General features: G+C 52.6%; 5 protein-coding genes, 1 long non-coding RNA gene and 2 other non-coding genes across 14 annotated transcripts; 4 read left to right on the forward strand and 4 right to left on the reverse strand.

Moving 5' to 3' along the window:
* Positions 1-44,003: 44,003 nt before the first annotated feature.
* Positions 44,004-51,007, reverse strand: TCF15 (transcription factor 15). Its single transcript, XM_027069766.2, has 2 exons — positions 50,409-51,007; positions 44,004-45,429 (listed from the first exon to the last, which is right to left on the reverse strand). Exons 1-2 carry the CDS (start codon positions 50,925-50,927, stop codon positions 45,355-45,357), a joined length of 594 nt encoding a protein of 197 aa, XP_026925567.1. The 5' UTR covers positions 50,928-51,007; the 3' UTR covers positions 44,004-45,354.
* Positions 51,008-67,518: 16,511 nt separating this feature from the next.
* LOC113602624 (U6 spliceosomal RNA) lies at positions 67,519-67,625 on the forward strand. The gene has a single exon (XR_003424105.1). It is a non-coding gene; the product is annotated as a U6 spliceosomal RNA (small nuclear RNA).
* Positions 67,626-84,778: 17,153 nt separating this feature from the next.
* On the reverse strand, positions 84,779-89,908 carry SRXN1 (sulfiredoxin 1). Its single transcript, XM_027069764.2, has 2 exons — positions 89,667-89,908; positions 84,779-85,751 (listed from the first exon to the last, which is right to left on the reverse strand). The coding sequence occupies exons 1-2, from the start codon at positions 89,886-89,888 to the stop codon at positions 85,548-85,550; spliced, it is 426 nt and encodes a 141-aa protein (XP_026925565.2). The 5' UTR covers positions 89,889-89,908; the 3' UTR covers positions 84,779-85,547.
* Positions 89,909-90,262: 354 nt separating this feature from the next.
* On the forward strand, positions 90,263-195,727 carry LOC106985980 (uncharacterized). 3 transcript variants are annotated; one of them, XR_008289159.1, is made up of 5 exons: positions 90,263-90,776; positions 129,037-129,175; positions 165,682-165,856; positions 192,076-192,131; positions 194,457-195,727. It is a non-coding gene; the product is annotated as an uncharacterized LOC106985980 (transcript). The 3 variants fall into 3 exon arrangements; XR_008289160.1 differs by lacking the exons at positions 192,076-192,131; positions 194,457-195,727 and adding an exon at positions 167,097-168,981; XR_008289161.1 differs by lacking the exons at positions 192,076-192,131; positions 194,457-195,727 and adding an exon at positions 166,897-167,032.
* Positions 101,480-114,152, reverse strand: SCRT2 (scratch family transcriptional repressor 2). Its single transcript, XM_053200134.1, has 2 exons — positions 113,054-114,152; positions 101,480-102,270 (listed from the first exon to the last, which is right to left on the reverse strand). The coding sequence occupies exons 1-2, from the start codon at positions 113,184-113,186 to the stop codon at positions 101,480-101,482; spliced, it is 924 nt and encodes a 307-aa protein (XP_053056109.1). The 5' UTR covers positions 113,187-114,152.
* Positions 152,300-156,100, forward strand: LOC128311140 (uncharacterized). Its single transcript, XR_008289162.1, has 2 exons — positions 152,300-152,646; positions 154,508-156,100. It is a non-coding gene; the product is annotated as an uncharacterized LOC128311140 (long non-coding RNA).
* SLC52A3 (solute carrier family 52 member 3) lies at positions 177,600-195,435 on the reverse strand. 3 transcript variants are annotated; one of them, XM_027069755.2, is made up of 6 exons: positions 191,377-191,433; positions 190,734-190,830; positions 185,034-185,659; positions 183,504-184,009; positions 181,734-181,857; positions 177,601-181,223 (listed from the first exon to the last, which is right to left on the reverse strand). In XM_027069755.2, the coding sequence occupies exons 3-6, from the start codon at positions 185,598-185,600 to the stop codon at positions 181,011-181,013; spliced, it is 1,410 nt and encodes a 469-aa protein (XP_026925556.1). In that variant the 5' UTR covers positions 185,601-185,659; positions 190,734-190,830; positions 191,377-191,433; the 3' UTR covers positions 177,601-181,010. The 3 variants fall into 3 exon arrangements, with proteins under 3 accessions (XP_053056108.1, XP_053056107.1, XP_026925556.1); XM_053200133.1 differs by lacking the exons at positions 190,734-190,830; positions 191,377-191,433 and adding an exon at positions 195,238-195,435 and having other exon boundaries at positions 177,600-181,223; XM_053200132.1 differs by lacking the exon at positions 190,734-190,830 and having other exon boundaries at positions 177,600-181,223; positions 191,377-191,469.
* Positions 195,728-208,417: 12,690 nt separating the features above from the next.
* On the forward strand, positions 208,418-220,521 carry FAM110A (family with sequence similarity 110 member A). Of its 3 annotated transcripts, none has more exons than XM_027069761.2 (2): positions 208,418-208,715; positions 218,982-220,521. In XM_027069761.2, the coding sequence occupies exon 2, from the start codon at positions 219,077-219,079 to the stop codon at positions 219,968-219,970; it is 894 nt and encodes a 297-aa protein (XP_026925562.1). In that variant the 5' UTR covers positions 208,418-208,715; positions 218,982-219,076; the 3' UTR covers positions 219,971-220,521. The 3 variants fall into 3 exon arrangements, with proteins under 3 accessions (XP_026925562.1, XP_026925564.1, XP_053056110.1); XM_027069763.2 differs by lacking the exon at positions 208,418-208,715 and adding an exon at positions 214,566-214,865; XM_053200135.1 differs by lacking the exon at positions 208,418-208,715 and adding an exon at positions 215,555-216,128.
* The last annotated feature ends 28,720 nt before the right edge of the window (positions 220,522-249,241 follow it).

Consider the following 249,241-nt stretch of genomic DNA (forward strand, 5'->3'; position numbering starts at 1 on the left):
CTCGAAAAGTAAAAATAAAATAAAGTCAAATAAAAAAATAAAAATGAGTAGATGTTTGTGTGTTGTATAGTTGCAGACAAAGTTCAGGAACGATTTACCACAAACTATTAATGGAGCTTATCTCAGAAGAGAGGAAGAGGAGGGAACTTTTACTTTGAACGCTTCCGTCTGCACTGCACGAATTTTTTTGCTTGAATTTTTTTTTGGTAACAAACACAAATGTTTATTTCGACACTCCGTAAAGAAAAAGTGTTTTTAAAATGTCCTTCAACTTGTCTCTCACCTCTGTCTCCTTCTATTTGGTTTTGACGTTTACTGTTCCCCGCCCCCCCTTTTTTGACACTGCTCCAGCCCAGTCCCTTATCAGTTCTGGCCTGAAATTTTGTAACTACCTCCAGGAGCCCCTCCTCTCTCCCTTTCCCACACATCCTGCACATGCACTGCCACTGGAGGAAGGTTTATTAACCACTATGTTCCTTTCTTGCTCAAGGGTTTTCAGTGGTATTTCATTGCCTTCAGAGTAAGTCCAAACCGCTTGGCCTGGCAGCCATGACATTGATAAATTTGACTCCAACTTGGTTGGGTTCCAGCTCTGTCACTTACTAGCAGTGTAACCTCGGACAGGTTATTTGATCTCTCTGAGCCCTAGTTTCCTCATCTGTTTAGAAAGAAAGGAGGAAAGAAAGAAAGAAAGAAAGAAAGAAGAAAGAGAAAGAAAGAAAGAAAGATGGAAAGGAAGAAAGGAAGAAGGAAAGGAAGGAAGAAAAGAAAGAAAGAAAGAAAAAGAAAGAAAGAAAGAAAGAAACAGAGGAAGGAAGGAAAGAAAAAGAAGAGGAAGGAAAGAAAGAAAGAGAAGATATAGCATGAAATATGGCAAATTAGGTTACTGTTCAGTGACTGTCGTGCTCCCCCCCAGTGAGGATTGGTTACACTCCCTACTCCATTGATACTAAGCTTGACCATCTGATTTGCTTTGGCCAGTGCAACGTAGATGAAAGTGACCAAGTGCAAGTTCCAGCCTGGGCCTTAACAGGTTTCACCTTTTCACTTGTCCCCCTGGGAATCTCCACCTCTATCACAAGGATGGGGCTATCAACAGTGCACTGTGTCTTTTGAAACAGCGTCCCAGTTGAAGGTTCTGTAGGAAAGTCTGGGTGAAGAAAGTTTTGTGGTTTGGTATTTAGTTGTATTAAACTTTGAATTGTTTTTCTTTTCCCCCCATCAACGCTACCACTTTTGAATGACAGAAAGCTAAACAGCCGGGAAGAGAATGTTCTGTGTCTGTTTAAGGAACCTAGAGCTTCTATCCAAATCCCCAGCACCAAGCAGACTGGGGTAGAGGAGTGGAAGAAATATATAGCAGACGTGACATGGAACCAAACTCAGCAGAGCCCAGCCAAGATCGGCCAAAGCCCAAATGACAGCAGGCAAGGGAGGGACAAATCAATATTTGCTGCTGTAAGCCACAGACTTCGGGGGGAGGGGGTGCTTTGCTATGCAACATTATTATAGTGATAGCTAACTGACATACCCAGTTCATAGGGCTCATGTCAGGATTCAGTGACTGAATATAATAAAGCCCTTAAAAATATGCTCCTGGGTGGCTCAGTCGGTTAAGCGTCCAACTTCAGCTCAGGTCACGATCTCATGGTTTGTGGGTTCAAGCCCCGCATCGGGCTCTGTGCTGACAGCTCAGAGCCTGGAGCCTGCTTTGGATTCCGTGTCTCCCTCTGCCTCTGCCCTTCCCCTGCTCGCACTTTGTCTCTCTCTCTCTCTCTCTCTCTCTCTCTCTCTCTCTCTCTCAAATAAATAATAAAACATTTTTAAAAATTAAAAAAAAATACGCTGGAACACAGCAAGGATGAGCAAGGATGCAATTAACGTGAGCGGTCACGAGTGGGGTGTTACCGTGAACAAAACAAAGGCCCCGTTTTCACCATCTCACGTTCCTTGGAGAGGTGTGTGGCACATCAGATGGTGACGAGCTCCGTGGAAAGAAAGAAGGCATGGGAGGGACAGGGAAGGGCTCCGGTGCTGTTCAAACAGACAATCAATGGAAGCCTCGCCGGGAAGGTGGTTCTTGGGCAAAGAGCTGGAAGAGGTGAGGTAGGGAGGCTCGAGGGTGTGTGGGAGAAGACTGTTCCAAGCAGAGAGAACAGGGTGGGCCAAGACCTCGAAGGGGACTCGTGTCTGGTGGGTTTGAGGAACGGCCAGTAGAGAGGATGGCTGAGCTGAGCTGAGCAGGCAAGGGGGAGGTGACGTCGGGGAGACTCCCCTGGGGCCCGATCAGGCACAGCCTTGTGCCTCATGATAGGGACTTTGGCTTCTGCTCTGCCTGAGATGGGGGTTGTTGGAGGGTTTTGACCCGACGGAGGACAGGCCCACCTCTGCATTTTCACAGGGTCTTGCCAGCAGCTGGGTGCAGAATAAATGGAATGGGAGCGAGGGCCGAAGCAGGGAGACCAGGTAAGAGGCCACTGCCACAATCCAGACCAAAGATGGCGATGCTCTGAATCCAACTTTGACTCCGGGGTTATTTTGAAATACGTTGGGGGTGGGGTTTTGAGAAAGAAAATTGATTGAGGTTGATCCCAAGGTTTTAGGGCACAGGAATCGAAAGAAGGAGTTTGCCATTAACTGAGATGAGGGAGGCTATGGGAGAACCTTCTCAGGTAGGGAAAGGAGGGAGGGATTAGCACTTCTATTTGAGACTTGTTCAGTTTGAGGCACCCATCAGACTTCGGAGTGGACATGCTCCGTTAGAAGTTGCACGCGTGGTGGGGCGCCTGGGTGGCTCAGTCGGTTGAGCGTCCGACTTCGGCTCAGGTCATGATCTCACAGGCCATGAGTTCGAGCCCCGTGTCGGGCTCTGTGCTGACAGCTCGGAGCCTGGAGCCTGCTTCGGATTCTGTGTCTCCCCTTCTCCGTCCCTCCTCCACTCAGGCTCTGTCTCTCTCCATGTCTCAGAAATGAATAATTAAAAAAAAATTTTTTTTAAAGGAGACAGTGGAAGAAGATTTAAATGCATACATACAAGAAGATGGAAAGGAAGGAAGGAAGGAAGGAAGGAAGGAAGGAAGGAAGGAAGGAAGGAAGGAAGGAAGGGAAAGAAAGGAAATAAAAAAAAAATTTTTTAACGTTTATTTATTTTTGAGACAGAGAGACACAGAGCATGAACGGGGGAGGGTCAGAGAGAGAGGGAGACACAGCATCGGAAACAGGCTCCAGGCTCTGAGCTGTCAGCCCAGAGCCCGACGCGGGGCTCGAACTCACAGACCGTGAGATCATGACCTGAGCCGAAGATCATGACCTGAGCCGAAGTCGGACGCTTAACCGACTGAGCCACCCAGGCGCCCCAAAGCCCTTTTTAAGAGTAGAAAGTCGACTAGTAAATGGGGAAGAGTAGGAATTAGAAAATCACCATCTGGCAACTCCTATAGAATAATTATTTCAGGGGAAGAATCATCAAGAAATGCTACCATCACGGATCAATGTTTGGCAAGAAACAGGGTATTTCTATAGCCTTAGTCTCCCCTCACAAGACACTTTGAGTTCCAAAGGGCGAGAGAGTAACTTTCCAGTGGAGAAACTCAGCAGACGCCCCATCAACCAAGTGGTCAAAATAAACATCCCTCGTATTGGGGCGAGTGCCTCCCTGTATGATGCACTGAGAGGGACACGGCATCATATATCTGCCAGCGACGTTTGACTGAAGCATTTGACTCACGACTGAGCGCTAGACGAGCCCAAAGTGAGGGACATTTGTACCGAATGACTGGCCTGAGCTCTTGAAAAATGTTAAGGTCGTGAAAGCCAGACGGATGAGCAGTTCTGGACTAAGGCGTCCAAAGAGGCATAAGAACTAAATGCAGTGATGTGAGATTCTGGACCAGGAAAAAAAAAAAAAAAAAGTTGTTTTCACTTTACTGTGAAGGGTATCAGTAGGACAATTTGGGGAAACTTGAATGACGGCTATAAACTAGATAAGAGTATGATATCAGTGGAAAAATTCCCGACGTGGGGTATCGTAGCAGAGTGCCCTTCCTTTAGGAAATACGCACTGATTTTTTTTAGGAATAAAAGGAATCCTGTCTGCAACTCACTGTAAAAGAGTTCAGGAGCAAAGGAGAAGGGAGGGGGGATGACAAAGCAAAAATGGTAAAATCTGGGTGATGGGTCTTTTAGCATTCTTGGTACTATTTTTATGCCTCTTCTGTAATGGAAGGAGAGCAAGAAGAGATACTGAGGCAGCGGGTACAGACGGCTTCTTGAGGTGTTTTGCTGTAGGACTGAGGATAGGGTGGTAGGTGGAAATCAAAGCGGGATTGAGAGAAGTTATTTGAATGCAGAAATATCAGCATGTGTGCGCGTTGGTGAGAATGATTCAGTAGATCGGAAACAATGATGACCCGAGAAAGAAGAGGCTGGGATGCACAGGAGAGGGTGTGACCATGGCTTGGAGCACAGATGGTCCATCCATGGTCATAGAAGACAGAGCGGAGTGTTTGGGGACCATTGAGGGTAGTGGAAACTCCTGGAAGTATTTTCCGATGGCTAGAATTTCCCCTGTGAAATAGGAAGCAAGGTCTTCAGCTAAGAGTGAGGATAGGGGGGAAGGCGAGGGTCATTTGAGAAGATGGGGAGGAACCGTCTGGGGAGACAGCGGGCCAAGGGATTGTCAGGCAGCACCAAAGACCCCATTGAGGCTAGCCATCATATAAATACGGTGAGACCAGTGCTCATGGTGGCCGCCATGCTCCAGCCCCCTGCGTGGGAACAAGCCCAGAGGGACAGAGTTGGTGTGAACCAGTGCGTATTTAGCCAGAGAGGGGCAGGGGCACCTTGGGGACGGGATGCAGTGCATGGGAATAATGATGCCCGTGGGCTTTAACTGGCAAGGTGGGGGGGGGGTGAGGACATGAGGGAAAAGGTGGTAGGTTCCATGGATTAGAGGTCCCAGTGGGACTGAAGGACTGTAGGGGTTGGGGTACCAGAGAGAGTGAGCTAGAAAGATCGGAAGTGATGGTCACCTAGTTGGCTGCTTGAAACTGAGATCGTGGAAGGGGTGAAGGTAATAAATGTAACAGGTGGACTGCCCGGGACCACCATGGTGGAGAAGCCACATGTTGGTGTCCCTGGCCAACGGGCGGCCATTGAACCTTCAAATAACCACAAGCTTGGCCAACATCTGACTGCAACAAAGCCAGAACTGCTCAGCTGTTCCTTTCCCAAATTCCTGACTCGCAACAGTGAGGGGGAAAAGGGTTGTGTGAGGCCACCAAGTCCCTTGGTGGGACCAAGGCCACTGGTTCCCTTGGTGTTTCAATAGTAGGTTAAGTCTTAATGCCCTAAGGCTGGAGTTTTCTTTAGTGAAGTAACTTCTTCAATTCTCCCATTTGGTAGTTGGGGACATCAAGGTTCAGAGACGTTCAGTGACAGCTGGGCAGGGTGGCCCAGACCTTGTTTTGTCACTAGCCTAGCATCCATATGCCATCCCCCCAAGGGGGTAGCACAGTGTCTGGGCATGTGTAGGCTCATGCTGAACAGTGAATTGAATTGTGCCTGGGATGCCCTCTGCCTTCCCCCTTTCCCCCCGGGTTCCCCCTCAGGCTTGTCCTGGAGGTCTCGGTCCACTTGGTGGAGGGAATGGGCCCTTCCCTCCCTTCTCTCAGGCTTCCCTGAGCACCTCTTCTGGGGCAGACACTTCTGGGTTCTCAGTACACGGCAGGAAACAAGTCAGTGTCTCTGGTCCTGGTGGGGCTCAGTCAAGCTGGGTAGAAGGTGATCAGACAAAATCTGTCGTTGCAAACTGGGATCATTGCCAGGGGAGATAAGAGGGCAAGGTATGAACGTGCGTGGCAGGAAAAGCTGTCTCGGTGGAGGGAAGGAGGGAAGGAGGAAGGAGGAGTTTGCTCAGCGAAAGCAAGGACGGGGCTGTGTATGGGCTGACCAAGGAGGAGGGAGAGTGTTGGCACGGGTCCGAAGATAGGAACATGGCTGGTGCATTCAAGGCATGTGGTTATTTGAGAGAGAGAGAGAGAGAGAGAGAGAGAGAGGGAGAGAGAGACCGCAAAGTGGGGGAGGGGCAGAGAGAGAGATGGAGAATCCCAAGCAGGCTCCGTGCTCACTCGTGAGCCAGTGGGGCTCGCACTCGCGAGGCCGTGAGACCGTGACCTGAACTGAAACCGAGAGCCGGACGCGTAACCGACTGAGCCACCCAGGTGCCCCGTGGTTTTTTACATTCATGAAAGATCTCCCTGGCTGTTGGGTGGGGAGTGAGAAGTAGGGAGGCAAGAGGTGATTATGGCCCAAACTGGGGTGGCATTGGTAGGAGAGATGGAGAGGAATGTGTTGATCTGGGATCTGTTTCGGAGCTGGAGTCGAGTGCAGGGAAACTGAGGCCTGGTGCTTCCAAGGACAGCACTCCCCAGCCTTCCTGGCTCTCAGATACTTCGGCACTATAGAAGTCACGTGAGGGTGGATGGAAGGAGGAGTGGCAAAGTGACCCCTGACCTTTGCCTCGTGTCCTGTAAATCTGGAATTGGGCTTTGGAGGAGCCTCGGGGACCTAACTAGGTAATGGAGTGTGTCCTTACCTTAGAGGACCATTCCACCCCCCACCCCACCCCCCATTTAACAGTGGGTACATCACTACTCCTGTATGAGCCACAGCTTCCATATTGGTGACATGGAAACGGACAGTACCTACCACACTTTTGGTGACCCATTTTACAGATGAGACCACCGGGCCTCAGAGAGGGGGGAGTGTCGGTCTCGGGGTCACACATGACACAGCCAAGATTGGAACCCAGGCCAGAACCTCTGCCCTTGACTTCTCTGCCCTCCTTTGTGGGTCTCCATACCTTCCGGGGGGGTATTTAGGCCTGGGGACGCTCAGCTCACCCGACATGGTCTTTCCAGGAGCCCTAGGAAGTCCAGGGCTGGATACTGGGTGGTTAGGAGAGTGGGTTGGGATTCAATTTCCAGCTTCATCCAGGGGACTTGTTCAGTCTGCACCTCAGTTTCCCCCTCTGTAAGGTGGGATAGCCTACACATAGTGTAGCACCGGGCAGGGGAACTGGGCTTATGTACTCATTCTCACGTGAATCACTCAGCCAGCACGGTCCCTTTTGAGGGGCTGGCTCTCCCGCCTCTGTGACTGTCCTGCAGAGAGACCCTGGGCTGACCCCTGTGGGAGCCAGTGTTCTTTGTAGCAAGTACCGTCCTTCTTTCCTTTTCTCCGTTGACATTCATAAATGACATGACCTACCAAGGCACATAATTTTTTCAATGTTTATTTACTTTTGAGACAGAGAAAGACAGAGCATGAGCAGGGGAGGGACAGAGAGAGAGACACACACAGAATCCGAAGCAGGCTCCAGGCTCCGAGGTGTCAGCGCAGAGCCCGACCCGGGGCTCGAACTCATGGACCGCGAGATCGTGACCTGAGCTGAAGTCGGATGCTTAACCGACTGCGCCACCCAGGCGCCCCCCCGCCCCTCGCCTAATTTTAAACAAACAATACCCTCACTGTAATATAAAAGAAAATAAATAAAATGAAAATAACTTAGAGTACATGAATATGTAAATATTCGGGCCCAATCCGTAGAAAACATCACATGGCTGAGGGTGGGCTCACCTCGAATCTGGGGGCTGCATGAGCACCGCGACTGCGTGACGGTCCCAGACGCGAGCAGTTCTAGGTAAAGTTCAGAACCGAACACAACCTGGCCTGTTCCCAACTTAGGTAGAGGTCGTTCTCCGGGCAGATTCACTGTGTATTAGAACTGAGCAGGGGCGCCTGGGTGGCGCAGTCGGTTAAGCGTCCGACTTCAGCTCAGGTCACGATCCCGCGGTCCGGGAGTTCGAGCCCCGCGTCGGGCTCTGGGCTGACGGCTCGGAGCCCGGAGCCTGTTTCCGATTCTGTGTCTCCCTCTCTCTCTCTCTGCCCCTCCCCCGTTCATGCTCTGTCTCTCTCTGTCCCAAAAAAAAAAAAAAAAAAAAAAAAAAAAGAACTGAGCAAATACACACTGTGCTGGAAGAGGCAAACTGCTAAAGACAATAAAAAGATCAGTGGTTGCCAAGGTTTTGGGCGGAGGAGACCGGGATGGGTAGGTGGGGCGACAGGCATTTTTAGGACAGGGAAACACTTCCCTGGGATACTGTCGCGGTGGGTACAGGGCATTGTGCGTTTGACACAACTATAGACTTCAGTTAATAATGTATCGACGTTGGTTCATCGGTTGTAACAAATGTATCAGGCTAATGCAAAGTGTTCATCACAGGAGAAGCTGTGGGCGCCCGGGAGAGGAAGAAGAAGGGTGCTGTGTAATTGCTGCACAATTTTTCTGCAAACTTAATACTGCTCTAAAAGATCCAGTCTATTAAAAATTAGTAAAAACAACCCCGCACACACACACACACACATCGTGTTTGCATGTGAAACAATTCGGTCACAGGCTCGGATCATTAAAAACAGGATTTCACACCTTTGCTTAATTACCAACGAGAGATCTGAACACCTCGTAGGACTTAGGACCCCTTGTAAGATGTCTGCATTTGTGCTCCCCTCCTGCTGTCTACCCGGGCACCCCCGTCATCACAGGGGACTGCCCGACGGACGCTCCTGGTGGTACTGCCCCATTTATTAGGATCACAGCACTGAATTCCTGCCCTCTGTTTCTTCACCTTGAAGAGCATCCTTCAGGGGCACCTGGGTGGCTCAGTCCCTTAAGCGTCCAACTTCAGCTTGGGTCATGATCTCACAGTCTGTGAGTTCGAGCCCCGTGTCGGGCTCTGTGCTGACAGCTCGGAGCCTGGAGCCTTCTTTGGATTCTGTGTCTCGCGCTCTCTCTCTGCCCCTCCCCTGCTCGTGCTCTGTCTCTGTCTCAAAAAAAAAAATTTAAAAGAGCATCCTTCAGGCCTCACAACACCCTGCTTGCTGATCTTGGGTGATGGAGACGTGGCAGCCTGATTGAAAAGTCTCCCCGGCCTCAGGGACCCCAAGCTGCCACCATGGACACAAGCCCACACCTCAGCTTCCAGAACTGCGATTTCAAATCTAGATCCCAGGCACTTACTCACTGTATGAACTTGAGTGAGTCGCATTGCTTTGCTGAGCCTCAGTTTCCCCATGGGCAGGAAAGAGGGTGATGATACCTGCCTCACAGAGTGTATTCATTCAGTATGTATCTATGGAGCACCTGCTGTTTGTGCTGGGGATATAACTGTGAACAGAACAGACTACCATCCCTGCCTCATTGGAACTTACAGTCTTATAAGGAAGATAGGCACAAATCAAATAAATATGAAATAATTGGGGATGAAGGGGATGAAGAAGAAGAAGAAGACAGGGCCATAGTCAGGGAGTGGGGCTGGTGCTCCTTGGTGAGTGTAGTCACGGAAGGCTTCCCGGAGGGGGTGGCATTTGAACAGCGTTCTGAATGAAGTGAAGGAGTCCGCCATACAAATTTTGGGGAAAGAGCATTCCAGGCAGAGGGAACGGCCAGGAAGCAGCAAGGAAGCCAGTGTGGCTGGCAGGGAGTGTGTGAATGAGAGGAGAGAGATAGAAAGAGAACAGGCTGTGTGAGAAATCTGGTGTTACCCCAAGTGTCGCGGGAAGAAAACTTGAAGTTAATCACTGGGGAACCCCTCCTATGTTGTGTGCCCTTGCTTGTGAGAAAAGCGGACAGGCACACTCTAAAGCCACCCTCCTGTCCACGAGCGTGCTCTGGGTCCTTTCGGTGGAAAGTGGCCTTGGGGGCATCAAAAAGGACTGCTGGTTAGAGGCGCCCAAGCTGTATTCCCGAGAAGTAACACCAGGTGGCGACTCTGGGTCGCGTTCCTACCAGAGCCGTGGTTCCCAGCCGTGTAGCATCCTCATCACCTGGAGGGCTTGGTAAAACACAGATTGCTGAGCCAGACTCTCAGAGTGTCTGATCTGTTAGGTCTGGGGTGGGGCCCAAGAGTTCCAGGTGATGCTGGACCACACTGAAAACCTCTGCCCTGAAGCAGAAACCGGGACCTTCATTTCACAGGTGGGGATAATGGACGTGTCGGACCCAAACACCCCATGTCTTCCTATCATATTTAGAATTAAATCTAGGTCCCTTGCCAGATCACCCTCCACCCCTACTACCCTGACCACCATCCAGGTCCTGCTGACCTCCCTCACATCATCTCCTGCCACTCTCTCAACAATGGCCGCACTATTTCTCCCTGTTCCTTGAAACCTGTCACTGCCCCAGGGCCTTTGCACATGCTGTACCCCCTACCTGAGATGCCTTTCTCGCAGCTTTTCCATTGGCTGGCATGCTCTCATTCCTTATGGCTGAGCTTGAACGTCCCCTCTTCAGGGAGGCTTTCCTCCGCTGGCGAGGAAGCCAGTGGCCCTGCCGGTGTTCATTCCTGTTCTTTGCCTTGTAGGTGCTTGTGGTGATTTGTAATTATTTAACCTCTGCATCGGCTAATTTTCTGTCTCCTGTCTAGATTCTAGGCCCTCAAAGGCAGGGATTGGTTCGCTGCTTCACACCAAGAGCCCGGGACAGTGCATGGCAGCGATTAGGCCCCCAGGAAATCATTGTTGAGTAGATGAAACTACAAAGACTTGTCCAGGCTGTCCCAGAGAGTCGGCAGGTCAGGGGGGCACTCCAAGTAGAGGATACTTATGGATTATGTCACATTCAGCAGCACCTACCCTAGCGTCAGGCTTATTGATTAGAGTGCTCTGGAAGGAAATAAAAATTCATAAGATCACGTCTACAGACAGTTTGCAGTCTTGTGAGTGTCCCTAGCCCACTGTTCACGTCACTTGGTTAGTGTAGGGGCTCCTGGGAGGGACTCCCTCAGAGGGCTGGTTGTGGAGGGTGGAGACACGACTCAAATAAGCGATGAGGCATTCGGTACTTCAAAACTGATAAATTGCAGGGGGCGCCTGGGTGGCTCCGTGGGTTAAGCGTCCGACTTCTGCTCGGGTCATGATCTCGCAGTTTGTGAGTTCAAGCCCCACAATCAGCTCTGGCTGACAGCTGGGAGCCTGGAGCCTGCTTTGGATTCTGGGTCTCCCTCTCCCTCTGTCCCTCCCCTGCTCGTGCTCTGTCTCTCTCTCTCAAAAATAGATGAAGATTAAACACATTTTTAAAAATTGATAAATTCCTCCCACCTCCATTATCTCATTACATCCTCGGATTTAACAAAAGTATCCAAAACTTGGACATCACGCAGGAGGAGGACTGTATATCCCATCGGGAACGTGCTGGAGCTCTGTCCCACAGGCCTGCCCCAGGGGGACCCAACTCTCTGGGGGAAGAGATCTTTGTTTCACAGGTCATACACTAATTTTTAGGGCCCAAGCATGGGGAAGTTGTATGTTCACTCGTAGATATAAGTTGCAAGTCATTTCTCTCCAGTAGAAAAGATCACCCCAAAGGTTACAGCTCTTTCATCCTGAAGGACATAACCAGTTCCATAGTCTTAGCATTTTGTCTTTTGTCACCTATCAACATTTCAGCCTCTCTTAAATGCTTTGAACTGGCTTCACCGTTCTCTTGATGGGTTTGTGCTAATGAATTGCCTGTGACTTGGGCAGGTGCTCACTTTTTATTCACTTTTTTTTGGGGAGAGGGGCTGATCATCCCTGTTTTCTAGATGAGTTCAGTGAGGCTCAGAGAGATATGGAGTAATTGTCTCCATGAGCAAAAGTGGCAGAGCTGGGATGTGGCCCTAAGTCAGCCTGACCTCAGAGTCCCTAGTCCCTCAGCGATGCCTCACCCGTGTGCCCAGTGTTGTTCTGGGTACTTTATAAACTCGTGCAATATAATTCTCACGGCTCAGCAGATCTCATGAATTCAATGTTACTCTTCCCATTTCAGAGATGAGGAAACTGAGGAGTAGAGCTGGCAATGCAGTCACCCAATGTCACCGAGTGCTTTGAAGGCATTTGGAAGTCAGACGGACCTGAATTTCACCTCTGGTTCACGCTCCCCCCCCCAGCTATGTGACCTCGGGCGAGTTGCTCACTTAATTGCTCTGAGTCTCACTTTAAGGTGGGGATAAGAGCCCACCCTGTGTGGTAGCAGTTAATATTTATGAACTCATCTCAGCCTGGGGCCCCCAAGGCCCTCAATGACACCAGCCTCTGTTGTTCTGGAATCAGGAAGGAAAGTGAGGTTGACCTGGCATTGGCCGCTCCCAGCCTGAATGGAATCAGAAGGACCCTGCAAGGCTGGGCAAGTGCCTGGAGAGAACTAGGGAGAGGAGTTTCTGAGCAGAAGTCTTCAGGGCTCTCAGGTGGGCACAGTATGGAGGGCTGGACAGGAAGCCCTGTCCCAGGGACTTCAGACAGGGACTCCAGTCTGTCAACCGGGGATAGCAATGGAGCCTAGGCTTTGGGGTCAGGCAGCCTGAAGCTCTCTGGGTTCCAGCTTTTGAATCTGTAAACTGGAATTATAATGACTCTTCCCTGTTCTGAATTACTGTGAGGTCCCCTGGGGGCTGGTGGGCTTCGCTGGAGGGGTTCTATTCTAGAATGTTCCCTGGGACCTTCCCCTGGTCTTGAAGGAGATGGACCTTTGACGATGGCCTTTCTCAAACCTGAGGATATTATTGATAATGTAATGATGTAGTGATAACATCTGGAATAGATTAGGGGCCACTGGGAGGTTCTCCCTCAGTGTTCTGGGTTTGTTGGGTCAGAAACATGGTACAAATACACGGCCGAGGGTGGTTTAGGGCTTTGCAATTTGCAAAGTTGTTCCACCTCATTGTATTGCATCCTTGTATTAAGACCAATTCTGACACACAGAGAAGTTAGGTGACTTGCCTAAGGCGACACAGCCAGCAAGTGGCCCGGTGGAGACTGGAGCACAGCCTTCCTAGTTCCCCCGCGGGTCTCTGAGTGGAGAGATGGGTCACACAGCAAGTCAGAAGCTGAGAGGCCTGTCGAGGGAGCCAGGTCTCCTGCCTGGTCCCCGTTCCCAGGATCTGTCCCCTGGAGGTGGCTGGAGGGGCGGGGAGAGGCTGGGGTGGGGTGCTGAGCCTCAGGGGGAGGCTTTAGGGCCCAGGCCAGGAGGGTGGGGAAGGAGAGCATGGAGGGGGAGGTACTCGTACTCCCCAGAGCAGCTGAGGGGAAGATAAAGGCCAGAGGAGATGTAGCTCAGGCCAGAGGAAAAGGAAAGGAAGAGGTTAGAACAGCTGCAGGGGGAGGAAGAGGAGTCCAGAGTCCCACGGGAGAGGGCCAGGGATGGGGTGGGGGCCAGCCAGGCCTTTGGCCCGGGGTTCTTGTCCCAGACCCTCCTGCCGCTTCAGACTCCCCAGGAAGCGGGACCCTGAATGGGGCAGGGGCCTTCCCTCCACAGATGACCTCATCATTCCCGTGCTAGGTGATACTGGGGCAGCTAGGGTGAGCCCAGGGTCCCCGCCCCTGGTGACTCACACGTGCCGAGCCCAGCTGAATGACCAGATAAGCACTGCCCAGGGCATGCATTCCTTCAATAAAGATCTATGGAAGGTTCACCCTGTGCCAGGCTGGGCTCCCAGGAGGAAACAAAGTCCCTTTGAAGAGACAGGAAGGCTCCCATCTCAGGGGGAGATGGATGAAACATGGAACACAAATCAGTGTGCGATATCACATCAAGGTTGTACAGGCAGCGAGGGCAAGGTGAGTGGCTGGAGCAGAGCAATTTTATGAGGGGAGTCAGGGAGGGCCTCCCCGAGGAGGTGACATCTGGGCAAAGACCTGAAGGAGGTGTAGCAGCGTCTGCGTGAATCGGGGAGAAGAGCATTCTGGCAGAGGGAACAGCCAGTGCAAAGGCCCTGGGGCAGGAGCATGCCTGGCATGGGGCGGGGGAGGGCAAAAGGCAAGGAAGCTAGTGTGCCTGGAGACTGGCCAGTGATGGAAGGTGAGGGCAGACAGGGGGTGTCAAGGGACAGGTCATGCCGGGCCCCAGCTATCTCTCCCATGACATGGGGAAGCGTTGGAGAGTTTTGAGTAGAAGAGTCCCTGATGTGACCTGGGTTTCTAGGATACCCCATCCTTCTGGCTGCCACTGGGAAAAAGATGGGGACGTGGGGCAGGCAAGAGCTGAAGCTGCGATCCCAGGAGGAGGCTGCTGCGGCTGGCTGGTCACGGAGGATGGCAGCTTGGCCAACAACCGGGGGCGCTAAATAACAACCAAAATAAAAACAGGTCGCATGCTTCCCCGGGGTCAGGCACTATTCTAAGTGCTCGCCATTTATTGCTTTTTTCATCCTCGCTGCAAGGATTAGGTAGATAGCCTGTTCCTGAATGTGTATGTCCATTTATATCCACACAGATGATCTCTCTTTCCTCCTTTTTCTTTTTTTTTATTGAGGTGAAATTCGCAGAACATAAACCTACCCACTTAAAAGTGTATCATTCAGTGGCATTTAGCACATTCACGTCGTTGCATGACCCCCACCTCGTATCTGGTTCCAAAACATTTTAATCGCCAAAAGAAAACCCCCCACGCAGTAAGGGGGACCAGTATTTTCAGTCCTCGCTTTACAGATGAGCACACAGAGACACAGGCAGGTAGAGGCACTTACTTGCCTCGGGTCACACGGCCAGGAAGTGGAAGAAACCGGCTACAGGTGTTGGACGGAACACGTCCACAAACTCCCACAAACCTCTTCGGGCTCCCAAGATCACAGCAGCAAACTGCCTCCTAAGGAGGGTGGTGCCCACACCCCTGCTAGGCTTCTGTTTCATGGAAGGGGCGGGGGAACATTCGAAGCCAGAAAAAAAGGGGACCCCTGGGAAGGCCGAACGGTGGCTCCAGCACCCTCTCTCCCAGAGCAGAGGGTGGGGAACCGGGGCTCTGGAGGCAGGCGGGGTTCAAATCCCCCTTCTCCCACTTGCCAGCGATGTGCTCTCGAGCCAGAGCCCTCCCCCTCACCGTTCCCTCTTCTGTGAAGTGGGGCTAAGAGCGCCTGTCTCACTGGGTGTTTGGGGGCCAGTGAGTTACCCACGCACAGAGCTCAGTGCTGTCCACACTACGTGTTCCATACACAGCAGGCTGCGTTGCTTCCACGGTGCCGTCTGCTCCCAGAAATAGCCAAGGCAGATACCTGTAATGCAGCCTGAGTGTTATGCCTTTGAACCTTCTGAGAGGAGGCACCCTCCGGTATCAGAAAGAATGCAGTCGGACTTGTAGGCGATCGTACATTCTCCAGGTTGACAGGAGGGTGCCAATTTTAAAAATCAAGGGTATCAGGATGTAATTGACATAAAATCGGAGGTACCCAAGGTTATCCACTTTAAGTGTATCTTTCCATGAGTGTTGACAAGCATCCGCCCTGGGTGACCACCGCCCAATTAGGATGCAGAATCTTTCCATCACCTCCCCCCACCCCCCAAAGCTCTCTTGTGTCTTTCACCCATCAGTCCCACCTCCTGGCCCTAGGCCACCACTAATCAGGTTTCTGTCACTCTGGCTTAGTTTTGCCTCTTCTAGAATTTCTTGTAAGTGGACTCAGACAGCGGGTACTTGTGGGCCTGGCTTCTTTCACTCATCTTAATGTCTCTGGGATTCATCTGTATTTTTGCATGGATCTGCTGCCTGTTTCTTCTCATTTGCTCAGCAGCGTCTGGCCATCCAGTGCTTGAATATCTCCGGGGGGTCACTTTTCTTTCTGTGCAGAGCCTGCCCCACCCCTCCCGCCCCCATGCACGTCTCCAGAACCCCCCTGCTTTCCCTGATCGTTGGGTGTAGTTCCATCCTGCGTGAAGGAGAACCCATCCCTCCAACCCCACCACCCCCTTCGTCTTTCAGCTGGACTGCTACGGCACGCTCGTAGATACCAGTTTCCAACTCGAGAGCTGGTGCCCGGGGGCAGGTGGGGGCCGGTGGGGACACAGCTGGGGACCCCTGGTCTAGACACGAGTGCTGCCTATGCTGCTGCTCACTGAGTGTGACCTTCAGTCAGTGATCTTCAGTCCTTCCCTAGTCAGCTTTCTTCTCCCTACAGTGGGGGTGAATGCGTCTGCCTCACTGGGCAGGGAGGAGCTCCCAGAAGATAACTTCGTCCACGGTGAGGGGACGAGAGGCCTCCAGAAGGACGCGAGGATTTTATTCCATCCACATTTATTGAGCACTTGCTATGTGCCAGGCACTGTGCTTGGTTCTGGGGATGTGATGGCCAGCAAGAATGTCACTGTGCTTACTGTCAGAGCTATAATGGTGGCTGGAGGATGGGGAGGCAGAGGAGGGCATCCCTGGGGGGGAGGCATGACATAACCATGGGCGCGGAGAGGAGGCATCTCCCAGAGCTGTCTGTGGCAGCTGGCAGCACAGGGATGGGGACCGGGAGGAGCAGTCTCCCACCTGAGCCACGGCACCACACATGAGAACCTCAGACATCAAGTTTGGTTCATCTTGCCCAGAAAAGCGGGAACCGCCCCCCCTCCCCGCTTTTTTTTTAATCGAGGCAAGGAAGAAGCCCTGCCTGCCAGGCTGTGGGGAACCACCTGCTCCTCCCCACCAGGGACCCACCTCCCCAACAGGCCAGGGCCCTGTAGCGTGACCGGGGTGCTCATGACCGCATTTTCCACCTGGCCCCCCAAATTGATTCCTGCTTGGCCTCTGGGGGAATTTACCTTGTTGAGTCCCTTGGGCCCAGTTCTCTGTCTCTGAGGCTGGAGATGAGGCCCTGCCCTGCTTAGAAGTTAACAAAAGACCCCTCTGTGTGTGTGTGTGTGTGTGTGTGTGTGTGTGTGAATATAGCGCATGAACGATCACTCCTGCCAGGGACCAGGCAGCTGGGCTAATGGTCCATTTCCCTCTGGTCTGGAGGCCTCCTCCAGGCCCCCAGCTGCCCTGATGGGCCAGGTTAGCCCCCCCCCCCCCACGGGAGCCCCCAGCCACTCCCCACTAGGCTTTCCTTGTATTGTGCACAGCCTGGTTCCTCGAGGAAATGGGGCGGCTGCTGGGTGCGGGGGCGGCCGCCAGCAGCCCCACCCCCTTCCCCCCATTGTCACTCCTGGCTTCGGCCCCTAGCCCCTGCTGTGGACGCTAAAAATAGTCGTGTTCACATTGAGACAGGCCGCACCCCTGAGCGGGCCTCTAGACTCGTGTGAGGTTGGGGTTGCCAGGACAGAGCTGTCCCCAGGGGGTAAGGCAGCCCCACCAAGTGACCCGGGTCAAAGCACATTAGAGCTGTGTGACCTCAGATGGCCTTCTTCCCCTCTCTGAGCCTCAGTTTCCTCATCTGTAAAACGGGGGGAAAGATACCTACCTTCTGGGGTGGCTGTTGAGAGTGAACAGAAGTGTGGCTGGGCCCTGTTTTTATCCTGCCTGGGCATCGGTTCTAAGTATCTGCAGAGCCAGAGGAAAGAGGGCATAACACACCCCTTCATCCTCACTCCTACCTTCAGTGGCTGCCGAGGGCTTCCCGTTTTCCCCAAACAGAGGGGCTTCGGGGCTGGAAACGTCCACCTGCGAGTCCAGACGTGCCTGTAGGTCTACGGCGTGAGACCTGGCGGGTGCCTCCTTCTCTCTGAGATGGTTGTGAGCTCACGCTGTGAATCGCGTGGCCGGGTTGGGACTTGAACCCGTATCTCCAGCCTCTGAAGGCTATGTTTTTTCCGCTTTAAGGGGCTGCCTCCATGCTGATGATTCCAAGGACTTCCTGGCTGGGATAACCCTGCCTTTCAGTCCACAAACACATGATTCATCCAGAAGGAAGATGCTGGGCAGTGGGTGTTGAGGCCTGAGCTGGGGGCTGGGTAGTTCCCCTTGACCCTGAGTGGGTGGACAGCTGCCCTCAGATGCACCCAGGGCCACTGAGCTGGGACTGCAAAGGAATATACCGGCGTCTGTCTACCGGGCTCTCTCTCTCTTTCTTTCTTCTTTTGTTCTTTTGTTCGTTCTTTCTTTCTTTCTTTTTTTTTTTTTTAACCAGGAGATATTTCGAACATTCAAAAACTGTGTTTCCACTGGAGCCACAGACGTCTTTCCAGAATCCCAACTCTTTCTGAATGTACGTGTAGATGAAAAAAAAAATCCGTATTCAAGGTGTTGAGTGACAGGTCTCCCTCCAACGCTGTTACCTGTTGGGGGCCCCTTGTAGGTATTTTATGGGCATCAAGCAAATGTAGTTGCCCAGCCTGGTTCTCACACAGACACTGGTATATCCTGCTTTCATACTGCACTTAGCACTGTGTTTTGACACTTTTCCAAGTCAGTATCCAGAGGACTTCCCCATTTAAAAATAAAAATGGCTTCATATAAGGCAGGGATTTTTTGCTTTATGTACCACGGACCGCTTTGGGATCTGGTGATGCAATGGGCCCATTTCCATAATCATGTGTTGTTTTTTTTTTTTAAGTGCAGAAAATAAAGTGCAGAGGATCACAAAGGAAACCAGTTATATTGAGATGATTATTACTGCCAGAGTGACCAGGCTTTGTGATATAGTGATACATGCGTTTCTTTATTAGCACATTAAATCGAAGATGTGGATACAGGTCTCAGGTCATGATGAGTGCTGACAATTTTTTTTTAAATTTATCTTTGAGGGAGACAGCGTGAGTGGGGGAGGGGCAGAGAGCGGGGGACAGAGCATCAGGGCAAAGTGGGCTTTGCCCTCACAGCAGCAAGCCCTGCAGGGGGTTCAAACCCACAGACGGTGAGATCACGATCTGGGCCGAAGCCGGTCACTCAACCGACTGAGCCGCCCAGGCGCCCCGAGCCTAAACAGTTCGTGAGGCTGTCTGCAACCACCGTTTTGTGGGACCCGCGCGTCTTCGGCTCCTAGTGTGACAAGGTCACTGCCAACCCTGCCAGAGCTTGCGGTCCACATCCATACTTGAAGGAAATGTTGCGTTTCAGTCGGACGCTAGTGGGTGTGAAGTTAGTTTTTCCCCCAACGTCACAGAATCCTTGAGTCCTGGACCCCAAATTAAGAACTAAATACTGGGACGGTCCCTCACTCCATGCAACCAGTCTCTTATTGAAAAGTCGCCACAGGGGCGCCTGGGTGGCTCAGTCGGTTAAGCGTCCGACTTCAGCCAGGTCACGATCTCGCGGTCCGCGAGTTCGAGCCCCGCGTCGGGCTCTGTGCTGATGGCTCAGAGCCTGGAACCTGCTTCTGATTCTGTCTCCCTCTCTCTCTGACCCTCCCCCGTTCATGCTCTGTCTCTCTCTGTCTCAAAAATAAATAAATGTTAAAAAAAAAAAAGAAAAGTCGCCATAACCCAGCATTTCTTGAGATCTTGACATTACACAGTTGAGGAAACTGAGGCCCCGGCTGGAGAATGGGCCAAGGTGTCAGAGCCCCGTGTCCTGACTCCTGGCCCAGGCTCTTGCCCAGCACCTCCCCAGACAGGCTGGTGGCAGGGAGCCCATCCGCCCGCCAGGAACAGGTTGGCAGCTGATGTCCTGTCCCGAGAGTGACCTGGCCCCGCCTGCACCCTGCCCTGGCCAGCACAGCTGTGGATGTGACAGGAGGCTTGGCTCCAATTCACCCAGGCACATTCCTGGCCCAGCCACTATTTTTTTTTTTTTTTTTTTTTTTGGTGACTCTTTCTCCCACACCCCGCACCCTCACCCCCCTTTTCCTCAAAAATGCTCCATCTCTCCCCAGAGGGTCCCTTTGGGCGGTGGCTCCTGGAGGGAAATGTGGCCTGGATTTCCTGGAACACTCGGAGCTGGAGTCCCAGCACTGGGAGGAGGGAAGCTGCCGGCAGCAGAACAAACCAGCCCCGCCCCCACCTCCCCCCCCACCCCCAGCAGGGGCGGGTTGGGTTCTCCCGAGCAGGGGGCGTGAGCTGCAGCCCCAGTAATCCCATCCCACTGGGCCCACTGAGCAGTCCTGGGGCAGTGATGGGCTGTTACGTGCGGGGAGGGGGGATGCCCCCTCAGGAATCACAGCCCTGTGACCCTTGCAGTTCTGTGACTTCCCTGAGCTCTGATTTCCTTGCCCCTTAGAGTGGGGTCTGTGGTGAGGACCTGCGAAGGCTGGTGGACAGACCAGTGAGGGGGATGGCTGGCTGTGGGCCCTTCCAAGCCTGACATCCTGGCACCAGCAACTGAGGTGTTTGGGGGACGCAGTTGCGGGGGGCGGCGGGGGGGGAGGGACTGGAGATCTTGCGTCCTTCCTTCATTCGTCATGTGACCAGTATTTGTTGAACCCTTACCGTTGTGCCCAGCACTGGTGCTCAGTGGTGAACAGAAGGGACCAAGTGCAAGCTGCCCTCCCCGGGCTCACAGACAAACAGACAAATAAATATCCCCTGTGTGCTCAGGTGGGGATGACGACTATGGGGAAAAGGAAAGCAGGTGTAGGTTTCTGGGGGGAGGGGGGCTCTGCTGGGCCACAGGTAAGCAGAAGCAGGAGTGAAGCAGGAGATCATGCCTCGTGGGTGCCCAAGCCTCCGACGTAGGAGCCGTGAGAGACAAGGACTAGGCTTCCAGTCGCGGAAAGGCACCGGGGCTCTGAGCGCACAGTGATACGGTCTGTGAAATGACCCGCCTGGGGGTCCTACAGGAGGTGCATACCTGGAGCACGGGCTTTGAGGCCTCTGACCGCAACCCCCTCCTGGCCCTGCAGCAACGGGCAGGAATCTCCTCCTCAAGCCTCAGTTTCCTCCTCAGTAAAGAGGAGCTCTTAGCATCTGAATGATGAAGAGGAAGGTCCACCACGGGTGCTGCTTTCTCTGTGGGTCTCCAAGGAGTGAAGCTATTAGCTTGGAGGCAGGTGCCGTGGCAGAGGCACAAGGCTGGCTTTGAACCTGGGTGTGGGTGTGGCTTTAGAGGAGGCTGCCTAGCTCTAAGGGACATGTGGGGTATGACCTGGGATGGGGATATCTCGGAGTCATCTGTGGCTCTCTTTGTCTTCTGGGTACAGAGCTGGGTTTAGGGGAGCCTCTGGGGTGAGAGGAGAGGGCAAGGAGCCACCCTGAGAGGCATGGCGGGGGTGGGGGTGGAGAGGAGGCCAGGTGTCCTTCTGGGTTTCTCTGCAGTCTCAGATGTCCTTCCAGCTACTACCCCTCTTTAGAAGGGACGAGGACCCATCTAGTGTGCTGGGTGTCCTTTCCTCTCTCCCCTGCCCCGAACCTCCATTTCCTCATCTGTGAGATGGGCACAGCAAGTCCTACCTTTGCCGGTGAGGAGGTTTGGGAAAGCAGTGGTTTGTCACGCAGGAGGTGCTTGGACAGGACCCTGCCCTCGAGAAGGAGGGAAGCCACCTGCCGGGCCCAGTGCTAAGCAAGCCGGGATCATGTCACTCCACAGTGACACCTGCAGTGGCTTCCCTCTGCTCTCCAGGTAAAGAACGAACTCCCGTTCCAGGCGCACAGGCCTCCTGGCTCTTTTTAATGCCAGCTTGTTTTGGCATCCGGGCCTTTGCATTGTTCCCTGCACACCTTCCCCCTGGCCTAGTAAACTTCCTCTCCCCGTTCAGCTCAGTTTAACTGCCTCTTCCTAGAGGAAGCCCACCCCGACCTGCAGAACCAGGTTGGGCCCAGGGTTGCAGGTCTTAATGGTGCTGCCTCCCCTCCTGGTAACTAACACCCACCACTATTACAATTTCATGTCCTGGCGCAATCCCCTGATTATTGACTCTCTCCACGTCAAGACGCTGTGTTCCATGTGGGCAGGAACACGGTACAACTGGACCCCCAGCATCCAACACAGTGCCCGTGTGGAGCAGATGACCAGTAAATGCCTGATGGATGAATGGAGGGATGGCATCCTCTTGACAACCAGGGGGAGATGGTGGCATTATTCCCCTTTTGCAGATAAAGAATCAAAGGCACAGAGAGGTTAAGTAACATGCCCCGAGGTCACACAGCCAGAACGTAGCCAGTATCAGACAGTGTCTGTCTGGGGGGATGTCTTCCTGCCAGCAGGGCCCAGAAGGTGGGCAGATGAGATTACGCAGACAGGAGCCGGGACCATCCAGACAGAGAAGGGGGTGTTTGGGGGAGGAACCCCACCCATCCGTGTTTTCTCCTCGAGGATGGTGGTTTGTGGCTGTTTTCCTCAAGAACGACTCAGGTGACCTTCAGGTTGGGGCCTGCAGCAGTCCCAGGGGCCAGCTGGGTGGAGGGCCCAGTCTGGCCGGGTTGCTTTTCTCGCCCCTTTGCCCGCCCTCTGGCTTCACGCACAGATTACAACTTCCCCTTCTGCGGCTGTCTTACGCAGGCCACCTCCGGCTGGCCATTGTCTCATTGTTTGCCGAGGGAAGCTCCAGGAGGAAATTAACCTGCTGCTCACCCCAAGCAGGGAGTTGTTGCACCCCCCGTCCCCACTGGGAATGCCTGGGGGCCTGGCAGGAGGGGGTGGGGGAAGCTCGGAGACAATACAACAGGCAGCCTTGAAAGGGGTGAGCTCCCAGGCAGAGAAAAATGCAAGCAGAGGCTACATTTACCGGCAAAGTTGATCAGGCCCGATCATGGGCCAGGCTGCGTGTCAGGGACCTCGAGATGCAGATGTGAAACAAAGACCTTAAGGATCCCGTAGCTGATGCAGGGGACTCAAAGTCAAATGCCTCTGGGAACCAGGCAGGTGACGGAAATTTGAAGGCTTGTGAGCAATGGGGAGAGGTGGGGCGTGTGGCAAAATGAAGCCGGCATGAGTCTCCGAGATGCCTTTAGACTCCAACTTCATTTTAACAAAGTGCTGATGAAACAAAATAAGTCCCCCAGACTCAAGCAGCTTGTAGACTCCCAGTCGAGACCTTTAGAAGGGAATTCTCATCCTGGGGTCCTGTTGGATCATTAATTGCTATCGGTGTCCCACACCTTGTCCTCTTAGCCTACCAGCAGCGGGCCCTTGCCAGCACACTGACAGCATCCCTTTTCAAGTGCCTGTCATCGGGTTTCTCTGAAGCCTTGGAACCTGCCTCAACCAGGACCTGGGAAGCGTTCGGTGCTCCCCGTGGCAACCATCAAGCACTGGGGTTGGGAGTTGGTGGATGAATGTCGCAGCCTCATATCCATTGGAGGTGGTTCTCCTTGGTTTCTCAGAAGGTCTGCAGTGAGATTGGGTACTTATTGCCCGTATTGGAAACTGGCTCAATAGCTCACCTTCTATTGCCTTTCCTCTCTTCTCTGTCTCACTCTCTCAGAATCCCTCTGGCTTCCTGGACTAGCGGCACCCAAATCCTTGTCTCAGGCTCTGCTTTCAGAGGAATCCAAACTAGGACACTCTCTCATGGTTTTTCTGAATATAGTTTATGATTCTAATCTCATGTGATTCTTTTCTTTTGGGAGGGGTGGGAGAGTGCAAGTGGGGGAGGGGCAGAGGGAGGGAGACAAGATCTGAAGCAGCCTCTGCACGGATAGACTGAGAGCAGTGAACCTGATGGGGGGTTCAAACTCATGAACCGCGAGATCATGACCTGAGCTGAAGTCGGACGCTCAACTGATTGAGCCACCCAGGCGCCCCATAATCTTATGTGATTCTACGATTGACTAACTCTGTGATGTAAGTTTTCATACATTAACCCATCTGTGATTCCAGAATGACATCATTCTAATGTGACTAAAACACATCTATCAGCCAGGTACTCAGTTACGCAAGGAATGTAACACCCCTTTTTCTAAGTTATGTATGTATGTGTGTATTTAACTTACTTATTAAGTAATCTTTACACCCAACAGGGGGCTCCAATTCATGACCCTGAGATCAAGAGCGGGATGCTTTACTGACTGAGCCAGCCAGGTGCCCAAACACCCCATTTTCTGTAACTGACTTTTGCTTCACCCGAGGGCCTATCTTTCCTGATGCTGGAAAATGCAGATGTCAGTCAAGCCTAGACAAAAACGAATCATTTCGGATTTGAACACAATTGAGTCAAGCTTCTGCCCTTTTCTCCTGGGTTGATTTAAGTCCTGGATGGGTGGGGGCAACTGGACACAGGTTGGGAGTCGAGGTGGGGGGTGCTTCTCAAGATGTAATAGCCCATCTAGCCCCTCCGGCATGCCTCCCCCGTTGGTACACGCTGGGACAAGCCCCACCTGCATCGGTAACTTGACCCCTAGGCTCAAAGAACCACGGTTCCTCCTAGGCCACTGACCGTAAGTAGAGCCACATCCACTCTATTTTTAGCCACCTGGGAAAAAGATATGAACATTTTCTGCACCCCGTGGGACCCTGGTACGCAATGTCATCGTTCAATCAGGTGAATTTGCCGAACATCTAGCACGTGTTGGGCATTGTGCTGGGCACCAGGGATGCCAAGATGGAAGGACAGAGGTGGTCCCTTCCTTTATGTCGTTCGTAAGCATATAGATGTATAGCTTACATATTGTGAGGTGCGTTATAAAGGAGACAAACAGGGTGGGCCAAACATGCTTCTTGGAAGAGTTGTCATTTGAGCCGCGACTAAGAGTCTAGGATCGGGGGAAGTCACCAAAATACTGAGCAGGAAAGAGAGATGCCTGAGTTGTATCCATAACTGTAAAACATTCTGTAACACTGACAGCATCTCTTGCATTTCTTTGTACGCGACCTTTTCCCTATTTGCTAACGGCCTCCATCACCTTAGAGAAGAGAGAATGAGGCAGAAATGGAAGACATTTTTTTCTGAGTCTCCAGAGGCCAAAGCCTTTGGTTTGCAAGTCGTGGAAATTTCTTCAAGACCCTGAGCAATTTGAGGGTATACAGTTTCTGTCACAACTAAAAGAATGAGGAAAGGTGAGTCAAATTGCTTTTCTTGTTTACAAAATGAGGTAAAGATTGTCTGGGAGGGGGGGAGAAGGAAGTGTAGCAGGGATAGTTGTCATGCAATTATCAGACTTTTTCCCCTACAGTGGCAGATGGCCACACAGCTGAAGACTACATTTCCCAGTCTCCCTTGCAGGTAGGGGTGGCCACACGACCCGGTTCCGACAGGGCCTGTGAACCCAGTGGTGTGTGCAACTTCTGAGTCACGTATTTAAAGAAAAAAGGGGCTTTCTCTCACCACTCCTCCTCTCCCATTCCTGCCAGCTGGAATTTGACCCTGTGGTGGGAGCTGGAGCAGCCATCTTAGATCACAAGATGGAAGCCGCATGTGAAGGAGGCCAGAGCAACAAAATGGAAGGAGACAGGCTCCCTGACACTTTGGGACTCCACATCAGCCTGGGCTGCTTCCCCTTTACTCGTTAATGATGGAGAAACCAACTTCAATCTTTGTTCAGACCCAGTTAGTTTGGCCTGTGTTACAACAGCTAAATTGGCATCCCAAGTAATACAGAAGGTCAGATTTAGGGAGCTATGATGAGTGGAGAAGCTGGTGAGTGACCCTGAAAAGAGAACACAGAAACTTCAGGTAATCTTGAGGGATTGGAGAGAAAGACCCAGGACCTCACTCCTGAGTCGACCTAAAGAAATCGCAAACCTAGATGTCTGAGTAGATGTGCAGGCCCCCTGGACCAGGTCCCTTCCTGCACGCACAAGAAGTGGGACAATAGGTGAACTCAGGGGAGGAAAAAGTGAAAGAAGTCACCCAGAATTGACCAAGCTTAAGTTTCTACCACCCAGTAGAATGGAGGTTATGGACTGAGTTATAGCCGTCTCTATTATTATTATTATTATTATTCCTAGAAACCAGCCCAGCAGTTCCAGAAGGCTGAGTTCTGAGTTTCACCAGTAAATGCTTGCTGAGGACCGAGGCCCAGGTCAGGTCCCAGACCAGCCACCAACTTGCTGGGTGGCCTTGAGCATGCCGCGTCTCTCCTCTGAGCCTGAGTGAGCTCATTGGGAACATAAAGGAGTCAAACTCCCCCATGTCCAAGATGGCTCTTCCTGCCATGATGGTCTGTGGTTCTTTTCTGTGTCTGACACCGAAAGAGTTCCAGATAATGTGTGATGAAGTGTCTCTGTTCCAGTCTGTGGAGAGACAAGGCACAAACACACGGGCTTACACATACATACCCAAAAACAGACACGGATAATGGAACGTGACCGTAGCCAAGAGGAAATATAGCATTAAAGTTTAAGACGCAGACTTTGGAATCGAACTGACCAGAGTTACACCTTTAAATAACGGTGTACCTCACTAGCTGGCGATCTTGGGCAAATCACTGTACTTGTCTGAGTCTTGACTTTCTCACATTTAAAATGAGATTAACAGTACCTACCTTCAGGGCCCTCACAGAAATAACATGAGGTAGTACATGTGGAGCTCCAAGATCAATGCCAAGCATGTGGTGGGTGATCAGTAAATGGTTGCATTGATGAAGACTGGGAATCATGGTCGGAATCAAATGAAAGGGAGAGAAGGGCAGAGGCAGGAGGTCTAGAGTGTGCAAAAGAGGGATCCCCGAGGGCCAGGATATGGGGAGGCTGCTGGAAGAGGCAAGCCATGAACAGTGCAGGGCTGTGTGAAATGGTTAGCAGAGGGGATGCGGTACCACTGGAAGGAGAAGGAGAAAACAGAACACGGAAGCAAGGCTTCCACCCCTGAGCCTTATTTTCCTCATTAGTAAAGCAAGCCAGGTAATAACAATACCTGCCTTGTCAAATTGTCACAATGATTGCTTGAGATGACATAAGTCAAGCACCCATGAAGACACTTGGCTCATGGAAGCTTAATCAAGTATCAGTTTCATTTCTTTCCTGAGTGAGGACTCATGAAATATCAGGGCTCGATGAATGTCTGCGGTAATGCACACACCTATTCACGAACCGTTCACACATCATCCATCAATCTATCCCACTACCATTTATCGATTTTTCGTACATCCATTCAAATGCCAACAATCCATTCATCACCCACTGACCATCCATCCATCCATCTAGATGGCCATCCATCCATCTAGATGGTCATCATGAATCCACCACCAACCCACTGTCTATCTACCTGTCCTCCATTCCGTACCCATCCCTCATCAGTCTACTTATCATCCATGCATCCATTCAGCCAGCCACCCAGCCAGCCATCGTTATTCCGTCTGTCTGTCCACCTACCATGCATCCATCATTCATCTGCCCACCGTTCACCAGCCACTAACAGCCATCACCGTCTCTCATGCATTCCTCAGTTCCTCATCCATCCATTATTTATGCATCTAGTCATCTCTTTATTCCTCATCCGTCCATCCATTATACCCTTCATCATTTATCCACCCATCGTTTCTCATGCGTCAAGTATCCACCGGATATCACTCATCCATTTCTTTGTATCTGTCTGTCATTCACAAGCCAATCACGAACTCACCAATTTATTCTTCATCCACCCCTCTTTCATCCACCATCCATCCTCCATTCACTCTTTCATTAAGTATCTACAATTCATTAGCCACATCGACCATCATCTATGCACCTGACGTCAATATAACCGCATATAATTTAGCTAATCACTTCATCATCCCTCTGTATCCACATAGCCAATCCTCATCCATCCATTTACGTTTCATTTTGTCTATCACCTGCCAGGTAATCTGCATTAGGGATAGAGACCGTATAAGCTACACTCTGTCCTCAAGGGGCTCAATGTCTAGTAGAGACAGACAGGCTCATCCTGGAAGGAGGGAACAGGAAGTCGTTGTACATAGCCCGATGGCTGCTATAATAGAGGAATGATCATACCATGGGACAGACACAGAGGAGAGAACCACAAACTCTGACTGAGGGGTTGGGGGGAGGCGGGGCTCACAGAGGGGTGTGGCAGTTGAACGGGGTCTTGAGCGATGAGTAGAAGTTTGGTAAGTTTTTGCGGGGGGGGGGGGGGGGGGCGGGGAATGGAGTCCTAAAGTGGGGAAGTGACTAGGCACAACCATACTGAGAGTTCACGATGGGCGGAGACTTACAGCCGGGCCCAGCTTTCTAGACTCGTCACTTCCCACTCCCACAATGCGGGAGGACAAGTAGTGAGGAAAGCCCACCTCAGAACGGTGAGCGAAAGCTGCAGTCTCGGGATCTGGCTGTAGACTGGGTGGAGAAGAGAATTTCCTTAGTCCTCAGCTCCCCATTATTGAGGGCTATAAGCTGTCCATTCCTTAGCTCATTTTGTCTCCCACCCCCAGAAACCATCCAATCATCATCCACCCATTCAATCATAGTTGTTACTTTTTAAAAATATTTTTCTTTAATCTTTATTTATTTATTTATTTATTTTTTTTGAGACAGAGAGAGACAGAGTGTGAGCAGGGGTGGGGCAGAGAGAGAGGGAGACCCAGAATCCGAAACAGGCTCCAGGCTCTGAGTTGTCAGCACAGAGCCCGACGTGGGGGTCGAACCCACAGACCGTGAGATCATGATCTGAGCCAAAGTCGGATGTTTAACCGACTGAGCCACCCAGGCGCCCCTTGTTTTTCTAATTAATTAATTAATTAAAAATATTTATTTATTTTGAGAGAGAGAGAGAGCGCACGCACGCGCGAGAGCAGAGGAGGGGCAGAGAGAGGGAGGGAGAGAGCGGAAAATCCCAAGCACCCTCTGTGCTGTCAGCGCAGAGTCCCAGTGTGGGGCTCAGTTCCACAAACTGTGAGATCACGACCTGAGCTGAAATGAAGAGTCGGACGCTTAACCAACTGAGCCACGCAGGCGCCCCTGTATACCCAGACTTTTAAACAGGGCCTGGCACATACTAGGCATTTAACCCATATTTGTTCTTGCTTGAATTCTATGGCAAAGAAAATGGATGCATAATTAGAATATAGAGTATATAGGTTCAACTGTTCTACCACAAACTCAAAGTAGTAATAGCATAAAGAAGATAGACGTTTATTTCTCTCAGGCTTGGGTATAAATAACCCAGGACTAGCTCAGTGGAGATGGGGTCCTAGGCTTCTTCTCTCTTGTGGCTCAGCCATCCTTAGGATATTGCCCTGATCCCACGGTCTCGGATGGCTCCCCCACATCTACACCACAGCCAGCGGGCACGGGGAGAGGCAAGGGGCAGCCATGACTTAGAAGAGGCACACATCACTTTTGTTTGTATATCATTGGTCGGGGTTTAGTCACGTGACTACCACAGCTGCAAGGGGAAGGCTGGGAAATGTAGTCTTTATTCTGTGTGGCTACAGGTCTAGCCAAAAGTCAGAAGAGGTCTTATTTCTACAGGAGAAGGGGAGAATGGACATGAGAGGCGACGGGTGGTCCCTGCCACAGGTGAGAAGAGGTTGTGTGGGCACCGGCATCCTCCATTGTGTGAGGACTCCATAGGGACAGACATCATCTCTCCCACTGGCCCCTGAGGAGGGCTATTTTAATCACTCTGATGTTTCTGGCAGCTTCTAGCACACACTTAAGGAAGATGACCTCTCAGGTTCCTGGACAGAGCTTCGATGATTCAATGGCATCAGAACAAGTGGGTTAGAAGGCGTTGGCCTGGCGATGATCAAGGTGGAGAGGGCTAAAGTTCAGGCCAGGCTCTGAGAGACAGCCAACAATGGTGGAGTGACACAGGAAGGTAACTTGCAAAAGGCCTGAATTGGGCAAAGGGGCAGAGAAGAGGCTGGAAAGGAGGAGGCAGTGGGAGGGGGGAGGAAGGCCTGGCTTAGTTATCACGACTCTTCCTCAGTAGAATGCTCAGCAGTCCACCCAGCATGTTGGCCTCTGGATGGTGCCCGAAGCTGGGGGTGGGTGTGGCTTCAAGGCCACTGGCACATTCCATCAGAGAGATCACCGGTTTCTTTCTTCTTTTCCTTCCTCCCTCCCTCCCTCCCTCCCTCCCTCCCTCCCTCCCTCCCTCCCTCGCCCTTTCTTTCTTTCCTCCTTTGTTTATTAAATTCATCCCAGAAATTTGAATCCTTCTTCCAGAAGGGATTCCATTGTATACTGGGAGCTTCCAAGAGGTGTCCAAGTCTGCTCTAAACCGAACAGCACGTAACCCATACTGTGTGTGTGTATGCACATAAACATACATGCACATACACATGGGTATATATACACACACATGCATACACATACACGTATATATAACCACCTGCTATGCGTGAGGAGGTACCATGATAGTGTCAGTAGCAAGGAGATCCGATAAGGTCCTTGCCCTCATGGAGCTTATGGTGGGTCAGATAATACGCAAATGAATGCACAGATAATTATGAAATTATTAAATTAGTGCTATGAAAGCACATTCACTAATAATTTCAGCATTCGTTGTACAAATATCTAACCAGAGAGATTACATATGTTAGAAGGCAGCGTTTACAAAACAATAAAACCATGCCTCTCATTCAAATATAAAAAGATCATGTTTTAAAGCTTTTATTTAAATCATTAATTTATGAGGCAACCAAGTCCCTCGCTTTTTTTAACTAGTGTTAAAAAGCCAGTTCAGGGGCGCCTGGGTGGCTCACTCGGTTGAGCGTCCGACTTCGGCTCAGGTCATGATCTCGCAGTCTGTGGGTTCGAGCCCCGCGTGGGGCTCTGTGCTGACAGCTGAGAGCCTGGAGCCTGTTTCGGATTCTGTGTCTCCCTCTTTCTCTGACCCTCCCCTGTTCATGCTCTCTCTCTTTCTCAAAAATAAGTAAATGTTAAAAAAAAAATTAAAAAAAAAAAGCCAGTTCAAATGAGAACCCAAAGAGATAGATAGATGTGCAAATGAGGGATGTTGAAGTTAATACGCTAAAGATGTAAAACTTTTTTCTTCCAGGAGCGCTGGGAGGGACACAGGTCAATTGCGCCTCGAGCAGATAAAATCTATCTGTACCTCTTTGCACAAGAATTCGTTGTATTGCTGTCAGTCTTGTCACAACTTACGGAGATGCACAACAGCTCAAAGACAGTGACAGGCATGGATCACCGTAAAATCTGTTAACCGGAAATGAGGTGAAGATAATGCATAACGTGCCATAGGATATCCAATAATATGCATATGCATATACATCTATATTTTTTAATTGTAATTTTAATTTTTTGCCATCTCAGAGTCTTTTAGAATTTTCCCTGATGCGAGTCAGACCTGGGCTGGGTACTGGTATCACAGAGGTAAACCATACATACCCAGTATCTCCCTCGGGGGAAGGTTATGCTATTTCCCTTCTGTTCTAATAGTCGGCTGGAGGGCTGGGGTACAGACAGCGACTGGAAGCCAAACTAGGTCTTTCCCATTTTTGTCTAACAGTCAGACTATAGAAGCACTTTGTAGGCTGAGAACAAACAGGGCCCCTCTGTCTAGTTCTAAATCCCCAAATAACTGAAGCCTGAGCCTTTCCTGTAAGTTACTGACTCCTTAACAAAACAACGCTATTTCTTCTGCAAAACGACGTCTGAAAATATGTGATTAGCTTTGCAGATATTATTATCAGAAGAGAAAATTGCTCCTTTGTCTACTTTGGACAGACTAATCCTTGGTAATTTGTTTCCCCTCAAAATATCTGCTGTATTTTTTTAATGTTTATTTATTTATTTATGACAGAGAGAGACAGAGCATGAGCCGGGGGGGGCGGGGGGGCAGAGAGAGAGGGAGACACAGAGTCTGAAGCAGCCTCCAGGTTCTAAGCTGTCAGCACAGAGCCCGACACGGGGCACGAACTCACGGACTGTGAGATCATGACCTGAGCTGAAGGAGATCGCTCAACCGACTGAACCACTCAGGCACCCCTGTTGTATTTTTTTTTAAGTTTATTTATTTATTTTGAGAGAGAGAGAGAGAGAGAGAGAGAGAGTGAGCCAGCACATGCGCACAAGGGAGGGGCAGAGAGAGGAGCAGTGAGAGACGGAGGAGAGAGAATCCCAAGCAGCCTCGAGCCCAATGCGGGCTCAAACTCATGAACTGTGAGATAAAGACCTGAGCCAAAACCAAGAGTTGGACGCTCAACTGACTGAGCCATCCAGATGCCCCGAAAATCTGTTGTATTTTTTATTTGGTGATTTTTGGTTCTAAAGCCTGGAACTTCTCGTAAAACTTATTTTTGGGTAAACTTTTATTTGAGTTCTAAATGTTGTTGTCTCTGAATTTTCTTGAGCGAAAACGACTAAGCACAGGGGCGCCTGGGTGGCTCAGTCAGTTGAGGGTTCAACTTCAGCTCAGGTCATGATCTTACGGTTCGGTTCGTGAGATCGTGAGATCGAGCCCCATGTTGGGCTCTGTGCTGACAGCTCAGAGCCTGGAGTCTGCTTTGGATTCTCTGCTCCCTCCCCCCCCCCCCCGCCCCTTTCTTCCCTCCCCCTGCTCGTGCTCTGTCTCTCTCACGCTCAAAAATAAACATTAAAAAAATTAACAAACAAACAAACAACTAAGCACACCCACAGCAGGTGAGGTAATTGCAGATTGGTGCCAGCGGTGTGAAGTAAGTGGTGCAATACAACAGAGACAGACTTGGGAAGAGGGTAGGATTGCTTTAGGTCGGGGGTGAGCAAACTTTTTCCGTAAGGGACCAGATAGTAAATACTTTAGCCTTTGAGGGGCGTCCAGTCTGTTACAGCTCTCGACTCTGCCACTGTAGTGAGAAAGCAATCATAGACCACGTGTATGTGGATGCATACGGTTATGTTCCAATAAAACTTTATTTACAGCAGCAAGTGGTGGGCCAGATTTGGAATGCGGGCCATTGTTTGACGATCCCGGCGTTAAACGACGAGGTTACGCTAAGGCTTTCCTGGGAAGATGATGTTTAAGATGAAACCTGAAGCGTAAGAGGCTGGCATTCTAAGTAGAGGGGGACAGGATACACAAAGGCCCTGAGGTAGAAAGACTTGGGTATACCTGAGGAACAGTAAAGGGGCCGGTGGCCAGAGTGGAGTGACTGAGGGAGAGTGTGGTAAAAGAGGAGGCCAGTGATGGTGGCGGACGCCGGGTCGCACGACACTCTGTGGGCCACAGCAAGGAGTTTTGATTTAGCCTGATGGCATCTTCCATTCTAGTCAACGGAAGCTATTGGAAGGTTTGAAGCTGTAACTCTGGCTACTGTGAATTGGAGGGGACGAGATAGAGGGGGGAGACTAGCAAGGAAGCTAGAGTAGCCATTTGGGCAAGACAGGAAGGCAGAAGGCAAAGACAGCACTGGAAATAGAATGGATCCAGGCGTTTCGTAGGGATTCATCGCAGCCAAAGTCACAGTGCTTAGCACAGGGCTCGCCATCTGTGGTTTGTGCTAACGCTCATTGAGTTTTCATGAGGTCACAAGAGTGAGTGAGTGAACGAATGAATGAACGAATGAACTCATAAGGCCTCGCATCAAGTCAGCTCACAGAACAGGTGCTAATAAATCTCCGTTTGTATTATTCAACACTTGAGGGAGTCACGGATGAATGTGGTTCAAAAAGCAGAAAGAGGGATGTTGTGAAGAGCCTCATTCCCACTGAATTTCCCATCTGTTTGGTTCAGACCACCTTTGCGCATCTCTGATCTTTCCAGAGTTTTCTTCAGGCAAATTTATGCCGATGAAAACAATATATTGTATTCCGCTCCAAGGGACGGGACAGCCAGGTCGACCACTTCCGGAAGAGTGGGTTGGGGGTGTGACAGGTCCCCCCTGAGCTGCTGCTAACGGCAGTCCCATCTCACTGACGAGCTACAAAAGCCCAGAGCAAGAACCTTCCTCCCTTTCCAGTTTTCCTTCAACTTGTTATTAAGGAGAAAGTCTCCGTTGAATGCTGGTGTGTTTTTAACACCTCTCTCAACACTTACTTCCCGTTTTAACAGAGCGCAAGCCTCCACCTCCCAGCTTTCAGCAAGCAGCCGGATCTGGCAAGAATCTACTGACATTGTTTTGTTTTCATTGTACTTATTTTTATGGTTACCTTCTATTTATGGCACCAGATACTGGCTTTCCATTTATGGAGGGATCCAAAGTTCCCTTCTGAAATGAATATATTTACGTATTTAAAAGAGGATCCATTTAAAGGGAAAAAAAAAAAAATTATGTAACTGGCAGCACAGGTGATAGCCAGACATGGAAAAAATGATAAAGAGGGACGTGATGGGCTGAGAAGGAGACTAAGGCTCTCAGGCCAAATGCCTCTCCCAGCCCCTATTTAACAGAAAGGACTTCCGAGGCTCCGTGGGAGGGGGGTGGGGGAACAGAAGGACGGAGTCTTTCTCAAGGTCACACCAATGACATGGACTGAGAACTAAACTTCAGAGCCACCTCCGGCGGGGACATGATGTGCCAGAGTGGTAGGGTAGGGATCGGGTCCTCCAAATCTGGCCAAGTCACAGACCGAGTGCAAACAGGACTCCGTGTCCCGAAGGAGAGGAGGCAAGCACGGAGTGTTCATCAAGCGCCTTCCGGGTGCTCGACTCTGCCCCGGAGGCTGGACTTTGCCTCGGGGAACTCACAGATTCAGCGAGAAGACCCATCCTGCAAAGAATAACCCAAGTTCCCAAGGGCAGCGGGGCAAATGCTCCAACGCAGGCATTGCTAGTGACAGCTGAGGCCTTGGCCTGCCCAATGGCTATTTCCCCATTTCCTTTTGGAAAACCACCGCTCCAGGCCGGGCAAACCCACATTTGTGGCAGCGGTGATCACGTGACCGGGCCTGGCCAATCAGAATGCTTTATCCCTCTGGCCGCTTGGGCCAGTGGCTCCAGGCAAGCCAATGGGGACCCTGCCCCGGGACTTTTCGCTGGAACTGCTGGGGAAAGGGCTCACTCTAAAGGCGTTTCTGATAGGATAAGTCGTGATCCAGAGTCGCTGGCCGCCGTCTTTGCTGCCACAGGAGGAGAAGCTCTCTGAGAATAAAGCTGAGGTTGAGGAAAGCAGGGGTGAGGGACGGGGAGAGAGCGTTCTAATGATGTCCTAAGATAACTTGCATTTGGCCACGAAACCAGCGCCCTGAACTCAGTTCTGGAAACCAATAACTTACCTTTTTTTTTTTTCCTTCCCCACTGGCCACGTTGAGCTAGATTTACTGTTACTTACACCACGAAAGACCTGGCCAATTCCAGGCAGAAACAGTGTCTTGGGCAAGTTGCAGGGGGCGAGCCACTGAGGTGATGATTTGCTTGGGAATCCTTTCCTGTGGAGGTGGGATGGGAGCAACGTTTTGAAAACTGAAGAGGCTTTTGATGCCCGAAGAAGGAACATTATTTCCAGTGAGGGGAGCAGCTTGGGCAGAGGGTGCTCAGGGGAGCACTGCAGGGGACAGTTCCATCAGGAGGAAGAAGGAGGGGTGGACAAGTGGGGGGAAGAGAGGCTGGCCTGAATTGTGCATGATGAATAGATAAGTAACTTATCTGTAGTATCAGGCAGCAATAATTTGTGTCGGGTGGTAATAACTTGTGAAGAAAAATGAGGACAAGTAAAGGGGCTAAAGGTTGGTAAAGAGCTGGTTTGGGCTGATGAAAAAATTCTGGATGTTTCTGGTGGTGATGCACAGCATTGTGAACGTACTTAATACTACTGAACCCGTACCCTTAAAAATGGTCAAAACGGTGAATTTGTATGTTATGTGTATTTTACCACAATAGCAATAAGAAGGATTGCTGGAGGGGTGCTCTTGGAGCTAGGGTGGTCAGGGCAGGCCTCCTGGAGGAAGAGGCATTTGAGCAGCGATCCAAATGAAGGGAATTAGCAAGCCTTGAAGACACGGTGAGAAGAGCATTCCAGATGGAGGGAAACGAGAGCAGAGGCCAGGAGGCTGGCGTGTGCCTGCTGTGTGGTAGGAACTAAAAGGAGACTGATGTGCCTGGAGCCCAGAGAGCAAGCTCGGCGAGGGAGGGAGATGAGGCTCCAGGGGTGGCGGGAGCTGGCACGCCAGAGGGAACTTTGGATGGGGTTGTAAGGGAGGTGGGAGGACGGTGCAGGGCTGGGCAGGGGAGGGACGTGAGCTTTCCCAAGGCCCTGCAGCTCAGGACCAGCGCACCCGGCGGTCCACAATGTCCAATCCCAAGCCATGGGCACACCACAGCCGGGAGAGGTGTTTTGGCGTTATTGTGTCCATGGGCCGGGTTTCCGGAAGTCCCTGAACCCCCCACGAAGCTCAGTTGCCCATGAGTATTTTGGGGGGAACAGGTCCGTGGCTTTCATCACAGTCCCAGAGGGGTTCTTAACAATCCCTACATTTAAGGGGCTCTTCTGCTCGCAAAGGAGAAAGATGGGGAGTTTTTGAAAATTGTACCGATGAGGCCCAAGCTATGCTTTTAGAATTACCTTGGCTGTTCATTGCAACATTAGTCATAAGAGAAAATATTGGAAACATCCTTAATGTCCACCAAGAGTGGACCCATTAATTATATTGCGCTACATCCGTCCACAGAAGGGAATACGATGCAGCTATAAAGACGAAGGAGAGGTCTCTTTATGCACCCATATGGAATGAGTCCAAGATGTATTTAAAAAAAAAAATTTTTTAATGTTTATTTTTGAGACAGAGAGAGGCAGAGCATGAACGGGGTAGGGTCAGAGAGAGCGGGAGACACAGGATCAGAAGCAGGCTCCAGGCTCTGAGCTGTCAGCACAGAGCCCGACAGGGGCTCGAACTCACAGACCGTGAGATCATGACCTGAGCCGAAGTCGGAAGCTCAACCGACTGAGCCACCCACACGCCCCTAGTCCAGGATGTATTTTTAAGTCAATGAAGCAAAGTGCAGACGAGAGGGCATAATAAGCTTCTATTTATGTTTTTTAAAAGGGGGGCAGAAGATTACAGATCTAGGTTTGTTTCTATACGCACAGACTATCTTTGGCAATATTCACAAGAAAATAGCCAATGTAGGGGCACCTGGGTGGCTCAGTCGGTTAAGCGTCCGACTTCAGCTCGGGTCATGATCTCATGGTCCGTGAGTTCGAGCCCCGCGTCGGGCTCTGTGCTGACAGCCCAGAGCCTGGAGCCTGCTTCGGATTCTGTGTCTCCCTCTCTCTCTGCCCCCTCCCCTGCTCATGCTCTGTCTCAGAAATAAATAAAGATATTAAAAAAAAAAAAAAAAAGAAGATAGCCAATGGAAAACTTACCTCATATGGGTTTTATGAAGATGAAATGAGTTAATATTCTATAATTGCTCAGAAGAGTGCCTGGTATGTAATAAGTGCTAGAGGAGATTTTGTTGAATAAAATGGGTGAGGGGCTGTCTCAGGGGACTGAAGGAGCAACTAAACGTTGGGAAGAGACTTCACTTTTCTTCACCCAACGCTCTTGGGCGCCTTTCGAATTAGGTACCGCGGGCCAACATTTCCATTTTTTTTTTTTTTTTTGTAGTTAAAATTAAATGTATCTAGATAGATAAAAGATAATCTGCGGGGGTCAGAGCCTGGAAGGAGGTCCCGCCCAGAATCCCCGGGAATTAGCTGGAATTGGTCAAAGGCTACATTGTGTGGTGTGAAAATCAGGACGGGAGGAGAAGGGGGTGGGGGTGGGGGTGGGGGGACACCAAAACGCCCACGCCCCAGGGCCCACTATAAAAAGCACATTTAAAAACAGCAGACTGGAAACGTTTTTTTATTATTATTATTTTTTTAAAATAGCCAAAGCACGTCCCCCCTGGAGGCGTGTTGCAGCTGCGGGCCTCGGCAGTTCCCAGGTGATGTCAGTCCTGGCCAGGCGCCAGCCCCGGCCCCTTGGAGACGGTCTTGGTGGGTTCAGCTTGACTGTTTTTCCTTCCTGAGACTTGAGGACACCTTCCTGTCTCAAAGAAAGCAGCCTTTCCAGGGCTTTCTGAGAGCCACGGGCTGGGGGGCGGTGGGCCTGGGCTGCAAGGGAGGGAGAAGCAGGGGGAGGGGGCAAGGGAGTGGGGAGGGCCGCCTCAAGAAGCAGAGTAGTGAGAGCAAAAGAGGGCCCAGCGGGGCTCCCTTACCCATCTCACAGGGGGCGGGAGGGGGTGTGCTCCTTGGGGATCCAAGGCCCGCCTCCCGACCCCTTCCTCCCCCCCCCACACCCCCCTCCCCCCCCCCCCTCCGGCCCTGGCGGCTGCCTGGGGGACCTACTGGGGTGGGGTGGGGTTGGGGGGCAAGACACGTTCCCACGGAGCTCCCAGCTGGTCAGGCCTTTCCTCTTCCCTAAGCTCTGGGCCCATCCCGCTGTCTTCTTTGGTTAAAGGCTTGTTGCCAGTATCTTCTGAGCTTCCAGGCTGCGTGGGTTTTCTGCAGACGGCTGAACCACAGATCCCACAGATCGGGGTTCAAGGCCTGACTGCGCTCCCGGCTGTGTGACCTCAGGGGAGCCACTGCTTCTGTGACATGGGTGAAACGGCCCCTGCAGCGTGGTGCGCAGACTGCGGGAGACAGCCGGGTGCCTCCGGGTCCTTGGGCGGCGTCTGCTGAGCACCTGCTTTGTGCTGGCACCGCCGATGCCGCTGACGATGCTGCAGCGCGTAGGGTGCCGTGGGCAGAGGCCCTGGCCTGCCTCGAAATCTCAGCTGTTAGCCCCTGGGCAGGAAAGGAGGGAGGTTGGGGGGGGAGGGGCTCTGGACCCTGTGTGATCTGGGGGAGCCACGAGGATGACAGCCCCTGCCTCCCTGGGGTGGGGGGTGTATACAGTTGCTGCGCTCGAACCGCCTTGGCGCTCGGTCAGCCTCGGCTATATTCTTATTCTCCTCTGTCCACCATCGCTCGCCTGTGTGCCTCACTGAGCTGCTCTGGGTGCTCGGGGTGGGGGGGTGGGGGGAGACGTATCAGGGATTATTGGGTTAAGTTCGGGGGGCCCTGGGACCCACGGGTGCCCCATCATTCATCTGCCGGAGGGTCTGCTGGACAACTTTGCAGAAACTTTGACAGCCGGCAAAGCCTTCTCGGGCCTCAGAGCATCATCCCTGTCTCCTCTACTCTCTTCCAGACTCACACAGCCCCCCATGCCTTGAAAACACACGTCGTCACATTTTTATTTGCTCCGAGCCTGCTTTTTTTGATAGACTGTGGCCTCCACAACGGGGGATGGGAGGGGGGGCACAACATCTGTCTTATTTGCTGATCGCCCTGGAGCTTCGCACGGTCCACAGACCGGTTCAATACACGTTTGTTGATTGACTAAATGACTGACTGACTGACAGGCCGACCCACCCACCTTAAGCTGGTCTATGATGGTAAATTCTCTCCTATGCCTCCCAGTGAGTTTTACCTCCTCTCTGTGGCTCAGGCCACGGGATCTGGAGCCAGACACCCTGGATTCACATCACAGCTATGCTATCACCTAGCTGGGGAGCCTTGAAATTGTTTTTCTAGACTGTGAAGTAAAGATGATCACAGAACCGGGGCGCCTGGGTGGCTCAGTCGGTCGAGCATCCAACTTCAGCTCAGGTCATGATCTCACGGTTCGTGGGTTCCAGCCCCACGTCGGGCTCTGTGCTGACAGCTCAGAGCCCGGAGCCTGCTTCGGATTCTGTGTCTGCCCCTCTCTCTGCCCCTCCCCTGCTTGCATTCTTCTCTCTCTCTCTCTCTCAAAAATAAATAAAATATTAAAAAAGAAAAAACAAAAGATGATCACAGAACCTACCTATGCAGGGGTGTTGGTATGGATTAAGCGAGGCCTTCTGTGGAAGTCTCTCAGAGCAGTGCCTCGGACTAGTGAGCCCCGTCAAGGTCACTTCCTCTCATGCTAATCTCTGCTCTGGGATGTGTCACCAGGCAATGAAAACAGTGACTGGGACACATGGAATCTGGTTCTGACTCATCTCTGACTCACTGGGTGACATTGGGGATGCGCCTTGCCTGCTCTGGGCCTCAGTTTCCCCACTGGTGGAAACTCCAAGGAGATGAGCTCCGGAGGCCCTTGCACCGAGACCCTCCAGGAGTCTGTGTTTAAACTTCTCCAGTATTGGGAGCATGAGTACTACCAGGGAGCCCGTGGAAGAGGCAGATTCTGGGACCCATCCTGCGCAGGCTGGACCCTGGGATCCTCTGAGGATTTCACCCCTGAGACAGGGGTGAAACCTAGGCTGGGCAGTGCCCTTTTCTGTCTTGTTCTGGAAGCCCGGGTTCAGTTGGGATCCTATGGGACCAGACACACACCTGATGAGGCCATGGAGGGCAGCCAGAACACTTGGTTCAAATCCACTCGCTTAACAGCTTCCCTGTGACCTTGAACAAGTTCTTTAACCTCCCTGCGTCTCAGTTCTTATCCACAAAATGGGGCAATAATAGCACGGCCCTGTAGAGTAGGCTAAATGGATTAACTTATGTAAAGTACACGGACCAAGGATCGATACCTAGCAGGCTTTCAAAAAGTGAGGCATTTTTCCAAGCTCGGAAGCTCTGGGCCTTAAGAAAAAACAACTCCTGAATTCCACCAGCCTTCCCTCCTACAAGGTCAGTTTGCCCCAGTCTACAAAGCCTTTCTAGTCCACCATATGCAGAATGTGCTGAGATGAGGAAAACCAGGGCCCAGAGAGGGGGCGATACGCAGCCCAGGTCACACAGGAACCCTGGCCAAGCTAGCCCAGGCCAGGGTTCCTGCTTTCCAGCCGGTTCACCCTGAGCGCCTCCCCAGTTTCCAGGCCCTGCTGGCCTGCCCTCTGACCCTGGCCCCCTGGGAGCCTGATCCCAGGCCCGTGGGGTCTGCAAGTCTGGTCTGGATTAGACACGCTGAGAAGTAAACGCTGGCCCCCCCAGCAGGCTGCCAGGCGGGACCCGTGCTCACAGCTGCTGAGGCTCACAGGGACATAAATCATGGTGGCAGGAGGCTCGGGGACTGGGACCACCCTAGCCTCCCAAAGGGCACAGGGGCCCGAGAGTCACGGGCAGGGATGCCTGGGTCCACCAGGGGTATTTTCTGTCCGCAGCTGAAGTAAGGGCGAGTCAGAGTGGGCCAGGAGACCGTTCGGCAGACCTCATATCCTCGCAGGCCAAAGCCTCAACTTCGTTTTAGCTTTTCATTCTGCAATCATTTCCAAACATACAGAGGAGAGAAAAGTGGTGCACGAAACTCCAATACGCCCTTTACCTGGATTCACCACCTCTGAGCACTTTGCTATATTTGCTGTATCCTTCTCTGGCTCACAGACGTTTTTGCGGAACCATTTGAGAGTGAGTCGTCTACATCGCGTTCCTCTACCCCTCAACCATACTTCAGGGTGTCTTTCTTTCTTCCTTCCTTTCTTCCTCTTTGTTTTAATTTGAGAGGGAGAGGGGCAGAGGGAAGGAGGGAGAGAGAGAATCTTTAAAAACACTTTTTTTTTTCACATTCATTTATTTTTGAGAGAGACAGAGACAGAATGCGAGTGGGTTAGGGGCAGAGAGAGAGGGAGACACAGAATCCGAAGCAGGCTCCAGGCTCCAAGCTGTCAGCACAGAGCCCGACGCGGGGCTCGAACTCACGAGCCACAAGATCATGACCTGAACCGAAGTCAGACGGTCAATCGACTGAGCCACCCAGGCGCCCCAGGATGTATTCCTTCCTTCCTTCCTTCCTTCCTTCCTTCCTTCCTTCCTTCCTTCCTTCCTTCCTTCCTTCTTTTTTTAATGTTTATTTTGAGAGAGAATGTGAGTGAGCAGGGGAGGGGCAGAGAGAGTTGTAGAGAGACCATCCCAGGCAGGCTCTCACTGTCTGTGTGGAGCCCGATGAGGGACTCAAACTCACAAACCGTGAGATGATCCTGGGTCGAAATCAAGAATCAGATGCTTAACCAACTGAGCCATCCAGGCGCCCCCCCCCCCACCCCCACAGGGTGTATTTCTTAAGCACAAGGATATCCTCTTACATAACCATATGGTTAACAAATTCGGAAAATGTAACATTGCTACAATACTTTTCTCTATTGTTCTTATTCCGATTTTGTCAACTGTCTTCTGTGGTATATTCCCCTGCAGTACAGGCCTCAGCGCAGGGTCACGTCCTGCATTTTGTTCTCCGGGTCTCAACTTTTGATATCATATGCACGTGGGGTAGAAACACACAGTAGCCGGCGACACAGACATTCTACCCTACATGTATGTCCTGTAAATTGATATTTTGTTAAGTCCTTTATTTAATGTTCTCATGATAACGCATTGTCTTTGTGACTGCGTGTGGGTGCTTAAGAGTTGACCTGCTACAGGGGTGCCTGGGTGGCTCAGTCGGTTAAGCCAGCCTCCGATTTCGAGGACTTCAGACGCTTAAGGTCATGATCGTACAGTTCGTGGGTTCGAGCCCCGCGTCGGGCTCTGTGCTGACAGCTCAGAGCCTGGAGCCTGTTTCAGATTCTGTGTCTCCCCCTCTCTCTACCCCTCCCCTGCTCATGCTCTGTGTCTCTCTGTCTCAATAATAAATAAACGTTAAATTTGTTTTTAATTTAAAAAAGGTAACCTGCTACATACACCATACTTTTTGGAATTCTGTTTTGTGGTGTTTTTTAATCTAACAGGAGCCTCATAAAATGGAAGCAATTGGGCTAATGAAGGGAGCTTAATGCAATGGAGGAGCCCTGGGTGAAGGAAGGGGTACTGCACTCTCAGTCCTGCTCAGATCCAAATGCTGTGCAACCGTGGTCCATTGCTGCCCTTCTCTGGGCTTTGGTTTCCTCACTGCCACCGGCAACCTCTGAGGTCTTTTGCTTGCAATTGTGAAGTTAGGGATGGGAGCCCTGTGTATCGAGGAAGGATGCCTGGGTTCCTAGTGGCCCAGCAGGGCCAGGGGCTTTCTGGGAGACCCAGGCAGACTGCTCCCTCTGTATCGGCTCAGTGTCCTCATTGTGAAATGAGGGACTATGAGATCACGTTCACGCGGATGCTCCTGGTGTCTAAGAAGGCTTGAGTGGAGAGTGCGACCTGAAATTTAAGCCTCCCCTTCAGGGTCCCACACGGCCTGGCTGAAGTTGGTCATCGCCTCGACCCTCGGTTTCTTTTCCCTGAACTCCTTTGCTCCTCTGGCTCCAAGCTGGCCGTCGCTCAGGGACCCTTGGGGAGCCTGGCTGGGCTGGCCCATCCCGAGGGGGGGAAGCGCATGCATTGGGGGTGGGGATGTTGAGCAAGTGTCCCCTCCCCCCGCCCCCCAGAGGTACTGGCCCACGGCTATGCCTTTTCCAAGTCACATGTGTTGGGCTGGCCTCGCAGCTCACCAAGGCTCGGGCATTAATTCTGCATTACCCAGGAGGGAGGCTCCGGGAAGCCCAAAAGCTGCAAAATGCACAGGACAGAGCACTCTGCAGCCGTGAACAAGTCCAAAGTGGCTCTGTACGCTGAAGGCTTTCCAAGACGTAAGGAAATTCTGTTGTGCAGAACACTACGTGTCCCAGGCTCCCACTCGTGTGGGAACACGGTGTGCGTGTGGCTTACCTATATATATGCCAACTGTTTTCTGCAGGAATCCCGGAGACCCTGGGATCCCCGGGACCCAACCCCAAGAGGAGGAGCCCGAGGGAGGTATGTACTTTTCACTGCGCACTGTTGGATTCAACCCGAATTCCTCGCCCAGTGTGTAAGTGTGGTCTATTAAAAACTATCCAGCAAGGCAAAACGACTGATTATCATTCTGTCCTATATTCGTGCTGGTTAGAGATTGGGCAGGGTGGCGGTCGGGCAGTTTCTCTGGGGTCACCTGGCAAACCTGGTGGCAGAAGTGAGCCTCCAGCCCAGAGCACCCAAGTGTCTGCTTTGTCCCCACTCCCAGGTTTCCTGCCATTGACAAAATCACAGTCCTTTTCCTATGGCTTTGCCAGGGGCTGCCTGGCCCTGGCCCTGGGCAGACGCGGGGAATGCAATGTGCTTTCCTAATTAGCTCCCCAACTAGGAAGCAGGTCCGCACCGGGACAGGATAGGCAAGAGCAGTGTCCTGAAACACCAGGGAAATGGGGGGAATGGAGCGAGGGTGCTTGGGAAGCTCCCCCAGGCGGGACCGCAGCCCCTTAGGGCCCTCCTTCCTCCACTTCCCACACCAAAGCGGTTACATGCGGTGCTTTTACAGCCACTCCAACCTGGACTGACCCCCTCGTTCTCCTGGGGCCTCCGTTTCCATCTGCGAGGCAGGCAGGGTGGGCGTGGCTCAGCGCCCGGCACCGAGAGGGCGCCCAGGAACCCGTGGATCTGCAAAACGGCAGCCCCACGGTCAGGCCCCATCAAAAGGTCAAGTGCGGTTGGTGGCAGGGCCCAGTGGATCCGAGCATAGACTGGCCAGGCTTCATTCAGTAACCGCTAATTACAAGTACTTGTTAAATACTTTAAAAAACAGGCATGAGTGTACCCTGAGGAAAGGAAGGGTGGCTGCCTGGCCCTTCGCCTCACCTGGCCCCCCCCCCCCGCCTTTCCCTCCCTCCAGCCTCCTGAGCCTCTCTGATCCTGGCCTCACAGGGACAGTCCCAGCCCAAGAGCCAAGCGCACCTGATTCTACTGACCCGCTGCCTCCATCACCATCTTGGATGAATCTGCGAAATGGGGCAACAGCAGCCTTCACCACGCAGGGCCCGCTGGGGCACAACCGGGACCTGGGGGCTGTCCCTCCAGTGGGGCATCTCCGGGCCAGGGGAAGGCTTTAGGGGTGGACGGACCTCACATCACCATCCTGCCACATGCCTTTGGGTGTCACTGGCCCCCCAAATCATCTCAGCTAAAACAGGGGTAAGGATATCCCCCTTAGCACACGCTCCCTGTCTGTGAAGACACGGAGAAGGGACGGGTTACAGTCTAGCACATTCGAGTGGAGTTAAGTAGCTACTAAAGGAAGGAGGCTACCCTTTACCTTTGTGTGCTGACTTGGGATGACAGCCAACGTAGATCAGGAAACAGAGTGCAAAGGAGCTGAAAGCAAGGACGACATGCTACTGTTTGGGTAAAGAGTGGAAGAAAGTATATACATACATATATATTTTTTCTGCATTTGCTTGGTTATTCATAGGGAATGGGACATCACAAAATCTGGTGGCCAAGGCTGCCCGCAGCGGGAGAACTAGTGGCTGGGGGACACGAGGGAGGGGAACTTTACCATGTTTCCTCTTGTACCTTTTGACTTGTGAACCATGTGAATAAATACATCCCTTATTCAAAAATAAATACATTTAACATTTCTTGCCAACCACATCAGACAGCTAGTGACTGTTCACGAAGACTGTGGGGAAAGTTTAGTCATTCTGACTTCCGGAGAGGGGTCCTCCTGACGTCCCCCGGCCCCACACCCTCCAGGGCACAGGGGAGCACCTGCGGCATCTGGGCCTCTGTCAAGGGTCTAGGAGAGAGGCCACCTCCGACCTCTGCTGGGAGTCCCCCTCCCCCATTCTTCAGATGGGAATATCTTTTATTTAAAAATACTTTTTTATTTTAAACCCACCAATTCTCTCTCTCTTTCACACACACACACGCACACACGCACACACACTCATTCACAGATATGCACACATCCTCTGTCACCAACAGTCTTTGTTTTTCCAAAAGTTCTGCCTTGTCTCTGACCAGCTAGGGCTGGGACTGGCTGCATGGGTCCTCATGGCTCTCTGGGGTGTGGTGGAGCTGTCCCAGGGAGCCTGCCCACAGGGTCATGGGCCCAGACCGTGGTCCTCAGGTCCCAACACGAAAGAGGTTTGGGTTGGGCTCCTGGGGTCTTCTCCCCTGTTCAACCAGCGGCTGCCCTCTGGCCTCCTTCTCCGGGGTCCTGCGTGGAATAGCTGCCATAGGGGTCTAGGCTCATCTCCGTGGCACTCGGAGGGGGGCTACCCCCCTCACCTTCAAGCAGCTGCCCCCCAGGTCACGACGGCCACCCTGCAGGAGGAAAGAAGTTCGATCAGGTCACCATGAACGCTGGAACTAACCTCTGTGTCCAGCACTAGGGGACCTCGTAAATAAATCACAGCCGCACAATAAACTTCTCCACAGCAGAAGGCAGAAGAGACTCTTCAGGACTGATAGGGAATATTGGAGAGATAACATCATTCAAGGACAAAGGCAAGAACCGAGTGGATGTTCCTGTGTGCTGAGATTTCTGGAGAGAAGGGCATAAGGGAAATTGCTAATGGGTTTCCTCAGAGGAGAGGAATTTCGTGAGGAGGAGGCAAGAGGCAAGATGGATGGGAGGGAGGCTTTTTTTTCTTTTTTTAATGCTATGTAACGTTTTACCTTTTTTTTTTTTTTTTTTAATGTTTTCATTTATTTTTGAGACAGAGACAGAGCATGAGCAGGGGAGGGGCAGAGAGAGAGAGGGAGACACAGAATCCAAAGCAGGCTCCAGGCTCCGAGCTGTCAGCACAGAGCCTGACATGGCGCTCGAACTCACGGACTGTGAGATCATGACCTGAGCCAAAGTCGGACGCCCAACTGACTGAGCGACCCAGGCGCCCCACATTTTACCTTTTTCATTTCTTCCCCATGTAATTTGTTGTTTCTTCTTTTTTTTTAAATCCAATACATTTTAAATCATAATATTTTACATTTACAAACAAACCCCACAGTGGATCCTCCCCACTGCCCCATCGTCCGCCCAGTGGCTTACTCATCAACCTTCAGAAGTAGACTGTGGATTTCTGGCCTCCCTAAGGTGTTCTCTCCACCAGGAACGTGCTCTCTGGTCCTGTCTCCCTGGGAGGGCTTCTCTTCCTGCCACTACCCGGCACTTCTGGGGACATTCTACCAGGATAAAACTCAGAAGGGGACGGCGGGGTCTCTTTTTGTTCCCCATCAGGCTGGGGGCTCAGGGGGTGGTAGGGAAAAGCCCTTCGCTCTGTAGCCCTGAGCCTGGTGTGGAGCAGGCACCGACGAATGCTGCTTGAATCAGTGGTGCCCGCTGGAAGATGGGCAAATGATGGCAGCCCCCGAAGCCACCTGTCCCTCACCCTGCAGGGGTTGTCCCTACCCGGTATTGTGAGGTCTGACACGTGGGTTTCATCCTTACTCTAAGTCAGTGAGGTCATGGGCATTAGAGCAACCCCTCTGTTGAGGCTCCCGCCGTGGAATGCCTGGCCCAGAGGCACCCAGCCAGTTGGTAAAAAAGCTGGGCTAGAAACCCATGTTGTCCGACAGTCAGTTCTGCTTCCAGGACACGTAGGTATCTGAAATCCCACTGCAAACGCTCACCCCACCAAGCCTGGCGAGGAGATGGCAGGACAGGCATCTTTCTCAGCCATCTAGAGAAACAGCCGACCATCTGGGAGCTCTGCCCCCTGTCCCCTCCGCCCCTGGGCCCAGGTTGGGGCAGATCCATCCAGATGTGAGCCCAGCCTCCCTCGAGGCTCTCCGGGCCCAGGGACAACATGTTCATTCACAGGCAGGGCTATTTTGAGGGCTGAGGCCACCGTCCCAGCAGAGCCTGGGGCTTAGGCTTCTCACACAAATCTGGCAGGAGTGGCTGAGAAAGGGGGACAGGAGTGGGGAGGAAGAGGGTGTAACGTGCTGGGGGGTAAAAACACTGGCTTCTCACTCTTTCACTCTATTTCCTTGGGACGGGCAGAGGGGTTTTTTTTGGGGGGGGGGAAGGGGGCGGGACTCCTCTACCCCAAGTCTGGCAGGCATGAGGAGACCCTGGTCTCATGATAACGCTGGGACCCTTCCTCTCCCTGAACTTCAGTGTCTTGTCTATGACGTGGGGACACAGTGATTCTACTGCCGCCCCAGGATGCAGCGTCATGCAAATGCAGCTGTGAAGGAGACTTGCAAAGTGCCAAAAGCACTTAGAAGGGCCCTGACTAGGCCCCAGCTTCTCTGTCCCCTAGGAACTCAGCGCCCAGGGCTCTGGGAAGCACGGTGGTTAGGAGCTGGGCTGGAGTGAAACAGATCTGAGCTTCAACCCCCACTCTGCCTCGAACTACCTGTCAGACCTCAGGCAGGTGCCTTCACCTCACTGAGCCTGTTTCCCCACATGAAACGTGGAGGTGCTGTGAGGACTGATTATACGTATTTATAGGTGAAGCCCTTAGCACAGCATCACGCACACCCCAAGTGTTTAATAGGTGTTCACAAGTGGGGCGCCTGGCTGGCTCAGCCCGGTAAGCGCTTGACTCCCGCTTAGATCGTGATCTTGCGGTTCACAAGTTCAAGTCCCGCGTCGGGCTCTATGCGGACAGCTCAGAGCCCGGAGCCTGCTTGGGATTCTGTGTCTCCCTCTCTTTCTGCCCCTCCCCTGCTCACGCTCTCTCTCTCTCTCTCAAAAAATAAACATTAAAAAAAATTTTTTTTAAATAGATGTTCACAAGTATCATCATCAGCATCACCTGGTAACGGTACCCCCTGCCCCCACCACCCGCCAGGCCACGTCAGCTCCCGAGCTGCTTATGCCAACTGGGGAGTGCCTTCCAAGATGATACTATCCAGCTCCACCCCCAGGTGACAGAGGGGGAAATGGGAGAGACAAGAACCCCACTCCCATCTCCTACTTGCTATTTCCATCACAGAGGGCCACACCAAACCCTTCCTTAAACAGAAAGATGCTCCAGAGAACAGGGTGGTCCACGGTGACCCCCACCTCAGCCATGTGGGAGGGAGGGGCTCAGAGTAGAGTGGCAGACTCTGGGTCTTGGAGCTGTCTGGCCCCCAAAGCTCAGAAGGGAGCCCCTGCAGTGGCCCCACAAGACAGCCAGCTTTCTTTCAGTGGAGCCTTCGAGGGGCCAGAGCTGGCCAGGATCGCCCCTCTCGCCTAATCCCAGAGGAGCCTGTAGGGATGAGCCTGGCTTCTGCAGCCAAATTTGGCTAGGTTCTTGGTCCTGTAGACAGATTGCAGGGAAACAGGCAGACCCGGGCAGCGTCCCTGGGATCCATGGGATAGGTGGAAACCAGCAGAAAGAACTCCCCCACCTGCTGTTGGTGTTGGGGCATATGGTGGGCACACCCTCTCCCCCTGAGGCCTGCCCTTACAGTCCCCCACCCCGACTAACCTTTCCCACTTCCCAATCAGGCAGGCCTGAATCCGAACCCTCACCTCATCACGGACGGCGTCTCCGAACCAGTGACAGCATTGGTAGGCAGGTGGGGATAACCAGAGGCCCTCCCTCTCCCACTGCCACTGAGGGGCTTTAACCATAATATGTGAAGAGTGCTTAGCACAGGAAATCAGTGCCCAACAAGGCTGCCTCCCCTCTGTGCTCTGCCCCTTTCCTTCTCTACGTCACGCATCCTGATGCCAACTCTCGGAGTGCCCTGTCCCTAGAACACCTTTCCTTACCCCCTCACCAGCCTTGTCTCTGTTCCCAAGCATCTGTCAGGAGTTCAGCCCCTGGCTGGGGGCACCTTCTGGGCTCTGACAGTCCCTTGGTGCTCCGCCTCCCCACCAGGAGAGTGCAGCGTCCCTGTCTCCATGCCCTTGGTCTGGCCCTGCCCCTGCACTGGGAGATCCTGACTGTGATGGGTGGGGACCCACGACCTGCTTCTCTGGGAATGTTCTCAGGGCCACCAAAAGGCGACTGTTGGGTAGATAAGGTTGGATGAACTGAATGAACAGGCAAAGCGCATCACCGTGGGCCCAGCCAGCCCTTCACATCTGGAGGCCTGTGGCCCACCTGGCTTCCCCTCCCAGCCTGGAACGCTGACCAGGGCCCACGGCTGGGAGCGGCAGGGTACAAACCAGAGCCTAAGAAAACTGACTCAGGGAATTTGAAGCAGCCATGGGGGTGAGCGGCCAGACTGGGAGTCTGATGAGTCAGAGGAGGGTGGTCTGAGGCCAGGACCCAGAGGCTTCCCCAGAACAGAGTGAAGCGGGGGACCGAGAGCAGCTGTTAAGAACCAAAGAATGGGGGTCTCAGAGGCCTGGCTCCAATCCCTCGTGGCCTTTCACTTTCCAAAAGCCTGTGGGCCCCTCAGGTGCTCTCCCAGTCTCCAGGACCCAGAGGGAAAGATGAGGGATGAATCGGGCTCCTTGGGGCCCAGGCAGGAGGAGAACCAGCTTTCAACCAGGAGAGCCCCCAGGCAACCTGTGCCGCTACCCACCCCCCTCGCCCGCTCCCAGGCCGGCTCTCATCCTTGTCAGCGCGCGTGGGACGCACCACGAGATCCTAACTCCACCTCTGTCTAGCGGACTCAACAATGACTCTGCCCCACACTCCATCCCGTTTGGGGCTGGGGTGCCCTCAGGAGACCCCCGTCTTCACTCCTGCTCATCGCTGGCTGCCTCAGAGTTTTAGCTGGGGGTATGCGTCCCTTTTGCTTCTCAGTCTCCTGCCCTCGGGTCAAGTCTTAGGATGCGGGACCACTACTTTCCTGGGAAGGGTAGTTCGGGGCAACAGGCACGCATCGAGCAACCGAGCCTGCAGTCCGGTTTCCCAGGTGAGTAACTGTGGGCATGGGATCACACCCCCCCCAGCCTCGGATCTTCATCAGGGATAAAATGGCCAGAATAACTACCTGCCTGGCTGAGTTCTTGGGAAGGTGAAAGGGGACGAGGAACGCACCTCGCACACAGGAAGAGCCCAATAAATGATGGCCTTTGTGACCATTTCCTCACGCTCTTTTCCCCAGCACACCTTCAGGGAAAGGGGTGTCTCTCAATGAGCAATGTCCGCTCTCAAAGAAATGCCCGAGCTCTGGGCTTTCCTGCACCACTTGTGTCTGGGGGACTTTGAGCGAGCGGTTCTGTACCATCCACACCAAACCCTGGGCTTGGAACGCAGCACCCCCCCCCCCCCAGCCCCCCGACGAATTTCCTGTCGCTTCCCCCTCTCTTCAACTGGGGTCCCTGCTCCTCTTCTGCTCCCTAGGAGGCCCCGTCCCCCCGCCAACCCCTGCCCCGCGGCCACAGTCCTGGGGCTCCGGGCACTCACCCCTTTGCGCTGGTTGCTGAGGCAGAAGGTGCAGATGGAGCGCGGCTGGCGGCCGCCGTCGGGGGCAGCGGGGACCGCGCTCTTTGCACTGCCGGCCGCCCGGAAGCACGGCTGCCCGTCGTCGGCCGCGTCCCCCAGCAGCAGCACGTTGGCCAGGTGCGCGATGTAGCTGGACGCCAGGCGCAGCGTCTCGATCTTGGACAGCTTGCGGTCCACCGGCTCGGTGGGGATGAGCGTGCGCAGCGCCGTGAAGGCCGTGTTCACGCTCTGCGTGCGGTCCCGCTCCCGCGCGTTGGCCGCCTGCCGCTGTCGCACCACCACCACGGGGCCCGCGCCGCCGCCCGCCCGCCGCCCGCCCCCGGGGCCCGGGCCGCGCCGCGCCGCCTCCAGGCCCTCGCAGCAGCCGAACGACTGGTCGGACGCGTCGCTCTCGCTGCGGTTCTCCTCGTCCTCGCTCAGCAGCCGCACGTCCGGGTACAGCACGTGCGCGCCGACGGGGCGCAGCAGCGCGAACGCCATGGGCGCCCGGCCGCGTCCCTCCGTGCGCCGCGTCCCAGCGTCTGCCGCGCCCCGCCGTGCGCTGCCGCGCGCTCCCACGGCCCCGCCGGCCCCCGCCTTATAGCCGGGGAGGGGCCAATCACGAGGCCGCCCCGGCGGGGGCGGAGGCCGCCGCCCTGGCCAATGGGGAGGCGCCCGCCGCGCCCCGGCCAATGGCGAAGCGCCCGCGCCTCCGGTTCCCCAGGTTGAAAGCAGCCCGCGAGCTAAGTGACCCGCCCTGAAGGCTTCAGTCCCCGCCGGCGAGCGGGGCGAGGGGCTGGGGGGTCTGGGGGTTTGGGGTGGGTGTGCCCAGGTCTGGACCCTTTATCCGCGGTCTAGACCCGCAGGGGGACTCTCTTGGCTTCAGTTTCCTCGTTCCCAAAGAGGATTGCAGAGAAACTAGCCTGGGGTTTTCCCGCCTTCACATTCTAATGCTGCGGTTCTGCAACTTTCGTTTGTGTAAGACTTGGGGAAGGGGGGCTGTTGACAGGACAGATCCCTGGGTTCCCCCCGTTCTGATTCAGCAGGTCTGGAATGGGACCCAGGAATCTGCATTAGGGTGGTGTCCACGAAGAACACGTAGAGAAACACTGGAATCTTTCCAACTAAGGATTCCACAGTGTCACATCCTTAACAGCAAACTTAAAAAAAAAAAAAAAAAGGCAAAACAAAAACAACACGCACAAACGCCAGTAGCTTCATTCATTCATTCATTCATTCATTCATTCATTCAACAAGTATTTCTTGGATCCCTGCTATGTCAGGAATGGTTTTAGGTCTGAGAATAGAGAGGTGACCAACTCTGCCCTCATGGAATTGACATTTTGGTTGACGTCCTACTGTGTGCCACCCACTGTGCTGAGTACTTTACTGATCTTTACTGCTCCTTGCTGAAGTTGTGGGGGGGTACCCCCAACCCCGATTTACAGATGAGAGAGCTCTGGCCTTCAGTCTTAACAAGAAGTGAGTGGAGCCATTAGCCCCAGCCTGTAACTTCACTATCACCCCTGTCCCGCTAAACGCCCCCCCCAATAAAATGCAAATTGCTTTCCAGGGCGCCTGGGTGGCTAAGTTGGTTAAGCCTCTGACTTCGGCTCAGGTCATGATCTCGGGGTCAGTGGGTTCAAGCCCCGCGTCGGGCTCTGTGCTGACAGCTCAGAGCCTGTCTTCCATTCTGTGTCTCTCCCTCTCTGCCCCTCCCCCCCAAAAACTAAAGTAAAACATAAAAAAAACTTTTTAAAATGCAAATTGCTTTCCTACACTCCCCAAGATCCCACACTGGCTCCATATCCATGCCCCCCTCCCTCTTTAGAATGCCACCACACACATGGTGGGGGGCGGGGGGAGGCACTACTGTCTTCCCTCATTGCCTTCCTTCCTTCCGGGAAACCTAGATTGTTCAGCCTGACACATTCTTCTTCTCTGGGGCCCTGGGAAGAATTACTGTTGATGGCGGGTGGGGTCCCCATGTCGTGCCCCCTGCCCAGCTCCATCCTGGGGACCTGCCCAACCAGTATTGCTTGGCCTTGAAAATAACTTCTTCTTCAACCCTAATGCATCTGTGTGGTGGACGGGGCACAGGGAGTGAAGACGAAAGGTTCCTAGGTGCGTTTGGGCTTGTTTTCCTTTCTGGGCGATGCCTCCCAGCTCTGCCACACTGTGCTTTCCTGGCTTCCCCCACCCAGGCCAGAATGGGGGAGGGGAGCTCCAGGGTTTCCCTTGGCTGCTGGAAGAGCTGCCCCTGAAGTCCTCAAATTCCGCCCCCCTCCTCTCCCCCCCCCCCCACCATGTCAGGGGAAGTTCTGTTCTCACACCTGGCTCCTCCACCCCTCCTCATTTGACCGTGACCCCAGCCAGGCTGGGCTTTGGGGAGGAGGAGAAGGAGCCTGTGCGGCCCCCTCCCCACAGGGCCAGTCCCACACGCAGCCCCAGGCCAGGCTGCTGCTTCCTGAGCCGATGAGTTATTACCGGGAGATTTCCTTCCCTGTCTGCGCCTCCTCACAGGGGCTCCCGGCTCCCTTCACTTTCACTTTCTCCCCCTGCTCCCCCTCTGTTCTGCTCTCAGTCCTCAGGCAGCTTGAAATTCCTCTGTCCAGCCCCCTCCCCATTGCAGCTCCTGGTTGGAGAAGCCAACCGGGGGCATGAACCGGGCCCGGAAGCCGGGGAGGGCTTACTTGGTAGGCTCATTCATTCACTCGCTCCGCAGGCAGGTTTTGACACAAGGGACCCTGGGAGTAAAACAAAACCATGAATGAGACTGAGCTGGGCCTTCTGCAGCCAAGAGGGGAAGGCAAGCTGTAAACAAAGAATTCCAGGACAATGTGGTAGGCGCAAGCTGGGCTCCAGCATCAAAGAACCCCGGGTCCTGCTCGAGGGTAGCTGCCTCTTGGAGTCTCCAGTTTCCTGCTCTGGACACTGGGGATAATAATAGCACCCATTCCGAGGGCTGGTAATGGTTCCGTGAGTTCATGCCAGTAAAGCCGGGGCCTGGCACATGTCGAGCACTCAACACGGGAGAGGACGTTGTACTGAGGTTGTTGGGGGCCTGGGGGACGGCCCCAGATAGAGGAGCAACCCAGGACCTGCAGCTTTGACTCTGTTCTCAGCCTCGCCCCTGGGAGCAGCGATGGGGCCCTTGCCACATGCTCAGCTCACACACAGAAGGGGCTCAGCTCCTCCCATCCTCTGTCCTCTGTCTCCTGGTCCCCTGCTCCAGCCATACTGGCCTCCTCACCACCTGTGGAGCCCACCTCTGCCTGGTATGCCCCACCCCTGGATATCCCCATAGCTTAATCCCTCACTTCCTTCCAAGTCTTCACTTAAATTTCACCTCCTAAGGGAGGGCTCCCCCTCCTCCACCTCCCCTCACCGCTCCTACCCCCTCCAACATCCCTGTGGCTCTCCCTCTCCACCTTATCCTGATCTCCTTCTCTCCATAGCATTTGTTACCGCTTTCATTCATTCATCTGCACATATTAATTGAGCACCTACTATGTGCCAGGCATAGTTCCGGCTCTTGGGAAACACAGTAGTGAACATACTGCACATTTATTTGTCTCTTTCCACTGGAATATAAGTGTCATGGGGCAAGGGACATTGTGTTTTGCTCATCTCACTTCCTCTGGATCACAAACTTCCAAGGTAGGTGTCATTATTATTCCCAATTTACAGATGAAGAAACTGATGTTCCGAGAGTGGAAAGTGACCTGCCTGAGGTCACACAGTGGGCCGTAGGGGAGCTCAGTTCAGTCAGACCCCTTCCCCGGCCATATGGCCTCTCTGGCAACACAGAGGCTGAAGGGCTGAGTAGGAGCCCCTCGGGTAAGAGGAGGAGGGTCCTACCGGTTGAGAGGCAGCAGCGGGCCCCCTGCCTTCCTGGCCAGGGTACCTTGGGCTTCGATCCCCCTGAAATACTCAGAGTTTCTCTGAGGCCAGCTCTGCCCTTGCCCCAGCTCTTCTCCCTGCCTGGAGCGCTCAACCCTTCCATCTTACCAACAGCCCTACTCCTCTGCCAAAGTTCAGTGCAGCTTCTCGGTGAAGCCCGCTTTGCTGTTCCTCCTCTACCTGGTGCAAGTCTGGTAGGCTGATCACACACTGTCTTTTGATTTCTCTCCTGTTGTCTCTGATTCCTCATTCTCCTTTCCTTCCCTGCACAGGACACGTGCTCTAACATATCTATTTTCAAAGACTTCATTTCCTTAAAGATGTTTAATATTTTATTTTTATTTTTGAGACAGAGACCGAGCACGAGTGGGGGAGGGGCAGAGAGAGAGGCAGACCCGGAATCCGAAGCGGTCTCCGGGCTCCGAGCTGTCAGCACAGAGCCCGACGTGGGGCTCGAACTCACCGCGAGATCATGACCTGAGCCAAAGTCGGACCGACTGAGCCACCCAGGCGCCCCTTAAAGACTTCTTTTTTTTTTTTTTTAAAAAAAAGAGCAGTATTAGGTTTACAACAGAATTGAGAAGGTACAGAGACTTCCCATATTCCCTTTGCCCCACCACATGAATAGCCTCCCCAATATCAACACCACTCACCAGAGTGGCACGTTTGTTACAATCGATGAATCTACATTGTCACTTCATTGTCACTTGGAGTCTGCAGTTTACCTTAGGATTCACTCCTGGTGTTGTACATTCTGTAGATTTGGACAAATGTTTATAATGATGTCATCATACCATCATTATGGTATCTTACCGACTATTTTCACTGCCCTAAAAATCCTCGGTACCCTGCCTGTTCGTCTACACCCCTCCCCTGCAACCACTGATCCTTGGATTGTCTCCATACTGTTGCCTTTTTCAGAATGTCATATAGTGGGAATTATACAGTACGTAGCCTTTTCAGGTTGACTCTTTCACTTAGAAATATCCACTTATGTTCCTTCCACGTCTTTTCACGGCTTGATAACGCATTTTTTTAAGCGTTGAATAATACTCCATTGTCTGGATGTATCACAACTTACTTGCCCATCCACCTACGGAAGACATCTTGGTTTTTCCAAAGTTTGGCAATTATGAATAAGGCCGCTATAAGCATTGTGTGCAGGTTTTTGTCTAAACATGAGTTTTCGACTCCTTTGGGTAACTACCAAGGGGCCGGATTGTATGATAAGAGTATGTTTTGGGGCGCCTGGGTGGCTCAGTCGGTTGAGCGTCCGACTTCGGCTCGGGTCATGATCTCGCGGCTTGTGGGTTTGAGCCCCGCATCGGGCTCTGTGCTGATGGCTCGGAGCCTGGAGCCTGCTTCGGATTCTGTCTCCCTATCCCTCTGCTCCTCCCCTGTTCACACTCTGTCTCTCTCTCTCTCTCAAAAATAAATAAACATTAAGAAATTTAAAAAAAGAGTATATTTAGTTTTATAAATCTTTTTTTAATGTTTATTCATTTTTGAGAGACAGAGAGAGACAGAGCATGAACGGGGGAGGGGCAGAGAGAGAGGGAGACACAGAATCCGAAGCAGGCTCCAGGCTCCGAGCGGTCAGCACAGAGCCCGGCGCGGGGCTCGAACTCACGGACCGCGAGATCATGACCTGAGCCAAAGTCGGACGCTCAACCAACTGAGCCACCCAGGTGCCCCTATTACTTGCCATCTTAAGTTCAGTCAGGCAGGATAAGAATATATTTCTCTCTCATATTCAAGGCATTTGCAGGTCTGGCGTTCTGTGCTGTGGTATATCCAGCCCCTAAGATAGCCCCCAGTGATCCTAGTCTCCTGGTATTTGCCCCCTTGTGTGCCCAAAGGATCTGGCAGAAGTGATAGTGTGTGCCTTCTGCCTAGCTGATGAAAGCACTGAGCTTCTGCCTTGATCTCTTGAATCACTCACTCTGGGGACAGCAGCCACCCTGTGATGAGGACACTCAAGTTGTCCTGTGGAGAGGCCCACGTAGGGAGGGACCAAGGTCCCCAGCCTACAGGCGACACCAATTTGCCAGCCGTGTGAGTAAGCCTCCTTGGATGTGGATCCTGAATTCCTGAGCTAAAGGAACTGCGAAACACAGCCAAGATAATACAGAAAGGCAAAGACAGAGACAATAAATAATTATCGGTGTTGTGAGTCCCTAAGTTTAGTGTCTTTGGTTATGCAACCTTACACAGCTAAAGCAGATGGTGTCAGGGACCCAGGCTCTGTCTATCTTTTTGCTCCGTCAAATGTGGCTTCCGCTCTCTAAGTTGTCTCATGGACCCAAGTGGCTGCAGGGGCCATTCTCTCTGCTTTCCAACCAGAAAAAAAGGAGAAAGAAGCGGAAGGAGGAAGGGCACACTCCACCCTTTGGGGACACCTGTCTGGGAGTTACAACCTCACTTCTGCGTTTGTCCCATTGACCAGATCTTGTATTTGCCCGTAGGTTAACTGCAAAGGAGGCTGGGAAATGTAGTCTTCATTGCAGGCAGCCATCCATTTGGCCGGACGTGGGGTTTCTAATTAGCAGAGAAGAAAAGACTAGCTGTCGGGTAACAACTAGCAAAGTCTGCCGTAGGTGTTATCTCTGGAGTTAACACAGTGTCGGATGGTTAAGTTTGCAGACTGGGGAGCCTGATGGGTTGGGTTTACCTCTGCCACTTACCAGCTGTATGGTCTTGAAAATTTTACCGGGTGTCTCTGTGCCTCAGTTTCCTCATCTGTAAAACAGGGATCGTCATAGAGCCTGCCTGCAGAGCGTGGTTGTGAGGAGGAAGCGGGACAGTCCTGGCACCCGACATGTGCTGTACGAGCGCTGTTGCCATTATTTCATCTTTACAAGGTGCTTTCTTGAGGTCACACGATCAGTTAAGCGAGGCAAGCAGAAGGTAGCTTGATAGCAATTTCCCCCAAGACCCAGGTCAGTACTTGGCACGTACTAAGTAAGCATCCAGCCACAGAGATGCCAGGTTTTGTTTTCTTCTGTCGCGCTGTTCAGGCTAATGAGAAAGCGCCATTGACCTCTGTCACGTGGCTCCTCTGGCATGGGGCTGGTGCCTTTGATTCCACCGCTGGAGCTCACTCCTTCAAGGACCCTCCAGGCCGTCGTTTTTCAAGAGTGAACTCCTGGAAGCTAGTGTTCTGGAAGGTGCCCAGCTTTCCATGATTTAAAAGTCTGGGAAGCTACATTTGGCATCCCCCTTCTAGAGAACTGTAGCGCTTCCCACATGTTAAAGGTTCTGAGAAATCCTGCAGCAAATCAACGCATCGGGCTTCAATCCAATCTGCATTTTCTAGGCTTATGTGACCACAGACCCTCCCACCCAAACCCGTACCCGCACCCCACATCAGTTACCTGATAGAGACTATAGACATTTCTCCAGGCTGTTATCAGTGATGTCCACCTTAGTGTGAGTGGGTATTACCCTACCCTTTCTTGAGAGCATGTCTGATAGGAGCAAGGTGGTAGTGAGGGAATTGGTTACCGGGCACTGCTGGGTTAAGAAGGGGACTTCCAGGCATTTCCCCAGAGCCCTACTCTCTAAGGGACACTAAAACATCATTGGAAATGTTACATGTTGGGAGAAAAAAATGTGTTTCCTGGCACTTCTATGAGGGGAAAGTGCAATGAAAATGGAAATAATTATAATAATAATAACAATAATTTATTATTATTGAGGGATGGTTACATGCCAGATACTCTTCTAAGCACTTGAGTGCATTTTCTCATTTAACCCTCAGAACAGCCCCATGAGTTAAGTACTTTTTTTTTTTCTTGAGAGAGAGAGAGAGCACCAGGTGTGTGAGTGGGGGAGGGGCAGAGAGAGAGGGAGAGAGAGAATCCTAAGCAGGAGTTCAGCATGCCCAGTGTGGAGCCCAGCATGCCCAGCACGGAGCCCAGCATGGGCTGCGAGATCACGATCCACTAAGTACTATTAATATTCCCATTTCACAGAGGGGGTAGATTAAGGAACAGAGAGGTTAAGTAACTTGCCTGAGGTCACACAGCTTAGGGAGTGGACAGGAATTGTCTGATAAGTTGCTTGTGGTGAGAATGAGGCGGGAAGAGCCCCACTCTGGGGGGTAGTTGAAGCTTAGATGCTTACAGAACTCTGCTCTAGGGAGAAAGGGCCTGTTAGCTGCCGTACTCTGATTTTGTTGAGTAGGGGATGCAAGTTTGGGGCCAGCATGGAGTTGCTCAATTACCGAAGGGAAGCTGAGATAGCGATGCGTGCCCTCCTTCAGCTCCATCCCTCCAAAGAAATGTTGGGCAGTGCTCAAAGACCATGACATTGAAGGAAGTGCTCAATAGTTCAGCCCTCCCAGGCCACCTACCGGGCTCAGGTTGGCCCTAACACCTGTGCCAGGTGACGGTCACCGAGATCCTGCAGAAGAGCAAGAGGATGCTCAATGAAACCACTATTGAAGGAGTCTTTTGAAAATTCAAGGCGGCCTGCTGAAATCCTCAAGGGCAGGTGTCAGGGGCCCGGGACCCATCCTGAACTCAGCTGCTGATTGTGCCCTTGGGCATTTCTCTTCCCCTCTGCAAGCTAGATAGTGGGGGAAGGGTGTGTGCAGGCTGGGGGAGTGGCCCGGAGAGAACGCTGACATCAGATCATACTCCCCCCTCCCCCATTCCAGATTTACTAGCTCAGCCCAGACAATAAGATTTTAGAGAAGAACAAGATCAGGGACCTAGAGCAGTCTGGAAAGGCTTCCCGGATCAAGCTTAGGGGGTCTCAGCTGCCTTAAATAAGAGACCCCATGATGAAGATGTGTTTTGGTCTATCCTCCGTGGTCAGTGGTGATGCTGGCACAGCAGAGCCATTTGTAGGTTGCTCTCTGAGATTGACATGCAGACACTGTTATCTACACACAATATCCAGCCCCTCCCCACTGCCATCAACAGAACCCCGATTTGTCCTGGGCAGCAGTAGGTCTAGTTATAAACATTCCCTTTCTCAGCCTTCCTTGCAGCAAGGGACAGCCATGTGGCTCATTGTGGCCAATGAGATAAAGAGAGAAGCTCCCAGGGAAAGACCCATTTTCCCAAATGAAATTACAGAGTCTCCCAGGAAGGTTTGCCCCTTAACCTTCAGCCTCTTCCTGCCTGGAACAGAGACGCAATGTTTGGAGCTATAGCAGCCAACGTGGTGCCATGAGGACAAAAGTCACATGCTAAGAATCGCAGAATGGAAATCCAGAGGGCCTGAGTCCTTGATGATTTCTTTGAGAAGCCACACTAGTCCCTAAACTCTTGAAAAGTTAAAAAAAAATTCCTATTTGGTGAAGCTAGTCTATTGGGTTTCCGTTACATGCAGCCAAATACATAATCAACACATCCGGGTCTCAACATGAATGATGTCTGTAACACCACCTTCTACGGTGCCCTCTGTGCCAGACACATTGTTTCATTTCATCTTCTCCATGGTAGAAGCTGGGGGCTGTAATTGCCATCATGTTACAGAAAAGGACATCAGGGCTCTGAGGAACTGACCAATTTGCCCAAGATGGCCTGGCTAGGAGACTAGCAGGTCAAGAGTTGGACCTGAATCTCTAATTTTCTTTTCTTTTTTTAATGTTTATTTATTTTTGAGAGAGAAAGAGAAAGAGCAGGGAGGAGCGGGAGGGGGGGGGCGGGGAAAGGGGGACAGAGGATCCAGGATCCGAAGCAGGCTCTGTGCTGACAGCTGAGAGCCCCATATGGGGCTCGAACCCACGAATCGTGAGATCATGACCTGAGGTGAAGTCGGATGCTTAACTGACTGAGCCACCCAGGTGCCCCTGAGTCTCTAATTCTCTTAAGTCTGTATTAATAGCTCCAGTGGTTTACAAACATGACCTCCATTCTCCCCATCAAGGGGTGGGGGGGTCTATGTCCTTTCCCCTTTGATTCTGGGCAGGCTTGTGGCTGCACTGACCACTTGAATTTGGCAGAAGTGACCCCCCTGTGACTTCTGAAGCTGGGTCATAAAAGGTGATGCAGCTTCTGCCCGGTTCACTGGAACCCTCTTGCCTGGAGCTCAGAGTTGCCATGGAGCAAGTTCAAATGCCCGGAGACTACCACGCTGAGAGGAAGCCCAGGCCACATGGAGATGCTTCTGATGAGTTGTAGTGTTCTTCCAGTCCTCCCAGCCCAGGGGACAGATACGTGAGTAAAGATGCCTTCGTATGATTCTAGCCCCAGCTGTCGAGTCTTTCCAGTTGAAGCCTCAGCCATCAGGAAGCAGAGACAAGCCTTCCCTGCTGTGCCCGTTATTACAAAACCTGAATTACAGAATCTGTGAGCATAAGAAAATGGTTGTTTTAAGACACCAAGTGGTGGGGTAATTTGTCCCACAGCAATACTAACGGTGACTGTAGCTCACTCCAGTGCCTCTGGAATATCCTCACACCTAAGAGCACCAAAAGCCTGAGAGTAGTTGATTTAAAAAAAAAAAAAATTTTTTTTTAAATGTTTATTTATTTCTGAGACAGAGCACGAGTGGGGGAGGGGCAGAGAGCGAGGGAGACACAGAATCCGAAGCAGGCTCCAGGCTCCGAGCTGTCAGCACAGAGCCCGACGCGGGGCTCGAACTCACCAACGGTGAGATCATAACCTGAGATGAAGTTGGGACACTCAACCGACTGAGCCACCCAGGCGCCCCAGGGTTGCAAGTACATTTTAGAGAGGAGGCAAATTCGTTAGTATGGACTCTTTGAATAATAAGGACTTGTGGACAGCGGGGCGCCTGGATGGCTCAGTGGGTGAGGCAACCGACTCTTGCTTTCGGCTCAGGTCATGATATCACGGTTCTCGGGATCGAGGCCCACGTGGGGCTCTGTCTTGTCCACGCAGAGCCTGCTTTGGGTTCCCTCTCTCCTTTTCTCTCTCTCTCTCTCTTTCTCTCTCTGCCTCTCCCATGCATGCACAGACATGCACACTCTCCCTCTCTCTCTCAAAGTAAATAGACTTGAAAACATAAGGATTGACAGTATTATTTAATCCATTCAGGACTTGCGGTCCTGATTAATGATAACTGGAGGAAGTGAGACACTGAGCAGATACGTGTATCCCAAGAGCCTTGCTTTTCTCATTTGGGGAGTGGGGGTGATGATGCCTACCCCGTCGGGTTTGCGAAGGGAGGGGGTCGTAGCAATGACATCAACCATCATTTATGAGGGTTGCATACTGAACACGTGACATGCCTATTTTCATCGACTCCTCACAACAGTCCTTATGAGATAGATCTTATTATTAAGCCCATTTTATAGATGAGGAAGCTCGCGCCCAGCCAGGTTAAGGACTTTGCCCCAAATCTGACAAACGAGACCAGACAAAGCTGGACCCCCTTTCTGCCTGAGTCTCCCACGCATGTTCTTTCCCACTCTGTTCCAGACTACTCCAGGGCCCATGTTTATAAGACGCTTGGTGTATCACATGCTCACAGTAAGTGGACGCTTTGCTGATGACCCTAACCTGGGATCTGGGGTCTTTGAGGCAGTTCTAGAGAGGGAGGGGGGAGGGTGAGCCCTGAGCAGGGTTGGGGAGGCGCAGAGTAAGAGCCATTAGGGAAGGAAAGAGTCTGTGTTGTTGGAAGGCAGGGAGCTAGGAAGGTCTTGAATCAGACCCCGTGGTCCCCTCCCACAGAGGGTTAAAGCAGCCCAGCCTCCTTCCGGCTGAGCGGAAATCAGATTTTGAGAGCAGAGCAGAGCTCCAGAGGGATGTTTTTCTTCTCCATTTGTCTGCTGTGGCCGGCCCATAAAATCTACCGGAACTCATGCTGAACGGGGACGTGGAGAATGCAGGGGTGGGAGGTGGGAGGTGGGGGGTGGGGGGCGGGGAAGCCCTTATCAGGGCAGAGACTGCTCCCGTCTTCAAGGCTCCACCTCTGGGTCAGGGGATCCCCTCTGGAGGCCTCGCAAGATTTCTCGGATGAGGGCATGTACAAGGAAGAAGGACACCTTCTCCCCCAAGTGAACTTGGGGGGTGAGGAGTGAGTGTAGACACGGAGGGGTCAGGCTGTGGCAGGTCAATAGGGTGTGATTCAGGTCCTCCCCTCCCCCCCCCCCCCTGCCGCTTCTATACTTGGTGTTGGGCAAAATCTCTGCCTGTTTCCTCATCAGAGAACCCAGGGAACCTGAGCCAGATGACCACCATCCGTGATTTCCCAGGCAGAGCAGACAGTTTGAGGGGATTTTCTATCTAGCGGGCCGGCACTTTGCACGCATTTCCTCCCCCTGAAGACAGTGCAATTATTATCACTCCTGTTTTACCGTAAACTGAGCCTCGGAGAGGCAAGGCGGCCTGCCCAATGTTGCCCACGAGAAGGGGCAGGGCAGGATTCAAGCCCAGACAGTCAGTGCCCCAACCCACCTCTCAAGCCTCCCAGTGTGAGTGTCCCTACTCTCCTTGTCCTCAGTTGCCCTCTCTTGGTTGATCCCTCACTCTTTAAGACTCACCTTGTGCCGTCACCTCCTCCAGGAAGCCTGCCCTGACTAGCCAAGCCAGATTAAGGCTCCTCTCTGGCTGCCCGTGCGCCTGAGAGGTAACGGTTTTGGTTCCTGGGCTGTGAGTCCTGTCTAGTTCTTCCCTGTGCCTCCTGCCAACAAGGGGAACTTTCTATTTGCCTTGAAGATTTTAAGTGCTCGTAGCAGTTTTAGAACATGGCCCCGTTGAGAGGTGGGGTCCACTGCGCCTTCCACTTGAGTCTGGGGGGGCTTGAGACTTGCATTCACGAAGGAAACATGGCAGAATCTAGGTGACATCCGAGGCGGAGTCATAAAGGGTGATGCAGTGATGCAGCCTCACCTTGTTCACTGGAACACCTGTTCTTGGAGCCCTGAGTTTGGAAGAAGTCCAAGTGCTCTGAGACCGCCATCCTGTGAGGAAGCCCGGGCCACCCGGGGAGGTCCTGCTTGCGGTCCTGGTCCAGGGGCCTCCAAGTGATTCCAGCCCTCAGCTGTCGATTCACATCCAGGCTTCGAGTCTCCCAAGGGAGACACCAGGGACCAGAGACTGGCCATCCCCACCATGCTTGGTCTGAATTCACGAGCACCCTAAAACGGTGGTTGCGTGAAGCCACTGAGTTTTGGGGTTTCTTTCCAGGGTTATTGCAGTGGTCTCCTCCCAGGGCTCCTTGAACTTTCCATTTCCCACCCTGGTTCCCCGGCAGTGTGTTCTTTTTTTTTTTTTTTTAATTTTTTTTTTCAACGTTTATTTATTTTTGGGACAGAGAGAGACAGAGCATGAACGGGGGAGGGGCAGAGAGAGAGGGAGACACAGAATCGGAAGCAGGCTCCAGGCTCTGAGCCATCAGCCCAGAGCCCGACGCGGGGCTCGAACTCACGGACCGCGAGATCGTGACCTGGCTGAAGTCGGACGCTTAACCGACTGCGCCACCCAGGCGCCACCCCCGGCAGTGTGTTCTTGACACAGCAGTCAGGCGCGTCCTGTAAGGCACAGAGCAGACAGTGTCCCTCTTCGGCGCCAAACCTTCCCTTGGCTTCCAGTTCACTCAGAGTAAAAAAGCCAGATCTTTATGATGAGCCACGTGTGATCTGCCCTGTCCCCCACCCTTTTTTTTCTCCTCCATCCTGTCTCCCACCCTCTTCCTTTACCGACTCCTCTCCAGCCACACTGGTCTTGTTACTCTTCATACACCGGACCCTCTGCCTCAGGACACTTGCACTTGCTGTGGACAGCACTCTACTACCTGGAGCGCTCTTCCTCTAGGTATCGCTTGGTTCACCGCCTCATCTTGTTCAAGTCTCTGCTCAGATGTCACCTTCTCAGTGAAGGCCCGTCCTCTTGAACCCTCTGAGTTCTCCTCCTTCCCAAACCACTTGCCTTACTTTATTTTTTATTTTGCCATGGTCCTTCTAACTGTCTAACATCCTATATACTTTACTTAGTGTATTTAATATTTACTGTCTCTTCCCTGCCGTTGACTATCAACACTACAGGGCAGGGATCACTGTTTATTCTTGAATGTATCCCCGGGGCCTAAAATAGCATCTGACACTCAGTGATGGTTTGTTGAATGAATGAGCTGCAGGAGCCCAGACACGGGGCCGTCCAGGTGGGGAGGCAGATGGGGGTCAGGGAAGAGCAGGGGTGGAGAGGCCGGGTGGGGCCAGTGCACCGGGGCTAAAGGACATTCCGTGAAAGTGACAGCTTGCTGCCCTTCCCCCCCACCTCCCCGGGGGCACCCTGAGGATGGGAGAGTCAGAGGGCGAGGCTTTGAAGATACAAACGTGGGGCGGGCACTTCCGGTAATCAGGATCTCAGGGCATCTGCCCGAGAACCCTGCCCACGGCCCCTGAGGCCTTGACTCGCTCCTTCCTGTGCTATAAAATCGGGCCCCTTCCATCTGTGACCTCCTGGATGCTGCTGGGGGAGGTAAGGCGGGGCAGGTTTGTTGCAAAGAACTGTGTGTGGCCCTGAGCAGCACGCGGCACCTCAGTTTGCTCGTCTGCAAAATGGGAATGATAGGAGGATGGATTTCAAGGCAGGGCCGTGAAGCTGAATGAGATAATGGCATGGAAGTCCTTGGTAAACAGAAGTGCTCCACGGACCCAGGAGGGGGTAAAGGCACAAGGAACAAACCCTAGCTCTGCCACCAGGCTCGGTCTCATTGCTTGCAAAATGGGCTGAATGTGCTAGGGCTGTTGAGAGATTCAAAATGCAAAGGAGATTCTTAGCACTCAGTAAACGTGCAAGAGTTGTTTGCTTTTATTCATGGTGATTTTTTTTTAATGTTTTTTAATGTTTATTTTTGAGAGAGAGACGACAGAGCGCGCGGGGGGGGGGGGGGGGGAGGGGCAGAGAGAGAGGGAGACTCAGAATCCGAAGCAGGCTCCAGGCTCTGAGCTGTCGGCACAGAGCCCCACGTGGGGCTCGAACTCACGAGCTGTGAGATCATGACCCGAGCTGAAGTCGCTGAACCGAATGAGCCACCCAGGCGCCCTAATAATAATTCTTTTTTTTTTTTTCCAAAGTTTGTTTATTTATTTTGAGAGAGAGAGAGAGACAGCATAAGCAGGGGAGGGACAGAGAGAGGGAGAGAAGAGAGAATCTTAAGCAGGCTCTCGCATTGTCAGCATGGAGCCCAATGCGGGGCTTGATCCCATGAACTGAACCAAGAGTCAGACACTTAACTGAGTCACCCAGGCATCTCTTGAAGGTAATCATTCTAATAATGATAGGGAGTAAAAAGTTACTGAGAAGCCATCTGGGAGCCCGGAGGGGACCGTGACCGTGGGCTCCACGGAGCACAACTTCAGCCCCCTACATTTCACTTTGGTCATAGACTCCCACGCACAAGGTCACCTCCACCCATTGCCTCCAGCAAGGCCATCCCTATGAGCACACTTATTCCCTAAAATATGCCAAAGGAGTGAATATCAGGCCTTGAGGCCAGCCTGGGAGTGGGTGTGTGGGGAGTTCAAATCCAGGCCCTGCCTCTCCCAAGCTGTAGAAACTTAGATACGCCAATTGCTCTATGCCTCAGTTTCCTTTTCTGGGAAAGTAGAATTATAATAGCCTTGGCCTCTTACAGCGGCCGTGAGGATCGAGTGAGTTAAAATGTGCCCAGGGCCTGGGTGCTGTGCCTGGCACTTAGCAAGCAGATCATATGGAAGAGGGTTACTCTCTTCATCCCACCAATAGGTAAACTGAGGCTCAGCCAGGAGAAATAAGCCGGTTCAGGTTATCAGCTGGAATGTTTATTGGCCCTGAGCTGCGATGAGTCTCATTACACGGGTAGAAACCCCAACCAGTGAACCTACTGGTTTGTGAGACACCTTTTATTCCTTAGTGGGTTTTTGTTGTTGCTAAGTGGGAGTCCAAAATGGAGGAGGGGACAACTTAATGTTGTCCCAGGAAAATCTCACCCAGGAACTTCTTTTCAGAAATCTGGGGAAACACTTAGCCCTGTGTGAAAAGGTCTCGGGTTCCAGTTTGAGACGTACTGCGCAAGGTAATGGGAAATCCTTGAAGGCTCTTGAGCAGGGGAAGCATGAACTTTAAGGGACAGGAGTCTGGCAGTGCGTTTGGGTTATTTCCTGTTACTGGGGTCTGGACATCACTGGCGGGGGGCGCCTTGGTATGGTGACTGAATTCCACAAATAATCAAGATGTATTTGCAGAGACCCCACTAAATGAAGGGTGCTGGGCTGCTGTGGAGGGTTTGCAGCGAGCAAACCCCATCACATCCTTCGGCCCTGCCCTTCCGATGTGGATATACAACTCGATCTACTCCTGCGGGGTAGGGGGGTGGGGGAGAGCCTGAGTGGGAGGGGTGATGTTTGGTTTGAGGCATAGATGGAGTAGGAGATGCAGAGGGAGAGAACATTCCAGGTGGAGGGACTTGAAGGGAAAGGCCCTGAGAAGGGAAAGGCCTGGAAGGTTCAAACTCTTGCCAGGAGCCCTGGGTGGGACAGAGACGCGGAAGGCAGAAGGAACAGGTGAGAGAGGTCGTGGGGTCGGACACGCAGCGCTTCAGAGCCATCTGAGGAGTGTTTTACTCCGAGTAATGTGGGGGATCATCAGAGGTTTCGGAGCAGCGGAGGGCACAGGATCTGACCTGGGCCTCCAGGGGACCTCCTCCGGCTGCGCGTGGAGAAATGGACTGTGGGGTCCATGGCGAGAGCCGGGAGCCCAGGGAGGGTGATCTGCTCCAGCGCGGTGTGGGTAGAGGCGGTGACACGTGCTCAGAGTCTCCGTCTGTCGTGGAGCGGTGGCGCTCAGGGGCTCCTGAAGAGCGGGTGGCTTCTGTCGAAATGGCCAGCGCACGTGCCCGTTCACCGAGCGGATCTGCCGCTGGGACTTCATCCCGCATTTATCCTTGCACATGCGTGAGATGACCCAGATACAGGGGTGCCGATTTGCCGGGCAGAAGGGGAACAGGCTGCCTGGGGCCAAGTGTGGGTGGGGATGTGGAGCTGGCGCCGCGGAAGTGGGGGGCAGGCGCCGCCATCTGGGGAGCAAGCTGGGACGCTGAATATGTAACGGAGGGTATGAAAGACGCCCGCCGATTCCCTGACAGTCTCCCCGGCAACAGGTGGGGTCTGGGCACCCGCGCCCACTCCCTGATTCGGGGCGCTCTGTGGCTGCTCTGACCGATACTGTGGGCAGAAGTGATGCTGTGACAGCTTCTGGGCCCAGATCTTAAAAGACGAGCAGCTTCTGTGCTCACTTCGGCAGCACATACGCTAAAATAAGAACGATCCGGGGAGGATTAGGGTGGCCCTGGTGCGAGGATGACACACAAATTCCTGAAGCTCTCCGTGTGAAAAAAGAGAGAGAGAGAGAGAGAGAGAGAGAGAGAAGAAAAAAAAAGACTAGCAGCTTCTACTTCCTCCTTCTTGGCAGGATCCCTTGGGGACAAGCCAGCTGCCATGAAGGAAGTCTAACCACCCCCGAGACTGCCATGCTGTGAGCAAGTCTAGCTAGCTACAGAGAGGTGTCCTCTAGGATGAGGCACCATTAGAGGGACACAGAGACAGAGAGGGGAACATCAGGTGCATCACGGCTGCAGACATGAGCGAAGAAGTTAGCCATCTCGGAAGGGGACCTCCAACCCCAGCTGTCTCCGTGACACCACACACACAGTTCAGAGACACGCAGCCCAGCCAAGCCCTTCCCGGATTCCCGACCCACAAAATTATGAGTAAAACAAAATGTTGTTGAAAGCCTCTGAACTGAGGGTAATTTATTGTAGTGCGAAAGATAACCAGACCCTATCACCCAGCAATTGAACCCCTGACTCTTTGTCCAGATAAGATTCTCATGCCAGCCCAGACAAGGACATGTCAGGGTAGTGGCCATGTGGTGGCCGAGACTTAGGGACTATCCACGCACCCATTCCTGGGGTAGTAGAGGGGAAAACATGTGGATGCAAACCAAGGGGTCCTAGTTAGCGCCTAGAAGTCGTAAGTCAAGCCACAACCCAGACTGATGTTAAACAGGGAACGAGCAGGGGAGCAAAAATAAATTAACATGCATTCACAGGGGCGCCCGGATGGTTTCAGTCGGTTAAGCGACTGACTCTTGATTTGGGCTCAGGTCATGATCTTGCGGTCTTGAGAGTAAGCCCCAGGGTGGGCTCTGAGCTGAGTGCACAGCCTGCTTGGGATTCTCCCTCTCCTACTGCCCTTCCCCTGCTTGTGCACGCATATGTGCACGTGCTCTCTCACACTCGCTCTCAAAAATAAAATAAAATAAAATGAAATGAAATGAAATGAAATAAAATAAAATGAAATAAAATGAAATAAAATAAATAAAATAAAATAAAGTAAAATGAAATAAAATAAATAAAAAAAATAAAATAAAGTAAAATAAAATAAAATACACAGAAAGCCACAATACCCATACAAACATGCTGTGTTCTTCAAGAAGACTCACACACTGAAGAACATGTGGGGCGCATTAAAATGGGTCTTTAAAAATTTTTTTTTAAATGTTTATTTTTGAGAGGGAGAGAGAGACAGATTGAGCAGGGGAGGGGCAGAGAGAGAGAGAGGGAGGGAGACGCAGAATCCGAAGCAGGCTCCGGGCTCCGAGCTGTCGGCACAGAACCTGACGCGGGGCTCGAACTCACGAACCGTGAGATCATGACCTGAGCCGAAGTCGGACACTTAACCGACTGGGCCACCCAGGCGCCCCTAGAATGGGTCTTTGCAAGAGCTTAAAATGGATGAAAGAGAATAGAGAAAAACAAAAGAGGGGCATACAGGGATCAACATGATAACCTGCCATGAACTGAGGACTGTTTTGTTTTTTGTTTTTAACTCAACTCTCCACATTTGAAGCCTAAAAAGTGATAGCAAAGGTAGACAAAACACATGTCCATAAATAGAGCGTTGATTGAATAAATTACAGCACATCCACATGATGGAGTACTTATTAAGCCATGAAAACAAATGTTGAGGTTTGCTATGTACTAATATGTAAGAGTCTGCAAGGTCTATCCATGGGGAGCAGAAATGATGTAGAAGGGTATGTATTATAGGCTTCCATTCAGTGGGGGGGGGGGGGGGGGAGGGGAGGGGAATGAAAGTATGTGTATTTGTATATACGTTTTATAAACAAGTGCTATCTCTATGGAAGAATATCCCAAAGGCCCCTGGGTGGCTCAGTCATTTAAGCATCTAACTCCTGATTTCATCTCAGGTCATGGTCTCCTAGTCTGTGGGATTGAGTCCCGTGCTGGGCTCTGCGCTGATAGCTCGGATCCTGCTTTGGATTCTCTCTCCCCCGCTCTCTGCCCCTCCCCCACTCTCTCTCTCAAAATAAATAAACTAAAAAAAAAAAAGAGGGGTGCCTAGGTGGCTCAGTCACTTAAGTATCCGGCTTCAGCTCAGGTCATGATCTCATGGTTCATGGTTTTGAGCCCCATGTCAGGCTCTGTTGCTGACAGCTCAGAGCCTGGAGCCTGCTTCAGATTCTGTGTGTCCCGCTCTCTCTGCCCCTTTCCCCACTCATACTCTGTCTCTCTCTCAACAATAAATAAACTTAAAAAAAAAAAAAAGAATATTCCAGAAACTAATCCAAGTGGTTGTTTCTGGGGACAAGAGCCAGGTGTAGGGAACAGGAGTGGTGGGGAGACTTCAGAGGAGTAGGTACCCAGGCTGTCAGTGCTCACTTTTGAAATCCAGTCACCATGATGTGATGGAATCCAGGTCACATGGAGAGGCCCGTGTGGAAAGGAACTGAGTCCCTCTCCTCTCCCCTGCTCCCTGTCTCTAGCCAACAACCAGTGCCAACTTGCCAGTGATGCAAATGCACCCGTTTGGCAGCAGATTCTCAGCCCCAGTCGGGCTTTCAGCTGAGTGCAGCCCCAGCTGGCATCTGAAGGCAGCCTCCTGAGGACCGGACCTACCCAGCTCAACCACTCCCAAATTCCTGGTCCTCAGACACTATGAGATGTAATAAATGACTGTTGTTGCTTTAAAGCACCATGCTGTGGGGTTACTTGTTACGCAGGATAAAGAGCTAATACAGAAGGTCCCGGTAGCCTTTCCCAATAAGAGTCCCCCTCGCCACCCCAAAGAAACCACGATCCCGATAGTTACCATTCCCATGAATGTGTTAACTTTTACTACGTATACATAAATTCTTTTTTAAATTTTTGTTTATGTTTTTTTTTTTTTTGAGAGAGAGAGAGAGACAGAGAGAGAGACAGAGCAGGGGAGTGGCAGAGAGAGAGAGAGAGAGAGAAAGGGAGACACAGAATCCCAAGCAGGCTCCAGGCTATGAGCTGTCAGCACAGAGCCCTATGTGGGGCTGAAACTCACAAGCCGTGAGATCATGACCTGAGCCGAAGTCTGACACGTAACCAACTGAGCCACCCAGGTGCCCCAACATATACATAAATTCTTACACAATGTAGAGGACTATATTTCATTCTCCGAAGTATAGAAACACCCACCATATAATATATACATTTCTATTTATAACATGGATCCTATCTTACTTGCTTTGTTTCTTCCACAATATGCTTTGAAGATCCATCCTATTGAGGCAGATAACTGCGGTTCTTTTTCACTAATATAATATTTCATTAGATTAATGGCATAATATTATATATTATGTGTATTATAATGTAATATATTGGGTATGTTATAATCTAATATTCCATTATATTAATATACAATACTACCATTTTAGTAGGCAGATGTGGTGTCTAAGTGCTTGGCACACAGGGACAAATTTCATCTTTGCATCTGTGACAGCCCCTGGACATCATGTAGACCTACTAAATGTTAGCAAAGCCAGTGACCTATATCTATACCAGGACTTATTTTGAAACAATTTCAGACTTACAGAAAGGTTGCAAAAATAGTACAAAGAATTCCTGTATACCTTTACCCAGATTCCTCAAATGCTCACATTTTACTACCCTTGCTTTATCATTCTCTCTCTGCTTACATTTCTGTCTGGGTAGGAGTAAGTTGCAGACAGGATGCCTCTTTATCTCTAAATTATTTCATGTATATTTCCTAAAAGCAAGAACATCCTTTAAAAAAATGTTTTTAATGTTTATTTATTTTTGAGAGAGCAAGAGAAAGACAAAGCACAAGCAGGGGAGGGGCAGAGAGAGAGGGAGACACAGAACCCCAATCAGGTTCCAGGCTCCAAGCTGTCAGCAGCACAGAGCCCGATGCAGGGCTTGAACTCGCCAGCTGTGAGATCATGACCTGAGCCAAAGTCAGACACTTAACGGACTGAGCCACCCAGGCACCCCAAAACAAGAACATTCTTTTTTTTTAGAAAAAATTTTTTTAACGTTTATTTATTTTTGAGACAGAGAAAGACAGAGCATGAACAGGGGAGGGTCAGAGAGAGGGAGATACAGAATCTGAAACAGGCTCCAGGCTCTGAGCTGTCAGCACAGAGCCCGACGCAGGGCTCGAACTCACAGACCGTGAGATCATGACCTGAGCCAAAGTCAGACACTTAACGGACTGAGCCATCCAGGCACCCCAAAACAAGAACATTCTTAAAAAAACCACAGTGCAGATACAAAAATCAGGACATTAACATTGTTACAATCCTATTGTCTATATTATACACTGTGAAATGTTGCACACAAACTTTTTTTTCTGATCCAGTATCCCATCCAGGATACATGTTACATTTAGTTTATGTTTCTTTAGTTTCCTTTTATCTAGAATGCCTTCCTCAGTTTTTTTTTATTGTTGTTTTGTTTTTATACCTTTCTGACCTTGACATTTTTCATGTGCATAAACCAGTTGTTTAGTAACCTGTCCGCCTAGTTGCGTTTTTCTGATATTTCCTTATAATGAGATTCAGATCAGCAGTGATGCTGTGTATTTCGCAGTCTGTCCTGTCGGGGGGCACATGATGTCAATTTGCCCTGTTGCTAATGATGGTCACCTTGATCGCTTGGTTAAGGTGCTGTCTGCCCACTTTCACTGCTATAAAGGCACTATTTTTCTTTGTAATTAATAAATACCTGTGGGGAGATACATTGAGACTATGCAAATATTCTGCTCTCTTCATACTTCTACCCACATACTTCCTAGTAGGATGATATATTTTGCATTAAATGTAATTATTATTCGACCAAGGAGTACACGAGCATCTGCCGATAATTCAGCAGTATAAAAAAGTATAACGCGAGTCTCCCTCCTACTCCCTCCCCCAGCCACCCAGGTCCTCTCCTGCTGGTTCCTGTGTCCTTCCAGATTGTTCTATGCACAGGCAGGCTGATACACACGTGTATCCTCTTTTAGAGTTACATGCACATAAAAGGTAGGTGAATATACACACTGCTCTGCATCTTGCTTTATTTCGCTTGACATTTTCGAGGCCATTTTCTATTTGCATAAGAGCGATCTCTTCTTGGTTTTAGAACCTTATGTCCGCCTGAGATGCAACGCTTCATGTTCGCAGATAAGGAAACGGAGGCTTGGAGTGAGGAAGGGCCGGGTCCCCAAAGTTAGAAGGCAAAACAGACCTGGAAAGCAGTCCAGGACCCCTGCACGAGGGAGTTGACAGGTCTCACCACCAGGGAGCCAGGCCTTTCGGGGGCCTGCCCCAACAAGATGCCAGACCCAGGCTCGCGTCTGCGTTCCCAGCCTGGCTTGTCCCCACTGCCTCCTCAATCCCCGGGGTCCCCTTCTTAGTTCTTGTTAGGGACTTCCCTCCAGCTCCCTGCTGGGCCAGGCCTTGGGAGCCCCACTGATCCTCTGACAGCCCAAGACAGATCGTTGGGGAGTGTGTATTCAGGTGCAGGCTGAGCACATGGAGGCCAGATGAGAACGGGGTGGGGGGTGGTCAGGGGCCCACTTGGGTGGGAGATGGAAGACTGAGGAAGGCAAGGATAGAGGATCCCACAGACACCTGCGTCTTCTCCCCCTCCCCCACCATTCCCGCCCTCCTCAGAACTTTGACTCCCCCCCAACTCCTCTCATGTAGGGTGGGGCTCACCCCATGGCCTCTCCTTTCCCCTGGCCTGGGAGGCCTGGGGTGTAGCGGAGAGAAGTCAAGATATGAAATGTACCCTGCTTGGTTTGACGGGCAGCCCAGGCCTTCCTGTGAGAGTCAGGCAGACGATACCTCTTCCTGAGCCTCAGTTTCCTTCAGGCAGTGAAGAAGAAACAGGCCTCACATGGGTCTAGCAGGCAGCAGGGCATGGCCAGTATATGTCCCCATGGCCCCTTACTGGCCTCTTAAAACTCCCACGGCTTGGTCCCTCTCTGGTTCTGGAAGCCTCTAGCCGTCTTTCCCGACTCTCCGCACCCCAGAAGGAACACAGCTCCTGGGGTCAGGCTTGTTGACCCAATGGGGCTTCTGGGCTGGGGCACCTGGAGCTGTCGCATCGCGTGCTGGGAGAGCCCTGGCACAGCCATGGCCTCCGGTGATGGCAGCTCATTCCCTCGCGAGGTGGCCCCTGAGCTCTGCCTTTCTCCTTTGCAGAAATCTGCCCCCCTGTGGCTTCTTCAAGGCAGTGTGGTCCCCAGAGTGGGGAGTCTGCCTATATGCCCTGTGACCCCCGCCCCCCCCCCAAAGACCTTTAGATGGCATGGGCATCTCTGGTAGGCACCCAAGCATTGTGTGGCATGCATGGAGGTGGGGGGCTAGGGGCGCATGGAGGCTCAGAGAGGAGGTTGGGGGGCAGAGGAGTGGGGCTCAGTGAGAGACATTCAGAGATATGAACACAGCGAGGAAGAAGATTCAGTGAAATAGACAGGCAATTGGTGAGGGTGACAGGGTCTCCAAGAGAGGCTCGGGGCACAGGAAGGAGCGAGCAGGGCAGGGAGAGAGTGGGGCTCAGATGGAGGGCTGTAGACTCCGGGAGGGGACTGGAGCCTGTGGGGGGTGGGGGGGGAGGTTAAAGGCCCATACAGCAGAATGGGGAAACAAAGGAAGGGATGACTGCACACAGCCCCCTGTGGCTCAGGCAGCGGGGGAGGCCATTCCAGTGGAGGGTGGCACCAGAATAAAGCCCCCCGGGGGGCGGGGGGGGGGAGCAGCCCAGGCCAGCAGCTCCTTCCCAGCACACAGCCCCTGGGCAGATGGTCCTTACTGAGCAGCGGGCACAGGTTCCTGGAATTCGCAACCGCAGTCAGCATATCAGCACCTCTGTGGTGGCGCTAGGCTTCCAGAGGGCGCCATTCAGGGGACAGAGGTAGATTGCTGGAAGGGCTTCCCTGGCCTCGTGCCTGGCTGGGGAAGGTGTTTGGTGGCCTTCCCTGCAAATTAGAAGATGGCTGGAGGGCGGTATCGACTGGAGGCAGGGGGCTGGCATCAGTTATCCCGACACCAGGGGTGCGCGTTCCAGGGAGGGGACAGCATTGGCAAAGCCCTCCCAAATCCTGGGACATTGCGTCAGAGGCCCTGAGAAGCTGCGGCTAGCTGCTCCCTGCAGAGACAAGGGAATAAGCCAGAGAGAGAGAGTCTGACACAGATACTCGCTGCATGTGTGTGGCCAGACCCCGTCCACGCACTTTACTGAATCCTCACTATCACCCCCACGAGGTGACGATGATCATGAACCCCATTGTCCAGAGGGGGAGGTGGAAGTCAGAGCAGTTGACACAGCCAGGAAGCCCCACTAGCTGGGATTTGAACCCCCAGTCATCCTGGCTGATCCCTGCAGGGGCAGCGGGGCCGGGAAGCTCTCAGACCCTGGCTTCCCCTGGCCAAGGGGGCTGACAGTGCCTCTCTCCCCTTCATTCCCCTCTCTGCAGGGGTGCCGGGTATGTTTGGTGCCCCCGGCAGGGTTGGGAGGTGAGACTTAAGTATAAATAAATAAACAGGGAGCAGATGGTGGGGGGGGGGGGTACAGGGAGGGCCAGGGCCAGGGCCTCCCACTTGTCCCTGGGAAAACATTACTGGGCCGGAGCAAATGGATTCCAGACTCAGGGCCGAGAAGCTCCCTTCCCAGGCCGGCTGTCCTTTCTGCTGGGCTGGGACCTAGCACAGCGCTTGGGAGAAACAGGGGGCTGGGGCCCTGAGTCCTGGATGCTGCCCTCTTCCTTCTCTTCTCCCTGTGTGGCCTTGAGCAAGTCATTTCACCTCTTTGTCTCCATTTCTGCACCTGCCACGTGAGTGCGTGGAAGGAGGGGGTCAAGTTTTTGGCTCTAGGGCCGCCTCCTCGAGGAAGTCCTCCTTGGTTCTCCGTGAAGATTTTGCTAAGGGCGACAGCTCAGAGTATCAAAAAGAAGACGGGTGATTGTGTCTTTCGTCTCACAGCAACCCTTTCAACAGATTTGCTCAGCATCTACTATGTGCTGGTGCCACGCCACCTTCAAGGCTGACACAGTGCCTGGAACACGGCTTTTCTCTGTAGCCCCAAACACTCACTATGTGGGTAAATGAAGGAGTGGGCGGATGAAAGAGGAGACGGGGAGCTGCCATGTGTCCCAAATGTGGAGCCTGCATCACCGTGGTGGGGGGGGGGGGGGGGAGCGGACAAAAGCCGATGTGGGTAAACAGCAGCATGGTCTTAAATCACACATCCACAGTGAGAAAGTCCTTCTTTTTTCAGTACCTGCCAGGCCTTCCCCTAGGCCAGGAGCAAGTCTCCAAGATGCCAGTAACACCTTTCTAACACCCGTGGGTGTCTGCCTCTCTCTCTCTTTCTTCTTATAACCTGGAGAAAGCTGGTCTGGGGCCCGGGGCACCTGCACGCCATGGTACCAGCTAGAACTTGAGAATATTCTTTTTGCGTCCATTTTATTCCTTTGGGCCAGTTACTTTTCATGTGTGGCAAGGGATTCCGATGTTTCGGTTTTGTGTGGATATGGCTGAGGGTGGTGCCAACCGGTCCTGGAGAAACTCTGAAGCGGCTGGCGCTTTCTGATAAAGTGATGGTCTGGGGCCAGGGTGGCAATGGGGGCCTGACGACAGGGGCACGAGGGAGCGCGCAGGGGTGGTGGAGACGTTCTGCGTCTGGACGTGGGTGTGAACCTCTGTCAAAATGCATCGCGCCGAACACTTTAAATGAAGGTATTTCGCTGTATGCACGTCATACCTCAACACGTTCATTTGAGAACACGTAGAACCTCCCAAGGCTGACTGAAGATATGTACATAAGACATATGTGCATGAGCTATTAAGTGCAGATGCCCTGTGGGTGTGGCCAAAGTCACAGGAAAGTGGGGGAAACGTGGAGTCAATGAATAAATGGATAGATAAGAGACAGAATGAATGAATGAATGAATGAGCAAGTGAATGAATATCTACTTCATCTATGGTGATGAGTTCACTCTGCATAGTCCCCATACATCAGATGGTCACGATTGGGGGTTGTCCTATCTCAACTTGCGTATCTCCTGTGATGGGACACTCACTACCTTATGATAGCATCCTTTCACTAGGACTGTGTGAAAGGCCTTTCCTCATATTAAGTTCATTTTCCTAGTGATCCCCTGCCCCTTGCACTCCACAGACACATCTACTCCCCTCTCTGGGGACAGGGCAAATGCCACCAGTCTGCTCTACTCTGAGTTCTTTGTCTCAGATGCTAAGCTTCTCTGCCCACCAGATTCTGCCGGCACGGGGCTTACATCACGGTGGGGCAGCAGGAAAAAGAACAAGTACGTGGGCAAATAAAGCAAATAATTACAAGCTCTGAAGGAAAAAAAAAAGGGTTAGAATATCAGGGAGACCATGGGGAGGTTGAGGAAACAGGGAAAGCCTTTCTAAGGAGTTGGCATTTGAGCTGAGTCCTGAAGGATGTGAAGGAGCCGGAAGAACCAGAGGAAGGGCATTCCAGGCTGAGGCAAGAGCAAGTGCAAAGGCCCTGAGGTCAGAAAGCAATGGGGAATTACGGGGCAGTCAGTCTGGCTGGAGTGGGATGGGCATGGGCAGGTCATTCAGAGCAATGATGGTGAAGAGTCTGGGATTATTTTTAAATCCAATCCTCAAACACTTTTAAGCAAAGAATGGTATGATTGATATACTTACATTTTAGTAGACACTCTTACTGAATTAAAATTAACTGAAGGTTTTTCCAGTTCCGGTAGTTTGGCACTTCCAAAGGGATAATGAAACGCCTTCAAGGGACAGACTGTGCTGTGGTCAATGAAATGAGTGGCCTCCGCAACGGGCCTGACCGGGTTTGAATCTTGGCCCTGACTCATCCTCGCCGTGTGACCGTGGGCCGGGGACCTCATCTCTCCAAGCCTCAGTTTCTTTATCTGCAAAATGGGGATAAGAAGTGTACCCACCTCATGGGGTTGTTGTATTACATGACTTCGTATTTGGGAAGCATTTTTTTTTTTAACGTTTATTAATTTTTGAGACAGAGAGAGACAGAGCATGAACGGGGGAGGGTCAGAGAGAAAGGGAGACACAGAATCTCAAACAGGCTCCAGGCTCTGAGCTGTCAGCACAGAGCCCGACGCGGGGCTCGAACTCACGGACCGCGAGATCGTGACCTGAGCCGATGTTGGACGCTTAACCGACGGAGCCACCCAGGCGCCCCGAGAAGCATTTAAACAAAATCAGAAGTGCTTTCTGTTGGTTACACGAAACAAAACAAAACAAAACAAAACAAAACAAAACAAAACAAAACAAAATGTGAGGCTTGCAGATGGCGAGACGATGAATCCTTTTTCCATCTCTTCCACTTCTGACTCCTGCAAGAAAAGGGCCCTGGGTTGGCAGGGGGCGGGTCCTTCAGACCCTTGCCACAAAGAGTGAGCAACCCTAGCCAGATCTGGAGAAGCCAGAGACAGTCCGGTGTTTACATTGTTCATACTGACAGCCACATTTATTGATGTCACGTGCTACTGATTTTCCATTTGGTCTGGCTCTCTCAAGTTTCCTTTAACCACCCCCCCCCCCCGCAAAAATGTCTTTAAGTAAAACAAAAGCAAATAGATTTACCGATTCAAAAACAATGGTCCCTGAAGGTGATACGAAGCCCGCCTGTCCCAAGTGGCCCATATTGCGAAGGAGGCTCTTGACGGGTTTTGAGAGATGTTTTTCTAACCTCCTTACTGCGCTCTCGGGGGAACCAGAGGACCTGCGTTGTGTTCTGTGCTGGGCCAGGCCTACCAGGACCCCAGTGCGAGAGAGGGATTCGCCTCAGGGACTCTGTCCACATTCAGGTCTGCATGAGCGTTGCAGAAAGGGCTCGGGGACTCCCAAACCTGGGGGTCACCAGGGTCCTTCCTCTCTCGTCCCTCAGATTCAGTTTCACCCACTGGAAAATCCTGGGACTCTATCTTCATATTACATCTGGCTTCTGATCGCTTTTCTCTACCCTGGTCCCGACTACCAGCCACCATCTGCGCCCTGGTGACAGCAGCAGACTCCCCCTCCCCCTCCATTCCCATCCCCGCTCCTCTCAGCAGCCAGAGCCAGAGCAGGCCTTTTTCCTCTTCTCCAGGCCTCACACGGCTCCCAGGTACCTTGGAGGGAGAAACCAAAGTCCTCACCCTCTACGAGGCCCCTCCCAAGCTGACGGTGCCCACGTTTCTCCCGCTTTGTCACCGGGCCAGCCCCGGCCTTTGTCCCATCCTGGCCTGCCTCCACCACAGGGCCCTCCTGGCTCTTTCTTGGACCCTCCGAGCAGTTTCCCACCTCAGGGCTTTTGCGTGGGCTGTTCCTTCCGTTTGGAACATGCTTCCCTCTGACATCTACAGGGCTTCCCTCCTCTCTGTTCTGTTCACCCCCACCTCAGAGAGGCTCACCACCTTACGAAATTCAAGATTTTCCATCTCGTTCTTCCGCCTTGCCCTGCTCTTCTCTCATAGCGCTTATCACTACTTGGTACTGCATTTTTACACCGTATGTGTGTTTCATGTGTGTTCCTTGCCCATCTCCCCTGAATGGACCTCAAGAGGACAGGGCTTTGCATCTATTTTATACTCTGATGACCCCAGAGCCTGGAACGTGCCTGTTGTGCCATAGGTATCCCGCACCAATTTCTAGGGTGAGAGTCCAGGGAGGTGTGTGAAGGGTAGGGAGGCAGTGAGCCCTGCCCTCTGGTTCCCTCTCTGGTCATGGTTTCCTTCTGTTCCCGCCATCGTCCCTCACCCCCGAAGGGTGGGACAGGACTGGCGAAGCTTGCCTCTCTTCGGGGAGAGGTTTCCAGCTGCAGGTCAACTGCTCTCTCCCCGACAAGCCTGTGGGGAGCCATGGGGAATCCTCAAAAGACAGAGGGACCTGGGGGGCAGAATGCGCTGGCTTTCTGTGGTCACCCTCTTCCCAGCCCCGTGTTCTCATCTGGAAAGAGGGAAGCGATGAGACCGGATGACCGTTGAGGGTGTATTGTACAGACAAGAAGACTGAGGCTCAGGGTGGTGAATCTGTCTTCAGGACGGCTGGGGCCTCGGTTCCCTCCTCTGTAAAAGGAGGTTAATACCTCCTCCCTCCTAAGGTTGTGGCCAGGATTAAACGAATTAAATAAAGCCTTTAAGCACTGAGTAGGGTCCGGCACACAGTAGGTGCTCAAGCAATGCTGGCTGCTACTGCTGTTGCTCTGAGAGGTGAACCTATCACAGCCAGCAGGTGGCAAAGTCAAGGTTCAAACCCAGGTCTGCGTGAGTCTAAAGTGACTGCCCCTCTCAGACACGAAACAATGACCATAATCGTAATGGCCACAAGGACAGCAACACGACCACCACCATCAACTCAATTCATTTCCACCCCATTTGGGAGCTCCAAGGGTTAGAGAGGAAGTTTATCAGGTGGCGGCACCTGCCTCGCGGCCACAGCCAGCCAGGACTGGCTGCTCCTGACTCCCTCCGCAAGGACAGGTTGGCGGCCACCGCGACCTCCCGCTGGGGGCGCCCCCCAATCCCGCCGCCTGGGGGGCCGGGGGTGGGGGAGCCCTGGGCGGCCCGGGGAGCCCCCCGGGGGAGGCGAGCGAGGCCCTCGGGCTCTGCAAGGAGCCGCACGGCCTGGAAGACATTACACGGCTGTCGGCCGGGGGGCGTCGCTCGGAGTTCCGGAGGGGGTCCCGGCGGCGGACACGCCGGCCGAGGGGACGGCCCCGCCACAAAGCGCGCTTTGTTCTGCGCGCCCCCCGGGAGCTGGAACCAATGGATTGGCGGCAGCTGAGGTCATCTGTCAGGCAGCGCCGGGGGTCAGGCCCGGGGAAGGGGCCGCGAGGGAGGGCCGGGCGGATGGCCGGCGGGGGTCCGTGTGTGCGGGCGGTTAACGAGGCCGCGCTCGCCGCATGCCCTGGGGCGGCCGCCGCGCCGCCGCGGCCTCAGTTTACCCAGCTATCCAGCAGGGAAGATCGCGCTGCCCTGTCCGCCTGCGGGACTACCGCGTCAAGTGTGGGAGCCCTGATTCCGCCGCCGACGGCCTTCCTGTGATGAGCGCTTCCTGCCTTCCCGCTCCGTGGGAGTGTTAGAGTGGGGAACGCACCCCAGGCGCAGAGTCGCAAGCGAGCAAATGTGGTGGCGAAGACGCATGTGCATGGGAGGCCTGGCGTCTTCCTCTGGCCCAGCGGAGTCAGGGCCTCTGCCCGGTTTCCCCACTTTGACCCTGGATGCCAGACGGGGCCTGCCTTTTGTCCGGGGCTGACAGGTGGGGCTGCCTAGACTCGAATCCAGGGAGCCCTGGTGCCCATCCCCCAAAGCCTCTGGTCCTCAGGGTAGAGCTGGGCTGGAACCTCCCCACCCCCACTCCCTTTTTCTGACTGGAGGCAGATTGGGTCTGAACACTTTTCTCTATCCCCCCAAACGACATCCCATGTGTTCATTCATTCACACCCCCATCCGTGTGTGCCTCAGTGTTCCCATCCACACAACGGGGCAATCAGACTTCTAAACTTTCAGTACAGGGTCCCCTGGGGGATGAGGCCATCAAGTCCAAGGAACCCCAGAAATTGCCCAAAATATTAGTGTTTCTGGAGAAAGGGCTCACGGGGTTTTGTTTGTTTGTTTGGTTTTTGGTTTTTGGGTTTTTTTGGATTCTCAACTCTTCACGACCCACAAAAGGTGAAGCACTGGTTGGAGTGCAGGAAAGGAAAGCAGCCCCCCAAACTCTGCTGGAGGAAAAGGCATTTGGAATGGCCACTCCGGGGAGCAATCTGCTAGGACCTTAGAAGCTAGAAATTGAGCTAGGTGTCAGCTAGGCAGTCCCTCCCCTGGGGGGGGGGGCAGTTGAGAGAGCACAGTGACAGCGGGAGATGTTCGTAGCAGCAAAAAAAACTGGAAAGCTCAAACGTCCATCCACAGGAACATGACTGGTAAATGGTGTATTCAGACCGTGGAATATGCCACACAGCAATTAAAAGAATGAGCTGGACCTAAACGGAATATATTCATCTGCCAAACGCTTGGTGAACACTTACCACGCATCAGACACTGTTTGGGGCAGTGGGTCTGCAGGGATAGGACAGATCAAGTCTTGCCTGGAGAATGTTTTCTAGCAGGTGAGACAGATACAAACAGCCACGGAAGAGCATTTCAGGGAGTGTGATAAATGCTACAAAGAAAATAAAGCCGGGGCGCCTGGGTGGTGCAGTCGGTTAAGCGTCCGACTTCAGCCAGGTCACGATCTCGCGGTCTGTGAGTTCGAGCCCCGCGTTAGGCTCTGGGCTGATGGCTCGGAGCCTGGAGCCTGTTTCCGATTCTGTGTCTCCCTCTCTCCCTGCCCCTCCCCCGTTCATGCTCTGTCTCTCTCTGTCCCAAAAATAAGTAAAAAAACGTTGAAAAAATTTTTTTTAAAAAAAGAAAATAAAGCCGAGTCAGGTGATAGAATGGTGGGGGAGGGGGACTGTTTTAGACAGAATGGTCAGGGGAGGCTCCTCTGAGGGAGACTCTGGAGAAGAGCAAAGACGATTAATGGGGTGAATGGCCTGGCACAGCGCGGGGGGGGGGGAGGGGTGAGAAATGCCATCTGCAGAATGATGTAAAAACAGAAAAGCACGCTTTACTTACACGTTACATACTACATTATCACAAAGTCAGAAAAAAAGGCCTGGAGAGGGTATATGATAAATTGGTGACGGTAACTGTCCCAGAAGAGGGGAGACAAGGAGAGCGCCGGGACTAGGACTCGCGTGGGCTTCCGCTTGCCTCTCATATTTTAATTTTTCATCATTTAGCATTCCAATACCTTAATGTTTAAAAATAGGCACATAAACTTGTGAAATTAAAAACCATTTTAAATCTTCCATGGTGAAAGGGGTAGGTTCCGGGCAGCGAGGGGCAGATGGGGTTCCTACACACGTTCACTGGACGCAAGTTCCTGGGGAGCAGTGGTTTGTCTGGGGAGGGGACCCACCGTTAGACTGGGAGCCCAGTAGAGGAATGTGGCTCAGCCTGGAGGATCCGGAAGCTTCTTGCAGGAGGTGCCTTCTTTGCTGAGCTTCAGACCATGTGGCTCAGCACCCCCAGTGTAGACTAGAGGAGAGGCCACGGTGTGTGTAAGACCACAGAGCAGGAGCGGACGGGGTAAACAGAGCCTGAAACTCTGGGCAGCTGACGTCCCGCCCTCACAGCCCGGCCCCTCCCTCCACCCTCTTCCCACAGCCCTCGCTCCGGAGGCTAGAGGCCCCGCCCTGCTCCGGCAGGCCAGAAAGCAGCGCCACCTGCTGGCGCAGGAGAAAAACGCAGCTCTCAGCCTCCACGGAGAGCAACCAACCAGCCAGTTTCAAAACCCTGCTCCCCTTCTCGGACAATGAACAATCCCGATTCCGTTCCAAGTCGGTTTTTCACCGCCCTCGCAGCGTCTAGCAATGTCTAGACCAAGCTGTCTGCTTGGGTCCTATCTGCAGGAAGGGAAAGCCTTCTCAGGAAGGGGCAACCGTTTTGGTACCTTAGACCCGCTAGTGGGTCAGGAGGTGGTTACTCACATGAGCCAGGGGCACCTCATGACGGCAGTTTACAAAACGTGCCCTCAGCTTCCTGACCCTTGGTACAAATCTCAGGGGTAGACAGTCCGTTTGACAGCTTGGAAAAAGTCCCCAAGGAAGGGCTTGCCCAGTGTCACCTGATGAATGGGGGTACAAGCTGATCCCGTAACACGGGCTCCGGGACCCAGCCCAACGTGTGTGTGTGTGTGTGGGGGGGGTGTCACCATATTTGAAGAGAATTGCCTCAGTCTAGATCAGTGGTCTCAGCCTGAGGTCCCCGAATGGCAGCAGCAGCAGCAGCAGCACCTGGGAATTTGTTAGAAAAGCAAATCTGCTGGTCCCACTCCAGACCTACCACGTCAGAAACTCCGGGGGTGGGGCCCAGCGATCCGTGTTTTAGAAAACCTGTTTGAGAACCTAAGCCGGCGGTCCAAAGTAACTATACCCCCTCGTTTTCATTAAACAAGCTTTTATTTGGGAATGTTTTTTGGTTTACATAAAAGTTGCAAAGATAGCCAAGAGTTCCTATACACTCTGTACCCGGCCTCCCCTCCCCCATCATCTTCCATTTTCCATGTACATTTGTCAAAACTAAGAGACTGACATTGGCAGGTTATTAGTGAGTAAAATCCAGACCTTAGTCAGAGCTCCAATTTTCCCACCACTGTCCTTTTTTTGTTCTAGGATGTCACACTCCATTTAGGACTACATTCGTTTTCAATTTCAACTGGTCACCTCAGTCATCTTTCCCTGGGACACAGAATGGGTGGGAGAGCAGTTATCTTTGTTACTGAGCTGGGGAAACTGAGACTGGAAAACACCTGGTGACCTCAGGTCACCCCAGAAGGGCGATGAGAGCAAAGCCTGCCTCACTCTGCACCCTTCCTGCCCCTCTTCCTTTCACCCAGGACTCTTATTTTCAGAAGTCCCTTTGGAATGTCCCACCTGGCCTACCTCCAACAGCCATCTCAGACCCTGAGATGCCCCTATTAGAGCAGGCCCAGCCCTGGGAGAGGTCCACCCCTGCCCCATTGCTTCTTCCCCTAGATTGAAGGGCCGGGACAATGTGTTGGTAATTAACCCTGGTTTGGGCAGATCAAGGCCCTGTACAGAAAGAAACAGTTATTCGCCCATGCACAGCCATTTGTGACTGATGAAAAATGCCAATTCTTTGCAGTTTCTCCCAGTAAGAGGTGTAGTCTGTTTTGCCACTCCTCGAATCCAGGCCAGTCATATGATTTGCTCTGACCAAAAGAACTTTGCAGAAGTGATGTCTTACCAATTCTGGGCCTAGAACCCAAGAAGCCTTCTAGCTTCACTCACTCTCTTGGCACTCTGACGCCATCTAAATAAGCCTGAGCTGACCTGCTGGAGAGACCAAGTCTCTCCTGGGGAGGACTAAGTCAACCAGGCAACAGCCTGCCAAATGCCCGACAAGTGAATAGGGCTATCTTAGATCATCCAGCCCCATCCAAGGTTAACAGCTGACTGCATGCAGCCTCAGGAGTGACCCTGGGCAAGACCAGAACTGTCCACATGTGCCCAGCCTAACCTGCAAACCCACAGAACTACAGGCAAATGAATGATGTGCTTTTAGCTGTCAAGTTTGGGGATGGTTTGTTACACGGCAAAGACTAACTGATACACAACTCCTCATTTCGACAGTTCTGTTCCCTGCCATCTAAACTTTCTTTGCAGCCAGGGGTGGGAATGGTAGCCGGTTTGGGCCAAGGAGACCTAACGGAAAGATGCAGGGGGACAGAACAGGAAATAGGCCTCCGAAAAAGGTTTGGCTTTATGATAGAAGTTGAGAGTGGGCTTGGCCCTTCCTCCTCCCCCTCACCTTTCTTCTTCGAACGCAGCCATGATTCCTGGAGGTACAGCTGCCAACTTGGACCATGAAGTAACAAGCAATAAGGGAGAGGCCAAAAGGAATCACAAAGATGTGAGCTCTACCTTCTCTGGGGTCCTGCACCCATACCGCCTGTCTCCAGAATTCATGCTATGTGGACGAACCTCTCTTTGTTGAAACCACTGCAGCCTAGGCTTTCCTCTCCTTGCAGCTGAATGTATCCCGCATACTGGGAAATAACACAGACAAAAATGCAGAAGGATCCTTGTCCTTGGGACTCTGGAGCCAGGAGTCTGTAGCTCTCCAAACCCATCTTCTTTTCCATCCCATTCTCTCAAAAATACCTCGAGGTCAAAGATAGGACCCCATTTTCACAGCAGCAGGATCTGGGGCTCCCACGCTGTTCGGGAAGGAGTCCAAGGCCTTGCAGCGAGTGGAACAGGTGCTCAGAGTCAGACCTCCCCCTCAGGCACGGAGAGGCACCCCTGTACGCTTTCTGCATGGCCCAGCCCGCTGGAGGCCAAGTGTGTCTTCTGGGACCTTCGCAGGGTTGGCAGGGGCCACGGCGGCTGCTATTGTAAGTCCGGCGTGGAAGCGCCCAGGTACACCCTGAGGTCCGAGAGGGTGGACTGGACGAGCTTGGCGGGGATGGTCTCTCGCTGCAGCTGCCGGTAGGCTGCGTAGCGATGGCAGCCGCCAAAGGAGTAGAAATAGTCACCACCCTGGGCCCCTTTGATCCAGAGGACGTCGATAGGGGGGACGCTGTCGGGATCCTCCTGGAGAAGAGGGTACAGGGTCAGTGAACACGGCACAGCACTTGGTGGTTTGCAGAGGAGACGCTGTTGAGCTCCTACAGGGTGCTCACGCTGGCTCGCGAGAGCCAACTGTTAAACACTCGGCAACTGGGGGAGCTGCTTGTCACCAGCTCGATAGCTTGAAAATCAGCCACGGTGGTTTACATCAGGGAAACGAGCCGGTGCCACGAGTCAGGGCTTTCCCCCCTGCTAGAGACCAGGTTGTTACGCACTTGTGTTTATCGTTATACCACAGACACATGATCTGTTGGGCCCTGTTCTAGACTCTGGGAATAAGGTACAGCCAGAACGGGACGGACACGGCCCCTGCCTTCATGGGGCTCTAGTCCCGTGGGGCGGATGAGAGGGAAAAGTGAGTGTTGGCGTGATGAATGCTAGGAGGACGATGACACAGGTCGTGGGTGGCCACGGGGCCTCTCTGAGGTGACAAGGGAGCAGACATCGAACACAGAGGAGCCAGCTTGGGAAGAGAGACAGGTGCAATAGTTTAGAATCAGGGCCCGACTGCCTAGGCCCAGGCTCAAATCTCAGCTCTGCTACTTAACTGCTATGTGATCTTGGACAACTAATGTCTGTGCCTCAGCTGTCCCATCTATCAAATAGGGACGTCTTAGAGGGAACAGCAAATGCAAAAGGCCAGAACAAGTTCACCGCGTTGGAGCCATGGGCAAGGAGGCCAGTGTGATCAGAGTGGACACGAGGTCAAGGGTACAACAGGTCAGAAAGGTCAGCAGGAGCCAGACTGGGCAGGTTTGTTTCTAAGAGCAGTGGGTAGGCCCTGGAGTGTTTTATGTTAATTTTTTTTTTTTTCAACGTTTATTTATTTTTGGGACAGAGAGATACAGAGCATGAACGGGCGAGGGGCAGAGAGAGAGGGAGACACAGAATCGGAAACAGGCTCCAGGCTCTGAGCCATCAGCCCAGAGCCCGACGCGGGGCTCGAACTCACGGACCGCGAGATCGTGACCTGGCTGAAGTCGGACGCTTAACCGACTGCGCCACCCAGGCGCCCCGCCCTGGAGTGTTTTAAACAGTGGAGGGTGATATGATTTGATGACCATTCTAGGAAGCTGTCATGAGAGCAGGCTCGGCGGGGTGGGCAAAGTCAAGAGCAGGCGAGACCAAGGTGAGGCCTTAGCAGGTGTCCAGCAAAAGACGCTGGACAGGGAAAGGAGGACAGGTTTGGGACATGGGGGCAGATCTGAGATGCACGGGGTGATGTAAGGAGAAGAGAAAGAAGAGAACCTTAGTTGACTTTCTGTTAGGGCCCCGAGCAGCCAGTGCAGAGCAGGTGGTCCTTTGAGTAGGGAGAGCCTGGGGTGGGGTCGAAGGACTGGGCACAGTGGGGAGACCACATTAGACAGCGCCCATGGGTTCTCTTTTTTTAATGCTTATTTGACAGATTTATTGATACATTTATTCCACAAATGGTTCGTAAGCAGTAATGCCCAAGGGTTACAGGTTGGGACTCTGGAACCCCAAAAAGCCTGAGTTTGAATTTCAGAGCCTCCCTTGAGCAGCTAGCGGACCCAGAGCAAGTAGCCTTGCCTCTTGGAGCATCATTCCTCATCTGTAAAATGGGAGTGGGCTCTCTATACGGCTGCAGATGAACAGTCACAGAGCTGATGCATGTGAGGCGTAGAGCACAGTCTGCCTGGCAGTGGGGCACTAATGAGGGGCAGTGTGCTGGGTGGGCAAGGTGCTGGGGGCACGATGGTAGGTGAGCAGCATCACAGTCCCCTGAGACGTCCATGTCCTAATTCCTGGAGCCCGTGAACATGTTACCTTACAAGGCAAAAGGGGCTTTACGCATGGAATGCAGCTAAGGATCCTGAGATGGAGAGATTATTCTGGGTTATCCAGATGGGCCGTATGTAATCACTGGCGTCCTTGAGAGTGGAAGAGAAAGGCAAAGGAGGAGGTCTGATGGTGCTGGCTTTGAAGATGGTGGAAAGAAGCCATGAGCCAAAGGATGTGGGTGGCCTCTAGAAGCTGGGAAAGGCAAGGAGAGGGATTTTCCCTAGAGCCTCCAGAAGGAATACAGCCTTGCCGACACCTTGATTTTAGCCCAGCGAGACCCATTTTGGACTTTTATATATATTTTTATTATTTTTTAAGTTTATTTATTTATTTATTTGGAGGAGGAGGGGAGAGAGAGAGAGAGAGAGAGAGAGAGAGAGAGAATGGGAGAGGAGCAGAGACAGAGGGAGAGTGAAAGAAGATTCCAAGCAGGCTCCACACTGTCAGGGTGGAGCCCGACGTGGAGCTCAAGCTCACAAACCAGGAGGTCATGACCTGAGCCCAAACCAACCAGCCGCTTAACCAACTGAGCCACCCAGGAGCGCCCTCCCTCCCCCCATTTTGGACTTTTAAACTACAGAACTATGAAATAATACATTTGTATTGTTTTAAGCCACTAAATTCCTGGTAATGTGTTACAGTTGCCATAGAAAAGGAATACATGTGGTTAGTATTGTTTTAAGCCACTAAGTTCCTGGTAATGTGTTACAGTTGCCAAAGAAAAGGAATACATGTGGTTAGCAAAGACAGGCTTGGTTCTTGCCCTCACAGAGCATATGCTTCTAGCATGGAAGCCAGGTGTCTAAACAGGCCATAAAAACCCAGTGGGATCAGAGCTATGCTGGTGGGCACGCAGGTGTCTGGGGGCCCACAGGAGGCCACTAACCCAGTAGGGGGCATCGGGGAAGACACTGAACACTGGGACCTAGAGAGCAAGAAGGAATTAGAAACAGTAGAGATGGACGAGTTCTGGCAGGGATCAAAGCCCGTGCAAAGGCCCCAGGGTGGGAGAGCACGTACATGGCTAGATCCTTCGCGAATGGCCAGGCACCATGCTAGTGGTGAGGAAACAGCCAAGATATGACAAAGCCCCTGCTTCTGTGCATGAGGTGGGGAAGGCAGACGATAAAACACAAACAAATGTGTAAGTTTGTGCACAGAAACAGGTGCACAGAAATAGGTGCACAGAAGTGCGTTATGGAGAAATACTTCGGTTTATAAGGGGAGAACTTGAAAGCCAGGGCTCTGTTAGCCAGGGTGGAGAAGGGGGTGCTGAGGCCTGAACCAAGAGAGGGAGCAGGTTTTGTGGCTATCTGGGGGGAAGCAGCTCCTGGTAGAAGGAACAGTAGTGCAAACTCTAGGTCTGAACACCATTGTGAGGAGCTGTGGAGGTGTCTGGTGGGGCCTTGGGGTCTCACAGGTCACCTGGCAAGGGTATGATGGGGTAAGATGACCTATGCCATGCAGGCCTAACCTGACACAACTCTTCCCTCCCTCCCCCAAAGTTCCTGCCGGGATCGTGTCCCCATTCTTGAGCACCTCAATGCTGGGGCTGACCCCTGTCCTCTCCCAGTTCCAGTGTAAACAAGTCCCACCCAGCAGACATGACATGTCCAGAGTCACCGACTGTGACAGCCAAAAGTGACCGCACGGCTTCACTCCAGTGAGTGTGGTGGCTATGCTGCGGGGCATCCGGGCCAGTCTGTGCCACTTTCAAAGTGCTTGACCTTGGACAAGTTACTTAAAAAAAAAAAAAAAAAGCCTCCGGTGCCTCAGTTTCCTCGTCCGTAAAAGAGGAACAGTCTCCACCTGACTAGATACAGCACTAGAAACAGCTCCCGGGGGCTGCAAGTGCCATCTTTATAAATAGATTCAGCGATCGTTATTTTAGTTATCTGGTCCAATCTCCTGCCGGCCCAAGTGAGGAAACAGAGGCCCAGAGAGGCCCAGCCCCTTGCTCAAGGTCACACAGCAAATGCTGAGCTCCGGCGGCGCCCGGAACCGGTCCCGTCTCGCGTCCGGGGCGACCTCCCTCCTGCGGAACCCTCCCGCCGGCCGGCCTCCCAGGGGCCTCACCCGGATCGCGTCCACGAGGCTCTGCACCTTAGCCGGGTCCAGCACGGACGGCAGTGGCCGGATAAGCACGCGCAAAGGGACGTTGTGCACCGCGGCGATGCAGCCCGAGTGGATGCTGCCTCCCTGCGCGCCGCCGCTCGGCCCGGGGCCCCCAGGGCCCCCCCGGCCGACCCCGGCCCCGGCCCCCGCCCTGCCCAGCGCTCCTCCGGCTCGCAGCCCCATCGCGCCGCCGCCCGCCCGCCCGCCCGCCCGCCGCGCCGCCTCCCGCGGGCTTTAACCCCGGCCGGGCCGTACCACTCCGCGCGGGCGGCGGGGGCGGGCGCCGGGGCGAGAGCGTGCCTCCCCGCCCCTCAGTGGTCCGGCCCCGCGCTCCCCGCTCCCGGCGCGCGGCGGCCCGCGCGGCCCTCGGGCTGTCCGCCGGGGGGCGCCCCGCAGCCTCCCCTCCGCCCCGCCGCGTCCCGGAGTGGAAGCGCCCGGGCGGGCTGACTCAGGGTGAGTCTGCAGGTCGCGGGGCGGCGGGAGGGGCGCGGCTGACGCACCGGCCCGGGTGACTCAGGCTCGTGGCGGGCGGGGGCGGGGACGAGGGGGCGGCCGGACCTGCGGAGCCAGGATGAGTCGGCAAAACGCCGCAGTGCGCGGCTGCCCCGGCCCCGTGGGAGCCTTTGCCGGGATGGCCAGGGAGGTGATACTAATACCGACAGGAGCCAAAGGACGAAAGCTGGCGCCGGCAGACACTCTTTCCGCACTCTTTGCGTGTGTATTAACTTATTTAAACCTCCAAACAACCCCGCCAGATAGGTGTGGCCATTATCCCCCTTCTACAGAGAAGTAGACTGAGGCGCGGCGAGCTTTAAATGATTTGCCCGAGGTCGTGGAGCCAGTTAACGTGGCCGAGCCCGGGTTCAGCTCCAGGCTGCCCCTCCAGATTGCATTTTGTGCTTCACTGCTGGCTGCCTCTGTGCAGCCAAAGTAAGTGTCACGAGGAGCCTTCTGGAATGCTGCTGACAATGTGTGGGCACTGCCCCAGACACGCGGACTGTCTCATCGCATCCTCGCTGCACCACTACGATGCAGGCGTTGAGGCCAGAATTATTGCACTGCTTTTCCAAGGTAGGGCAGCTGGAAACGAAAGTCATCGGAGCCTGCAGCCCCGGGGCCACTTACAGGGCCACCGACACCTGTTTACGGATGTGGACACGAGGCTGCAGGGGGTGGTGGTGCTGGCCTGGGACCAGATATGCTGAGTGCCAGCCCCACTCTCTCCCCTTCGAAGTCCTCTCTCCCCTCTGGTCCGGGTTCAGCACCCAGTGTTTTCCGAGGCCAGGGGGAGGTAGGCAGAGGCTCCTGGTTTAAATTCCAGGTGTTGATCAGCCGTCTATGGCAACCTTAGGACTTTGGCCCAGATATGCTTGGGTTTGGATCCCCATTTGGTCACTACCTAGCTGTGTGGTCTCAGGCAAGTTGCTTAACCTCTCTGAGTCTCAGCGTTCTCTTCTTTTAAAATGGTTGTGAGGAGATCGTGGGAACACTTAGAGATAATGGCCACCGCAGGCCAGTGTGGGGGGGGGGGTAAGTTAGTGTTTACACAGCAGTAACCAAGGAAAGTGACTGGTTCGATCATGAACACCCAGAGTGCTGAAGGGGAGGCCATATTTGACTGAGAGCATCAGGAAAGGGTCCCTGCGGCCGAGGCATTCCGACTGGAAAAGGGCTTGGTCTTGGAGAGGGAGAGGGAAGAAGCAGGTGACAGTTTAGGGTGCAGGCTCTGAGGTCACATTTGAATCGTGGCTCTGCCACCTGGTAAACTGTTTGACGTGGCGTGTGGGGGGGAGGGTAGCTCCCCTTCTCTTGCCTCAGTTTCTTCTCTGGCTCGCCAGGAGAGTAGATGAGAGTAACACACTAAGTGTTTAGAAAGGTACTTGGCGCATGCAAAGTGCTGAAGAAAAGGCAGGCAGGAAGGACATTCCACAGCCGCAGCTGCAGCCTGAGCTCAAGCAAGGAGGCGGGGCGGGTCTCAGACCTGGCGACCGACAGACAGGCCTATCTGGTTTGATTTTCCTCCTCCCCCCCCTGGTTGGCCTCTGCACGGGGGAAATGCAGAGTCACCCTCTTGCCTGGAGAAAACCAGAGACGGTGCGCCCTGTGGGGAGGGGAGGCTGCCGCCTGGGCTGGTTACTGACGGGCCTGAACTCGTGAACGGCCCGTCGCGCAAAGCTGTCACGAGTGTGGATTGTGAGAATTCACCTAAGCGTCCGCTGCATCAGCCCCGTGTGGCCACCGTGGGCAGCAGGTTCTTCGGTTTTCGTCCTCTGTGTCCTAGGTTTTAATCCTTGACTTGCCCCTTGCAGTCCTCAGAAGGCTCCTGTAGCTGCAAGCGCTCACATCACTACACAACAAAGGTAGAACTTAGGACGTCCCTCGTTGCTTCTTTTTGAGAATGAAGAAAGCTTTACTAACCATTCCTTACTGGTCTTCCCTGCCCAGGGGCCTTTTCCCCCTAACGTTTTGGCAAGAGTTGTATCGCATGCCCATGCCCAATGGCCACGATTGGCGTAGCTTCATTGGCGGAAGTTGGAGAGCTGGCCTCTACACAGTACCTTTGTGTTTCATTTTGGATTCTCCCAAAAGTAGACGCTGGGACAAGGCCTGGGCGCAGGTAGTCTATTTGGGAAACATTCTAGTTACTACCATTGCAGAACAAACCGCTCCAAAATTCAGTGGCATAAAATCACCACTTGGCTATGCTCGCAGATTCTGTGGGTCAAGTACTCAGACGGGGCATGGTGGGGGCTGCTTGTCTCTTCTCTGCAACGTCTGGGCCATCAGCCAGATGACGCAACAGCGGGGAGTGACTTGATGGCTCCGGCTGGAATCATCTGGAGGCCACTTCATTTACACATCTGTTGGGCGGTATTGCCTGTCAGCCGGAACACCTCCATGGCGCTTCCTCATAGCTGGCTTCTAAGAGTGAGTGTCCTAAGAGAACCTGGCAGAAACTTCATGGCCTTTTCCAATCTAGTCTTGGAAGTCATATAGCATTCTTCCTGCAGTGTTCTATTTGCAGGAGCTGTCACAAGTGTCCTCCCTCTACCCCGGCTCAAGGGAAGGGAAGGGGACAGAGACTGTCTCTTGATGGAAGGAATAGGAAGGTTCTAAAAGAGCTTGTGGGTGGGAGGTGTTGTTGTGGCCATCTTTGGAACACAGGAGGCGATGCCAGGAAGTAGTGGGGAAGGGAGAAATGCCAATAAAGGGTATATGCTGATGAGCGGGTTAACTGGGTGGGCAACTAGGGCTCACTCCTGCTAGGGACTCTCTGAAGAAGTGTCCTGCATCGTGCATCAGAACTGTCCCTCTGAGGGACAGGGGGCTGAGTATATGCTCACTGACTCCTGTCCCTCCCTGGTTGAAGGTGGCCTGAAGATGTGAAATTTCTGCCATTTCTGGTCTCATACACCAGGTGTTTGGGTATGCAGAGGACTTTCCTGAATGTTTGGGAAGATGAAAGGATTTTGGTGCCATAAGAGGAACATTACATTTTAGATTCCCCCCCCCCCCCCCCGAAATGCGCTTGTCCATTTCTATGTACAGGATCCTGCCATGTTGCTTTGGTCTCATTGTCTCTCTCTTGTTTTCCTCTCCGTCTTCTCTTTGTCCTCCGTAGCAACGCTTGAGTTTCGTGTTCTTATCTTAGGCAGGAAGTTGGCCTCTGTCTCCTGCAGCTTCGGTGCCTGCGGGGCATCTCCTTGGGGGCTTGGGACAGTTTCACACGTACACCGCTTCTCATAGTCACAAAATGACTGCTGGTGCCCATGGGGACAGGCTCCTTCTTCATTTATGTCTTAGCTCAACTCTCACTTAGCTATTATTCCAAAATACCGTAGACTGGGTGGCTACAACAATAAACGCTCATTTCCCACCGTGCTGGGAGCTGGAAGTCTGAGATCAAGGAGGGGTGAGCCCCTTCCCAGTTCACAGACTGCTGTCTTCTTGCTGTGTTCTGGGTGAGGGAGCTCTCTGAGCCTCTGCCCTCAAGGGCACACATCACATTCATGAGGGCTCTGCCTGCCCCCAAACCCCACCTCCACATGCCATCGCACTGAAGATCAGGCTTCCACATATGAATTTCGGGGGGGGGGGGGACGCACACTCAGTCCATAGCAGTTCACGTCCAGAAGAGAGAGAAACCTCCCCCAGCGATGATGGGGTCAAAGCCTTTCTCTTGGGTCTGGTTCGGCTGGCTTGAGTCAGCATTAATAATGTTCCCCAGAGACATGCCATGTGGGAGCTGCTTAAGCATGGGTGCTGGAGCCTGTCACCCACTGGGGTGACCGTGACTGGTGCAGAGGAGACCAGTCAGCCACACCCCTGAGGTCAGCCTCCTTTGAGCCACTCAGAGGGGCTCAGGGATGGGCGGATGTCTGGACAGATGTGAGGTTTGTTGCTGAGGAAGGGAGGAAGTGAAGGCCTGAGTGTCAGTGTCAGGGGCTCTTGGCCCACCTTGGATTTCAGCTGAAGTTGTGGGGGGGAAGCTCTGTGCAAGCCGGGACTCACCCAGCACTGCCAGCTTCCCAGCCCACGCTCCCTGTGTCGTCTACATGTTCCATCCCTGCGGGAGCTTTGCTCATTCACCAGCACATGCCAGAGATGTTAGGGTGTTCACTGCTGGGGACAGGAGCTGGGGGGCAAAAGCCAGCCTTCCATTGTCACGGGTGGGCACATTGTGAGAGGTGTTCCAGACCATTTGGAACTTTCCAGACCCTTTGCAGACACCAGCAGTACCCAGCCCTGTTGTTGTAGCAGTGACCTCACTAACACACTCTCTGTCTTATTCCTCTTGCCCGCCCCCCACCCCCCCACCCCGGGTTCCTAGGATCACCTCCCAAAGACACTGCCTGCACTTGAATCTCAGGCTCTGCTACTGGTGGGGGGAGGGGCACAAAACTAGGGCAAAGGGCCAATTTCATAGGTCATCCCCAATAGTTCTTCCTGTTGCCTGGGTTAAAATTACACATCTCTTACTAGATGTGTGACCTTGGGCCAGTCAGTCACCTGTCTGTGCCTCAGTTTCCTAACCTGCAAAATGGCCATAATGATGTCACCTAATTTGTAAGGCTGTTGGAAGAATGAGGAGAGAGGACGTGGGCAAAGTCCTTAGAACAGTGCCCAACACACTGTAAGTGCTCAATAAATATGAGCTGTTTGATTACATTTTAAATTAATAATAGATCTTGAAGGTCTCTCCGTGCTTTTGCACTTCCAGACTAGTCTCAGTGTGTTAGCCAAGATTCTTGTTTGCAAGTGACGAAAGCCAGTGTGAATTAGCTTAATGGAAATGGGGACACTTGGCTCCCTTGACTGTGGGGTGAAGCCGGGCCTCAGGGAAAAGTGGGTTCGGAGACGTCTTCTCTGTCTCTCGCTTGACAGAGGGATTACCTCCACCTTTTGATAAGAGAAGGCTTAGACGAGAGAGGTTTAAAACACTAAAAGTGTAACCTTTCATGGAAAAGAGTCTGGAAATAGGAAATCTGGGGCTGGGTTGGTGGCCCCAATGGTCACTAGGGGCACAGACCCTTTCTATCTGTCCACTCCATCTTTTTAGAGTAGGGCTTTTGTTCTCAGATTGCCCTTCTGGATTAAGATTGATGTTCAAGTGTCAGCCTGGAAGGAGGTAGAGAAGTGGAAAGGCAAAAGGTCATGACCCCCTCCTTTTTGGGGGGCTGTCTCGGAACTTCCGGATAATACGTTCCCTTGCATGTGCTCGGTCAGAACGTGGTCTCACGGCCACCCCTGGCCGCAAGGGCAGCTGGGATATGTAGTCTGCATTCAGCGTGGCAATGTGCTCAGCTAAAACTGGAGTTCTCTTACTAAGGAAAGCGAGAAGGCATAATGGTAAGTAGCTAGCAGGTCTTATGACTCAGAGAGGCAGAGAGAGGAAATTTCCAAATTCTAGCCAGATGCCCACATTTGAACCAATCAGCCATGGCCATGAGGGACAGAGACTTTTTTTTTTTTTTTTTAAAGCATAAGCTGCCATTATTGATTATGACTTAAATGTATGTAGTTCATTAAAAAATAATTACTGGTCGTTCGTCTGCTATCGGCTAGGCATTGTGCTAGACCTAGGGGATTCTATGATGAGCAAAAAAGACACTTCATTCTCCGTCTCGTGAAGTTTATAGTCTGGTGGAGGAGACAGATAATGACCAAGTAATCACACTGATTAACGGAAAAGTGTACTGATGGTAAGTGCTCTAAATGAAGAGCATGTGGCCCCTGAGGAAGTGACAATGCAGCTGGGAGATGAAGGATGAAGAGGGGCTTAACTCCTGAGGGTGGCAGTGACAGCAGTTCAGATAGAGTACGTCACTGGTGGCGAGAACCGCTTGTGCAAAGGCCCTGTGGCAGGAGAGGGCAAAACTGCTGCAGCGAGGCATGTGGCCACATGGTTGAAGATTCAGCTAGAATGACTGGAAGAGCCAGGCCAGGTGAGGAAGGCTTCAGAAGTCACCCTAAGCGCGTTCTCCTCCCCCACCCAGGATGTCGTTGAAGTGTTTTAAGTAGAGAAGTGGGGGGAGTGGTAGTGACATGGTCAGTAAAGATGCTGCATTTTTGAAAAGAACCCTATGGCTGCTGTGAGGAGAGGAAGGGAGGTGGGGGAGGCAGAATGGATCCAGGGAGGCCAGTGAGAAGGCTGGTCCCATTGTCCAGGTGAGAGTTGATGGTAGCTGTGGACTAGGGTGGGGATGGAGAAAATTGAGAGGAAGCTGGTGACAGATTGGATGCTAGGGCAGGGGAGACGGAGGTGGGAGAGGGGACTTCTGGGTCTTTTGGCTGCAAGCTGGGATGGGTGCTGGCGCCATCCTCGGAGGTGGGGAACCCTGGAGGAGAACCACACCGCAGCCTCCGACTTGGGCTGGTCTGCGCGCTGTTGGGATATTGGGAGTGGAGGCGGCCTGCGGGCAGATACGGATTTGCAGCTCAGAGAGGAGGTTGGAATTGAAAATGTGAATGTGCACATCTGCTTGTGGGTGGAAACTGAGGCCATGGGTGTCATGAGCTCATTTCCACCCCCCCACCCCCCCCCCCCCCCCCCCCCCCCCCCCCCCGCCGAGGGTACAGTGAGAGGAGGAGAGCCTAGGAGAGAACCCTGAGGAACACAACCCTTACAAGAAGGAACAGGAAATGAGTTTCCTAACTTGGGTGCAGATACGAGCGCCTGCAAAGTTGCTAGATGGAGGACCGGAGAGCTGAGCCCCGGAGGTCTTCCTCTGGGAGGACTGTGAAAAGCAGAATGGATTGTTCTGCCAGTTGAGGCGCTGAGGGCTACAGCGGGGCAAGCCTGAGCTGACGGACTTCAACAATAAGGACGCTCCCGTCACAAACCGGGAAGTCCAGAGGCAGCATCCTGAGCGGGCTTCAGGGACGTTTTGTCAGTGCTCCCTGGTGCCATCAGGGATATGGGCTTTCTTCGTGTCTCCGCTTTGCCATCCAGGGGGTGGGCTTCATGCTAAGGCTGGTTCCCTTCAAGGTCACGAGATGATAAGCTTCCTCGTTCATGTTCAGGGAGAAGAGAGACTTGGCTTCCTTTCTCTGAAAGGAGAGGGAGAAGCGGACTTTCCTGAAAGCTTCCAGCGAGCCTCTCCTTAAGTTTCACTGGCCAGAACTGAGTCACCTCCCCATTTATCAGCCCCTAGGGGGTGAGATTACTTTTCATCCGGTCAGGACCACCCCTTAAGCTGATGGTCAGGTCCCAAATTGCATGGCTGCCAGTCAAGGAGGGAAGGACGGGATCTAGATAGTGGGAACCAGCATCGATTCCCATCTCCCTCTGGGGCGCCTTCCGTATTGCATGCTAAAGAGTTAAAAACTACATTCTCAGACTTCCTTGCAGCCAGGATAATGGCAGTGAATTAGGTTCCGCCCGTTAGATGCCCCACTGCGGAGTTCGGATGGCAGAGGTGGGCAGGGGCCATTTTCTTATTGCCTTGTCTCTTGCTGCTGGGGAGATGGTCATGGAGGCCCTAAGTTTTCTGTGACAGTGTTCCAGTGTTGGGCCACCAGCACAGTGGGAGACAGGAGACCGTTTTAAAGGCAGTGGCAGCGGCCCCCTGGCCCTTGGGTCACACCGATAGTGCTGTGTTCTTGAATTCAGTAGTTCCAGTGAGCCTGCTGATATCCCTGTCTGGTTTTGGAGGAAGTGACTGCTCCCCTGGTGGGCCGGTTCTGTGGAGATGTTCTAGGGGGTCCAGCTGAAGGCTCTTCCCCTTTGGTCCTTCCAACAATTCTGTCAGCAGCAATTCCCTGCTGTGTTAACCACTTTCTGCTTCAAGGGGATTTAATACAGGGAATGAGATGTTTGTAAAATGTGGGTCTAGCGTGGGTTCTGTTCCCTGGGTCTGAATTAAATGTAACTGACACAACCCCAGGTTAGAAGCAGTGTGGGGGCTCCTGGGGGGCTCAGTCAGTTGAGCGTCTGATTTCGGCTCAGGTCATGAGCTCACGGTCCCGTGGGTTGGAGCCTGACATCAGGCTCTGTGCTGCCAGCTCAGAGCCTGGGGCCTGCTTTGGATTCTGTTGTTTCCCTCTCGCTCTGCCCCTCCCCCGCTTGTGCTCTGTGTCTCTCAAAAATAAATATTTAAAAAAGAAAGAAGCAGTATGTAGTCACAGAGGACTATGTGTGGCTGGTTAGGGAAAGCAACAGGTGCCTGGGCCCCTCAAAGCCCCTTTGGAGATTTTGTGTGTGTGTGTGGGGGGGAATCCCCAAACTGCTGTCATTGCTGGAGACATGTAGCACATTGCTCAGATTATAGCCACTTGTCCAGAGGTATGTGAAGGGAAAGGCAGACAGGCACCAGTACTAAAAGTTGAGTGTACTGCCCACAAAAGGAGGGACCCCAAAAGCTGGCCCCAGGGGAGATTGAGTTCCAGCCTGCAGCCTGGCATCCAGCCCTCAAAGCACATGGCCTTGCCTCTCAGTGAGTCCACATTGGGGGTTCGAGTTAGGTGGCATGGTGTTGTGGTCCCCAGGGAAGTTTTCGGTAAGGTGAGGACACGTTTGTAGTTAGAAAGCTCACCAAGGCAGCTGACAAGGGGGAGGGATGGGCTGTTCAACACATTCCTGAACACCCTTGATGACAGTTGACTGGCCCTGGGGGCAGCTTACTGTTTTGGGGTAACTTCGCCTGCTGAGCCAAAGTTCCACCTTTCTGCATGCATGTACTTGCCCAGGTGTGATCAGTAGGGCTGGCCAGAACCTCCCCCCCCACCCCCCACCCCCAAAGCAGCAGGGGATGAAGTGGGGAACCATAAAGGGGTTGTAAACCGGCTATCAAGAGAGAAATCTGGCTCTGGCTCACAGTTGTATTTGTTTGGCAGGTAGAGTTAACTCGATTGCAATTCTTTAAGGTGAGACGCAGTCTTTCCTGTGAGTTTACAGGCTCCAGTATTCCCTGATGATCAAAGCAACCTGCTTCATTCGGGCTATTGATCGGGCTCTTGGAATCTTTTGAGTTTTCGACCCCAGTTGTTGAGGAGTATTTAGGACTGAGGATGCTTGGGACCTTGTGGATGCCAAAGGACCCCTGGAGTGTGTGACCCCTGGCGGCAGCTACACGGTGGTCACGCTAAGGGGAGGGAAATGGAGTGGAAAAGATGCAGCTGCAATAAACAAGATTAATATGAAACATGATGAATGTGAAACAGAAAAATATAAAAAGAGAAAAAAATCCAGCTGCCTCTCAGATGCCTCCTCTGCCCACACCCCACCCCCAATCACAAGGTCTAGAGGCGCTGGTGAGTGGCCAAAGTCCCTTTAATATCCCTGAATTGCGTTACAAGTAATACTGCCGGAGGTGAGGAAGGGAGGGGGGTCTGGGGTGCGAGATGGGGGAGGAGGAGGGAGGGGGAGCGCCAAGCGCTCATACAAAATATGGCCAAAAGGCTTAGCATGCATGGAAAATTATTGCTGTCAGAAGTTCCTATTTACAGGGTCAACACCCTCCGTAATTGCTTCTGCGACCCCTCTCCCTCCCCCCATCCCTGCTGCCTCCCTTCCCAGGTGGGCCTGGAGCTGAGAAGCCCTCCCTAGAGAAGGGTCCCTGCTCCAGGGGCCCCGCCAGTCTCCACCCTCCTCTGTGGCTGGGAGGAAAGAGGGAGGGGTCGGAGAGTCCAGGACTCCTGCCCACAGAACTGGGCGCCTAGTGATGGGGCAGAGGCGTGTGCTTAAAGCAGGGGGGGGGGGGGGGCCCAGGGCCCGTGAGCGTGGAGGTGTGTGCTTCGGTCCTCGCCCGGGCATGCGAAAGCGCGGCGGGGGAGGTAGTGGCGGCCCCTCTGCCCGGGAGAGTTGCATAGACGTGGCCGGGAGGGAGCGCTCCTCCCGGGAGCGGAGCAGGCCGGAGGCCCCAGCGGGGTCCGGGGCTCAGTCGGTCCCTGGAACCTGGGGTCCCTTGAGAAGAGGAATAAATAGGAAACAGATCGAGGAGGCTCCTCTCTCCGGTCTCCCTGGAGTGGGAGTGGAAGGCTCAGGAGGGTGGGGACCTGCCCCATGACTGGATCTCCTGATACCCCTCACCGCCACCCTCCCCCCCCCCCCACCCCTTGAGGGTAAGCAGGCTATCCCTCTCATTCTCGTGCCCCCTCCCCAGAGTTCAGGCTCTGAGGAGGGTGAGGCTTCTCCGTCACTCCCCAAGAGGGGGTGTGAGTGGGGGGTGGGGTGGGGAACAGCTTTCTATGGCCGTTGCTGTCTCTCTCCTTGCCTGGCTCCCTGACCTCCCAGTCCAGCTGGGGAAGCCAGACCATCCCTGGGTGAGGCCAAGAGATTAAATATAACAATAAATAGATAAATAAATAAATAAATAAATACACAAATAAATAACTGGAGAGGCCCAGCCAGACCGGGGGAAGGGCATTTGTGAGGTGCCCCAGACTCCCCCCAACAAATAAGGAGGGGTACCTGTAGTCCTGGGGGTGGGGGAAAGTGCTCAGAGAATCTGGGGAGCAGGCAGCTGGAGACTGGAAGCCCAGGGAGGGGCTGTCCTGGGGTGAGAGGAGGACTACATTAGGGGGGCAGGGCCTGAACTGCCCCTCAAGTCTGCCCCTGGTCAGGTGAACACAAAAAGATGAGAACTGCGGGAGGATGAGGGGGTCTGGAGAGAGTAGGGGGTGGGAGCGGAGAAGGCCCTAGGACCGAAGAGGGTGGGAGATGTATGTGAGCATGGTACAGGGGGCTGTGAATGGCTGGACCTAAGGCCAGGGTATGGAGGGGATCAGGGACACACCGGGGACTCCAGGAGGGGTGAGGATTGGATCCCTGGATGGGCACACATACAGCGAGACCTGGCAGAGGCCAGAAGGACGGTCTGGGGTTGGAATGTGGTCTGGGAGCTGCAGGGCCTGCGTACCGGTGTGGATGAGGAAACCACAACAGACGTGAGAGTCAAAGGTAGGTTTGGGCCTTAGATTGGGGTTCCAATGGAGGAACGATAGGAGAGACTCAGCTGAGAAGTGGGAAGAGAAGTCTGAAAGAGGGGAGAGGTGCAGGATCTGGGCGGAAGGAAACCTGGGGCCCGGGAGAGGTGCGGCCCTGGTGCCTGAGTTGGGAGCAGGGGGTCAAGGTCCGAGTCTCAGGGGGCGGAAAGGACGTTGTGGTCGGGTGCGCTGGGGGTAGCCAGTGCCAGAGGTGAGCGGGAGAGAAAAGTTCCGGGCCGGGAGGGGTTCCCCACAAGGGGGGGGGGGTGGGCAGGGAAACGCTGCTGGGGCGCGGAGAGGATGGAGGTGGAGGTGGGGGGCCCGAGGGCGGCGGCGGGGCGGGCGGCTCAGCTGGCGGGGCCGGCGGGCGGCGGCGGGGGCGGCTCGGCCCCCTTGACGCAGGCGGCCTCGCAGTGCTTGTGGAGGTAGGACTTGAGCGCGAAGCTCTTGTCGCACTGGCGGCAGCGGTAGTGCTTGAAGGCCGAGTGCGTCTGCATGTGCGCGCGCAGGTTGGAGCGGTCGGCGAAGGCCTTGCCGCAGTGCGCGCAGCCGAACGGCTTCTCGCCCGTGTGCGAGCGCATGTGGCCCTGCAGCAGCCAGGGCCGCGAGAAGGCCTTGCCGCACACGCCGCACTTGTGGCGCAGGTTGTGCGTGAGCACGTGCATGGCCAGGGCGGGCATGGACACGTACGCCTTGCCGCACGTCGGGCACTTGCGCGCCAGCTGGCTGTCCAGGCTGCGGTGCGTCTGCTTGTGGCGGCTCAGGTTCGACGACGTGGCGTACGTCTTGCCGCACTCGGCGCACGCGTGCCGGTGCCCGCCGCCCGCCGGCGCCCCCGCGCGCCCCGCGCGCCCCCCGGCGCTCCCGGCGTCCCCCGCGCCGCCCGCGTCCCCGCCGCCCGCGCCGCGCCGCCGCCGCGAGCGCCCGTCCGAGATGAAGAAGGCGTCCATGGAGTAGCTGTCGGTCACGGCCGCCTCCCCGCGGAAGTAGCGCGCCGACAGGCTGGACTGCGGGCTCTCGGGGTCGCTGTACTCCTCCGGCGCCGCCGGCGGGTAGGCGGGCTCGGCCGGCGCCAGCTCCAGGCCGGGCTTCTGGTCCGCATCGTAGCTGCTGGGCGGCAGGCAGTGCGGGGCGTAACCTGCAGGGGCGGGAAGGGAGCAGGGACGTAGGTGAGGCGCCGCAGGGGGCAGGTCACACTCCCGGCGCTCTCCAGCGCGGCGTCCCGGAGCTCGCTCTTGGGAAATGTTGGCGCTCCTAACTAGGACGGCGGTCGCTGTCCTGCGCCTCCGCCCTGCCTGTGTTCACATCCTCCGCTATGGGCCACCGATGAAACAACCCCTGCGCCACCCTCTTGGAGCATGGCGCCCCCACGGTGCCACTGGCTGTGTGTTCACTAGCTTCTTAAGTGCTCACAACCACGCACTGAGGGTCTTACTGTTTTTCACACCCACTTTACAGACAGAGACGTAAAGCGTCTAAACTCCCAGCCAGTAAGTGATAGAGCCAAGATTCAGACCTTAGCAGGTTGACGCCAAAGGCCATGCTGCCTTTATTCTAACAGCATTCTGCCATTCCAGTGCTGTAACTTCTTTGAATCTGTTTCCTCGTCTACAAAATGGAGCTTATAATTGGGCTCTCCCTCCCAGGGTCTTTGGAAGGGCAGAGTTAAGTGATGAAAAGAAGCACGTATTAAGCATGCACCGGGCCCTGCTTCAGTGCTTTATGCATGTTAACTCATTCAGTCCTTACAGGCCCTACAAAGTGGTGCCGTTCTCATCCCCAATTTCTGTGCAAGGAAATACAGAGAAAGGGAGAGAAGGAGTACCCAGTAATTACTATATAAATGTTAGCTATTATAATTATGCTTTTTATTTGCTTGAATAAGTGTCCTCACTGAAGGTTATTTAATTGTCTGCCTACCCCACCAGGCTGTGAGCTTCCAAGGGCTGGAATTGTGTGCCCAGCATGTGCCTGGCTTAAAAAAACAGGTGTGCAATGAGTAGATGTTGCATAAATGAATTACAGCCCTGTTAGACCCATCTCCCAGGGCTGCTAGAGGATTTGAGAGGTCATGTGTGTGGCATGTACTAGGTGCTTCAGGAATGGGACTTCCTTGTACTTGCTCCTGAGCCTGTTTTGCTCCCAGCTCCGCTAGAAGCATTCTGGAGTCTCCCTGTGAGAATTCACCTCCCCCCCTTCTTCCCTCCTCTTTGGAGTTGGACCAGAAATCCTGTCTACCTTGGGTTTGTGTGATTGGTGGGTAGGCAGGCTGAGGCTCGCCCAGGGGATTCCACAGAGGCTTCCCAAGTGCAGGGGCCACCATGATATGTCTCTCCTTCCCAGGGCCTAGCGTGGTCCTGGCACCCTCCTCAGACCTGGGGTCCGGGCTCTCAGGGGAATTTCTGGCAGACGTGCCCAACACTTACCGACCTGGCACCAGATTACAAAGTGTTTCCATTGTCTTTCGATTCCAGGAGAACAAGGAAAGTCAGGCCCCTTTCTGAGGCTTCGAGCTGGGGAGTGGCACAGCCGGAGATCTGACCTTCCTTCTGACCTTGAGACCCGTTCTCCCCACTCTCCAGCCTCCCCCACTCAGGAAAACAGGCGGAATAGGACTTTGTACGCAGGGAACTGGATTCAGAGCTTTTCCTTACTTGAAACAGCCTGCCTGCCCGATCCAGCCTCTGTACCTTTCCCTCTCATCTGGAATTTGGGATGGCCACAGAGTAAAGTTTGTGCAGAGTGTCCCCCAGCCCTGAAGGCGAGGGCATGCCCTTTTTTTTTCTTTCCCTTCAGCTGCTGGCACAAGACAGTCTGCACACAGAGTGACTGGGGACTGTGGGGGTGGATGACTCAGTAGGGAGGGGCTCGGGTTGCAGAGAAGGCAGTGGGGCTGGCAGTTTTTTAATGGGGGAAGGAGAGTTGCCCCGCCTCCCAGCACCCCATTCCTCCCCTCCTGTCTGCCTTTGGTCTGGAGGCACTCCCCCCGCCCCCTCCAGGAATCAGGCCCCAAAACATTCAGGGAGTATTGTTTCAGACTGAGTTAAATACCTGCCTGGTACTCCCAGACCTCCTGTCCCTGGTACTTCTGTTGTAACTCCTGAGATAGTGATAATAACAGCAAATATTTATTGAGCGCTTACTGCATGCCAGGCTTTGGGCTGGGCGCTTCACTCCCATCACCTGACCAAATCATCACAAAAACACTTTCACTACAGATAAAGAAACTGAAGTATGGAGTGGTAATGGTGCTTGCTCAGGGGTGGAGCAAGGATTGGAACGCACTGCCCTGCTCCCTTGCTTCCCACACACCCAGAGGTCCCGGAGGAAGTGGCTACCTCCCATCCCCAGGGCCCCAGCTAGCCAGCGCTCCATAAGCATTTGTGAAATGGGTGATAAGTGGCAATGGAGATTTGCGGGGCCAGCCTCACTCCCCAGCCCAGCGTGACCCGCTGTAGGCCATTCTGCCTACCTGGTCTTCGGACAGCTTGACTCCTGGCACAGATTCTGGGTGACCTTGAGCAAGTCATGTACCTTTCTGTGCCTCAGGGGATAGATAGTATAGGATCCATGTGTCAGGGGATCACTGATCATGCGACCAGTGCGTGTCCTGTTACTGAATAAGGACGGCATACTGGTTAAGAGCATAATCTTGGTGCCCCACTGCCTGGATTGAGTTCTGACTTGACTGTTCCCAGCTGTGTGACCTTGGACAAACTGCTTGCCCTCTCTGTGCCGCTGTTTCCCCAGCCGTAAAACGGGGGATAATGGAAGCATGCAGACAGTTGCAGTAGGGAGTCCGCGAGTAAAGAAACCATATGTGAAAAGTGAACAGATACTAATGAACATCCTAGAGAACTTAAATGTGTCAGGTGCCATTTTGAGGGCTTTATATACATGAATGCATTCCATCCTCTTGACTCCAAGGTTGGTATCATCTTACAGACCAGGAAATTTAGACACAAGATGGTTAAGCAACATGCCCACCTAGTAACTTAGGGCCAGGATCCCAACCCAGGATCCCAACCCAACCCAACAGTCTCCCCACATGGGTTTCTGTGCTGCGGTTTTGTTGGCATCTGCTAAGACACATCTTGATGTTCTTCTCTGGGCCTCTGTTGCCTCAGGACATGTAATTTCTACTTCAGGTTTGGGTGAGAAAACTTTTGGTGGGTGGCAGGAGTTCAGTGACCCAGGCCAAGGCCTCACGGGCTCCCTGCCTGTGGTGCCCTCTGGTGGCAGCCTGTAGCACTGCAGCAACTTACTCCTGTCGCTGGGGGGCTCTTTACATAGAAATAGGGGCGCCTCAAACAAAGGCTGCTCTTCAGCCTAGAGACGGATGCAGAATTGCCTTCAGGACAGGCATTGCAGACCAGACCTGATTCCCAGCAGCCGTGAAGCTCCGTGTGCGTTGTGTGGGTGGGGGCGGGGTAGAGTTGTGGGCTAGAAGAGAGTTTTCGTGGTCATATCCGAAGGAGGTGGTTCTAACTTGCTTTGTGACCTTGGCCAGGTTACTTAACCTCTCTGGACTTGGTCTGTATGGAAGAAGGTCGACTGGGATGCTTTAAAGACCCATTCTGCATCGTGGCCCTTTCTGAATTAGATCCTCAGGCCCTTTTCCTGTCCCTCCAGCACACCCCCAAGCTCCCTCAATTCTACCTCACTCTCCTCAGAGCCACCCTAGACCTCTCCTTGTCTATGTGACCTTGGCAAGTTATGTAACCGTTTTGTGCCACGTATGTATAAGGGAGCTTGTAATAGCACTGAATGAATTAATGCATATAAAGTGCTTAGTACAATGCTTGGCACACAATAGACTCCCCAGCTGCTATTATTATTATCATTATTATCCCTACGTTTCCTGGTGATATCCTTCTAATCTAGCAAGAGGAGAACGAGACACACATGGGAGTCTCAGGCTGCTATATGATCTTGGGCAAACCACCTCACCTCTCTGGGCCTCAACACTGGAGAATCCTTTAGGACGCTAAGTTGTGTTCTAACTCTGTGCATGGAACCCCGATGGGTTTTCGGTGCTTTCCTCTGTTCCACAGGTGACCAGAGATGGCTGAGCTACTTGTCCCCCATCTGACAGAGTGACAGAGTGGGTCACGATAGAGGCAGGAATGGCCAGGGACCCAGGGAGAAGAGACGTGGCTCTCATCCTGGTTCTTTTACTCATATCCTAGCTGTGTGCTCTTGGGCAAGTCACACAGCCTCTCTGGGCTCGAATCCCCCATTGGAGGGATCGGGACTAGAGTCACCCCTGCCACCTGGGGGAAGGCTCAGAAACACTTTGGAGACAGCATACACATGTCACCTGCGAACGACTCTTGGCCTTCTCTGCCTAAGAGTCTCGATATTTTAGATTGAAGGTCCAGAATCCGTTAAAAATGAAAAATCTGGTAGCCAAAGGAATGGTGGGAAGGGAATTTTATGAAGATTAAGGTGCTAGGTGCTCTACAGACACGGTCTCACCCAGCCGTCTGGCCCCTTGGGGTGAGGGGAGGCATTTCTGATAAGTGCCATTACCAGTACCACTGCTTTCATGGAACCTCCCCTGGGTGCTAGGCACAGTGCTAAGCCCAGAGGCCCAGAGAGGGAAGAGGATTTGCCCAAGGTCGCTGGAAGAGAAGGTAGGCTTGTAACCCTCCGAAGCCTGTGCTTTTTTCCAGAACACCCTAGCTGGATGGAGACTGCCGGGGTAGGAAGTTTTCAACTGGTGGGGGAAAGGAGCAGTGGGTTTCTTTTCCAGGTAACATCCCCCACTTGGCCCGTGTCTGATAGGATGGTGGGGTGTTGGGGGCGGAGAGAAGCTATTTGAGAAACTGTTCCAGCCCCTTGTAAGTTTTTGCAAATAAAACTAACAGAAGTAATGATTGACTCTTATTACGCACTTACTGTGTACAAGGCACCCTGCTCAGTGCTCTGTGCACATTACTTCCTCTCTAAGGGAATGTGATAGTCACTTCCTCCAGGGCCGTATAGAAGCTGAGGCCCAGAGAGAGGCCTTGACCCACCTCAGGTCACAAAGCAAGTTCACACCCGAGTTAGGCCAGCCTCCTGCCTCTCAGTCCTTGACTCCCTTTCCCAGTCTCTCCCAGATTCCCAGGGTCCCAACCTTCCTCCAGGGAATTTCCAGCCCCAGTCCCACTGCCCTGCCTTGAGATGGGCAGAAAAAGAGAGGGGCCTGGTAGTGGGCCAGCTTTCCAGGTGGCCCACTTTCCTGAGGAGGGCCCAGCCCTGCTTGGTGGTGGGAGCTGGAGGGGCTGCTGCACGGGTATATTTAGAGCTGCTTCTTGCTGTGCCAGGGCCTCGGGCCTCGAGAATCAGCTCCAGCCAGCTGAGCAGAAAGCCAGGTCTGTCAGCAGCAAAGCAGGATAAAAATAGTTTCTCCTGTCTGCTCACAGAGCTGGGCAAAGGGGCTGGTGCCTCCCCCTCCCCTTATTATAGCATCTTTGTTAGCTGTTCCCTGGGCACCAGACCAGAAATGACACCCACATCCTCCAAGGGCCTAGCAGCTGGTACACCTGCCCACTGGGGAGGGTCCCTGGGAATCCAGATGAGCAGGGGACAGAGTGAAGTCTGGCCCAACATGACCACGGCTGTAGGGTGTGGGGCTGACGCCTACTGACCCAGGCCCAGGGAGTGTCTAGAGGATTCCAGGGTCCCTCCCTACCTCCCCCCACTCAAGAAATCCCACATATTCTGTTTCCTCCTGACTGTGACCCAATTCCTGTGGCCCATGGGGAGGTCCACAGCTCTGCAGGAATCAATAGGAAAGATTTTTCAAGGGGTTGTGGAGATAGGAGTGGGTGGCTAAGGGTCTTGAATTGCCTAGCACTGACTGGTCTGCTCCCTTGGGGGAGTCTCCGGAAGGCCCTTGCACAATGCATGCAGGCGCTCCACGCCTCCCTCTTTCTGCCCTCCCCTCCTTCTGTTCCAGAAGGGTACAGTCAGAGGGCCCATTCCAACCTCCCTTCTTACCCAAAGGCTGGCAGCCGGACACTGCAGCTGGGAGGGAGGCCAGGAACTCTGGGGGTCTCATCCTGCCTCTCAGAGGGCCTCCAGGCTATGGAGGTCCCTAGAACATGTAGATGAAGCACTCACCAGGGAGGTGCGACAGGGTCCACCATTTATGCCCCGTGACCTCATGCAAGGCACGGGTCTCCCTGGCCTCATTTGCCTTTGTAGGTTGGAGCTAATCCTCCCCTGTGCTCACTGCCCTTTGCCCACAGTGTGTGTGGGGGGAGTTGGGGTGTGGGGAGTTTGGGGGATGATATAAATTGCTGTGCTGACATAGGGACTTGATGTATTCTTCTGCTGTCCCTCAGGAACCACAAACAGACTGCTTGAAAAATAGATGCTCAGCTCTGTCCCCTCATGTCACCCTTGTGATCCCAGGCTTAGAGGGGACTGTGGACCCCAGATTCCATATCCCACATGGGCCCTGTTATTCCATACTCCCACTGACTAATTCTTAGAAAAATCAGATTTCTGGGTCCCTACAAGGTCAGAGCTGAAAGAGATCAAGTTCAACTGCTTGAGTTCATGAGAAGGAAACTAAGGCTGGGGTTGGGGGAGACCAGTCCAAGGCCACAGAAAAAGCTAATGGTGAGTCTAAGACATCAACCTGGCAAGCCTTCAGAATGGATCTGGACATGACCTTGAACTAGAAATTCGATCTGGATCGTAATCCTGGACCCTGAACATTGACCTGGACCTGATCTCAGACATTGAAACTTGAACTTGGACATGAATTTGTTCTGAATCTTGGACTGGACTAGCCTAGGACATTGACCTTGGACCTTGTCCTAGACTTAAGGTTGGACATGGATGTTGGGCCTGGATCTCAGATCTGGACCTGGACTTTGAACCTGGACCTCTGACATGACTCTAACCTGGATCTTGGGCCTAGATCAAGACTGAGATACCAGGGGAAGTGGTAGTTAAGAGCCAGATGGGCCTGCTGTGTGTCCTTGGGCACCTCCCCAGCCGTCTCTGGGCTCCTTCTGCCAAGGAATTGGGGCAGCCCTTTTGCATCCCTGCTCCCCAGATGGCCTTTCTGAGGTGTGGGGTGGATGTGTTGGGGCCTTTCAGCCGGGCTTCCAGGCCTGGCCTGGAGCGACTCCCTGGCGCCATCAGAGGGAGTGAGAGGAAGTGGGCGCTGGTGTAATGTGGTCAACTAGATAAGCCCATGGGCAAGAGTAGGAGTGCTTCTTCAGCCTGCTGGAGAGGCTTAATGTAGCTGTGGAGGGCAGACAACTGTGTTATTGGATTGGCATTGATCCCTCATCTGCCTGGGTCAGATGCACTGTGAAGCAGTACGGGGGCAGGACCAGGGTGGGGGGGGGGCAGAGGAGGGAGGACAGGGAGCCCAGCTGGAGTTCAGAGTTGGGGTGTGAGGGTGTGATGGAGGTAGGCAGTGAAGATGGGCTGAGATCCACGGAGACTACAGCCACGCAGATAGATGAGCAGCAGCCTGCTCTGGGATGGCTGAGAGTTCCCCCAGTATCTCCCCAGGATGCGAAGGGGTGGGCTTGGTGGAGTTGGAGGGCGAGGTTCTGAGAGGGTCAGGAGGATGTGAGTTGGCATCTCACAAGACGGAATCTGTGTTCAGAATCACTCAGGGGAGAGGAGGGGAAGGGGAGGCTGCACTGAGGCAGAAAACAGTGGAGGAGCAAGAGGAGAAGGAGGGGGAGAAATGAGGCACTGTATTGGACAGGATGGTGGAATTAAATCTGGTCTGCCTTCTTTGGGGAGCTCTGCAGAAAGGCCTAGAGATTTTTCCATTTGGGAAGCTTCCCCTTCCCTATTTAGGGGCTCTTTGGGCTGGGGCGAGGCCTGGAGCCCTGATGCACCTGCACCTTTTTGCCCAGCCTGTAGAAGCTGAAAAGGGAGGGAGTAGAGCACTGCTTGTGTGTGTGTGTGTGTGTGTGTGTGTGTGTGTGTGTGTGTGTGTGTAGGAGGAGTCCTCCAGGAATCCTCAGCACTCCCAGGCATTCCCTGAGCTGGGAGTACACCTCTTTAATTTGGGGCCCTGAATCTTCATCACTTAGGAGCCAGTGGTTCTCCTGACCTCCACATTCACAGGCCCCCCTCCCCGCACCCCTCCCCAGCTTCCCCTCCCACCAGCCTCATCCTGACCCTGTAGCGGCTGCTGCAGGAATGGCTTGTAAGAGGATCTTTCTAATAACTGGAACTATCTCCAGCCCCAGGCCCTTCCCCCCTTCCCGCCTTCCCCCTCCCTTCTCCTCCCTCCCTCCTTTCCTCCCTCCATCTCCTCACCTCCCCCCCCTCCTCTCTTTCTCCTTGTTTACCCAGCACACTTACACACGCTGGGAGAGAAAAACGTCGGCTCAGCAATTTTTCACACTTCCCTCAAACGCTCAGCAAGGTTATTTCCGGCAGAGTGGAGACAACGGGCCACTAAGAGCCGGTAGGCTCTCTGAGGACCCCCAGCACCCTACCCACCCGTGGGATGAGGGAGCCTTCACTGCCCAGTCTAGCCACACCCCAGGGATAGGCGAGGCCCCTGACAACAGGATGAGGCAGACCTTGTGTTTCCTGGCCATACCCAGGCTTGAAGGGTCACCCCCTGATCTCCGGCACTAACCCTGGACTGCAGATACTGCCAAGAGTGGCTAAGCCAGGGTGCCTGTCCTCACTGTGGGGCAGCCTGCAGAGAATGAAGCCAAGAAATACCTGGTCTCAGAAACTCTGCCACCCTCAGCCAGGCATTGGATGGCAAACAGAATCCTACAGAAACCCGGACAATGGCCCCCTGCATTCTGTTAGACCCTCATCCAGGCATCTCCAGAGCCTCCCATTCCACACTTGACCTTCACAAAAGCTGAGCTTGTCAAAGTTGGAAGGATACTCAGTTCAGCCATCCAAACTCTCTCCCTGCTGGGGAGGCAGAGGACCACAGAAAGGAAGACACTTGCCCAAGGTCACATAGCGAGTCAGAGACCTAGAGCCCAAGTCGCTCAGGGTTCTAGGCCAGGGATCAGACTATCAGGACAGCCGGAGGATTCTCTGGAGGCCAGGGAGCTGGTCTACAACCTTCTGGGGAAAGGGCAAAAGACAAGGGAGTTCTAGGGTGTCAAACCTGGTGGAACCCCTGTGGGAACACCCCTGCTGGTAGCTTTGCCCCAACTTTTGCTCTGACCCACCATTCACTCAGGGGCTCCTTTCAAAGCTTTTTTGGCCTGAATTCAAAGCAAGGCACTCCTGCCTCTCTCCTGAGGAATAGTTTGCAGTTTAGACTGTGCATGAGAAATTCTCTAGGCTTCTCTGGGTTTCCTCAACTGGCCTGGGGACAGGACCACAGAAGCCTCAGGGGGTGGGAGCCCAGGATTTTGTGCCAGTCCCCCAAGGGATCCACATCCCAGTCTTGCAGGCATTTCTACCCAGATCTTAGCACACACACGCCCCAGCCCTGGCATGGTCCCAGGTCCATCCTCTGTCCTGCCAGCACTCAGACAAGCCCAGCCATATCCCTGGGCCTCTGTCCTCGAACCCAAGAGGCCCTGGGGTCAAGAAAAGAGGACAGTAGAATAAGAGACATATGGGTGAAGAAAATGGGGGTTGGTTCTCTTGGGGATCTGGAGGAGGCCAGGGGCTGAGGGGCTGCAGCTGTATCCCTGATCACTCCCTAATTTCTTTGACCTTGATGAGGTCACAGAGCCTTTTGCCCAGCACCCTCTTGCTACCAGGCTTGACAGAGTGATGGAATGTGGGTGAAGTGCTTGGCAATCCCCAAGGTGAAACTCCCACCCTCCCTGGCTCCTGCCTTCACCACCTCAGCCCACCCCCCATTCTCAGCCCTTTCTTCTCTTCTTTTTCTCTCCTCCCTTCTTCTTCCTCATCTCCCCCTCCCCACACACCCCAAAGCCAATGCCACATGTGATGTCAGATTTCTTATTGCCAAAGGGATGCCTCTCCTCCAGACACCTGCCCTGGTGTGGGCCATCAGAGGAGAACCCTTTTGTGATCCCCTTGATGGGGGATGGGATCTACGGAAGCAGTCTCAGATTCTTCTCTACATCCTTCAGAGATCACCCCCTTCTGAGCCTGAATGACCTCTCTTGTCCCTCAAACCCTTGTCCCTGCGGGAACTTGCTCTGAGAAGAGATGGAGTGTGTTGGGGGTGGGGGACTTACAAGGAACAGCAGGGCTGGCTCTGGAGGGGGTTGAGAAGCTGGAGTGGGAGGGAGTGCAGCCCAGGGGACCAGGAGCCACTTTGGGGGAACCCCTCCTAGAAATCCCCTCTTCCTTGCAGTCCCCAGGACAGGCCCAGCCTTTGGCAGGCATGTGGCTGAGGGTAACAAAAGAGTTGCTGAGAGAGGGGACCTGAGAACACTTGTCTGGCATCGCCAGGGGGAGCAGGCTTGAAGGGAAGGAGGGAGCCCCCAGCTACACCCAAGGAGCCAACCCTGTCTCCCCAGGGACTGGTAGTGCAGGCCCGCTTATCTTCTCCACCAGGGCAGTACACTCAGACATCCAGCCTCCTTCCCTCCACTGGGGAGAGGGGACCCACAGACTGCCTTGTGCATTAGCCCCCCAGCATTAGCCCTTCGTGGGTGCCTCTCTCTCTCTCTCTCTCTCTCTCTCTCTCTCTCTCCATTCTCTCACCACCCCTCACTCCAGCCCCGTTTAGGGCCACAACTTTCTAAGTGCGGGCTGGCGCGTGGCTGTGGGATGGATCGACCCTGCGACTTTCCCTTTGTAGGGACCTAGCCCCTGCCCCGCCCGCCCGGCCCTCGGGAAGCCCGGGAGGCGCACACAGCCAGGGAAATCTCTACCCGGGGTTCCCTGCCGCGCGCACCCCTCCTCGTGGCCCGAGTTGGGGAGGGCCCGAACTCCCCTCCCTCTTTCCCTCCCCCCCCGCCCCCCCCCCCCCGCCGGGTCCTACTCACCGTTGTCCCCAGGCGGCCCCCGGGCGCCAGGCAGCACGTAGGCGGTCTCCAAGGGGTGGTAGGTGGGGGCCGGCACCCCGCTGCACTGGAAGCCGTCCCCTTTGATCTTCTTTACCAGGAAGGAGCGCGGCATGGTGCGACTGGCGGGGGGCTCGGCGGGGGCACTTGCGTGGGGCCCCGGTGGGGGGAGGCGGCCAGCCGGGCGCGATTGGCTGTCGGCGCGGGGTTTCAGCACTGGACAGCTCCCAGCGGGCGGGCGGGCGGGCGGCAGCGCGGAGCCGGCACCGGTGGCGGCGGCCCCGGCTCTGGCTCGGGCTCCCGCTCGGGCTTGGCGGCGGCGGCGCGCAGACAGGCGATCGCTGGAGCTGTGCTCAGCACTCCGGCTGCCTGCCGGCTTTATATGGGACGCAGGCTGGAGGAGATCAGGTGGTCCCCTAGCAATGGAACTGTTCAGCGCTCTAATCCATCAAATGTCCCCCAGGACAAGCGCTCCGCACACGTTCCCCTGAACCGGCAGCGGTGGGGGCAGGCCAGGCGCAGGGAGCAGCGGGCAGGCAGGAGGGGAGAAAGTGAGGGCGAGAAAGGCGCAGAGATACAGAGAGACGGAGAAAGAGGAGGGGGGGGGGTGGAGGGAGAGAGAGAGGAGAGAGGAGATACACAGAGAAAGACAGAGACATACACTGAAAGAGGTAGAAATAGAGACCGAGATAAGGACAAAAAGACACAAGAGAGAAACAGAGAAAGAAGGAAAACAGAGATGGAAAGAAGTAGCAACACACGCTCACACACCCATGGGAGAAAAAAAGAGATCCAGACACACAAAAAGAAAGCCCCCCCCAGGGATGCAAAGAAAGGGAAAGAAAAGTGTAAGATAGAGGGAGAAGCCGAGGGGAGAGGACAGAGAGTGGTCCGAGCAGTCGGGGTTCAGGCACATGGGGACACAGGGAAGGGGATGCAAAGAAAAGAGTGTGAGCTCGCCAGCCGCGACCCTCCTGCCTCCAGTCCTCTCCCTCTCCCCCAATTCAGAAGTGGCCAGTGTGGACACTCAGCTTTAACTAGAGGAAGTCGGCACCCCCACCCCAGCTTGGCCTCCCACTGAAGCCCCTGTTGGGTTTGGGGTTCAACTTTCTTCTCCCAGAACTGGTGGGGGCAGCAAGTCCCCCATGCCGATGCCGGCCCCTCTCAGCCGGTCCTGTTCCGGTGCCTAGCTCAGGCAGGCGCTGCAAGAGGAAGTGAAAATCGTCCAGTAATTAATTTCCCTGCTGCCGGGGGGTGGTGGTTTTGACACATCCGAGGCTGTGTCTTTCCCTGAAGCGGGGAGCAGACAATAGAGACACGTGGACTGGGAAGGGAGAGGGGGGAAGGGAGGGGGAGCGGGGCTCCCGCTGGAACTCTTTGCAGGTCAGCTCCTTTGTCTCCAGGAGGATCTGAGCAGACCCCCCCCCCCCACCATCCTGCCAAAACCTAGGGGGAGCCTCTATATCTTGGAGGATGGAGGAGCAGGAGAACTCAAACCCCTGCCCAGAGACTTGCTTGGCAAAGTGCCATGGTGGTGGGCTGGCCTCAGCAAGTATGGGATGGCCAGTGCACAGGAGTCCCAGAATTGGACTCCAGGAATGTCAGGATCTCATTGGTCAACAGCATTCTGTTTATGGGATGCCAGGGTGACGGAGTGGGGATGTGCTTTTGGCACTGGGTCATTCAATACCAGTTGGGAGACTAAGACCCAGAGAGAGTATGGAGGTGCCTGAGGTCCCACAGTGAGTCAGCAGAAATTTCCAGAGACCCTTGTGTGGCCCTTGGGCACCACCGAGTGAGGGGCTTCCACTAGTCTTTGAGGTGTGATGTGGAACCTTGGAATAAAACATGCACCCTTCAGCTTGCCAAGGCCCTGCACGATCTGGGGGAGTGGTGCCCATCTTCCCAGCCGTACAGCCTCATATTTCCTCCCTGGGACTTTTTTCAAATCTCAGTCACTGTGGGTTGAGATGATCATATCCCTTGACACATGGCATACCCCTGTGTTCCCTACACCAGCCATACAAGCAACTTCTAGTTCTTTAGGTTTGGTGCCCGGTGGCTTATCTTTTGGCCTCCACAGTGTTTCGTCCTTTAGATTGTCCTTCCCTCCACTTCATCCTAGCATGCCCCTACTTGTCCTCAGGACTTAGGTGAGGGATCACTTCCTCTAGGGGAAGTAAGTATCCCTGACTTCCTGTATTGTAGACTAGGTCAGCTAGCCCATTAGCCCCCGAGCTTCATGGGGACAGGGACTCTGTCCCATGTGTGGCTCAGCATACTCTTACAGGGTGCAGTGGGGCACCCCAGCTGTCTTACTTGCTAGCTGTGGCATGGTGGGCAAGTTATTCAACTGCTCTGTGCCTCACTTTCCCCCTTTATAAAATGGGAATAGTAATTGCTGTTAGCTCAGGGGCTTGGGAGCATTACAAGAGTTGCTATATGTAAAAGGCTTGGAATGGTGCCTCGCCTATACTAGGTGTTCAATACATGTGGCTTTTATATGCACAGTTGTACCTGGAGCACCCACATGTTTGTGGGGTTCTGTGGAGTAAGTGGTGGCAATCCTAGTCCCTGCTCTCTTGGAGGTGACATTCAAGGGGCAGTGGATGGACACTGAAGAAGGAAACACTGATGTCAACAGTATCCTTTCAAATAGTTGCTCAGTGCTGTAAGGGACATAAAACTTGGTGAGGTGATGAGTAAGGGTCTCCTGGAAGAGGGGACATCTGAGCGGAGACTTGAGTGATGAGATAGAGCTGGCTGTGGGCGGAGCCAAGGAGAGGGTGCTCTAGGCAGAGGCTCCACAAGTTCAAAGGCTCTGAGACAGGAGTGAGCTGGGGCCACGGAGGAGTGTGTTGATGGTTATTTGTGGTGTGTCCAAATTTTTGAGTTTGTGCTGGGCTCTGGGATCTCCGTCTTCTATGGGTGCTTAGTCCAGTGGGATGTGTAAGACAAGTGGGTGCCCATGAGCTCACCTCTGCCTGCCTGGTGGTTCCCCCGTTCTGATCTCCTACAAAGAGACAATGAAACTGAACCCAGAGAGCTTCCCAAGATATTGAACATTCATGATGGCTTAGGGACAGAGCTGGAACTGGGTTCTCTCTCATCAGGTCTTCTCACTGGGCAGGATGGAGAGGTAATCCACCCCAGAAGTGACATAGTCAAGGTCCTGTAGAGCACTAGTGGTAGGTTGAGTGTAAGATCCCAGGTCTCTGGGCACCTGGGTGGTTCAGTTGCCTGGCATTTTTCTAACTCTTGATCTTGGCTCAAGTCATGATCTCATGGTTCAGCTCATGAGTTTGAGCCCCTGTGTTGGCCTCTGCACTGACAGCACGGAGCCTTCCTGGAATTCTCTCTCTCTCCTCTCTCTCTCTCTGCTCCCTCCCCCACCCCTCATGCTCGCTCTTCTCAGAATAAATAAACTTAAAAAAAAGAAAAGAAAAGAAGAAAAAAAAGAAGAAACCTTCAGCCCAGAAAGTGAGGTTCAAAAATACCTACAGTGTTAGGGGCGCCTGGGTGGCTCAGTCAGTGAAACATCCAACTTTGGCTCAGGTCACGATCTCACGGTTCATGGGTTGGAGCCCCGCATTGGGTTCTGTGCTGACAGCTCAGAGCCTGGAGCCTGCTTCAGATTCTGTGTCTCCCTCTCTCTCTGCCCCTCCCTTGCTCATGCTCTGTCTTCTCTCTCTCAAAAATAAATAAACATTAAGAAAAAAAACAACAACCCTACAGTGTGGGGAGGCCTTAAGCATGGAGGAAATACACAATGGCTGGCCCAGTTTCGTCACTAGGACACTGAGAAGGCCCTTCTGTCCCCTAAACCTCTCCTAACATTGGCTTCCTAGTTCCAGAAAGTCTGCTATGAGAAACTCATTTCTCCAAGTCACCATCAAATGAGTAAAGAGCTTTAACCTTAGGGATGTCTGCTGCAGCATCTGAGACTGGAATAAAAGCCCCAAACTGGGGAAAATGGGGAGGGGGCTATGAAGAAGCCACCTGCTTGATGGAATGTTCTGTAGTCATTAAAAATCATCGTACAAGGGAAAAAGCTCACGGAGTCCTGTTAGACGAAGGATGCAGCATCCCGAAATCTCTCCTAGCGTGTTCACAACTATGAACCAAAATAAAAATAAACGTGGAAACTGAACGGATGGTGGGTCTGTGGGTTTGCCCCTCCCCCCCTTCTTTCCGTGTTTTCTGAAAAAGACCATAAAATGTTTCAATTCAACAGGCATTGATCTTGAATACTTGCTAACTGCTCCCTTACTTCTAAAGAGAAGAACTGATACATTTTGTAAAACACGTCAGGATATTCATTCTTCTGACTTTTGGGAACATAGCACTGCTGGTGGCAACTTTCCCCGGCGACAATAATAATTATTGTTCTATCAACGGCAGCAGCACTGAGCAGCTCTGTGTGCCTGGCACTGTTCTAAACACTTACCCTCCACAGAAGCTGGCCTTGCCAGGGGCTTTAGTGAGAGGGATTCAGAGTCCGCCTGTTTTCGGTTCAAACCCCAGTTCTGCCATTTCCCAGCCACGTGGCTCTCTGTGCCTCCGTTTCCTCATCTGTGAAGTGGGGGCGTTAACGGGGCCCGTCTCACAAGGTTGCAGTCATGATTGAGTGGCAATGTACCCGTGAAGTGCTTAGAGGAGTGCCTGGCCCCCAGTGACCTGCCTTGATAGTTGTTGGCCGATTTAACTTCCATGGCTTCCCTCATCTCAGCCCCACCATGACCTCGTGGCCGAAGACTCTGTTGTGCCTCATTTGTAGAACCCACGTGACATGATGAGTTCCAGACCACAAGGTTACTGTGTGCGGGAGCTGGGGAGGGTCCCGGATCCGCGTGGCCCACAGCCTGCCTCCCCAGGAGCCTTGACACAACAGGTCTGGCTAGTGGGGGCCGCCGTCTCAGCCCTCTCTGCTCTACTCAGTCTGCCCTGGTATCCTCCAGATTTCAACCTTGCTCTGCCCGTCCGGGAGGAGGCTGGCTACTGGTGTCTGGGTGTGGATCTCAGTGCTGTGTAACCCAGGTGGCCGGCAGAACTGCCCCGTGCCTCGCTCTGCACTTCTGTGGAGGGGACGAGGCATCCTATTCGCAGGGTTCACCGCCCGTGGTTAGGAAGGAGCTCAATTCTAGTCCCGGCTCTGCCCCCTTTGCTCCTCCTTCTGGGCTCCAGCTTTCTCGTCTGTCAAATGGGCATGGGAGAAGATGGTCCCTGAGCTGCTGTCCAGGGCCGATAATGGAATTCTGTATGAATTCCAAGGAGGAGAGTGGCCGCAAATGCATCCACTCCACGCTGATGGGGCTCTTTTTCTGGTAAGCTTCACTTACGCTGCCCTGTTTCTCCAGTGTGTTTTATCCAGGCCCTCCTCCTCTGGGCCAAAGGGAAGAAGATAGGAGAAGGACGAAGCTCTGTACCTCAAGGCTCACAGAGGCGACTTGCCTGAGGGCACACAGTGGGCTCCCTGGAATTTGCTAAGCCCCATGTTCTCTACTGGCCCACTTTGGTTTTCTGGGAAGCAGATGTGAAAACCAAGGCCAGAAATTTATGGGAGATAACACTGCGGGGGGAAGGACGGGTGCCTTCAGCCAGGGTGCAGGTCTGGTACCTGTGAAGGGAGAGGTGGGACAAAGGAAGAGTGGGGAACAGGAGCCTCAGGCAGTGGTGCGGGCCCAACGAAGCGTGACCAGCCCACAGGGCATTCCAGCACAGGGATTGCCCCATGCTGGACAGAACGGCCGCCCTCGTTCCTCACTGTGCCCTGTCATCAGAGGGGGCTGTACTGGAGGAGGAGTGCGGCCTCCGCTCACTGTGGCAGATTGAGAGGGTGCTGCAGCTGGAGGCTCGGTGACTGCAGCCCAGACGAGGGCCCAGTGGCAGGTACCTTACCGCGGCTGCGCGTGTTTTTCTTGATTCATTTAATAAACACTTACGGCTCTGGGCCATGTGCCAGGTACTGATCTGCACGCTTTCCAAACATTACCTTAGTTCCTCCTCACACTTGCCTTTTCAGACAGTATTGTTCGCCCAATTTTCCGGAGGAGGAAACTGAGCCCGGAGGGGTTAAGTAACTTGTCCAAGGTCTCACAGCCAGTAGGCGGTGAGCCATGGGTCCAACCTGGACGCCTGCCCCAGAGGTTGTGCTCTGACCACTTTGCCACACTGCCTTCTCTGCAGCGGCAAAGGGCCTGGCAGCCTTCCATTCGCATTCCTCATTGGCTCAGGAACTCAGAGCCTCAGCAGACGCCAGGAAGGGGCCACCTGGAGAGGTCAGGAGTGTGGCAGGGTCCTAGACCCTCTTGAAGCTTCTACCATATTCCCTCAGTGCCTCCCACCTCGAGGCCTTTGCAGTCCTGTTCCTGCTGCCTAGAGCACTCTCCCCTCCCTCCGTACTAGTTACCCTTTCTCTTATCGCCACCCTCCTGCTTGACCCCAGGATCTAGCCCAGGACAGAGATGATATGTGGTGGGAGGAGTGTGTTTCAGACTCTCAGATGATGACATTGCTAGCTGATATTTATTGAGCACTTATTATGTGCTGGGAGTCAAAAGCAACCCTTTGTGTGGTTTGACCATCAAAACAGCCTGCCAAGAGGCACCTGGGTGGCGCAGTTGGTTAAGTGTCTGACTCTTGATCTTGGCTCAGGTCATGATCTCACAGTTTGTGAGTTCAAGCCCCACGTTGGGCTCTGTGCTGACAGTGCGGGGCCTGCTTGGGATTCTGTCTCTCCTTCTTTCTGCCCCTCTCCTGCTTGCACTCTCTCTTTCCCTCTCTCTCTCTCTCTCAATAAATAAATAAACTTTAAAAAAAAAAAACACCACCAAGCGGAGCTTACTGAGAGCCCCATTTTACAGATGAGGAAACCAAGGCTCAGAGAGGCAAGATGACGTGCTCAAGGAGGCCTAGCTAGGTGTCAGCATTCAAACCCGGCTGATCTGGCTGCAGAGCCCTGATTTTATTTTTTTTAATTTTTAAAATTTTTTTTTTCAACGTTTATTTTTTATTTTTGGGACAGAGAGAGACAGAGCATGAACGGGGGAGGGGCAGAGAGAGAGGGAGACACAGAATCGGAAACAGGCTCCAGGCTCCGAGCCATCAGCCCAGAGCCCGACGCGGGGCTCGAACTCACGGACCGTGAGATCGTGACCTGGCTGAAGTCGGACGCTTAACCGACTGCGCCACCCAGGCGCCCCAGAGCCCTGATTTTAAACCACAGAGTCCTCCTTCTAAGAGGGCCAAAGGTGCTAATGCTGGGGGAGGTAGGGGAGGGCCCTTCAAAGGGGTTCTCCTTCCTCCTCCCCCTGCCAGGGCTGAATGCGCCTCAAATGAGAGCCCAGATCTGTTCCATTTACTGCCACACCCCATGACCTACACAGGGCTGGGCAAATAATGAGTCCTCAGTGCTGTATCTCTTGAATGAAAGAATAAACTGTCGAGTGAAAAAACCTCCTTGTGACCCCCATTCACCTTAGTCCTCTTTGGCCTGGGTTTGGGTTGATTTGTCAGCTCTCAAGATTTGCTTCTGCCTCTGGGGACGATTGAGTCCCTATCCTGACCATCACAGACCTTGACATTCCGCCATTAAAGTGTCTTGCCTTCAAAGTTGGAGATGTTCTTGAATATGCTAACTCTGTGCCTGACAAGGTCACACCTTAATTAGCTCCCTGAGACCTCTAGAAAGGCCTGGTTGCCTGAATCAGAGCACCCGGCTCCCTGCAAGGTCAGGGGACTTGAGACAAACCCCCAGCACACGTTGGGGTGGGGGGGAGGGGTGTGGAGTGGCTAATAGACTCTTACACCAGAGCCCCACATTCAAGCAAGTGAGATGGCTCAGAGTTTGGGCCTGGGTCACCCCGGGCCAAGTTTAAATCCCGGCTTCGTTTCTTCAAGCTGCATTACTTTGGGCGAGTCACTTTGCCTCTCTGTGCCTCTATTTCACCTGTGTAAACTGAGGCCAACGATGGCACCTATTAAATAGGGTTGTATGAGGCCTGGAGCATGGCTGGGAGCTCTACTTGAATAGCCTTTGGGATATCCGCATGGTCCCCTCAGCACCCCCCATTTAACAGCTGGGAAAACTGAGGCATGGGACGGGAAGTTCTGGAACTTCTAGGCTCCTGCCTGCCAGATCAAGGCTGCCTCCCTCTCTTCCCCAGCAGCCGATCCCACAAACATCCTTGGCAGATGCTGAGGTTGCTGTTGGAGCTGCTGAGTTGGCATTTCCAGGCTCCCAGGGCTCCTGGCATAGAGGAATCGACGATTCTCAGCACCCCCCAGTTTTGCCTTCCTGCTCTCTGCCTCTGCTCATACACCAGCCGGGACCCATCAGCTTCTGGAGAAAGCCAGGAGGTGGCCCAGGTGTGCAGAGGCAAGGGATGCCTGACCCCAGACTTAATGGGGGGGGGGGGACAGCCTCCCAAGGCATCAGAACACCCACGTGCCCCCAGTGCACACCTTCCCAGCCTCTCCTCCATCTCACCCAGCGGAGGAAGGGCTGGGAAGCAGACGGGTTAAAAACATGGGATGGCCTGGGTTCGAACCCTGCCTCCACTGCTTACTGGCAAGTTATCTACCCTGACCCTACTTGCCTTCTCTGTACCTCAGTTTCTTCGGCTGTCAAATGCGGATATTGATACTACTGGGACTTACCTCACAGAGCAGGTGGGAGATGAACGAGGTGTTTAGGATGCCTGTTTGCACACAGTTGGTGCTGGTAATGTTAGCCATTGTTAATTCCAAGTCCGTTCTCTGCCAGTTGACCTCTAGGACGTTTCAGCCCCCAGGAGCATCTCCTCTCTGACTCCCGTGGCTCTAACGGTCAAGGTCCCGCAGGGAAATCCTGCCGGCCTGGTACACAGTAGGGGCCTGCTTAAAAGGCCTGCTTGGCTGTGACACTGCGTGAACTTATGGGACCCTCACAACCACTTATGGAGGGACTCAGTTTGTTTATACACATTTGATAAAGGAGGACACTGGGCACAGAGAGGTTAAGAAATTGCCCAACGGCACACAGCCACTAAGTCTGCCGAGGTTTACTGAGCGCCTACTGTGTGTCCGGCACTGTACTAAGGGCTGGGGACATAGCAGCGAACAAGACAGAGCCACTTTCATGCCGCTCACACCCCACTGTGCCGACAGAGAATAGACAAGTGGCAGCTTCCTGCCTACAAAATGCTGAGAAGGTAAGTGACCTGGGGCAAAGATAAGTGGGGCAAGGGCTGTTTAAGGTGGGGTGGCCAAGGAAGACCTCTCTGAGGAGCTGACTTTCATGTAGGGTCCAGAACGCAGCCGGTGCTTGCTTGGGACACAGGGCATCTGTCTAGCATTGCTGTGACAGCTTCGGTCTGGAATCCTACAGATCCCAGGACCAGTGGCATCTAGAGCTCAGTGGCCTAGTTCAGCTTCAAAGCGGGTAATGACTTCCTCCTATTCCACCTCTGTGGAACAGTTAAAAGGATGGGGCAAGGGACTTAGCTCCTGCAAGCACCACTATTCTCATCTGCGAAATGGGTATCTCTCTCCAGAGAGCTGAGATGATGAACGCACGTAATCCAGAGAAAGTCCTGAGCACAGAGCTGGGCACAGCAGAAGCACCTGATCCTTGGGGGGCTGGAGTGGACAGGTGACCTTCCTTTTAGCCACCCAGCACCTTCCAACACCCTTGACGCATGAGTCCCCTCCTTTCACTAGAGGAGTCCCTACTGGACGTCCCTGCTTCCTCTGCAGCCACAGCAGTCACGTGTCCCAGGCTAGCCACTTGCCATTCTGGCTGGAGTGTGGCAGCCTTTACATCGAGTGTCCGAAAGCAGTAGGGACAAAGGTCTGAGTGTCAACATCTGGAATTGGAGTCAGCAGTGTGAGCTCTGGCCTCAGGGCCTCCCCAGTGTCAGCAGTGACGTCTCCCTAAGGACTAGGGATTCTGCCCGGTCTGGGGCTTTTTTTTTTTTTTTTTTTTTTCCCCCTTCTTGACATGAAGCCTTCAGTCTTGGTTTCTGACGGTCTTGGAGATTCTTCAGGCATGTTTGCTGCCATGGATCCTGGATGATTCAGCAGCCCCTCGATTATCTGAAAAAACTAATGTTTTTCTCAGGTTGGGTGGAATCCTACAGACTCTATCCTTCCGGGCCAGGATGGCCCCAAGGGCATATGCAGGCACTCAGTTCCTGGCGCTGTCCTCGCTCTAAAGGCAGGGGTCTGGGGTTGTTCACATTTGTGTCCCCGGCTCCACAGCGTGGCTCAGCAAAAAGTCTCAGTACACGTTCATGACATGAACAAATATGTCCACGACGTGACCCATCCCGGACTGTCCATCCCTGTCATGAGCTCAGATCAAGCCCCCTCCCTGTGTTGTTGCTAAACGTCCTGTTACCTCCCCCTTCCCTCTCCATCTTCTAATGTTTATTTATTTTTGAGAGAGAGAGAGAGAGAGAGAGAGAGAGAGAGACAGAGCGCGAGCAGGGTGAGGGGCAGAGAATCGGAAGGAGGCTCCAGGCTCTGAGCTGTCAGCACAGAGCCCGATGCGGGGCTCGAACTCACGAGCTGTGAGATCATGACCCGAGAGCTGAAGTCGGACGCTTAACCGACTGAGCCACCCAGGGGCCCCTTCCCCCCCCTCCCCCATCTCCTGCTCACAAGAGCACCACACCTTCCCTGCCCCCCAGGAGTGACCAACTGATTGCAGCTCAAGAGCCCACTTTGATTGGTTGGTAGCAGTCGCTTGGAGCCTGGGGTTGCAGGAGATTCTGGGACTGAGCTTGGGTTTAGTGGAAAACACTGCTAAAATTGATTAAGGATGTCTGCCAAGATACAGGAAGGGAAGTGCTAGCATGCTCCTGATGCACTTGTCACTTGCTGTCAAAGGCACTCCACAGAAAGAGTTCAGGTCCGTCATTGACTTGGAGAGGAAAAGTATTATTACGTCTTTAATTCCACTAGCCTTTACCGGAAATTTCTTAATCCTTCAGTGATGAATGCAGGCAACAGACCACAGTGGTATTGGTGGGACCAGTGACTTTGTCACTAATAGAAACCATACATATTTTCTTATCGCCTTACAGCTGTTCCAGATATCTTGAAATATCATTTACACTCATCAGGACTGGGAAATTACAATGGTGATTTGCTAGACCCTGCGTTATAATGCATAGTAAATAAATACATATATTACTGTAATGCAGACTTGTTTTTAATATTTTGATAACTCTTTGAGTGTAATTGGTTTCTTTCGTAATACTATGCATTTTCTTTTCTTTATTTTATTAGTTTGAAGACATAATTCTGCGAAAGGGTCCGTAGGATTTACCAGATATCAAAGGATTCCATGGACTCTGGCCTCTCAGGTTTTGGGAACTCCCTCCCAGCTACCTTCCCAAGTTCCCTTCCCTATCCTGGATCTGGGAAGGAAGCAGGAGGGTGAGGTGAAGTCCTCCAGGCAAGAGAAGCCTACCAGACAGCCAGCTCCTGTGCCAGCCTCCCTGGGGTAATGTGGGAGGTGGTGAATCAGCAGAAGCCTTTAAGTTGATGGAGAAAAGGTTGTGCAGGCTACTTCTGGGCCAAGGCTGGACTATCTCATGCCAGAGGCGAGAAGCTGGTGTTTCCCAAGGTGATACGAGGGAAGGAGTCTGCGCCTGACCTCATGAAAGAAGGAAATTTCAGCCCCAGAGAGGTCCTGGGGCCATGCATCCCGGTTCACCCATCATCCTCATGAGCTCAGATGCCCTGGACAGGGGGGAGCCTGTGGCATATTGGAGCGAGAAGCCCACGGCACAGGAACAAGGGGCCCAAACCCCTTCATCCAGCACATGCAACTTACCCTTCGTCACCTCATTCATTCACTTATTCATTCATATTCATTCATTCTCTTACTCGCTTTTACTTAGTGCCTAGTAAATGGGCCAGTCATGTGCCAGGACCTGGGCTGGGCACTGGACAAAGAGATGGAGAAGACTCAGTCCTTTCTTCTTCTTCTTTTTTTTTTTAAACATTTTTTATTTTGGGGCGCCTGGGTGGCTCGGTCGGTTAAGCGTCTGACTTCGGCTCAGGTCATGATCTCACGGTCCGTGATTTCAAGCCCCGCATCGGGCTCTGTGCTGACGGCTCAGAGCCTGGAGCCTGTTTCAGATTCTGTGTCTCCCTCTCTCTCTGACCCTCCCCCATTCATGCTCTGTCTCTCTCTGTCTCAAAAATAAATAAACGTTAAAAAAAAATTAAACATTTTTTATTTTATTTTTGAGACAGAGAGAGACAGAATATGAACAGGGGAGGGTCAGAGAGAGAGGGAGACACAGAATCTGAAACAGGCTCCAGGCTCTGAGCCGTCAGCACAGAGCCCGATACGGGTCTTGAACTCACGGACCGCGAGATCATGACCTGAGCCGAAGTCGGCCGCTTAACCGACTGAGCCACCCAGGTGCCCCTCAGTCCTTTCTTCAAAGGACACAAGCGAAAAGGCAGTGACAATATAATGGCTTGATGCTTTGACTGAAGAAAGTCCATGATGTCCCTGACCCGGCCTAGAGGGGTCAAGGAAGGCTCTCCAGAGGCAGTGACCTTTCAAGTGAGTGGGAATTAAGCAGGCCCTTGGGTGATGAGGAAGAGTGTTCGGGAAGCAGGAGTGGTGGCATGTGCAAAGGAGCTGGGGGAGAAAGAGGACAAGCTGGGGACTTGGTGGGTTCCCACTGCCAGGGGTAGGTGCATGGCTGGAGGGGTCACGTAGGAAGCCTGGAAGACGTGCCTGGACAGTTTCCGGGCTGTGATGAGGAAGGGGTGTGGGCCCCTGCTGTCTCATTTGTCAGAGGCACTGAGCTATGACTTCAGTGGCCTGGGGAAGTTCAAGGTCGCCCGTCTGGGGTGGGGGAGGTGGAGACCATCTCACCAGGGCCGGCAAAGGCCGACTGGGAAGCTGGGGCCACTGCCTGCCCCTCATGGCAGCAGCTACGAAGTCCTTCTGCTCTGAAGGCCTGAGTGGGCCCTGTTCCTTTATTTATGGGCTGTGTGAGCAATTTGCTCCTTGCTGGCCGGCTGGCTGGGTGTGTGATGCGGGGATTACTCACGCCCCAGTTGTGGTCCGGCCTCTGCAGGCTGCGGGGTAATGAGTGAGGTAATTAAGTGTAAAAGACAGGAGCGAGCAGGGGAGGGCTGAGGGGGGGCGAGCAGTCACTGGCTCTTTTCAGGAGCAGGGGAGTGAGATAATGTAGGATAATAGCCCAGCCAGGCCCTGCCCAGGCAGCCCGGCCTGTGCCGAGAGGTGCCCCCCAAACGGCCAAGACAATTCAGCCTTTTCAGGGAAAATGGGGGGGCTTAGGCAAGGCCTGGCTCCCGGGGACAGCTGTATGGAAATGACAGCTCTTCTCCTTGGTCCTGTCCTGCGTTGGCCGAGGGCGGGGAGCAGACGCCTTTGGCTGGGGGTGAGGCTGAGAAGAAGTAGCTAGGTCCAGGGAAGCGTGTGAGGCAAGATGAGGGGTCCAGGTGGGGCTGGAGGACTGAGCTAAGTGTGTGTGTGTGGGGGGGGGGGGAGAAGAGATGTGTTGGGAGCAGTGGGTGAGATTGTTAGTGGCTCCAGAGTCTGGCTCGCTGGGTGGGAACTGTGGCTTGGCTGTTGACTAGCTGTGTGACGTCAGCTCAGCTGTGCTCCCTCTCTGGGCCTCCGCGCTCTCATCTGTCAAGTGGGGCTGTCAAAACTGTGCCTTCCTCACGGGGAAGTGTGGAGGATCGGCACCACGATGCACAGCACCGGGCACACAGTGAGGGCTCCCTACACTCCAGAGCCGGTCAACTGCAGAGCCCGAGGGCATCGGTCATTCATTCATTTATCGAACACATTGTTTGTTGCACGCCTACCATAGTCTAGCAGTTCCTCGTGCTGGGCAAAAAGCAGTCACTAGAACAGAGTCCCTTTCCTCTTCCAAGAGGGGAGACAGACTTTATTTATTTATTTTTTTCTTGGGATGAGAACTTTTAAGGTTTATTCTCTTAGCAAATTTCAAATATACAACACAGTGCCACTAACTGTGGTCACCATGCTGTACATTACATCCCTAAAACTTATTTATCTGATAACTGGAAATTTGTATCATTGACCCCTTCACTGCCTCCCACCCCCTTCCTTATGAATCTGGTCTCTGTATCTGAGTTTGGGTTTTTTTAGATTCGACATATAAGTGAAATCATACAGAGTATTTATCTTTCCCGAGACAGACTTTAATCGTTAAACACAAACATGTCAGATCACATCAATGACCCCGCTTCTAAAAATGTATTTAATGGATGTGTCTGGACACATGCAACGTGAATACATTCCGGTTTATTTATTGCGGTCTTGTTGGGCCTAACAAAATCTTAGATGCCATCTAAATGTCGATTATTGGTGAACTGATTAAATAGAGTAGCCAAAGGAATGCTACCCGGCCACAAAAGGATGAGACCACTTTTTACGCACGAATATGGAAAGATCTCCAAGAACTATTGACAGATAAAAGGAGTATGAGGAATATTTTGTGGAGAAGAGAGGAAATAAAAAACATCTTTATATTAGCTTGTGTATGTAACAAACCAGTAATGCTTGTTACGTATGGGGAGGAGTTAGATTGGAATGAGCAACGGGGTAGACAGGGAGACTTTTCATTATATACTTTCCTATCGTTTTTCTTTTGTACCAAGTGAATGTATTACTAGGTCAAAACAAATTCGGCTTCCTCTTTCCTCCTCCCTCCTTCTGTTTCCCGATATTTGTTGGAGGTGAACGGTAGGGTGGGGGGCCAAGCAGGGGAGCCGTGAGTGAGGCCGGGGCTCTATGGGACGGGGTGGGGGGTGTTGAACAAATGAATATGTTGAGGAAAATGAGAGCTAGGTTTCCCACTGTCGGAGTAGGGAATTATGAACGCGGTGACAGCAAAGGCTAGAGTGACCTCTGTGGTGCTGGAATGGAGTTGGAGCCATCGGGGTAAACTCCTGGCTCTGAAAAATAGAAGCAGAGAAGCAGAGATGCCTGTGTGCCCACGTGTGGGTGAGATGCATACATGTAATACGTGTGTTTCCCAGCTCCGTCCACAAAGAGAGCCCAAGAGCACTCATATCCACGTAGCAATGAGTACTCCTAGCACCCCGATCTTGGTGTCTTTTTAAAAACATTTTTTTTAATGTTTATTCATTTTTGAGAGAGAGAGAGAGAGACAGAACACAAGTGGGGGAGGGCAGAGAGAGGGAGACACAGAATCCTAAGCAGGAGCCAGGCTCTGAGCCATCAGCACAGAGCCCGACGCGGGGCTTGAACCCACAAACTGTGAGATCATGACCTGAGCCGAAGTTGAATGCTTAACTGACTGGGCCACCCAGGCGCCCCCAGATCTTGGTGTCTTAATATAGCATCCTCCACTGTACGAAACCAGGGCTCCTTGGGGAGAAGTCTGATTTGAGGGCTGGGGCCTGGAAAGTACATAGTGAGCCTGAAACATCTAGAAGTGCTCAAGTAATGCTAGGAACATGTCAAAAGAGCGTAGGAGCTACTGGCCAAATCTGGGACAATTTGAGAATCAAAATAATGACCATAATAGATTATAATCCATTGAGTAAAAATAGTGAATCCACACTGATATCATATGCATACATACACACACACACACACACACACACACATGCATGAAGGAGGAGAAAGCTCTTTCTCAGAGTAGAATGTGTAATAACAAATGTAGAAGGAAGGATGGAAATATTATGGTAATAACTGACTCTGACAGAATCATTGCTGGGTGCTAAAATAAAAACTACTCTGTGAAAATTTGTTGGGGACAGAGCATATACATAGTCTTAAAATACCACCCCCCCCCCAAGATAACCCATTAATTACAAAGAGGAGGAGGGTACCTTGACGGTGAGAAACAGGGCAGGTAGGACCCTAATCAAGCGATCAAAGGTAGCGGGTGGCATCACCTGTTACAGGACAAACTGTCGTGTGCCTCCAGGCGACCTGCACAGAGAAGAGCACCGTGTCACTTCTGCGATGTTCCTGCCAAAGACGCAAAACCTAAATCTGATCAGGAGGAGCGACTGGACGAACTCCAAGTGAGGAAACTTCTACGAAATAACTGGCCTGTAATCTTGGTAAGTGTCAAGATAATGAAAAGAATGGAAAAACTGAGGGACTGTTCCGGATGAAAGGAGATGAAAGAGGTAAGACAACTGAATACAGTGATTATTTCTGGACGAATCTTTTTGTTTATCATCAAAGATGCTATGCTTGGGGTGCCTGGGTGGCTCAGTCGGTTAAGCGTCTGACTTCAGCTCAGGTCATGACCTCACGGTTTGTGCGTTCGAGCCCTGCGTTAGGCTCTGTGCTGACGGTGCGGAGCCTGCTTGGGATTCTCTCTCTCTCCCTCTCTTTCTGCCCCTCCCCTGTTCTGTCTATCTCAAAATAAATAAAACTTCAAAAAAAAATGTTATTTTGGGGAGAGTTGTTAGCACTTGACTGGGATCTGAACATTTGACAGTGGTAACGTGTCAGCAGCGAATTCCTGATTTTTCCAATTTTGCTGTGCTCATGCAGGAGAATTTCCTTGTTGCTAGGAACTACAGACTAAAGTATTTGGGGGCCATGGGGAATCAGGTCATCAACTTACTCTCAAATGGCTCAGAAAAAATCTCTCTATACAAAGAGAACGATAAAGCAAACGTGTTTAAATGTCAACCTTTGGGGGTTCTGGGCGAGGGATATGTAAGAATTCTTTGTGCAATGTTTGTAACTGTTCTGTAAGTTTTAAATTATTTCAAAGTAAAAAGCTAAAAAAAAAAGTTATTCAGATGACGCTGAAACCATATAATGTCAGGGAGTGGTAAGGGATAGACCCAAGAATAAAGTGGGAGGGGGAATAGGAAATAAAAGGACGGTGCTCCTCTAAATGATGTGGTCAGGCCGGCCTCTCTGGGAGAGGATGTTTGAACAAAGACCTGGGTAAAGGGAGGGAGTGAGCCCTGTGAATATCTGTGGGGAGAGCCTTCCAGGCTGAGGGATCCAGCACACGAAAGGCCAGAGTGGAGCCAGCTGGGCATGTGTATTAATTTCTATTATCGTGCAATGAATTTCCATTAACTTAGTGGCTTAAAACAGTACCCATTTAGCTCACGGTTCTGTTAAGTCACAAGTCTGACCACCCGTGCCGTATATCATAACCTAATCACGGGAGTAAATGCCAGCACGCGCCCAGTCCAGGGCATTATGCTGGGCATGTTCACCTGCAGGGGGTTGCAGGGAGGGCTGGGAATGTTGGGGGACATCTTGGAATTCTGCCCACACAGAGCAGGGTCGGAAGAACAAGGGATCAGTGTGGCTGGAGAAGTGAGCAAGGGGGTGAGGGGCAGGCGAAAGCAAGTGTCTGAGGTGGAGAGTCACATATAGACTGTGTGACCCAATGGGAAACTGAGGTCCAGGAAGTGACCTTGTGCATTTTGGCTCCTGAGGAAGGGGAGGGTCATGCCTATTCCCCTTGGACTCGCTTGAACTGAAGAGCAACCTCGGGGTGGGACCCAATAGATGATTTAAGTCAAAGGAGTTCGTGCCTACCGGTGGCCCTTGGGGAGCTGGTGGGCCGCCGGGCATGGGTGATGAATGGATCTACTCCTTGAATTTGGCCCAGCAGGCACAGTGCAGGAAAGCCACAGGCTCTTCAAGGGTCCGTGGAAAAGTCTGAAACCGAGAAAAGTTGGCTGGAAGATGTTTTCAAAAAGAAAACAAAAACACCTTCGCTGAAGTTGAGAACAATGCAGATTAATCGTCTGGGAGTGACGTTATGTCACCTGGTGATCAGCCGCTAATTCAACTCTCGTAATAGTTCTGTGCGTGCCACATTTCACGTGACTGCAGCTCGTGTCCAGTTTTTACTCCGTTTTCCACAGTAGCACGTGCAAGGTACAAAATAAAAATGCACAAAAGGGGACGCAGTGAGGCCTGGCCCCACCTCCGCCCCCTAGCCACCCCTCCCCCTCCCCCAAGGCCAATCTCCTGTCCTCGGAAGCGTTTTGCCACATACAAGTGATCATGTGTTGATATACACCTGAATCCCCCCTTTCCATGACGGTAGCTGATCTGCCTACTTTTTCCCCTTGGCGATTTGTCTTGGATGCTTCCAATTGGCCCAGATGGAGCTGCCCCTCCTTTTGCATTGCAGAGAGGAGTCTATTATTTGCATGAACTGTCACCCTGCCACTTTTCCTGACACCCTCCGGGCGCTCTTGGCCTCTCCCTGGTCCCCAGGACAGTCACGGCTGTCTCCCTGCTTCCACTCAGGTGATGAGCAGGGGGTCTGGCCTGCCCAGTGACTGGCCAACAGGGCTGGGTCCCACCACGTGAAGTGTGGGAGAGTTAAAGCCCCAGCCCCTAGGGCAAACATTGCCCACCGCTATCCAGAGGAAGTCAGAAGACCCGGTGGAAGGAAGAATTTCTCAGGTGCCGGAGGGCAGGGAGCGGAAGGAGGGGCTTCCTCCTGTGCACACATACAAGCTTCTCTAGAATGTCCCCAGGGATGGGATTGCAGGGTTGTAGAGTGAGTGCAAAATAACGCCAAGTTGTTCTTCAAAGTGGCTATACAAACTGACCCCCCATCACCAGTGTCCCGGAATCCTCCTTGTGCCACCCGAGGGATCAAACGGGGGATTTTTCCAGCTTTGGAAGTTTCACCAATCTAGTAGACATAAAACGAACTTTTAATTTGGATTTTGCTAATTACTAAGAGGTTGAGCATCTTTTTGTATGTTTATTGGCTGTTCATGTTTTCTGTTCTTTATGTCTGTTCAAATCTGGACTCTGTTCTTCTTGATCGTCTTACTGACTTGTAGGCGCTCTGTATATATTTCGAGCCTGATCTTTGTCAGTCAGACCGTGACAAACTTTTCCCAGCTTGTGACTTACCATTTTCACTTTTTTTACTGTGACTTTTGAACAGAGTATTAATTCTAATGGAGATTAATTTATTAATATTTGCCTTTATGGGGCACCTGGGTGGCTCAGTCGGTTAAACGTCCCACTGATTTCAGCTCAGGTCATGATCTCATGGTTTGTGAGGCTCTGCGCTGCTTGGGATTCTCTCTCTCTTGCCCTCTCTCGGCCCCTCCCGTGCTCCTGCGTGAATGCGCTTGCTCTTTCTCTCTGGAAATAAGCAAACAAACATTAAGAAAAGATTTGCCTTGGGGCACCTGGGTGGCTCAGTCGTTTAAGCGTCACTTCGGCTCAGGTCATGATCTCACAGTCCGTGAGTTCGAGCCCCGCGTCGGGCTCTGTGCTGACAACTCAGAGCCTAGAGCCTGTTTCAGATTCTGTGTCTCCCTCTTTCTCTGACCCTCCTCTGTTCATGCTCTCTCTCTGTCTCAAAAATAAATAAATGTTAAAAAAAAAATAAAAAAAAAATAAAAGAAAGAAAAGATTTATTTGCCTTTATGGTCTGGACTTTTTGTTTCCCGTTTAAGAAATCCTCTCTAACCCAAATCCATCCCAATCTTTCTACAATGCATATGTATGTATATTTTAAAAGGGACATCTTGTACATTCTCTTTTGTAGCTACTTTTCTACTTAATAATATACATGAACATTTTCCGTGTCTAAATATCTTACAGCCTCATCGGTAAATGGTTGCATCATTGCCCATCATGTGGACTATCGTATCTATTTACTGAATCCCCTATTGATGACCATTCAGGGTTTTTTTTTTTTTGCAACTTTTCTCTCTTATCAACAGTGCTGCCAAGAACATCGTGCAGCTGTTGTGGTTTTCCACGTTCATGACGGTTTCTTCCGGATAAAATCCTAGGAGAGAAATTGCCCATCCAATCAAAGGATACATTTTACCAAATTTGCCAGAGGTCTCCCTTCCGAATCCTTTCCTGGAAACAATAAGCCATTGTGTTAAATTGCCCTTCTCCAAAGTGAAGAATCAGCAAAATAGACGGATGGCACTAGGTAGGGGGTCCTGGAGACTGTGTGTTTGAGCGGGAGTGGTTAGTGGGCATGTTCGGTTGCAATGGTGTGCATGGAGATCGTCACCCTGGCAAACATGACTTGACTCCCTCTGTCCCTTCCCACACCTCCACAGGGGAGACACCTTTATTAGGGGGTGCTGAGAGAAGAGAGCCAAGAAATGCCCAGGGAGGCGAGCTTGGGTGATGATTCCTTGCCAATTAATTGTATTTGGGAGGGCGGAAGTTGCTACCTCAAGTAGACCTTTGTGCGTTGAAGGCCAGAAATGCTCTCGCTTAAGGCTGTTGCCACCGGGGCTGGGCATGTATGGTTCTCAGGAAAGGTCTGGCCCGGTGACCAAAGGAATAATTTAAAAAAAAAAAAAAAGTTCCCCAGAGAACTCTCAGCTCGAGAGAGTGAAAACTTTGGATCAGATCTCCCATCTGGCTGGAGGTATCAGACTTTTAATACTTAAGTGTTTATTTTAGCGATTATCAACATATATCCTCTTCTTACAATCACCAATGCTTTTATTTATTTATTTATGTAGAGCCAACAGGGGGCTTGAACTTATGACCCTGCGATCAAGACCTGACCTGAGATCAAGAGTCAGATGCTTAACCAACTAAGCCAGGTGCCCTATATCAGGATGCTAATTTTTATTAATGGCAGGGCTCTATAGTTTCTCATTAGCATGAACTGGCTTTATTTATTTGTTTATTTTATTTATTTATTTTTTTAACGTTTTTATTTATTTTTGAGACAGAGAGAGACAGAGCATGAACGGGGGAGGGGCAGAGAGAGAGGGAGACACAGAATCGGAAGCAGGCTCCAGGCTCTGAGCTGTCAGCCCAGAGCCCGACGCGGGGCTCGAACTCACGGACCGCGAGATCGTGACCTGAGCCGAAGTCGGACGCTCAACCGACTGAGCCACCCAGGCGCCCCGTATTGAAATCATATTTAGGGACTAAAAAGTGTGTTTCCCTCTTGGTGTCATTTGACACTCAGAGCGACTTGGTGACATTTCTGGCAATGACACATCACTTGACAGAGGGAATTGAGAACGAGAAGCAGCCATTTGCCTGTGGTCATGGGGTGAGTAAATGGGGGAGGATGGCTTGGCCCCTGACACAAGAGTGTGTCGGGATTTGGACCTCTGGGACCAGGACACCCACAGCTCTTTCATGATAATGATAACAACAGCCATTAGCATTTATTGAGCGCTTACTGGGTGCCAGCTCTCTGCTAAGCACCTTTGGCTGTCTTGATGAACGCCTTACACTAACCCTGTCAGGGGATCCGTCGTTACTCCCCAGAAAGCGTTGAGGAAGGAGTTAACTGATTCACGGCACCTGCTCTTATAGAAACTTGAATTCTAGTAAGGGAGAGGGGAGAGACGGAAAGTAACCACGGAAGGCATAAATGAGTGAGATAATTTCACATAACAATAGATGCCATGAAGAAAACCAGCAGGGAATGTGATATAGTCTCTGGAGAAGGGGAAGGAATTGCCCCATAGGAGGCCGCCAGCGGAGGCTTCTCTGAGGAGGTGACATTCTGGAGCCAGAATGTAGCGGACTGGAGTCCGGGCCATTTGAGAGCCCTGCTCATGACTCCAAACCCACCCCAGCTTCTATCTCGTGTGGATCATAGAATGTTTCTGCCAGAGATGCCTTGCTCCTTTGTTAAGCATTCTGGAAGTTGTGGCTTATGGGTCGGAACGTCTCAGACCTAGGAATGGAAGGATGATAGGTTATTGGAGCTGGAAGAGGTCTCACCCAAGGAACCACCCCGTCTAATTCCAAGGGCTCAACCTAAATGGGTTTGTGCAATGCTTGCCAGGTCTCTCTAGGTGGAGAGAAACCAAGTCCCAAAGATGAGATGGGTCCTGCTAAGAGCTGTGGCTTACCTTCTGGGTTTTGTTGTTGTTGTTTGTTTGTTTGTTTGTTTTAATATTTATTTATTCATTTTGAGAGAAAGAGATAGAGAGCAAGTGAGGGAGGGGCAGAGAGAGGGAGACAGAGAATCCCAAGCAGGCTCCGTGCTGTCGGTGCAAAGCCCAATGTGGAGCTCAAACTCACAAACTGAGATTATGACCTGAGCTAAAACCAAGAGTTGGACGCTTAACCAACTGAGCCCCCCAGGCGCCCCGAGCTGTGGCTTACAATTGTGCAGGTTGTGCGGGGCTCAAGGGTGCCCAGCTGGGGGCTAAGAGGCTGCCTAGAGCCCTCTGGAGGGGTTGCCTTGTACCAGGAAGAAGGGCTGTCTGTTTCTGATTCACAGAAAGGAATGCTACGGGCTAGTGGTGGCCCTGAGCCCGCCGGAGGGTGGTGGTAGAAATTAGCCCCCATGTCACCTGCCTTTTCTCCATTCTGCTTGCGGAGAGGGCAGGAGGGTGGAACATTGTCACCATATTTGAGGATTGACTGCAGTGAGGGGGGACGGTGCTTTGCATACAGGCCTTATGGGGCAGCAGAGAGGAAGGGCTGGGGCTCCCTGGGGTGTTTGTGGAGCTGACAGGCTGAGGAGTGGGCAGGGCCAGGGGCGGGGGTGGCCCAGAAGTGCCTTATCTCCTCTGGGCCAGTGTCAGCTCCTGTCCCCAGCCTACAGCACATGCTGGAACTGCCAGCCTGAGACTGGGGACTGCAGTGGATTTGCATTTATATTGGAGACTTCTGTTTCCAGGGCCTGGGGGGAGGAGGGTGGCCACCATGGTCAGCTGAGCGAGATACAGGCGAGGAGGGGCCTATAGCCCTGTCCTGCCAGGGGCACGGGAAGTGGCCGGTGGGTTGGGCCTGCCTGGCTGAGGAACAGTGGCACAGAAGGTTCTCTGGGCACAAGGCCGGGCCTGACAGCCTGCTGGTCCACCCCCCCAGCCGCTTGCCAACGTCAGCTGGGAGTTGGCTCTGCCCCACGGGCCTGGGAGAAAGGTCATAGGCCTGTGCCAGCGAGGGACGGGCAAGGCAGAAACACTCCTGTGACTGAGGACAAGCGTGTGCCGTCCTGTCTAACTCTCTCCTCAACCCATGAAGTTGTTTCAACCAAGAAAACCAAGGCCCAGAGGGGCTTGCAATTTGTCCAAGGTAAACCGGCTCCTAATCCAGTGCCCCCCCCTCCCCTGAAGCCACCTCCCAGTAATGCTCAGGCTACTCAGGTGCTCTGGGACACCTGATTTTGCGAGCGATGAAGGAGGTCATCACAAGACTCGTCCCAGACGCATGGCATTGCTAGGACTAGTTTTGTGATGGCTTAGGCGTCGTGGTGAAGTCCGTGGTCATGACTCTGTTCAGACCGGGCTGCTCCCTGCCTTCGGGGGGGTGCAGCTTCTCCCTGCGAGATTTCAAAATGGGGGAAGGAATGGAAGGAAGGAGAGAAGGAAGGAACAAGGCAAGTGTGAAGAAGGGAGGGAAAGAAAGGAATGGAAGAAGGGATAGAAGGCAAGAAGGACAAACGGAAGAGGGGGCTGGATGGAAATAAGGCGAGAAGGGAGGAAGGAGAGCAGTCAGAAGAAAAGTCAAGGCCAGAGGGCACCAGGGAGAGCCGTCTGGAGCCCCTGCAGGTGTGCTGGTTGCCATTATAGACCCCCGCACTGTTGGGAGTCCCCTCTGTGACCTTTCCTGGCTGTTGTATTGAGTGGTGTCCTCCTCCCCGCCCTCCTGCTCCTCCCCCTCCAGCTGAGGCCTCCTGACCTCCAGGAACTGGCTGAGCTCTGCTCCAGGTGGGGGACCAGTGATGGCCTGATGGGGGCTCCAGGAGCAGAGGTCAGGGCCCCACGTGATCCTGGGGCTTTATTTTCATCCCTTAGTGCTTTGCTGCTTCTGGAGGGGGGCTCTGCCTTGCTCTTTGGGTTCTCTTCACTCCCTCCCGCCTCCACCCCTCCAGAAGGAGGTCTTGGCCCCATTCCCCCAGCCTGTGACTGTGGGCTCGCAGCTGACAAACCTCCTGGTCCTGGCTCTCCGTCCAGCAGTACAAGCCCTCCCTGTCTGTCACCAAACAGTCAGGACGGCCTGTTCCACCTGGCAGGCTGGCTACTGCCCAGCTTAGTCTTGGGAAGTGTGCACGGGCTCTGACACCACACTGCCTGAGTTCAAATCCTGCCCCTTCCTCGCTGTGTGGCCTCGGGCAAGACCCTTTGCCTCTCTGAGCCTCTGACTCCTCATCAATTAATGGGCACAATGCTAGGACCTACCTCTTGGATGGCTTGCTGGATTATACGAGATCGTTCACGGAAAGTGCTTGGCTCAGCGCCTGGCGTCTAGTGAGCACCCGAGACCCGTTAGCTCTTATCCAAGCTCTAATCTTTCCAGAGCCTGTTCTGCCGTGGGGCCGTGGGGTTCCAGAGACCCCGCCCGGCGCCTCCTGCATTAACCCCTCGATGCCTAGTGTCACCTGATATGACTGTTTCAACGCAAATAGCACCGAGTCCTGATCTCATACCACTGCCACCCGTCCCAGTTAACATTTAATGAGGGCTCATGATGGGACAGGCATTGTATAATCCGTTTCAAATTATGGCTCCAAAAGCCGTGATAGTCTTCTCGTCAAGAAGTGGGGTCTGGGGGCGCCTGGGTGGCGCAGTCGGTTAAGCGTCCAACTTCAGCCAGGTCACGATCTCGCGGTCCGGGAGTTTGAGCCCCGCGTCAGGCTCTGGGCTGATGGCTCAGAGCCTGGAGCCTGTTTCCGATTCTGTGTCTCCCTCTCTCTCTGCCCCTCCCCCGTTCATGCTCTGTCTCTCTCTGTCCCAAAAGTAAATTAAAAACGTTGAAAAAAAAATTAAAAAAAAAAAAAAAAAGAAGTGGGGTCTGTGTTCTCGCTGTGTTTGGAAGTGGCCATGTCACTTCTGCTTGCATTCGGGGGACACTCACTCTTGGAACCCAGCGGCCATGCCGCGAGGAAGCTCAGGACTCCAGGAAAGTCCACACGTGGGTGCTCCGGCCAATAGCTTCAGCTGAACTAGTCTCGATGGCCAGACGTGTAAGGGAAGATGCGTCTAGATGATGCCGGCCCCCGGGGGGGGGGGGGTCACCTCTGTCCAGCTGAGGCCCCGGCCACCGTAGAACAGAAGGAAGTCAGGTCCGGTGTGCCTTGTGTGAGTTCCTGACCCCTAAGAATCCGTGAGCCCAGGGAACGTCTTGACAACACTGTGTTTGGGGGGTTGTTACGCATCAGTAAATAGCAGGAACCCCCACACTGCCTCACTGAAACTCTATGACAATAGCAAGCTGTTGTTCCAATCACCTCCATTTCGTAGCTAATGGAATTAAGACCCAAAATGCTTCGGGAAGTTGCCCGAAGTCACAGAGCTCTTTTTAATTTTTTTTCTAATGTCTATTTACTTTTGCAGAGAGAGAGAGAGAGAGAGAGAGAGAGAGAGAGAGAGGGCATGAGTGGGGGAAGGGCAGAGAGAGAGGGAGACACAGAATCTGCAACAGGCTCCAGGCTCCAGGCTCCAGGCTCCAGGCTCCGAGCTGTCAACACAGAGCCCGACGCGGGGCTCGAACTCACGGACCGTGAGATCATGACCTGAGCCGAAGTCGGATGCTTAACCGACTGAGCCACCCAGGCGCCCCCGAAGTCACAGGGCTCTCAAAAGCCGGGATATGTGTGTGTGAGTCTGACTTGGAAGCTGTACCCTGAAGAATCATGCCATGTCCTACAAAACCTGATGGGCCAGAGGTGACTGGATGTCGTCTTGAGGGCCCTGGGGGACTGTGGGAAGGCACTGAGGTGATTTGTGAGATCAAGAGAGGACACTAAGAAGCTCTCTTGGGTCAGGGAGCCTGGGTGGCTCAGTCGGTTAAGCATCCGACTCTTGATCTCGGCTCAGGTCGTGATCTCACAATTCGTGAGGTTGAGCCTCGTGTCCAGCTCCATGCTGACAGTACGGGGCCTGCCCCTTCCGTGCTCATGCTCGCTCGCTCTCTCTCTCTCTCTCTCTCTCTCTCTCAAACAACAACAACAAAGCTTCTTTAAAAGCTCTCTTGGGTATCGTGTGGAAGGTGGGTAACAAGGGGCTGGAGGTGGCCCACAAGAACGGACAGTGCCATTCTGCCATGGCCCTTGTCCTCTCTGCCCTGCCCCTCAAAGCTTCGAGAAAAGCAGTAGAAGCCCTGGTCTCAGGCCCGCAGGAGCTCTGCACCTGTCCCAGCTGGGTCCAGCCAGGGATGCCAGCCAGTTGGGCTTATCCAGGCAGCCTGAGCCAGGAGCTTCAGGGCTATTGTGAGCAGGACATCGAAGGCCAGCAGAGGGGCACCTGGGTGGCTCAGCTGGTTAAGCATCCAACTTCAGCTCAGGTCATGATCTTGTGGCTTGTGAGTTTGAGCTCTGTGTGGGGCTCTGCACTGACGGCGTGGAACCTGCTTGGGATTCTCCCTCCCTCTTTCTCTCTGCCCCTCCCTTGCTTACACGCTCTCTCTCTCTCAAAATAAATAAATAAACTTCAAAAAAGAAGACCAGCAGAGTCCTCTCCCCCATTCCCCTGGAGGTAGGCCACAGAGCTCCGAGATCATTTGTGCTAACCGGACCTGTTCGTTTTGGAATTGGCCATAAGTGGCAGAGAGCCCAAAAGAAGAGTGACTTACAGGAGACAAACACTGGTTTCTCTTTCTTATGAATGGTCTGGAGGCAGGCAGCCCTAGGCTGACAAGATGGGTCCTCAATCCCCAGGGACCCAAGCCCTTCTTCTGTCTTGTTCCACCATCCTCAACACCTCGTGGTCCAAAGTGGCTGCACATTCTCCAGCTATCATGTCAACATTCCAGCCAGAGGGAAGGAAGAAGAGGCAAAGAATATCCCCTCTCTCCTCGAGGATCTCTCCCAGAAATTGCAGGTGGGTAGTCTCCTTACTCCTCTTGGCTGGACTGGAGACACACGGCTATACCACTAACTACAAGAGTTAGTGTGGTCTTGATTCTGGGTGTCCACATGCCCAGCTCTATCTAGGGGTTCTAATACTGGGGGGGGGGGGAGGGGAAGGGAGGTAATGAGCATGGGGAGCCACCCGCCCTACCCGGCAACCTGGCAGCCAGAGTGAGTGTTTTGAAAATCAGACCAGATCATTTTACTCTGCTGCTTAAAATCGTTCCCTAGCTCCGTTTGCTTCCAGGATAAAGGTGACATCTCCATTAAGTTCCCAGGGCTGTCTGCCCAATCTCACCGTAGCCCACCTCTCCAGCCTCACCCTCAATCCGCCTCTGCCGCTGAACTCAAACCGTGCCCACCCCCACCCGCACCTGGGGTTTCCCTCGTGCTCTGGTCATTGGGGAAATCCAAATAACCCGGCAGGATTAGCTACAGAGGCAGTTAATGACTATAGGGCTGTGGTTATAAAACCCCTACCGCGTGCCCGGTGCCTACGTACATTTTCTCATTTTCATCCTCACAGCGGCCCTGGAATGGGCCACAGTCCTGCAGAAAGTGGCGGGGATTCCACAGTCCAGCTTTCAGATGGGGAGACAGAAGTGTCCGGAGGGAAGGAACCTGCCCGGGGTCCTACACCCCATCAGCGGCACCCCATCTCTGCGAGACCCTTGCACTCTTGGCTCATTCATGCAACAGATATTTACTGAGCACCTACTGGGTACCAGGCACTGTGTTAACTCCTGGGATCACAGCCATGAAGAGAACAGGCATATAAATCCCTGCCTCTCGTGCAGCTGACGCTCTAGGGCAGGGATGGGGGGAGGGCGAGACCAACACGAACCGAACAAATCAGCAGCAGCTACCGGCTTCCCTCCTTTTTCATTCCTCCCACAAATATTTCTTGGGGACCTCTATTTCTGTAAGACACACACAGTCCTGACTCTCCTGGAGTGAGAGTCTAAGGGTGGAGATGGGCACTACATGAGGAGGCACGTAAATAAGCCAGATACGTTCAGATTGAAATAACGGCCGAGAAGAAAAGACGGTTAAGTGCCAGGGAGTGGGGGGCGGGCGGGGGGGTGGGGCAGTGGTAGTCAACCTTAGATGGGGTGACTAGGCAACGCAGCAGGGTGTTCCAGGTAGAGGCGCCAGCACATGCAGAGGTGCAGAGGTAGGACAGAGCTCGGGGCATGGGAGGAGCTGAGAGAAGGCCAGGGTGGTCGGAGCAGGGTGGGAGGGGGCAGTTCAGAGGGAGAGGTTGGCAGGAGGGAAGGGGCTTGAGAAAGCCATCGAGGGGCACTGAACAGAGAGAGGGATGACCAGCCCCCTGCGGGGCACCGCTCTGGGAGGCCAGTCATAGCTGCACCTGGGGGCTTCCCAGCCGGATCCCCAAAGGGTGGGGCTGAGCGCCTGCTGGCATGGCGCGCCTGCCTCTGCAGAGAGAAAGCCCCCCCCCCCAGCCCCCTGCAGTGGAGTCCCCCTCGGCGGTGCCTCCACCTGCACAGCCGGGCAGGGCATTGTGTGCCGGCTCTGACTGGCATACCTGGTGCTCTCAGTAGCCTGCTGGCTGCCTTGATTTAGGGGCTCGTGCTGGCTGGTTCTGGAGACTATTCCCTGAAGTCTAACCAGCTGGCACTAGGGTGGCCGAGGAGGAGGAAGCAAGCTCTGGGGATGGCCAGGGAAGAAACCATCCTTCGTCCTGGCAAGTCCACGGGACCAAGAGAGAAGTGTCTTGAGCATCTTTGAAATCGCAGCCTTCCCTTCTCTGGCCACCCTTCCCCTTGACAGAGAGCCTGGGGGCTCAGGCAGGAAGCAAGGTTCAAGTGCCAGTTTAGTGGCTATGCTTAGAAACGCTCCCTCCCTCTCTGAGCCTCAATTTCATCTGTACAATGGCAGAGGTGACCTGGCGAAACCCATGGTGTAAATTCTACAGCCAGACTGACTCTTCACTCTCCCATCCGGTGACTGTTTGAACTTAGCTAAGTTACTCAACCTTTTGGTGCCTCAATTGACCCACCTAGAAAATGGGGGGTATAGTAACGGTATTTATTTCCAGGGTTGCGTCAAGATAGAGTTATGTGTCTCTGTTGCTTGGAACAGGATCTGCCACACGATACGGGCTACATGTTTTAACTCTGATTGTTACTGCTGTTCAAGTCTTTAGAGAAGGTTGTGCTAGAAAGACTTGCCGGAGACAACTAAGTCCGTTTGTTTGTAAACTTTTGGTCTTTGTTTGGAACAGAGAAGCTCTGCATTGCTGAAGAGAAATTTTACTCAGAGCCCCAGCTGTTCGAAAGGGATGGGAGGGGGGCGCCTGCCCCACCTGCTCCCCCGTCTCTGTGTCTGCAGCTCCCAAGGGGGTGACTGGAGCATAATTTGAAAACCCTTGCTCAGTTTGTCTCCTTGAGCTCAGTCAGGGAAACTGAGACTGAGAGAGAGGCAAGGACTAGCCTGGGCCCCACAGGGAATAAGTCGCCCAGCCTAGCTTAGAACCCAGATTTTCTGGTTTTCTCAGTGCAAGGCAAGGGGCAGGGGCTAGGAGAAAAGCAAGGACCAGAAGCTGCTTAGGGGACTGGGTGCATTGTGGCATCGAGTCATTAGCATGCAAATGACATGCAAATCGATGCAAAACAGCATGTTTTATGCTAATTTGCAGAGTCGAGAGCTTCGACATTTTTGGTAACAGGGCAGCAGTCCTGGTCCCTGGGCATTGCCGAACACGCGTCCCTTTTTTCTTTCTTTCTTTCTTTCTTTCTTTCTTTCTTTCTTTCTTTCTTTCTTTCTTTCTTTCTTTCTTTCTTCCTTCCTTCCTTCCTTCCTTCCTTCCTTCCTTCCTTCCTTCCTTTCTTTCATTATTATGATCAGGGGCCCCGATATCTTGGTTTGGTTGTAACCCTGCCTCTTTCCGGCCAGCCTGGCTCCTGTCACCCTCGAGGGCTCTCTCCCTAATCCCCTGATCCTGCCTGGGCCCAGGCACAGGCCTGGGCAGTGGGTCAGAGAACCAGGACTCAGGAGTCGCCAGTCAGTGCCAGGAGGTGAATCCATCCTGGAAGCCACTTTTCCAGGAGTCTGAAGGGGCTGCTGCTCCCCTGTGCCAACTGGTCTGTGGACATTTGGGACACAGCCTCCAGGACCCCCAAACTGTCCTTAAACCCTGGTTTGGTGCTTCCCCTGAGCAATCATGGCCGCCGTGGCTCTTGTGCCACTGTCCATTTAGGGCTGGCCTGCCTCACAGTGGGGTGGACTGTCCAGGGTCTCCTCCTTTATGTATCAGATCACCCAGTGCCAGGGACACAGGTTTGGGATGTGTTTGGGAGTTTGAGGACTGAATCAATACATGGAGGTCTGGAAGTAGAGCGGATGGTAAGCTTGCAGTCTCTGAACCCAGACAGCTTGAATTCAAATCGTGACACCACACTTTTTGAGAAAATAGTCGTACTGATGGGTAACATTAATTGAGCACCTACCGTATTCTAGGTGCTTTGCTTTGTGTTACCGGGCGTGCTGTCTCTGATCTAGTATCCTGTAAGGTGGGATACTATCGCTCCCTTATCTAAGGTCACGTGCCCAGGGAAATGACTAAAAGGGCATTTCTATTTGCTGAGGATGAGTTCCTCACCAGGCAGTGGCTCAAAGCCATCGGGGTGCCAGGCCTCTACCTACACTATCAGCCAACCTTTTGACACTGTTAAACTTGACCCAAGCCCTGTGCTCCTGGAAAACAGTGACGGTTAAGAAATCCCCCCAACCTTTGTTTTCTGAAATTCCACTACTCTTCTCTGTTCAGAGAAATGGTTTACCACAAGCAAGCACTTTCCTCACATGACTTAGACAAGACCCTTGTCCATCTTTCTCTCCTAAGACTCAGATGACTTCCTTGTTTGCCTGTGGCCTTTCTCCTTTTGCCTGAACCTGCTGTTCAAGCCAACCCCCGACTTTCCCATTCTTTGTCTCATGGTTCATTAGCTGAGATTAGAACTGTTTGTCCCATCTGAAAGTGGAAACAAACATTTAACCGTTCAGCTGACCAAGGAGCCTTCCCCCCCATTGCAAGACAATCCCAGCTCTAAATTCCCCGCCTGTAACCTGTGTGCTCTTCCCTGTAAATCTAAGGAGAACCCACCCTGCCTAGACATCCTGCTCTTGGGATCCTGGGTGCCCTCCCTACTTGCAATAGCTTGAATAAAATCACCCCTCCACATTATCGGGTGTATTTGGGCTTTGACACTTTCCACCGCATCATTTTCCACCTACAGCTTCGGCCCGGTAAGGGTCCTGCGTGTGACCTTGGGGCACTTCCTTAGCATGTCTGTGCCCCCGGGCTCCTCCTCTGCAAAACGGGATGCTCAGCTCACTAGCCCTACCTCCTCAGGTTGCGAGACCAGAGATCACACCAGGAAGCGCTTGGCGCGGTGCCCGGCCCAGAGCGAGCGCTCCAGAAATGTCAACCATTGTGCGCGCAGGAGAGCGGCCTGGACGGGGCCCGCGGGGGACACACGGCAGGCGGAAGTGGGGGTCTGGGGGTCGAAAGCTCATCTGGAGATCTATGCTTCCCTCCCACGCTGGGGTGTGTGTGTGTGTGTGGGGGGGTGCCCGGTTCCTTACCCCCGCCCGCCCCCCTCATCGCAAGCTGGGGCGGCGGGGGCGGGGGCACACTCCTCACTGCTCCCCTCCTCGCCGCCCGTCTTTGATTGTGGCGAGCAGCGAGTCGCGGAGCAAATTAACTTTTTGCACACTTCATTATGCGTCGCCCCGCGTCCCCAGGGGCCGCGGCCCCGCCCCCGCCCCGCGCCGACTACTTGATTGGGCAATTAATCTTCGCGCCCCCCGCCCCCCGCCCCCCGCGCGGCCCCGGGCCTTTGTGCGCCTGCACGCGGGCCGCGGGCGCCCGCCCGGCCGCCCGGTCTGCTCGCGCTGATAAGGCGCCCCGCGCCGTAGGCCCCCGCCTTTGTCAGGGCGCCGGGAGGCCCGGCCGCCGCACTGCCGTCTCGCACCCCGTCAGCGCGCCCCCGCCCCTTCGGCTCGGTCCATCTGTTTGAGCTGCACAATCCTCCAGCGGCCGGGGGCTGGGGGGAGGGGTCCTGCTCCTGGGCAGGGAGCCAGCACCCCCACTCCACCCGGCCGCCCCATGTGTGAGGAGTGACGCCCCCGAGCCCCCAGATACACACACACACACACACACACACACACATACACACACACACACACACACACGCTCACGGGGCCGCCCAATTAAGCAGTGAGGTAGTGATGAAGAAGGGGGGCCGCGAAGGAATGGGGAGGGGCTTCCCAGCAGTGTCCAAAAGAGGGGACCTGGCCACCCATCCTGTTCCCCAGGTGTGTGTTCCCCAGGTCTGGCTCTTGGCTCGGGGGTCTGCAGGCTCCAATGGCTAGAGCGGTGGTGGAGGCGGATGGAGGGTGGGAGGGAGAGTCCCCGGGAATTTGTCTGATACATCGTGCTTCTTTGTGCATTTTCCTGGGGCTTTGCCAACCGTTGACCCAGCCTCAAAAAGGCAGCCTGATTCCGGTAATGTTGAGAACCCGGGTCCTACATGGAGGGTAAATCCGAGGCTATTGTGGAGGCCAATGGCAGGGGGTGCAGAATGGGGTTCCGAAAATCCTCCCTGCCCACTACGTGAGGTTGTGTGTCAGAGAAGGACGCTGTGCCCAGGGGTACAGAGGTGATGGACCAGGTTGGTGCAGCGCTGGGCGCACAGCAAGTGCTCACAGGTGTTGGCTCTTGTATTTCCTGTGGTTTTTCCTGGATGGGCACAGGGCCGCAGTTGAAAACTAGATGGCTAAGAGATGGTGCCGGAAAGAGGCCCTTGAGTTTCATCAGTCTCCTGCGCGGTGGGGTAGAGCCGTGCCTGGGCATGCGGTCAAAATGTGTGGTCTCTGCAGAGCTTGGGGTTGGGGCTGGGCAGCGTGGGGAGGTGGGTGTCTGAGGTCCTTGGGACGCGCCTGCACCCGCGTGCCGGTCTGTGGGTAGACGATTCACCCACCGTCTTCGCTAGTTCTCATGGAGGGTGTGACCCAGTGTCCAAGGAATCCCTGCACATGGGGCCGGAGAAGCACCTTGGTCCAGGCAGACCACCGGCAGCACTGACGGAGCCCTTGCTGTGCACAGAGCCCGCAGTCGCACCACCAGATGAGGCCGGCGTGAGCAAAGCAGAAGCTGTTGGCTGTGCCCTCACGGAGTCCCAGTCCGGTTTGGGAGGTGGATGAGAAATAAGAGAAACACATAAGACTTGAGGTTCAGCGGGCGATTAGAGCTGTAGATAAAAACAAAGCAAGGCAGCTGATCATGTGTGGACCCCACCTGCTGGACCCCTCCCTCCCGCCCCCACCAGAACACCCCATTCCGGAGCGGTGAAGGCTGCAATCCTGGGCTCAGAGATCTACCCCCTGTGCACCCTATCTCCCACGCCCTAGGACCCAGCTTCCCTAGCTGGTCTGGGGCTGTGGGGCAGGGTTCCCTGGGATGACGGGCAGGCCTCAGTAGGCTGCCGCCTGTCCCCCCATTCCCGTGAAGCTGGTGGTGGTGGTTTCCTCTGATAATGACAGCCTCCAGTCTTGCGTGACTGAAAGGCCTCACGGGCCTACCGTCCAGAAGGGGCCCCGTGAGCGGGAGCTGAATAAAAATGGAGAAATAAGAAATACAGCCTCCCTCACCACCCCACCCCCCTCACTCCCCTCATTGCTACAGCCCCTGAGGCCGAGGGTGGATAGCTTCTCGGTCCCCTTGCTGAGCTTAGTTAGCTGGGTATATACACCTCTGTATGGATACTAAGGTTAGGGGACACTCAGAACCAACAGAGGAATTACAAAAATTCTGTTTGACTCTGAACAGCCCCCCTCCAATCCAGGCTCCCCCCACCCGCCCAGGTTTAGATCCCTCCTCAGCCCTGGTCCCTGATTCTGATGTTCTGGCTCTAAACACCCCCACATTCTAACATTGTAGGCCTTTGAGTTTTCTAGACTATTAACATTCTATGCATCTTGCTCGAACATTCTGGATTTCTGCCCCTATGCTCTAGAATTCTGGGCCTCCAAGATTAATTTTGTTGGGTTCTAACCATTGAAATCACAAATAAAGTCTACATGCAAAGTCACATAATACTAGTCATAATAATAGCAATTAACACTCTTTCAATCATGTTTTTATTCAACAGTTTGGGTTTTTTTTTTGAGAATCTTCTAAGTGTCAGACACTGTTCTAGGCATTATACAAATAAATAAATTAAAATACATAAATAAATAAATATTTATTTATTCATTTATTTAGAAGGTGATGTGTGCAGGAGAGAGGGATAGGAGTGAGGGGTTGCAGTTAAAAGTGATGATCAAGGTAGGACATACGAAAAAGGTGACATTTGATTTTCTATTTGTTCTTTTTTTTTTTTTAATGTTTATTTATTTCTTGAGAGAGAGAGAGACCAAGTGTGAGCAGGGAAGGGGCAGAAAGAGAGGGAGACACAGAATCCGAAGCAGGCTCCAGGCTCTGAGCTGTCAGCACAGAGTCTGACGCAGGGCTCGAACTCACAAGCCTTGAGATTATGACCTGAGCTGAAGTCAGATGCTTAACTGACTGAGCCACCCAGGCGCCCCTCTATTTGTTCTTTCAATTATTGAGATTTGAAATCTCAGTCTATAATTGTGGATTTCTTTCTCCTTGCAAGTCTATCAGTTTTTGCTTTATGTATTTTGAATTTCTGCCATCAGGGGCATAAACATTTAAAATTGAGATATGCTTTTAATTAATCGATCGCTTACTCATTATAAGATGACTTTATAAAAAATCACCTTATATCTATCCCTGGTCAGAATATTTGCTCTGAAATAACTTCTTAACTTTTGTTTAATATTAAATTAGACACCCAATGTTCTTTCTTTCTTTTTTTTTAAAGTATATATTCTGATCCTTTCAGGAGTTGGATCACTGAAAGGTCACAATGATTTAGTATTGGCTTTCTCTAGACTAGGTATTCAAGTGAGCTTTTCTTTTTCAGAGAGTGTGTGTGTGTGTGTGTGTGTGTGTGTGTGTGTGTGTGTGTGTTGTGTTTTGTTTTGTTTTTGCCATCCTTTCTCCTTTCCCTTTCTGTTATGAGCTGAATTGTGTCCTCCCAGAATTTGTATGTTGAAGGCCTGGCCTCAGAATGTGACTATATTTTGTTGATAGGGCCTTTATTGTGGTAAATAAGTTAAAGTGAGGCCTTTAGGATGGCCCCTAATCCAATCTGACTGGTGTCCTTACAAGAAGAGGGACTTTGGATGCACGAATAGACACAAGGGATGGGTGCACATGAGGAAGGACCACGTTAGGACACAGTGAGAAGGTGGCCATCTGCAAGCCAAGAAGAGAGACCCCAGAAGAAACAAACCTGTTGATATTTTGGTCTTTGATTTCCAGCCTCCATACATGTGACAAAATAAGTTTCTGTTGTTTAAGTCATCTAGTGTTCTTTTGATTAGTGTTAGCATGGTATATAGTTTTCCATCCTTATACTGTTGACTTGTGTCTTTATATTTAAAGTGCTTTTTGTTTTGTTTCCTTTTGTTTTTTGTAGGTGGCACATATTTGGGTCTTTTTAAAAAATCCAATCTGACAATCTCTGCTTTTTAATTGGAGGTGTTTAGACCATTTACATTGAATGTGATTATTGATATGGTTAGATTTAAGTCTATTTGCTCGTTATTTGTCCTATCTGCCCGTTTCCTTTTTCTTATTTTTCTGCCTTATTTTTGATCAATTGATCACTTTTTATTATTCCATCTTACCTCCTTTGCTGGTTTATTAGCTATAATTCTGCAATTTTATCATTTCAGTGGTTACATTAGGATTTATAATATATATCTCTAACTGACCACAATCTATTGTCAAATGATATTATACCATTTCATGTATAGTATAAGAATCTTATAGTAGTACACTTCCCTTTCTTTCTTCCTTCCAGATTTTGATTTTATTGTCCTACATTTTACTTATGTAAATGTTACAATGGCACTTGTTGTTCAACCGGTAAATTATCTTCTAAATACTTTAAAATAGTAAGGAAAAATCTTATATATTTACTCATGTAATTAACATTTGTGGTGCTCTTTATTCATTTGTGTAGATCCACATTTCCGTGTGGTATCATTTTCATTCTGTCTAAAGGATTTCATTTATCATTTCTTGTAGTGCAGATCTGTTGGTGAAGAATTCTTTCAACGATGTGTGTCTGAAAAAACATTTTTATCTCACCTTCATTTTTGAAGGATATTTTAACTGGGTATAGAATTTTATGTTGACACATTTTTTTTCTTTCTTTGAGTTCAAAGATTTGCTCCACTACTTTCTCCCTTAGCTCATGTCCAACAAGAAATCTGCCATCATCCTTATCTTTGTTTCTCTGTATTTTTAAAAAAATATATTTATTTTGAGAGAGAGAGAGAGAGAGGCAGAGAGGGAAGGAGAGAGAGAGAATCCCGAGCAATCTCTGTGCTGTCAATGTAGAGCCTGAAGTGGGGCTCCATCCCACAAATCGTGAAATCATGACCTGAGCCAAAATCAAGAGTTGGTCGCTTAACCAACTGAGCCACTCAGGCGCCCCTGTCTTTTTTTTTTTTTTAAGTTGAATTTCATACCCAGCACAGAGCCCAACATGGGGCCCAACTTGGGACTTGAACTCATGACCCTGAAATCAAGGCCTGAGCTGAGATCAAGAGTCAGATGCTTAACTGACTGAGCCACCCAGGTGGTCCTTTGTATCTCTCTTTTTAAAATATTTTCCTCTTTGTCACTGGTTTTGAGCAATTTGATCATGATGGATAATTTTCTTTCAGTTTCTTGTGCTTGAGATTTATTAAATCTCTTGCATCTGTAGGTTTATACCTTACATCAGATTTGGAACATCTCAGCCATTCTTTTTCAAATATTTCCTCTGGGGACTTCAGTTACACATTAGGCTGCTTGAAGTTGTTCCACAGCTCCTGATGCTTATTATTATTATTATTATTCCTCTCTGTGTTCCATTTTGGATAGTTTCTATCTGCTATGTCTTCAAATTCACTAACCATTTCTTTTTCTGTGTTTGGTCAGCCATTAATCCCAGCATATTTTTCATTTCAGACATTGCAGTTTTCATTTCTAGAAATTCAAGTTGGATCTTTTACTGTCTTCCGTGTGTATCTTTAACTTTTAAACATACAGAATACAGTTTTAATAACTGTTTTAATGTCCATAGTCCACTACTTCTGTGTCAGTTCTGGGTCAACTTCAGTTGATTCATTATTGTCCTCATTATGGGCCATGTTTTTTGTTTCTTTGCATGCCTGGTAACTTTTGTTTGGATGCCAAATGCTACAAATTTTACCTTTGTTGTCTGCTATATATTTTTATATTTCTATATCTTCTTGAGTTTTGCTCTGAGACTCAGTTAGATTACCTAGAAAACTTAGTTTGATGCTTTCAAATCTTGACTTTATGATTTGCTGAGTGGGTCCAGAGCTGTGCTTTGTTGAGGGCTAATTCATCACCAATACTGAGAAAAGACCTTCCTGAGTACTATAAACAGTGCCCCATGGGTTATTAATTTTTTTTTCTATTTGGCTCTATTTTTGGTCCCGTGTGACTCCTGGACAGGGTTCTCTAGTCTTCTCCCATGTTTTTTACCCAACCCAGAATAGTTTTATCAGACAAAAGCATCAACCAGTGTTCAGCCTAATACTCCAGGGGGACTTTCTGCAGCTCTCTGGAATTTTCTCTGTGTTCAGCTCTCTCCTTTCTGATACTCTGTCCTGCAAACTCAGCTTTCCTTGGTCTTCCTGGATTTGTAGCTGAATTTCCTTAACTCAGGCAATCTTCTGGGTTTCACCTGGGTTCCCTTTCCCTGCGCTAGGATCTGGAAACTCTCCCCAGGCAGTAAACTGGGGACTTCATAGGGCTTTACTTTGTTTGCTTTCCGTCCGTTACAGATCACTATCCTTTATTGCCTGGTGCCCAGTGTCTTGAAAACTATCATTTCATATATTTTGCCTCATTTTGTTTGCTTGTTTCAAATGGGAGAGTAAATCCAGTCCCTGACATTCCATCTTGGCGGGAGCAGATGTCAAAGGGGACATTTGAACACAAACCGGAGGGGATGGGATGAACCACCCGGGGGCTGGGGGAGAAGAGTATTCTAGGCAGTGGGAACAGCAGGTACAACAGCTCTGGGCATGTGTGCCTGAGAGTGTTGGAGGAACAGAAGGAGGCCAGTATAGATGGAGCAGGGATGCTGGGGGGAGGGGGGCAAGAGGCGGATGAGATACCAGCTTGTGTAGGACATTACAGGCCATGGTAAGAGCCTTGGCTTTTATACCAAATGAAATGGGAGCTATGGGAAGGTTTGGGGCAGAGGAGGAACAGCTTTTGACTTACATTTTACAGGATCTCGGAGTTGACTGAAGTAACTGAATTAATTGAGAGACGCAAGAGTGAAAGCTTGAGACAGCTGGGAGCCGGTGCGCTACAGCAGGCAACAGATGATGGTGACTCGGATACACCATTAAGGGGGTTATTAATTAGGAGGGGGCTTGAGGGAGACTTCCGGGGTGCTCTCATGCTTCTCTGTCTTGACCTACGTGGAGGTTACATCATGTGCTCACTGTGTGAAGATAACTGTTAGATGTGAGGGAAAGGAAAGGGTCCAGGATAATGCCATGGGAGGGTTTGAGAATCTTTTTTTCCACGAATGTAGTTTGTGTGATGGATTCTGGAGCTACGGGTGGCCCACCTGTGCCTCCAGGAGGTCAGAGTCCCTGAGAGTGAAACTAACAATGAAGAAATCAAAGTCAAGATGGAGGGAGAGATGGGGTCCTCACATTAACATGTCAGCACCTGGATCCAGCCATGCCTGAAGCCATACCTGAAGTACTCTGGCCTTCTCAGTTATATAAATCAATATTTTTTTCCTTTCTTTCATTTGCTAAAGAGTTCAGATGGATATGACTTCCTTGCATGCTTTCCTCTGTGTACACCATCCCAGGGACCCTCCATAGAAGCTATTTCCTGTCTCTTTTCAACACCTGCCCTGTACTTTCTTTCCTTTGGACATTTGCTCCTGGGGGACCCTATTTCTAGAATGCCGTTCTTTCCTTGCCTCCTGCTTTCCAAAACAGTCCTCCTGTTCAAATCCATCCTAATGTCAATAGCTGAAAGCCAGAGCTGGCAGGGTCCTTAGGTACCAACCCTCCACTATTGTATGGATGGGAATATCGAGGTCACTCTGTGAGACATGGGCAGATTTGTGGCCTAATGACCCCAGGGGCCTTCTACGATCCTCTGTTCGGCCTTTTCTGTCCTTACCCTCGCTCAGGGCTGAACAGAACTCTTTTATTTATTTATTTATTTAAAAAAAATTTTTTTAAACATTTTTTATTTATTTTTGAGACAGAGAGACAGAGCACGAACGGGGCAGGGGCAGAGAGAGAGGGAGACACAGTAATCGGAAGCAGGCTCCGGGCTCTGAGCCATCAGCCCAGAGCCTGACGCGGGGCTCGAACTCACGGACCGCGAGATCGTGACCTGAGCTGAAGTAGGCCGCTTAACCGACTGAGCCACCCAGGCGCCCCTGAACAGAACTCTTCATGACAGTTTACATCCTCTCTCGCACTGCTGGACTTTGTACGTGCATTTCCTCAGCTTGGGATGCCTTCTTCCTCCCTATCCTCCTGGATAACTTCCCACTTGAACCTGGAGACTCTACTCAAAGGTCGGACTTCTGGAAATCTTCCCTTATTCCCAGGGTAGGTCAGTGTCCTGCCAGGTGCTCCCATGGCCACCCCTGGTGCCCCCATGAACCTGTTCATCCCTCTGTATTGTGGGTGTCTCTTGTCTGCCTTACCTTTCGGGCAAGGAAACTGCGGTGGTTATTCCTACAAAGAAGGTTCCCAGTCAGCATTTGTAATAAACAAACATGGACTGAGAAAGGACCCTGCTAGGGTGGGGGACCAGTCTTGGGCTGGAGGCAGGAGTCCAGCCACCCCCACTAACTAGCCCTGTGGCCTTAGGCAAGTCATGCCCACTCCTGGAGTCACTCAGGTTTGTTTGTTTTTTGTTTTTGTTTGTTTTTTGTTTCTTTAGCTGTAAAAAGGACAGGACATCGTAGTGTTTAAAACCTCAAGCAGCCTGAATTTGAATCCTGGCTGTGTGACCTCAGGCAGATTACTTAAGCTCCCTGGCCTCAGTTTCCTCGTTTGCAAAATCAGAATAATAAATGTACCTGCCTTGTAAGGTGTTTGTGAGCGTTAAATGAGTGAATATTTATCAAGCTTTTAGAACTATATTGGCACATCACAGGAGAATCCCCAAATGATAACCATTAAACAACAGAAACCCTTGCCTTCCTGAGAGGAGAGGAGAGGAGAGGAGAGTCACAGATCAGAAAGTGCTGTATGAATGGACTCTGATTGCTCTCAGTAAGTCAGCTGCCTGAGAAAGCCCCATTCTGACCCTACTTAGGTGTGGGTCCTCTCTGGGCCTCAATTTTCCCGTCTGTAAAATGGAGGGGTGAGTTTAGGACCGTTAGGGGTAAGATGCTTAGCCTCTCTGAGGCCCGTGGCCACGTCTCTGGATAAGTGCATTTCTGTCACGGGGTCCTGGTGAGGATTCCATAGGACAAAGTCTGCAGAGCACATGGCAGCCAGGCCTGATGTGGTGAGGGCTCAGCAAGGATGCCTGTCCTCACTGCCACTGTTATTCAGGCCCTTGCATTCCAGCATGCCCTGAGGCAGAGCCGGACAGGGGATACGCTGGGTACCCATAAAGGAAGGTGCTAGCACATCACTGTACTGCCAGTTTAGAAAAGCGAAGGCAGCTCTGTGAGGTGCCCACCTGCCTCCGAACCTTACCCGATGGGCGGTGACATCAGCGAGGACAGGATCATGCCCACTAGAGAAAGAACAGGGTATTACTGTGCCACAGGAATGGGCTGCGGCTGCTTTTGTGAGCCCACGAAGGCCTTGGGACCGACAATATCCCTGCCACACGTGACCACCTCAGAGTGGTCACCTACCACCTGCTGGGGCCTGGGAGTGGGGGGCTGAGGTGAAGAGTGAAGACAAGGTCCGTATCCTGGCTGCTCCCCCTTCTTGCTGTGTGACCTCGGGCGAGGCAAGTCCCTGCACCCCTCTGTCTCCCATCTCCTCACTTTGCCACATGGTGAGGGTGTAAGCACCTTAGATGGGAAAGTGTGGCTCCAGATCAAGAGGGGTGACGGTTGGCTTAGGCTGGGGCAGGGAGGCCAGTAGCACGAACCATTCCTAGGCCCTTTCCCAGAGTAAGTGAGAGGCAGTTGGGAGCCCAGGGGCCTCCCTCCAGGTCCTGAGGTGGAGCACAGACTGGCTGGCGGAGGCCCAGGGCTCATCTTGGGACGGAGACAGATTGGCAGACAAAGGCGAGGCAGGCAGGCAGGGCTGGGGTGCCCCTGGGGAGGGAAGGGAGAGGGAGGGGTGGAGAGCATGAGGGAAGAAGCAGGGCTGTCTGCAGCGTCACAAACCCAGGGCCTGTGAAGTCTCCAGCTGGGGACTGGGACTGGACCCTTCCCCTGAGTGGGGTGTGGAGGGGGGGCCCGTTGGCTCACTCCTCTGGATTTTGGGGATCATCCAGGCAGGAACCCGGGGAGCGAGGCTGTGATAAAGCATTCTCGCCTTCCCACAACACACACCTCCGCCCTGGCCACCCTGCTACCGTGATGTCTTAACCACAGCCCTCCTCGAAGACAGCAGTCCTCGAAGTTCGCGGACGTGCGTGTTGTCCAAGTTCCGGGAGAGGCTGCTGCTGCCGCCTCCGGGATACGCTTTGAGAACCACCACTGTATTGAGTGCCCAGTCAGTTTGGGTGCCCCTAGGTGCAGACACCGGGACGGAGCTAGCATAGTAGGAGGCTGGCTGGGTCACGGTGCTTGCGGAAGAGGGAGAGGGAGAGCTTCAGCCACTGTGCAGGGCTGGCGACGTGAACCCAGCAGAGAGTTCCAGAGAAGAGCTGTCGCCTCACAGGAGCCCGACGTTGGACAGCCGCAGCCAGACCCGGGTTCCCGAGCCGGCTCGGACACAGGCTGGGATTGCCTGGGAAAAACATGGCCTTGGCTCAAAAGCCGAGGGGGACCCTGAAGGTGCCACAGCTGGAGGCTGTCAGCTCACTGCTGACCTTGCCCCCGCGGGACACGTCCTTCTTGAGGAGAGACTGAGGGCCCCTTCCGTGGCTGCCGCAGGCATCTGCGCTGTGCCAGGCTCTGGGCGGAGCATTTTCCTGGATGAATGCTGTTTCAGACCCAACCTGCTAACTCACGTGTAGCTGTCCCCACTTAATAGATGGGAAAAGTGAGGCACTGAAAGGTTAAGTGACCTACGTGCCCTGTAGCAGAGCCAGGATTTGAACCCTTCTCACGCCAGAGGGTTCCTCCCTTGCAACTACCCTGGAAGCTGAAGAATGTTGGCCTCTTTTACCGTTGGGGAGTCTCAAGTATGGAGGGGTCAGTGACTTCCCTGGTCCCGCAAATAAAGGAAGCAGGAGCTCTGGGATTTGAACCGTGCTCTGACCCATCTCGTCTAATTTCAAGGGACCATCTGCTGAATGTTTCCAAGGGGACGTAATAGCAGAATCTGGGGCTGGAAGGAGCCTCCCTAACAATCTGCCGGTGGGAACACTGAGGCCTAGCCATGTGTCAGTGCTTTTCTGAGCCCTCAAAGGGGCCCCTGTTGTGTGCGGGGTCTATCCACCCATCATCCATGCATTCAGAACACAATGATGGACACCTGTGGGTCAGCCCTCCAACCCACTTTTGGTGCCGTGGGGAGGCAGACATGGTACAGGGGGGTCTGTGGAGACATCGGGGCTGCACTGGGGATTGGGCAAGGTGACAGACACATTTAGAGGTGCGTTCCGGGAGGCTTCCTGGAGGAGGTGGCCTGAGAGGAGAAGAAGTGAGAAGGGCATTCAAGGCAGAGGAAAGAGCAGAAGCAAGGCTTGCGGGTGGGAGAATTCATATGACTTTGAGGGAATTGATCAGAAATCAGCAAGTCTTGGGGCGCCTGGGTGGCTCAGTCGGTTAAGCGTCTGACTTCGGCTCAGGTTATGATCTCGCGGTCTGTGAGTTCGAGCCCCGCGTCGGGCTCTGTGCTGACAGCTCAGAGCCTGGAGCCTGTTTCTGATTCTGTGTCTCCCTCTCTCTCTGACCCTCCCCCGTTCATGCTCTGTCTCTGTCTCAAAAATAAATAAACAGTAAAAAAAAAAAAAAAAAAAAAAAAAAGAAAAGAAATCAGCAAGTCTGGCATGCTGAGATAATAGGGGAAGGTGTGACCAGGAATGAGGTAGCAAGTGGAAGACTGGCCTGGCCAGTGTGGTCAAGCACTGGACTTGAAACATGACCCCAGCTCTGTGTGGGGTAGGGCCACTCCCTGAGGGAGAGCTGTGAATTCCAGAGTTCTGAATTCCCCAGAGTTTCCTCTCGCTTCTCTGACTCCTCTGTGGGTTCTAGCCTCCATAGGATGGCCCCCATGATCTCTTCTGACTTTGAAGGCCTTGTTGACTACTAATCAAGTTGACCTGTGTAACCAGCAGGGTTTTGTGGAAAGTGGCAGAGTGTGACTTCCAAGGCTAGGTCACAAAATCTCTCGCGGCCTCTATCTTGGTCTTGGGTCTGGTCCCTCCAGGGGAAGCCAGCTGCCATGCCATGAAATTACTCAAGCATCCCATGGAAAGACCTTCATGGAAAGGAACGGAAGCCCCGCCTCCAGCTGTCACCAACATGCAGCTCTTAGGAATGAGCCACTTTGGAAGCAGATTCTGCGAGAAGCCCCAGTCAAACCTTCGGATGAGTGCAGCCCCAGGACCAGCCAGCCACACTCGTCCCAAATTCCTGACCCAGAGAAATCACGAGGCCTGTTACTATTGTTATGAGTCACTTAGTTTTGGGGTGATTTGTTCTGCAACAACAGATAAAGAGGGCTTCTCTACATCCTTTGTTGGTTCCTTCTGTTGCTCTGCCTTGTGTAAATTGTTCACCCATTCATTCACAAATACTTACTGAACACCTACTATGTGCCAGGCAATGGAGATTTCAACAGGTTACAACTCATTGGCCCCCCGCCATCAGAGCTCCAAGATTCAGGCCTTCTGTTCTATGATTTTCTAGATTCATTAAGTCACTGTTCAACTGTTTGAGCCGAATGTCTCTGAGTGACCTTTTGGGAGACCTAACTTCTTTTGAGAGTCTGATAAAAACCAAAGCCTCTCCTCCAAAAAGTTCAGATACACAGAATTAAATTGGGGTACAATTTCAGAGGGATCCCAGGCCATCTCAAACTGGACCTTAGGTCTCCCAACTCTGAAGTCCCCGGCTGGCCCCCATGGACATGTAGCCCCAGTGAGGAGTCAACAGTGCCTCAGTCTCTGAGTTTCCAGTGGCTTCTGCAGGTAATGCAGGCCATGCAGAGAGCTCGGTGGAGGTTGAATGCTGGGCCTGGGCTCTCTTCCCCTCTCCTCTGTGCTCTCCGAAGGCTGCCCCTGCAGGAGGCTGGCAGGCCTTGGGCTGCCCTGCCTGGGAGGCATGGTTAAAAGGAAGAACGTGGCGGGGGTGGGGGGGGGGGCACCTGGGTGGCTCAGTCAGTTAAGTGTCGGATTCTTGGTTTAGGCTCAGCTCACGATCTCACGGTTCATGGGTTCGAGCCCTGCGTCGGGCTCCGTGCTGATGGCACAGAGCGTGCTTGGGATTTCTCTCTCCCGTTCTCTCTGCCCCGCCCCAGCTCGCTCTCTCTCTCTCTCTCAAAACAAACAAACAAACAAACAAACAAACATAAAAAAAAGAAAAAAGAGGAAGAGTGTGAGAGCCCTTTGGTTGGGTGCAGGCCCATGTGGGGCTGGCCTGCTGCTGAAACTGAGGGCTCAGCCTTATCATGGAGGACAGAAGCTAGAGGGTACAGAGTCTGAGAACACAGCCTCAGGGCCAGACGGTGGGTTAGAGCCCTGCACCGAGAGCTTCTCAGTCCTGTTCTGACCTGGGCTGCTTCAACTTTGAACTGGAGACAGTCCCCCTGCAGGGTGGCTGTGGGGCAGAAAGAAACCTTCTGAGGCCAGGCTAACAGTGGGGCACCGTGCCAGGAGGCCCTCCAGTTCTGCACCTCCTGCCTGCCCCCCCACCCCCACCCCCACCCCCAGTGGCTCTGGGCCGTGGCTGGCTCAGCAGCCCCTCTCAGGGAGGCCACTGTTTCCAGAGGACCAACTGGGTCTGGTGTGGTGGTCAGGGCTGTCCCCAGCCAGGTGTGTGACTCAGGAAGTAGCTCGTGCAGGTGGGAGTTGGGTGCAGGGGAGAGGGGAGGGGAGGGGATGGAGGGACGGAAGGTGGTCTTGTCCAGCCCTCCCCCCCAACCCCCCGCCGTGCTTACTTCTCCTTCCTCCTTAATTCTCTCCACTCCATCTTTTCTATGATCTTTTCTTTCCTTCCTTTTCTCTTTTCTTCCTTCCTCTCCCTTTTCTCCTTGTCTCCACTTTTTTTTGGTCTAGTCTTTCTCCTTCCCCCTGCCTTTCCCACCTCTTCATCTTCATGATGATTAAGAGCTTGGATTCCTGCTGCCCTGGGCTCGAATCTCAGCTCTGCCACCTACTGGCTGTGTGACCTTGGGCAAGTCACATAATCTCTCCGTGCTTTGGTTTCCTGAGCTATAAAATGGGATACTAATGGTATCTGTCTTGAAGGTTCCTCTGAGGAGTAACTTAGACCAGGGCCCGGCCCCTTGGGTGCTAGGTGGGTGTTAGCTGCTCACCCTTAATGTTCTTCCCTCCCTCCTTTTCTTCTCCTGTCCGCGCTGTCTCCCTCCCTCCCTCTCTCCAGACCCTGTGCCCTGCGCTTACCCCTTCTCCACCAGGCATCCTGGGCTCCTGCCCCTGCCCTCCCTGCTGCCCTGTCCTCTCACTGCCCGGAGGGGAGGGGGGCCCAGGCGCGGGGCCAGGCTGCCCCAGGAGCAGTTGCCAAGCCAGGTGGTTGGAGCTCTTCCCCGGGCCCCGCCCACCACGAGTGCGAGGAGCTGCCTTTGTGCCGCCGAGTGACAGCCTCTCTTGGAGCATTTGGCAAAACCATGCATCTGGCCTGGGTACAGCTGAAACACTCCGCCCGGGAGGCAGCGGCCTCAGGAGGCGGGGCGCTCGGGGGTGCCCTTGTCCTCCGCTTGCACGGCCCTGCATGAAGGGTGTTCCCAGCCCCACAGGGACCCCCGGTGCCCGGCGTGGCGCCCATCACGCGGCAGGAGCTCAATCAGTGGGTGTGCATGGATGGCCATACCAGCGGCCGGAGTCCTTGCATTGTTCCAGTCCCTGCTGTAAGTGCAAATTCCTTGCACCCTCACAGCCGCCAGACACGGCAGGGACCGGTATCCTTCCCCATTTTAGAGATGGGCAAACCGAGTCGCAGAAAAGTGGAGGGAATTGTTGCAGGTTGGACGAGCGAGTGAAAGGGCAGCTGCAGGAGGAAGGCGTTTTGCGGAGGAGGCAACAAGATGAGAACGGCCCACAGACGTGAACCCGGGAATCCACCAGTACCTCTCGGCCGTCAGGCCCACGGAGCTGGGGCTCAGACGCGGGGTGGGGGACCCTTCCTCCTCCTGCGGGGCTAGGCTAGGAAAAGCAACAGGAACCGCCGTGCCCAGGGCGGTTCAGCGAATGTCTCAGTCTTCACGGTTGTTTGAGAGCTTCGTCCTTATTTGCCCGGTGAGAAGGCCGAGGCCCAGAGGCCGCGCCCGAAGTCATACAGCCAATACGCGAGACTCCGAAGTCCCTCTTTTCTGTCTTCCAAGGCGGAGGCCTGGGGTGCGGGGCGAAGAAAGGGCCACGCCTCCTAGCACCCCTCCCTTCGGTGATTGCTGTCAAGGCCAGACCCCGGCGCCCTTCTGCCCAGCATTTGCGGAAAGGCCTCTTCGCTTCCTTCTGGAAGCCAGGCCCTGCCAGGGATCACTGTGCTCATCTCTCTTCCTTCCCTTGGCTTCTCTTCCCTCCCGCCTACCTGCCTTTTAATTAAGATCTGAAATACAGTAAAGTACCCGGAGCACGCGCCTCTAACGTGTGCAATTCAGTGAATTTTTATGCAAGTACACACCTGTGTAACAACCATCCAGATGCAGATAAAGAACATTCGCAGCCACCAGCACACTCCCTCCTGCCCATCCCCCGGGTAACCACTGTTCTGATTTCTGTAAGTTGAGGTAGAGTTGACACACGATGTCACATTAGTTGCAGCTGTAACCTACGTGTCCGTTAGACAGACGGGTATAGACCAGAGAGGAGAGGTTGGCCTGCTCACGTCTCAGAGCCCGGCGCCTGTGCACGTGGCTTTGAGCAGAGAGAAGTCGCAATGGGCACTCGCCAGTGCCCCGCTCCCCCGCCCCGCCCCCTGCCCGCTCCCCGCCTGTGCTTTATTTGTCTGCTCAGAGGAAATGCCAAGTCCTAGCTCCCTGGGCTAGGCGCCTGATATTGCTTATCCAGAGGGTCTCACAGGGATCCTGGGATTTTTGCAACCCAGAAAACGTGAGGAGGGTTGACTCCCTGCAGGAGCTCGGGGAGATGCTCGCTGTCTGTCCTGGATTGAGTAAGGTGCTCCCCCAATTCATATCTGCTGGAACCTCAGAATGTGACCTTATTTAAAAAAAATTTTTTTAAATGTCTTATTTATTTTTGGGACAGAGAGAGACAGAGCACGAGCAGGGGAGGGTCAGAGAGAGAGGGAGACACAGAATCTGAAACAGGCTCCAGGCTCTGAGCCATCAGCCCAGAGCCCGACGCGGGGCTCGAACTCACGGAGCGCGAGATCGTGACCTGGCTGAAGTCAGACGCTTAACTGACTGCACCACCCAGGCGCCCCAGAATGTGACCTTATTTAGAAATAGGGTCTTTGCAGATATAATTAAGGTGAAGTCATACCGGATGCGGGTGGATCCAAATCCGACTCGTGTCCCTGTAAGAAGAGGAAAATCTGGACACAGGCACAGACATACAGGGAAGGATGCCATGTGGTGACAGGGGCAGAGATTGGAGTGATGGGCCTACAGGCTGAGGAGTACCAAGGATTGTGGGCACCCCCCCACAGGGCCCCGCTGACGCCTTGATGTCGGACTTCCGGCTTCTGGAACTTCGAGATAATACATTTCTGCTGTTTGAAGCCAGTTTGTGGCACTTTGTTACGTTTTCTAAAATTTTTTTTTTAACGTTTATTTATTTTTGAGACAGAGAGAGACAGAGCATGAACAGGGGAGGGTCAGAGAGAGAGGGACACACAGAATCTGAAGCAGGCTCCAGGCTTTGAGCTGTCAGCACAGAGCCCGACGCGGGGCTCAAACCCACGAACCGTGAGATCATGACCTGAGCCGAAGTCGGACGCTTAACCGACTGAGCCACCCAGGCGCCCCTGGAGCAACGTTTCCAAGCATTGTCACAAGCATCTTCACCCAATCCTGGCAGACAGCTGTTACCAGTTGAGAACCCCGAGGCTCAACGAGGAAACCGACTGCCACAAACTGGAAGGCGGTAAGCAAATCTCATCCTTGCAGCGTTTTTGAGCAGTCTGAGTTGGATACGCGATAACAGCGAGCACGGACGTGATACACAGTTGGTGCTTAATAAAGGCTTGCTTGAAGTCTCACAGTGGGTCAGTGGCGCAAGGAGAATTCACACCTAGATCTGCCTCACCCCAGAGCCCCTTCCAGCCCCTCCTTCCACGTGAAGCCATTGGTGTCTGTCACGGAGTGAGCCTTCAAGAAGGTTAACTGAGTCAAAGTATTACTTTCAGAAAGTTGCAAACGTGGGTCTTACGCAAATACAGCAAGCCTGTGTCAAGGGTTTATTTAAGTCATTCATGAGGGAACCGGCCGGATGGTCAAGCTGGTTCAAGGGAGGGCAAGATGGCAAAGTCAGGTACAAACCTGGTTAACGTCTTACGGGACGACAACACCGTGAGCGTTAGCATTGTTTTACGTGGGGACAAAAATCATTTGCAGCTGTGCGTCCTTTTTTTTTAAATTTATTTTTGCAACAGAGAGAGACAGCATGAGCAGGGGAGGGGCAGAGAGAGAGGGAGACACAGACTCCGAAGCAGGCTCCAGGCTCTGAGCTGTTAGGACAGAGCCTGATGCGGGGCTCGAACCCACAGACTGTGAGATCATGACCTGAGCCGAAGTCTTGGCGGCTTAACCGACTGAGCCACCCAGGCACCCGGCAGCTGTGCGTCTTTCACTGGTTAAAGTGTAACTTCACCGAGCAGGAAGTGTGATCAATAATAAACAGCAAAGTCAAAGAAAGGTACGTCTCCCAGGGAATCAGGTGACTGGTTCTCTGGGCGGATCAGACAGTGTCTCAGAATGACATTGAAAGGGCACATGAACTTCCTTTTGTCTCACTTCTAGGTTTTGGATATTTTTCTTTGCGGTGGTTACCTCTACTACTGCGACTAGTACTAGTGTTATGAGTTCCCTTCTCTCTGCTGAAAGACAGCTCACCGACCTCACAGGTTGTTCAGGAGGAACACACGGACCCCAGCGCCCCCTTCACCCAGGGACGGAGGGCGGAGCCTTGGCCCCCAAGGGATAGTCAGGGACACACTCAGGCCAGACAGCAGATATCCCCCCAGGCTGAAGCAGGCCGGGGACGCCTTGTTGTGTTAACCGTGCCTGGGAAAGATCTGTAGCACGCGCCTTGCCGAGGGGAATAAAGCAGCCCGTAGGTGATAGGTAGTGGTGATACCGCGTAGTTTCCTACATGTGCGTGTATGCGCTTGTGGCGTAGATGCATTTAGAAGTGTGCATGTAGAGAAAGCCCTCCGGAGAAATACCGCCCCCCCCCCCCAGCTCGGTCACGGTGTGGGGGTGTGAGGATGAATGAGGAACAATGAACCCACTGCATTGTTTACGTTCGTTCCCCCCAACTTGTTTTCCTGTGCTACTCTTTTCCTGTATGTCTTTAAAATGTATTCAGATACTAGTATACTGTGTCTGAGAGATTTCTGGGAGCTTGTCCCGGGGCTTGGAAATGGGGGGGTGGGCTTTCCCACCGGTTGGTTCCCCTCCCACTCTCTGGCTTCTCATCATCCTTACTATTCCGGACCGAGAACCCCCTTCCGGCCGCGCTGTCCCTGGGGGACACAGCCCAGGCTTGCAGGCGGGGATCCCGGAGGCCGGCTCCCCCGCCCCGGGGTCCCGCGGGAGCGAGCGGGAGGAAGGGGTGCGGGCTTCCCAGGACGCTCTCGCCGGCCTCCGGGGCTGGGCCGGGTCCGCAGCTGACGGTGCGGGTGGGGGTGGGGAGCAGATGGACGGGGCGCCCGACGGCTCGGGGTCCCCCGGTCCCGTCCAGGTGGCTCCGACCGACTCCCGGACAGCTGCGGGGGCCGGGGAGGGGCGGGCAGTCCGGATGGGGAGGGGACCCCGTTTTCCATGACAATGCCAAGGCGGCGCGTACAAAGGCGCCGCAATCAGCGTTTTATTGGTTCGAGTTAATTATCTGAGGCGGGAAGGGGGCGGGCGGGGCCCGGCGATTCCCTCGTGGGGTTGGGGTGGGCTGGGGTGGGGCGGCGAGACCCCAATGGGGGGGGCGGGGAAGCGGCTTTTCCCAGTCTCTGCAGCCGCCGCCGGGGGCTCCGTGGCAAAGCGCCGTCGCCCCCTGGTGGGTACCTCATTCATTCGTTCCCTCCCTCATTCATTCGTTCACTCTCTCGCCCATTCGCTGTGGTGTTGCCCTGCGGAGCATTGCATGAATTAGCATAAGTGCTGAGAACAGGGCCCAGCAAGTGGGGCGCATTTTATTAAATGCTCCGTCCTGGGCTGGGCCCCTCCTGGCTGCCATATTCACCAGCGAAAGGCTCTCAGCCTAGTGCTGCAGGCAGACTTATAAACAGACAATTATAATGCAGCCTGGCAAATGCGGGAGTAAGGGCTGCATCGCGGGATGGCCACCCGCCCCCCCCCCCCCCCGGAGGAGGACCTTCGGGACGGGAGGGAATCCCGGAGGGCTTCCTGGAGGAGGCCCCGTTTCCGGTAAGACGTGACTGACAAGTGGAAATTAGCCAGGTGAGGGGCTGGACGGGCACAGGAGATGAGGACCTTGCCGGAAAAGTGTTCAGCAGGTGCAAAGCGGTTGCAGTAAGAGCAGGTAGGGTGCACTCTGGAAAGAGCAGCTTGCTGGGGGAGGGTCCTGGAGCTCACCTTGCAAACGGGGAGGCGGGCAATGAGGTGGATAAGTGGGCTGGGGTCAGATGAAAGCGTGGGCTGTGGGTGGGGGTGGGGTGGGGTGGGGTGGGAACACCTGTCAGATCCTTTCCTGTTTATCATTCTCTCCGTTAGGTTTGGGGAGAGTTTGGCTGCCCCACCCGCATCTGAGTCGCTCCCATATGGATTCAGACCTTATTATCGCCCCTTGACCACTGTCCCCTTGTCTCCCTGACTCCCTTCGACTTGCTCTTCACGCTGCCTGCGCTCTAGCTCCCAAAATGACCTTTCTAAAAGCAAAACTCACTACTTTTCAAAGTCACTAATGCATGGGATTTATAACCCGGTGGCTGTGACAGGAAACCCTTCGTAGTAGCCGTTGAAAAACAGTAGAGGCATTTCTCTTTCATGTAAATAAAGTCTGAAGGTAGCAGTCTAGGGCTGGCAGGGTGATGGTGCTCCATAGTGTGGGGAACTAGACTCCTATCTTATTGTTCCACCATCCTCAGTATGTGGCTGCCACTTCACGGCCCAAGATGGCTGCTCGAACAGTAGCCATCACATCTGCATCCCAGATGGAGAGCCTTCCAGTCATCAGAAAGGAGAAAGGGGTCAAGAAGGGAGGGAAGTCCCTATAAAGACCCTTTCTGGAAGTCACAGATGATACTTTTATTTCTATTCTATTGGTCAGAACTTGGTTGCATGGCCACACTAAGCGCTACAAGAGAGGCTGAGAAATACGGTGTAGATCCAGGCATCATGTGTCCGGATAAAAGTTGGAGTTCTCTCTCACCGGAAGACACGGAGTGTGGATATTGCAGCCCAACCATCTGTCTCTGTCACACTCAAGACTTCCACACCTAGGAGTGTGCCCTACGGGTGCACTCACCCACGTGCCGTGTCTACAGGGCTAATATTCACGGCAGCATTGTTGATGGCCGCAAACAACTGGAAACAACTTCAACAGGGGACTTGGCAAGCACATTTTGGGACGTCCATGCAACGGAGCACTCTGCGGCCATGAACACAAATGCACAAGCTCTACGCCCTGATAGGGAAGGGTATTTCAGACATCCCACTTTGGAAAATAGGCTGGCAGTTTCTCATACGCCTGCTCATGACCCAGCCACTTCACCTCTAGGTTTTTGTCCCCCCCGCCCCCCCGCCCAAAATAAAAATACACGGCCCCGGAAGGACTTATACGCACATGTTCGTAAGAGTTGTTTGTAATAGACAACGACTGGAGACAGCTCAGTGTCCGTCAACTAGGGAATGGATAAGCAAACTGGTGAACCCACGTCTTGGGATACTACTCTGTCGTGAAAATGGGTGAAAGATTGACTGGAAGAATCTCAAAGCATGCAGGGCAAACACAAGCTGACACAAAAAAGAACTTGCTATACTGATGCTATTTGTATCAAATTCTAGAACAGGTGAAATAAATCAACCCATGGTGCTAGAAGCCAGCCCTGTGGCTTCCCCTGGGCATAGAGGGGATCGATTGGGAAGGCATGGACAAACTCGGGGAGCTGGGAATGTTCTGTATCACAGCTGGGTGTTGGTTACACAACCGCATTTCTCTGTATGTCGTTTATACCTCAGGGAGACACAGAATCCGAAGCAGCTCCAGGCTCTGAGCTGTCAGCACAGAGCCTGACGCCGGGCTCGCGCTCACAAACTGCGAGATCATGACCCGAGCTGAACTCGGACGCTTAACCAACTGAGCCACCCACGTGCCCCTTACCTCCATATTTTTTAAAAAGCAAGGTGCAGAACAGTGAGTAAATTAGGCTATCTTTTATGTTTGAGATGGAAAGAAATTTGCTTGTGTCTGCATAGACTCTCCGGGACAGGCTGGTAACAGTGATTGCCCACAGGAGGGGAGTCGGGGGCTAGGGTGGCCGGAGGAGGTGGGGTGGGGGGTGGGCAGGCTTTGCCACATCCTGTTGTACCTGTTGACCCTTAAAGACACAGGTGAATGTACTACATAAATAGAAACTAAAAAGGAAGAGATCAGTGATGTGCAAATTTGATGTTGACAAGCCCCAGCTTTAAATCCCCCGGTGGCTCCCCCTTGCCATGAGGGCAAAGTTCAGGCCGAGCTGTCCCCGCCTTACCTGGCCCTATCCAGGCGGCACTGGCAGACCGCCCAGCGCCAGGCTCTCTCCGTCCCTAGTGCCCATGTTGCTCCCTCAGCCGCTCCTTTCCCAGAAGGCTCAGCTGCTGGTGAAGCTCTCCGTGGTCCCCAGTCTGAGTTGGTTCCCTGGCCCCCATGGTCCTGCTGCACTCCCCCCCTCTTCCTCATCTGTCCGGACTGCCGTGTTTATTGGTGCTGACTGTGAGTTGGACCCTAGGGTCCCCAGAAAGAGATGGGAGTCATCTTCAGGGACAAACTTGCTTTCCGTGTCCGTTCTCTACCGGACAGAGGGCTTCTCCTGCCCAGAGATTCTGACAGTGGCTCCTGTCCCCAGGCCCAGCTCAGGCTTGGGACAAAGGCTATGATACAATATGTTGTTTTAAAATTAAGTGCCTGCTGCCCAGAGACTATGTTCCATGACAAGACCAACAGGGCCCTGCTCTTTTAGAACATGAAGAATAAAAACACGCCATTGTGGGATTATGTGATATGCCCAAGTCCTAACTCCTGGTTCCTGTGAATGTGACCTTTGATAATAGGGTCTTTGCAGGCGTAAGCAAGTATAAGGTTGTGCTGGGTGAGGGTGGACCCTGATCCATGGGCTGGTGTCCTTATAAGAAGAGGGAAATCTGGGGCACCTGGGTGGCTCAGTCGGTTAAGCGTCCTACTCTTGGTTTCAGCTCAGGTCGTGATCTCACTGTTCGTGAGTTCGAGCCCCGCATCTGGCTCAGTGCTGATGGTGTGGAGGCTGCTTGGGATTCTCTCTCCTTCCCTCTCTCTCTCTCTCTCTCTCTCTCTCTCTCTGCACCCCTCCCCCACTTGTGTGCCCTCTCCCAAAAATAAATAAATAAACTTAAAAAAGAAAAATGTGATTTCTCAGGCTTCTTTAAAAAAAAAAAGGGATGGAAATCTGGACACAGACACACAAGGAGGACGCCGTGTGGCAATGGAGGCTGAGACTGGAGAGCGGGGCCTACAGGTCGACGAGGATGCGGGCCAACTCCTGCAAGGAGCTGGGAAGCATCCGAGCACTGCCCTGCTGACACCTTAATATTGAACTTGCAGCCGCAGAACCGGGAGAGAATAGGTTTTTGTTGCCTTAAACCACCCGGTTTGTGGGTGTTTGTAACTTCAGCCTTGGGAAACTATATACACAGTAAGCCAGTCAACACCCAAGACAATTATGGGTAGTGACAAACACTTCGGTAAAATAAAACAAAACACGGAAACAGGGCATGTGACGGGGAGCAGCGCCACCTTAGCCCCAGGGGTCAGGGAAGGCCTCTTGGAGGAGGTGATGTTTCAGCGGAGGTGCTGGGGGCAGGTGGGAGGCTTGGCCGGGTCAAACAGCTACGATGCAGGCCTGACAATGGCGGACACCTTGTTGGGGTCTTTGGGGGAAGGTCCCGGGAGTGACCAGGAAGGGACTGTCCTGTCTCAGAGCCTGCTGCGTGGCTGATGCGGGTCACCCATCGTCCTGGGCCGGCTGGCAGCCAATGGAGGAGGCCAGCTTCACAGCTGACACTCTGCGCTGTAATTGTGATTAACTATCGGGCCCTCTTCCCTGCTCAGGCCCGAGGCCGCGGTGTGACAGCTGCAGAGTGAAGCAATGAGGCCAGGAAGGGGTTAATGGGCTGTCCCTCCATCTGAGCCCTTCACACAATGAGGGGAGGTGGGGAGGCTTCTGGTGGGGGTGTGTGTGGCATCAGCTGGGGTGAGTGAATGGAAGGGACAGAGGCCTTGTCCCCGGGGACAGGGCGAGGACTCTATGGGGAGAGGGGTCAGAACCCTCCCCCCTGCTGTTATTTTCATCCGTCCCTCTCCCCCCCCCCGCCCTCCCCCCACCAGCCAGAGTGTCCCAGAAGACTGCCCTCTGGGTTCCAAAGTGGGCAGCGTCCTCAGCCTCATGGAATTCTGAAGCCTGAAAGCCACAGAAATGCAGAATCGTGAAATGTCACCGCCAAGGGGGACCTCACTTATTCCTGCCGTGTTCAAACTTTGTTTGCTTAATTATTAGCAGTGGAACCCAGAGCCCCCACCCCCACCTCCTTTTCTCCCCCAAATAAGTAAACAGCGTGTTGATTACATGGAGGGCGGCCTGGATGCCAGCCGAAATCATTCGTCCCCAGTGCTGCCGCTTCCAACCGGGGCACACTGGGGCAGCCATGACAGACGTCTCCGTTATGCGACCCCCGTCACCCCTGTCTGCAGCCTTTTGAGTCTGGCTTCCTTCACTCGGCAGGAGGCATTTGGGCTTCAGCCGCGTTACATTTATCAGAAGTCTGTTCGTTTTTATTGCCACCCCGTAGTCCAGCCAGCGGTTGCACAGCACCTTCTTTATCATTCACCAGTTGAAAGGCACTTGGGTCATTTCCAGCTTTTGGTGATTGCAAATAATGCCGCCGTGAATGTGGGCACACAGGTCGTCGCGCAGACGGAAGGTTTCGTTTTTCTCGGGTAGAGATCTAGCAGTGGAGTCACTGGGTCCCAGCCTAAGTATATTTACAATGCTACAAGGAACCGATGAACTTTTCCAAAGAGGCGGCGCCCTTTCGCATTCCCGCCAGCACCTGGGATTGTCAGGTCAAGAGAAAGTGTAGGTCGAGTGCATGAGTGGGTAATGATCACGGGGTTATTGTGAGGATTAAGTGAGCGCGTTGCCCAGAGAAGGAGGCCTCTCACGATAATAGGTTCTCCCCGGAACTGTCAGCTCCTTCTTTTGTTATCACCGCGGGGAAGCCGGGACATAATGGGAGCTAGGGAACTGCAAGGCCAGGTGGGCTAGGTGGGGGGGCCCTGGGGGGCTGACAAGCACCTGCCCATCTTGAAGGTCGGAGTCTGCAGAAACAGTGCCATAGAGGTTTGAGGGCAGGTGATTTTCCAGGGAGTGCTCTTGGGATTTGGGGGGATTGGGGGAAGGGGAGTCAGGCATTTGCAACAGAAGCCTCGGCCAGGCCCATCAGGAACTCTGGACGGGGGACAGCCCTTTGGAAGATGTCACACTGTGAGACAGGGAGGTCAGGCCTCCTCACCCTGCGTCGACCAGTCTTCGGAGAGGAAATCTTAGGGAAAGCAGCCCCTCCCCTTGAACCATCCACAGTCACCACTGAAGGCGAGTCGGGCCCGGCGCCCTGTTCCGGGTGACATCCGCCAGGGGTGAAAGCAGGCCCCAGTGGTCAGAGCTGTCAGGTTTTCAAGCGTAGCTGTAAACCTAGATTTTGAAGTTGTCTCCTTCTTTTTTTCAGCGCTCGGAACTCTTGGGGCGTCGGGGCGGCTCGGTCGGTTAAGTGTCCGACTCTTGGTTTCGGCACAGGTCCTGATCTCGTGGTTCTTGAGTTCCGGCCATGATGTCACGGTGCTTGAGTTCGAGCCCCGCATCGGGCTCACAGCTGGCGGCTGGAGCCCGCTTGGGATGCTGTCTCTCCCCCTCTCTCTGCCCCTCCCCTGCTCGTGCTCTGTCTCTCTCAGAATAAATAAAGTGGAAAAACAATGATAAAGAAAGTGCTAGGAACTCTTCCGGACTTTTAGGACATGCTGTGAGGAGCTAACTCGCCAGGTCCAAGGGCCTGGAGTGGGGCCCAGGGGCTGCCTGCTGATGTCCCCTGATATGAGAGCTGCTCTGTCACCGTCTGACATCATGTTAGTGTCTGGGTCCCCACGGGGCGAGCTCTACGGGGCAAGAACCTTTGGGCGTTGCTCCCCACAACATCCCCAGTCTGTAGGGCAGGGCTTGGCGGGAACTGAAGAATGAAGGGAGACTTGGAGAGCCCCACTGGCTGACCTGCCTCAGCCCGCGGGGTGTTTATGTGCAGAGAAAGTCATTAAGTCTTGAGTTCACTTGTTACACGGCATCTGATCATGGAACATAAGTAGTATATCGTATGACATAGAATAACAATTTCATGCGCACACATCAGATTCATCAAATTCTGTTACCTCACCCTTCAGAACATATCCGGAATCCGAACACTCCCTCCCACCTCCAAAGCCACCACCTGGGTCCACAGTCACCATCTGTACTCACCAGGGTCATTGTCAAGCCTCCTCCCTGGTCTCCCTGCTTCCCCCTCCTGCCCCTCACTGCATAGGTGGGGCAGCCTTGGAGAGGTGACCCCATGGCCTTCGTGCAGGTCACTTTGCCTCTCTGGGCTCACTTGTTTTTTTTTTTTTTTTTAAATATATTTTTTTTCAACGTTTATTTATTTTTGGGACAGAGAGAGACAGAGCATGAACGGGGGAGGGGCAGAGAGAGAGGGAGACACAGAATCGGAAACAGGCTCCAGGCTCCGAGCCGTCAGCCCAGAGCCCGACGCGGGGCTCGAACTCACGGACCGCGAGATCGTGACCTGGCTGAAGTCGGACGCTTAACCGACTGTGCCACCCAGGCGCCCCTCTGGGCTCACTTGTTACACGGGAACTTATTGGCACTGTCCATAGGGCAGTTGTGAAGGTTCAAGGAAATGCCTCATGGGAAGGCCTCCATCCGGCTCAAGGTTGGTCCTTGGTTATGCAAGATTGGGAGACTCCGAGTATCTGCCTATGCGGGCATGGGGCAGGCACTCCTGTGGCCTGGACTCCTACATCCACTTTGAATGGCCCGCCCTCTGCAGAATCCCAACAGATCCACCCTTCAGGCACACTGCTTTCTGGCCCCCTTTTTCTGGCTTCTTAGGCTGTAGTGCCACCTGCTGGCTCAAAGCTACATTGCACCCAGAGCCTACCACCTGCTTGAAGGGAAGGGAATATGCCCTTGAGCGCCTGCTGTGTGCATACATACATACATATCTACATACATACATACATACATAGGTAGGTGTCAACCTTTCCTTGTAGAAACTGAGCCTCTCAAGGGAGGTCGCACAGAACCAGCTGGGAAGCGGGGGTTCACATCCGCATCCCCTCTCCCCCCAACTCCACACACCCTCGTGGGGTGAGTTCAAGTTCAAGTTCTGGACTCGCCCCTCCCCTCTTCTCAGAGAGGAGCCAGGAGCTGAGATCGGAGTCGTTGGGAGAATGTCAGGCTGTCCCCCAGGACCCAGTTTAAAAAGAGCACTAGACTGGGAGTCCCCAGCCGGGGGTCTCATTCTGGTCCCCGAAACCACCAGCAGAGCAACCTTGGGAAAATCCTCACCCGTTTGTTTATTATCATTTTGAGATATAGTCACTGCAAGGAGGGTATTTAACATGGGCTTCAGGTTCCAATGTGAGGAGCCAATTATAAAAATAAACAATTTTATAGGACTCCAAAAAAATCCTCTAAGTCACCCATAAAGTACAGTTTTCTGAATGTAGTCCTTTGCCGTAATAAGTGCATTGGACATAAAGAGGGGTAATGTGTGGCAGCAATTATATAGGTTTGCAAACTCTAATTTTGGGTTCAGCTCTCATTCAGATGTGCAGGATTCTGCCCACGCTCCCTGCGTCTTGCTCACTGCTGGGCTTATGTCCAGGCAGAATCACCCACACTGTGTATATTGTTTCCCCTTCTGTCTCTCTCTCTCTCCCTCCCTCTCTGGGCACACACAATGGCATTTCTGAAGTTACATAATAAAATGGCTAATGTTTATTGAACATCTATTATGCATCATAATAAATAAGGTTCTGGGTCCCTTGCCTGCATTAATTCATATCATCCTTCCAGAAATGCTCTGAGATAGGTACTGCTGTTACAGATGAGGAAACTGAGGGACTGAGAGGGTAAGTCGCCCAAGGTCACGCAGCCAGTGAATGGTAGAGCCTGGGCCTGAAGCCAAGGCGTCTAGGACCAGAACCCACACTCCTAACTGTCATGCTACCACTTGAATGGAAGCCCCATGGGAGCCATGGGTACACGTCCGTGTGTCCATTGTCAGCCCACAGGCGCCATCAGGAAGGATGGGACAATGACCTCCTTCAGTTACTTAGAGGGAGGGCTGCTGTTAGCTCTTGAGCTGGGACAGATTTGCGGGGAAGCAGGGGCTCTAACCAATGATTTTCTCTGCTTTCCCTTCTTCTTCCTTCTTGCTAGTGAGCACTCCTAGGAGGATGTTGTGGGGTTGGTGACACATGAGATGTAACGTGTATAACAAGAATTGTACAAAAAGAGGGAAGGAATACAGCTATATAGGAGTAACATTTCCGTATCTCATTGTCATTAAGTTAGTATAAATCTGAAGTCGATTCTGGCCAGTGACGATGTATATGGTAAGCCTAATGCAGTCGTTTTTAAAAAGCAAAAAATATATATATTAAAGAAGCTGCAAGCTTCTAGAAAACTTTCAGGGCATCTGTCTAAGCATGACCTCATATCACCCTGTTGTGAGTGTTCAGTTAACTCATAGGAAGCAGTTGGAAAAGTACTCAGCAGGCATTAAGCAAGTGGTAGGGTTTAGTTGTCCTTATTCTTGCAAAAATTTTATGGGGTAAGCTTCTTTAGTTTCCCTATTTTACAGTAAGGAGACGGAGACTCAGAGATGCACAGGAGATTGCCTGAGGCTACACAGCAAAGAAGCAGGGGAGTCAGATTAGAACCCATGTTTGTTGTACTTCAGAGCCTCACACAAGTGCTTAGAGAGGCAGGTCTGAGGACTTTGATCACTGTGTTGTTTTCAGTGGCTTCAAATCAGAAACAGTGCAGATGTCCAACAACGGCTGTTCAGTAAATCCTGGCTTGCCCAGCCAGGGAGCGTGTTGGGCTGGTTATAAGAAATGAGGTCACCCTATACACAGGGACATGGGACCATCTTTGAGACATTTTGTTCAGTAAAAAGAACACCTGAAAAAAAAAAAAGTTCCATAACCCTCAGGAAACAAAGCGAAATATTCCATAAAATCTGTGTGTGTGTGTGTGTGTGTGACCTATAGAGGCTCATATGAAGCAAATGAGGGTGATTTAAACAATAGGATCTATTTATAGGAGCTTCCCTTTCTTTGGCTTTTATTTTTGTTGAGTTAAAAAAATTTTTTTTAATGTTTATTTATTTTTGAGAGACAGAGAAAGACAGGGTGTGAGCAGGGGAGGGGCAGAGAGCAAGGGAGACGCAGAATCCGAAACAGGCTCCAGGCTCGGAGCTGTCAGCATAGAGCCCGACGTGAGGCCCGACCTCTCGAACCGTGAGATCATGACCTGAGCTGAAGTCGGACGCTTAAGTGACTTAGCCACCCAGGTGCCCCTGTTTTTGTTGAATTTTGAAATAACACATGCCCCGAGAAAAAATTCAGAGTACAGCAAAGTGTCAAGGAGAAAAAAAAAATCAGCAGAAATCCGTTTCTCCAGAATGAACCAGGCTAATGTGTTGATATACGTCTTTCCAGTCTTCTCCTTGTGTGAGTGCGTGTGTGTGTATGTATGCATATATGTACCTATATAGAGACAAATATGCATATGAACATGAGCATTTTGCTGCTCTAGCAAAATGTCCCCCACATTGCAGAAGCTTAAACAGCATAGAAGTTTATTTCTCTGCCACATTAAATCTGGGTCCCAGGGAGAAGAGTGACTCCATAATCATCATGGTTTCATCCTCCTTTTTTTTTTTTTTTTGAAGTTTTACGTTTATTCATTTATTTATTTTGAGAGAGACAGAAGGGCAAGAGAGAGAGAAAGAGGGAGAGAATCCCAAACAGGCTCCGCACTGTCAGCGTGGAGCCCAACGCGGGGCTCGAACCCATGAACTGGGAGATCGTGACCTGAGCCGAAACCAAGAGTCGGACGCTTAACTGACTGAGCCACCCGGACACCCCAGTTGCATCCTCCTTCTATACAGTCTTGTTGTATTATCTCATCCTGTAGCTTCCTCCTCAGGGTCTAATACGGCTGCTCCAGATCCGGAGATCACATCTGCATTTCTATGGGCAGGAGGAGGGAAATGGGAAGTACACAACCCGGAAGGTGGGCGCGTTATTCATCCCCTCTGTCCTAATGCGGTCACGTGGCCATCCCTCGCTACAAGGCAGCCTGGGAAATGTGGTCTTTCCTCTGGGCTGCCATCCGCCCTGCTAAAAGTCAGGGGTTCTATGGCTATGAGAGAAATGGGAGAATGGACACCATAGAATTCATTCGAATATCTTCCCCCAGCAAGACAGTCCTGTATCTTACATTCTAAGCATTGAACCCTGCAAGGGGACACTGCCCGTTGTAATGGAGCAGACTTTCTTTCTTAACGGGACACCTGGAAGCCAGCGGCTTCTGCACACAGGGAAATTTCCAACCGAAAGCAATTTCCAAATGAAAGGCAGAGTCCTGGCAACATCAACATTTGCCATGACACTTCCTCCACCCTTTATTCCATGAACATCATGAAGAGAATCAGGAGAGGCCATCCCAGTCCAAAATCAGGAGTTGTAAGAGGATGGGTGGCACAGACCCTCTCTGGCAAGCGGTTGGCTCCTCTTAAAATGACACCCTTAGTCTGTGTATGTGTAAATCATATCCTGCCTACAGAAGCACTAATTTCTCGTCCTTTCTTTCCACTTCCGGAGGAGTTTGAGTGTGTGTGAGTGTGTGTGTGTGTGTGTGTGTGTGTGTGGTGCGTTGAGGGTGATGGAGTAGAGGTCATGGAAATGGATTGGAGTTTTCTACTTCTATTTGAAATATTTCTATTTCAAACCCGGAGACAATAAGCCAGGGAAGCACTTCAGTCCCCATCTGAAGGCAAGGTGGCATGCTTTGAGACTCCTGTCTCTGGCGCAGCAAAGGATCATGGGATGCAGAGGCTAGGTGGCCTGGGTCCGGGTCCTGGTTCTGCCACTCGCTGGCAGTGTGACCTCAGCCAAGATACTTAACCTCTCTGTGCTTCAGTTTCTTCACGTGCAAAATAGCACTGATAATAATAGGGCACGTTTCACAGGGCTTCTATGAGAATTAAATCAGTAAAGCTTCAGGAAGAGCCCAGGGCACTAGGAGTCCCCCAGCAGGTGATTGCAAGAATGGCGCTGTGCCCTGGCATCTGACCAAACCAGAAAGAGTGTGGGTGGGAGGCACTTGAGAGCCATAACGTTGACGGTCACCGTGGTGGACATCAGTGGGGATAGACGGGGTAGATGCTCCCTCTATGGGTATCCGAGGGCTGACCAGCCCCAAGGAAGTGCGTTAGGGTAATAACTCTCAATTCTCTTTCAGATGACTTTGTGGGTCTCTCCCCAAAGCAGTCCTGGTATGATATTGTGTTTCCAAGTTCCCCGGGGCCACCTTCCCTCAGGATCCCTCCGAAGCGTGGGACTTCAGTATTTATGCCGACAGCTCATTCGAAGGAACCCCGGATTCCCAGCCAGGGCTCTGTGCCCTGACTTTGTGTGGCCCATTTTCTAGGGGACACTGGGGGGCTGTCTTGTGGCCGTCACAACGCACATGAAGGCACCAGACAGGCTTAAGGGGCTGTAAGAGCCAGGGTGGGAGCACCGTTGTCTCAGTTCTCTGATGCTGTTGTGACTAATTACCTCAAACAGCAGCTTCAAGACGATGCCAGTGTATTATCTCAGTTCTGTAGGTTAGAAGTTGGACACGGGTCCCACCGGGCTAAAATCAAGTCTGGGGAAGAATCTGCTTCTGCGATCATTCAGGTCATTGGCAGAATCGAGAGCCTTGTGGCTGTCAGCTGGGGCTTCCCTTGAATCCTGGGGAACTCTCTTGCGGATAACACATCCATCACCTCGAGTAGTTACCGTTTGTGTGTGGGGGTGGCTGTGGGTGGGTGGTGGGGACATTTACGATCTACTCTCCTAGTGACTTTCAACTATACAGCCCAGTGTTGTTAACTATAGTCACCCTGCTATAACATTGCATCCCCAGAACGTATCCGTCTTATAACTGTTAAGTCTGTACCCTTTGACCGACAGATCCTCATTCCCCCTGCCCCCACCAGCCCCAGCAACCGCCAGTCTACTCTCAGTTTCTGGGAGTTCAGTTTTTGTAGATTCCACGTGTAAGGGGGATCAGACAGTATCTGTCTTTCTCTGTCTGGCTTATTTCACTTAGCATAACGCCCTCAAGGCCCATCCGTGTTGCTACACAGGGCAAGATTTGCTTTGCTTAAAGGCTGAATAAATGTTCCATCATGTAGGGGCGCCTGGGTGGCTCAGTCAGTTAAGCATCTGACTTCGGCTTAGGTCACGATCTCGTGGTTCGTGGGTTCGAGCCCCACATCCGGCTCTGTGCTGACAAGGCAGAGCCTGCTTGGGATTCTTTCTCTCTCCCTCTCCCCTGTCGCACTCTGTCTCTCTCAAAATCAATAAATAAACTTAAGAAATATTCCATTGGGTGCACCTAATACATTTTCTTTATTGATTCATGTGTCGATGGACACTGAGGTTGTTTCCATGTCTTAGCTATTGTGAATGATGCTGCCATGAACATGGAGGTGCAGATATCTCTTTGATATAATTATTTTATTTCCTTAAGATATATACCCAGAAGTGGGAAAGCTGGATCTTAGGGTACTTCTATTTTTATTTTTTTTAATGTTTTTTATTTATTTTTGAGAGCGCATGATTTGGGGAGGGGCAGAGAGAGAGGGAGACACAGAATCTGAAGCAGGCTCCAGGCTCCGAGCTGTCCGCACAGAGCCCGACGCGGGGCTCGAACTCACGGACCTTGAGGTCGTGACCTGAGCAGAAGTCGGACGCTTAACCGACTGAGCCACCCAGGCGCCCTGGTATTTGTTTTTAACTTTTGGGGGAACTCCCACAGTGTCTTCCACAGTGGCTGTATCACAGGCCAACACAGCCCTCCGTGCCTTCATAACCTCGGCCTCTAAGGTCCCTCCCTCCACAAGCTGCCCCTGGGATTTCCAGGCTGCCCTCCCTGTGAGTTCTGGAATGCAGGCTGAAGCCTCGCACCCCATGGCTTTTGCCAGTGCACTTTCCTCTGGCTGGAAGGCATCCTCCTTCTTTTTTTTTTTAAATTTTTAAAAATTTACATCCAAGTTAGTTAACATCAAGTGCCACAATGATTTCAGGAGTTGATTCCCCGGTGCCCCTTACCCATTTAACCCATCCCCCTTCTCACAACCCCTCCCGTAACCCTCAGTTTGTTCTCCAGATTTACGAGTCTCTTCTGTTTTGGCCCCCTCCCTGTTTTTATATTATTTTTGCTTCCCTTCCCTTGTGTTCATCTGTTCTGTGTCTTAAAGTCCTCCTATGAGTGAAGCCATATATTTATCTTCCTCTGACTAATTTGGCTTAGCATAATACCCTCTAGTTCCATCCATGTAGTTGCAAATGGCAAGATTTCATTCTTTTTGATTGCCGAGTAATACTCCATTGTAGATATACATATATATATCACATCTTTATCCATTCATCCATCAATGGACATTTGGCTCTTTCCATACTTTGGCTATTGTTGATAGTGTGCTATAAACATGGGAAGGCATCCTCATTCTCGCTTTGCCCCCTTCCCTCCAACCTCCTGGAGATACCAGCTCAGGGGCATCTTCTGGGAAGCAGACCTGCCGCCAACCCCAGGCCGAACCCAGAGCCCTGAGCTCATTCTTCAGGGAACTTACCTGGATGGACCACAGAGATGTCGGGTGACTCCATCAGCCTCGAGGTTTAAGCTCCTGGAGGGCGGGGGCAGAAGGGCCGTCCAGGATCCTTCAGAGGTGTTCTCAGAAAGTGGGAACTTTGGGTTTTTTTTTAATGGTTTTTATTTTATCTTTGAGAGACAGCGTGCATGAGCAGGGGAGGGGCAGAGAGGGATGGGGGACAGAGGATCCGAAGCGCACTCCTCACTGACAGCAGCGAGCCCGATGCGGGCTCAAAATCAGGAGTTGTGAGATCGTGACCTGAGCGGAAGTCGGACGCTTAACTGACTGAGCCACCCAGGTGCTCAGAAAGTGGGAGCTTCTAGTGGCATTTATTGAGTGCTTGCTGTTTGCGGGTGCGGCGCTAAGCACGTGCACTTATCGGCTCACCCTGGTTGAGAGATGTTCTCATTGTCCCATCGTACAGAGGAGACTGTGGGAGCTGACTCACGCACCTTCACTTAAAGGCTGCTAATGTCAGAAGACCTCCAAGAACGGTGGGTGAAAGCAAAACCATGGGGGGGGGGGGTCAGATGGAGGTGCCTTTTCCAAATGCCAGATCACTTACCCCCTCACCTAGTCCCAGACAGAACGCACTAGCGTGGCTAACTCCGTAGTCTACGCATTCTTCTGCATCTCCTTTCTGTGTGCGGAATTAATCTTGGACTGTCTTTCCGCATCAGCACGGAGAGATCCTATCCTTGCTCATTATCCATTCCAACATCCCTTCTGGGAGGCAACAATTGAAAACAACCCGAATGCCCTTGTAAGGGCAAATACAAATAATTGTCCCTCGTGCCAAAGAGGGAGACACCGCCTCTCCCTTTCCTTAGAGCATTTACTCTAGAAAACTTGTAATTCTTTCCCTGCTCCTTTTAGGTGTACTCAAGTCTTTGAAAAAGCTGAATAAGCCTCTAGTCAGTTTTGCCACCCAGGATCACTTTTCTTACGGATGGGAGAGCATATCCAGAAGGTCAGTGTCCCATCACCCAGTGTCTGTGGGAGGGTAGGAACCTAACATCAGCGTTGGGCTCCAGGTTGCAAAAAGTTGCCTCTTGTAAAGATAGAAATTAAAAAAAAAATTTTTTTTAATGTTCATTTTTTGAGAGGGGGGGGGGGTAGGGGCAGAGAGAGAGGGAGACACAGAATCCGAAGCAGGCTCCAGGCTCCGAGCTGTCAGCACAGAGCCCGACGCGGGGCTCAAACTCACAAACTGTGAGATCGTGACCTGAGCCGAAGTCGGACGCTCAACCGACTGAGCCACCCAGGTGCCCCAAGATAGGAATTCCTTTCTCCTGCAGATAAAGACAGCTAGCCCAATTGCCAGGTGAATTCAGGAAAAATTGTGACAAACGGGGCCATCTAGTATCCTTCCTTGAGGACTAGTTATCGTCTGAGAACATGGAGGTCGTAGGCTCGTATCTGCTGGAGGTCATAAAAGGGTGGGGTTCCTGCCTTTGCAATCTCTTCAGCGGATTGTCTGATGTGCGCCACAGTCTGGTTTAATGCTTATTCAGTAATATAACTGTTTTCTTTCTCTGCCGCTTTTGTGGAGAGCTTTTCTGATTGGTGGGAGATTTTTAAATTAAAAAAAAAATTCCAATTTTAGGGAGAGAGAGCGAGAGAGCGTGCATGGGTGGGAGAGAGGGGCAGAGAGAGAGAGAGAGAGAGAGAGAGAGAATCTCAAGCAGGCTCCACACTCAGCATGGAGCCTAATGGTGGCACTCGATTCCACGACCCTGGGATCATGACCTGAACTGAAATCAAGAGTCAGATCCTCAACCAACTGGGCCACCCAGGCATCGCAGTGGGAGATTTTGTTTTAAATGTTGTCTCCAGTACCTTCAAATGTCTTTCTACGGAGGACTGGTTGAATAAATTTGGTACCCCCACACGACGGGATATGATGTGGTCGTAGGAAAGAACCAGAACCTTCTCTCCATTTTCATCGTTGAGTGAAAGGTACAAGGTACACAGTAGTTTAGCACTTTTTCTGTAAAAAGAGTCTGTATTTGCATTTGCATAATCTCTGTAAGAGTGAAAAAGAAAATAAAGTGCGTGCGTGTGTGCGTTGAGGGGAACCGGGGCAGATGAAGGAGAGGAGAGATGGGATTTTTTTGCTGAACATCATATTATATTTTCTGACTTTTGAAACATGCGACTGTATTATCTATTCAAAATAAATTAAAAGGAGGGCCGGTGGCAAGCAAGCAAACCACTGAAGAAAAGAAGTCCCAGGACTGGACATTCTCTAAGCCTTTGATTCTGTTCGTTTCTGAGCTTAGCCTTGACCTTAGAACTGAAAACTGATTATATTGATTTTAGAGGGCTGATCTTAGTTTAAAAGCAGGGAATGTCTCTCTAAAAAAAGAAAAAAGAAAACAAAATAATAATCGGGTAGCTGATGCACTCCTCCCCAGCTGAGAGAGCTGCTTCCCAGGGTTCTCGGGTCCAGTTCTCAGCCTTGGTGGCTGGGGGAGGGGAGGGGACTCACTTGAGAGGTTTGGCATAGCCCCCCCCCCCCCCCCCCATCTCTCTGCCTCCCAGAAGGTCCCTTGCTTTCCAAGAAGCCGGACTTCTTGAGACAGGAGCGGTGAGGGGAAGGGGTGTGTGGGGGCACAGTGTCCATCCACATTGGGAACTGGGGAGTCAAGATGCCCCAAGATCCCACCATTAGCCAGGGGTCCTGTTACAAGCTCCTCTGTGAGAATAATAGGAAAAAGGATACCGGGCAGGGGTCGTCTCTCAACCCTCCTGGCCACTTCTCCGTTGTGTTGATGTGCACTTAACTTCCCTTGGGCATCAGGTCAGGAAATGGCCAATGGTGGGTGCTTCTTCCCTTTATCCTTGTGCTCAGCCTGTGAGGTAGGTGCTATTTATCATGGTCCCCATTTTAGGAAACTGAGGCACAGAGAAATAAGTGACGTCACACCGCTTGTGAGGGCTGGCTCGCCCTCTCTGCGGTTCCCCTTCGGACACCCCTGAGCCTGCCTCCGGCCGGGTGCTGCAAATCCGCCGTCGCTCAAGAGCCCGCGGAAGTTCTGAAACGGAACTTGGGGCACCGCGACCCAGCACTGGGGGCAGGGCTGTGCTTTGCATTTCCAGGCCCCGTGGGAGGCCCGTGGCTTTCTCCCCCGCTCCGGAGCGGAGTCTGCGTGGATGTGTAGGGACTCGGGCTCTGCCCCCCGGCTCCCTGCCACTTGCCCTGTGGCCTGGGCTGCGTGCCTTGCCCAGGTTTCCAGTGTTAGCAACGGGAGCGGGTCAGGGTCATGTAACGGACCGCGCCAGGGGTCCTAGGTGGGGCACTGCAGGCTGCAGAAGTCGGCGGACGAGAAGAGCCTGAACACGTTGACCAGCGGGAACATGAGCACAGCCCCGAGGAGGGAGCCCAGCTGCACCGCCGCCCCACACCACAAGAGGGCGCTGCGGCTGCGGTCGCGCAGGATCACGCCCAGCATCACCTTGACGTAGCTCAGGCAGCCAATGAACAGCACCCAGGAGGCCACCTGTGGGTACAGGGCAGGGGAGATGCAGAGTGAAGGGGGCTTTGGGGGTGAGCCCCAGGGGAGAAGGGTGCTTGTAGGGCGACCTAGCGGGCCTAAGGGAACCCCAGGGAATAACCTCCGAGTTGAGTAGAGCCTTTGGGGGCGACCCTCTAGGGCTAAGGGGGCCCCCTGAGTTGACACACATGCCCAGGGCAAAGGAGAACCCAATAGCCTTTATGTCCCCCCATAACCAAGTCAAGGGCGTCTGGGAGAAGGCCACTGCCGACAGACGCATGGCCGTCCACATGGCGGGAAGGGTGCCGCATTCAGGGGAGAGGCTGGATTGTCACCTTGGACCAGCCACCTCACCTTCCTAAGCCTCTGTTTCCAAATGAGAAGCATCCCTCCCCTGCCCAACCCCACCTGGGGCTTCCTCGGGGAGCAGGCCCAAAGCCTTTGGTCAGTGGAAAGGGCCTTGGCTAGGTGAGGTGGGGGGGGGGGGGGGAGCAGCTCCACAGGCCAGGTACTTACAATGAGGACTTCTCCACCCCAGTGGCCCTGCATGAGGGGGCAGGGGCTCATCACGGCCATGGCCATGTTGTAGGCCCCGAAGCCAGTCCCGAGCACTGTGAGGACGCCCAGGAATGGCAGAGACCTAGGGCAGAGTAGGGGAGAAGGACGGAAGAGATGGCAAGCCTGACCCCTGCCGCCTCCACCCCTGGGGGGGGGGGGGGAGGGGGAGGGTCAGCGTCTCCAGGGTTAGAGGTCAGATCCACGTGGAAACTTCCAGGCCACCTGGCTCAAGTGGGTCAGTGAGGTTCCTGAGGGGCAAGACTGGCCTAAGTCACCCTGAACGTTAACAGCAGGGGGAACAGAACAGATCCGGTGCTACAGGGACCTGATTCGGATCCCATGTCCCACTTGAGCTGTAAGACTGGTCTCTGAGCCCGTCTCCTCCCCTAGGAGGTGAGTGTGGCAGGCCTGTGGGGGCCTGTGGGGCAGAGTGTGCCGGGCCTGGCCCTGGGCCCCGCCCGGTATTTTATCTGCTGTCATTTCCTCCTGCAACATTCCCAACCTCGGCCAGGAAGCCGGGGCCGACTAGAAGGTGGCTTTGATCACAGCACTGGCACAGCAGGGGGTGTTGTGAGACCTCAGCTGACCCCTTCCCTTCCGGCTTCATCTGCCCTGGTCTACAACGTGAGGTTGGCCTGATCTAGAGGCCCTGGTGGCCTTCCAGGTAGGCTCCGGGTGTGACAACTGAGGACACCGTCCTCCGTTTGAGGTCGTCACCCCTGCGACCTCCCTGCCTACGCTCTTCACGACACCAACACCCGTCTGTGGTCCTGAGTGCGAGCGGAGGGTCTGCCCCTGCCTCTGAGGACACTTTCTGCTGGAAGATTCTTGGAGCCCCTGGCTTTCAGATTCGGTATTTCTAACATTCTGGGTGTCTCTCATCCCGCAGATCTGTGGCTTCTGCTTCATCAGAAATCTCCAGTCTCCCGCCACAGTTGTAAGCCCTAAGGGAGGACACTCAGCTCTCTGGCAATCTGACCTTTTCTGTCGCTATTCCCATTCTCCCTTCTTCCTGGGCGGAGGGAGGTGGGTGTGAGCAGGTCGGAGAGGGCCGCCAGGATGGGCGGGGCGGCGTGGTGGTGGGAGGTTGTGGGGCCCTGACGTTCCCTGACTCCAAAGCCTGTGTCTCCTACCGGCGTCTGAACCCCCCACGGTGGGTTGCTTGACTAAATTTGGCAATCTCAGGCCCCAATCTAGACTGGCTTAATCTGCATTTTATCAATCTGCCTAGCCATTCTTCCAGAACTGCAGCTGTAAAGGAGCCAGCAGGAGCTGGAGGCAGGAGAACAGGGCTGAAATCCTGGGAATTAGACCCTTTCTCTGAGCCCCGGGGCTTCTATTTGTACATGGGAACCTCAGCTCCCGCCTGCCCATTCCTTCTCAAGGGCCAATGTCAAGGCAAGTCAGCACTTACATTGGACCTGCCACGTGCAGGCACTGCTCTAAAATCTTTACAAGGTTAGCTTGTCTTATGCTCCCGGCCACCGTAGGAGGTAGAACTATTATCACCCCCATTTTCCAGATAAGTACCCTTGAGGCACAGGGAAGCGGAGTGACTTATCCAGGATCACAGAAGCTAGGACGTGACGGAGTTGGGATCTGAACCCAGGCAGTCAAGCCCTAGAAACCGTGTTCTTAGCCACTACACGTATAGGTGGGGTTTGGAATCCTGACTTCTGGAACGAAATCTGCCCCAACAAGAGTTCCCCAGGGCCAGGTGGGACGGACCTGTGAGGCAGGAACATGGAGAGGAAGCAGGCAAGAGGGTTGGCCATGGAGCTGAGGGTGGCGGACAGGTGGTAGGCGATGGGGCCGTAGGACAGGCAGGAATAGGTCTGCACAGAGGGCAGCACGCCGTTGGTGAGCGCGTTTACAAAGGCCACCAGGATGTAGATGAAGGTCAGGTGGGCGGGGTGGTGGGGGGCCGTTTTCTCCTCTGGATGCCCCTGGGCCTTGCTGTTGTCCCTTGGCCCTGGGGGGCCCGGGTCCTCCCCTTCCCGTGGCCGGATGGAGTGGAGGGTGACCTGGGAGGTGAGGAGGTCTTCTATGGAAGATTCCCTGGGTCTGGGCTGCCGCTGGAGGACAAAGAAGGCGGCCAGGCAGCAGGCCATCATGAAGGAGAGGAGGAGGAAGAAGACCAAAGGCGAGAAGTTGGCCGGCAGGTGGCGACTTTCCAGATGGACCGCGGCATGTGCCGTCCCGGCAAGGTCGGACGCAGAAGTGCTGTTAGCTCCCTGGGGAAAGACACAACAAGGCTCAGCCGGATCCGCGGGGGATGTCAGGGCACAGGTAACAACAATGTTAATAATAATGTACAATACATAGCATGCGTTGTTAATAAGGGATGAATGACATAACACATAACTCCTAAGGTAATGATAAGAAATGCTCACGTGGTCTGACGGCTCCCTGGGGACCAGCCCTTTGCCTGGGTCAGAACGGTCTGTCTAACCCGAGGGCCATAGGGAGTGCGGGACAAAACCAGTCCACGTGAATCCACTTGATTCTGACTTAGGAGCTCCACCTTTTCCCACGCTACCGCCTGCCAAGGGCTGACAGCCACAGATGTGTTCTGAGCAGGGGCAGCGTCACCCAAAGTCGCCCTGTGGGAAGGTGGCCTGGTGTGGCCCAATCCCTCTCTCGCATTTTCTTTTAAAGCTTTTAAGTCCTCTCCAGGCCCAGCGTGGGGCTCGAACTCACAACCCGGAGACCAGGAGTCGCGTGCCCTACCGACTGAGCCCGCCTGGCGCCCCACAGCCAAATCGCTTTTCAAGAGATAACCTATGGACATCTAGATTTACGCGTGGGACACTTCAAACGTTTAAATGTCTTCAACCAAGTCCAACAGTCAAAGTCAAACGCTTGCAGGATACGGCCGCCTGGGGCCACTGGTCTGCGCCCGGTGATGAACTGCTGTGGTTTGGGCAACACCGGGTGCCGTGTGAGGTGTCTAAGACCCAGGGGGAAGCAAAGTCTGACATGCGAAACAACACGAAGCCGTGGCTAAGGCCTACGGTTCTTGGCCCTGGCCGTACCTTAGCATCACCCGGGGAATTTTGAGGAAATACACGTTCACAGTCCCGATTTTGCAAGCTGGAAACGCAAAACGCTCTGAAAGTGAGCTCCCCCGGGGCAGGTGATGCGAGAGCGCAGCCGGGTCAAGGACAGCGGTCTGCCCAGCATCTAGGAAGCACGAGCCCCCCGCGCGGCCCGGTCTGTGACCAGTCACAGAGCGCGGCCATGGGAAATGTCGGGTACCTGGGGGAAGACAGTCTTCCTGGTGGTCTCGGCGCTTGGGGTGGTTTCTAACGGCTTAGTGACATTGACACAGGTAGTGAGACCCGAGCCCTGGGCAAGAGCCACCAGCGCAGGCAGGAGGCCGCTGAGCCCTTCGCCCACGAAGAAGGTGGTGAGGTAGTGGGCGGGCAGCCGGCTCATGAAGGGCAGGAAGGTGACCGACGAGGTGCAGTCCACCAGGGCCAGGAAGAAGGTGAGGACCATGAAGGCGATGCTGTGGGGGCCGTCCAGCACCCAGGGAGTGACATTCCAGAGGAAGGCGAAGAGGGTACAGGTGACGGTGCCCACGCCCAGCACGGTAAAGATGATGGGCACCTCCGAGAGGCAGCCAGGCTGGAAGTGATGGAGCAGGGTGACCAGGAGGGGGCCGATGTTGGCCAGCTGGATGATCACCGTGAGGTAGGAGGGGAGATACCACCCCTCGGGCAGCTCCGTCACCAGCAGGGGCAGCTCGACCCAGAGCCCGTTGATGGCCACCCAGGAGCCCAGCCCGAAGGTGCAGACCAGCAGGTGTATCAGGAGGGGCATGGCGATGTCCGCCCCGTGCCGAACGAAGCCGCCACCTCCCGGATCGGCCTGCGGCGGGGCTGCCGGAGAAAAACATCAGGTGAGCGAGGCGTCAGGGTCGCCATCGGTGACGAGACAGTGCCGTGGAGCCCAGGTGTTTCCTGATCTTTCCCCTTCTCCTGAACAAGTTGGCTCTTCGTGATAGGAAGTCGGACGCATTCTTTGATGGCTAACCTTTCCAGAGGGGAAAGCCTCCCTAACAGTGGCTCGTCATTCCAGAGACCGCCAGAGAGAAGTTTGACACATTGAATCGCACAGCTATTGCATCAAAGCAAGCAAACAACAAACCAAGCACCCTCTTCAAAGAAAAAGGAAAGAAAAGAAAAAGAGAGAAGAAAAAAAAAGGGAATCGAGGACAGTGACCGTCCTGACTTCATCTTTGGAATGAGATGCAAATATGTTAATGAGTTACTGCGTCTTAAACAGTGCCTGGGGCCCAGTAAGGGCATAGGCACCATTTTGGAGAGAAATGGTGACTGGGCCAGTCACCTCCTTTTGCGGATGGGCAGGGTCCGGGGAGGTGGGATTTGGAGCTCGTCCCCTGCAGCACTTGGCCTCCTAACCCCCATGGGAACCCAGGCCTGATCCCTCAGTCCCTCCCTCTTCACATGTCAGTCTTTCTTGTTCTTCTAGAAGGGGCAGAAGCGTCTCTGTGGCCATGCCTCACCCGGGGAAATTCCCCACACCTCAGCGGCTCCTTTCCGGGTTCCCACACACAGATCTGACTCTCGGGCCCCAGATGAACTCTCTTCTTCCTTCCTCCACTGAGGGAAGCCAATCCTGGAGCAGAGGGCAGTCCGACCTGCTTTCCGTCTCACCCCACCACCTCCTTTCTGGAGGCCTGAGGCAGGTGGCTTAAGTTCTGGCCTCTCACCTGTTGAGGCCAGCCTAACAGCCTGGAACAGGCCTGGCTCGAGGCAAGCCGAGAGGACCCACGGAGACAAGCTCCAGGCAGCTGTCGCCTGGAGAGGACCTCTCTCACAGGTCTGTTGTGCCCAGCTTCTCGGCCGCTCACTCCCACCTGAGACCAGAATGTGGTCCAGGACGGGCAGGATCTCACTGCGACAAAGCTGCCCTACACCAACTCAGGCAGAATTCTGTCTACGATCGGTGAACCGATATGGAAGGACAAACAGGGAGAGGTTGCATGATACTCCAAGGCAAATGGCTGCTGCCTCCCATGAGTCCCTCTTCCTTTCTTCTTTTGTTGTTCCAGAGACCAGATTTTCGGTTGGGCAAACAGCCACCAAGCTACAAGAGTACAGGGGCGCCTGGGTGGCTCAGTGGGTTGAGCGTCTGACTTCGGCTCAGGTCATGATCTCACGGTTCGTGGGTTCGAGCCCCGCGTCGGGCTCGTGGGTTCGAGCCCCGCGTCGGGCTCTGTGCTGACAGCTCGGAGCCTGGAGCCTGCTTCGGATTCTGTGTCTCCCTCTCTCTCTGCCCCTCCCCTGCTCACACTCTGTCTCTCTCTCAAAAATAAATAAACGTTAGAAATTAAAAAACAAAAAGCTACAAGAGTAGCCTCCCTTGCAGTGGTGCATGGCCATCTAATTGAGGCCAGACCGATGAGGCTGTGAGGACTTTGAGAAGTCTCCTTAAAGATGAGGGGGTGTACCTTCCCTCTCTTCCTCCATCCTGCTGTCTGGAATTCGGGTGTGATGCCCAGAACTCCAGCAGCCGTTTTGCGCCAAGAGGGATGGTGTGGGGGCTAGAGGGAGACTAGACTTCAAGACTTTGTGGCACAAAGCTGCAGAACCAGTCCTGTTCTGCCTGCCACTGAACTATTTTGTTTGTTCAGTGTTGTTTACATTGTAAGTAAGCTTTCATGTTGTTTAAGCTACTCACATTATATATAGCAAAACACTGGCCAAGCGGACAGACATAGATGTTCAAGGATATATCAGACTGGTTATAGTAGCCAGATACTAACATTTATCTCCTTTATTCTGAGTGTCCCAACTCAGAAGCTCAGGTCTTGCCCTAACGGGGATTTGATCAAAAACCAAAACCAAACATTAGTTGTTGAAATACACCTTAAAGAGGCATTGACAAGTTACGAGTAAACTCGGGAGCAAACATCTTCCAGAGAAATGCAAAGAGATGGATGAGTGGAGGGAGAAAGAGAGAGAGAGAGAGAGAGAAAACAAAGAGCCTCAATATGGGATTTGATGCCAAGGGTATAAATTAAGCCGCTGAGTCATTTCATATTGATAGGTACCGCACTCCATAGCGGAGTCAAAACAGTAGCAAACGTCTGTATCCTGAGTAACATTCCCCCAGAGTCTCAGACACGCCGGGAGAAACGGACAGAAACAGTCAACGGTCGACGGTGCGGTGTTGATTCAGTGCTCTAGGCCTTGACCGCAGAAGGTAGTGTAAAATAAACAAAGGATATAGGGGAGGCAATAAACGATATTTCTAATAAAGAGGAAGAAGTCAATAATTAAAGGGAGGAGGTGGATTTGCTAAAGAAAGATGGTTACTTGTATCCTCTGAAAAGCTATTAAAATAACGAGAGTTCAGCAAGCTGTCCAGCTACACGTTCATTCACGCCTGTGGTTTTCCTGCACAGAACCAGTCAGAAAACCTAACTTGCTACGGTACTCCTTTGGGAAAAAGAAATAAAGCTGGATCTCTTTCTTACTTCCTATTCCCGACGCCTGAAAAAGGAATTCCAGCCGGATCAAATATTTAAATAGTTTTTAAATGAAAAGTAGAGTATTAAGTGTAAAATCACAAAATTCTATTCCTGAAATCATCATTGTACTGTATGTTTAACTAACTTGGCTTTAAAGAAAAAAATGTGTTAAAAAAAAAAAAAAAGAATAAAGAACCCCAAAGAAAATATAGGCAGAGGGAACAGCTTGTGCAAATGCCCTGGGGCAGGAATGAGCCTGGGCCAGTGCGGCTGGAGCAGTGGGCTTGATGGGGAGATGAGAGCAGATAGGCAGGTAAGGAGCCTGAATTTCATTCATGTGCACTAGGTTCTATGCACTGAAAGACTGAATCCCTACACCCCAGAGCCGAGTTCTCTGGGTTCTGTAATTTGAGGGAAGTGATTTGGTCCCACAAGTCTCTTCTCTTGGCTAGAGAGCAGTTATGATGGTGGAATGGCCCAGCCTAACCCATCTCCTGCGTGGCTCTCCTGCCCTGGCCTACTTTCAGCACATACCGAGTGCCACATGCTCCTGGACCTGGGAGACACTGATGGGGGATGTGGCCATCAGTGAAATGGGTCAGGGGCAGAGTGGGGGAGGATGTCCTAGGCAGAGGGAACTGCACGTGCAAAGGCCCTGGGGTGGGGCCTCACCTGTCAGGTCCCAGAAACAGCTCTTGGTGTTGGGAGAACCAGGAGGCCAGTGTGGGAGGAGATGGGCAGGTCACACAGGGCCCTGGAGGCAAGAGTTTAGGTGTTTTCTCTGAGCCCAAGTCTCCCTTCCTGGGCAGAGGGAGGACCGGCTGTAATTTCGTTTTACCATAATCACGCTGGCTGTTGTGAAGAGAGTAATGTGGGGCCGGGGCAGGCGTAGGAACGAGACCTGCCAAATAGGTTAATTATCAGGAAGCTGGTGGAGGAATCCAGGCAAAAAGAGACAGTAATGATAATAGTAACGAGAACTGTAACAACAGCCATCATCTACTGGCCAAGCGCTTTACACACACTCTCCATCAAATCCTCTCCACAATCCCGAGGTAGGCAGGACGATCACCCCCACTTCATAAACGAGTTAACCGTGGCTCAGAAGAGCGAAGTAATGTGCCCGGGGTCACCTAGCAGGTCAGCTGGGAGCTGGGGTTTGAACCCAGGCGCGTCTGACCGTCACGGCCTGAGCAGAGCCCCGGAGGCAGGGGGATCGTGAAGATGTGGCAGGGGCCACACTGAGCAGGATCCCTTTCCACTCACCCCCGGGCCTCCCCACCGCGTGGGCCGGGCCGGGGAGAAACGGGGTGCCGGCCTGGGAGAAACTGAGACAGACTCCAAGGCCTAGATACTTCCTGGGGCCCCATCAGCAACTGTGGGAGAACAGAACCCCAAGGCTTTGAATGAGACTCTTCAGGCTCAGTCCACTCCATGACACGTGGGCACACAGGTACAGAAGCCAGGACAGCACCCCCCCCCGGCCCCCCCCGAAGAGGTCTCTTTCCTTCAAAGTTTTGCAGCGGAAGCTGAGAGTCCTAGGCCCAGGGGGGTGCAGGGGGTGGGGGGGGGGCAGTGTACCCTCAGTGTGTGGCTGGGCCACCCTCTGCCCCACCAGGAGGGAAAGGCCCTGTCCGACCTTGACCATCGGGAGGCTCCGGTCCCGAACCCTCCCCGGCTCTCTGCTTTGTGTCCTCCTCAGTTCAGTTGCGACGATTTATCTGTGTCTTATCTTTTGAGTGCCGACCTCTCCCACTGTAGTATAATCTTTGTGTGAGCAGGGCCCTGTCTCTCTCCCAGTGCCAAGGTGGCCACCTAGTTTGCCAAGGGCTGGGTCGACAGCCTGCCTCAGCCATGCGGGTTGAGTCGACCTGGCTGGCCTGGGCCATGCCAGCTGGCAGTGTGGGCACAGTCTACACCCGCTCCTGGACAAGGGTCTGAGTCAGTGTTGTCCCAGAGTCCTCGGTGACCCCCGCCTGGGGCCCGGCCCGCCCTCATGAGAGAGGTGGGGGGCTTGTCCGGGCTGGAGCAGGATGGCTTTGAGTTGAGAGGGCAGAGCAGGGAGAGAAAGAACCAAAGCTAGAAGCCAAAATGGGCAGAGAGACAGAGAGACGGAGAGACGGAGAGACAGAGGCGGGGCAAAAGGAGGAGGTGGGGCGGAGAGGGCAGGGGGCGGGAGGGGAGGCGATGGAAGTAGGGGAGTAGCAGGGTGTGCTGGAACCCTGGCCTGGCTCAGCCACCGCCCTCACCCCCTCACTCACGTCCACATGTATCAAGGGGCCTTCTCCACCTCTCATCATCTTGGAGTCCCTGGGCCTTCTCCAACTCAATGTTCCCATCTCACAGATGCGGGGAAACCGAGGCCCAGAGAGGAGGCGGTGCTTGCCCACACCGTGTTCCCCCCCCCCCCATCCCCCCCATCTCAGGTTGTGGTGGGCCTCCGGGCCTGTGCTCACCCGCTGTGTGTCCTCAGGCCAGCTGCTCACCCTCTCTGGGGCCTGGTTTCTCCATCTAAGAAAGGGGGCGGGGATGGGCCTGTTCTGCGGGTCTTGGCTGACAGGGAGGAAGGGAGGAGATAATGGGAGCCCAGCAGGCCTGCTGGCAGAGACTTCCAGCTCCCTTCCTCCTCCTCCTCCTCCTCCTCAGGGCCTCCCACGAGGCTGACCTTGGTCAAGCAGCCTCCCCTCCGTGCTCATCCCAACCCCCAGCCCTCCTGCCAGGCTGGTGAGGCTCCAGCGCAACCTGGCAGGAATGGCCGTCTAGACTTCCCCAGCGGCGTGTTCATGCAGCCGGGCAGAGGTCGGTGGGGGGGCCCAGTCTTTTGGCCCGGGGAGGAGGGGGCTGGAGTCCACCGGGCGTCCCAGCTGGGCTCCCGGCTCCGACGGACCGCAGAGGGAGAGGCCCTTCGTCCCTCCTATCCCTCTGGCCTCCAACCCAGGAGTCTGAAACTGGGGGGGGGGGGGGAAGCTACAGGCCACTGGCTGTCCCCCAGATAAGTGCCCCCCCCCCCCCCCCCGCTCAGGGCCCCGTGTCAGCCGGCCCTCGGTAGAGGCAGCTGTGCCCTCAGAGGCCCGAGCCGCCCAGTTTCTGCCGGCTTACCTGCAGGTCCCGGTCCCAAGTGACTCTGCCTGGGAGGGGCGGAGGCGGCCGGGTTAGTATTAACCTGCCCCGCCCAGCCCAGCGGAGGGGGAGGGGCGGGGGGCGGGGGGCGGGGCTGTCGGCTGCACCAAGAGCCTACTGTGTGTCTGGAGCCCGGCCCCGCCACCCCGATCCCGAAGATCCCGATGACCCCGCGGGCGCAGCAAAAGGCCCACATTCTCGGGCGCTTACCGCCATCCACATTTTATGAGGGTTGACCCCGAGAAGGCAGAAGACCTGCCCAGGCTGCCTCTGGCCTTGCCCCAGGGCCACCGTAATTCCTGTCACTCCAGGGGCAGGGCTCCCTGGAGCCCAAACTCCTGGTGCGAATAGTGGAGTTTAAGCAAATCACTTGGAAAGTGGGGGTGTTAACAGCGCCCTCCTCATGGGGCAGAAATCCTGACAGGCAGTGTGTGCCAGGCACCGAGCTTGACATGAATCCGTGTATCTACTCTTCACAGCCTTTGGGGGGGGGGGGGGGGCTACTATCGCAATCCCACTTTACAGATGAGGAAACAGAGGCCCCGAGAAGTCAAGAGCCGCGGCAAAATAACGACCGACAAATAACCGCTCTGCCATTTTGCAGTCGTTCATATCTGATGAAACCTTTCAGGGATCCTAGGTCGCGGGCAGGCAATGCTTTTATTTCCTACTTTACAGGTGGGGAAGCTGAGGCTCCAAAGAGGTTCAGCGACTGGCTCAAGGTGTCCTGGCTGGTAAGCGTGAGGTCATATTCGAACCCAACTCACACGGCCGGTGGCTGGAGTGGGGGGTGGGGCCGGGTGGGGTGGGGAACGTATCGCCCAGGGCTTGGGGCTTGTACATTTGTTCATTGCCTGTTGACTTCTGCTGGGAATTCTGACCTGCTTTCTGCCGTGTTCTCGGAGACATTCAATTGCTCAACAGAGCAATCACTCTCCAGGCAAAAGCTTGGGAGGAGAGGTGAGCAGACCCCCTCCCTCTCGGCTGGCAGGGGCTAAGGAACCATTTGGGTTTTTGGGTTTCGAGGACACAAGAATGTGCTTCCTGGGAGGCCTCTACCGGGACGCTGCTCCTGTCCCCTCCTCTGATGCTCCTTTCTGACTCCAACCATCCTCCCTTCAGTTGGATCCGCATCCCTGCTGGTGTGGTTTCACTTCCTGCCACCTCACCGGGGCTTCTTAGGGTATTTTTGTTTTCCATTTAAAAATATCTTCAGGGGCACCTGGGTGGCTCAGTCGGTTTAAGCGTCCGACTTCCGCTCAGATCACGATCTCGCGGTCTGTGAGTTCGAGCCCCGCCTCGGGCTCTGGGCTGCCGGCTCAGAGCCTGGAGCCTGCTTCAGATTCTGTGTCTCCCTCTCTCTCTGCCCCTCCCCCGCTTGTGCTCTGTCTCTCAAAAATAAATAAGTGTAAAAAAAATTTTTTTTAATGTCTATATTATCAACCCTCAAGGACTCCCCTCTTGCTCGCTAAATTAAGAAAAATGCCTAAGCCTCACATTTCTGTCCCTTCTCAGCTGGGACCAATAAACCTTGACAATTTTATCCTTGTTCTTTCTTATATGTAGCCAGAACTGCTTACCATTCTCTAAGTATTTATAGTACATCGAAGCCACCAAAATTTCCATATGAATTCTTCTATTAGAATACCCTTTCTGTCCCATCTCTGGCACAATCCTATCTGTAATTTCAAAGCCAACCTCAAATGTTACCTCCTCCAAAGAAACCTTTCCAGATATCTGTTTCTAATATAACCACTATACATTGGGAGCTTAATAAATGTTTGTTGCATATGTAGCCAGGGCACGGGGGTGCAAAACAGATCCGGTTCTGCCACACGGGCTGTTGATAAAATCCAGAGGCAGAGAGACGAGTAGAGGTGAAACAAGAAAGGAATTGATTTCAGCAAGGCCAACACCGGAAAGACAGAGGACGAATGTGTCAGAGACAGTTTCCAAAGTGCCGAAAATACTTCCAGGTCTGTATGAGGAAGGTGCGGGGACAAAGGGGGTGGGTCCCTGCAGGTGGGCAGTGAAGGTCAAATCGCTCCTCCTCCTGCTAGCTCAGGGTGTCCTTGTGGCTGGAGGGGACAGTTTCTGTTCCCAGCAGGGGATGCTCTGCCCACCTGGCAGAGACCAGCTGGAAAGAACCCTAGTGAAAAGTCTGAGGTCAGGACGGAGACAACTGAAGCCCCTCTTTCACGTGCACGAATGGATGAACCCCAACCAAAATATTCTCCCTTTCCTTGTCATCTCCAGATATTTTTACAGCCTCGGTTGTTTAATTAAGACTGTTATTGGGGCGCCTGGGTGGCTCGGTCAGTTTAGCATCCGACTTCAGCTCAGGTCATGATCTCGTGGTTTGTGAGATCGAGCCCGGGGTCGGGCTCTGTGCTGACGGCTCAGAGCCTGGCTCCTGCTTCGGATTCTGTGTCTTCCAATCTCTCTCTGCCCCTCCCCCACGCATGCGTGCACGCGCTCTCCCTCTCTCTCAAAAATAAACAAACTTAAAAAAAAAAAAAAGACTTACTATTATCGGGGCATCTGGGTGGCTCAGTCAGTTGTGCTTCCGACTTCGGCTCAGGTCACGATCTCACGGTTGGTGAGTTCGACCCCCTGTTGGGCTCTGTGCTGACAGTGTGGAGCCTACTTGAGATTCTGTCTCTCCTTCTCTGCCCCTCCCCACTCTCTTCCTCTCAAAATAAATACGTAAACTTAAAAAAAAAAAAAAAAAGACTGGTAGTATCTTTTGTGGGAGCAATTTTAGGTTTACGGGAAAACGTCCCACCCGCATTCTTTACAGAGTGGGGCATACGGCCGACTGCTTTCTGAGGCTTGCCTTTTCTACCAAGTATCTCAGAGATCTTGCTATAGCCTGCACATCCAGACCCTCATTCAGTGGCTTCAGTCACTGAGCAACTTTTATTAAGTGCCAGTGAAACCGGCGCTTTCCAATAAAGTCTCCGCTTCTGATCTGAAAACAAGGCTAAGTTATTGTCCTGCGTTCAGAGTAGCTAGAGGGAAGCGAACTGTAACCCAAAGCCTGTTTCTTTCCACAACAGACTGCCTGCTTCTAAAGGGCAATTAGCCTAGGGAATATACCATGGGGCCTTGTCACCGTCTCTCATAGATGAACTCTTTCCGATGCGCAACTCACAAGACATTTGTGTAAGTGGCTTTCCACGCGCTGAGCGGCCCGCGACCTAAGGAGCGTCCTGATGGACTGCGCCTGCGCGGATCAACAACGCCCTCAACTTTACCTCCCCCTTTGTGGCTTCCAATCACATTGGTGCATGCTCTCCCTAAAATCCGGGAAAGCCTCAAGACCCCTTTTTCAGGGTCAGGCAGATTTGAGATCCCACCCCCACCCCCATCTCCCCGTTAGGTGGCCTTGCAAATTAAAATCTTCTTCACTGCAAACCCGGTCTCCGTGTTCGGCTTGGGGACCCACGGGGCCCTCGTTCCCTCATTCGGTTACACCAACAATGTCAGGCACTGGGAGAGATGCTTGGGACATAAAACTGAACAGAGGAGACAGACGAAGCCCTGGTCTTTGGAGAGCTGACCTTCTAGTGAAGCGAAGGGACGTTACATGTAGGAAGTGAGGACATTAGTTAGTTAGTCCGTTGGAAAAAAAAGAGGGCGAGGGGAACCCGGAGTGGCAAATGCGGGCAGGCTTCGGAGTGGGGGCAGCCAGCAGAGGCACCCTGAGGGGGACAGAATCCCAGGCTGGGGAAGGACAGGCCTACAGGTGTTCCATTACCCGACCGCCCCAGGACAACTTTGGCCCACCCCCGTTGCTGGACCCCTGCCGTTTGCTGCGGCCGCAAACACTGGCAATACCTGCAGAATCCGCTCCCAGCAGTGAACTACAACGTGCTCAGAGAGAGATCGTCCAGTTCATTGCCTTCCAAAGGCTCTGCAAGAGGACCACGAGTTTCCCACAAAGAGCTGCCCTCCGGGGCTCGTCAAACGTGTACATTCTTCTGGGAGGTCACAAGGGCGCTCACATTCCACGAGGAGCCTTTCCAGAGCGGAGATCAGCTAATCCGCCACCGGGCCCCCAGGGCAGGCGCGGGAAGGTTCACGCCTAGGTGGTGGGTGGGCAGGGCTTCCAGAACCGGTTCGTGGGGTGAATGGATGAGGGGGTTGGAGGCGCCGCTGCAGTTACCCACGGGGGCCACCAGAGGGCGCAGGGTGCTACAACCTCCGAAGAGGAACCTTCCTGGGGCATCTGAGGAATTAGGACCTTCTCTCTGGGGGGTGCGCGGGGCGTACGTGCCGGGGAGGTGGAAGGAAGGAGAGTGGGGGGAAAGGAGACGTAGGCTTCCAGGGGATTAGAGAGAGGAGCTTCTGAGAGTGCCTCTAAAGCAATCTGCTGTCTATAAGGGCCAGTCGCGTGGCGCAGCCCCATCAGAGTGAATACGATCTCTTATCTGTGAATTGAATTCAAGAGCCCAGAACAGAGCGGAGAAAAAAGCCACAGGATAAATACGGTATGATTCCATCTGTGGAAAAATTTTTTTCCACAAATAAATGCTACATATTCATTAGGGGTGTGTGTGTGTGTGTGTGTGTGTGTGTGGTGTTTATCACATATACATCCATAGGAAAAAATCTAGAAGGATGAATTTCAAATTGGCAGAATGGTTGCCTTTGGAATGGTGTGTGTGTGGAGGGGGTCAGGGAATGGGAAGGGTGATGGGGGGTGATCAAAGAGGAGTTTAGCTTTAACTGAAATATTTTAACTTTCTAGGGGTCTAAACCCTATTAGTTGTGTAACCTAACATTAAAAAATTACTTTAAAAAAAGAAAAATGAAGAAAAAGAACTGAAAGAAACCTCGAATGCCATTTTGTGTTGCATTAATAGAGGTCTTACCTGCAGCTCAAGGGAGGTGACGGCCTCCTCTGTTCTCAGAGCACATCTGGGACCTCTTTTCTCTCTCCTCGGCTCTGTCCTGTGTGAAGAACAGGGAGCACCCAAGAGGAGGAAATTGTGGTGGCATCTGAATGGGGACACATAGGTGAGCGTGCCCTTTACTCAAGCCGGAGTAACTGGGCTGGGAGAGGTACGTGTGACAGATGCTTTCTTGGTAACAGATTTCTGGAAGGTGCTCAGGGCAGGATTCCAGGAGTGAAGGATGGTGGAAATTCCAGCCCGGGGGGAGTAGAGAGTTCCTATCCAGTAAGTAGGGACGGCATGAGCTAATCTGGGGACTTGGGGAGTGCCTCGACCTGGAATGTCTTCAAGCCAAGGCAGCATGATGATTCCTAGGAACTAGGAATACCGAGGATGGCCTCCCAGCATCCTGTGGGAGGGTATGGGGGAGTCCCTGAAAGACGCCTTCAGTTCTGGAAAAGATAGCTGGGAGGCCAGAAGGAGTGGGCGGGCTGAGATTCTTTCTCCCTTTATTTGCTTTTTCTCTTTCAGTAACTGCTGATTGAGATCGGCTCTGTTCCCTGCGCTGGGGATACCGCAAGGAGCATGGTCTCTAAAATGGAGGTGCTGGGGCGCCTGGGTGGCACAGTCGGTTAAGCGTCGGACTTCAGCCAGGTCACGATCTCACGGTCCGGGAGTTCGAGCCCCGCGTCGGGCTCTGGGCTGATGGCTCGGAGCCTGGAGCCTGTTTCCGATTCTGTGTCTCCCTCTCTCTCTGCCCCTCCCCCGTTCATGCTCTGTCTCTCTCTGTCCCAAAAATAAATAAACGTTGAAAAAAAAAATTAAAAAAAAATAAATAAAATAAAATGGAGGTGCTATCTTCTCTCCCAACTCCTTTTTTCTCCCACACGGCACATACTGATCCCTTAGCAGATCCGGAATCGGGCCTCTCTGTACCCCTCCACTGCCACCGCCCCCATCCAGCCCCGTCGTGTCCTGCGTGGCTGTCGCAGTATCTCTTCGCTGGCACTCTCCACTCCAGCCACACTGGTCTTCTTGCCAACCCTTCAGGTGGCAAACCTATTCCCTGCCTCAGGGCCTTTGCACTTGCCCTCTTTCCCCAGGTAGCCCCATGGCCCCTCCCTCACTTTATTCAGGTGTCTGCTCAATCTCACCCTTCAGAGGTGACCCTAAATTAGAATTGTCTGGTCACCACCACTCTCTAGCTCCTCGTGCCTCGATAGCTTTGCTAACTGTGCCCTTGATGGTGTGTTATGTGTTCGTTGACTCATCTTGCTTTGTGTCTGTTTCCCACCAGTGTCAGCTCAGCAGTGGGGGGGGTGGGGGGGGGGAGGGACTGTGTCTGTTTTGTTCACAGTGGAGGTCCTGGTGCCTAATTTGTGCCTGGCATGTGGAAGGAACTTGGAAGATATTTGTTCACTGGCTGAATGGAAGGGGAGGTCTTGAGAGCACTTCGCTGTTTGGGGGTGAGTGAGAGGGACAGGCTGACAGGGACATTGAGGTTCCTGCTTGAACAGGGAGAGAGGATCCCCTGGCCCCGAGCTGGGGAGACTGGGGCCGTACTGATGCAGGGGGCACAGCTAGGGACGGGAGAGCCCTCTCCACAGGGGCTGGAGGCTCCCGGCCTGCACTGACTTCCTCACACAGGGACCTCACGCTGCCGGGGACGCGTCCCCTGCCCTCTGCCTCTGACCCTGACTTACTGAGGGCCAGACATCAGCTTCTGACTCTTTTGGTGCACTGGGCCTCCTCCTCTGCCCTCTTCCTTCTGTAGGATTATATGTCTTGGGTCCTTAAGAAGAGTACAGGTCCCCAAAGCAGGGGACCCAGGTCAGGCCTGGGCCTCAGTTTCCCAGCCAGTCCAATGGGGTAGATGGTGCAAGAGAGCAGGTGCCTAGGCCCAGATCGAAAGGGTGAGATGGGGCTGCGTCCTTCTGTCCATTCCCCAGTCCAGACACTGGCAGACTGGTCTGGCCTCTCGGGGCTCGGGGACAGCGAAGCCGTTGGCCTCCTGCCTGGCCCGCAACCTGAGAGTCGGTGTCCTGGGGAAGGGGCGCAGAGCCCCCAGTGGCCGAATCCATGAGAACACCAGACGCAGCACTGGGGCAGAGACTCAGGGTGTCCCAGGGGAAGGGGCCCCACATGGGGAGGGACTGCCCAGGGGCCCACACACAGACCTGGTTTTCCCAGTCCAGAATGTTCTCGTTCACAGCTGTGGCCACACCCAGGGTCTGCCCTCGTGTTTTTCTTTCAGTGGTTTACGCTGAACTACGTCGAGTAATTTTAGACACACAGAAAAACAGAGGATAACATTATGAACTATATATCCGACATCCAGAGGAACTCTGGCATTTTCCATAATGCTTCCTCCATTTCTTTTCGAGGTGGTTTAATGTGAATTATAGAGATCATGAATCATCACCTCTAACACTTTAGTCTGCATCTCTAAAAAAAGAAGGCCACTTCCTTGTATAACAAAGGAGCGTGGTTTCACTCCAAAATATTAATATTTCTCTCAAAGGGCTGGTAGGGAGGCATGGGGCCGGACAGGAGAGTGGCCCCTTCCCAAGGCTCCAGAAGATTCCAGGGAAGAAACTGGTATTCCCACACTGGTGCAGTGGGAAGAGCGCTGGACAGGGAGCCCGGACGGTGTGGGCCTGTCCTCGCTCTGATTTGGGTCTCTTGTGTTTCTGTCCGTAAAACGGGGTAAGTAGTAATGCCACGACAGGGCCACTGCTTCGCTCCCCACCACCCCACGACCCCTCCAGGGCCTGTGTGACCTCTGTGACCCGGCTTCCCACCTCCAATCTCTTTCTGTCCTCCTCCTGTTTTCTGGTGAGTTCCCCACTGCTCACTCTTTGGGTTTCAACCCAGAGGCCGTCTCCTCCTAGAAGCCTGCCCTGACCCCCGGCTTGGGTTCAGGGCCCCTCATCGGGACCTCACAGATGACTCAGAACAGTGACCCCTGTGGCTTCTCAGTCTCCCCCACCAGCCGTGGGCCTGGAAAGCTGAGGCAATTTGTCTTGTTCACCACAGTGTCCCCAGCCCCTACGTCAGTGCCTGGCCCGCACCGTAACTTTGTCGAGTGAACAAATGGTTATTGTCACATTTTCCGCTCCAATCTGTCTGCCTCTTTCGGGGGGCCTCGGTGGGGGCGTTCGGTCCTTCCTTCCTCTCCTTCCCACCCCCCTCCCTTGGCTCACAAATATTTATGGAGCCCCTACTATGTGCCAGGCGGTGTTCTAGGCATGGGAGATACAGGCCAGGCCCCCTGCCCTTGTGGAACCGAGGCGAGCAAAACCAAGAAAACAAATACATAAAATAATCTCAGGTGTTGCGCACGGCGAGTGAGGCAAACCAGAGCTGTTGGAGGGGTGTTCGAGGGCCCGGCTGTGAAGGTACCATGTCTCAGAGCCGGAGGCGTGGGTGACGAGGAGCTGGCCGGGGAAGCACTGGGGGACGTCCCAGTGCCGGTTCCTTTGCCCAACCTCTCCCCGCTTTTCCTCCTATAAGCGAGATCACCCACGGTCTTTCTCTGTCTGAATTACTTCACTTAGCCAAATGCCCTTCTGGTTCATCCCTGTTGTCACACATGGCGGGCCTTCCTTCTTCCTAGGGCTGAGTAATATTGCATTCTGTCTCTTTCCTTCTCACGTTTTCGTCACCTATTCGTCAGTCGCTGGCACTTAGGTTGTTTCCGTGTCTTCCATGGCTCCCATGGCTTCCATGGCTTTTGTAAGTCGTGCTTCCGTGAACGTTGGGGGTGCCGATCGATAGGTCTTTGAGCTTCTGATTTCGTGTTCTTCGGCCACACGCCAGGAGGTGACACAGCCAGGGCACGTGCTGGTTCTGTTTTTGGCAGAAAAGGAACCTCCACGCTCTTTTCCATAGTGGCTCGCACCGATTTATAATTGTACCAGCAGCCCGCAAAGGTTCCCGTTTCTCCACAGCCGTGCCAGCGTTTGGTGTCTCTTGTCTTTTTGGTAATAGCTGTTTCCACAGGCGTGCAGCGATATCTCATTGTGGTTTTGACTTGCGGTTGCCTGATGATGAGTGATGGTTGAGCACCTTTTCATGTACTTGTTGGCCAACTGGGTGTCTCCTTTGGAAAAATGTCTACACAAATACTCTTTTTTTTAATGTTTATTTATTTTGGAGAGAGAGAGCGAGAGAGCGAGAGCAAGGGAGGAGCAGAGAGAGGGAGACACAGAATCCGAAGCAGGCTCCAGGCTCTGAGCTGTCAGCACAGAGCCCGACGCGGGGCTCGAACTCACGGACCGCAAGATCATGACCTGAGCGGAAGTCGGATGCCTAACCGACTCAGCCACGTAGGCGCCCCTACTCTGTGTATTTTTCAATTGGATTTCTTTGCTATTGTGTTGTAGGAGTTCTTTATGTTTTTTGGATATTAACCCTTTATCAGATACGTGTTTACAAATATTTTCTCCCATCCCAAAGGCTGCCTTTTCATTTTATTATTTTTGCTTTATTTTATTTATTATTATTATTAATTTCAGTTAGTTAACATACAGTGCTGTGTTAGTTTCAGGTGTGCAATATAGCGATTCAACACGTCCATACAACACCCGGTCCTCATCACAAGTGTGCTCCTTAATCCCCAGCCCCTAGGTCCCCCATTCCCCTACCCCCTTCCCTCTGGTAACCATCAGTTTGTTCTCTATAGTCAAGAGTCTGTTTCTTGGTTTGCCTCTCTCTCTTTATTTTTCCCTTTGCTCCTTTGTTTTGTTTCTTCAATTCCACACGTAAACTCAATGGTATTTGTCTTTTTCTGACTTTTTTGCTTAACATTATACTGTCTAGCTCTGTGCGTGTCATTGCAAATGGCAAGATTTAATTCTTTTTTTATGGCTGAGTAATATTCCATTGTATATATAGCCCACATCTTTATCCATTCGCCTATCGATGGACACTTGAGCTGCTGCCTTTTCATTGTGTTGGTTTTCTCTTTTGCTTTGTAGAAGCTTTTTAGTTGGACATGGTCCTTATTTGTTGATTTTTGCTTTTGTTGCCTGTGTTTTTGTTGTCACATCTGTTTTGTTAAGTTTATTTATTTATTTTGAGAGAAAGAGTGAGCATGAGCAGGGGAGGGGCAGAGAGAGAGAGAGAGAGCACAAGAGAGAATCCCAAGCAGGCTCCACGCTGTCAGCATGGAGCCCGACCTGAGGCTCGAACTCACAAACCTCGAGATCATGACCTGAGCCGAAATCAAGAGCTGGACGCTTAACCAACTGAGTCACCCAGACACCCCTGTTGTCATATCTGAATAATCATTGCCAAGACCAATGTCAAGGAGTTTTCCCCTGTGTTTCCTTCTAGGAGTTTTATGGTTTCAGGTCCTAGGTTTAAGCCTTTAATCAATTTCCAGTTAATTTTTGTGAGTGGTGTAAGGCGAGTGGTCTAATTTCATGCGTTGCATGTGAATATTCAGTTTTCCCAACACCATTTGTTGAAGAGACTGTCTTTCCTCATTTCGTATCCCTGGCTCTTTTGTCAAATATCATTTGGCCATATTTGCGTGGATTTATTTCTGGGCCCTTGATTGTTTTCATACCGGTATCAGACTGGTTTGATCACTCTAGCTTTGCGATACTGATTTATGGTGTTAAAAGATCTGCCTGAGCCGGGGGAGGACGGATAGGGGGAGAGACAGCAGGAGTGGCCCAGGTCTGACGCAGCCTCCAGGCAGAGATGGGTCAGCTGAGCCCATTTCATGCCCGATCCTGGTGTGAGGGGTCTGAGCGTGTGCTGAGGATGGGCCTGGGGCTTCGGGTGTCTGGACATCCGTGGGTGTCTGGACCTGTGGGGTGGACCTCAGCAAGAGGGAAAGGAAGGTGGGGTTTGCGCAGTGGCTGCAGGCTCATTTGCATTTGATTTGCATGTGGAGTGGAGGGGTCTTGTTGAAAGCTGGAAAGGCCTGCACCAGTCCCTTGGGTGGAGGGGCTTGGGTGTTACGTTTCCACAAAGATTCTGTCTCTGGGCCACGACCTTCCAGTTCAGGAGGGGCCCTACTTCTCCACCTGCCTCTGGCCTGGCCCTGCCATCTGGGGTTGGGACAAAGGCCCCTCACCCTCTGAACCTTTTTTCCCCTGTAGAATCCCATCTGTCAGGCCCAGCCTCTGACCTGGGGCAGCTCCATTAGCGCAGACCCAAGAGTGGGGGGAGGGGACAGCCCCCTAACCCTAAGGGGACCCAAGCCTCTCCTCCCAGCCTCTGCCATCTGTCCTGAGCAGCACTAGTGTCCTCCTGTTTCTGCCACCTGCTTGATGCGATCCGGGCCAGTCAACCTCCTCCTGGGTCTTGGTTCCCCCCACGTGTCACAGGCAGAGGTGGGATTGGGTGTTTTTCCCGAAGAGGAGTAACTCGTGTCTCACTCCTTGTAATTGCTGCCGTATCCGTATCCCACCTGTTCTATTAGTGACTTCCACGTTTTAAAGGAAACGTGTGCTCCTTGGCTTAAACGGATTCCGCGTGAAAGGAAATTTCATACTTTCTCTGTGAGTGGAAACTCAGCATCATTCGCTGTAATTAGAAAACTTCTGGGGGGGGGGGGGAATAACAGAATGGGAATAAAACAATGTTCTTAAACCCTAATCCTGCTTCAAGTGAAAAGAAGGCTGACCCATTTGTGTGATAGTCCAGAAAAGATGAAAGTGTAGGGAAAGAAAACAGACCAGTGGCTGCCAGAGCGAGGGGGAGGGACGTGACCGTGAAACACACAAGGGAGGTTGTCCAGGTGACGGAAGCCACTCCTCCACGGCACCAATTGCAGCTGGACACATTTGTCAAAAATCAGCGAAATATACACCGGACGTTGGTGAATTTCTTTTAACAAGACCCATTTTTATAAAGGAACAGATACAAATCCCAGTTTGGCCCTGAGTCTGCGGCCCCCTGTCCTGAGCGAAATGGACAGGGATGAAGGCTAGAAAGAGTGAAAGAGAATCGAAGAGAAAACAACTTCCACTCTAGAGCCGTGCTAATACGATAGCCACTAGCCTTGTGTGGCCTTTCCATTTAAATAACTAAAACTCGATAAAATGCAAAATTCAGGATTTTTTGGTTTTTTTAATTTACTTATTTAGCTTGAGGTGGGGGGTGGAGGGCAGAGAGAGAGGGAGAGACCGAATCCCAAGCAGGCTCCGCGCTGTGGGCGCAGAGAGCCTGACCCTGGGGGTGGGCTCAATCTCACGGGTTCATGAGCCGAAATCAAGAGTTGGCTGCCTAACCGACTGAGCCACCCAGGCACCCCGAAGACCTCAGGATTAAAAGAATTCTGGGCTCGGGGTGCCTGGGTGGCTTGGTCGGTTAAGCGTCCAACTTCGGCTCAGGTCATGAGCGTGTGTGAGTTCGAGCCCCGCAGCGGGCTCTGTGCTGACAGCTCAGAGCCCGGAGCCTGTTTCGGATTCTGTGTCTCCCTCTCTCTCTGCCCCTCCCCTGTTCATGCTCTGTCTCTTTCTGTCTCAAAAATAAATAAACGTTAAAAAAAATTAAAAAAAAATAAAAGAATTCTGGGCTCTCCAGATTCACAACTCGACCCTGTTCCTGGGGTGTGAGGATTTGGGAGTGGAGAGCCGATGTGGCTCAGTCTGGGCCAAATCCAGCGGGATCTTCAAGCCTGTCTTCATCTTGCCCTGCTTCCTGCAGCTGCCAGCCTGTCTCTAACCCCCAGGAGACTGCTGCCAGCCCCGATTGTTCTGCGCGGGCACCCTGTTCAGCCCGCTACAGGGTGCAAGCATGTGTGCTCTCTGCCAGGGTTTGCGATTTATTGGGAACCCCCATGGTTGTGCGGCATGATCTCTGCTATTGTCATCAGCAATGAGCATAACGCACATTTATTGAGCCATGCTTTGGCCAGGTCCTGTGCTAAGGGTTTTGTGCGCGTCATCCTGGGGACTCAAGGTAACTCCTTGCGATGTAGGTGCAATTATTCCCATTAAAGATAAGGGGCTGAACGCTCAGAGTTTAAGGAACTTTCCCAAGTCTGGCAGCAGGTGGGCGGTAGAGCTGGGATTAGAACTCTGACCGGCTGACCCCAGAATGCTTGATCTTGATCTGAAACTGCCGCTTTTTATCTTTTAACTCTAGACTCTTCTCTGTGGCCTACAGCAATTTCATGTCAGTCTTTTTCCTGTCTCTCCATTCCAGTCGTTGGCCTTTTGGCTCAAATATACCAAACTCAACTCTTGCCCCAGGACCTTTGCACATGTTTGTTCCTCCCAGCCTTCCCTAGATTTGCACACGGCTGCCTCTTTTTTTACGCTTTAGGCTTCACCTCAGAGAGGCCTCCCTCACTGTGCTATACAAAACAGCCCCTTTTCCATTACGCCCATTGCTTTACTCTGCTTTATTTTTATTTATAACATGTCTCACTTGTCGGTTCACTTACTCATCTATTGTTCTGTCTCCCTCACTAGAATGTAACTCCCTGTGTTCCCGTCTGTCTTCCTAGTAACCGGCACAGACCAGGGGCTCAGAAAATATTTGTTGAATGAGTAAATACATCCTGAAACAAACCAAGAGGAGATGAAGGGGGGAGGTCTGCAGGGATGAGAGTAACTTGGAGAGTCCTCTCTCCCAACTGGAAGCTGCTGTCTCCTAGCTGTCCAGACAGAAAGCCGAGGCGGAGGGGAGGCGGAGGAATGCTGAGCCCGAGCAGCAGCTCAGTGATAACAGCCCCACCTGGAGAGCTCGCTTTTTATGCTCCCCAAGCCCTTTCTCAGGTGACACACCATGGGATTGTCCAGGAGGTCAGCTGGCTGCTATAATCACCTCCACTTACCCGATAAGAAGTCTCCCGACTGCCAAGTCAGGAGACGTGCCCCAGGCCAGTTTGACACAGGGGGCTGTGGAAGCCCAGAGGAGAGACTCCTAACCAGCCTGAGGTCAGTGGGAGCTGCCCAAGCTAGAAGCGGGAGGGGACCTCCTCCAGGGGGTTTCAACCTTGGCTGCACATGGAAACCTGACATCTGGGCCCCTCTCCTAGAGGTTCAGATGTGGTTGGTCTGGGGTGCAACCCGGACGTTGGAATTTGTAAAAAGTCCCTAGGTATTATCTCTTGCTGAATAACAAATCATCACCACACTTAGTGGCTTAAGACAACAATAATCTTTTTTTTTTTTTTTCATCTCTTTTATGGTTTCTGTTGGATAAGAACTCAGGAAGGGCTTGGCTTGGCAGTTCTCTCTGAACTTCTCATGAGGTCTCACCTGAAGGCTCGATAGGCTGCCTCCCCCGGGACCAGAAAGCTCAGACACAGGAACTGTCCTTGGTCACCTGTCCCCCCCCCCCCCCCCCCCCCCAGTGCACGCCTCTCAAACCACTTCAAGGCCAGGCTCCCCCTGCCAAAACAAAATACAGCCATGGGGTGCACAGAGGATAGGGAGCTGGTATCTGAGGCTGATTTCATCTCCGTTTCGAGCTGAGTGGCGAAAACACCGCCAAGGTCAGGGTGCTGCAGGAGGCACTAAAAGCTGCAGGCCTGTGGATGGGGCGAGATGTTACTGTTGCTCATGCTGGGTCAGGACGCCACCCTAAGGATCATCTAGCTCCCTTTCATCTGGGCACACTAATGACAGCTTGTCCACCTCCTTATTCTTTTTAAAAAAATTGTTTTAAAAAATGTTTATTTATTTTTGAGAGAGACAGAGACAGAATGCGAGTGGGTTAGGGGCAGAGAGAGAGGGAGACACAGAATCCAAAGCAGGCTCCAGGCCCCGAGCTGTCAGCACAGAGCCCGACGCGGGGCTCGAACTCACAAACTGCAAGATCACGACCTGAGCCGAAGTCAGACGCTCAACGGACTGAGCCACCCAGGCGCCCCTATCCTGTTTGTTTTAAGCTCCAGGGTACGTAGGGCAGAGGCAAGTTTGGAACACGCAAGGGTCAGCAGGTCCTTTATCCAAGCATCTCAAATCTCTCCTAACCCCTGATTAAAGTTGTACATCTGAGAGAAGAATTCAACCATGACACCATTGTTGTTATTCCCATTTTAATGACAGGGAAGCTAAGGTCCGGCAGACTCCCTAGCAAGGTGTTCACAGAGTCATATGCTTCTGTAAAACTTGCCAAAGTAAGGTGTTTAAACCTCACTCTGTTAAAACCACCTTCTCTTTCCATCCAGACTTCCCTTTGTGTCAGATGATGTCGGAGTGCGTGTGACCGTCTGGGGGATTTGGCCAAGGGAACCCTGACGTTTAGTACGGGCTTCGCGGTTTTATTTACGTTGTTTTCGGTCACTTTTGTGAAAAGTTATTGCCAACTGGTAATGACTTCCAGGAATACCCTTACCTAACACACTGAGGTGGCTGTGACATAAAGGTGCACCAGGGTGAAAGGTCATCTCTCTCTGTCTCTCTCTCTCTCCCTCTCTGGGTTTACAGTGCCAAATATCACCAGTATGTAGTGGAGGAGAGGTATGAAGTGTATACATGGAGCCAGAAGAAGCTTGTTTGTGAAAAGTATCAGGGAGGTATGCCAAATATGTAATTCATAGAAATAATATTATTTTCCTGGACTTTGCAACATTTGTGGAATTTTCATTTGTTGAGGTTTCTTCTGTCTTTCTAACCAAATCATCACTTTATTACCTAATTTTATATTTGTGATTTTGTAGGTCTTTCCTTAAATAGATCTCCCTAAATTGTACGAGGCTCAGGAAGTATATAGTCTAGATCTGCCCCTGCTTTGTGTCTTTTGTGATCACAGGATCCTCCTTGCCTCCCCTCACTGCTGCTGCCAACACGTGTTGTATATTCACATGGGAACATAACAGAATGGTTCAGAGGACTCCTGCTGAATCCAGATAAACAATGCTTTTCTCATCTATAAAATGAGAAGGATAATAGAACCTCTCTTCTCACATGGTAAGGGAGTCAAGTGAGAAAATGTGTGTGAGGCCTCGAGCACAGTCTAGCAAAGGGCACAGTTAATGCCAACTTTGATATTTAGCTGCTCCTCCCAGATATAGTCAGACTTCCTGCTTCGGATGCTATCTACTCTGATTTGATTGGTGCTCATGCCAGAATGTGCAATCATTGTTAGCTATTGGTATACTATTAGTCCCCCGTCCCCGACCCGCCCAAGGTATTTGCACAGTAAGTGCTCAATCATTGAAAATTCAATCAAAGAGTGAAGATCACCATCTGGACTAGAAAACAGAGTTCCAACTTGAACAATGCCCTAGACCCAAATAGTGACTTGCAGTTATGAAATTTCCTTATCTTGAAGGGTGCTTAGAGTTAATTTATTCTAATCCTTTTAAAAAAATGTGGGTTTTTTTCCCCTTGACAATTTAAGTGTTGGAAATGGGAAAATCCACAAAAACACAAAAAAAGTTGACTGCTGTTATTATAAACGATTACACATAAACACATGATATTACAATTATGTATTTAATACATAGTTATGTTGTACATAGTGCTTTGAAACATACTTTTAAAAAGCTTTCTTAGCATTTTCCTCATACTTTAAGTATCTTTAACTACATCATTTTTAATAGCTGCATAACATTCCTCATCACAAAGTGGGGTAATTAAAGGTTCCTATCTCAAAGGGTTATGCCATGAGCACTGACAAGAGTTATGTTATGTAAAGCTACCTGGCAGGTAAAAAGCTCAGTAGACTTAGCTCTTCCGCAGGATGGATGTATATAACCGACCTTCTTTTGCTGAGCATTGGAATCATTTCCATTCTTTTGCTATCGTAAATAACGCTGGGCTGCATTAATCTTTGCTCATATCTTTGGTCATTTCCTTAGTAAAGTTCGGGACTGCTGGATATGCACATTTTACAATTTACCACCGTGCAGTTAGGGAAACAGAGAGGGAAAGGGGCTAGCCCGGGCTCACATAGCCAGCTGCAAAGTCGGAACTAGGGACTAGGTGGGGCCCCTAAATGGTGCCATAGTCTGTTGGGGACCTGGAGAAAGTCCTGGCAGAGCAAGGGAAATAACTAGGCTCCTGAGTTGCAGCGGCCAAGGGAAGAACAGGCCGGAGGGGTTGAGCCGGGGCGGAGCTGGGCTGCAGGGGCTGGACGCACTATCCCTGGGCTGAAGCTAAGCGGTCGCCTGGCAACCCGGATGGCGCGGCGTTCGAACGGAAGCGAGGAACCAATCAGGATGTCCGGGGCAAACCATTCCGGCGACGGGGGGAGACTGGCGAACTCACTTCCCCTTCCTCTGCGCCCCCCGGGCCTCCGCTCTGGTGGGGGCCTGGGGACAGTCAGGTACCCCGTCCACCTCGGGTGCGCAGAGCAGTTCCGAAGACGCCCCTGCGGGTCCTCATGCGGGGCTGGGGCCTTCCGAGCAGCGTTGGGCGCGGCCATTCCAACCTCGGGTCCGAGCTGTCAGCCTCTCTAAGACCCGTATTGGAGGAGCCAGGACTCTCCTAGCGCCGGCTCCAGGTGAGGGGGCGGGTGGTCTGGGGCGCGCGCTGGGGTCTGAGGGGCTCCGTGAGCGCCTGCTGTATGCGTCCTGCCCGCGTCGTATGTGTGGGGAGGAGTTGGTACCCCATTTCACGGATGAGAAGGAATGAGGTGCGGAGAGGCAAGTGACCTGGCACAGCGAGAACTGGTGGGGAATCCAGTTCAGGTCTTTCTGCTCCGCCTCGAAGTCTCCAGTCGGGGTAGATCAGGATTTGCCTTGGGAGGCCCAGACACGCAGCTGGGGGTCAGCTTCTCAGCCTCTTAGCTGCAAGGCTGCCGAGCCCTGGTGCCCTGGCTGGATGATCTCCCTCCTGCCCCACTCTCCCGCGCAGTCCTCTGGGTGCCCCTTCTGGGCATCTGTCTTCCCTTCTCTGGAACGCCAGAGGGTGGACTCAAGGCGCGTTTGGGGTTCTTCTGCCCACGGGGTTTTGAATCCCAGTGCTGTCTCTGTCAGAGGGCTGTTCTGGGGGGGATCCGAAGGGACTGACATGTCTGGGGTAGATACTAGGTGGGCAGCAGGTGCTCTGGAGCCGCTTTTAGATTCTTGGGAATCTGCCCCAAGTTGGGGGAATGGGTAGAGGCAGCCGCTCAACCTGAAGCCACTAGTCACCAGAGACTTTGGAGTTGGGCACGGGGCCGCGATAGGTCCCAGCGGAGCATCTGACTTGGGCCGAGCCCTGCCTCCTGGGGATGCGCTGGGAACTCAGAAAGAAATGAACTCTTTCATTTAGTCTCTCAACAAATATTTATTGAGTTCATATGCCCTGCCCTCTCCCTTTTCTATTTTGTCTCTCTCAGTGGCATTTACCCATCTGATGTCCTATGGCTTTCAGTTATTAGGGAGCTGATTATCTTCTTCGGCTGGAATGTGATGCAGGGAGGGGCTAGGGTGAGGCAAAATTGAGGGGTGCCCAAACCTCTAATCAAGCTAACTAAAGCTAACAGTTATTGACCATTTGCTGTGTGTCCTGCTGGTGGAGATCGACTCACATGGTCCCTGTCACCATTACAAGCACATGCCCAGCCCAGCTGTCTCACTTCTAAGGCAACACAACGTCGGTGCGGTGACGCTGCTGGGTGGTTTGTAACAGGGCGCGTCTGGACACACACTAAGTGCTCATCAGCAGGGGCTGATAGGCTCCTTATGTACTGATGTGGCACCACAGATATTATTGAACAACGTATATTATTGAGTATATTAATAACACATATTATAATTAATAATATATTAACAACATTCTTAAAACAACACGTATTATTGAGTAAAAAGAGCAAGGTAAAAACAGTACGCGCAGCATTTTGCCATATGTGTAAAAAAAAAAAAAAGAAAGAAAGAATATATGTCCATAATTGTTGCTTGTATCTGCCTAAAATCTCCCTGGAAGGACACACAGCTGTCTGGTTGCAGTGCTGATTGTAGGGAGGGGAACTGGGTGGCTGGGGATAGGAGTGGGAAGGAGTTTATTTTTACTTTATTCTCCTTAGAGTTTTTGTTGGGTCATGTGCATATATCACCTGGTTGAAAAATTATATATATATATATATATATATATATATATATATGTATATATATATATACACACACACACACACACGTATACATATACACATATATGTATATATATGTATATGCATATATTATATGTATAGATATGTGTATATATTATATACATATATGCATATATGTATATATTATATACATATATATGTGCATATGCATATATGTATATATTATACACATATAATATATATATATATATGTCATTATAGATTATATATTTAATCATAAGACCACTGCCCTCTCTGTGATCTGTCATCGACTTGCTGTGTGACTTTGGGCAAGTTTCTTCACGTCTCCTGGCCAAGATAAGAAGCCACGATAGTGAGCTCAGGCCTGGGCAGAAGGTAATCCAGGACAGGAAGTGGGCTTGCCTGTGAGTTGGCCCCAACCTCCACCTTCCCAGCCTCGTGAGCCAGGCCCGTCTCTAAGGCTTTGCATGTGGTCTCTCTCCGTCTCCACCGCAAGCCCCTCTGTCCCCATTTTGCAACTTGAGGTACAAACAGGCGCAGCTAATTGGGTTGATGGAGTTGGGCCGAATAGGAGATCAGTGCTCCAGGCGTCTGTGCCCACACCCCTCCTTCAGCCCGCTCACCTCTCCCTTGCTGAGATGTGTGCCAGGGTGCCCTGGGCAAGGCTGGTTCTGGGCAAGGCTGACTGCAGGCAGGCCAGGACATGAGAGTCTGGGGAGACTCCAGAAATAGAATGGGGCCTGCCGTGGCCCTGGAGGATGCCCAGCTGGGTGTCTCTGACCTGGACAGCTGGGCTGAAATCGAGCTGGGCTGCCCTATTGTCCTGCCCCTTCTCTGCTGCCTGGAGCCTTCCTGATCCTTTTCTGGGGCAGGTGAGGGCCACCCTGTCTCCACCCAAGTCAGGGCTTGGCTTCTAATGAGCAGCAAGAGAAGGAGGTGGAAGGAAGGGGTGGGGTGGGGGTGCAGAATGTCATGAAAATTGTAAACATCGAAACCACACCTCTTGCCCCCTAGACAAAGAATAAAAATCACGAACGCCTCTCGAGCACTTCCCTCTGCCAGGTACTTTATGAGCATGTGCTCGTTTGATTCTTGCAATTCTGTGCTGTTATTTTTTTCTACCTCACAAAGGGAAACTGAATGCAGGAGAGGTTTAGTGACTTGGGCCAGGTCACCCAGAGCAGGAATTCCGATCCAGGGGGTCTGACCCAGACTTTGTGCTCCCTCTTTTTCTTCTCTTGGTAAAATGTATATAACATAAAGTCTCACATCTTAACCATTTGTTAAGGGTTCAGTTCAGTGGCATTAAGTCTGTTCTTACTGTGGTGCAACCATGGTGATTCTCTTTAAAAAGTTTTCCTAACCGTCATACTGTTTTCACAGCAGTTACACTGGTGTATTGTATTGTATTGTATTGTATTATATTTATTTTACTTTGTTTTATTTTGTTTTATTTTTTGCACCATTTTATATTCCCACCAACAGTGTTCAAGGGTTCCAGTTTCTTCACATCCTCACCAACATTTGTTATTTTCTGTTTTTGGGTTTTTTTGTTTTTTGGTTTTTTGGTTTTTTTTGTTTGCTTCTATGTTTTGATATTGTCATCTTAATGGATGTGACATGTTATGTCATTGTAGTTTTGACTTACATTTCCCAAATGATTCATGATATTGAGCATCTTGTCATTTGCCTATCAGTCCTTTGTACACTTTCTTTGAAGAAATGTCTGTCCGACTCTGCATGCTTGAATTTGCAAACTTTGAGAAAAGTGGGGGTCAACGTTCGGGGTGATGAAGTCCTCACCCAGGAGCTGGGCACCGGAGTATCACATTTTGGTGGCATTTGTCACGCACAGGTTGGGAGAGGGGCACTGTTACAAGTCCTATTTTACGGCTGGGGAAACTGAGGCACGGGAATGTCGATTACCTTACCCAGGAGCTCAGTGCTACTCCGGGGAAGTTGGGATTTGAACCCTGGCAGGCTGGATGCAGAGTCTGTGCTATAAAGGTGGCCCTAGGGCTGGAGCGGGGAAGGGCACTAGGAGCAGACCCCAGCCGTGCAAAAGTTTGGATGTGATGTCTTTGGAGGAAGAACGGGGCTCATCTGAAGTGGCCAGAGCCCAGCTTGAAGGGGGAGGCTGGACGGGAGGGGGAGAGATGGGGGAAGCCCTGGGGTGAGGCAAGAGGTTTGGAGGAGGCTTGGTGGTGAAGGGCCTTTGTCTCTGAGGTGGCCCGGTTTCCAGTCCTGCCACTTAGTCAATGGTGTGCCGTGTGCACACCTGTATGCTTGGTCCCGGGAGAGGATGAAAATACAGAAATAGGAAACGAGTGATCAGTAAGTGAATATCTAAAACGACAGGGTGGGATGAATGCGTGGAAGGGAACAGATAGATGAGAGAGTTGGCAGGAGCCTCAGGGTGGTCAGGGAGGCCTCTTTGAGAAGGTGGGACCTGAAGAAGGTGAGCTAAGAGGTTTGAAGCAGAGGACAAATGGTGCAGAGTCCGTGAGGCGAGAAAGACCTTAGGGTGTTCAAGACGAGCAGAGAGCGGTGTGTAGCTGCAGCAGAAAAGGCCGGAGCTGAGGTGGGAGGGGAGGGCGGGACCCCGATCCTGGAAGGCCTGAGTGCCAAGTTAGAGAGTCTGGGTTTTACTCTCAGGTGATGGGGAGCCATAAGCGGGCCTAGGCCGAGCAGTGATGAGATCTGATGTCTGTTGGGAAAACATTGCCATATTGCCATTTTTTAATGTTTATTTTTGAGAGAGAGAGAGAGAGAGAGAGAGAGACAGAGTGTGAGCAGGGGAGGAGCAGAGAGAGAGAGAGAGAGAGGAAGACACAGAATCTGAAGCAGGCTCCAGGCTCTGAGCTGTCAGCACTGAGCCTCACGTGGGACTCGAACCCATGAGATTGTGACCTGAGCCAAAGTTGGGATGTGAGTGACTGAATCCCAACGCTGAAGATTCTGTCTCCTCCCCTTCCCTCCACTCCCCCAGCCCTGTTCCTGGCTTCAAATCCCAGATTCAGATCCTGGCTCTGCCACTTACCAGCTGTGTGACCTCTGGCAAGTGGCCCCACCTCTCTGTGCCTCAGTTTTCTCAACTGTAAAAGGAGCATAATAGGAGTACCTCAGGGCGAGTGTGAGGATTAAATGAGTCAACAGATACAAAGAGCTCAGAACAGTGTCAGGTACAAAGAAACCACTCAGAACATTTCTTATTATATTATGAAAATTGTTACTGGTTTTGTTTGTTTGTTTGTTTGTTTGTTTTTCTTTTATGACGGTTATTGCCTAACGGAGCCCTCCCCCTTCATCCTTCCCACCCTCAGTAGAGGGCCAGGCAGGGACCCAGCAGGAAATTGTGGGGAACCATGGTCTTTAGGCTGGCCTCCCTCATTCCCCTAAAATCAGGCTCCAGGGCCTGGAGGAGGCCTCAGAGCTGACTCACTTCCAGGGGGAGGACAGTTGTTTTCTGAATCATTTCCTGTCCCCTCATAGCCCTCTGCCCCAAACTGGGTGCAGCCCCCACTTGGCACAGACAATGAAAAACTGGGCCCCCTTTGACTTCCCGAGGACTCAGGGCCTTCTCTGGGCCTCAGGATCCCAGTGCAACTGGCCTCATCAAATGTGCCCACCTGAAGTGACCTACTAGGGCTTGGCTTGGCCGTGGAGACAATCACCTCCCTCCCAAGGATTCCTTCCAGCAGTCTCCTCATCTGTAAAATGGGCATTAAGTAGTACCTCCCTGGGGTGGGGGTGGGGGTTGTCCAGAGATTTACATAAGTATAGTGCCTGGGACTCCAACACCCTAGTTATTCTTATTACCATTGTTGCCGTTGCCACTAATATTTACAGCATACATGAAACTTCTACAGGCCCTCTCAGACCTAAGAACTCACACTGACCTGGCCTGGAAGGTGAGACTCTCCTCACTTGGCAAATGGAGGGCCAGAGGGGTCCAGCAACCTGCTCAGGGACACAACAGGTAGAACGGGGTGACATGAAGGCTTGGTCCGGAGGGAAAGTGCCCAAGTCGGACTCCTCGGGGTGACTTTGGGCAACTAGCTCAGCCTGTCCCAGCCTCGGTATTCCATTAGTCAAATGGGGATAATAATAGAGTTCACCTCACAGGGGTTGTTGGGAAGATTAACATGGATTGATTAATACCAGGAACAGCACTTTCTCGTGCCTGGCACAGTCAACGTTAACTGGCGGTCATTGAGGCCGGGGGGGGGGGGGGGGGCGGTGAAGGGGGGTGGGGGACGCCGTTTTTCCACCTCCCACGATGGGTGCGCTGGCCCGCGTGGCCACGGGGACTGCGGGTGGCAGATGTGCGGATGTGGCCAGTGTAGCTGTGGGTTGGGCGGCCCCGGCTCGCGGAAGAGCTCCCTGGGATAGGTCCGGGCGCCAAGCCCGCAGCCAGCGCGCCTGGGCTCAGGTTCCGGCCCCCGCCTGGCTTTCGTTCTTTCCTTTCGGGTACTACCTGGGCCGGCGGGTTCACCTGCCCGAGGCAGGCCGCCGGAAGTTGCGCAAACGCGTGCTACTTGAGCCCTAGGTGGGCCGGGCCGGGGGGAGCGCTCTGTAGCGGGGCGCGCTCGCAGCAAGGTATGTGCGGGTCCGGGCGGGCTGGGGGGGGGGGGGGGGCGGGGGGTGGCGATCGGGGCCCGAGTGGGGGGGGCCTTCCTGGGAAGGTGGGGATGGGGCGGGGGCTCACCTTCCCGCCTGGACGGGACCTCACTTAAGAGCCAGGTCGACCCGGGCTCAGAGAGGGGCGGTGAGCGGCCAGAGTCACACAGCGCACCGCCTGGCTCGCGGCCTCCTCCGTCGCTGGGAGTCTCCGAGTGTCCCGAAGCGGGGCAGGGCGGAAGCCAGACCGAGGATCCGAGCTCCCCAACCCCCTAAGGCTGACTCTAGGGAAGCCGGTGGGAAGGGGGCGAGGTGAGGCCGCATGCCCCGGGGATGCCCTAAGAGAAGGGCTCACAGCTGGCGCTCTAGGGGCCATTTGTGGGTAGCGTTTGAAACCCGTAGGTGGGGCGTTGACGATGAGAAGAGGCCTCGGAGAGGACGAGTCCCACCTGGGAACTGGGACCCTTGGCTTTAACACTCAGGAGCCACCACACCTCCGTTTGCCCACCTGTGAAATGGGATTTGGTCAGATCAGTTTAGGATTAGCCTCTATCACGTGCCTCCTTTGTCTGAGGCTCCGGCGCCTCTGGAGCTGCTGAGAGACCCCTGCCGGGGGGGGCGGTCTGCGGAGCTGGGTCGTCAGAATCATCATAAAAACCTCGAGCCCCGTTTTTGGAACGCGGCCTTGCGGCCAGGCGCTGGGAGAGTCCTCGACCTGTTTTATCTCTCCATCCTCGCGGAGACCTGGAGGCTCAGGTCTATTTTTAACCGCGTTTCAGATAAGGAACCGGAGTGTGTAAGAGGCGCAGCTGCAGGAGCAGGGGGTGTGCAGCGGACGGGTGGGCGAGCTGGCCAGCGGCCCCCAAGCCGGGCTTGGCTCCTGGCTTGTGTCCGGGCTGCGGGAGGAGCCCCTGCGGCCAGGGGCTCGGTCCGAGGGCGCGGGCCTTCTGCCCTGGCCCTGCCCATCTGACCTCCGTCTTCCCCCGGTTTCCCAGGATGGTTCCCGGGAGGGAATTGCCGCCGCCAACGGGTCGGACTGGTTTGGTAGGCGGCGGCCCGGGGGTGGGGCAGAGGCTAGTTACCTCGACCGGGCTCCGCAAGGCTGCCTTTCCTGTCAGACCCTTCCTGCCTGAGGTCCCCTGGGGGTCGGCCCCCAGTGGGGCAGCTTTCCTTTCCCACCTACGCCATCCCTTCTGCCTTGGGAGCAGCTCTGTCTCTGGCCCGACAGCCCCGAAGGTTCTGGTAACTTGCCATGGCTGCCCCGGCCGAGGTCTCAGACTGGGGGCTGGAGGCTAGTATGGGGTGGGGAGAGCAGATACGTTTGCAGACCTGTTTGTTTGCTCCATCCACACTTACTTACTTACTTACTTAATTAATTTATTTATTTTCTTTTTGAGAGAGTGCGAGAGAGGAGAGGGACACAGACAGGGAGAGAGAAAAAATATTTTAAGTGTTTATTTATTTTGAGAGAGAGTGAGTGGGAGGAGGGCCAGAGAGTGAGAAGAGAGAGAATCCCAAGCAGGCAATAGTAAGTAAACGTAAAAAAAAAAAAAAAAAATTATAAAAATTTTTAAAAATGTTCATTTTCAGAGAGAGAGAGAGAGAGAGAGACAGAGCACGATCAGGGGAGGGGCAGAGAGAGGGAGACACAGAATCTGAAGCAGGCTCCAGGCTCCGAGTTGTCAGCACGGAGCCCCATGCCGGGCTCCAACCCGCGAACTGTGAGCGCGTGATCTGACCCAAAGCTGGACACTTAACCGACTGAGCCATCCAGGTGCCCCTGAGAGAGAGAGAAAGAGAGAAAGAGAATCTTAAGCTGGCTCCATGCTCATTGAGGAGCCTGAAGCAGGACTCGACCCCATGACCATGATTATGACCTGAGCCGAAATCACTCAACCGATTGAGATACCCAGGTGCCCCTCTCCACACAGGTATTAAAAGTTATTATCGAATATGCTAAGATTTAAGAACCTAGAGTTTTCGTGCACATCTTTCTTCCAGCTTCCTAGCACATTCCATACCTCCCACCTTGGACGCATATGCCTGCAATAGGCTAGATGCATCCCTCTCTAGTTTATCTGAGGTCTGCCCATTCTCATTTGGTCCCCATGGACTTTTTAATTCAAGAAAAATATATTGAACATCTATTATGTGTGGAAAGCAATATCCTGAAACAGATTCAGTGAACAAAACAGACAAACCACCTTCCCTCATGAAGCTGTATTTTAGGGGCATGGGAAGAACAAAGAGTAAAACTACATAAACATAATAGACGAGTGAATTAGGCTTCATATGAATTTGTGTCTTATTTATCGGCTCTGGGGCCTAGGTTGGTCACTTCTGTAGTCTCACTTTTCCCTGACTGTAAAATCAGATGACAGTGACCCTTCTTACATTGGGGGAATTCCAACTGAATTCCAGGAGGATTCCAGGAGAGGATGGTGTTATTTATTTTTTATTTATTTATTTATTTATTTATTTATTTATTTATTTTGGGACAGAGAGAGACAGAGCATGAACGGGGGAGGGGCAGAGAGAGAGGGAGACACAGAATCGGAAACAGGCTCCAGGCTCCGAGCCATCAGCCCAGAGCCTGACGCGGGGCTCGAACTCACGGACCGCGAGATCGTGACCTGGCTGAAGTCGGACGCTTAACCGACTGCGCCACCCAGGTGCCCCGAGAGGATGGTGTTAACAAACGTCTAACACACAGGGATGTCTGCCTTCCCACCCCAATCCAGACTCCTCCTGTCATTCTGGGTGGCCACATGGGGCGGTGCAGTATAGCTTTCTGTTATGGACGGAAATGCTCTAATCTGCTTTGTTTACTGTAGTGACCACTAGAGTGGCTGTTGTGTACTTGAAATGTGGCTAGTGTGATTGAGGAACTGAATTGTAAGTTTTTGTTTAATTTAAATTTAAAGTTAAGGTTGACTAGCCGTATGTGGCTAGTGAATTAGACAACATGGGTGTAAATGGTCTGAATGACAAGTCTTCTTGGGGATCATCTGGATTGAAGTCCTCCTCTCTCGTTTTTCAGATGAGAAGTTTCAGGACTTGGTCTGTGGGTTTTCTTCTGGCCCATCTCTGGGAGAGTTAGTGGGGGACACTTTGTGGCTCCAGTCTTTTCTTGGAAAAAGGATCAGGGCTGGCCTGATGCCTGGGACATGAGGCCCTGATGCTTAGGTGATCATGTGGACGCCTGTGCACCCAGGTGTGGGCCCCCTTGCCTCTGGGTGCCCATCCTATGGCTGCTGGCAGATCCAGGGTCTGCTGGATGCTCTTAAGCAGGGTTTTGTGATTGTGGGCATTTCCAGCTTCTCTTGGAGCAGCACAGCACAGGGCTGATATTTCTAGCTGACAGGCATCCATGGATCACTGTGAAGTCCATACTGGAAGCTGATGAGTGTCTGGACTTCACTGGGGTGGGGGGTGGGGCCTTTCTACACTCCTCCCCCGCTGGCTTATTGCTATGCCTGGGGCCTGGCATGTCCAGACGGGTGGATAGCACAGGGCAGCTTCCTGCCTGAGTGGGTAAGGGTAGAAGGTGGGACCAGGTTCCCTGGGGCCAGTCCGGGTGGGGTGTGGGGTTACAGCGCTTTCTCTTGGTCACCCAACCCTAAAACTGCTGTGCCGGCACCTCCCTGGTTGGAAGCAAGGGGCAGAGCCATCGGTTTGCTGGGTTAGCTTAATCAAGTTGGTTGAACTCCCTGAGCTTCAGTTTCTCTGTCTGCAAAATGGAGCTGTTAAGAGGACCCGTTGAGAGATTAAGTTGGCTGGGGCCCAGCATATGGCCTGGAGCCCACTTTGCTTCCTTTAAAGCGAGGCTTGTCCTGTCTTTTCTGCTCAGGCTGCTCCTGTCATTCTTTGGCACTTTTTCCTCTTTGCCTCAGGAGGGGCTGGTCTCCTGAGAAGGAGGCTGGGGTGTGGGCGGAGTCACAGGCCCTCAGTGGTGGCTTTCTGTCTTCTGATTGGCTCCCTGTGAACCAGGGGCGTGGCTATTACCTTTTAATAGGGAACGCGTCTTCAGCCCATTTCGGTCTTTGCTGAGCCTTTGTCTGAGCGCGCTCAGCCTCTGTCTCTCCTCCCCTGCAGCCGTTGCCGGCGTCCAGCTGCCAACTTTCTGCCTGGATCTGGCTCCTCATTTCTCCGGCCTTCCCAGACCAAAGCCCTCAGGGTATGTAACAGCCATGCCTGTGGACACACTGACTCCGGGAGCCCGGGACACCCCTGCCCTACCTTTCCGCCTGCGGACCAAAGTCCCCGGCTACCTGCTACGGCGGCCAGCAGATGGTGGAGCCCGGAAACCCAGTGCTGTGGAGCGCCTGGAGGCTGACAAGGCCAAGTACGTCAAGAGCCTGCATGTGGCCAACACCCGCCAGGAACCTGTGCAGCCCCTGCTGTCCAAACAGCCACTCTTCAGCCCTGGGACTCGCCGCACGGTGCTCACGCCTAGCCGCCGAGTCCTGCCTGGCCCTGGCCGCCGGCCCCAGCTGGACTTGGACATCCTTAGCAGCCTTATCGACTTGTGTGATAGTCCCGCGTCCCCTGCCGAGGCCGGCCGTACCCCTGGACGGACAGAGGGAGCCCACCAGGCGCCCCCAGCCACCCCCCCACGCCCACCGCCCAGTACAGCTGCGGTTCGCCGAGTGGATGTCCGTCCCCTGCCTGCCTCACCTGCCCAGCCCTGCCCATCGCCAGGCACTACCACTGCCTCCAGCCCGGCCCGCCCCCCGGGTTTGCAGCGCTCCAAGTCGGATTTGAGTGAGCGTTTCTCGCGGGCAGCGGCCGACCTTGAGCGATTTTTTAACTTCTGCGGCCTGGACCCGGAGGAGGCAAGGGGGCTGGGAGTGGCCCACCTGGCGCGGGCTAGCTCAGACATCGTGTCCCTGGCCGGGCCCAGCGCTGGGCCCGGCAGCTCTGAGGGGGACTGCTCCCGCCGCAGCTCTGCCACTGTTGAGGAGCGGGCGCGGGAGCGGGAGCGCGTCCCCTATGGCGTGTCGGTGGTAGAGCGTAACGCCCGCGTGATCAAGTGGCTGTACGGGTTGCGGCAAGCGCGCGATACCCCAGCAGCTGAGGGCTAGGCTTCCACGGGACGCCGCATTTGCCACAGACAGATCTTAGAGAGGCAACTGGCCCCTTGACCTCTTCTGCATCCATTCGCGGGCTTGGGGCAGACCGGAGGCGGCTGCCTTGTGTGAACTTGGTGTGGAGGCGGAGCCTCAGAGGCGGGACCAGCATCCACCTGGCAAGGACTGACTCTGGAGAGAGTTGCCCCCTGACCTTGGGCCACCCTCTGCCCTTCACATGTAGAGGTTTTGACATGAGTCCTACTTGGCTCTTATTGTGGGTTTGGATTTGGGGCACTTAGCCTTCTCTACCGAGAGTGAGGGGCCAAAGGATCTTACTAGGCCTAGCGGTTCTGTTTCCTTCTTCCTTGGTCTCTGACGTTTGCTGACTTCCTCTTCCTCTCCCAGGGGGCCCTGGTTCCCTGGGAACTTACTCTGGGTGGGGGCAGGGCCTTGGCAGCCTGGCCTAGGTGGGTAGACTACAGGAGGGACTGATAGAGTCTGTACTGCTCTGACTCCCCCCCCCCCCCCCTTTGGTTAATAAACACAAATGCTTGTTTTTCAAAGGCTGGGTCATCAGACTCTTCTGTGTTCACAGGGAGAAGGGGTGGGAGAGGTCTTGGGGTGGGGCCTTCAGAACTTAGTAATTGTTCACCCCAGGATCTGGTGGGGGCATGAGGTCAGTGGTTGGTCTGGCCTAAGACTTGCCCCACAGGGGATCCTCATAACCCCTCTGGGTAGCTTCTGGGCCTCTTTCACGGAGGAGGACACTGGGTCTGGCCACAGAGTGAGTCTGGATAGAGCCGGGACAGGTTTTTTCCCCTGCACCAGGAAAGTGGGGGACCTTCAGGGAAAAGGCTGATGGGTACAGGGATCCTTCCCTATCCCTGCCCTGTTCCCAAGGGAGCAGGAAGCTCAAAGAATGCAAACTCTGAACTTAAGGTGACACAGGCTGTAGATTGGGGTTTGGAAGTAGGAGTTCTCAGAGGAAGACGGACTTGGGGTGGACAGCACAAAACAAGTGGCCTCGCCTCCAATTCTGGGTGACCGTGGACAAGCCAGTCTCCCTCTCTGGGCTTCAGTGGGAGAATGGGACAAGTCCTCAGGGGGCTGGGGGAAGGGGAAGGATGCGGCTTTGAGGTCTCAGTTCCTTCCTGTCTCCCTCCGGGCTAGTTCCCCGTTGGGAGCCTCCACTTGGCTGGTGATACAGCCAGGGCCGGGCACACAAAGGGTGAAAGCCTGGGTGGCCTCTGCCCACCCCCGGGGTGGGAGTGGGGAAGGGCTGGGTGGTGTTTCCTCTCCTGCAGGCCGTGTTGGCTGCAGCACTCAGAAACAGGAAGCTCAAATGGGGGCCCTGGTGACAGGTTTGATGTAAGTTTTATTTTAAGCATAAAGAGGAGATTTCCGTTGGGCTGTTGACAAACATCCAGGTCAGCCCAGCTGTTTGTCTGTCTGTCTGTCTGATCGTCTACAATCAGCCCCAGGGAATTGGGTTGGACCTGGGTGGTTCAGGGAAACAAGGGGAAACTGGGTTATGGAAGAGAGCGGCCAAGCTCATGAGAATGGAGTCTGCCTCCTTGTGATACAGACGAGGAGACTGAGGCACCGGGAGGACTATAACCTGCCTGCAGGCACCTAGCAGGTCTGACAATGCAGGAGTTGAGCCTTCTGGTCCCCAAGTTTAAAGAGTGAGGGGTCAGGAGGGGTAATCTGGGCAGGCTCTGCAGAGGAGGTGTCCTTTGAGATGTCAAAGAGCAGCTCCTCTGGTCATCCTGGCCAGAATTCTGTGCTAAGTGTTGCCCCTTGCTGTCAGCTGCCAGCACCCCAGAAACTCAAGAAAGTGGCTATGTTGGCTGCATTTTAGAACAGTACTGGTGGGTGATGGGCCAGGGGACCCCTTTGTTCCTGGAAGAGGTTAAGTCCTAGGCTCAGACCCTTCGCGCTCATCCTGTCACTGAAACTTCAAGGTGACCTTTCCAGGGTCTTAGAACTGGAGGGACAGTGGCTTGGGGACTGTCACAGAGCAGGTCTGCACTCCAGCCTGGGGTCACACCTGGGCCTGCTGCACACCCCACAGTCAGGGGCACTCTGGCTCCCTGATTCTCCTGGCACATGCCTTACCCCTCTTCCCTGTCCTGGGTCCTGGCAGTCTTTCCCCCTGAGCATCTGCTGAGTGCCCAGCAGTGGCTAAGACAGACATGGGTTCTGCCATGTCTGGTGGAAGGGAATGGGCAGCTGATCCGCAGACACATTGTCATATAATGTGGAGCAGGTGTGTTCAGGGACTTCTGCCCTAAGACCAGACCTGTTCCCAGGAGCTGGGCCAGGGGGCATCGGGCAGGTCTATTCGAAAGAGAGCAGGCAGGCATTCTTGGAAGTGGAGAAGGCGGTTCCTGGTTCCCGGTTCCAGGAGGACTTCCCTTCTGCCAGGATCCTGGAGCCTATCAGCTTCCCATGTGGGGGATCTGTGGAAGGAATGGCTGGGGGCTTCTGCCAGCCTCGGGGATCTGCGGAGACAGCCCCTCTATTGTTCTGCCTTCAGTCCGAGTGTGAGGGGCAGTGAGCAGCAGCGAGGGCCAGCAGCTGCTGCCCTGTCCCCTGGGGCTGCCTGGCTTTCATAGCAGCGCCCCCAGGCCAGACTGGCCCCAGCTGCCCAGCCCCTAATTAGGCAGAGATGAGATCTGCTCCCAGATCTATTTCCCAGCAGCTAATTATATACACGTGGGCTTGGGAGCCCAGCAATCTGGCTGCTCGCTTCTGTCATGAAGGTGTGATGGGCCCCTGGGAAAGGCACCTGTCCCCACCTGCCAGGCCTCAGCCAACCCTTTTGGCAGAGGATGGGATGTAGCTAGAGGGCCCTGTTCCTTTCCCCGGTGAAATGGTTTTGGTTTTGCTACTGCAGCATTCAAGAGGACCAGGGAGAGGAGACACCCATCCTGTCTGACATCCTGTGTCCAGGGGAAGCAGGGAGGGACAGAGGAATTAGTCTTGAGGTCCCTGACTCTAGATCCTAGGGTAGGCGGACACATAGGCAAGAGCATGGTGATAGCTGTCCCCCAGAAAGACATGAAAACAGCCTTATAGTTGTGTGGGTCCTTCCAGGTCCAAGACAGAACACCCCATTTAGGTTTTAAAAAATATTATTTTTCAGATAATGCATCCATGTATTTCCCCCAGCCCTTTATTTAAAGAAAAGTTTCAAGCTTAAAGCTGAAAGAGTGATATAGCAAACACTTATCTACCCGACTACTGGATGCCCAATTCTTACTATTTTGTTAGATTTGCTTCATCAGGCATCTATTCATCTATTAAGACAACTTATTTTTTTGAAACTTGTCAACGTAAGTTACAAGCATTGGTACACTTTCCTCGAAAGGCATTTTAGCATGCATATCATTAGCTAGAGTTCAATATGTGTTTACAGTTCAGTGTGTGTGTGTGTGTGTGTGTGTGTGTGTGTGTGTGTGTAATTTACATACTGTGAAATGCACAGATCTTAAAGCTGCCATTTGCTGAGTTTAGACAAGTGCATACTCTTTCCCAACCCCCAGTCAGGATGTAGAGCAACTTTCCATCACCAGGGAAAATTCCCTCATGTTTCTTCTCTGTCGATTCCTGTCCCTATCTCGTGGATATGTATCTCTGTATCTGTATAAATTAAGTAGTACTACTAAAAAACATTTCCTTGCTGTGTCCTTCCCCCTCCTGACCCCCAAAACAACTGCATTGACTCTTTCAACTATTTCTTCTGGTGCTTTCTTTCATATTTCTAGGTAAGATGCTTTTCCTGTGGTTTTCTGGATTGATGTTAGGCAAATATTGCCTGAAATCTTCAGTGTCACTTCTGTAGCCTGTCTGCCTGGGTTTGAATCCCAGCTGTTCCCCTTACTGCCCATGTGACCTCAGGCAGTGACTTAACCTCCTTGTGGTCAGTTGCCTCACTTGTAAAATGAGAGTAATAAGAATATTTAAGTTATTGGATTGTTATGAGGGTTCAACATGTAAAGTGCCTAGAATAATGCACCAGAATAATTACTCTGGAAGTGGTCAAAAATATTTCTTCTTTTTATTATTATCAAGGAAGAGTTAACTATTCTCACTCTCCTTCCCTTTCAATCTATGTTTATCACTGTTTTTTTTTTAAGTTTATTTATTTATTTTGAGAGAGAGACAGGGTGTGAACAGGGGAAGGGCAGAGAGAGAGGGAGGGAGAGAAACCCAAGCAGGTGCCGCACTAACACAGGGCTCGAGCTCATGAACCAGGATTCTGACCTGAGCCAAAATCAAGAGTCGGACGCTTAACTGACTGAGCCACCTAGGTGCCCCTCACCATTTTCTATTAAGTGAATAGCCAGTGTTATTTATACTGTAACTATACAAATACTGTTTCCTGCTAACCCGAATTGCATATGATGGTTACATTTCCTTTCTTGAGAAACTTTTGGTTTTTCCTGGAGTTACTACCTGCTTTGCTTTTCGTTCCCCTAATTTCCTCATAACCCATCCTTAATTCTCTGACGTCCTCAATGTCCCCATGGTTACTCATAAGGTAATATATTGGTTCCAACTTCCTTCAAGTGCTCTTTCACAGCCCCTCCCCCCACTAAAAAAAGTGGGACCAATTCTTAAAACAGACTCTCAAGCACAAGTATAATCTGCAATATAAGCATGTGTGAGCACCCCCTATCTGCCCCTGCCAGTGGGTCTCTAAGAGGGCTGGAAGCTGAAGCTCTGATCCCCACTGCCAGGCCTCTTCCTTTACCCCCGGGAAACCCCCAGCACCATCTGCTCACTGTGCCAACCGATGGCTCATTTTGCGCCCTTCACTTTATTCATTCATTTGTTCAACTATAGTCTGCTGAGTCCTTCTCCATGCCCTGCATTGTACTGTGCTGGGCAGCTCCAGGGACACAGAGCTTGGGTATTGTTGACCCACCCATTCCCAGAATGTATTTACATTGTTGTGTGAGCCTGAATAGTGGCCTGAATAGAGGTGTGTGTGGGCTTAGGTGATGGCTGGGCATGTCTGCGTGTAACCTGTGAGGGGTGTGTCCGTGTGGCTGCTGACAGATTTTTCTGTAGGAGGCCATTTATGTACATTTATGTGCACATGTATATGCGTATATGTGTTGTCTGCACAGTGTATGTTCGCTGGGTATGTGTATCAGTTAGTCTTTGCTGCATAACAAACCACCCTAAACCTAGTGGCTCAAGACAGTTCATTAGTCCATGATTTTATGAACTGGTGATCTGGTCTGGGTTCAGCTGGGTCTTACCTAAGCCCATTCATGTGGTTGCTGTCGGCTGGTCTTGGAGGGGCTCACCCATATGTCTGGCAGTTGGTAGGCTGTTTGAGGGGTGCCTCAGTCACCTCCATGAGGCTAGCTGGGGCCTATTCACATGGTAATCTTCAAGTTCCACGTTGAACAAGAGAAGGAAACTCCAATGCACAAGAGCTTTGTTTTAAAAATGTTTTTATTGGGGCATCTGGGTGGCTCAGTTGGTTAAGCGGCCGCTTCGGCTCAGGTCACGATCTCGCGGTCCATGAGTTTGAGCCGCGCATCGGGCTCTGGGCTGATGGCTCAGAGCCTGGAGCCTCTTCCGATTCTGTGTCTCCCTCTCTCTCTGCCCCTCCCCCGTTCATGCTCTGTCTCTCTCTGTCTCAAAAATAAATAAACATTAAAAAAAAAAAATAAAAAATAAAAATGTTTTCATTTGGGGCGCCTGGGTGGCTCAGTCGGTTAAGTGGCCACTTCGGCTCAGGTAATGATTTCGTGGTCTGTGAGTTCAAGCCCCGCGTCGGGCTCTGTGCTGACAGCTCAGAGCCTGGAGCCTGTTTCAGATTCTGTGTCTCCCTCTCTCTGACCCTCCCCCATTCATGCCCTGTCTCTCTCTCTCAAAAATAAATAAACGTTAAAAAAATTTTTAAATGTTTTTATTTATTTTTGAGAGAGAAAGTGTGTGGGGGGGAGGGACAGAGAGAGAGGAAGACAGGATTCGAAGCAGGCTCCACACTGACAGCAGAAAGCCTGACATAGGGCTCGAACTCACAAACTGTGAGATCATGACCCGAGAAGTCTGACACTCAACCGATGAGCCACCCAGGTGCCTCACACAAGAGCTTTTTGAAGACTCTGCTTGTGTTGTGATCACTAAGGTGCCATTGGCCAACATGACATGAACATGTCAGATTCAAAGGGTCGAGAAATAGACTCCATCCCTTAGTCACGTTGCAAAAGGCCATGAGGACAAGCATACGGAGGAATGGTCGCAGCCGGTTTGCAATTTAGCACAGCCAATGTGTGCCAGGGAAAGTCCCGAAATCTGCAATCAGAGAAGCACGGTTTTCCTCTCTGTGTGCTGCCACGTTCTTGCTCTCTGTCCTTGGTCAAGTTGCCTCACCTCTCTGAGTTTCTCAAACTGGATAAAATGGAATCAAATGATGGGGCGCCTGGGTGGTTCAGTTGGTTGAGCATCCGACTTCGGCTCAGGTCACGATCTCACGGTTTGTGAGTTTGAGCCCCGCATCGGGCTCAGTGCTGACAGTTGGGAGCCCGGAGCCTGCTTCGGATTCTGTGTCTCCCTCTTTCTCTGCCCCTCCCCCGTTTATGCTCTGTCTCTCTCTTTTTAAATAAAAAAACAAAACAAAACATTTTTTAAAAAAATGGAATCAGGGGCGCCTGGGTGGCGCAGTCAGTTAAGCGTCCGACTTCAGCCGGGTCACGATCTCGTGGTCCGTGAGTTCGAGCCCCGCGTCGGGCTCTGGGCTGATGGCTCAGAGCCTGGAGCCTGTTTCCGATTCTGTGTCTCCCTCTCTCTCTACCCCTCCCCCGTTTATGCTCTGTCTCTCTCTTTTTAAATAAAAACAAAACAAAACATTTTTTTAAAAAATGGAATCAAATGAGATAATCTTTGTAAAGTACCTATGCTATTCATCCGTTCATTAATGCAACACACACTTGTTAGCTCGAGGCACACCCTGGGGACATTGTAGTGAACCAAATGAACCAGAGCACCTGCCATAGGAAAGCTCAGTCTCGGTTGCGGACAGATATTAATTGGTCATCCCAATCATGTTATGGCCACTAAAATTAGGTCCTAGAACAAAGGAGGGATTGCTGAGCTGGCCAGGGAGGCCTGGAAGCCTGAGCTATTTGAGCTGAGATATGAAGGATAGGTAGGAGTTAAACAGAAGAGGTGATAGGAGTGGAAAAGGATTTCAGATTGAAGGAACAGTTTGCAGTATGTGCAAAGGGCCTGTGGTGAGAGTAGATTCTAGGAACGGAGAGAAGGTGGGTGGGGCTGGACTTGGAGCACAAGGGTCAGATCTTGCAGGGTTATGGAAGCATTTGAAGACTTGAGGGTCTTGCCAGGCAGACTGAAATGAAACCCAGAGGTCTAACTGTGCTCTACAAAGCCCTCATGGCCTGAATTCCTATTATTCCTCCCACTTCCCCTTTACCTACTCTGCTATAGCCACGCTGCCTTCTTTATGTTCCAGAAACACACCAGACGCTTTCCTACCTCAGGGCCTTTGCACTTGCTGCTTCCATTGCCAGTATCTATCCTACCCCAGATATCTACATGACCTTTCTGTTCCTTGGTTTCCCTAACTGTGCTGTGAGGCATTTGTGGTCTCTAGGTAGGTTCTGTGTTTGGAAAGGCTTCCAGGCTGTGGAGGCGACTGGGCCCTATGGGGGAGGAAGGGAGCTGGGGCCCTCTCCCTGGCCCTCCTGGGGATGAAAATAGCCTAGCCCAGCCTCTAGGTCAGCCCCTACCCTCACGGTGGCATTCAGCTGGAGCCTGTGGGCTCTGTCTGGAGCCTGCCAGCCTAGCTCGGGTTGCAGCTTCCCGACAGCTGGGCCAGGCAGTCCTGCTTTTTTTTTTTTTTTTTTAATGTGATTATCTATCTATCTATCTAAGTTTATTTCTTTATTTTGAGAGAGAGAGAGGGAGAAAGAGCAGGGGAGAGGCGGAGAGAGAGAGAATTCCAAGCAGGCTCCACGCGGTCAGCACAGAGCCTGACATGGGACTGAAACTCACGAACCATGAGATCGAGACCTGAGCCGAAATCAAGAGTCGGAACCTTAACTGACTGAGCCACCCGGGCACCCCCTAGCCCTGGGAGGCCCTTAAGGGCAAACCGGGCCTGTTGGATGTCCTTGACCTCCCCCCTCCTTCCTCAGTGTCTGCTGGCTGTATAAATCCCTTAATCCTGTACGTGCCTGCAGCCTTTGTGGCTTGCAGAACTTTTTCTTGGACTGTGCCTAATTGCACCCTGTGCGGTACCTGCCTTACCGGTGGGGACACTGAGGCTCAGAGAGGACAGCTGCCCCATTGGAGGTTGCCAGCTAGCAGGTAGTGTAGTCTGGAACCAGGTCTGCCCTGCCCGCGTGCATGTGTGTGTACATGTGTGTCGAGGGTGGCTGACTGCCATTGAACTTCACTACCAGACCCCTCCCTTCACTGCCGGCCCCCTGGGTCTCTGGTCTCTAATAGGGCGTGGTGGTTAGTAGCACCTTTTAAAGCCAGGCTGCTGGGGTTCAAATACTACCTTTGCTACTTCCTAACTGGACTGTGGGTCCCCTCCCATCCCTCCACCTCACTGTCTGCCATTAGGATAAATCCTTGATCCTGCACATTATCAGGTCTAATGTTATGCATTGACCAGGTTTTAAAAACGTAATTAGTTGTGGGGCGCCTAGGGTGGCTCAGTCGGTTGAGTGTCCGGCTTTGGCTCGGGTCATGATCTCGCGGTCCGTGAGTTCAAGCCCCACATCGGGCTCTGTGCTGACAGCTCGGAGCCCGGAGCCTGCTTTGGATTCTGTGTCTCCCTCTCTCTGCTCCTCCCACGCTCACGCTCTGTCTCTTTCTCTCAAAAATAAAATAAACGTTAAAAATTATTTTAAAATGCCCCCATACAAAGGGTATGTAATGTTATTTATTTCACCATTGTTTATGCTAGCACACTACTGAAAACAGCCATCAGTGAGAAGTGGGTAAACCAGCTTGGGCCCGGCCACACAATGGATCCCACGCAGTCATAGAAAAGATGCCTGGCGTGCACTTGATGTGGAATTGGCAAGGTGCCGGGTTTGGTGAACAGCAAGGTGTGGAATGGCCCACACAGTGTGCTGCTATTTTTGGAAATCGGAATATATGTCCCTGCACTCTTGTACTGGCCTAAAATCTCCCTGGAGAGTTACACAATGAGCCCCCTGCACATTGGCTGGAGCCAGGGGTGAGAGACTCACATCTTACTTTTTGTACCTTTTTTTTTTTAATGTTTATTTATTTTTGAGAGAGAGACAGAGTACGAGCGGGATAGGAGCAGAGAGAGAGGGAGACACAGAATCCGAAACAGGCTCCAGGCTCCGAGCTGTCAGCACAGAGCCCGACGCGGGGCTCAAACTCACAAACCATGAGATCATGACCCGAGCGGAAGCAGGATGCTCAACCGACTAAGCCACCCAGGCACCCCTGTACCTTTTGAATTTTGAACCATGTGAATGTATTACCTATGCAAAAAAAAAAAAAAAAAAAGAAAGAAAGAAAAGAAAAAGAAAGAAACGAAATTGAAAACACAGTGAAATAAAGCAGAAACAAGAAACCTGAAACAGACAGACAGACATCAGACCTGCAGGTCCAGTCGCTACCCACCCCCCTAGAGCAACCACGGGCCGCATTCCGGGCTTTGCCCAGCTTAGTTTTGTGGCTCCACCCTCTACGGTAATATTTTGGTTTCCACACGCACAGCACCCATGGGAAACCCCAGCCAATGGGTATCAGGTTCCGGTCTGGGCCGCCTGCCAGGGTTGGTGGTGGGTATGACACAGCCCCGGGATGGCGTTGTCCACATGCCTGAGTGATGATGCAGCCCCGGATGGGATGATGACACTAACCACCATCTCATAGGCCTTGCTGGTCTGGTGTTTGTTTGGCAACCTCCAGGTGGTTGTGTGGGCACATCCAACAGCCATCCTCATCTACTGGCTCTAGGCCTTCAGGGACTAAACTCATCCATCCATCCATCTGTCCATCCGTCCATCCATCCATCCACCCGTCCACCCGTCCACCCGTCCATCCATCCATCCATTCATCCACCCACCCATCCATCCACCCGTCCATCCATCCATCCGTCCATCCACCCACCCGTCCACCCGTCCATCTGTCCATCCGTCCATCCATCCATCCATCCGTCCATCCGTCCATCCATCTGTCCGTCCGTCCATCCATCCATCCATCCGTCTACACGTCCATCCGTCCACCCGTCCATCCATCCATCCGTCCATCCACCCACCCATCCACCTGTCCACCCGTCCACCCGTCCACCCGTCCATCCGTCCATCCACCCACCCATCCACCCATCCACCCGTCTACCCGTCCATCTGTCCATCCATCCATCCATCCATCCATCCATCCATCCATCCAGTATTTATTAAGCACTTATGATATGCCAAATAATCTTCAAGGTACTGAAGACAGAGCAGAGAAAGAAACCCCAAGTTCCCACTCTTGTGGACTTCACATTCTAAGGGAGAGATAGCCAACGCATGCCAGGGTGGAAATGTTCTCGGAAAAATGAAGCCGGGAAGGAAAGTGGCGGGGGAGGGGGGAAACTCTAGGTTTTTGCCCTTTTGTACTGAGGTATAACTGACATACAACAGCGTTGACCCATTTTAGTTATATGGTTTGGTGAATTTCGACAGTTGGATATGTCTGTATGTCCACCATTACAGAGAAGTTCTAGAAGATTTCTGTCATCCCCGAAAGTTCCCTCCTGCCCCTCTGCAGTCATTCCTGACTCGCATCCCACTCCCCATCTAGGAAGCTGCTGGTCAGTTTTCCTTGACTAGGAAGGATTCGGTTTGTGTTTTCCGCAGTTCGTACACATCGAATCTGGCTTATTTCGCTCAGCGTAACCATACATTTGTGATTCAGCCGTGTTATTGTGTGTTGTCTACTTTTAATTGCTGAGTAGTCCGTGGTATAGATGTCCCATATTTCGTTTATTCATCCAGCCAATCGACGGACATCTGCATCGTTTCTGCTTTTTGGCCATTACAAGCAAAGCTGCTGAACAGCCCTGTACAGCTCTATGTGTGCACTTATCTTGTCATTTCTCTTGGGTAAATGCCCAGGAGCAGGGTTGCTGGGCCTAGTGATAAGTGTATATTTGATTTTATTAAAAGCAGGGATCGTGCTTTGAAATAGTGTGGTCAGGGCAACATTTCAGCAGAGACTGGAGGGAGGCAAGGGGAGCCGCACGGATGTCTGTGGTGAGACAGTTGGAGGCAGAGGAACCGGGCAGGGGGTGTACCCGTGTGTTGGAGGAACAGCATGGAGGCCAAGGTGGTGGGAGTGGAGTGAGTGAGGGGGAGAGGGCTAGGAGCTGGGGTCAGCGTATAACAGGGCTGGATGGTGTAGGGCCTGTAGGTCATGGTGAGGACTCTGGCTTTTACTCTGAGAACCCCTGAGACGTTTCTGAGCAGAGGTGGGACAGGATCAGACTTGTATTTTGACATCCTCCTCTGTCCCGGGCTGCCAAGGGGAGAATGGGCTCCAGGGCAGCCGGGGAGGAAGCAGGGAGGCCAGTGAGGAGGCTACTGCAACAGTCCAGGTCTGGGGCTAGAGGTGGCAGAAGGTGAGGAGTATCAGGTCCTGGATGTGCTCCGAAGGTGGAGACAACGGGGCAAGTATTGGATGTGGGAGGCCAGTGAAAAAGGACATGAAGGGTGATAGAATCCGAGGCAGCCTCTAAGAGCTGAGAGTGACCCCCCTCGCCCCGCCCCGCCCCTGCCCTGCCCCCAGCCAACAGCCAGCAAGAAAATGTGCACCTCAGACCGGCGACCACAAGGACCTGAATGACGAGGGCCACCTGAATGACTCTGAGCTTTCACAAAGGCACATAGCCCAGCTCACAGCTGGATTTCAGCCTGGAGAGACCCTGGGCAGAGAGAGACCCTGCCGTGCCCGGACTTCCGATCTACAGAAACCATAAGCTTGTGGTCTTCAGTCACTAAGTTTGTGATAATGTTTACTCAGCAGTAGATGACTAATGCAAGCATCCTAGGATCCTACAGTGTCAGAGCTTAGAGGGTCCTTTGCAGCCATTGAGTCCAACCTCCCCGTGTACGGATGGGGAAGCTGAGGCCAAGAGAGCAGATAGGACTTGAACGCTGGCTCTTCCAGGGAGAAACCGTTAGGCAGAAACTGCCCCGGCCTCAGAGGCCCCGTCAGGCCCAGTCTCTTCTCCCGGGAGGCTGCAATATTAGCCCCTCTGCCAACACCACCCCCGCCAGGGCACCGGCCCCCCAGCGAGCCGGCTTCTGGCCACCCACTGAATACCCTCAGCCCTGAGCAGCAAGCTGAGGCAGGCTCCCTGCTGGGCCAAGCCAGGGGGTCAGGAGGTAGAGCCCTTGCCCCAAGGGCGCAGGAGCCAGGCCCAAATCCGGGACCCCAGAGGAGAAGGACAAAGCACAGGCTTAGGTGGGAGGGGCTGCGGTAAGGATCCCAGCCCTGCTGCTCACCAGCTGTAGGGCTCTGGCTGAGCTGCGGTGTCCAATCTGGGAACTGGGAGCAGGAATGCTCTCCTCCAGATGGTCAGTGAGCTAAGGTACCTGAACCTTGGTGGGAGCACCGTAAATGCACCAGTCCGTGTGCCCCAGCTCCGCCTTCTTATGGGTCTTGGTTTTCCCCATCTGCTAAATGACCTTGTGCCCCAGATGTGTTCCGGGGACGTTTGTAACTCTAACCGTTGTCCATTTCAGGGTTCAAATTCTTGCTCTGCTTCTCCTGAGCTGTGTGACCTTGAATAAGTCACTTAAGTCCTCTGGGCCCCAGTTTTCTCACCTGCGAAATGGAGCTATTAGTCATTCTTGCCATTGCATGAGATGCAGGTCAGATACCTAGTCGAGTGCCTCCAAAGACGGTCAGCTGGTTTTATCGTCATCACCATTAACATCGTTAACACGCCTGCCGGAAGGGGCAACGGGGCAGAGCCTCCCCGGTGAGGGAAGTTTAGTTTCCTTGCAGACGCACATGTGTGCGTGGGGCCAGGCCTGCACGCATTCCTGGTGACACAAAACTAGTTCTTTGCAACTCTCTGGCCCCGTTCCCATCTAAAACCAGGCCCCAGGTATCACCGTGCTTGTAAACGCTGAACCCACAGACAGGTTTTGGGATGCAAGACAATGCATTTGTTTCTGTTTCCAGTTCTGGGAACCACCTCCTGTTTTTCTCGAGCTTTGTGCAGGTGCCTGGAGGTGGGCCTGTGTCTCATAGGCACACACGGGGGTGGACATCACTGCATGTCCCCATGGGCCATGTCTGGATTATGCCTGCTGTCCTCTGCGCGTCACCGACTCGCTGGCAGTAACAGCCACCTGACTGTGGGCTGGCCAGGCCAGAGTCTCTCCTGGGAATTTGAAACTTGAATGGAGGGCATACAGACAGAGATGGGTCGTCGCTGGCCGGTACCCCAGAGAGGACAGCCACAGGCTCCGCCTCTGCGCCCCCTAACAGATCCCTGAGGAATTCTGGGGGTTTGTTCTTCCCCCATCCCGGGGATCCCTTCCCATAAATCCACTGCCAGGCTTCTTGGTTAGTCGCTTTCTGGCGTTTATCACCCAGCTCCTCTGGGCCAAGGTGGTGACTGGGGGCCGGGGGGGACAGAGCATTGTCGGGTGTTGAGGGCAGACTGTGGGGTGGAGCAGTGACCCCTCTGGTCCGTGCAGGCAGCTTTGGGGTGCTTCTTTGCAGCAAGAGCACTGGAATCAGAGTCTCTTCACTTAGGTGAATCACTTAGCTTCCCTGTGTGGTTCATGGAAGCAGGGGGGACCTCAATGAGCAGTTGGGGGAAACTGAGGACCCGAGAGAGGAAGGGCTTTACTTAAAGCCACACAGCACGTTTAGGACAGACCCTGGAGAGCTCCTGAGTCCCCCAAATCCCGGCCCTGAGGGGGAGCAGTTTCTAGAGTAGGAAGCTTGTCGGTAATTAGTGGCAGAACCTGTCTCCCCTGGACGAACCTCAGGCCCGCCAGCAAGTCACAGGTCACAAACTCCTTTCACAACAATTAGCTGTTCTGGGCTGCCATATTGGGCTCTGCAATAGCCTCAGTGTCCCGTTCGGGGGCTGAGCACATGGATTCCGGAGAGTGACAGGTGCTTGTCCGAGGTCACATTATAAGTTCATGGCAGAACGAGTCTGAGCCAGATTTGAAATGCCTGTGCCTTTTGCTCTAAGTCAGTGTTTTCCAAGCTGACACATGGGGACATACGGGGATGGTGGTTCATGAGCTCTCCGTAAGGATTTTTAAAGTGTTCGATTTCATTTTGGTGATAACCCTAAAAAAAAGTTACTCAAGCATATCATGAATCATCTCCATGACCACAGGTGAGCCCTACCTGAGATTGTATTTGGGCTTGGGATCAATCACACGGGCACCAAGGAGTAACATTGACTGAGAACTATCTGGGGGCCAGGCACTGTGCTTTGCGCTTTTCACGTAGTATACATTTAACCCTCACAACCATCCAAAAGATAGGTACTATTATCATCCCCATTTCACAGGTCAGGAAGTTGAGGCACAGAGGCGTTACGTAACTTGCAACAAGGTCAACAGCGAGCAAGGGGGTGCAGCCGAGATTTGAACCCAGGCTGACTCCAGAGCCTGCGATCTTGACCCCTGGGCTCTACCACCGTCACCAGCCCTGAGTGATGAGAAGTGAATGGGCAGAGGTGGCTTCGATATGGAAAGACGAATCCCTGCTGAACGAAGGCCAGGTGGTGCAGAGGTAGAGGGTGGGGAGGAAGTTTCGCTGGAGGTGAAAGAGAGCCAAGCGGTAGGAGAGGAATGTTGTTATTAGCACATGGAGCTGGGCAGAAGCGCGAGACAAACCCACAGAAATGGCAGCACGCTTGAGTGTCCCACATTCACACTGCTGGTGGCAGTTCAGGTTCGAGTTTCGGCCTCTGAGGTCAAATCCGTCTTCCTCCTTGCCCGGTCCTCGGCCCCTGGGCAAGTCACACAACCTCTCTGAGGTTCAGTTTCTCTGATCTCTCTCTCTTTTTTTTTTTTTTTTAATTTTTCTTTCAACGTTTATTTATTTTTGGGACAGAGAGAGACAGAGCATGACGGGGGAGGGGCAGAGAGAGAGGGAGACACAGAATCGGAAGCAGGCTTCAGGCTCTGAGCCATCAGCACAGAGCCCGACGCGGGGCTCGAACTCACGGACCGCGAGATCGTGACCTGGCTGAAGTCGGACGCCTAACCGACTGCGCCACCCAGGCGCCCCAGTTTCTCTGATCTCTAAAATGGAATTCTAGTAGTATCTGAAAGGCTGCCAGCTGCCTGTGGACTTCCCTTCTCTCTTCTTTCTCTGTTGACCAAACCCTGATTTTCTTCTGTTGGCAATGTACCCAGCCAGAAGACTACCTTCTCAGGCTCTCTTGTGGCTACTGGTGGCCGATGCGTAGAGGTTGATAGGTGAGATTTCTGGGAAATATCTGTGGAAGACATTGATGCAGCTGGGATGAGAGCCAATTTGCCCTTTCTTCTCCTTCTTCCTACATGGGACTCAGGCATCACGGCTGGAGCCCCCGCAGCCATTTTGGATCAAGAATTGACCTTGAGGAGGAAGCCACACGGTGAGAATGAAGCAACACGAAACTAGAGGGAACATGAGATGTTGATAATACCATAAAAATTGCACCAGGCCTGGCATGGATTGATCTTTAGACTTCTTCCCCCCCCAATAAAATTTTAATTTTATTACAGTAGTTTTTGATTTACAGAATCATTGCAAAGATAGTACAGAGTGTCTATATATCTCATACCCAGTTTCCCCTATTATTGATATACTGGCATACTACACTTGGCACGATACTATTACGTTATTATTAACTAAAAAAAAAAAAATCCATACTTCATTCAGATTTCCCCCGTTTTTCCTAAATGTCCCGTTTCCATTTTAGGATCCCATCCAAGATACCACATTACATTTAGGAGTGGTTGTGTTTTCTTAGGCTTCTCTTGGCTGTGACCGTTTCTCGGACTTTTTTTTTTTTTTGATGACCTTGACCGTTTTGAGGAGTACTGGTCAGGTATGTTGTACCGGATTATCTGAAGATTTTCGGATTATCTGAAGATTTTCTTATGATTAGACTGGGGTGTTGTGTTTGGGGAGGAAGACCACAGAGACAAAGTGGCTGGTCTCACATTCTCAGAAGGGCATATACTGCCAACACGACTTATCAGTATGGATATGAACCTTGATCGCTGTCAGAGTCCCCACTGTAAAGTGACTCTTTTTATTTCTTTCCATGCTGCACTCTTTGGAATAAGGCCACTATGTGCAGCCCACATTTAAGGCGTGGGGAGTTGTTTTCCCTTCCCTGAGGGTGGAGTATGTCACATAAATTACTTGGAATTCTTCTACATGAGAGACTTATTTCTTCTATCTATCTATCTACCTATCAATCATCTATCAACTTATTTACTCAATCATTTGATATGTTTGATTTGATAAATATCATACTTGAATATATCCATATTCCAATATGGACCCAGGGATATTTATTTTATTCTTTGGGTTATAACCTAATACAACTTTACGTTCTCGTTCAAATTGTTCCAACGTTGGCCATTGGGTTTTTTTCAGTTGAGTCCCCAGACTTTCTGACTTGAGAAAAAAAGCCAAACTGAGGTGGGTATTTTGCAGCAATGATCTCACAAGGTTCCCATTCCTGCACATTCACCCCTTTGCAGTGTGATTCTGCAGCTTTTCCCTCATAGGGACCTGAGTGCCCTTCTCCATCCCTGGAATCTGGGCTGAGCCCTGTGACTCGCTTTGGTCAGTGGGAAGAGACCAAAGCTTGACAAGGCCTTGTGCATGGGGCTTGCTGTGCCAGGGACTCTGAGACCGCTGTGAGAGCAGCCCGGCCAGCCTGCGGAGAGGGTGCGCAGCCCAGGTATCTCCACTCCCCTTGCCTACGGCCAGCCAGCGGCCGTGGCAGTGAGGCCTCCCGCCATAGCTGATTGCAGACGAACGACGAACTCAGACACAAGCCGTTCTCGCGGAGCCCAGTCCGGACTGCCAACCCACGGAGTCATGAGCAGATCCCCGGTTAGTCTAAGCCAGCACATCGTGGAGGATTTGCACGAGCCACTTTCTTTTGTAAGTTACATGAAGTCAAACCTAATCCTAAACAGACTTGGAATTTATTTCACGGGAGGTGGTGAACATGGAATGAGGGAGGCAGGGTCAGTACATATAACTGCCTGGGTGGATTAATGATGATGATAATAATTATTATTATTAAAGCTTATTTTTGAGAGAGAGAGAAAGCACAAGTGGGGGAGGGGAAGAGAAAGAGGGAAAGAGAGAGAATCCCAAGGGGGCTCCACACTTGTCAGCAGAGCCTGATGCGGGGCTCGAACCCATGAACCATGAGCTCGTGACCTGAGCCGAAGTCGGACGCTTAACTGACTGAGCCACCCAGGTGTCCCAATAATGACAATTGTTATTATTAGTTTTGTAGCATGTGAGTATTTAATTTGTAGTGTTGTTTCCATTTTTAGTTGTTCGAGAACTATAAGCTTAAGGAGCTGAGAGCCCATTTTATGAGTGTATACAAACGCGTCATCTTCTGTCCATGCCCTCCAGCCTAAGACCACCAGGGGCACGCCTGGAGTCAGGCAAGTTGAGCTGATTACTCATTGCAGCGAGAGAGAACGCACGACCGGCTGGGGAACTCTGAGGCATCTCGGTGAGAGGGTGTTTGTTGGAAGAGGCTTATTATAGGATCTAGGCTTGTGCTAGGTGATCTTGAGGAGAGTGTAAGGAAGGAGGTTTTCTCTAGGGTGCACGCTTCAGGGAATGGGAGTATTCCCACAGTTGGGCTCTTGATAAACCTTCCCTGTGCAGAAGGCAGACCCGGGCGAGGCCATCGCTGTGAGTTCTCCAGAGGCTGCAGCCACTGTGTCCGTCAGGGTAGGGGGACGTGCGGTCATTTTGGTGGCTTGGGAATGTTCGAGTTTTGTCTTTGTTCAGACATGATTACAGAGCAGTCTTGCTTTTTGTCTTGATTCTTCCTGTTTTGTCTTTTTTTTCTTTTTTTTTGTCTGTTTCTTTTTGTTTGTTTGTTTGTTCTTGTTTCTGGTTCTTGTTTCTGTTCCACAAGACATCAGCTGTTATCTATGAGTATCAGGTTCATCTGATCACATCCAAGCCAGCTCCCGGATGTCAGGGCTGCTCCCTCTCTTTCGGTGGAAATCAACGCGGGTAGGATTCCTTCTCCCTGAAGATCTCCAGAGATGACTCAAGTTGGAACAACGAGCTCATTCCCGCTCAAATCGGGCAGGCATCTGTAGGTACTTTTCTTCTCCCAGAAGCCTTTCCTTTCCCATATTCTGTTAACAGTATCTTAATCTCAGATAGTTATGGTATTAATTATACCTAAATGGATTATATTACTAATGAGATGTAGTAATAATAATAGTTATCCATCACTTGCTATGTATCAGATGCTGTTCTAAGCATCTTATATGTCTTAACTCAAGGATTCTTTTTTTTTTTAATGTTTAAATGTTTTATTTATTTTTGAGAGAGAGACAGAGACAGAGTGCGAGTGGGGAAGGAGCAGAGAGAGAGAGGGAGACACAGAATCCAAAGCAGGCTCCAGGTTCTGAGCTGTCAGCACAGAGCCCAACATGGGGCTTGAACTCACAAACTGCGAGGTCATGACCTGAGCTGAAGTCCAACGCTCAACCTACTGAGCCACCCAGGTGCCCCTTAATTCAAGGATTCTTAACCTGGAGTCATACTGGGGTCCATGAATGAGATTCATCTTTATTCACCTGTAATTAAATTCAGCACCTCCTTCAACTTTGAACATGGGACACAAGCCACAGGAGTGTCGGCCGTGCCTGAAACTTGGCCACCATTAGAAATCATAGCTACTTTCTTACCCTACCACAGTAGTTATGGATATCTCAAAATATCGTTAGCACTCATCATTACCTCGCAGTTACAGTATTTAGGAGATCTTGAGACCGCTAGAGCACGTATTTAAGCGGTCACACAAAAAAAGCATGGATAGTACTATATCACAACTGTGTTCTTTCAAACTATTTGGAGGACCACGATTTTCATTAATATAATTTGTTCCCTTCATGATTCAATGTATTTGATTTCAAGCAGTCGAAAACAGCATTCTGAGAAGGGCTCCATGATCTCACTAGATGCTAAATGGATCCATGGCACGGCACGCGTGAAGAGCCCTGTGCCTCGAGTTACTCCTCCTGTGACCTCACAGGCAGGTCTGATTACCAGCTTGTTAACAGAGGGGACAGGAGGCACAGAGAAGGTGTGTAGATTGCTCGGGGTCCCACGGATGTCGAGTGGTTGTGCATTATTAAATCTGCCAGCTGTTCTCACAGCCTATGGGCTGCTGTGGGCTGGTTGTCTGTATTATGCATATGTATGTGACTATCCCGAGGCAGGCGTCAGACGCATGGGTATATGGATCTCTGTTTCTCTGTGGGTGTGTATGTAATGCTTATTATGCGTAGAAAAGGAACCACAAATATTTGTCTGCTCTGGGCCTTCTGTGTGAATTCTGGGATCACTTTGATTAACTGCCTCCTCCTCCCCTTTGGGCCCTGGGGGCTGAAGGGCTGGGCTGGGGGAGGGCTGAGGGCCAGGCAGCAGGGAGCAGGTGAAGTGGGTAGGAAGGTAAGCACAGCCCCAGAGCTCAGGCCCGAAGCAGGTCCCACAGTGAGCCCTTCCCCTGGGGCCTTGGGACTGGGAATACCAGAGACCCCAGTCCCGGGGCTGGGCTGCCGGGCTGGGGATGCTGTGGGCAAAGGAAAGCCACGCTCACGTGTGGGGCCCCGGGGCTCTCAACACCCCACTGCAACACCACTTCCCTCCTGACCCCAGACCTTCCAGTTTTCCAGGCCACGAGGAGTTCAGCGACACCAGCTGGGTGTCCCACAGCTGCCCTCCATTCTGATACTCAGGATGGACTCCCTTCACTTCAGAGGCCAGTTTCAAGTTCGGGTTGTTCCCTGTGCTTCTGACGACCAGCTGTAAAGTAGAGATTCCTGAGACTCCCTCCGCGGGTTTGACTAATTTGCCAGAGCAGCTCGCAGAGCTCAGGGAAACGGTTCACTTACTAGATTACCTATTTGTCATAAAGGGATACAACTCAGGAACGCGAAGAGATGCATGGGGTAGGGTGTGTGGGAAGGGCGCCCAGCTTCCACGTTCCCTGGGATGTTCTACTCACCGCCCAGAGCTCTCCGAACCCTGTCCTTTGGGGGTTCTGTGGTGGCTGCATTACATAAGCACGGTTGATGAAATCATTGGCCACTGGCCCGGGATTCAATCTCCAGCTCATCCCCCTTGCCCTGGGCTGGCGGAGGGGTGGGGCTGAAAGCCAGATCAGGTTCGTTCCCCTGGCAACCAGCCCTCAGCCTCAGGGGCTTTCCAAAAGTCACCTCGTTAACACACACTCTTGTGAGTAAAAAGAAATTCCTTTCACCTTCGTGGCTGGGAAGCATTTTCAGGAACCAATGACAAAAGACCAAATATAGCAAAAGATACGCTGTCCCCTCTCCCCGGAAGTTCCAACCATTTAGGAGCTGTGTACCAGAAATGGGGATGAAGACCAAATTTATATGTTTCTTTCTTTCTTTTTTTTTTTTTAAAGTTTCTTTATTTTGAGAGAGAGAGAGAGTGAGCGAGAGCGGGGAGGGGCAGAGAGAGAGGGAGACAGAATCCCAAGCAGGTTCCACACTGTCAGCCCAGAGCCTGATGCGGGGCTTGAACTCACAAACCTCGAGATCATGACCCAAGCCAACGTCAGATGCCTAGCCGACTGAGCCACCCAGGCGCCCCGGTCTGTGACTTTCCAAAAAAAATGAGGACAGCTGTCCAGGATGGGTCACCGCAGCATGGATTGGTCGCAAAGCCTGGGAAGGACCCCAGCAGACACTGCTGGCATCCTCTGCTCACTTCTGAACCCTTCACAGCCGTGCTCTTGTGCGATTTGGGTTTCCTTAAGCTGCAGGTGACAGAAACCCAGCTGAGAGCTGTTTGAGCAAACCCAGACCCTCTGTTGGTTCGAGGAGCTGAAGAGTCCGCAGTTGACGCCGGCTTTGGGCGGGACCTGGTTCAAGACTCCAGACATCATCCTCAGGCCCTGCTTTTCTCTTGTCCTCGCACACAGGCAGGCTCTCCTTGGAAAGCAAAATGGCAACAACAGGACTAAGTAACGTGGGAGATGAGGTTCGAAAGGTAGCCAGGCACAGGACGCTCCCTACCCCCACCCCCAGGACTTCTCTGCTCTGGAGTCCAGAGGCCGTGGGCGGCCACGGAAGGATTTTGAGCATGAGAACAGCCTGACTTTGAGTTCTGAGAAGATTCCATCGGCCACGAGGCAGGGCCCGAATGGTCATTACAAACAAATTCTTGATCTAACAACCCTTTCTTGTAGATGAATCACGTGGCGTGAGCGCCACGCAGCATAGAATGCTGGGCACCTTTCTTGCGATCTCACATTTTCCCATATTCCCTGGGGAAAAGGTGTATCGGTTAAGATTTTAAGTCCCAAACAGCAGTGGCTTAAAGAAGATAAAAATCTGTTTCTCACTTGTGTAAGGTCGTCCAGGACTGGTGCAGCTGTTCCGCCGTTAAAAGAAATCTGGGCTCCTTCCATCATTCTGCCTCCAGCCGTTTGTAGCTTCAATCTATGAGCTCTCCTCATGGTCCAAGCTGCTGGTGCTCCAGTCATCACGCCTCCATCTCAGGTAAAAGAAAAGGGGGAGGGCAAAGGGGTCCACTTTCTGGTGGGTCAGCTTTCCTATTTTCCTGACTTGACATCTCTTCTTAAGTATTATTGCCCAGAGCCTGGTCATATGCCCTACTTTAATATCAAAGAAGTCTGGGAAGTGGGACCTTTATATGGCCCATTACCACCCAAAGTGGTGTGTGTGTGTGTGTGTGTGTGTATGTGTGTGTTTAAAAAGCGATATGTATATATTTTGACACTCTTTCCATTGAGAGGTGGGGTCTATGACCCACTACTCCCCAAATCTGGGCTGGGGCTCTGTGAGCGCTTTGAACAGAATAGACAGAAATGATGCTTTTATAATGTGATTTACCATCTAGGTCATAAAAGGCCATGCAGCTTCTGCCTGCTAGGCTTGGAACCAGGAGAGGCTTCATGGACTTGTGACTTATTTAGCGGCATAGGGCTCTGTGCTCACTTGTTTTTGTGCTCTGCTGTGGCCTTGACATTTTTTTTTAAGCTTCTTTATTTATTTTGAGAGAGAGCGTGCGCGTGTGTGCGTGCAAGTGGGGGAGGGGCAGAGACAGAGGGAGAGAGAGAATCCCAAGCAGGCTCTGCATTGTCAGCACAAGCCCAATCCCACGATCCAGGAGATCATGACCTGAGCCGAAACCAAGAGTCAGACGCTTAACCCACTGAGCCACCCAGGTGCCCTTGTAGTCTTGAAATTCTTAAGGAATGTATCTTTGAACTTGTGTTTGTTTTTTTTTTTTTTTTTTTTTTTTGCAGTAAATTTGGATCCTTACATCACACCATTCTAAATTTTTTTTAACGTTTATTTATTTTTGAGACAGAGACAGAGCATGAACGGGGGAGGGGCAGAGAGAGAGGGAGACACAGAATCGGAAGCAGGCTCCAGGCTCCAAGCCGTCAGCCCAGAGCCCGACGCGGGGCTTGAACTCACGGACCCCGAGATCGTGACCTGAGCCGAAGTTGGACGCTCAACCGACTGAGCCACCCAGGCGCCCCTGAACTTGTGTTTTGTAGGTAAGGTCTGATGGGACAATGGAGCAAGTATCTGTGGAGAGGGTATATGAACACAGGTTCCTTTTGCCACTCTATTTGTATCTGTGTTGGCGATGCCTGCTACGTGGCTTCCCTAACATGCTTACCTCCTACATAGGGTCCCGTGCTCAGAAGGGCTCAGCAGAGCATTAAAACAGTTAAAATTGTGTTTAATTTTCTCTTCTTCTTTGTTTATTTATTTATTTTGAGAAAGAGAGAGAGAGGGAATGGGGGAGGGGCAGAGAGAGAATCCCAAGAAGGCTCCTCCCTATTAGCGCAGAGCCCGACACGGGGCTCGAACCCATGAACCGTGAGATCATGACCGGAGCCAAAATCAAGTGGCGGATGCTTAACTGACCGAGCCACCCAGGCGCCCCTGTTTTTAAATTGAAATTAAAAAATTTTAATTGTTTTAATGCTCTGCTGTCACATTTTGAAATTCTTAGTTTTATCTTTGAACTTGTGTGTTGGAAGTGAAGTCCAATGGGACAGTGTCTGCATGTGAGCAGAAGAGACACACGGAATAAGAGTGTCCACCATTCACATATAGTGTTCACAGTGCCCTGTGAGCATAGAATTCCGGTGAACTCACATTACGTGGACATTCAGTGGGACTCAAAGTGGATACAAGGTAAGCATGTGATGGCTGTGACTGAGCAAATAGGGGTACAGCCCGAAAGACCATGCTTTCTGTTCCAATCAGAAGTGCCTTTGTAAGAAAAAAGGGCACTGGTGTTCCAGGAAAACTCAGATGACCAAGAACCGGATCATATCCTTTCTTATCCATGTTGCTGCCCTGTATTAGCCAACCCCTTGCACTAAGAACGGTGACCTAGAAGGAAAGAAGACAGGGAACGCGATACTTCCCTTTCCTTTCAGTGTTTCCTTGCTCATGATGAGCAGCAGGTAGAGAGTGTTAGTAGAAGGTGTGCACGTAAGAAGTGACATGCAAGTGATTCATTGGTTTGGTGCAGCTTTTCCACTGTCCCAGGGAGAATGAAATACACACACACATATGAGCTCTGAAATACCAATGCTGTCATTTCAGTGATTCCACACAGGAGTTCGATGCTGTCACATTTGCATTCAAAACCGTCATCGTACAACATAAAGGTGAAGGGTAAATTTCATGCTAGTAATTTAAATTAAAAAAATGTTTTAGAACAACATTAAGTAGTGAATAAACACACCACGGCATGTTGAGAGAGAGACCGTAGGAGAAAGGAAGAAGTACATTTTCCTAATTTAAAAAAAAATTTTTTTTAATGTTTACTTATTTTCGAGAGAGACAGAGACAGAATGTGAGTGGGTTAGGGGCAGAGAGAGAGGGAGACACAGAAGCAGAAGCAGGCTCCAGGCTCTGAGCTGTCAGCACAGAGCCTGACGCGGGGCTCGAACTCATGAGCTGTGAGATCATGACCTGAGCCAAAGTCGGACGCTCAACCGACTGAGCCACCCAGGTGCCCCTACATTTTCCTAATTTTTGAGCGAGGGCCTCCACGTTTTCATTTTGCACTGCACCCTGCAAATTGTATTCCTGGTCCTGTTTGGAACGCTTGCCGTCAGGATGCTTCCTCTCAGAATCCAGCCGCCATATTGTGAGGAAGCCCAAGCCATATGGAAAGGGCCCGGGTGGATGGTCCAGCCAGCCGTCCTACCCAAGCCCGACCTTGGAGTCATCCCAGCCCACGTGACAGAAATAGAGCCTCCAGATGATTCCATTCCCACCTCTCCCAGAATCGCCCCCCCACCCCCATCCTGCCTCTTAACCCTTCCATCTGGGGCTTCCAGCTGAAGCTCAGCCATCCTGGCATTGAGACACGCCCTCCTGCAATGCCCTGTCGGAATTCCTGACCTCCTAAATCCATGAGCAAAATGAAGTCCATGGCTGTCGTTTTTCTGTCACTGAGATTGGGGGTAGTTTGATATGCAGAAATAACTGTGCCACAGCTTTATTCATTTGGGTTTTTCCCATCTTTTTGTTCGTACAAACGAAGCTTCAGTGAATAACTTTGTACATGTATTACGTATATTCAGGACAGATTCGTAGAAAGGAAAGATTCCTGTGTCGAAGGGCGACTGCGTATGTAATTCTGTTAGCTTCCGCCAAATTCCTCTCTAAACTCTTATTTCCCCCCCACATAGCTCTGGATTCGCAGCGCATTTGTACATGTAAAATCTCCCCTCCCTGACACACCTATGTACGTAGAGAAGCACAGAGAGAGAAAAATGCACCCAGCAAGGTACAGCCTGATGCATTGTCACAAACTAGCCCTCACGTGGGTCAAGAAAACAGTCCTAGTCCCCTGAAAGCTGCCCTGGTGCCCCTTCCCAGGGAATCCTCCCTTCCACATATGAATTCACCCCTCTTCACCCATTCTTCTCCTGTCCTTTCCAGTTGGGGGCTAACATGTTCTTTACTGCTTGACCTCTGTGCTAGTCAACAGAACCTGTTGCACGGATGTCAGGTTCGTTAGATGCTCCTTGGCCTTTCTGTTGGGCTATTGTTCTCAGACTAGGTTCCTGTGTAGCCCTGGGGGGCCTTTCTCAAACAGTAAGAAAAGACCGGAGTAGTCTTTTGTGTAGGGACAGATCTTTCATGTACCGGACATAGATTTTCTCTGAACTTCAAACGCCTTGCAAGATAGGTATCGCGATCCCAATCTCCTTGGGAGGGAAGACCCAGGTTCTGAGAGGGGAAACAGCTCGCTTGAGGTTAACACTCACATTGGAGGATGGGGAAGCCTATGAGCTCTGGGTTTCTCCACGGCACTGGCTTCCTGCTGTTTAGACCATTATCTTCTGTGTCGTCACTTGTCTCCGTCTGGCCCTCAAGGGCCCGCCTACCTCAGTCCCTACCAGACCTCTGTCTTCTTCCCCTTCCCGAATGCTCTGGAGCTTTCCCCTGGGCCACCCCCAGGGCCTTTGCATGTGCTGTTGCCTGTGCCTGGAACCTTCTTCTTCTTCTTCACCTAACTCCTCCTCGTCCTATAAGGATGCCTTCCCCAACTAGTTGGTGTCGTTGCAACCCACATTCATTGTACTTTAGGTTGTTTGGTTAATTTTTATTGAAGTTCTGTCTCTTTCCACCCACCCCGACTATAAGCACCTTACAGCAAGTGTCGTTCCGTCTTGCTCATGGCCGTGTTCCCAGTGCCTGGCACATAGTAGTTACTAAATACTTGTTGAGGGAAGGGACCATCTTACTCGAGTCTGATGGCAACTTTGTGAAGCAAGCAGGGCCGGGAGGCTCATTCCCATTTTATGGTTGAGGAGAGTGAGGTCCAGAGAGGACAAGTCTTCTGATTTGTGGACACAGGCAGACCCGAGCGGATGTGGTCCTGACACCTCTCCCAGACACCAAGGGGCAGGTGAAGGTGGAAGGAAGAGGCCTCAGCCCGCCAGCAGGCTTCCAGGCTGCTCAGATTAAAGTGCCCTGTCCCTGTCCCTCCCCTGCCCAGGCCACAGTGGGGAGGCCAGGGAGGTTGACAAGGGAGAAAGCGAAGTCCTACTCAGAAAAGATTTGGGGGCGGTGAGCCTGTGGCCAAGTGTTCGGAAGCCAGGACATGGAGTTGGGAAGTCAGAAGCAGGAAGGAAGGTCCTGTCCCGGCCCTGGAGGGGGTCGAGCAGGGACGGCGGGCCTTTATTGTCCTGTGTCGGATTCAAGCACCGGCCGGCTTCAGCTTGGCAACTGCTTATGTATTTATGAATTTTCCTTTTACCTTGGTCACAGGGACCATAAGATCCAGGTGAAGCACGTTGTGGGGCAGGTGATCTGGGTCCAAAGCCACCTCTGTAAAATCTTACTGTGTGACTTTGGCCAAGTGACTTTACTTCCCGGGTCTCCGTTCCCCGGTTTGGAAAAGGGAGAGATGATAATGGTACCTATTGGTACTTAATGCCCCATAAGGTCATTAAGGGGCTTCTTTGGATAACCTAAGGGGCCTGGTATAGGGAAATAATCGGAGACAACATCACAGACAACTTACCATGGACAGGCTCTGTCCTAGGTGCCTTGCAATGTACTGGGCCCTCACAGGGACTTTGGAGGCTCTTACATTATCCTTGTAAGGAGCAGAAGGGCCCGGCTCTCTGCAGAACCAGAGGGCTGAACCAATATGCTATGTGACTTATAGAGAGTAGCCACCACAAGCTGGGCCCTGAGTTCCAGGCCAGAGGGACATAAAAGTCCACTGGACATGCGCAATTCCTCCAGGGAGACTGATGGCCACCTGAGACCCTTTGCTCAGAAGGAATTCATCAGGCCCAAAGCCTCCGAACTCCTAAGAACAGAGCAGAGGCGGAGCTGGAGAAGGACTGAGCTAGGTGGTGACCAGCCGTGAGCACAGGGTACTGGGGAGCTACCGAAGGTTCCAGGCAGGGGAAACGGCATGACTGCAGGCCAGGAGGAAGCAAACCGGAGACGGAGCCCTATAGGGAGACCGCTGGGATATTCTGAGCAAAAGAGAAGTCTGGGGTGAGAGGGGGAGGTTCTGGAGGGGAAGCGGTGCTGGACAGATGGTTTCCCTTCCTGCACCTTTGGGTGAAGCTCCCCTGGCCAGAGGGGGAAGCTGTGGTTGAGGTTGGCAGAGCTGACCCCCCGGCCATGGACCGATCAGCTCCAGACTCACAAGGAGGAAAAATATGTAACTCACTGAATTTTGGGGTCTTTCTGCTACATCAGCCTGGCTTGTACCCTAAGTCACCGTGTGACCATAGGCAAGGCATTTTACTTCCGTGGGTCTCTGTTTCCACATCTGTAAAATGGGGTAATACTAGAACCCACCAAGATTCAGAGATGGTGCATGTAAAACCAGCATGGAGGGGGCAGGCAGTCAGCATCCTGTGCTCCCACCCAAGTTCCCCCTGGTTGACCCTGTGTGGGAGACACTCCCAAGTTCCCGTGTAGCCTGAGGGCAAGTCCCTTATTTTCTCTTCCTTCTTCTGGCTCCCCCACTGGCACCCCGTGCAGGGCAGTGGACACAACCAGACCCTTGACTCAGATTTATACAATAACTGGGTCAGGGTGACTTTCAGATAGAGGTGATCCCTCTCCTGTATTTCACAGACTGGGAAACTGAGGTCTAGAGAGAGGCAGGAATTTGCCCCAGCTCCACAGAGACTCAGGCAGAGTGGTGGCTGGGTTCAGTCCTTGGTGGGCACTGGGGGGAGGAGTGATCTCTGATGTAAGTGCCGGGTGGGGGGAGGGTACTCAGCCCCACCCGGCTCCCCCTTGCTCACTGTGGTCTCAGCCACCCTGGCTCCCTTGCAGTTCCTCATGGTCACCTCAGGGCCTTTGCAATGACTGTTACCCCTAGTGAATTTACCATTCCCTGGCTGCCTCTTTCTCACTGTGTTAGTTAGTCCCCACTTTAGGCACTACCTCTTCAGAGAGGGCTTTCCCTGATCGCCGGAAGCTGGACCCTCTGCGATCTGTTTCTGCCTCCTGTTTATTTTCTTCACTTGCCATCGATTGTCAATTTAGTTTTACAAACTAAAAAAAAAATTGGGGTTTGGGCCCGTCTCTCTCTCTAGGCTGTTCAGTTCTGTGAGCACGTGACCGTCTTGTTTGGTCCACCCCCATCACGCAGCCTGGCCTTGACCCATACGCGCTGTGTGCATAAATGAATCTATACATGAATGGATAAATACGTGAGCGAATGTTCCAGGCCTGGATGTCCACCATCACATGGACTTTGCAGGATTTCCCTGCGTGGTAACCCGACTCCACTCTCCCCACTGTGCAGATGGGAGAAAGGGAGGCTCCAGGAGATCTCACGGGGTAAGGCAGGAATGTGTCTGATGCTAAAGGCCATTGGACATCCCTGACCTCAGGACCCACGAGAACCTCAGCTGAGCAACTCCTTGTGAACCTAACACAGGGAAGTGACACATTTATCCTGGACGTGGCCTGGACCAGACTCCATTCTCCAAAGCACCACTCCATCAAAAGATGCCCATGCCGTTGTTGCCAACGCAATGCCGTTAGCTTTCCGAAGCATCTTTAAATGCAAGAGGTGAAGACGCACACAGACACCGGGGCGGGGGGTGGGGGTGGGGATCTGGAAAATGGGGTCAGTCCCCCCAGCCACCAAGACAAACCCTCCTGATGCTAGCTGCTCCCTTCCTCCCTGCAAAGGGCCACCTTTTACCTCGGCCATGGCTGTCGTCTCTGGGGGTGCCCAGTCAACTCTCTCCCTCAGCGTGGAAACTGCTTTTGCCGGGGACATGCAGAGATCTTGGGAACAATGCGATCTGCCTGTCTGGCTCCACCGGGACCTATCAGGTACCAGTGATAAAAGCTCTTGTCTTGGAGAGCTTTCCAGAAAGTTCCTTTGGTGCTTGACATAAGTGGAGGGGACACTCCCCCAGCAGTTTTGTGGTTGGTGTCAGGATGCCTCAGAGAGGCCTGGATGAGGGAGGCA

The sequence above is a fragment of the Acinonyx jubatus genome, chromosome A3 (genome assembly GCF_027475565.1).
Source record: "Acinonyx jubatus isolate Ajub_Pintada_27869175 chromosome A3, VMU_Ajub_asm_v1.0, whole genome shotgun sequence".
Taxonomy (NCBI): Eukaryota; Metazoa; Chordata; class Mammalia; order Carnivora; family Felidae; genus Acinonyx; species Acinonyx jubatus.

Excerpts from the sequence above, each read along its gene's own strand:
- SLC52A3 (XM_053200133.1), bottom strand. The coding sequence starts at position 185,600 with ATGCCCCTCCTGATACACCTGCTGGTCTGCACCTTCGGGCTGGGCTCC. Across the intron at positions 184,010-185,033 it reads GGAAGACTGTCTTCCCCCAG|GGAGCTAACAGCACTTCTGC; the intron begins GTACCCGACATT and ends GTCTTTCCCCAG. Across the intron at positions 181,858-183,503 it reads TCCATGTTCCTGCCTCACAG|GTCTCTGCCATTCCTGGGCG; the intron begins GTCCGTCCCACC and ends ACTCTGCCCTAG.
- SCRT2 (XM_053200134.1), bottom strand. The coding sequence starts at position 113,186 with ATGCCGCGCTCCTTCCTGGTAAAGAAGATCAAAGGGGACGGCTTCCAG. Across the intron at positions 102,271-113,053 it reads GGGGCCGCCTGGGGACAACG|GTTACGCCCCGCACTGCCTG; the intron begins GTGAGTAGGACC and ends CCGCCCCTGCAG.
- SRXN1 (XM_027069764.2), bottom strand. The coding sequence starts at position 89,888 with ATGGGGCTGCGAGCCGGAGGAGCGCTGGGCAGGGCGGGGGCCGGGGCC. Across the intron at positions 85,752-89,666 it reads GCCTCGTGGACGCGATCCGG|GAGGATCCCGACAGCGTCCC; the intron begins GTGAGGCCCCTG and ends CCTCTTCTCCAG.
- FAM110A (XM_027069761.2), top strand. The coding sequence starts at position 219,077 with ATGCCTGTGGACACACTGACTCCGGGAGCCCGGGACACCCCTGCCCTA.
- TCF15 (XM_027069766.2), bottom strand. The coding sequence starts at position 50,927 with ATGGCGTTCGCGCTGCTGCGCCCCGTCGGCGCGCACGTGCTGTACCCG. Across the intron at positions 45,430-50,408 it reads TCAGCAACCAGCGCAAAGGG|GGTGGCCGTCGTGACCTGGG; the intron begins GTGAGTGCCCGG and ends TTCCTCCTGCAG.